Below are 288358 nucleotides of genomic sequence, written 5' to 3'. Positions count from 1 at the left end.
GAACATTCTAACTGCTTACAGAAAGGCAACACCGTTGGACAACTGAGCTACCACACAGCCTGTGTTGAATTTCACTTTCCTTAAAAATTATTTTTAAGTTCTTTCCAAACATTTACTGCTGGGGCAGAATGCAGATCAGGCTTATTTTCCACAGTAATACTGGTGGAATTCTCCTGAAATCCTATTTTGAGCATTAACTCCACAAAGAATTCAAGGCTACAGCTTCTTTATAGAGTTACAATAATTAAATATCTAAAGATTTTTCAAACCTTGCTTGGCAAAGTACAAGATAAATGCATGAAAGACAAACATGTGCCGATTGTGTTAAACACACATCAACGAGAATCCTGTTGTCACAAATTCAGACAAACACAAAGCTGTCCCTCCCATCCAGCCAATCAGCTTCTCCTTTCAGCACCTGGATGGAAAAGTTTGAGTTAAAAAGAGAAAAACACTCACCGAGGACTTCAAGACTGCCTCTCACTTTCAAATTCAAATCAATGTTTCAAAAGCTCCATCATCAAATGGTTTCCAACAAAGTGCTCATCGCTAAGGATCCGTAATGTTGCCGAAAAGTAAATGGGATTTGAAATTTGCAGACCCAAGCTTTCATGCTGTCATTATACCGTGAAGAAGGAGAAACTCTCTTTGCGTGATGGAATACTAAGTCTGCAGTAAAAGCATTTTTTTCAGATGACAGAACAAGTATGTTTGACTTTAAATCCGTTCTTATTATACAAGCAGGCAAGGTTTTCCACGCCAAATGGAAATGGTACAGTAATTACATGTTTTCTCTTGAGAATTGTCCATGTATCAAACAACCTCATTTGAATGAGGAATCCAAATCATGCAAGTGTAATTAAGCATTGTGTTGCCTCATGCATTATGTAGCATTTAGGAATCTACCTGATAAATAAATAGTGTGTAGGAGGATATGTGTGCCACACTGCAAACAATCCACCATGTAAAAGCTTGCTAATTTGCCTCCATATGAGGCATGGAGGAATCTCTCCCACCCGCTGTAAACTGAACCTTGACCTCCAGCTCAGGAGGAGTTTCAGAAACAAAACAAGGGACTTTTTGACAGCATCAGTCAGAGGGACAACTGCAGGTCAAAGGGGGGGGATGGAAGGACAAGGCTGTACCACGCATGGTCACGCTGAAGAGACCGTTCAGCTGTTCACCTTCATTCTAAGCCTAGGGAAAGTGACAGGACTCGTGCGTGCTGTGGCAACTTTTGTCGGAGAGGAAATAATGTAAATAAAACACACCTTCTTAAGATAGAGATAGAGACAGAGACATCCATTGAAATGAAGACAGCTAGAGGCATTGATAGAGACTAGAGAAATTGGTATCTTTCTTGTTGTCTCTATCTCTGGCTAACTCTATTGCTGTCTCTGTCTCTATTGTTGTCTCTAACTCTGGCTAACTCTGCTGTCTCTGTCTCTATTATTGTCTCTATCTCTAACTCTATTGGTGTCTCTATTTTTGTCAATCTCTATTGCTATCTCTGTCTCTATTGTTGTCTCTATCTCTATTGCTTTCTGTGTCTCTATTATTGTCTCTATCTCTGTCTCTATTGTTGTCTCTAACTCTGGGGCAGCAGTAGCTCAGGTGGTAGAGCGGGTTGCCTCATGATAGGAGGGTCATGGGCTCAATTCCAGCTCCCGCCAGGGGTATCCTGCTGTTGTGTCCTTGGGCAAGACACTTCACCCAACTTGCCTGTGTTAGTGGTGGTCAGAGGGGCTGACGGTGCCAAATGGCAGCCTCGTCTCTGTCAGACCTCCCCAGGGTGGCTGTGGCTACAAGTAGCTTACCATCACTAGCAGTGTGAATGTGAGAGTGTGTGAAAGCATCTATGGGGGGTCTTGAAAAGCGCTATATAAATTCAATGCATTATTATTATCTCCTTCTATCTCTGTTGCTGTCTGTGTCTCTATTATTGTCTCTATCTCTATCTCTTGTTGTCTCTATTTTTGTTTATCTCTATTACTGTCTCTGTCTCTATTATTGTCTCTATCTATCTCTATTGCTGTCTCTGTCTCTATTATTGTCTCTATCTATCTCTATTGCTGTCTCTGTCTCTATTATTTTCTCTATCTATCTCTATTGCTGTCTCTGTCTCTATTATTGTCTCTATCTGTCTCTATTATTGTCTCTATCTATCTCTATTGCTGTCTCTGTCTCTATTATTGTCTCTATCTAACTCTATTGCTGTCTCTGTCTCTATTGCTGTCTCTGTCCCTATTGTTGTCTCTAACTCTTTCTCTATTTCCATATCTGTATCTATTTATCTCCATTGTCATCTCTATGTACATCTATCTCTATGACTGTTTCTGTCTCTGTCTCACTATCTTAATCGGTCAGAGACAGAGACAGCGATAGAGACAGATAAAGATTGTGACAAAGTTATAGACAAGTGGAGAAAGAGACAGCAAAAGAGAAAAAGACAGCAATAGAAATAAATTTAGATAAAGACAACAATAGAGATAGATAGAGACAGAGACAGCAATAGATATAGACAGAAAAACAATAGATATATATGTAGATAGACACAGCATTAGAGATAGATAGATAGATAGATAGATAGATAGATAGATAGATAGATAGATAGATAGATAGATAGATAGATAGATAGATAGACAGACAGACAGACAGACAGACAGACAGACAGACAGACAGACAGACAGACAGACAGACAGACAGACAGACAGACAGACAGACAGACAGACAGACAGACAGACAGACAGACAGACAGACAGACAGATAGATAGATAGATAGATAGATAGATAGATAGATAGATAGATAGATAGATAGATAGATAGATAGATAGATAGAAACAGAGACACCAATAAGGATAGATGGAGACAGCATTAGAAATGGATGGATTTAGACAGAAAGAACACTAAAGATAGACATAGACAGCAATATAGATACATTTTCCCAGGTTTTCTGTTTTCTTACTTCTTTTACCATCAACACTGTCAGTCTTTCATCTATATCTACTATCTACTACAAGCACTGCTTCCACATCACATCCTGATTGGTCCCCCAACTTGTTTGTGTTTTCCACCACCCCATGTCTGTTCTCCCTTTACTAGCAGAGGAACAGATGGGGATAGACACAAGCGGTGGTGATGAGGGGGTGATGCTTGAGTTTAAACAGTCGAGGAGGTGATGGAGGATTACAAGTCAACCAAATGGAACATTTTTGGGGGGAATCTGGTCAGGAAGACAAAAGACAAAAGTATGCTCTAATAATTTTCCATAGTTGATCAAAAATCACATAAAACGTACAAAATTTAGAAAAGCATACACCCATGTATACAAGCAAAATGATCAGTAATTGCCACAGTCAATCCCATATCATATAGATATTGTAGACCTTCAAATAATTCTATTAGCGGTATTAAATGTCTTTATCTAATCTTTATTTTTACTCCATTAGAGTGGTGATACTCACGCCTGGTCCGAGAGAGAATATTTTAGATTTAACCCTTCTTCAACACACCTGATTTCAATCAGCAGGAGATTAACAGGCTTCTGAGGAGCTTGGTGAGCTGCTGCAGGTGATTCAACTACAAAAAGTGTGTTGGAGCAGAGAAACAAGGAAAACATGCTGGATACTGGCTCTCCAGAACCAGGAGTGAGTACTGGAGGATTCTGATGTTGCATCAACATTCATATCTTAAGCTCACACAAGGGGCCATCAGATTTCTACTGTTTTAAGGTGACATGGAAAACTAGAGTCAACTGCTTTTATACAGGAAGCGTAGTGAGTTTCAGAAGCAGTAATTCTGTTCATAACTGGTGTGAAATTTTATCAGATTTGTGAAAAAAAGGCTTTTGACTTAAGTGATGAGAGTTTTTTGGGGATAAAAAACTGAGCTTTATTAACACTCAGGCATCACTTTAATTTACTACCCTCTCAAGTCGTCAAGGATTAAAATGTCCTCAATAACACATGAAAGTTGAGAAGGAGATGTGTTTTCTAGGAAAGTATCTGATGAGTTACTGGGCAATTCTAACGAAACTGTCAGAACATCTTCAGTGAGTTTACATCTGAAACTGATGAAAGTTTAGAGTCAGGGTGGCCGCCACCACCAACTGAATGTAGAAAACAAAATAATTTGTGGGGTGTGTGTGTGTGTGTGTGTGTGTGTGTGTGTGTGTGTGTGTGTGTGTGTGTGTGTGTGTGTGTGTGTGTGTGTGTGTGTGTGTGTGTGTGTGTGTGCACGTTTGGTGAACCCTGTTGCCAAATCTGGACAAAACAGCGATAAATCCAACATTTCTCAAAATAACATAATTTCAGTTTGAAATGCTGGAATGAAAAAAATAGTTTTTAATCATTTCTGAAGCTGCACCAGCAGTTATAGTCAGATAGTTACATATCTCCTACTGATCATCCTTGAGCTTCAGCTCTGTCTGGAGTGCCTTCAGGAGTCATCCTGGGGGTCGCTCGCTGAACCCTGGTCGCTTGTTGACACAGACACACTGAACATGGTGAATATCTGCCTCACCAATGCCCCATATGTTCTCTCTGAGAGAAATCAGCTTTGAAACATCACGAACACGGTGACACCTCTCCATTCTCTGATGCATGATGAAATCCTGCTGCAACACAGTGTTTTCACTTTTGTTTTTTATGACCAAAAAGTGTGTTGTCAAGTCATTATCTTCCCCTGCTCCTCTCCCTCCTTCCTTCCTGTAGTTTGTATGTGTTTTTCTTAAACATACAGTCTCTTGTGCTCATGAAAGATGCATTTCCAGGCCCCCCACCTCCCCCCCACCCCAAACCCTAAACAGCAGGCCAGTTGTTTTGCAGCGCTGCAGCTGAAACCTATTTGAAAATAGACCTAGGAGTTTCTCTTCTCCAAACAGCTGCCATTATTCATGAATGTCAGCTCAGGAATGTTTTTCATACGTCAGCGTCAGAGAGATTATATTATGTTACAACCTCTGGCTGGTGTTGGTACCATTTTTTAAAAGTACCAAACAGTGCATCAGTAAAATAAATATTGCATGCTTCTCGCCTTGAAGGATGCGGTATGTATTCTAACCCATGCTCCGAGGAAGTGCAGCGTGTCAACCAGGAGAGAATTATGTCTGTGAAGGAGAAGCCCTCTCCTCCTTAACATTCACGCATAACATCTCGCTCGGAGCTGGCGTTTGGGCTTTGGTTCTCTTCCATGTAGGTCACACCTTATTATGGCAAATTTAAAAGTTGTTTCTTTTTTATTTTATTTATTTATTTAATTTTTTTTTTTGCAACGACTCCATGTTTAGAAAAGGGGGATAAAAAAAAGAGGTCTCCAGTGTGTGCTTCGGATTTAAACGACGCTTTTTCGCCTCCTTTCTGGAGTGTTTTGTTTGGTCTAAATGAGAATTTGAAGAAAGTGGAGCAGCTTGTGAAGGAGCAGTGAGAAATTGAGACTGACGTTGCCACCTCATCGCCCTGAAATTGCGTGGAGTAGTTGTGCCAGTCTCTTTGTTTGGAGATTAATGTTGCGTCAGTCACATTCTTTGTGAAAAGGGACACCAGCCAAACTGCATGGTGAAATCTAGCTACATCAAAAAACACCCATTCTGATGTGGAGGAAAAATGGGAAAGCGGTATTTGGAGGGAATCATAAATTTATCTGACATGCACGGGCTCCCGCTGTTATGAGGTATTGATATTCTGCCAGTCAGAGCTTGCCATTTGTGGCATCATCAGCTTCTGTGTTGCAACTTTGCATGTAGGTGGAACTTTACTGAGGGGTTTTGCAAGGAGTTGTACAAATTAGCAAAGCCCCTCTTTCTCTCTCTCTTTTCTGCAGGCTTTGCTCAGGGGCATGACACATTTCTGAGGGGCTTTGGATCCACTGGCCTGATAATTCCTTCAATTATTAAATGCTTGGCTGGCAGATGAAGTGAGTCCATGAATAAAGCAAATCTGTGTGAGCTGTGACAATACAAACACACAGTTAACACTCATTTCCTCAGCTAGGTCCTTGAAGATCCCATAAAACGAGCTGTAAGTGAGGGGTGGCCGGTGATAATAGAGGTTTCCGCAAGAACTACCTGTCCATTCAGGCTGAAACCAAAAAGATTTAGAAGGGGGCGGGTCAGAATCCAGAAGAAGTGAGCTTATCTTTGCTAGTCAGGTTAGCTCCATCTTCTGCATTAATCTTTATGAGAAGTTCTTGATCCTTGATGCTCTCCGGTAAAGAAACAAAGTGAATCAAACCAAAAGCAGCCCCAGACTGCTACGACAGAGGGACCAGGTGCATGTTTGTTTTCCCCCCTTCTCCATTTTTTTTCAACAGAGCACCTGCCTATAACCATCTGCACCTGCTGTCTGTAATAAGACAAGAGTGCAGCACTCTCAGCACTCCCTGTATGTACTGTGTGTGATAATGCCTCAGGGATACACGGAGCAAATGTATCTTTTGAATCTGGCATGGAGGAGAGGAGAAAAAAAGGCCTGACTCAACACGGACTATTTTTGTTGCCCCGACGTGAAGCTGGACAGAAATGCATGGTGAGATCTAACCAACAGTGACTGCTGGCAAAACTGTCGGACAGCTTCAGATAAGTGTTGCACATGAGGGAGCTCCGGCATTTTTTTTTTCATGTGTGTGATCCTGCAGCGCCTCGTTTTTGCATGATTTTAATCTCCTCAGCTACAGACTCATGATGAATTTGGTTCACAGGGAGGCCAAGGACAAGCCAAAGTCCACACCGTCCTCCTGAAAAAGAAGTGTTGCAACATATTATACTCATGCAAGCTTATTTTGTGGCCTCTGAAGATCTTCTAGAATAATTAGTTCAAAAGTGAAAGGCCTTGCATCTTTTTAAGAAAAGCCTCCCGCTGACCACCTTTCACGCTGAAGTGATTGATTATTGATTAGCTGGGATTTATTCCACAAGTTAATGAGTCACAGAAGTATGTCTAATGATCATTTCCAAAGAGATTCACTGAGATCCTTCTGGTGTTTGATGAGGTATTTTGCAGAAACACACACGGAAACAGGAACATCTATGTCAGCGCCTGCATCTCTCCTCCAGCGTGCAATAAAAATACACCAGTGTTCAAATCTTTTTTAAATCTTGAATTTAAAAGACAATTTTAAAATAAGTGAACATGGTTTTATTTTTATAGTGTTTCTGTGAGGGGTAAAACAAGCTGCACACCTGGAAAGGGTAAAGGCGTGTGAGCACTTGAGAGTCCATCCACCTCCGTCTGCTGCTGCTGCCTCTGCCAGCGTTGCCGCGCCAGACTCTGCTCATCCAGATAAACAAATACAAGACAAATTTCTCTTTGTCAAACCTGTGCGGACTGCTGCAGAATAATGAAGGCTGGTGCTGCCAGAGCTTGTAACCGGCCAGTAATGATCCTCTTGTCTGAGTGGACAATGAGGAAAGAATGAATTCATACAGTCTGATCCCTCTGCTGCTCTGTACATTCTGTCTTGGCGTTAATGCGCCCTTTGTGAGCACAGAAACCCAGTGTGCACAATTATCCTTGAATGTATTCAGATGTGAGTAGTAGCCCAGGGCATCATTCCTATCATTCTTTTGAGTTTTTTAATGACTGACACCGCCACCATTTGTTTTCTCGTGTTAAAAGAAGAACAGCAAACATTGTTGAGCTTACATTTCAGCGGAGTATGAATAAAATGCATGAGTGGCTTCGTAAAATCTGATGTTTTAGACTGCATTGGTTAAGACACCTGAACTCATTAAGAATTGTGTCTTTGCAAAAATTAAATGTAAAATCTCTGTTGTTCTCCTTGGACTCTACCTAATTATGCATGGAAGATTTCTGACGGCTGTGGGGGGAGGAGGCAGGAGAGAAAGAGGCCGGCTGACTGCCGGTGGACTTTGTGTGACATGACTGTGCTGCAGAAAGCAGCCAAAGGCTTTGATACCTGGCAGCTGGATCTCCCTGGTCGTGATTAAAATTGCTTTCAGAATTCCGAGCATCATTACAGCCGAGAAATTGTCCAGATCAGAAGGTTATGATGATAATGAGGTGTGGACGACAAGGTAAACTGCTGCAGCGAGACGTGGGATTCAAATGGGACGCATATACCTTATGGGAATGGAGAGGTGAACCATGTGTCGCTTACTGAAGGGTTCCTCCTTCCACAGTTTGCATCCATTTAAACACACATGATGAACACTTAGTCGGTGTGTATATTTCAGTTCAGTTTATTTATACAGCGCTGAATCACAACATTAGTCGTCAGGCACTTTACAAAGTAGACATTCTAACTGAACCAGTGAGTTCAGTTCAATATTCCAGTTAGTAAAAAGTTTCCTATGTAAGGAACCCAGCAGATTGCACCGAGTCACTGACTTGTTGTGTCAAAGACTTTACAGCAATCGTCATACTAAGCAAGCATGTGGCCACAGTGGAGAGGAAACTCCCTTTTAACAGGAAGATCAAAACAGTAATGGAATGTGGTGATCCCAGGGTGGTGTAAAAGTGCATGTGCCATGTTCGGTGCCCTGTGCCAGGTTGCTTATTGGCCGGGGATGCGTCGTGACATCTCGGACCACGTCGAGCGTTGCTTGGTTTGTTGTCAGTTTCAGCCGTCCAACCCTACGTGGCCTTGACACCCATCATCACCCATATTGGAGGGGAGCGAGCATGTCAACCACTTGTATTAAAAGTAAACACTTTTACAGTAAAACAATCCATCCGTTTAGCCATTTTCCACCATTTGCAAAGTTGTGGAGGTAACAATCTGAGATGGAAGCCCAGATATCCCTCTGCTTGGAAACACTCTCCAGCTTCCCTGGGAAATCCCAAGGTTTTCCTGTGTCAGAGAAGATGTAGCCACCCCAATACGTTCTGGGTCTACCCTGGGATCTTCTCCCAGTAGGGCGCCCCTGGAAAATCCCCCAGGAGAGACAACCAGAGGACATCCTGGTCAGAAGCCTGAACCACAAGTTGATGCAATGGCTCTACTCCAAGCTCCTCACTTAAAGGCTTGACCCAGCAACCAAAACTAAAGGATCAACCTCACACCTCAACTTCTTTTAACATTTATGAACCAAAATATAGCCCTCATTCCTGACAAATCCCCAGTCTGTTAGTTCATCTCTTACTCCATCCAACAATCACTCTCAAGACTTTAAAATACATTCAGCTTTCTCATTTTTTTATGATCAAGCTGAATTACCAACCTAACATGCTTGAAGGTTTTGAGTACCCCCCAAAAATGTCTTGTCTAAAAGTGGGGCCTGGCAGGAGACTCCACAAGTACTTCACCTGGAGGAAGGAGACCATGGCACCTTCCTTGACCACGTCGTTTTGGGGAGCTCATCTATGTGGTGGTCCAGCCTTAGTTTTGTTCTTGTGCTTTTTAAATCCATCTATATTTCTCTATTTGTTCTTCATGTGTTCTTATTTTAGTAGCTTCCCCTTTTAATTTGAAGTGAATTACTGTATTTTCAATTTGTTTTCTGGGCATTTGATTATTTATTACTCAGAACATTGGCATGTGGGATATATTTAGCGTCATTATCATAAGTTGTAACTAAGGTTTATATTAAAAAGCAGGAAAAAGAAGCACTTTTGGTTTAAAGAGGACACCTCTTTCCACTTTTTGTACATTTAACGGGGAACTAGGCAGTTTTGACTTGCTTTTTGCACCTCCTAGTGTTAACACCTCAACCTAACAGCTGAAATGTCTCCCCAACCTTCATTAGTGTCTACAAGAGTGGTTCATCACTAAATCAAACAAATCCGCTGTGTTCAGAATCTAAAACATGCAGTAAATGTGCTGGAAGCAGACTGCAGCACCAAGTATGTCTGCTCCATTTTTTCATAGTCCCAGCAGAGCGGCCCACCATTCTGAAGTTGCAAGTGCAATATTCTGGCCACAGGAGGCAACAGGGGCTGGGTGGCCTCTCATTAATCCTGTAAAGGGTCATTTTAGCACATACTGGTTCAGGAAAATTATTTAAAAATGTAAAAAAGTTGCAAAGTAGCCCTTTAAATTAGCAAAACTGGGCCACCATCATAGAGAAAATGTGCTTGTTTGTCATATTTCTAAACATTTTACTGGAATAGAAAACAGATGAATGGCTGATTTCTCTGTTATCATTTCCCTGATGTTGCTAGGGCCTTGCTTCCAGTGACGTGCATGTTTATGGTGCATTTTTGTTTCCTTTAAGCTTTTGTTGGAGTTTCCTGGATTTGTATTTATTTATTTATCTTTAGCTGCTTCGTGGGATTTGTCTTTGGCCTTTTGACAATTTCATGTCAGCTTAAGTTAATAAAGCTAGCTTGCATTTTCTGAAAACTGCCTCTAATCTCCGTGTTTTCCTCATGTTAGCTCGCTCTTTAGTTTTCCCTCCCTTGTGTGGCTTTGTCTTTGCCGTGTCGCCGGTCCGCCCCTGCAGGGAAGTCAAGCAGATGCGAGGACGGAGACATTCCTGGATCCTTATGCATCCATGTAACATGCGGTGCATCGCATCTGCTACAGAATTAGCATGTTGAGATTCCTTTCATAAGGAAAGACAAATCGAACTCTGAAACAAGACACCTGCCATCTGATCAGCAGCTGACCAGGCATGTTTCCTCATGCTCATGGACCAGAGTCTGCCCTTTTGCTGCTCCTTCTAATGACAGACACTCTGATTCAGTTTTTATGACCGAATCCTACTCCGGTAATGAAGTTGGGACTGTTATGTTTCTCTCATTACCTTTTCATTAAAGATGTGACTGGAAAATGGGATTGCCATGGCGACGGCTTCACAAAGTCTCCAAGCTAAATGTAGAGCTGCATTGTTTACTGTTTTGCCAAGACTGCCGTCTTCAATAGAAGTCAAAGACTTTTTTTCTTCCTCCTCTTCTGTTTCTTTTTCCCCCATGTCCTCCATCCTATTTTCTTTCATGGATCAAACAATGACCTGATGCAAAGAGAACATTCTTCAGTGGTCGTGTTTCTTACTGCTAAAAGGTTCCATTAGCTTCCTCGTTCCTCCAAAAATGATAAATGATGCCACTCGCTCGGAGTGAGGGGGGGAGGTGATTCACAGGCTCTAAGCAGTAATTTACACAGAAGGCATTTGGAGAAAATGGTATTGAGCCATTTTGTCTAAATGACAGTTGGGCTTAATATCTGCAGAAACAGCTGTCACAATTATTGAGTTTTACCTTGAAAACACAAGTACGTGTTTCAATGGTTTGCAATGAATTCACAGTAAAAAGTTTGACATTCCAGGCGTGACCCCCACCCCTACCCCAACACACACACACACACATATGCACACACACTCCTCCATCTATCTGACCCTTCTTAAAGACATGTTAGACTTCCTGTAAAACATTGGAGTTATCACGGCGTCCAGGAGCAAGGTAAATAACCCTTTTCCCTCATTTATCAGCTGCATTTTCCAAACCATTAGCCCTGTCACGCTTCCTGTACTTTCCATGTCGACGGGCTGGCTTTGCCCTCACTTCTGTGATTAGTTCAAGCAGGATGCTGCTCATCGATTTGCTCCACTGGGTGTTCGTTAACTCTCGGCAAGCTTTTAATTGCTTCTCCTGACTGTTAAAGAAGTGCACTGCTCTTACAGAACTCCTTTTTTCATAAAAAGAAAAGATAAAAAGGTCAGCTGAGATTATCCTGGAAAAGCTCTTGATTGAGGAGCAGGTTGGTGCCTTGCAAAATTTGTGGCAGAATCTGTTCTGCTTGTCGAGGCTTATTTGTTTCCCAGCGTTGCTTGTTTCTTAAAATTAGACCATCATGCTTCTGTGTGCAGTCTACTTAAGAGAAACATTGATGAATGAATGGAAATGTTTAATTTGTGTCCACGTGTGGCAGAAAAATATCAGGCCTTTTCTCATTGCTTTCAATTTATATTACTTATTAGATGTAAAAGGAATTTATTTTCTTTCTCTAAAAAGCTTTATTAGCATTTTATTAGAGACTCCTACATTTGCTAAATTCATCTTTTTCATTATACCTAATAACCTTTTCAGTCTGTCTCTGAAAAACATTAACTCATGTTTTTTGTGGAAACTAGGTGCTAAATAAGATCCTTTAGAGCAGGCATGTCCAAAATGTGGCCTGGGGGCCATTTTTGGCCCTCAGAGTGTGATGTTCTGTGTCCCCTTGGTCCCCAGCCCCCTCCTGTTCGTCCTCTGCGTTTCCCTCGTGTTTCCTCCAAGTCACTCCCGTGTAGTTCTTATTGGTTTGTATTAGAAGAAGAAGAAGAAGAAGAAGAAGAAAATATAATTACTATAGCGCCTCTCAAGATAAAAATCATGAGGCGCTTCACAAAAACAAAAACAAAAAATATAAAAAATTGTAAAAATATAAAAAAGGACTTAGAAAATGTTCAAAAATATATTTAAAATGAGCAAGAATAAGCAATTGCGATTTAAAAGAAAAAATGTTAAGAAAAAGAAAGAGTGAATAGGAAAGAGGGAAATCAGTGGATCCTGAGGAAGGTGGAATGGGTGGGGAGAGCAGAATAAAGAGAGAGTGGTGAAGAAGGTCATACAAAAGCCAGCTTGAACAAGTGAGTCTTCAGCTGCTTTTTGAAGGAGACCACTGAGTCCACTGATCTCAGGCTCAGGGGGAGAGAGTTCCAGAGTCTGGGGGCCACAGCAGCAAATAATCTGTCACCTTTGGTCTTTAGCCTGGTGCTGCACAACCAGTAGGCTTTGATCACTGGACCTCAGGGACCTGCTGGGGGTGTAGGGACTAAGAAGATCACCAATGTAAGATGGTGCTTGTCCATGTAAGGCCCTATAGTCCAGAACCAGGATCTTGAAATGAACCCTGAAGTTGACTGGCAGCCAGTGAAGCTGGAGGAGAAGCGGGGTGATGTGGGTGTGTTTGGAGGACTTGGTCAGAAGCCGAGCACAGGCATTCTGAACCACCTGTAGACGGTTCAGGGAGGTTCTGCTCAGACACGTGAAAAGAGAGTTACAGTAGTCTAAGCGTGAGGAGATGAAGGTGTGGAGAACTGTCTCAAGTTCAGAGCGAGACAGAATGGGACTCAGCTTAGCAATGTTCCTGAGATGGAAGAAGGAAGAGCGAACAAAAGAACTGACATGAGAATCCAGGGTGAGAGCAGGATCAAAGGTCACACCAAGATTCCTGACGGAAGGTTTGGTGTGGGAAGCAAGCTGACCAAGAGAGTCTCTGACTTTGGGAACCAGCTATTAGTCCTCCTCACCCCTCTAGTCATTAGTTGTTTATCTTTGTCCTTAGTCTTTAGGTTTAGTTATTTAGTGTTTTATAGGTTATGGTTTATCTTCCCCTCTGCTTAAGTTCTTTCCCCATTTAGTTTATTAAATGCACCTGTCTTCCCTCCAGACCTCACTCCTCACACCTGCCACCTGTTCCCCTGATTGCTCCCCCTCCGTGTTAAAAACCCTGTCTTGTCCCTCAGTGTTTGTTGGTCCATTGTTTTTGTCAACGCTGTTTTGTCCTTCCTCTTGAGACTCTCTAGTTTCTTGCTGCTGAGTGAGCTTTTGGTTTTGCTTATTCTGAGTTTTGGTTTCAGGTTAGAGTCCTGCGCCATTCCAGTTTTTTGAGTTGCATCCTAAATAAAAAAGATTTTATTTTTACCTCCTCTCCTGCTTCGAGTCATTCGGTGGTTCTGCATCTTGGGTCCAAACCTCCTGCTCCTCATCGTGACACAGAGAGATTTTGTGCTGTCCTCAAATGTGTCTGTGGAAGGATGGATGTGGATGAACACATAAAAACACTAGCTACGTTTACATGGGTGCAAGGAATTGGAATGAATGTCCTATCAAATCAAAAATTCTGTAAACGTTCAATCGGGATTATTCTGACCCGACACTGAAAGAGGTGGTTTTGTTCGATCATCATTCCAATTGACGTCCATGTACACACCCATTCGAATGCTCAGGACAAGTTGAAAACACGGCGGGAGGTAAAAAGAAGTGGTCCATAGTGGGAGAGAAAACATAACTCAACGGGCAAAGCTAGAGAATGAGAAAAATAAAATGTGAGGGAAATTGTTTACGATTATATTTCCGGGAATGACAACTCTGCGTATGCTCAGCCTATTTAATCTGAGTGAATGCTTGGTGTATGTAAACTCTTGGAATGATCGAATCATTCCACTTAGTGTTTTCAGATATTTTAGTTTTATTCAGCACAACTTTGGAATCTGTCCTGGTTAAGAGGATCTGCTGTCCTTAGAGCAGCTATGTGTTGCTAGCAGCTAGCAACAAACTAAAACAAGCACAAGAATCTTCACCCAAGGTTTGTTTTTCTTAAATGAAGATCATCATAAATATTTTATCACCATAGCTACAATATACAGAAACAGAAAAAATACTTAGTAATACACGCATTACACTTAGCAATTAGCCTCGCTTAGCATGTGTACGCTTACAGCTGCACTGGCAGCCAGTCAATATCAGGGTTTGTTTCAAGATCTCTTCTCAGTCCCTACACCTCCAGCAGGTCCCTGATGTCAATGATCATTTGCTGCTGTGGCCCCAGACTCTGGAACTCTTTCCTCCTGAACCTGAGATCAGTGGACTCAGTGGTCTCCTTTAAAAGCAGCTGAAAACTCACCTGTTCAAGCTGGTTTATGAGTGACCTTCATCACCACCCTCTCCTTATTCTGCTCTTTCTACCAACTCCGCCATTCCCGGGATCCACTAATTTTCCTCTTTCCTATTCATCTTCTCTCTCCCTTTCCTCACATTTTATGATCATAATTTTCTTTTTTTTTGTCATTTTAAACATTTTTTAATCAATTTTTTAAATCTTTTTAATAATTTAAATTTTTTGTTTTTGTGAAGCGCCTCGTGATTTTTATCTTGAGAGGCACTAAATAAAAGATCGTTTTCTTTCTTTTCTTTTTCACACTGCTAACATTTTATCAACTAAGTAACTTTAACCCACGCCCAAACGTTCCCTAAACAAATTGATACTTACCTAAGACAAATTTTCTCCAAGATACAAACATCGACAACAAAATCAGCATATTTATGATCTATTTATTCTCTTGTTTCTGCCTAAATGTAAGATGTAAACATTGGATAGTGATAGGTCTGAGGAGTGAGAACTCACTGTCACATTTCACACAGACAAATAACAAAGACTGTTTACAATGGTGATAGCTTACTTTGATCTGCGCTTAAAACCTACAACATCTTAACCTTTTATATCATTAATTCACTTGTAGTATTAATGAACGTATTAATCAAGCTTTTTCCCATCATGAACTTAATAATTATCTGTGGCCTAAAGGTGTCACAGAGCGTTAATAAGGATTTTCTCAGGGAGAATGTCATTCAGCTGCTGTTGGAGACATATCAAACATGACATTTGTTTTACTATTACCAACTTGAATCGAAGTAGTTGCAGTTTTGCGCGGATAATGTTTAAAGCTTAAGCATTCACGGTAGCAGATTTGTGATATTAGCAACCTAAATTATTACTATTATTTTTTTATTAGAAAGGACCACACATTGGTTTCGGTTCATATCGCTACTGGAAATTAAGAGTTAGACAATATCAGATACCGCTAAAAAAGTTAATATTGAGCATCCCTAAAAATAGTATTTTCTATTTGCATAAAGCTGTTAACAGAGCTTTTACTGATATTTCAGCATTTTAACCTATGCATATTAAGATTTAACTCATTCAAATTCTGCAGAGCCAATGTTTAAAAATACACAATCACATTTATGCATATCTCAAATCAGTGTGTTATCATTCTCATTCTTTTATTGCAAATGCTAAAAAAAAGCACTGCGCAATTGCTAACAATCCATTAAACGTATTCATCTCTGTCACAGTTTAACAGATATTCATCTGTACATCTGCATGAGAAACTATGTGTTAACACCAGACAGGAAATCAAATGGAGAAGTAGGCAGATGCACGGTCGTTTAGAGAATTGAGAAATATCACCCACAATTAAAGTCAATACATGTAGAAAATGACTTCATAACACATCTGACTTAAATGCTTTGTAATTCAGCCAGAGAACACAGCAGCAGGAGGAATCAGTGTGCACGGCTGAATTTAATTTAGCAAAGAATTATTACCACAAATGAGTCAATATTTACAGGAAACACCTCCATTTAAAATTACTTTAGGTTTAGTAGAAATATTGTCAGAAGAATTTGAAAATAACTCTGAGTATGATGAAGGCAGTCAAGCAAAACTTTCATACTCACACTGTAAATGCTTTTTGGTTTTCCTCTTCCTGTCGTGTGAAGGCTTTTTAAAGGTATTTCATTTGCATCCTAATGCCGTGCCATTTAATTTCATCTACAGCACAGATGCATGTGAGAAAGGTTCAACCCCAGGAAAGAGGAGGGAGGGGAAAATCATGAGTGCAGTGAATTTTTTTATGAGACACTTCATGAAAAAAAAACAAGAAACACAAGCACAAGCAACTGTATTATTAAAGAACACACATATAGGCATGAAATAAGTAATTGTGATGCAGTTAAAAGGTGATTTCACATACATTCATGGTTTGCTGATGCTGCTTCCTGCTTCATGAATTGTTTATCTGCTCTTCCCTTCATGTTTACAGGTTTATTTAGCAGTAATTTATAGACACAGTCAATACAGACAACACAAGAGCAAATACCTGCAAATGAGAGAAAATAACAAGAAGCAGAATGGGTTGGAGTACTGGACACCTCTTGAGGAGGGGGTCTCAAAGTAGGTTGCAGTGCTGGGGGTGAATGTGCTGAATAGCCTGAGGCAATGACAAAAAATATGGGGCACTCTTTTGCTTTCTCTGTTACACACACACACACACACACACACACACACACACACACACACACACACACACACACACACACACACACACACACACACACACACACACACACACACACACACGTTCGCACAAACATGCACACACTTTCTTCTTTTCCTATTCTTCGGTGCTCCGTTTTACTCTTCTCTCTCATTATCTCTTCAATTATCAAGTCAGGGGACCAACTTATTATTTTTCGAAGCTGATGTTCACTACGGTGTTCTTTTTAACGCAAGACAAGAAAAAACTGTTCACTTGGAAAGACTTTATTATCTAAATACTATTGGTTTACCGTGAGAATGATTATTTAAGGATTACCTTGTATAAAACAAAACATACATGAATGTTTTCCAATGTTATAACTAATTTGTTTAAAGACGCAACACTGTTAACTCTTAAAGAGTAAATTACTGGAGGATAATTCACCGTTTGATGTTGTGTTTTTAATTGTGGAAGTGTGCGTTTCACACGAGCCACGACCCACCACAGGGACTGTATCTGATTTCATTATTAGCCCTGGTTTGAGTGGCTAAGCCTTTAGATGCACCGTGAACACCTTTACCCTTGGGTAGCTCAAGTTAATTACTTCAGCTCTTAATGCCTGAAATATCACATATAAGTATGGAGTGTTATGAATTATGATGCTTGAATTATGTGCTCCTTACTTTAAAAATGAAAGTACCTAACCACATTAGAATTTTTAGGTTTTCTACGTCTGTTTGAAAAGTGTTTTAATGTGTTTACCACTCATTAAGAGTCAGATTACCCAAAGCAAAAAATGTAACTGTAATTCAACTGTTAAATATAATTTTAGTATTTTGAAGACTAACGAAAAAAGGCATGTTGAATACAGACAAGATCCAAAAGGAAGTTATTTAATGTTTAAATGTGTGGTTGACTGAAAAAAAAATTTTAAGATTATTTCTGATTATAATCAGTCACTCTGAGTTTTTCATGCAGGCTGAACATGAAAATAGTCTCCTACACCTACCTCCTGCATTAGCTTCTGATAGAAAATAGACGGTGAAACTCTAGGATTTGAAAAGCCTGACAGATCTACGTCACACTGTCACTAAACATTCATGGACTCGCCCATCTTGACTCAGGACAGGGAAGGTTGTTGTTGGTTTAGCATCAAGGAAACAGCTAGTTTAACCTAATTGAGCGCTTCTCTGCATTTCCTCTGGAAATCACTATTTTTCAGAAATGGATTTAATTAATTGGTCATTCAACGCGATTGATAAGATTTTTTCTACGATGAGAATGGAGGAGGGGGCTCGCGCTTGCCCTCACGGGACACACGCAGCGGGATATATGCTCGATTAATGGAAGAAGTGGAATGTCATCTGTCTCTCTCAGCTGTCTATTGAGGACGTTGAAGATGTGTGGATATTTGGCCTGATGATCACTGGATTTCTTCTGATTGGAGTGGGAGGATATCTGGTTTTCCGAAAAATTGGGATGACAGGAGCGATTGGAGGGTGACCCGCAACCATGGACGACACCGTCCGGGCGGAGACCTCACAGACTGGGACGTTACTCGAGGTGAATCGCAAGCTGGACAATGTCTTAGCTGCGTTACCGGTGTTAGTGCGCAAAATGGATGTCATCTCGGAGAGGGTCACCGGACGGTGTGGAGGTTTAATCACCGAATTGGCTTCACTGGAGGATTTGAATGATCAATACAGACTTTAAGGCAGAGAGGAAAATTATCTCTGCCTGACCCAAACAAAGTCCTGTTATCCAATCTGACGCCATAAGCAGCCTTGGAGTTGCGTGCAAAAACCCCCATTATGGAAGGAATGCAGACAAATGCTGTGAACCCCCCCCCCCCCCCCCCCCCCCCCCCCCCCCCCGCCGCCTTCAGATTGTGGTGGTCTCTGCATCGAGGTCATCAAGATGGAGGCACTCAATGTGCTCTGTGCTTTCCCATGACCTCCCACCCACCTGTGGATTCAGTTGGCCGAGCGCCACACAGGCTGCTCCCGCTGAGGAAACAAGGGTCCCAGCCCACCCCCCTACCTACCGGGTCTCATGTTGTGAACTTTGACGTTCGTGCTTATATGTAGAGGTGTTTTTTTTTTTTGCATAGTAGAGCTACACCCTGCCGGTGCAACTCTGTTAATGCCTTTTTCTCCCTCCCCAAACTCTCCTCATGTAATCCCCTCTTCATCTATTGAAATGAGCGCTGTTATGGCTGCTCTCGTGGTCTGCCTGTATCTGTCCTGTGTAACACGTTAAAGGACCAGGTGTCCTGACTGCAACTTCACAGACAGTGAACTATCAGAAGTGGTTTCGACTGTGGAGCCTGAGTGTGTGAATAAAACACAGGAACCCAAAATAGAGCTCAAAATATATATATTATGCATGGTATGAAAAATATATAGACAGATGTACAAAAACTATAACCACATACAACACAGACAATAAATTTTGGTGACATACAAAACAGCTTATTAAATCCCAAAAGGAGGTGGGATGAGGTTTAGTCCAGTATGAGTTCAACTTAGGTGCATGGGCCTGGGATAGGTCATGTGTTAACCATCTTTAGTCCAAAGGTTTGCAAATCCTACCGCAATACAGCGGTGGTCGGGTGGCTCGCCATCCCGCGCTGATCAGGGCTGATCACGGGGGGAAAAAAAACCTGACCTAAACAAGGTCAAAAACATAAATGATCATTCACAGAAGAAAATAAAACAGCGTTCTACTACTATGACAAAGAAATCAAATAATAGATTAAATAACAATTAAATAATTGATGCCATATGTTATACAACAATCAATGAACCAATAACCAAACAAATCATATCATCATCTCTTATAATGATTATCATTCAAAATACCATTACGAAATAACATCATCATGGGTCCCATCAAAGTACATCAGCAATAAAGCTAATAAGTTAATCAAACATATTCTTCTCACATAATCACAGGTGTTGCGCAACAAGTTCAGTTATCTAAACGGAGTTTAACTCAATGCAAAGGTCGCATCGGCCGTTTTGGCATTTAATCAGAAACGTAACCAAAACGGACCAAACTACCAAAACTACCAAAATCAAATCACTCGTTCAACTCTTGATACATCGATTTAACGTTCGGCCAAAGTGTAATAAACATAAACAACAAGGTTTGATGAATACAACTAGTAGGTTTAGTTACTGTTACTAGCCTAGCGTTAGCTTACCAGCATTCTGAATGTGCGACCGCGGCTCCGCACTTTCATTATTTATGACCAAACAAAACAAACAAAAAACTCACCGTTGAGTCGATTGTGAGGTGGTGTATAAATGAATGAATCGGCCGGGTTATTGCACGCTGTCAGCTAGTATGCCGTGTAAAATCTGTCAATATCTGACAAGTACGCCAACCACAGGGAAAACAGCAGCCAGGTAAACAGGGAAGAGGCAGCTGATTTACCCGGAACTTATACAGGGTTCATTCCCGCCACAATAAAAGGATTGGCGGAAATGGGGTCAGAAGTTCATGTTGTTACACTCTCCCCCCCTAATCCCATGGACGTCCTCGTACATGGACTAGGCTGGCAGCGAATGACCGGCTGGCTGAGGTGTGAAGGCACCGTCCCCGCGTCTTCATCGTCTTGAAGAGCGAAGGAGAAGACAGAACTTAACCCATGTAAAAGGGTCTGAACGCTCTTCAACAGAGGCTTACCAGGCTTTACGTACTGCAGCCGATCAGGAGGATTCCTGGCGCGGGTCGAGTGCCTCAAGGGTGGTTCCGCCTCAGGACTCAGAGAGTCTGACTTAGTTGGTGAGTCTTGTGACAAGTCAAGGCTGGATGCGTCTTGTGCAACCGGATCAGAAGATAGACATCTGTCGTCGTGAGAGGTGTCTGCAAGAGTAACTGGCGCAAAGCCAGCCCCCATAGTTTCATTTTCAATAACTCGTTCCTCTTCAACAGGTACAGGTAGAGGTCCCTCTGAGAGAATAGAGATCTCTTCCTCTGTAGCCAATGCTACAGGGACAGCCAATGCTACAGGGACATCCGTCTGGCTGGTAACTGGAAAAGGTGGCGGAGTATTGGATAAGTCAATGGTTGATGTGAAGGTGACAGGTTCAGCAGAGAAAGGAACAAGTAGGTATGAGATGAGTTCTTCCTCGTCAGGGTCATCATCAACAGCATGCACAGGAGACACAGGCAAGACAGGCATGTCTCTCTTCCGCTTATTAAGCATTTCCTTTTCAGAAGGAGAAGGTGGCAAATACCCACAGGGCAGTAGGAGATCTCGATGTAAAGTTCTCAGGGGCTTGTCTTGGCCTTCGGGTCGAACTGTATACACAGGAAGAGTGCCGGCTTTCTTCACTACAATGTACACAGATGACTCCCATTTGTCTGCAAGCTTGTGTTTGCCTCTTACCCGCACGTTCCTCACAAGAACTCTGTCTCCAACATTCAGCTGTGATGCAGTGACGTTTTTATCAAATCTGGTTTTATTCCGTTTCATCACCTTTTCTGAGTTTTCGATGGCCAGCTTGTAACTTTCTTCCAGGTGGGATTTTAGTTTTTCCACATATTGTGTGTGGGATGTTGCTCCTTCTCTGACAAGTGGTAGTCCAAAGGCTAAGTCCACCGGTAAGCGAGGTTGGCGGCCAAACATAAGCTCATACGGTGAGAAACCTGTAACGTGATTTTTGGTGCAATTGTAGGCATGCACCAGAGGTTTTACAAAATCTTTCCAATGAGATTTCTGTTTAGCTGTCAGCGTTCCTAGCATATCCAGTAATGTTCAGTTTAACCGTTCAACAGGATTGCTTCTTGGGTGGTATGGAGTAGTCCTTACTTTGTGGATCCCAGCCATCTCACAAAGCTCTCGGATGATTCTGGATTCAAAGTCAGGGCCTTGGTCACTGTGGAAACGTTCTGGGATACCATAATGCACAAAAAAGTTGTCCCATAAACATTTGGCAACAGTCCTGGCTTTCTGGTTTGATGTTGGCACAGCAACGGCATATTTCGTGAAATGGTCACTTATGACGAGTATGTCTTTGACACCACGATCTGGTTCCACTGAAAGAAAATCCATACACACCAGTTCCATGGGATGAGAGGTTTTGATATTTACCAGAGGTGCAGATCGTTCAGACGGAGATTTGCGCCTCACGCATCTTTCACAGTGTCTTATTTTACTGACCACATCACTAGTCATCTTAGGCCAATAAAACCGGGAACGGACCAAGTCCAGCGTTCTGTCAATTCCCTTGTGACCCATTTGATCATGAAGGTGGTGTAATACAACCGGTCGATATTCCTCAGGTAGCACTAGCTGGTATGTGGAGTCACTTCCCACTTGTCTCTTTCTGACGAGAAGGGTGTTATGGAGCTCCAGTTTATCTACTTCTCGCAGTAATAGAGGTAGATCAGGAAGTTCGTCCCTCAGCAATGGCGGTGGTGACTCTCCTCGCTCAACCTGAGCTATGACATGCCGAATGACAGGGTCAAGGCGTTGTTTGGCTGCAAGGTCAGCTGTTGAGAGTTGGGGAAGTACCATGGAGGCGAACTGGGTGTCATCCGTAAAACTGTCAGGCAGACTGTTGACATTGACAGACATGGATAACACCAGAGCAAGATCAGGATCAGTGCTTGAACTGTACACCAGGTGACGGTCACAAACTGCTTTGATGGTAGGCTGGTCAATAGAAACATGCTCTGGTTCATTTAGATGTTGCCATGCAAATCTCCAGATTCGCTCACGTTCTTTCTGTGACAGAGGATCATCAGACAGTTCACCATGAGGTCGGCGAGACAAACCATCAGCATCAGAGTTGTGCTTTCCTGCTCTGTAGATTAATTTGAAGGTGAAAGTGGACAAAGCTGAAAGCCATCTATAACCGGTATCATCAAGTTTTGCTGATGATAAGAGGTATGTTAATGGGTTGCTATCTGTCACCACAGTGAACTGAGCACCATAAAGATAGTCATGAAATTTTTCAGTCACCGCCCATTTCAAAGCAAGAAACTCCAATTTGTGGGCGGGATATTTTGACTCACTCCGGGAAAGACCTCTGCTGGCATATGCTACCACTCGGTTCTTCCCATCCTGCTCTTGATACAGCACCGCACCAAGACCTGTGGCACTGGCGTCAGTGTGGAGTGTATATGGTTTTCTGGGATCAGCAAATGCCAGAACTGGGGCGGAAGTAAGTTTGGCAATTATGGACTCAAAAGATTGTTGACACATCTGCGTCCACCGTCCTCCAAATGGCTCTTTGGGGTTGAGGTAATTCTCTGACTGTACAGTTCGTCTCAGTTTCCTCTGGGAAGGTGGATAGCCAGCAGTGAGATCATGCAACGGCTTGACAATTGCTGAATATCCCTGGACAAAACGTCTGTAGTACCCAGCAAAACCAAGGAACGATCTTAATTCCTTCAAGTTTTTCGGCACTGGCCAAGAAGTGAGTGTAGAAATCTTGTCAGGATCAGTCTCAACACCAGCCTGGGACACTACATGGCCCAGATATTTCACAGATGTCTGGAAGAACATGCATTTCTCAAGTGAAAGCTTCAAGCCAAAATCTTTGAGTCTGGTAAGAACTTTCATCAGACGAGTTTCATGTTCCTCAAGAGTTGGTGCAAAAACAATGAGATCGTCAATGAAAACCAGGACTTCTCTTAGATTTAATTCTCCCATGCATTTCTCCATCAGCCGTTGGAATGTGCTTGGTGCATTGGTGATCCCCTGTGGCATCCGATTAAACTCCCAGAATCCTAAAGGGCAGACAAAGGCAGTCTTTGCTTTATCTTTCTCCTCCATTTCAATTTGGTAGTATCCTGACTTGAGGTCTAGCACCGTGAACCACCTGGATCCTGCAAGTGCCGAGAAGGTGTCTTCCAGCTTGGGCAGAGCATAGGCATCTTTGATTGTTTGCAGATTGAGTTTGCGGTAATCAATACAAAGACGTACACTGCCATTCTTTTTTCGCGCAACCACAATTGGAGAGGCAAATGGAGAGTCTGATTCTCTGATAACTCCGGAATCGAAAAGTTCTTGCAGGTGCTTCCTTACAGCATCGAGATCTTGAGGGTGAATTGGTCGTGGTCTTTGCTTGAAAGGGGTTTGATCGGACAATTTGATTTGGTGTTTGACTTCGTCGGTCCTGCCGAAATCCAGATCATCTTTGGCAAATACTTCAGGAATACTGTTGAGCTTTTGAACAATGCGTTCTTTCCAGTCTGGGGGTACAGGGGAATCACCAAAGTTGTATTGTGGTTGAGATGGAGGTAACGACTCTGTGGACTGGTCTGAATAGTCGATGTGTTTCTCTTTGGGAATGACTTCCTGAAAGGTGCTGATTTCTGCAATGATGGCTCGAGCTGGAATGTGGATGTCATGGTTTGACTCATTGCTCACTACAACAGGCAGAGAGCATGGCCGAAGTTGAGGTAAGTCCACAAGGCAGGTTTTTACTAGAATACCACCAGGCAGAGAAGTGGAGGTGGGGTGTTCCAGAATAACTGCTTTGTCACCGTGGAATAGCCTTGTGACCAGGCATCCCGTAAGGACTGTGGTTTGCCCGGCAGTAATGGTATGTGGTTGGTCTAACTTCAAGATTACAGGAGCATACTGGTCATTTGACTTCTGGACATGGCGACAATGGAGGATTTTATAAACTGCAATGTAACCAGAACCAGTTGGCAGGAATGACTGGTCAGAGCGGGTATCACAATGTTTTCTGTAAGCAACATCCAGAGTGTTGGTACCAACAAGTATCGTTGGGTGTGATTGCTGGACGTCAGGCACGACAAGAGCAAGTGTATCAACAATAATGGATGAACCAAGAAAATCGGCTGGGAATGCCATGGTAATCTCGATATATCCCAGGTAAGGTACGGCTTGTCCATTAGCTCCTTCTACTTCCAACAAATCATTTAATGGTTTGATTGGATGGTCTGAAAGATAAGTATTATAGAAGGAATAAGGGATGGTAGTAACCTGAGACCCAGAATCAAGGAGGCAGTTGAAATGGTTGCCATTGATTTGAATGTGTCCTGTGCTTTTGGTCCCCACAAGCCCTTTTGGCAGCACTGAAAATGTGTTGTGGTTTCTGGGACTGTTAGTGCACGCAGCTCCTGTGTGTCCCATCACAGAAGCTCCTTCTAGTTTAAAGATGAAGTCGTTTTGGCATCCCATTCTTGCTGTTTTTTCCGTAATTGTTTCTTTTTCTGTTCAACAAGACTGGGGTTTGCTCTGTTGTTGCAGGTGGAAGAAATGTGGCCATCTTCTCCACAGTTAAAACAATACCATGGCTTGGGTTTGGTATTTGCCTGAGGTGACGAGTGACTGGGCTTGTTTTGTCGTGGCTTAAGCTTTGACTCTAATGAATTTTTTCGGGACAAAAGTTGGGACATTTGCTGTTGGAGGGTTTGGAGTTGTTTTTTCATTTCTTTTAGCTCTTCATTGGCTGTAGAGTGCCCACAAGAACAAGTGCTTTGGGATTGGATGTTGGCTTTTTGTTTTGATAGACCAATGTGTTTTCTCATAAGTGACTCCTTGGCAGTTTGTCTGTCTTCCTCTGTCCGTAACCACAGCAATAAGTCAGAGAAAGGTGGTGGGTTGTTCTTTTGCTGTTCTAATTGTAATTTGGTTAATATAGTGTTATCCCAACACCCACGACAAAACTGCTTTAGCAGATGTTTATCCATGTCAGCAGCTGCAAGTCCTCCTTGCTTTACAACAGTGCTGAGGGTTAGCTGCAGTCTTTGGAGATAAGCGGATGGTCGTTCACTTGGATTTTGAAGAATATTTAAGTATTGAGCATACAATTCCTCACCATCTTGAACTGTTCCAAAAGAAGAGTCAAGTACACTTAGTACGACGGAAGGCAATGTGTTGGAACTTAGGCCTTTAACCAAATCAGCAGCAGGTGACAACAGGCTCTCTATAATACGTCTGGTGACGTATAGAGCTGACAAACTGGGGTCGGCAATCAGTAGATCAATTTGGGAACGCCATGATTCAAAATCTGCTTCACTACATGGCTTAGGAACCCTTCCTGAAAAAGCACGGAGACGTAGTGAAGTTGTGGCACTTATGTCTTGGTTTCGGACCACATGCTCAACCACAACCCTTTGTATTTCCGGTGGGTTGAGACTATGGGCGGTGAGTGATACTCGTGGAGCTGGTCCAGTCTGGCTTTGCCGAGGTCGTGCCCCCTGCTGGTCAGCAGAAACCCGTCTGGCAGAAGGTGAAAACAATTTCTGCTGCTCCAGTTCCCTTTCTTCTTCTTCCTCTACTTCATTTTCCTCGTTTACTCCATCTTCCTCATCATATTCATGTTGACTTTTTCCATCATCATCTGCTCCTGCTTCATGCAAATGTTGTCCAATCTGCCTCATTACTGTCTTCAAGACATCTTCAAACCGGTGCCCACTGCGATCAGCAATATGCTTGAGCTCCTTGAGGTAGTTGGGAGGGGAACTGCTGCTGTCCTCTGTGGCGGCGTACTCACAGGCCAAAGCGGTGACGCAGAACACACGGTCGGCAACAGTTTTAGAACATGTAACGTGAGGAAATATGAGTTTTCTGTCACAATGGTGGTGTTGGACTCAGCTGGGTCATAGCTGGGTCGCTGAGAACTTTCACCCACAGATTAAGACCTGAACGCCAGCGAGTCTGGGAGGAAACCATAACATCTGCCACCTGCAGTCTACCAGAAGATGTGTTTACATGAGTTGTACCCAGACCAAGTCAAAACATAAAGTTTAAACTTCTTTTTCTTGATTTTAATGTTAAAATAACCATTATCATTTTGCTCATTATAAATGTGTTTAATCAAATGAATGACTAGTATGCTTTGGGGTAATTATAATGGATTAATGAATCCACACTTAAGTAGATAATGTTGAATGTGTGGTACTGACCTTCACACTCAAGCACACAAACATTCACACACACCCACACACATCTTGCCCACAGTAAACTCCAGACACATTTGATGACGCACATGTTTTGCTTTGAGAAGAGAAAGGTTTTTGGTAAGTTTTCAGTCTTTTGATTCAGTTCGTGTTGGACAACGGGAGAGAACAGACCTGAAAACCGAAAGGGGGGGCAGAGCCTGTTGGCTCGTTCTTCCCCCCTTTCACGCTGTTTCTGCCAAGCCAGGCAGAATAGCTGAATCGCGACTTCTAACGAAGACTCATTACCGAGTCTTTTGATTTCTGAGTGAATTAACTTAAGAAAGCGCATCGATAAAACGCTCTACCATCCACGTGTACCGAGGGCAACTCTGGACCGGTTCCGTTCGACGCCTACGTCTCCTGTCAGCCGCCGGTGTCATCTGGATGAACCACAACATCCTCCACGGCCCGGATCCGAAAGAGGGTCCACAAGAGTTCGGTGAGACAGAGCACGGTTTTAGCGTTTGATGCAGTTCTCTGATAAGACCTAAGTTTATCCAAACCATCACTTCACTCAGACACCTGTTTCTTCCTGAAGCAAAATCAGACTCACACACGCATTCATGTCACAACATTCTCAATCTTCATAAATTCAACAGAAGGTCTATTTGAGCAAGAACAGCATATAAACTGTTAAAAGATTGTCCCACAAAGTTGCCAATGTGATTGTTATTTCCTGTTTGTCAATTTTCAAAATCATTAGTTTAACTTGAAGAATTAAAACTTTTAATCCTTCAAACTTGTTTCCTCATTGAACTGAAACACAGACACTCAGATATTATCGGCAGTTTATGGATGAAAACAACCTTTGAGTCTTCTGAACAATATAAAATTTGGTTATTGATTTATTAAAATTAATATTCTGAATTAATACGTAGCATGGTTTCTCTTTCATAAAAGGAGCATAAATCCATAACGCTACAAACAGTAGGTGTATGGCAGTAACGGCTCTAAAGATGTAAACGCGGTGGTATCTACAAACTCAGCGATCAGGTTTTTAAAGAATGTACTCGTGGGATCATTTACGTAAAAATGACGGTTAAGATTACCATATGTACGTAAGTGGTCAAGAATTTCGTTATCAGCTTTTGTGTTGGACACACCGGTGATCATCACAGACTGTGATACATCTATGCCGGAAAGGGCCACTAAATCCATTTTTGAAAAAAACAAAGTAAATAACAACAGAAAAATTGTATGTATGACCACAAAATATTCACACGCAAAGGCTCCTGGCTGGCTCGCCACTTGTAACACGTTAAAGGACCAGGTGTCCTGACTGCAACTTCACAGACAGTGAACTATCAGAAGTAGTTTCGACTGTGGAGCCTGAGTGTGTGAATAAAACACAGGAACCCAAAATAGAGCTCAAAATATATATATTATGCATGGTATAAAAAATATATAGACAGATGTACAAAAACTATAACCACATACAACACAGACAATAAATTTTGGTGACATACAAAGCAGCTTATTAAATCCCAAAAGGAGGTGGGATGAGGTTTAGTCCAGTATGAGTTCAACTTAGGTGCATGGGCCTGGGATAGGTCATGTGTTAACCATCTTTAGTCCAAAGGTTTGCAAATCCTACCGCAATACAGCGGTAGTCGGGTGGCTCGCCATCCCGCGCTGATCAGGGCTGATCACGGGGGAAAAAAAAACCTGACCTAAACAAGGTCAAAAACATAAATGATCATTCACAGAAGAAAATAAAACAGTGTTCTACTACTATGACAAAGAAATCAAATAATAGATTAAATAACAATTAAATAATTGATGCCATATGTTATACAACAATCAATGAACCAATAACCAAACAAATCATATCATCATCTCTTATAATGATTATCATTCAAAATACCATTACGAAATAACATCATCATGGGTCCCATCAAAGTACATCAGCAATAAAGCTAATAAGTTAATCAAACATATTCTTCTCACATAATCACAGGTGTTGCGCAACAAGTTCAGTTATCTAAACGGAGTTTAACTCAATGCAAAGGTCGCATCGGCCGTTTTGGCATTTAATCAGAAACGTAACCAAAACGGACCAAACTACCAAAACTACCAAAATCAAATCACTCGTTCAACTCTTGATACATCGATTTAACGTTCGGCCAAAGTGTAATAAACATAAACAACAAGGTTTGATGAATACAACTAGTAGGTTTAGTTACTGTTACTAGCCTAGCGTTAGCTTACCAGCATTCTGAATGTGCGACCGCGGCTCCGCACTTTCATTATTTATGACCAAACAAAACAAACAAAAAACTCACCGTTGAGTCGATTGTGAGGTGGTGTATAAATGAATGAATCGGCCGGGTTATTGCACGCTGTCAGCTAGTATGCCGTGTAAAATCTGTCAATATCTGACAAGTACGCCAACCACAGGGAAAACAGCAGCCAGGTAAACAGGGAAGAGGCAGCTGATTTACCCGGAACTTATACAGGGTTCATTCCCGCCACAATAAAAGGATTGGCGGAAATGGGGTCAGAAGTTCATGTTGTTACACCTGTCTATATGTGTGTGTAATGTTGGTCAGGCTGTTCTGTGGAGTCAAGTTCCTATGCTCTGGTTCGCTGGAGCGCTGGCAATAAAATTCTCTCTGATTATCTTGTTAGCATTTGCAACTTCACCACACATCAGAACTCCTCCTGGCTTGGGCTTTTTGTGGAGACAAAACATAAATGCTGCAAGTCAGTGGTAGAGTTGCTTTACTGTTTTCCAATCCAGAGCGAGATGTCCAAATATCAATGAAAAAAACTCCAAAACCTGCTGTTTGAAGCTCAGCTTTGATGCGGGCTACTTTTAGGTCTGAAAAATGGTGCACTGGCATATTTTCCCCCCTAAGAACGACTTCCAAGGCATTCATTCCTACTAGGGACCACTGCAAATGTATTGATTAAACAAGTGTTCCACCCCTTTAACAATTTAGTTGGTTTTAAGTGACTTTTTGTGTGCATGTTTGTAGAGCCCTTGAGAAGACTCTGAAAAAATAAAAGCTTTAACATTCCTTGAAGGAATTCATTTCACCTATGACTTTCATGCCAGAGCTTCATAGTCAGCTTGATCAAATCTTGAAAACGGCACCAAGGGCGAGCTTACATGTAAGGTCTTATGCAATCTGTTGGTACTCAAAGTATGTGATGTGAATGGCTCTCAGTCACTAACACATGGAGTTGTAGCTCAGTATCTGCAAAATTGGAAGAGGTTTCCATCTTGATATAACAAGATGAAAAATGGTCCATGTGTTTGCACAAATAAATGCTGCTATCAAGCTGCAGTCACAGATAAAATGTTTTTGTTTAGAACTTAGATAATATTACAATTTCCTTTACATATTGTGATATGGTTTTGAAGCTCCATCTCCCTCATCCACACCTTCAACTTCTACCCCACATTCAAGGATTATTTTTGGAAATTCTCACTGAGGTTTGTCCAACAGCTGAAAGGACATTTACCAAACAAAGAGGGCTGATTTCTGCATCTAATTCCAAAAATTTTAATCCACATTTTCTTGAAAAAATAACAGTTATATGTTCCAAAATACACAAGTTTGCACCAGATTCCTCTCACATAAAGTGATTCAGTATCTTCCAGAATGAGTAGTTTCAGGTCTCTGTCACTTTTAGAAAACAAGCTGGAGATGGCCACGCCCACCCATCCCTACTTAGGATGCTATATGCTGAGAAACTCTGATATCTAGGAGGGGCTTAGAGTAGTGCTGCTGCTCCTCCAACAGCAGCACTTTCTTGTGCGTGAGACTTTGTTCTAGAGGCCGACCGATATGGGTTTTTTAAGGCCAATGACGATACTGATTCTTAAAGAATTTTGTTGTCGATGAGCGATGTTTAAAGCCGATTATTAAGGCTGATAGTTGTATGTGTTAGCAGAACATTGATTGTGAAAAACAACAGAACACTCACTGTGTGCTATATACTGTAAATTAAATAAGTTGAAAAAATCTGTAAATAATTATTGAACTTCAATTATAAAACAAGCTAAAAAAGTTTTTAAAAAGAGTGTGTTGGGGTCCTTCGGGTTTTTTCTTCAGTCTAATAGTGGTGGCAGTTGGCCACACAGGTGCCTGACTTTTTTTTCTTTCAATTGGCTTTTAAAAAAAATTTTGTTGGCCAATATAGAAAAAATTGAATAGATCGGCCGGCATCTACTTTGTTCAGCTTGTTATAGGCGCATTCTGTTTGTAGTGTTTATACAGGCAGTAGAGACCCACATGGCAGTACTAAAGGATTCAAAATATTTTGAAATGAAGGACTTTTTTATTTTATTTTTTAGACACCAGTTATTTGTCAAGATCAGATAATGCAAAAATAGTAGTTAATGGTTAGGTAATGAGTAAGTAATGATTCGTTCCTCCTCTGTTCCTCAGATAACTACTTGTTAGTCCTTGAATAAAATTAAGAAATACTGTAACGAAGCACAGTTTTGTGTCTCTTATTGCAAAGAGTTTAACGTGATCTTTTCCTAAATGTATTTAAAATGATAATACAGACCATTTGAATAGCTTTGTAATTTCAAGATCCGACGTTGAACTTCCAATGAGCATCAAGTTAACTTAAGCTTTTCTTAAGTTTCAGAGTTTTGTGTTGTTTAGATTTAAAATGGTACATGTGAGAATCTGATACTGGGCACCTCAGAAACGTGGCATCAACAGACCTGGAATTGTGTTGGGCTAGCTGAAGAAGCTCGATCCATCTGTGAATTCAGGTCCGACATTTACATTTAGATTCGTCAAGGGTTTCATGTACTGCTAGCAGTACAAATGAACACAGACACATTTGTTTTTGAGGACTGTTAACTGAAATGTGTCTGTACCCGCTGTTGCCCTGCAGCAAAAAGATCCTGGGTTCAAATCCCAATCTGGGGTCTTTCTGCATGGAGTTTGCATGTTCTCTCTGGGTTTTCTGGCCTCCTCCCACAAGCCAAAAACATGACTGTCAGGTTCATTGGTTTCTCAAAAAAATTGTCCGTGTGTTTGAGTGTGTGTGTGTGTGTGTGTGTGTGTGTGTGTGTGTGTGTGTGTGTGTGTGTGTGTGTGTGTGTGTGTGTGTGTGTGTGTGTGTGCGTGCGTGCGTGTGTGCTTGGTTTTCTTGTCCTGTGTGTCCCTGTGTTGCCCTGCAATGGACTGGCAACCTGTCCAGGGTGTACCCTGCCTGCTTGCCCAGAGTTTGCTGGAGATAGGCACCAGCCCCATGTGACCCTGCGTGGACAAGCGGGTTTCGACAATGGATGGGTGATGTCTCTACCCTTTAGTTAAGATAATCTGAAACAAAACCCTCAACTTCTCTGCTGGAGCTACTTTAAAACCACATAAAGACATGAAACACCCACGTTCACTATTGAGCAATATGGTTTGTGTGTAAAACATAGTCACCCTGTAAAACCCTCTGAATATCTCTGAATAATGATCACGACATGCATGTTACTTTGAAGTTTTTAGTTGTGTCGTTTGAAACCATCTTACTGTTAACTGCACTAAATTACAGTGTTCACCGATGTGCCGGGGTTGTGAGGTGGGCCTTTTTACAACGATTAGGTGTCTTAAGGGTGGTGGGTTTGTTACTACATGAGTGGGTTGGCAGTTAGGGGAATACTTCAGACAATGCTCCTCTTTATGAGCACTAACTGCACAGAGGCCCTCCCACACAGCCTTTGTTAAGCCTCTCTCTCTCTCTCTCTCTCTCTCTCTCTCTCTCTCTCTCTCTCTCTCTCTAGCTGGCACTTTAGCTGAGTCCCTCTGGATGCTCTCCACTGTGTTTTCTGGGTGAAATATAGGCACGCTTCTTAATACTGTAACATCCATATCCATTTCTTTCACATAGAAAGCACCACCACCCCTCTCTGTAAACTGCAGCCAATACAATTTAATCCCATTTGGTAGGCAACTTAAAAGTCATCCAATTTCACAGATTAGGAGTTGTGTTTTTTTGCTTGATGTTTATAGCTTTAATGTCTTTGCACTAGCATATAACTGGGCTCAGAACTAAAGAAAAAAAGACAAAAACTTGGTTTTCCAGATTTAGTTGTACTTTATTATGTATACATGTATTCAAAGGTTTGATTTGCCCATTTAATCAATACATTTGCAGAGGTCTGTAGTAGGAGTGAATGCCTTGTAAATCGTAATCTGAGGAGCAAAGGCCCTGGTCCTGGTGTACCATTTCCAGAAGCTCGAAGATTGCCACATCAGAGTTGAGCTTCAGACGGCCGGATGTGGAGACTTATTTCCTGATATTTGGACATCTCACCTCTGATTGGATAACAGTAACGGGACTCCACCACTGACTTGCAACATTGATGTGTTATCTCCACAAACAACACAAGCAGGGAGGAGCTTCTGCCATGTGGTGGAGTTGCTAATGCTAATGGTTAGCTTCTACTAGTCAAGAAGTTCTCTGTTGTTTCCTAGACACTAAAGCAACAACAGCCCTCCCTGTCATGAGTCAAGATGGGTGAGTCCATGAATGTTAAGTGACAGTGTGATGTAGATCTGTCAGGTTTTTTTAAGTCCTAGAATTTCACCGTGTATTTTCTATCAGAAGCTAATGCAAGAGATAGGTGTAGGAGACTATTTTCATGTTCAGCCTGCATGAAAAACTCAGAGTGACTGATTATAATCAGAAATAATCATTAGAAAATGGGTTTTCAGTCAATCAGATCTTTTTAAAAATCTAGTGTTTTTACCTTATCCCAAGTTCACTAGGGTAGGGATAGTCTTTTTTCCTCTAGTCTTTAATATTAAAGCTTAGGTTAAGTCTCTTTGAGTCAAAGTCTTTCTTTTTTTTCCAAGGGCAATCAAAGAACTTGACTAAATTGGTGGCAGGGGTGAGGAGTGAGCACCGCCTCACCCCTGCCACGTGGACCTCAAGGGATGAACCATCAATCCTGCTCAGTGGTTGACTTTCCTCTTGGGGTCACCCATAAAGACAGTGGGATGGTTCAAGCTGAGTGTCAAGCAGGGAGACATTGGGTCCACCTGTTAAAGTCTTTGGTATGACCCGACTGGGATTTGAACTCCAATCTCCCAGCCCCAGGGCAGACACTCACTAGGCCACTGAGAAGGTCATGTTCTTGTTTAGACTTATGAAACTACACATTCAAATGAAAACAATCATTCGACTGTCTGTCACGTGATGTTTATGTGCTTGTAAAAGTTTGCAAATAAAATGACCACAAATCACAAGTCGTATAAATGATGTCACAGCAGAATCTCTTCTCCCCAAGCATAGCTGCTACTGACCACATGGCTGAATTTCTAATGGTTTGAGGCTCCTTTTGTCGATTCAAAGCACACCAAACTCACAGCCATTTTTCTTCTTCTGTGCATCTGGTTTGATGACATCTACATGGCGAGACGAGATTTTGTAGTCGGTTATGTTTTTTCACACAAAACCTAAAGTACAGCAAATAAGAGCTTCCTCTGCATCAAAATGTGTTTTTAATATTCACAGACACAGACATTGTATGTCAAATCCCTGGCACATATCAAAAGAGATCAGAAAATAACTCATCGACCCATGCACTTCCATTCATTTTCCTTGGCAGTAGTGGACATATGGTGTGGAAGTAGATGAGCGTGGCTGAGGCCTAGTTCATGCTTCTGCATCAGCTCCACAAGGGAGAGGCGCACACGCATTGACAGAGGCTTCTCCGTCTACTGGGAAGTGTTGCAAAGCAATTTCCCGCCAGGACGACAGAGGGTGTAGCGCTGTCCTGTGGTATCTTGTCATGTATCCGGTCCAAGATAGAGCATGTACTATTGTGTTTCTATTGTGTTTTTTTTTGTATTTCAGAGACTTTTAAACAGGGACAAGTTTGTCCCTCATTCTCCTCCACCTCTTCATGCACTCGCCACCTCTAAACCTGCGTTTATATCAATTTCATCCACAAATACAACGCTTGAGTATCTTTTTAATCCTCCAGTCACAGCTGAATAAAATTTTTAGAGTTTTTCTGCGAGACATTCTTCAAACTGCTCCGTGTCTGTCACTAGATATCTTCGGCGCTCTTTACGTTTTTTGACGAAAGCGGCGTAATGACCAATCTCAAGCTTGCATTCTCTGTCTCGACGAATGTTTAGAAAAGTGGGCTCACCTTCGTCCATCCTTGACATTCTGCTGAACATCCCTCACAAGAACGGACAATGTTGTTGCGTGTCTCCATACAGACGCAGATGCAGAAGCATGAACTCGGCTTTAGACTCCTTAATGTCACCATAGCTGTTTTTACAGGACCATAACGTTTGCAAAACGGGATTTGCCGCGGCTCCCTGGGGAAGATTTAGGCATTTATAGTAGCAAAGCTGAAGCTAGAATAAACTGCCATCAGGCACCTCTCAACCCCCCCCCCCCCCCCCCCCACCACCACCACCACATATGACGTACAGGGCCGCGCATTCAGCGTCAGACGGAAGACATGTCAGACTGATGAAATTTCTTTTTCAGGACCTTTAGCTTTGATGTTACCTGCTTTTTGTCCCACTTGACACCCCGCTCTGCCAGTGTTTTCACCACTCTGTCGAACAGCCGGCTGTCTCTCACCGTCCCCGTAAAAAGGCGACTAATCTGTTTGTTCGTTCGCGTGACCAAAAGCTCCATGGTCTCCGCATCCGTCCAGTTTGCCATGTTGTAGGTGGTTGAAAGATACTAGTGAGAGGCCATGTTTGTCTGTGTTTATATCCCTTCCAGCCGGCGATCGGCGCGCAGTATACGTCACTAACGTGACCACCCTCTTTTGCGGGGGGGGGGGGGGGGGGGGTCAGGAGAGAGACAGTCAGGAGGGCAGGGGCAGATCGTGACACTTATAAAAGAGGCTCATGTTTGTTTTGTTTGTGCCTTACACATCCCGCTTTCTTTCCAGTCTGAGTTGTGTACTGTGCCCCCTAGCAGACTCCTCCAGTACTACATGCAGTGCAGCAGCAAGCATGTGAAAAAGACGCAGCCGGCTGTCTGTGTCAACGGGAGGTTAGAAAGCCAGTGTATTCCCAGCCTTAGAGTTTCTGTCACCAAAGACTTAACTGTGAGCATTTTTTGTTATTCACACAATATCTGTTGTACACAAAGACTTTTTAAACTGAAGCGGAAGCTTGAGAATTACACGACATTCATCAGCTACAAAAAACAATAAAATACTTCCTTTAATTGTATTTGTAAACACAACATTTGAAAAGAAAAAGGATAAAAATTAAGTTTTTGCGGAGTGAAAATCATTAACTCTTCCTCTGTTTTCCATCACACTATAACTGCACAAAAATCTCAACAGAAATAGTCATGTGATGTAAAGTATTTCATATTTGTACATCTGTAGAAGAAAATATACATCTTTCCCCCTCATTTCTCTAAAAACTTCTCATTCCTGCAGTCAAGTTAAAACACGCGTACAGCCTGATGCATCGGGCAGCTCAGTGAGTGTTTGCTCAGTGAGAAATGAAAAATGCAACCCTTCTTTAAAAACAAAAATGTGCAAAGTAGAAGAACGGGGGGAAATAAATAAATAAATAAAAAGTATGACTACTGGGATTTGTCTGTCTGTTGGAAACAAACACCGGTGGTTTTAATTTACTGACTGCATTAGGCGGCTCCTCTCCTACCAAGCGTGGTGTTGTCTCTATGACAGCAGGAAAAGTTATTAATGGTACAATAACAAGAGGCAAGCCTGGGCACATAATATTCTCTCCTTTCTCAGATTGTCTAATGACTTTCCCTGAAATGAAGGGCTGCCTGTTATTTCTCTGTGCAGTTTTTTAATGGAATGATAAGGATGGAGGTGGCTTAATTGACATTTCACATAAAAAAAACATAAAAAGAGGCTTTACAAACTGGGAAAACGTGCTTAAAGTAATGACATGTTTTAAAGGAAAGGGGAAAAAAATTACGCAAAAATGCATCCCTGCCAAAATGAAGATAAAACATTGAGTAGAAAATAAAAGCATAAATAATGCAGAAGCAACTTCAACATGCTTTTTAACATTTCCATCCTCTAATCTCTGAGCGTATTTATGAGCTACGAAGGATGCTGACCCTTTAGCTTCTTTTATTTGTTATGACGAATGGAGGATGTTAAAGGGTCGTGATTAAATTCAAACCGAAGGAGTTCGGCAGCAGATCCAGAAGATGACCTCCTGCCTGAGAAGTTGCTGTTGTTCATGCAGCATTTATAAAGGCCAGCCCTGCAGGTTATGCTTTTAATCACAATTACTGGCCGAGTCTGCTCGATGATTTATGTGTTTTACAAAGCGCTTGGGTGGTTGTTGGAGGGAAAAGGTCAAGCTACAGGGCAAATGAGTGAATGGTGGGATTATAACAGTCTACTAACCCATATTTCTGCTTCTTTTTATTTTTTCTTGCGGAAACAAATTTTCTTCCATATCAATTAAGAAACATCAAGCTTCAAAGTAATTCACGCTCCAGCTTTTTTGTCTAGCGTGGTTTTCATATTGATTCCATGCGCGAGCCTGCAGAGTTATCACAAAACAAATTGCACAGACTCGAGTTTGACAATCCCGTTATGAGGAGCGCTTCATTGATTTCTGGATGGTGGCTCTGTTTGGCTCCTTTACAGGGTGGTGGGTGGGGGTCTCAGCTTATTGTTACTGCCTTATTGCATTCTGTCTGTGGTTTACGAGAGAAGAAAGTTAGAGATTGTTGCTCACATGAGTGGAGCGTGTATGTTCTCCCTGTTGCCAGCTTTCTGCAGAATCGCATCGAGCTGCAACTTTTTCACAGGATACGGCGTGTCAGCAAAATGTGTCCTGCAGAGTCTTGACACTGCAGTGACAGCACAGCAATATTTCACCTCTTGTTTCAGAACAAATTACCAGCAGCATGACATCAGGAGACTTAACGTGCACCTCTACCACACACTGGCTTGATCTGCAGGTAGAGTCAGATTTGATGTCTTCACTTTTACATTACCATTGCGAAGTTGGACGATTTTTTTGATAATCAAACATAAAATAAATTAGCATGCCCCCTCTCCCCCAAGATCATCACGCCACCTCCACCATGCTTGTCTGATGGAATTATAGTGGGAATGCACATGTTTATCAATAAATCTGCAGTTGTCTCTAGTATAAAAGAAGGCCTTGTGAGTAGTTCTATGAGGAAAAAGAGGTCTGGCGCTCCTGTTTTTTTGGAAGTAAAAGTTAGCCAGAAGAGAGGGGTCAGAAAATGGAAGGATTTTTCTTACTCATTAATGTTCTGTCATTAATAGTCATGATATTCGAACAACTCTCATCTGATTGGCTAACAGCAAGGCAATTCTTCCACCGTTGCCGTTTCCTCCCTAATGTTGATGTTTTATCTCCATAAATAACATAAACTTGAACGAGTTCTGCTGTGTGGTGAAGTTGCTAATGCTAATGGTAAGCTTCTGCTAGCCAAGGAGTGCTTTGCTCTCTCCTGGATGCTAAACCAACAACAATCTTCCCCATCATGAGTCATGGGTGAGTCCATGAATGCTAATTTTCAGTGTGATGTAGATCTGAGTGGCTTTTTCTGATCCAATCGTTTCCTCTTCTGTTTTTTTATTTTCAGTGGCTAGTGCAGGAAATAGGAGCAGTAGACTACTTCTCATTCAGCCAGCATGTGAAACTCAACAAGTATCATGTTTCTGAACCTTCACTTTAAAGGTTATTCTTACTTTTTTATTTGTTGTTGTTTTTTATCTCACTATTGTTTGTTTCTTCCTTTCAAAATCTTGACTCACATTTTCTGAGTCTCCTTTGACCTATTTCAGTTTTTTAATTCTGTTGAGCACTGAAGTTGTGGCTTTTTAACGGTAATGCTGTCATAATGTCCAACTTCCTAAAGTCACCACTGCACTGTTTACCACCAGTTGAGGACCTGTGAGATGTCTACACACTCTGCTATTTCAGTTGTGCACCGAGGCCTCCCACTCCTTTTTCTGCCCTTGTCAGGGCCCGATTTTGCTACTCTGACAAGAATCGTTAGCAGCATGGTAACACAACATAAGTTTTAGTGCAATCACCCTCATTGAATTACCTTTTCTTTCTGAGCACAGTCTTAGACTGGCAGCTGTCAAAAAGATAATTGTTTCTGGCCGGTAATTGGTTGATCAGAAATGAATAAACTCAACAGTATTTAAAGAATAAGCAAGAATTCAGGCTGTAATTGAACATTTGCATGGTCTGTCGAAATACTCCTGGAGGCAGGGTGATATCTAATCAGATTACTTTGAAACTGACATCTAGAACGTCATAGGTCTGTCAAAATGTAATTCTTTCAATAAGTAAAGTTTGAAGAAAACAGTAATTTAGATTATTTTGAACTCTTATTCCTATGAATTTGTTATATCCCCTATCCAGTCCAACTTCATTTATATTTTTCTATTCAATTCAGTTTATTTCTATAGCGCCAATTCTCAGTAAAAGTCATCTCAAATGCACTTTACAAAGTAAACATTCAAATCAAGCCTACTAATTAAACAGCGCATTGCTTTCAGTTGATCATTTAAATTAGTTTACTATAAGGAAACCCAGCAGATAGCATCAAGTCACAGTTTTACATAAGAAAAGTAGAAAACTAACAAGTGATCCAAAACTGCAAGTGTATTCACATCTCAGTTTTTGCCCTCCTTTGTTATGCACGACTTATTGCTTGCCTGCTGTTGCATTACTTTATTGATTTAATTGTAAATTCACTTGTGAGCATGAGCCCAATGTAAATGTGACAGTGATCCCCATCAGTATTTTCTGTACAAACAAATGTTTATCACAAAGCCGTTATCGCCCTGATAGATCGGTGCAGCTCGGCTATGCCAGCCAACGCTGAAATTAAATCAAATAGCTGACTGAAGATGGAGTGGAGAGTCTAATACTGTGTAGCGCTGCATCCGTGAGGCCACCAGATGCAATTCACCTGCAAGGTTAAAAGTTTATCTGGAGCTCCGAGGCAAAGTACGGTTCTGGTTTACTTCTCAACATTTATCATTCTGGCACAGGAAACGGCCGCTGCTTCAGCAAAAAGTCCTCTGCCAATGTTGTTTCCCTTTCAAATGGTTTTTAAGGTGCTCTGTGACAAGGAGGGGTAAAAAGGCGTGTGAGGGAAAAAAGCCACATTTTGAGTGGGAGTGTTGTCATGCATCATACACCGGGAGAAGCAGGAGAACAAACAGGGCCAGATTCGTCAAACAGAGGGAGTTACACAGCAGGGAGGGGGAGCGTTAGGTGTTAATCAAGGTTTGAACAGCTAAACTAATAGCTCATGCTCACTCATTAAAGTAGTGGATGAATAACTGCAGTGAAAACATGGGCAAACCTTGTTTTTTTTCCTTACATTTAATGTCCAAGCATTCATTAAAACACAAGATTTTTTATTGCATATTTCAACCGTCTTAAATGTGCAGCCACTCTGACATGTTTGTTTTTAAATCCTGCAGACTTTGATGTGTCCGGAAACCTTGTCCAGTCTATTAGGACCCTTATACCAAAGCAGGGGATAAATTAACACAGAAGCTCATATCCAACTCATGTGTGTGTGTGTGTGTGTGTGTGTGTGTGTGTGTGTGTGTGTGTGTGTGTGTGTGTGTGTGTGTGTGTGTGTGTGTGTGTGTGTGTGTGTGCGTGCGTGCGTGCGTGCGTGCGTGTGTGTGTGTGTGTGTGTGTGTGTGTGTGTGTGTGTGTGTGTGTGCGTGTGTGTGTGTGTGTGTGTGCGTGTGTGTGTGTGTGTGTGTGTGTTTTGGAATATGTTGCAGCCCCTAATTGGATGAATAGATTTATTTTGTTTTTGGAACATTCACTTTGAGGCTTGTGTTTAATCTCCACAGGCCTCTCATCGTGCATCCCCACCCACTCACCAGATTGATTGTACCTCATAACAGACGATGGCATCATTGAATTTGAGCTGTTTCTTTTTTACTCCCCCTTCTTGAGCCAACAAAAACAGAGAATCATTTGCATGCAGGTGAAACGTTCAAATCGGAGCAAAGCAAAATGAATGAAAATGCAACTCAACATTTTCTTAATGCTTTGACCTAATTATGCACAGGTTTTTCTCCCCCTGCTTTGGTTTGTCAGATCAGTCCCAGAAATATTCCGGATTGGTTTTGATTAAAAAGTCTGTGCTGATTCATTGGTTCCCTTCAGTTTTGCTGACTTAAACTGAATTTACTGGAAGATTCAATATTTATTAAAAATCTGAAAGGGGATCCGCTGCTGGCAGAGGAAAGATTAAACTTTTTCTTTTTTTGATCTGCTGTTTTATGTTTATGTTTATGTATTTAGCAGACGCTTTTGTCCAAAGCGACTTACAAGTGATAATCGGCATGTTGCCCTTGAGGCTAACAACAACAAATTGACATCAGTCATGGACAGTAGGGAACAAGGAGTGGCAGTAGAGAGGGGGACGGGTGCAGGGAGGGTGCTAGTTTAGAAGATGCTCTCTGAAGAGCAGGGTCTTCAGGAGTTTCTTGAAAATTGAAAAGGAAGCCCCTGTTCTGGTAGTGCTTGGAAGGTCATTCCACATTTGTGGAATGATGCATGAGAAGAGTCTGGATTGTCCTGAGCGTGGTGTAGGCACTGCTAGCCGACGATCCTGTGATGACCGGAGCGGCCGGGCCGAGACGTAAGCCTTTGCACGAGGATTCAGGTAGATGCGAGCCGTACCATCTCGGACTTTGTATGCTAGTGTTAGCAATTTGAATTTGATGCGTGCGGCTAGCAGTAGCCAGTGGAGCTCAATGAACAGAGGGGTGACGTGTGCTCTTTTTGGCTGATTGAAGACCAGACGCACCGCTGCGTTCTAGACCATTTGAAGAGGTCTCACAGTACAGGCTGGAAGACCAGTTAGAAGGGCATTGCAGTGACCGAGGCGGGAGATGACAGTAGATTGCACCAGGAGCTGGGTGGCATGTTGTGTTAGGTATGGTCTAATCTTTCGTATGTTATACAGCGCAAAGCGGCATGAATGAGCAACAGAGGATCTGATAACAGAGGATCTTTAAAGGTCAGGTGTTCATCAATCACAACACTTAGATTTCGAACTGCCTTTGAAGGAGCCAGAGATAGGAAGACATTTTGGATAGAGATGTTGTGCTGTATGGATGGTTTTGCTGGGATGACAAGTAGTTCAGTTTTAGAGAGGTTGAGTTGGAGATGATGGGATTTCATCCATTTTGATATGTCAGAGAGACAGTTTGATATTCGTGCAGAGACAGTGTGGTCGTCCGGTGGAAAAGACAGATAGAGCTGGGTGTCGTCTGCATAGCAGTGGTAGGAGAAGCCATGGGATCGAATGATCTCACCTAGTGAGGTGTGTATATGGCAAAGAGAAGAGATCCTAGTACAGAGCCCTGGGCGACTCCTGTGGCAAGATGGTGCACGGTAGAGGATTGTCCAAGCCAAGATACACTGAATGATCGTCCTGTGAGGTACGATTCAAACCAGGCTTGTGCTTTCTCTGTGATGGCCATGCTAGAGAGTGTGGACAAAAGGAAGCCATGGTTGACAGTGTCAAATGCTGCCGATAAGTCGAACAGGATAAGCACTGAGGATTTGGCAGTTGCTCTAGCTTCTTTTAAGGATTCCGTCACTGCTAACAGAGCAGTTTCAGTGGAGTGGCCCTTTTTGAACCCAGATTGGTAAGGGTCAAGCAGACAGTTTTGTGAGAGGTTTTCTGTGATCTGCTTGAAAGCCACCCTTTCAATGATTTTGGACAGAAAAGGGAGGAGAGAGATAGGTCAGTAGTTCTCCACATGATTTGGAGGAAGAGATGGGTTTTTTTTAGCAGCGGTTTAACCTGAGCATGCTTGAGAGAGGTGGGAAATGTACCGGATGTGTGGCTGCTGCGTCTGAATGGGGTCAAGTGGGCATGTAGTAGGGCGGCTGTACATGCGAAGCTTGGTACTTAGTTCTCAGTGAGAGGGGAAAAAGAGGAAAATGAAGCAGTAGGGCTTGAGATGGTTGGGCTAGAAGGAGTTTGTGGTAGCGAATGTTCAGGAGTGGCCAGTTGAGTAAACTGTTTGCTTGTAGCTGCCACTTTGTCAGTGAAGAACGAGGCAAAGGTGTCATCTGATAGATTGTTGTTAGGAGGTGGAGATGGAGGGTTGAGCAGAGTTTTTAATGTCAAAAATAGTTTCTGAGAGTCAGTAGAGCTGAGAATTTTGTCAGTGTAGAAAGCTTTCTTTGCATCAGTGATGCTGGCAGAGAATGAGGACAGTAATTCATGAAATTTCAATTGATCATCAGGATCTTTTGTTTTGCGCCATTTCCGTTCCGCAGCTCTAAGATTGGTGCATAGAGACCGGAGGGTATCATTTAGCCAAGGGTGCGACTGAGAGGATCTAGCAGGTCTAGTGGCTAAAGGGCACAAGTTGTTAAGACAAGAGCAGTGTGGAGCAGAGTGGCTCGGTGGCATCATTCACTTCATAAGCAGAGAATGTGCTGGGAGATGGAAGAGTGGAGGCAACAAGAGAGGAGAAGTGGTTGGGTGCCAGATTGCGGAGGATGCAGCAGAATGAGACCATTGGGGAGGAAGCAGTGGACCTCCCTTGTAGAGTCGTGCTGAAATGGATGAAGTAATGATCGGAAAGATGCAGCGGTGTGACAGAGATTGTGTCTATGGCACTGTTTCTGGTGAAAATGAGGTCAAGTGCTTTTCCAGCTTTGTGAGTTGGGGGACTTTGAACTAGTTTTAGATCAAATGATGACATTACTGACAGGAAGCCTGATGAGCTGGGATTGTCCAGGTGAATATTCATGTCTCCAAGGACCATTGTGGGACAGTCGTGCTCAGGAATGGAGGTTAGCAGGGTGTCGAGTTCATCAAGAAAGTCTACGAGTTGACCTGGTTGGCGATATATGACAACCAAAAAGATTTTTTTTTGGTACAGTTACCTGGATGGCATGGTATTCAAAGGAGTTGTATTTAGTGATGTCAGCATTTTAGTGACTACTTCCTCTTTACGATGCACTTAAGGTTGAACATCTTTATTCTGACACATGCAATGGGAAGGTGATTGCATTTGTGTGGATGAAATGTGCTACAATAAAACAAATATTCATAATAGCGGAGGACTGATGATGAAAGAATAAAAGCCTTGAATTCCTTAAAGACCAAGTTCACTGAGAAACCTTTTTTTTAGTTAGTTTTTAAATTTGATTTGTCACTCTAAGTTTCACAAGCAAGCTAACTGTGAAATTAGTCTTCTACTCTTATTTCCTGCATTAGCTGCCAATAGAAAATAGCTGGAGAACTTTAGGATTTGAAAATCCTGACAGATCTACGTCACACATTTAACATTCATGGACTCACCCATCTTGGCCCATGACTAGGGAAGTTTGTTGTTGGCTTAAGCTTCTAGGAAACAGCAGAGAACGCCTTGTCTAATAGAAGCTAACCGTTAGCATTAGCAACTCCAATGCATGGCCGAACTCCTCCAGGGTTGTGTTTTTGTGGAGATAAAACATCAACGCTGTAGGGCAAACAGAGTCAGTGGTAGAATTGCGTTGCTGTTAGCCAATCAGAGGTGAGATGTCCAAACCATGAATACTAATGACCCTAAGATTCCAAATCCTACCGTTTTCTGCACCCCTCTCCTCCTTTTAACGTCTTCTCCCTGAAACAGGAGCGCCAGAGCTTTTTTTCACAAAGATCGACTCACAAGGCATCCATTTATACCCGAGACCACTGCAGCTGAATTGGGAAAAAAATAATAGAAATGCAAATTGCTTTAAAGAGCAAGTCAACCCCTACCAGAGTCTAACTCCACTCTCACTTCATGTCTGAAAAATGCAGCAAATGCTGTTGCCTGGCAGACCGAGAAGGCGGAGCTGCTAACAAATACACACACACACAGGCTCACGACAGCATTGTGACATCATAATCCACCAGTTTACATCATAGCATACTTCTTAGCCAATAGCGGTGGCAGATTTAAATTAAAATACAGTGCAGAGTTTTTACCTGACAACGGCACAACACTGCCAGTTTTAGGCAGAATATTTCAGTTTTAACTAAGATGCACCGAAGTGCCAAATCATTGACGACACGTGTCTGCAGCACGATTAGACACTCATTTATTTAGTGTATCAGCAAAAAAAAAGTTTATTTGGGGGTGACTTGCTCTTTAAGGTTTTCATGCCAGAGTTTTATGCCAAGATCATCTTATCTTAATAAATGATTTAGGTAAAGCCGGTTTGATTGATGGTAAAAAAAAAATAAAAAAACTGTGCATGATCTCTTGTAAAATCGTAAATAATTCAAAGTACGCGTCATGAAACAGTTCCTAACCTCCAGGAATTTAACTGATTTGTAGCCACAGGATTCGGGTTTCTTGGCTGTTGCGGCCATCTTGAAATGTTAATCAGTGATGTTACATTTACATCTGCATGGTGTGTGGGAGGAAAACAGTCATGCAAGTGTAACTCTCAGTTATGATTTGGGTCCACTGGACAATAAAGAGTGATGGACACCTGTTGCATGGAGTATAATCAGACTTGTTCATGTATGGAATTAAGTCTGGATTATATCTTTCATTATGTGTAATCAATTCTAGGCTCCCTAAGGTGTATCCATGTGTGTGTGTCCCTACAGCCTTGTCTCTTGTCACCCCTGAAGTTGTAAATTGCTAGTTGCCTTCACCGAGCTGTTTCGGTCTCACAGTTCTGTGGTAGCCTTTTTGACCTCCAGAGAAGTGGAGGAGGCAAGGAGGCTCATTCTGGAGAAAGTCCAGGTGCACCAGCTAATGGTTTATCCAAACAAGACATAGACTTTTAGAATCGATAAAATTTCTCCCCCTGACAAGCAAGAAGGAGGGGCAATGTTGGGTTAATGTCAACAGCATGCAGAGAAGAGGAAAGCCTGCAGAAGGTGCTGAGAAGAAGAAACAAGTGAATGGATGAAGACTGGGAGAAGAAAAGGTGACATCATGATATCCAAGATTTATGGTCTCTTCAGGGCCATTGGAGAAGTAACAAGAAGAAGATGAACACGTGACCAGGAAGTCTGAAGTCTGAAGCAGCAAACAAAGAAATGACTGTGAGGGAGGGGGGACAGAGTAAATAAAAAGGAGCTACTGGGTCTGAAGGAAAGGCCTTTGATGGTAAGAGTTTGTGAGGTAGAGAGATGGAAAGAAGGAAGCTTTTGCTTTGAGCTTTTTGTCTGTGATAATCTGACCTAGTGTCATTTTTGGAGAGCTTATTCAGCTCAACTTTGCTATAACGGTTTATTGGCAAAGAGTTGTTTCACTTTTTAACCCGCTTTGTCGGGGTTTCGTTTGGATTATTATTCTTTTTTCATCTGTGTGAAATAAAACCTAGTTCCTCGGATTCGTGGAACGAAAAAAGGATTTACGAGTGGGGTCTCCTCCTGTCGGTAACCGAGCAAAGGTGAGATGCTGGTTGTCAATTCCATCCCAAGGATTTATTGACATAAGTTGTTTCTTACATCCAAGGTAAAGTCAGTTGTCTCCTCAGCATAAAAGGAACAGGTGGCAAGGGTCTTAACCTGAAGTGTACATAAGCTTCATGCAGTGTGTTTACATGCAGCCGGTAACCCTTTTAAAACCCGAACATTCACAATAACCCAGTTCCACAGGTCCTTGTAAACACCGCCAAAAACCCGGATATGCTCATAACCGGGTTTTTTAAAACCCGGTTACTACACCTGGGGTAACCCTTTTCTAACCCGAATGTTTGGTCGTGTAAACGCATACCGGGATATCCCCATCAAAGCGTGTGTTCTGCGCATGCTCTGTTCGCAAGGAATCTTGGTCTTTTGAGTAGCGAGACATCTTGTATGCGCCAGAATACCGGAAGTAAACATCAAGTGGGGAGCAACATGGCGAGTCGCGGCACAGCACCACACTTTTGGAGTGACGGAGAAACTAAAGCACAAACAAACGCGGTCGCTATCTCTTCCGAACTGGGAAACATGTTGTTGTTTTCACGGATACCGGAACAAGAAGAACCGGAAATGACGCATATTGCGTCTGGACGTAGTCCATACATCTTGAAGCTACCCCAACATCCGCATTTAAATCGGGTTATGCAAGTTAGGGGTAACTCTTTCTATTTATGCTTGTAAACGGGTTATTCTGATCAACTCAGAAACCCGAATACCGACCTTAACCCGATCATATCCAGGATATTGGCTGCATGTAAACGTAGTCATGGACTGGGGGTGTGTGTAGGTGTGTTTGCGCCTCCTTTGTGTCTACTTAAAGACAAATTGGTCAGAATTAGAAGCCCTGGGTAATTTGGTGATTGCTAATCAACTCTCTACAAAGTAAGGGTGTTTGTTGGTATCTTCACTACACCGATTACAAGCCAAACCCTAACATCTAGAAGAGTGGAGCTAGCCTGGTAAATTGGCTTGTAACAACACCCCTGTTGTTGCTATAGTGACCGATGAAGTTGTCAAAGTCAGCTGTGTGAGTCGCTAAACAAGTGAAAGTCTTGGTCTCCTGTTACTTTGCTAATTTTGTTTACAAATACATGAACAGATAAAACACATTCCTCGTATTAAATAAGACACCTTGACTAAAGACTGATTCCATATTCTGTTAGTTTAAATGAGAAAAGTGAGAATGAAGAAATAAAACATTCCAATCACTGCCACCGCTCTGCTCCACTGTCTGCAGACATTAACACTGCCAAATGAGAATGACCTCATCACACGTTCAGTCAAATCATCATAAATGATGTGTCATTAACTCTGCCAGACAGCTTTATTTTTTGTCTTGGGCTGGTCTACATTTTTCTCTGTTTATGGATCTGCACCCCTGTTATCTGGGCCTACAGACTGTGGGGAGAGGAAGCAGAAAGATGGCTCTAAATCATTTTGTGCCACACCGCAGGCAAGGCTCTTTCCTCAGCTTGATACCTCCAGACCAGACTCTGAGTCTCAGCAGGGCGCTGCTTGCTTTTGCTCTTGGTCAGACCCAAAAAGAAGCCGAGGTTAGTGGAAGACCTGCTTCAGATCCTGTCAGCAAATCCCACAAACATCCACATTAAACTGCAAGGATGGCAGAATCAGTTAGTGTTACAGCTGAGTTCTGTTAAAGGAGCTGCATTTTATGTTGGGAATAAATAAACTATTTTATTTTGTTCTGTTCTTTATGGGTCAGCACCTGTAAATCTCTTTACCTAATTCATGCTCTTTGCTCAACTAGATTTTTGTTACATTTCTTGTTTTCTTTGTTACTAAAATTATCAAATGGTTACTTAACAAGATTAATCCATCGCCGTATTGGCTTACTTTTAGCACCCCCTAGTGTCCGTTTGTAGAACCAAAAGCAAAACAGATCTCCTCGCTGTGCGTTAGTCTTTTTAACACCTTCATCTAACAACTGAAATGTCCCCCCAGCCTTAAGTGTCTACAGGAGTGATTCATCACTGAATTAAACAAGTCAGCTGTGTTCATGATCTAAACATGCAGAAAACGTGCTGGATGCAGACTGCTTCGCCAGGTATGTCAGCTCTATTTTTTCAAGTCCCAACAGACCGGCCGCCAGTTGGAAATTGCAACAACATATTTTGGCCACAGGGAGATAAGGGCTGAGTGGTCTTTCATTAACTCTGTAATGGGTCATTTTAGCACATACTGGCTCAAGAAAATGATTTTAACATATGAAGAAGTTGCAAAGTATCCCCTTAAGATACTGAAAATAAACAAGAAAAATTATTAGACCAAGATCCAAACAATCTTTGATTTGAAATCAATAAATTTGCAAATTTTGGGTCCAGATATTTCAGACACGTAAACAGGAGAGTGTTATCACCACATGCGGTTCCCACTAGGAACATGGAGGAGGAGGAGGCGGAGGTGTGATGGTGTGATGTTGCTTTAATGTTGGTTTTATTGAAACCTCAAACAAAATCCCTACCATAGGTTTTTGCTGCAGCATATTTGCTCCTCTGATTTCCACAAGTGAGCACATCTGTGCATTTTTTAACAAGGCAATAACCCAGAAACTGACAGTTCATGGAACTGAACTGATGGTTCAGGATGAGACGAACTCTCTATCAACCAACCAATCTACCGACCAACCAGCCAACAAATATCTATCCAAGTTACTAACAACGCGATCATGAACAAGCTAACCCAATGACTAAACAATCAGTTAACCAAACAACCAAATAACCAAGCAGCCCACGAACACTAACTCATTCTCTAAACCCTTGATTTCTCACTAGGCTCATGGAGAGCTGGTATGTTTTCACCAGTTATTGGACAAGAGGTGAGAGACACCTTGGACAGGGTTCTCGCACGGAAACAGGGACAATTTAGGGTTACCAGTTAACCTGACAGTTATGTTTGTGGTCTGTGGGAGGACAGTGGAGTACTCAGAGAAAAGCCACACATGTATGGAGAGAGCATGCTAACTCCATGCAGAAAGACCACAGCCAGGATTGGAACCTGAGATTGTCTTGCTGCAAGGCAACAATTCTCACTGCACCACCATGCAGCCCAGCTAATAAACCATCCAACAAATACACATCATGACTGATTTTGTACTTGTGTATTCAAAAACTAATAAAAGCATGACACCACTGCTGTTAAATCAGGAGGTAAACAGAAAATCACGGCTGTTTGAATGTTTACTAACATGAATTTCTAGAATACAGAGCATTTATTTTTGAGAATATCACTACCAGACCTCATTTGTTTCATTTTGAGCTCATTTGTGTCCCTATGTTTTGACGTGTTGCTGTTTATAAGAAAAGCAGGAGAAATATCCCATTAACAGGCGCTCTCCTATCTCCTTACATAAATCCCAGACATGGCAATGAAACTGTTCTGACAAATAGGGAGATGGATGTAATAATACAAATGCAAAAACATTACAGACATCTATCTCTCTCCAGCCTCTTTATCACATAAAGGCAATTCAGCAAATGGAGCAACTTCTGAATAGACAATCAGGAATGGAACAAAAGTTATGATGAAAACGGGGAGAAAGCATCCATCTGAGAGAGAGCGCTCGTACATTAATAATCTCTTAATTGGATTGTTTCTACACTGAGGCAGCATCTGCTTATCTTATCAGTGTGAACCTAGTTGTTGATTCTTCGTTAGTGTTACAAAGTCATTGATTTATAATTACTGTGGTTACAATTAAATTTGTATTTCAGATGTAGTTGAACCAGAAAGAAAAACCATAGTGGGTCTTTGCCTGATGTGCTCAGTAGTATCTGAAACCAATAAAACATTTAAGCTGAAAGAACTCTTGAAATAAATCTGTTCATTCACTTAGCTCTTGAGGATTTGTTTTGTGTTGTTGTCCAAACTCTTGTCTCCTTTAGAACGTCTTTAGGACCATTCCATTCCCTCACATTGGAAATTCATACATTTGTGTGAAAAGAAAAATGGACAGACTTTAATAACTTTTATTTGAAACAAATCTGATGTTTACTGGAACGTTTAAATCCTACGTTTCTAAGAAAACTGTCAAACATTCTCAAGAAATTATCTCGCAGATTCACAAAGTTTTAAGTTGAAGGAACAACAACGCCCCCAGTGGCTGGCTGCAGTATGAATTAGGTCCAGCCCATCTCCGTGTAAACAAAGACCATATTATTTTCTACTAAAACATAAAACCAAACCTTAGATCACATATTCCATGTGATGACTTGTTGATTTATGTAGTCCTAGTTCATTTACAATCAGGTAACAGTCGTTTTGCAGCACAGCTAGCCACTGCATGAAATCAGGAAAACTTAATGTTACAATTACCGTTAGTCTTTGCTGAAAAAGTAGGGCAATCAGTTGTGAGATTGTTTATTCGTTTGTGCATGTGGCAGGTGTTTGGGCAGATAATTATTGACTAAAGTTTAGCTTCAGCACTGCTGCTGCTGAGGAGGGTGATGCAACACTGGTAATCAACTGCCATCATGATAAAAAAAAAATACCCCTGGCAGTGAGTGATGTGTTCCCTGTTTGGTGTGAGATGTCCCACTATGTGCCTACGTGTAGAGCCCAAGCCCTTTTATCATAGAAAAAAGGAACAATTTAGAAATAATGAAATAAAATAAAATAAAGAAGTAAAATATTTTTTTTACATCAGATCAATATATGACTCACGAAGCAACTTCACTGATTCTTGAAATAGTATGTGAAATCAGTGTCACCACAGGTCCTGTTGATTTGTCCTACAGCCCCACCCAACCTGGTAAAACGATCTTTTAAACAGTGTAATAATGGTGTAATAATAGTGTAATAACAGTGTAACACTTTTAAATACAGCACGTTCTACCTAAACCCCAACATTTACCAGCGCTTAGCTTTTATTGTAAGATTTGGAAAAACTTTTACTGTCTGTCATTGAACCAGTTGGAAACTTTCTTACAAATATTCCTCTTGCGTTAGTAGATAACCTGGATTATCTCTGTCTGGCTGTAACCAGACTAACGGCACTGAACTCTCCTCTCCAAATAATATGATTTATCACAGTTATTTAATCACAAAACAAGAAGGAAAGTTATTTCTCACATGGAGCCAGATTGTTTTAGATGGCATCCTCATTTTGGAAACTACAATTTGTATTTACTCAGGTTATCTTTGTCTGGTGTTGAATTTATTTTGTGATCTGAAACATTTAAAGAGCAAGTCCCCCCCCCCCCCCCCCCCCACCACCACCACCAAAGTCTTTCTCCACTCCCACTTCCTGTTTGAAACATACAACAAATTCTGTTGCCTGGCAGACCAAGAGGGCGGAGCCGCTAACAAGTACACACACAGGCTCACAACATTGTGATATCATAAGGTACCAGCTAACGTCATAATGTACCTCTCAGCCATTAAATTCAAATGCAATGCAGAATTTTTATCTGAAGACGGCACAACACTGACAGTTTTAGACAAAATATTTAAATTTTAATTAAAATGCACTAAAGTGCCAAAATATTGACTACACGTGTCTACAGCATGGTTAGACACTCATTTATTTAGTTTATCAGAAAAATAAGTTGATTTGGGGGTGACTTGCTCTTTAAGGAATAAAAAGAAAGAAAGAAAAACCAGAAACAAATCTGTAAAGATGTAAATCCATTTTCAGAGCCCCATATCTGCCTGGTACATTTATATTTTCCTATCAGTGACTATTTTTTCCTCCTGTGACTCAGTCTAAGAAGTGCCCAAGTCTAGTTATAAAATCCAGGAGATCGCAGGTGCAAAAGCAGCCATCTGGTGATAACAGAGATCAAATCTGTTAAAAAAAACTGCTAAATGTGCTTCATTTGAGCTGAGGTGCAAATGTACCCCTGCGACAGACAAATCCAGATATAAACAAAGCCCTCCGCTGAGATAAATTGCTGGATTTAACTAATCTGGGTTGCTTTTGATCCTGGAAATTATAATATCCCTCCTCAATATGCAGGTACACCTGAAGTAAATGCTGGGTATGAAGAAATCCTTGATGAAGTGATGAAGTGGGATGCTGATAGCACCAAAAATTGGCTGAAGTATGAGTCTCTCTGGTTTTCTGAAAGGTTAAAGATAGTGCGGTTCATTTTCAACTGATGAATTATCTGATTATTTGTCAAAGCAGGTATATTTTAGGGTAACTGTCTGAAAATGAAAGCTGGTAAGTGCTTGGTTTGTAAACAAGAAGAAGTGTGAATGTGATCACCAACCATTAGGAGGACCAACTTCGTTTCCAGCTGAGGGAGCAGATATAGAAGTTTCAGTACCAAACGTGGAGGATTAAATAACTAGCACACAAAGCGATATAAAGGGGACAGACACAATAACAAAAGGCCTGTTTGCCTATTCAGGGGTTTAGTCATGTATTAAAAAATCATATCGTCAAGCTTTCTGACAGATGCTAATGAAGTGATGTTTACATTTTTGATTCGCTGCCTAAACAATGATAAGATTGCTCTCAGAAAACAGCAAGCCCTGCTATCCAAACACATCCATTGAGTCTATCACCAGACATGACAGCTTTCTTCCCGTTTTCTAACAACAATAAGCGACTCATTTCCATATTAATGAGAGAAAAGAAAGGCAAGTGGATGAAGAGGAGTTGAGCAGGGGGAGAGAGAGGGTGATGTTGTGTCTTGTTGTCTCTGCACCTTCTGACAAAGTCTTCAAACATGTTGTTAATGACCAGCTTAAAAAAACAGAGACGAGCGTGTGGAGGATCATATCAGCATGTATCAAGCTGCGTATTGTTGCCTGCTTTGGGACTGCTCTAGCATAAATGTTTGGTATTGTTGCCACATGAGGCGGATGAATGCATGCAGTGGCACGTGTGCAGGTGGGCCAGCTCATCCATAAGCACCGCATTCACACGACGCTAAGCACCTTGAACCGACAGAGACAGCATCCTTCCACAGGAAGTGCTCTTCAACTCACCCCGACCTTGTAACTTGTTGCACACAAATAATGTTTTACAGATGCAGAAACTCTAAAAGTCATATTTTTACGCTGGTGTGTGGTGTGTTCAAATTGACGTTTTACCAAAGAACTGTAATAATAAACTGTTTTTAGAAGCTTTGCATGTTGTGTGTTTGAGACTTGTGAAATATTAATGGGTGTTCTTTGAGTATTGCTATGCACGCTGCTGCAGGCAGTAACTGTTACTCGTGTTAATAAAATACCCCTTTTTTTAAAGTTTACTCAGTATAAACAAGCTCAGATACATTGGTAACAATAAAGATAAAAGTAGAACCAAAATGATCTGGTTCAGAAGCATAAATAGCTGACCGCTGGGTTTTCTTTGGAAATATTCCTTTAGACATATTGACTTTATTTTGGAAACAGCATTTTAACATTCTTCTCACCGTGTTAACTTTTATTACAGCTGGTGTGTTTGTACTTTTGTCTTACCTTATTCTGTAAATATAATTTATACCTTTTTCAGGCGCTTCAACTTTATTTCTGACACTTCCTCCAAAGTCCTTTTTTCTGTGTAGTGACACTATACTGATGGAAATTAGACACGTTCAAGCAGGAATGTTTGATATTAGCATTCATACCAATATGTGATACACTAATAAAAACACATCCCACACACACACACACACACACACACACACCTTTCTGATTTTAAAGTCAATATCAGTGGACAATAATGGCAGGCTGATAATGTCGGACATCCTTTAGTTCAAGTTTGAAATCTTAATCTGACCAAAAGAAATAAACAACAACTTTTAACTTGCTCATGCAGACGTGTTTTAAAATTAATCCTTTTGTTGGCTAGTCCACATAAAACACAATGAGATGGCACATTTTAAATGTTCTGTAAGCCTTCGCTTTATGGGGTAGTTCAGGTCTCTTTAAGTGTGTTTCAGTGGAAAGTTGTGAGCAATAATGTCCGACCTTAACCCTAGTCCTGAACAACTCCAGTTTGGACAAAAAGAGTAAGCATTTATGAAATAAAGTGAGAAGAAATTGTCACTGCAGCCTAAGTCACTCCCATTTACTTCCGGTCCATAAGTCCCCAGAAGAATGAAAAAATTAATGCAAGTCAATGGGGCTAAAAATGCTTTTTCCTAATTCCGTGTCATGGGTTTCACAAATGATGTCCAAGAATTTTAAAGACACATTTTGATAACAAGAAAGCACTTATTTTCAAGCTGCGGAACGCTACTTTAGGTTTTGTGTGAAAATACATCCATGACTACAAATGTGCATCACCAAAGTGACGTCATCGAACCAGACACGGAGAAAAACAGAGGGAAGATGGCGGTAAGTTCAGCGAACTTCAAATCCTTCCTTCAGGAGGAAAGAACCACCATAAATCTGGCCTTGTGGTAAAAAGCAGCTTCTCTAGGGGAGAGGAGATTCTGTGGTGACGTCATATCTGCGACGTACTGTCGTCTGATTTGCAGTCATGCTAATTACGAACTTTTACAAGTTGATACATCTCAACGTATGTGACTGGCATGGTGAAAACACACATAATTTCTTTTCATTACAACTGAGGTACAACAAATGTAATCCAGGGCGTAAGGCAAAGCGGATTAGAAAATAGCTCTTTTAGCCCCGTTGACTTGCATTCATTCTTTTGTTCTTCCGTGGGCCCATGAGCCGACCGGACAGGGAGGAGACTTAGGCTCCTTATGTTTATTTTGTCTGTTTTTATTAACTGTAAAACACTTTAAAACCAGCTTGTGTGGGCCAGCTATGGCTCAGTGTAGAGTAGTTGCCTGCTAATCGCAAGGTTGCTGGTTTGATTCTGGATGCGGAGCCATGTGTCAAAAGTGTCCTTAGGCAAGACAGTGAACTCCGTGTAGCCCCGATCTGTGAATCAGGGGTGTCTGTGAGCGTGGATAGGCGAATGTGACTTTCAGTGCTCTGAGTGGTCAATAATAAAACAATGCAATGCGGCTATTTTAGCTTGTCTTATTTAATTTCTATTTCTCCAAAGTGAGGCTGTTCACAGACCTAACTAAAACTTTGCATTTCTGATCGGAACCACTACGTTATCGTCAGAACCAGGGCCTGTGCACTCAGACGATTAGACCCGGATGATGTGAAAAGTCGACACAGATCTTGAAAACATTAATTCTCCAAACTGAGCTGCAATTAAGACTCTTTAGCTGCTGACCCCCCCCCCCCCCCCCTTTTTTTCAGATGTACTCTAATGTTCATCTAATACTATTTATTTATTCACTTTGTTTCCTTTGCTTACTTTAGATAATCTCCACTTTCAGGGAACAGTTAAAAAAAAAACAGGCCCAAACTGCTTTGACTGAACAATAATAGCTAAACGTGTATTTTTTATGGGGTTTTTTTTTTTTTTTTGCTTAGATTTCACAAAACATTTTTGAAGCAATACTAAAATAAATCCAACAATGTAACTGAGCTTTAGTCTGGCTTGTTTTTGTGGATTTGAAGCCAAAAATGTGGATGGAATAAATAACGTCATAACATGCTATGAACTGATGAAACTTTTGATCTAACTCAGAAAATGTGCCGCAGTGTCAGTTTTACATGCTGAGCATTTATTAAAACACTTGACTCCCAAAGACATCTCCAATCTTCCAGTTCACAGTGCATGTCATTAAAGGCTGCTGAATTACAAACATCATTAGTAGAATTGATTCAGCTTCAGTCTGTTGTTTCGACATGGTGTCAGCCCCGTTTCACAAGTTCAAGCAGACTCATCAGGGCTCTGGGTTGTCTAACTGCTCCCTCACTCATTCTGCTCAGTGGAGGCCTGCCTCCTTGGTTCAAAGCACAAACAAACAAAAAACTGCATGAATTTGCTTCAGCCTGCAAGATGTTGAGCTTGGTCACAATCTGACCTCTAAGCTCAAATGTTTGTCGGTGCAGACAAACTTTTCCCCCTGAATTCACCTTATTTTATATTAAAACTTAAAGAATCATCGCTGTTCTAACTTAGCAAAGGGTTATGAAATAAAGCAGAAAGGAAACCAAAACTATAACCCAAAATTTGCAAAGAAAAAACTGGTTTATTTATTACATTCAGCACTCAGATGTCAATGCAAAATATTCTCACTGTGGAGTTACTGCTAATACTGGCCAGTTCACTAAACACTGTGGGGGTGTTGGGTCTTCAACAACTCATTGGATGATTGACAGATGTGTGTCTCCAGAGACCTGAGTGTGGGTCTGCTGTTTAGCTCTCCAAAGAGTCTTGCTGAGCTTTGCTGGAGAATTTGTGGGTATGGAGATCAGGGTCAAGGGTCAGACTGCGATGAACCAATCCGCCTTCTTCTAACAGGAAAATCCCCTCCAGTAGCCTTCACTGCTCCATCTCCTCTGAGATGTTTTCAGCTGATTTAATGTAAACCCCCCCCCCCCCCCCCCCCCCCACAGATGTGGTTTTGCATGCCTGTTGTTTAAATGCAGAGAAGCTTTGTGCTTTTCTCTGCTCATGTTTGGGTGGAAGTGAAGCAGGTGATGTGATAAAAGAATGCGGCAAAAACGATCAAAGAAGGCAATGGAGCATCTCTGCTGGCTTTGATTTAATTTGAGATTTTAAAAAAATCTAAATGCTGTATCCTCAGAGTGTTTATGAGCATCGGGGGTGGGAGAGACTGCAGCTTTTCTTTTACATAAATTACATTAGTGTGTTTGTATTTCATGTGGACTGATTTAAAGTCCATAAAGACACAATCTCATGTTTTTTGTTGACTTGGACAATTGCAGGTTTTTTTCTATTTTTCCTGCATAATTATCCATCGGAGCGGTTTTGCATTAAACACGTATTGCACTCCACTTGTAGCCAGTAATCAGACAAGATAGCAGAAACTATTTGATGGATGGATAAATATGGACGCTAAAGATGCAAAGAAGAATAAAGATGTGAAATATGGAAAAGGGAATATTTAGTACATGAAAGTGAAAACACCTTTCTGAGTGGCACTTCAAATAATCTGCTGCCATTTCCCTGACATCAGAGTGACCAGTTAGGGATCAGACATGGGACTAAAAGGAAATGGGAAAAAAATCTATTGTGGTTGCTTCTGCAGGCCCACTCTTCTAAATGTATTCCTTGAAAGCAAAACCCTGCGTGGATTAAGGCAATCTTGCAGCTCAGCGCTTGTTCTTTGTGCAACAAGTTCTAAAACAGGAGAATAAAGATCATATCATCCATGACCCCCATGCATCCACAAGGCACTCATGGCGGGTCTTGGTACTTGTCAAATCAGTCATGCACGATCACACTCGCACAATATGTACAGGCTACTCTTACAGTTGTGCTTGCAGAATAATAAACTACAAAACTGAAAGGAAATCCTCTAAATTGTGCTTTGAATGTTTTGTGTACCTAAAAAACGATTAAAATGTCATCATTTATGCCATCATCATGTTAAATAGACGAGTGCTTGCTAGTAGGGAACATTTCATTATCTGGACTGGTTGAGGTCACAGTCAGTTCACCCAGTTTTGGACCCCACACACATAATCTGATTGGCTCTCGACCCAGACCAGTTTGTAAACATCCAGAATCGTTCAAGCATGGCACAGAGGCAAAGCTGTCTCCATGAATAAACACTTCCCCCAAATAATTTAGAATCATTTAACATTCATTCTTAATAATTATGGAAAGGTTTTCTCTCTTTTTTCCCATGCCAGCTCAGATCTATTCATTATCACAGTTAGGAATGTTTCTATACAATGGGTTATCTTGCAGATTGTGCACCTAAATGCAGTCAGGACAAACTGTCTTCAAGTTTCAGTATGATTCAAAGATTTTTAAACTGTCCACGAATCAGATTTCTAACAGATTTAAAACCAAATCTTCATGAATGTTAACATATTTTGTTTGGAACGCCCATTGGAGTTCGGCAGATTCCATCATTTGAGGTTTTTAAATCTTGTTTAAAGGCACTTTTACGATGTGGCTTTTAGACAGTGACTCCTTTTAGTGTTTTATTGTGTTATTGTTTTAATGTGTTCTTAGTATTCCTCGTGTTTTATCTGCTTTTGATCGGTATTTTTATCGTCTGTTTTAGTTGCTTAGATTGGTTGTGTTTTGGTTTGGCCTGTGCAGCACTTTGTGCAGCTCCCATGCTGCGTTTTAAACGTGCTATATAAATAAACTATGGTATGGTAAATTAAATTAAAACTAATGCTTTTGTGAATATCAGGGTAGCCTCTCCTTATGTTTTAACAGGGCTTCTCAATAATTTAAAATATTAAAATCATGATTATTTTGGTCGGTATTAAAATAGTGGTTATGCAACACAGCTACTCACTGAGTTTGGGAACCGCAGAGTTCTGCAAACATAGATTTACATCAGCAGGTGACTCGATTACACAGTTTGAAAGTGATTAAAATTACTTTTGTCACGCTAGAATCAATAGAAACTATTTAGTATGAGAAATCAACCAGAGAAATACTTTTGTTACTGTTTTATTAGAACGTGATCTCCAGCTCTCACTGGAGCAGTTTGCAGCCGAGTGTGAACCAGCTGGGATGAGAATCAGTTGCTCTAAATCCAAGACCATGGTCTTGAGTCGGAAAAGGGTAGAATACCTTCTCCGGGTCAGGGATGAGGTCCTTCCTCAAGCGGAGGAGTTTAAGTATCTCGGGGTCTTGTTCATGAGTGAGGGAAAGATGGAGCGCAAGATCGATAGGTGGATTGGTGCTGCATCTGCAGTGATGCGGGCGTTGTACAGGTCTGTCGTGTTGAAGAGAGAGCTGAACTGGAAGGCGAAGCTCTTGATTTACTGGTTGATCTATGTTCCTACCCTCACCTATGTTTACGATGCTTTTGGGTAGTGACTGAAAGAATGACAGAGCAGCCGAAATGAGTTTTCTCTGCAGGGTGTCTGGGCTCTCCCTTAGAGATGGGGTGAGAAGCTCAGTCATCCGGGAGGGGCTTGGAGTAGACCCGCTGCTCCTCTACATCGAGAGTAGGGTTGTCACGGCAACCAGTGTAGCGGTAAACCCCGGTAAAAAAAGTTGACAATAATAATAACCGTCTTGTTTTAAAAAAAAAAACTATATTATCTCGGTGGGTTACCATGGCTGCGGTGTAGGCGCGGTGACCCTTACCAGCCACCGTATCATCTGCTGAAGTTGCCGGCGGCGCATGCACGCCTTGTTGTTTACAACCAAAACTTTCTTGAAGCTAAAGCTGAAATAATGGCCAAAGGAGGAGACGGCAGCGCTCAGGACATTTTTTTATCCCTCAAAGTAGACAAAGTGGGAAGTACGGGCATTTTTTGGATATTTGAAGAATGCCGAGGGACAGTTGATAGAAGACGGCTATCCTGTTTGCAGCATGTACGGAAAAAGTGTCTGTGAAAGGCAGCAACACTTCAAATCTCATGACACATCTGCGTGACCATCACCCACAACTCTACAGTCAACGCAAGGCAAGCTAATGTTAGCGTTTTAGCTAAAATACATGATCCGAGGATTTGGGTTGAGGGAGAATGAAACGAGTCGATAAATAAAGCAGCCGCAGCGCTGCTACCTGCATATAAACCGTGTCGCGGACACCGCCATGTTGAAATGACGCTATGCATCACGGGGCTCCCAGGGGCAGATAAGAGTTGGTCTCTCTCTGAGAATAATTATAAATTTATGACATTTTCCCACATCTGCAAAGCTCACTGGAAGGACACAAACCGAGGACAATATTTTCCTGATATAGGGTTTATTACTCAAGTAAGGGTAAAACAGTATCTGATTAGAAGGCTACTTGAGTACTGAGTATCATCTGATATAATATTTTTAAAATGATGACATCAAACAGACATAAAATAAGAAGTTATGGACAAATATTGTATTTTAAAGACTAAAGGGAAAAATGTAAACAAATAAACAACATAATTACAAAAGAACACATTTTAGGCAAAATTTTGACACAAACTGAGGACAATATTTCCTGACATACAGGGTTTATTTAATTGTGTGAAAATGTAGCACGTTTAAAAAAAATACTGTGATGATACCGAAAACCGTGGTAATTTTGGTCACAATAACCGTGAGGTTAAATTTTCACACCGTGACAACCCTAATCGAGAGAAGCCAGTTGATGTTGCTCAGGCGTCTGGTTAGGATGCCTCCTGGGCGCTTCCCTGGTGAGGTTTTCTGAGCATGTCAAGCTGGGAGAAGAACCCCCAGGGCACACTGGAGGTGACTATGTCTCTCGACTGGCCAGGAGAGCCTTAGGATTCCCCTGGAGGAGCTGGCTGAAGTTTCTGAGGAAAGGGAAGTCTGTACCTCTCTGCTTAGGCGGCTGCCTCTGCGACCCGACTCAGGAAAAGCGGATGATAATGGGTAGATGGATGGATGGTATGGAAAAGTTGTTTCATTAAAAGACTGAAAATTGATATCTATATTTTTCAATATTGATTTTCAATGCCAGTATTGGACGATATTAATGGCTGACCGATAACATCGGACATCCCTTGTGAGAACCACTTAGTGGTTCTTATTTTTCTACAACTAGACTGAAGGTCTGAGAAAATAAGACTTATTTTTAGAGTTTTCAAATATTAGACAAGCATCTTCTAAAAACAAGCTTCTTTTAAAACCTTTAAAACCTTTTTCAAAAACACATTATGTCCCAGTGGCCTTCGTTTTTCTTCTCCCATTTGTGTTTTTTAGTTTTTCTTCTTTACTTTTGTGGGGTGCTTTTATATCTTTTTTTTTTTTTTTTTACTCATTTAGATCTTGTTATTGTTCATTTCATTATTTCAAAGCATGTTGGTTTAACTTGTTTAAAGAATGCCTGACAAATAGATTGGACTTCAACTACTTTATTGATCAGCCCCATGAAAGCAACACGTTCAGACACAGCAGCAATAAAAGTAATGGAGAGCAGCTACAGGAGCCCTGATGTCCAGAGAGTCAGTGTGCATCAAAATGTACTTTTTCAAGAGCGTTGATGCTTGGAAAGAGAACTTAATAAAAAACATTGCTGCATGGTGCACTCACAAGGCCTTTGAAAGAGATAAGGTACTACAAAAAAAAAGCATGCTTTCAAAGTGGAATGTAAGACTTTTTATTTTACTTTTTCAACAGAAATTCTTTTACAGCTGATTATACAATTTTTAGATCATTTTGATGTAAGATTGAAATATAATTTTGATTGCTTACACAGTCGTATGTTTAGGACTGGTCTCGGAAAATAGATAAAAAGCAAGACTAATCCCAGCAAGTCATCAAACTACTGCTAGCACCTTATAAAGACTCAGATGGATGCTCTACCTGTTGTAATAGGGTCTATTTTACAATAGGAAGCGCACAGCGTGGAGTGATACATGAGTGTTCGGGTTGCCGGGCAACGGCTGTCGCTGTTGTATGTGTGTTACTGGCTGAATAAGTAAATGTTGAAAACTTCAACCAGAAGTGTCCTTATTTAAATACCAAATAGCACGTCATGGTGGCAGCGGTGAAGGACCTGTATAAGGAAGGAAAAAGAGAGAGGGAACTGCTCCTTATCGAACGTGAGTGGAAAACGCGTACTTCAGTTTTTCATCACCATGATGGAGCTGCGGGAGTGCTAATGGCAGCTAGATAACATGGCGAGGCAACTGCCCGTGATGAACTGATCCGACCCGGATCTGAGTGAGGCTATTTCACTATTTAAGTAGAAAATGTCATTGTACCTAGAAGATGAGGGCATGACTGACGAAGACAAGCAAGCACGGAAAACATGCCGGGGCATAGGCGATCAGGGGCTAAAGAGACTAAATGCTAGCGGGCTAACTGATGATGAAAAGAAGGTACCCGCCAATTTGTGGACGTTTTTTGAGGGACAACTAAAGCTGGACGTGAACTTCAGGATCCACAGACTTCACCTCATGCAATTCAGACAAATCAGATGAAAGTATTGATGATTTTGTAACAAGAGCAAGAATGCTTGCATTGAAGTGCCAGTTCACTGAACAAGAGCTGAGCGAACGCCTGATTGAGCTAATAATATCCAGCACACCACACGAAGCATTCAGAAATTTGCTATATGGGAAGCCCCAAAGTTGCTCTCTGGCCAAAATATTAACAAAGGGGAGGAGGCACGAAGCCCTGACAGCAGGAAATTTGCAATTACAACAACTTGGAGTGACAAAAAATGAAAAGGTTGATGCTATAACTAAAAAACAGGAACAGATATGCCAGAAATGTGGTAAAGAACACAAACCACGTCAATGTCCAGCATTCTATGATGAGTGTCGTCAGGGCTGTTGCTAGCTATTTTGGTGCTCTAAGCACAAAGGCTTCGTGGTAACCCCCTCCCCACCCCCCCCCACACACACACACACACACACACACATACAGAAAAAACAATACAATAACACAGTATGTGCGAGCGCTTCACCTTAAATTCTCTTGTATGCACAAACTGCTTACTATTTTCCACAAAGTAGGATTGATATTTAGTGTGTGTGTGTGTGTGTGTGGGGGGGGGGGGGGGGGGTCATTTTGCCTTGGCCCCCAAAATGTCTTGAAACGGCCCTGGGTGTGTGACTGAGTTTTGAAGGTGATCTGAATTGTATCAGATGTATAAATATTACATGTGTGTAACTTATTGTTTTATACAGGTAAAAACGTGTAGTGGAGATAAAACTACCTACATTTTACTTTTCAACACTTTGTTTTGTTTTCTTGTTTTTATTTAACTATTTTCCTGTCCTGTCTGTCTCTCATCTTCCTGCATCTCCTCTAAACTCTCCAGAAAACCTGTTGCCTGGATTCTTACTTTTTCACCTCATCAGTTACTTCTGAGCAGATCAAAGGGATCTCCTGACCGCAAAGCGGAGAGCGCGATTCGATGCTGCGTCAGTGAGGTGAAATCACAGCAGTGCAGGTGATGAGCTCCGCAGCAGAGCGCTTCCGGCACAAATAAGACAGAAAGTAGAGAACATGAGCGGACATGAATGATCGTGTGTTAATTTTGGTTGTGCCACTGAGAATGGACCGTGCGCTGGAAGCAGCTGCCTGGAGCGCTGCGCAACAACGCAGCTCTGTGTCGCTGTCTGTGCTCTCTGCTCCAAAGAGTCAATAAATGATGTCATATAGTTAGAAAACTTTTTTCCAGCTCCCCTGGATGTGTAGGATATACAGCTCCCCCATCCCTGCTCCTGGATGAAAAGCCGGACATTTTCATCAATACAAGAACCCTCAGTCCGGACGTCCCGGACAGAGAGTGAAAAGTGAACACGGTCCATCTCCTTTCCTTTTTGTATTGTTTTCTCTCTGTAAACATGCTGTTAACTTGCTTTGCACATCTTCTAATTGAAATCTGTCTTTATCATATATATATAATTTTTTTCATAAGCTTGCGTGCCCCTTCCCCGGCGTGGTGCCCTACGCGCTGTGCGTGGTGTGCGTGTGCGGAACGCCGGTGCTGAGTGTCGTGTGTCACGACGTGCCGGTGAGTTGAACGGAGGTGAGGATCCACACGCTGGGGAGGAATCAGGCAGGTAGACAAACTGGGTAATGTAAAAGGTTTTAATAACAAATGCACGCAGGACATGGGAACAATGAGCCAACAAGAGACACAGAATTGGAGGGGTTTAAATACAAGAGGGCTGGGAGCTTGGATGATTGGAAAACGAGAGGCAGGTGGGAGCAATTAACAGAGACACATGGCTGAACAGAATGGGGAGACAGGACAGGGTGTGACATCGTGTCTGTGGAATTAAAGGACACAAGGCAAAATGCTGCAGAAAAAACAAATACCAGCAGAAACACCATAGCCAGCACCAAGGGAGCACGGCTCAACCGCATAGAGGCAAATATAAAGAACAGCATCCGCACCAGCCACACAGAAACGACCACATCAAGGCAATGAACTCCAACTTTGACACTATATGCACAAGTGAACATGGAGAAGAGGAAATGTATCAAAAACAGTGTTACTCAGTTACGATTAGTGAAGTGTCTACACAGTGTTGAAACCAGAGGAGAAGACGAGGATGGGCTCTTGGGGGCCTGCGTCTGTGGCAGAGGAGGAGGCGCCGACGGGCTCTTGGGGGCCCGTGCCTGGTGAGGGCAGGACTGGCGGTGACCGGAGGCAGAGATGCCGGAGGAGACGTCCTTGACTTCTGGGCTGGAGGCGGCGGCAACAACCTCTAGACTGGAGGCGGCGGCGACGACCTCTGGACTGGAGGCGGCGGCGATGGCTTCTGGACTGGAGGCGACGGCCTCTGGACTGGAGGCGGTGGCGACGGCCTCTGGACTGGAGGTCGTGGCGACGGCCACTGGACTGGAGGCGGCGGCGTCGGCCACTGGACTGGAGACGGCGGCGTCGACCACTGGAATGGAGACTGGGGATGGCGTCGACCACTAGACTGGGGACGGCGTCGACCACTGCACTGGGGACGGCATCGACCACTGGACTGGAGGAGGAGACGTCGACCACTGGACTGGAGGGGAAGATGTCGACCACTGGACTGGAGGAGGAGATGTCGACCACTGGACTGGAGGGGAAGACGTTGACCACTGGACTGGAGGGGGAGACGTCGGCCTCTGGACTGGAGGGGGAGGCGTCGACCTCAGGACTGGAGGGGGTGGCGACCTCAGGACCAGGACTGGAGGGGGCGTCGACCTTGGGACTGGAGGGGGCGTCGAACTCGGGACTGGAAGGAGTGTCGACCTCTGGACTGGAAGGAGAGTCGACCTCTGGACTGGAAGGAGCGTCGACCTCTGGACTGAAGGAGCGTCGACCTCTGGACTGGAAGGAACGTCGACCTCTGGACTGGAAGGAGCGTCGACCTCTGGACGGGAAGGAGCATCCGACCTCTGGACGGGAAGGAGCGTCGACCTCTGGACGGGAAGGAGCGTCGACCTCTGAACGGGAAGGAGCGTCGACCTCTGTCTGGCGGTGACCGGAGGCAGAGACGCTGGAGGAGACGTCCTTGACTTCTGGTCCGGAGGCGCCGGCTTCTGGTCCGGAGGTGCCGGCTTCTGGACCGTCGACTTTTGGACCTGGACCGTCTACTTCTTGACTGGAACTGTCGACTTCTGGACCGGAACCTTTGACTTCTGGACCGGAGGCGTCGACTTCTGGAGTCGAGGCGGAGCCGCTGCAGGAGGGGCCGCCAACTTCTGGAGTGGAGGCGAAGCCGCTGCAGTCGGGACCGCTTCCTTGGCTGGTGCCGCCAGACTGGGCGCTGACCACTGGACAGGCTGGCCTGGGGGCGGAGCATCCTGGATCACCGCTGGAACTGGCGCTGACTGGACTGGTGGCGCGGGACCTGACGCTGACTGGACTGGTGGCGCAGGACCTGGCGCTGACTGGACTGGTGGCGTTGGACCTGGTGGAGCCGGTAACTGGAAAAGCAGGGAGGATAGATTGTCCAGCTGGAACTCCTGGAGACTGAGGATCTGACAGAGTCGGACCAGCTCAGCTCGGAGACCGGTGAGCTCTGTTGGATGGGCTGCGAGCTCGGTCCTTTGGCCTGGAGACGGGAGAACTGCTGACTGGACCAGTGGCGGGGCCGCTGGCTGGACAGAAACCTTCTCCTGGAGATACGGGGAGGATGGGGTGTCCAGCTGGAACTCCCGGAGGCTGACGTGCTGACGGATCCGGCCAAGCTCCGCCTGGAGACAGGCGAGCTCTGTCAGCTGGGCTGTAGGCGTGGTTCCTCCGCCTGCAGATGACAGAGGCGCTGATTGGACCGGAGACGGGACTGCTGGTCTGACTGGGGGCAGGTCCAAGCAGGCGCGCCGAGCCGGGTCAGCTGCGAGCTTGCGGCTCCGTCCTGGGACAAGGGGTGACGGTGGAGCCCGTCATCCTTCCCAACGCCATGGGCCAACTCCGGGGGAGCACACAGCCAGTCTGGTGCCCACATAGCAGGAGCGGTCCATCTGCGCCTCCCCTTCCAAGTCTCCATCCGGCTCTGGGAGGGTGGAGAGGATCACTGAGGCCCAGGCTCGGTGGCAGCATCCATGGCGAGGCGATGCCGGAGGAAGAGGAGCCGGCCGGTGGTCCGCGGCAAGAAACTGGAACAGGTCCTCCCAAGGGATAACCTCCCCGCTGGATCCTTCTGTGGGTTGGCACATTCTGTCACGACGTGCCGGTGAGTGGAACGGAGGTGAGGATCCACATGCTGGGGAGGAATCACGCAGGTAGACAAACTGGGTAACGTAAAAGGTTTTAATAACAAATGCACACAGGACATGGGAACAATGAGCCAACAAGAGACACAGAACTGGAGGGGTTTAAATACAAGAGGGCTGGGAGCTTGGGTGATTGGAAAACGAGAGGCAGGTGGGAGCATTTAACAGAGACACATGGCTGAACAGAATGGGGAGACAGGACAGGGTGTGACATCGTGTCTGTGGAATTAAAGGACACTAGGCAAAATGCTGCAGAAAAAACAAATACCAGTAGAAACACCATAGCCAGCACCAAGGGAGCACGGCTCAACTGCATAGAGGTAAACCGCCATCACCTGCAGAGCTACTCTTCAGAAGACGAATCACCACCTTGCTGAGAAGTCAATCTGAGCCTGGGAAGGAGGAACACAGGTTGCGACTGGAACAAAGATCCACAAACATGAAAGAACAGCATGACAAAACCAGCGGCAGGGAACTTCAACCACTCCATCCTGGACAACACGTGACTGTACTACACCCAGAAAGGAAAACATGGTACCCAGAGACCATTGTAAAGAAGTGTGGCGAGCCAAGGAGTTACATAGTACAAACTCCAAATGGAAATCAGGTCAGATGCTGCAGGAGGCATCTGCGGGAGCTGTTCAGACCACACTAAAGCCCTTTTCAGACAGACATTCTGGAACATTTGCGGACAATTCAATCCGGTTTTTAACCAGAACTGTGTTTTCAGACACACCACTTTTGTACCGGAACTTGTCCTTTCGGCTGCGTTCACACAGCAGGGAAAAGTTCCAGATGTCTGACGGCAGCGGGGGTGGGGGGGAATTGGACTTATGTTAAGGAGAAGAAGAAGAAGAAAATATCATTTCTATAGCGCCTCTCAAGATAAAAATTACGAGGCGCTTACGCATAATTCTGCGCACACGAAGACGCATAAGAGACCTGGATGATGAAGCTCAATGGTTAAAGGAATCACTGAAGCGGTGTGAAGCGCTCCGTCGCGCGTCTAGACGGTACCGTAGGAGGCGAGCTGCCGTGGTTCGCTGCATGCTACAGCAGCGGGCTATCTAGGTGCGCACAGCGTCCCCCGGTCCCCTCCTCCTCCCCCTCCCTCTTGTCCGGAACTTTACCTCACCAGTCTGAAGCAGCCACCCTGTCCGTAACAATTCCGGACCTGTTACTAGGGGCTTCGTCCGGATAAATTCCGGAGCACGTTATCCGGATGTTTGTATTCAGACAGAAAGGTCTTACGGACAGATTCCGGAACATTTCCGTTTTTCATGGCCTGTCTGAAGGGGGCTTAAGGGACTGACATGGAGATAAACACCACGGAGACCAACCCAGGGGAGCGACAGCATTTGACCGTATCAGTAAAAACACAAAACTGACCAAGTAAAATACACCATTCCCCAACTTGAAGAAGAAAAAAACCTTGAAGCAGACAAAAGTCTGTTACAAACACGCACCAGATGTGGCAGAGTCATAAGCAGACCAGCCCACTATAATGACTTTGTTTGAAATGCTCTAGCCAGCTAATCTTGTTCATCACTCGGAGATGTTTTCCAATCTCAGTTTCAGCAGATTGTATCTTATTTTTTACACTCTATTATACAGACAATTCAAGTAAAATGTGAAATGTGAATATATATTTCTTTGCTGACAGGGGGATGTTGTAATAGGGTCTATTTTACAATAGGAAGCGCGGAGTGATACATAAGGGTTCGGGTTGCCGGGCAACGGCTGTCGCTGTTGAATGTGTGTTGCTGGCTGAATAAGTAAACGTTGAAAACTTAAACCACACGTGTCCTCATTTAAATACCAAATAACACTTCACTACCTGCTGGACATTCCTACATGATGCACGTCCACCACTGCAGTTTAAAAGGTTAAAGCCACCCAAATACTTTGTGAGACTAATAAAAGTTTGACACTATGAAAACACTAGTAATACATATGGATGTGTACAGACAAAAATCTGGCTATATGATATCCACTGCCCAGCCCCCCAAAAATAGTTGCCACAAAAAAATAAATAAATAAAAGACGTCACACACTCTAATACTTTGTTAGACTGCCTTTAGCTTTGATTATGACACACATTCGCTGTGGCATGGTTTTGATAGGTTTCTGCAATGTCACAAGATTTATTTCCATCCATCCATCCATCCATTTTCTGAACCTGCTTGTCCATGTAGGGTCGCAGAGGGACTGGTGCCTATCTCCAGCGGTCAACAGGCAATCAGGTGGGGTACAGCCTGGGCAGAGTGCCAGTCCATCACAGCTATTTCCATTCAGTATTGCATTAATATGTCACCAAGATCTTGCATTGATGATGGTAGAGTCTGACCTCTGCACAAAGCCTTCTCCAGCACATCCCAAAGATTCTCAATGGGGTTAAGGTCTGGACTCTTTGGTGGACAATCCATGTGTGAAAATGATACCTCATGCTCTCTGAACCACTCTTTCACTGTCTGAGCCTGATGAATCCTGGTATTGTCATCTTGGAATATGCCCGTGCCATCAAGGAAGATGGAATAACCTGGTCATTCAGTATATTCAGGTAGTCAGCTGACCTCATTCTTAGAGCGCATCCTGTTGCTGAACCTAGACCTGACCAACTGCAGCAACCCCAGATCATAGCACTGCCCCCACATGTTTGTACAGTAGGCACTATGCATGATGGGTGCATCACTTAATCTGCCTCTCTTCTTACCCTGATGCACCATCACTCTGGAACAGGGTCCATCTGGACTCATCAGACCAGTCTTCAATAATGCATGGGACAGTTCTTCTTAACCCACTTTTATAATTTCTGCTATCTCCTTAGATGTTTTATCTGCTTGATGCATGCCAATGATCTGACCATTCTCAATGTATTCATACAATAGGAGGATTGTACCTATTTGCTTCGTTAAATCCAGGTGGCGGCTTTTTTGGCCAGGCAGAGTATTTCACAATTGTGCCACGATGCAGAGAAGCAGGGGCGGACCAGCCATCTATGAGGTCTGGAGAGTCCTAGGACGGCCAGTGCACCAATCGCCACTTTTTTTTTAGCTCCAAACATCTTTTGTTGTCTGTGACTTCAAATGGTGTTTTTCTCTTTGGGACTCTGGTAGTTTGTCCCAACGTTGGAGTGGTAGCAGCCGGCTGTTTCTCCTTCTCTGATATTATTGAGCAGAGAGCCTCTCACACCAGTGGTGTTCTGTTGCTAAATGTGAGTGCATTATGAATGGAGGACACAGGGAAGTGTGGCAGTTCAGTGAGACCAACATTGGGATGGTCCAATAGTAGCTTTTGGTCTGAACCATTTTATTGGTTGAGGTTATTGGACAAATACGAGAGAACCACTTTATTCGTCTGTTTTTGAAAAATATCTACATTTAAAGTTATACTATGTTAGAATGTTAAGAGGGACGGAAAAATAATTTCAGCAAATTTATTTTTGCAGATTTCCTATAACAGCTGCACAATACTTATAAAAATTTAATTTTTACTACTACTACTACTACTACTACTACTACTACTACTACTACTACTACTACTACTACTACTAATAATAATAATAATAATAATAATAATAATAATAATAGGGTTAAAAGTTTACTCATCTTTTTTTACACACAAGTGATGAAATGTTCCTTTATTATAATAAAAAGGGGGGGATACTTTTCTGTGGTTTGGTTGAAGCCAACTGAGAAGATATTTAATTTGAAAAACTCCAAAGAATAGAGACCACTCTTATTGACCTCGTCATGATGAACAGGAGGTGAGTGTGTTTTGTGATGTGAAGGAGGAGGAGGAGGAGGAGGGGGAGGTGGGGGAGGAAGGGGGGATTCTTCTTCGTCTTGGTTTATGTCATTGGCTTAAACGACCCAAGACCCCGCCTTGATAAAAAAGGAGAGTTAGACAGACTAGTGCCAGAGAGAGAGAGAGAGTGAGGAGGAAAAAATAAAGCGGTGGAACAGTTAACACGCCTCCTCGGCGTTTATGAAAAAAGGAGTCGGCTTTAACTCCTCTGTTATCTTCTCGTCTGTTGCTTGTAGAAAACAAGGAGAAGACGCCGCTCAGTCAGGCGGAGGATTAACAAGCTGGAATCAGAAAATACTCCAAGAATCTTCGCATGAAAACATTTGTCCTGGAACGGATGCTGCTACTGCAGTGTGCCTGAAAATAAAAAAAGAAAAAGAAACGCAACTCCTCAACTTCATTCATTCATCCATTCAGGTAAGAGCGCGAACGTTAGGAGCCGTGTTGTTTTTATTTAAACCCAGCTCCAGCTCTGACCATGTGTGTCCACCTTACTGCGCCACGAAGATGGGAAACGGACGGGTGGGTTGGACCATCCGAGTCCGAGACCTTGTTTTCGACCACGTATCGTTGGTCCAGTCAGATCTGGACTCGAACCGGACCGGACCTGTTTCTGCCTCCGGTTTTAGCGTCTTGTCTTTAGCCTTGTTTTTATTTAAGCTAGGCTACGTGACTGAGCTCACGAGACCCCGAACCGAGTGTCAGTTTAAAAGAAAATAGGAAGTGCATCATCAGCTGGGAGAGTTGCGCTCATAAATCCTCTCCTAGCTCCAAGTTGACTGAGATATTTTTGGTGTAAGGGTCGTCATGCTGTTCAATCTCGAACACGGCTCGCTCTTTACCTTTATTTTAGCAACACAATTCTCTCTGTGACCCTTTCTCCACGCATACCTGCTGTAACGCACATTTTTTCACCCCTTCATCCTTGCTGGAGCTTTGAGGAAAAGGGAAAGAAGAAGCTGCCACTCATCATCACAGGCAGGATCAGAGGCTGCATAAAACTTTTAGCATCTCAGGAGCCCACACAAGATTTAAAAGATCAAACACTTGCTTGTGATGCCCCGAGGAGGAGTCTCACCTGAAAGGGATTTACTGGGTTTACAGCGTGGAGCTGGAGGTGAGCAGTTGGCACACTTAAGAGCGAGGAGGGAGAGAAAGGGTGAAAGGCAGTGTGGTTAAACTGAAGCATCTGGAGAGGAGATCTCTGGGACACTTTGCTGCCTTTGGAGTTGGTGAAGAAAGAGCATGTGATGTTCCAGAGGAGGAAACGGTTCATGAATGAGCTGTGCTAATTGCCTTGTGTTAACTTGTTAATTACACACACTACTAAGTGCTCTTACATATTGTTGGACTAATTAAATCAACACTTCCTCTGAAAATGTGACATTTGTGATAAGATCTGAACAAGAATCCCTGATTTCTGCTCACCTGCTCACTACAGAAGGAATGACCTTGCTCAGTGCAGCTCTTTGTCTCTTTTGAGTATTAGATCAGGAAGAGCTGTGTGTGTGTGTGTGTGTGTGTGTGTGTGTGTGTGTGTGTGTGTGTGTGTGTGTGTGTGTGTGTGTGTGTGTGTGTGTGTGTGCGCGACTATAAGGCCACTACAGATGTGTGCAGCCTGGACATCTGCTCCTCTTTGAGCCATTGTGAGGGAAGCATTTAAGATGGTGGGCAGATCAGCTGCACAGAGATCCCTTGTCAGGATTTTAACAGCTCTGGTCACGAGGGGTCACAACACTGAGCTGTTTTCTGTCCCCTCACATGCCAGGTACCTCTGTAATTATATTTGCTCAACAGCAGATTCCTCCATTCTCATCCGATGGTCCATTTCTCATTGAGAACCACCAAAGTGGCAACATTTAAGGTTAAAGGCTTTCCCTTTTTTCCTTGCAAGTTGGTAATAAGTCGGTGTTATCATTCAGAAAGGGGGGTTGTCATATTTCCACTGAGGAAATTGGACGGACTCACCGGGTCGACCCTCGAGAAGCTCCTGCCCTCTGCCATCCTCTCCCGTGTTGCCGAGCAGCACCCCATCACTCCAGGCAATTGAACACCTCTGAGGGGACCTCTGTTAGCCCCGTGCAATATTTATTACCATCCATCATCTCCGAGACGCTGGCTCTGCGGGTGAATAACAGCGGCTGCTAAGTTCTGTGTTAAAAACTTCCCCTCACCAGCGACCATTAGAGGGGATTTATGAGAGCGGCTCCCAACTAGATGTGCTGTTGGAAGCGAGAAGGAGCATGTTTCAGAGTGGCTGCACACCCACTGGGCTGTGGGACTGCATTTGTCGTGGATAGGATTCTAACTGGTGCTCATTTGTTAAAAAGTTGCCCCTCTTGTCCTCATTTTCCTCCAGTAAATTCAGTGCTGAATTAAACCGAGACTCTCGTGTAATTGAACACTGCGTTGATTTTTGCAGCTTTTGGTGCTCTGATCACATCAATCTGATCATGTTGCCATGTGTCTATGACACATGCTTCCATATCACGCAGTTCAAGTCTGATATTTACAGAATTTTAAATGCAAGAGCTGAAGGAACTCGTTCACCGTCTTTCTTTTCTCTCATAGTAAGTCTTGTGCCAGAACAATGATCTAATATTCACTGTGGTCTTTAAAGACGATCATCTGATTTATGCACACAGGGCCGCTGAGCTGCTGAATCCTGCCCTCGTGTCCTTTTGTATGAGTTTTAGTTCATCGTGGATGTGCTCACAACTTCCTCCTGTCGCCTTCATCTCTTCAGGAGAGGAAGCAGTGTTGTTTTTCTTCATCTTTACTTAGTGAAATGAAAACAGCAATAGGGTGTAATGCAGGTGAAGCTCTGACTGAAGCTGAGTGCCTTCTTCTAGGACGGTTTTAATGTGTGGTCCTAATTGGTCTCTGAAGGCTAAGACTTCTCTCCTTTTGTGTCCTGCGTAAAAACTCTCTCTGTGTGATGCGATTGTGTTGAGCTGAGGAGCCCCGGAGCAGCGGTGTGCATTTGAAGTCTGCAGAACGTGCTCATTATCTCCAACTAAAGGCAAGATTGATTTAACTGAAAGCCGGAGCAGTTTCTGTTCTTTCTTTCTTTTTAAAGAAAGGGTAAAATAAAACCTGTAAACTGATCAGGACAGTGAGACTTACCACGATCAAAAGAGTACCGAGTATCTACTCTCTTTTCTGTGACTAAAGGTGCCATTACTCAAGACATGGTTGGTTTAATAACTCCTCCAACTGTAAGATATGTTGGAAATATGTCTCAGAGAAACAGTTCACATGCCATTCCCTTGTCTTTTATTTTTCTATTGTTCTCCTTTTGATCCATTCTGCATCTTCAATATTCATCAGGCTTGCATGAGAAGTAGGAGGGATTAGGAGCTCTCTTTGCTGTCGTCGCTGCTTACCCCACTGCTGCAGCAGTGCACGGAGGAGAATCAGATATTTAGATTTGCAGAACCCCTTGAAAAAGTGAGCCTTTGGAAATGCACTTTATACTATGGCCAGCCACTTTTATTTAAATAATGTTTTTTAAATTAATTTATTTCATTGGGGGGGGGGGGGGGGTCCTTTTGATTTGGCTTCAACCTGCGTGTTATGTTTGTTATTGATTTTTTTTTTCTCAGTTCATGCAGATGAAGTGATGCATCATGCCTAATGCCTACTTGTACATGCAAGCAGGGGCAGTGCTCTGATCTGGAGTTGCTGCAGTTGGTCAGGTCCAGGTTCAGCAACAGGATGTGCTCCAAGAATGAGGTCAGCTGACTGGTCAGAGCTTCTGCCTTTCAGAAAGGATTCTCTCTGTTATTGAACTAAATGCAAAAGCCTCTACTTCTACCTCTCACCCTCTGCACTGTCTGGTTGTAGTATAGTGGACATGTTTTAAAGTGGTACCATGTTGTCTCTACTACATGAAAGGTCATGTTGTATCTTAGTCCCTTATGGTCATGTCAGAGACAGTTGTTAAGGGACTACATTGTCAGGCAAAGCAATGGCACAGCAATTAGAGCTATTAATTCTTTTTTCTTACCACTTAATACACTTTAATTTAATGCATATTAATTGATGAGCTCCTGAATCTGCACTCGCATAATCCACCAAGGATTTCTCAAAGGCAAGCACAAAAGGCTTTTATTATCTTAAAGAGGAAGTGGTCTTTTGGGATGTAAAGTGCCCCCGCTCAATTGTGTATTACATTATGAGACGGACATAAGTGAAATGAAATTACAACATATCATCAGTGCAGTGAAGGATCCTATTGGGTAATTGCCTCAGCAGAGCCATTGTTGTAATGTCAGACTTGCTCTTTTGGATGTGACAGAGGGTCTTTTATGAAGTCCTCCTGCAGGGGAGCAAAAAGCTGTTTCAAGGTTAAACTGTGTGAAGGCCAAATGTTTGGGGAGGTCGGATTAATTTCATGTCCCATAATGTGATTTGCAAGATCTCCTCCTCTCCTGCCCTTGTGTTTTTGCTGTAGCCATCTCATGCATTTCTAAGTGTTTACAGGTCCACTAAATAGAATCATGGGTGAGGGTGTGTGCTTGCCAATTTGCCATCATTCCCTTATCATTGTCTCCTTACTGAATATAAATTCACCGATTATTCCTCAAGAATGGAGGAGGAAAAAAGAAAACCTTTTCTCATGCATGCACATATGCATTGCTTAAACAGTCGCATGCATAATCACATAAAACAGCACAGGATGAGCGGTGGTTCCAAGGAAATCACTGCGCATCATTAATTACAGGGCAGGCTATGAGGATGGGAGAAGAAGGACCACTGCAGTAACAGATGTCTCTCGCTTAGTTGGCCTATTCAACTCTATCACACAGCATCTGCAGCTTATCGCTGTGAATCTGAATCTCTAGCTAGCTAATGAAACTGGTTACCTCGTCTTGCTGGCTATTGCTTTGCAATACAGATGTGCTTATAGATATGCGTGCAGTTCATACAGCACTGGTATAGAGACATTTGTTCAAGCTCACAGTATGCATGCGGTACGAGGAAGTGATGAAATCAGTGATTAAAGTCGCTGCGAGTCGAGTGGGCGGGATGTAGGCTCCTTATGGGGGATGGCACCACTGGTTGTATTTGCATCCTTCCCTTTTAACAGCCCGTATTTGTTAGAATGCAGTTCGAGTCATAATTAATTGTTTTCTTTGCGACTAAAACGTGAAGCACGGACAGCAGTTTGTTGTAATTTACTTAGTTCAAAATTTGATTGTTTTTAGCTTTCCTGCTTCACTAAAGTATTGACTATGTCTGAGTTCATCAGAAGAGATACTAATGTTTATATATTTGAAATAGTTGTACATTATCACAATATGTGTATGCGCTTCCTGACAGCATTAGCAAAACAAACAGAAGCTGAAAGCCATTTACCAAACTCATTACGAGTGCTCCACAAAGTCTTTCGTGCAGTTGCACATTTAATATTTTTCAAGATTTCACCCAAATCACAAAATTCCATCAATTCTCAAAATGAGATGATGCAGCAGGAATGCCTGGCCTCTGTTCTGCTCTTGAACCTTATTCTGTCTGTAGAGCGCCGTTTCAGGAGAAGGTGGAACAATTTTAAGTGAGCGCCGCTCGTTTTGCTTCTGTCGGCGCTGCTATTTGTTCTTTGCCATGTTTGTCTCCCCGTGGAAAATAGGACTTGAATAAGTCATTATGGGCAAAGCCTGGTTCTGTGCAATAGTGAAATTTTGTGTTGTAAATAATTAATATCATTTAGACAAGCTATTGTCTTTGCTTTTAGGACTACTTCCTTATTCTATCTGTTCATGCTGTTTCCTCTTTCAGCTGTTAACCAGGCAGTGTATTACCAACACAAAGCATCTTTCAGAAAGCTGCACACTAGAAACTTCTTGAAGGACTGAACACAAATGGCGAACTGTTCAACATTTCCTTCTGTTATAATTGAATGAGACAAATATTGGCAGATAGGTGCTACCGTGGACCGTATAAATCAAATACGATAGATCCTTTTAGTGGTGGTAGAGCTGTCACGCAGCTAGAATCAGTCTTTTTGTCTTCTTTAAAGAACCTTTCGCGTGTTGAATCTAGACAAGTAAAAATGTCACAGAGAACTGATCTCTTATTCAGAAAGTTGATAAAAAATTAAGCAAACATTTGCTTGCTTGGAATAACTTCTGTACGAGGAATAAAGTAGCTTTTTAGTGTATCTCTCTTAGCATTTGTTACCTCTGGAAAGACACATATTAAATATTCCATCTCTGCCACAACAAAGAAGTCATTGAACACACAGTTCTGTGTATCGTGTTTGTAAATGGAACACTTTAAAAGGTATTTTAGAGTTTTAATTCAAGGTTGTTGTTTTTTTGTTCTTATTTTGATGTTTAACAGATAAAGAGCTGCATGTAAAGCTTAACCCTCTGGAGGTAGGCGTTGCAGATTTCCAACGTTAAAACCTACCTACCTGGTTACTCCACATACATATTTCATGATTATTTTTTAACTCTGAAGTGCCCCTGAAGGACTTAGTGTTCATCCTTTTATCTAAACTTATTTTGAGCCTTAGAGGGTTAAACCAAACAGACACACACTTCGACCCCTTCTAATCTGTGCAGCTGTGACATGCTAGTGGGGTATAGATCTTGTGTCCACTCTGATGGAGCTGCTGTGTAACAACGTGCTGTAACAAATACAGCACACATAAGCTCACTTACTGGCCTCTGTATTGTGCAACATGGGTTTGAGCTTTTTCTAGCCCTGGCTTTTAGATGTTATAACTTCACTGCAGCTGTGAAAACTTTCTAGATTGCTGCAGTCTTTTTTTTTTTTTTTTTTACTTTTCCAATGGTGTGAAAACACCCCATGTGGAGTCTTGGCATTTGAATCTCCTTCCAACTGGACCTAAACGTGTTTTTTCCTTCTTTATATACCCTATAGCAACACCAACGCAGCCCCGTGGTGCTGTTGTTGGCTTGAAGTGCAGTCAGTGAGAAAAAGGAAAAGACCGGGGTGCTCTGCAACATTTTATCTTTCTTTATTCTACAGGTTGCCATCTCCAACCATTCTCTACTTTGTTGACGGTGGTGTTGTTTACATACAGCGTCTAAACATTTGTACAACGTTGGGGAAAGTCATGCATGTCCAAAACTGTGCTAATGTCCCTCTGCGTGCCCCATAGAGGTGAGACAGATGGCACGCCTTGTTCCCAGTCTTGTAAATTGCCTGTGACAGGAGATGGCATGTGCATAGATGAACTAGGGCAATTTAGGCTTGACAGACAGTGGCAGAGTGTAGAAATTATACCGTAGGGCTGCTCAATTAATCGAATTTTAATCACGATTACGATCTGAGTTTTGAACGATTATAAAAAACAAAACAAGCCGATTATTTGCTCCTCCCGCTTGCGCTGCCCTGAGTTGCAAATGAAGCGCTCCTCCACAGTGTCGCCAACTTAGCGACTTTGATGCTATTTCTAGCAGCTTTTCAGACCCCCTTCTTGACTTTTTAATCCTAAAAGTACCTAGCGAACATCTCAGAAACATCTCTGGTAACCCTTAGCTACTTTCTGGATAACTGTCGTCGACGTTTCCTGCAGGTTAGCTAAACACTCCGCCTGTGCTCCTGACCGTTCTTCACAACTGGCTCCTTGTTGGATTAACCAGAGTGAGTGACACACACACCGCACCTGCGGACTCCTGAGCAGCTAAAAACAGCTAAATGTGCGCGTGCAGCGTGCTAAACACACGTGCAGCTTGCCCTGATTGCTGAGACCGGGTTGGGGGGTGGGGGTGCAGCTGTGGTTGGGACAATTATTACATTAACCGATGGACTTGTAAATAAATACTTTATAAATAAGGTAGAAATAAGTTCCTCATGCTGATAACTAATAACTAATCTCTCTGAGGACACAGTGCTAGTGCACGCTCCTACAGCACCTTGACACAACTAAATAAATGTTATGCAACATTTTGTGAACATCAATTTATTTGCATTTATTTGTAAATGCCACTGTATAATTCTTGCTGTCAGTATTTGCAAGATATTGGTATTTGGGTCTGTACTGGTTAAACTTAAATGAGTTAAACCAAGGTCTATAGCCCTTGGGTCATAGACTATGAGCTATAAGTATATTAGTCTTTTTATACTGGGAATCAGGAGTTATTTTAGTGATCATCTTGTTTCTTATTTTTGTCCTGATTGTGCCCTGAGCAATTTTATGACTGAATAAAAACAAATAAAATCAACATAAATTGAAAAATTGTCCTAAATAATCGTGATCTCAATTTCAGTCACCATAATCGTGATTATTATTTTTGCCATAATCGAGCAGCCCTAGTATACCGTATCAAAATTTAGTATTGTGATTCATGTGAAGAACTTACAGCTTCTTTCCGGAGTATTTCTCTTGTCCGAGGGCACCATCTAGTGGCTGACAAGCATATCACGCAAAAACTGTTGCTCTGTTCGTTTAAGATGACGATGTCACATAGCGAGGGTGGGGGGCCGTTGATGTTGTCCTGCGGGATGGTGTGGGTGGGGGGGTGTGGGGTCTGAGTTTTGAGTATCCGGATGTTCCCTGGAGGTGGGTTCACTGGGGGTGTCTGGGACTGGGGGGCCGTTGCCCCCCTCTGGAGGTGCTTGGGTTGCCTCGGGGGTTGGACTGCTGGCGGTTGTGAGTGGGGCCCCTTGGGGATCTTGGCGGCGGCCATGGGTCACTGCCTGGCGGCTGCAATGCCCCTGGGCGGGTCTGGGTGGGGGCCTGGGGGCTCGGGGTTTGGGGGTGGCCGGCCCCGTGTGGGGATCTGGGCGGGGCCTTGGGGGTCGGGTCCTGACATGTATGCTGCCGGGAAGAAGGCAGGGACACCCAGCAGTGCCTGGCTCGGGTTCGGGGGCCTCAGGTAGACCTTGGCTCCTCTGCCGTTCCATCACAAGTGAGGGGGAGGTCCAGGAGGGGGAGGACCCAACCTTACCTTGATGTCCCATGTCTTATATATTCTGGAAGTTGTGCAAATGCAGGGGTGGGCATAGATATTCTGCTGGGGTGGGGCTGGGTTGGTGCCCTCGGACTCCGTGAGGCTCTGTAATGCTGCTGCTTTGGGCCCTGGCAGGATGGGCTGGGGTCTCCATGCCCTGGGTGGCAGTTTGACAACAGAGGTGCCTATTGGGGCCAGTAGGGGAGCTGGCTCCCTGGAGGGCTAAGCCCAACCAGCCATTCCTCCCCATCCCCGCATATTTCCTTCCTCCTGCTCCCTCACATCATCACACAAACATACACATAGGACCTTGGGGGGTAGGCAAGTCAGGGAGTGCGGGTATGGACCCCATTTCCGCATTCCTGTGGAAACCTGCCCCCCAATTTTATTTGCACCTTAAACACTTCCACTGACGACATTCCACACAAACACACACTTAGGGCCTTGGGAGTGAGCACATTCAACAGCATTTGGCAGGGGGATATTTCAGCCTCCTCCCGAGTGCCGGTGCCCACTTCCAATTTTAAACCGCACTTAGACACTGATGGCTGAGGGTGTAAGTGGGGTGGTGCAGTGGCATCAGCTGGCATATGCTGGATGATGCCCGCACTGCCCACTCACCACAGCCATGGAATACACCTCATGATCACACAACACTATATTGGAGCAGGCGGAGGGAGACTAGGGGTCTTAGCCACCTCTGTTGTTGCTAGGCTTCCTGGGGCTGGAGGCTAGGAGGGAGATCTGGCCGTCTGGTTGGGGTCTGGGGTGGTGGGTTGCTGTGCTCAGCGTTGGGCGGGTGAGCCTGCTCATCAGCACCCCAGCAGAAAGGGTCAAACTCTGGTTACCGGTGATGGTTGTACCCAATGTGCAGCAGTACCGGGACCAGAGTGAATAGGGTGTGTATGGGGAGCATGAGTGGGTGTCCGGCGTGCATTTTTGTAAGTCTTGGGTTGTATGTGCATGTGTGAGAATGAGGGAGGGAGCGTGTGACTGTGTTTGTGTATGACTGTATATGTCAGGTGGGGCCTTTGGGTCCTCCCCTCTCCTGGAACTTCTCTTGATGATATAGATCTCTGTCCCCCCTCCCCCTGCCACACCTGGTGTGGGGGCTTGTGCCTTGGTCTGCCTGAGTGTTCGTGGCAACCGGGTCTGGGGGTTTAAGATTTTGGCATCTGCCTGTTAGATCCCGGTGGCTGCCTGGTGGGGTCTGGGTCCCTGGGATCTGCTGGGTCCCCGGCGGGGGTGGTCGCCCCTGGGTCCCGGGTTGCTGGGTCCCGGGCTCGGCCGGCTAGGGGGTGGGAGGCTGCGGGCGGGTCTGTAGGCTTGCCGCTGATATCTCCAGGGACTCTGCTGGCTGCTGGTTGTAGCCCCCCGGGGCGATCCTCTGTGCCTCTCGAGGGGGGCGGGGGCCTTCCTGGTTGCAGTCTCCTTGGGGTTCCTGCGTTCTGGGGCAGCGCCTGGATCTCTGGGACTTGGAGCTCCCCCCGTCTCCTGCGCATCTTTGGGGGGCGGATCTGTGGTCCCTCACACTCTCTGTTGGGCGCTCCTATAGAAAAACCTTAAATAAACAAGCGCGTGTACACACAGGTGCTCACATGGTGCTCTCAAAAGTATGGGCTTGGGCATGTTAAACACAGGTCTTAAGACTATGGTGGGCACTTAATGCGTTGTGATTTATTATCGTGATTCTTCAAGTTAAGCAATATTGATTATATATATATATATATTTTTTCTTTTCATCAAGTTGACGCAGTGATAGGTAGATCTTGTTGTATTGTTGTTGTGTCCCTTTTTTTTGTGTCCCTTTGTTTTTTTTTGTCTTTTTTTCTGCAGGTCTAGAAGCAGACTCTTGTTCATTTTTGTTTATTTTTGTGGACCCCCCCCCCCCTCTCTCTCTCCCCACCTTTTCTTTTCCTTTCTCTTTCACCTCTGTCTCCGTGTCTGGTCGGAATTACAAAGCATTCAACAACAATAACAATAAAGTTTTAAGTATCAGGCGTGACATTAAAAGCAAACGCTTTGATGCTCCACCTGAGAATAAATCTGTAAGGCTTGTCACCAGCATTCAGACATCAATTCTGCTTGCTTCACAGCCAGACAGGACACGTAAAAAAAAAAAAAAAATGGCGACGTCACGTTTCTGTTTATAAAAGCGCTTCTGTAGCCGACAAACAGCTAAAACACGTTGTTCTACGAGTATTATTCTCATGTCATGTTGTGTTCTCATATATTTATATTTTAGAGACTTACTTTTCTGTGAAAAGTTCATCAACTCTGCATCAACCGAGGTATTCCTTAAATTTGAAGCAAGTAAACGCTAGTCTTAACGCTATTGGTTAGTTCTGGTTGGCGCTCAGTTTCCTATTGCACGGAGCTCTGCGGGGAAGAGGGCGTGCTTAGCAAAAAAAAGAAAAGATGTATCACAGTACATGATGAGACAATTGCTTTTATGGATTTCTGGAAAATCATACATCATTTCTGAAAGAGGAAAACTCCGGAAAGCAGCTTTAATAATGGTTAGGAGTATTCTTAAAGTTTTACAAAAATGTGTTGAAAGTGTACAGAAATTACTCTAGAGACTTAAATGAATGCAAACCAAAAAAAGCATGCAGCATTTGTGGATTTGCCAACAATCTTAAATGTACTTATTATTAATATTATTAGTTGTAGTAGTAGTGGTGATAGTATTCATCATTTGACTCAGACAAATAATTAATCCTTGGCTGGAAAACCTTAACAAGGAGTTTCTGTATGAAACACACACACACACATACACACACCACCACCACGTGAGTGTTTCAGCATCTGCTTTGCTTTTAGTGAACTTTGGTTTGACATCAATATTTGTGTTCTGGTAACGTTTGATTTACAAATTAAGCACTGCCCAATGGCCATTCGTTGGTAAGGTCTTACTCAAACCCAAATATACTGCTTGCTTGCAATGATCTAGGTATGTACTGCCCCCTATCGGAAGGGAAAAAACACGCACGGGGGGGGGGGGGGGGGATGATTTTTACATGACAAAATAACATGAGATGATCAGTAAACAGTGTAAGGTAACCTGTATGCTCCACAGAAACACAACTCAGCTGAAAAATGTTGGTGTTGTCGGACAATTTGCTCAGTTTTATGGCTTTTTGTCTGACCCTGACCCAGGAAATGACTGCCATGTTGAATTACAAATGCCGGCGCTCCAGCATGACTTTGCCGGAGACACGGCAATCTCACTAACTCATTGATTGTAAACAGTAACTACTCCCCAGCCGTCTGACAACGAAATGTGTTTCAATGTATTCTTCCTTCCAACATGACTGAGACATTAGACTGTTTTGTTATTATTTCCCTGTGGAATTCTTACATATTACTCCTTTAAAGTTCGCTGACTTTGGATTAGTTGTGATGTAGCAAACAGTTGAGCTGTCAGACCAGTGTTTTCCACATCTCACTGTTTTTGTTTTCTCTTGCCGTAAAAGAGGGACTATCTTTAAAAATGCTTTTACTGAACATTTTTATTTAAAATCTCAAATGTGGTCACGTTTTGCTTTCAAACCCCCCCACCCCCACCCCACCCCACACACACACACACACTCTCTCCTCCATCTGGGATGGTACCTCTGTTGGACATTCAAATGCTTACGATGGCACCTAAAGAGCACCGTCACCAAATACGGTTTTAATGGTGTATTAATTTTAAAGCTATTACTTGGCATTGGAAATTTCATCATGGTAACCATTAAAACCAGTAACCGTTTCATCTGTAGTGAACTCAGCTGCCAGAACCCTCATCAATGGGGTGCTTATCATCAAAACCACACTTTTATTTTTTTCTGCTTTGCATTCATTACGGTGTAATGTGAATTCAGGGAAAAGTTGTTGCACACTGTGGCCTTACTCCACCCCCAATCCAGGTTTTGGCCCCTTTATAACAAAGGCCATCAGATTCTTACATGAGATCATCCATCACAATGTTAAAGAAGGTGACCCGCAGTTGTTTTCTATAATTCACTCGTTAATCACAGCCACAGCATTGTGTCGAACACTTTCACTTTTTCCCCCCTTTAACAACTCTCTGGGCAGAGTCCATTACAGAGTAAACAGACAGTGAAACACTGAAGAAACGGAACAAAGCTGCTCAACGTCGAACACCCAGAGGTGAGATCAAATGGCAGGCTCGTTGATGAAGAGCTATGTTTATGGCAGACACTCTATTAAGAGGAAGTTCTTCCCTGCTGGCTCATAATGAACATCTACCTCATGGAATGGCTGTGCTCAGCCTTTTTCCTCTTGTGCTGAATTACAGGTCATTTTCATCAAAATGTGCCCTAATTGCACTTAGCGCTGAGATATGGGGGAAGGGCCACTGATGAAGAGAATTAGTTTTAGGCTGATTTGGCAAGGTGACTATCTTACGGCAACATTAGGTGTGTTGATCTGAATAAATCGTGGCCATTATTTCCCTCTTTGCATGTTACTGAAAGCCAGTTTTGTCCTTGGCGGATTATATTTCTGGCCTGAACTCTTCTTTTCTCTGTGTACATGGTAACGCCTCCTCCAGATGTCCCCCACTGCAGGAGGCTGAGAGGCACATGCAAGAAGCTTACTGCTAACCATACACACACACACACACACATACACTCTCAGATCACCTCTGGGGGTGGTCACCTCAGCTGACCTGTTACAAAACATGGCTGTATAGGCTGCAGCGCAAATGTGAGTTGTTTGTGTCGACAAGAGAGTTAAATATTGCTGACAAAAAGGGCAGTGTGTGTGTGTGTGTGTGTGTGTGTGTGTGTGTGTGTGTGTAGGGGAAACATCTCAGAAAGGAAAGTGTTTTCGTAAATCACAGACAGTGTACCATCTGCACACGGCAGGGTGCATGAGCGACACTGGACAACTGCTGTGAGGAACTATTGCATTGTTATTAAATGGCTGTTGCCTCACTGGCAGCTATATTAAAGCCTCAGATCTTGTGCCTGATGCAAGGCAACGAAGAGGAAAAATGTAAGAGGTGGAGAAAAAAAATTCCTAACCAATCTGGCCTTCTGGGATGACACAAGATTAGGCGATGGCAGAAAAACTTCTTAAATCTATCTCTATGACTTCACTGCAAAAGGACAGCTCTTTTGTTCCTTCACATCCACAATCAAGATGTTCTTCATCCCTCATATCTGCAGAAGGTCTTTATTTTACATATGCAATTAAATGTATCTCTATGTTCATGGCTGAGAAGTCTGAATGTACTCTGGCTGTGGCAGTGTGTTGACTTATTGATGCCATGTGCCCTTTGTTGATACTGAACTCGAAGCAGGCAGGTCATGAATCCCACAGAGGAGTAAAAGTTGATTAGCTACTTCTGCTTTCCCTCATCTCATTCCCTCACACTTGGGGAAGTAAAATGTCTCATGAGATTGTGCTCACTACTAACACGTTCTTGTTAAGTTTTATTTTGCCAGAGGTCATTAAATTATGTGGATATTGTATGCATATTTGCAGACCTATGTCAAGGTTGCTGTGTAACCTCGGCTCATTGTTTAAGGGAAAATATGCATTGCCTGTTTATTATTTTTTTGTTTAAATTTAGTCCTTACCATCATTGCTCAACATATTGTTTCTGTAAAAAATTCTAGTCTTCCAATAATACTCATCCTTGCTCTGAAAAAGCTAAAATGATGAAAATATTTGCCATTTCTGATGATCTTTAGTAGACAGTTATTTCAAGGCAAAGCTTGCGAAGAGAATTTAAAATCATATGAAAATAATCATCCTTTTCTGTTTTCATGAGTAATGACATTTTAAATGTAAAAGTGTGGGGCACTCGTTTAATCAATACATTTGGAGTGTCTCTTAAGCAGGATTTCTGCTTCTCCGTCTGCGTCAGTGCGGAGCCACGCAACGCCATTATCCGTCCTTGCGTAGGGCATGCAAGTACGTACGGAGTCGAGCCCATTTTTTTAAACATCCGTTGAACGAGACGGATTACGCAAGCTTGTGATTGGTCAGGATGCCGCTGTTGTTTACAGCGCCGCCAGTGCAAAGAGAGCCGAGTTTAACTAGCGGCAGACACGGAGAAGCTTGAAGAATACCTCGCGAAAAAACTCTAAAAATATGAACGTTTAATTCTCCCGTGACTGGAGTGAAAAGATGCGCAGCAAGCGTTTTATTTGTGGACACTATCTTGGACCGATACATGACAGGATACCACAGAACAGCGCTACGCCCTCTGTGGTCCTGCCGGGCAATTGCTTTGCAACACTCTCCAGGAGACAGAGAAGTAAAAGAGCAAAACGCTTCCGTCAATCCGTGCGTGTCTGTCCCTTACGGAGCTGATGGAGAAGCATAAACCAGGCTTAAGCCTTGTGAGCTAGACCAAATTCTTGCCTTGCAAAGTTTGGTCTAGGAATGCTCCACTGGAATCTCCGCAGCCCTTAGCAGCATTCCCGCTGGCAGTCACAGCTCTCTATAGGGGTTTCAAACTGATAGAGCACTGTGATTGGTCCACAATGGTGCCATATCACAGCTGAGCTTCAGACGTCAGGTTTTGAGTCTTATTTTTTATAGTTGGACACATTGCCTCAGACTGGATAACAGCAATTCAACTCTACCACTGACTTTATCTCCACAAATAATACAAGCCTGGAGGAGTTCTGCTGTGTGGTGGAGCTGCTAATGCTAACAGTTAGCTTTTACTAGTCGAGACGTTCCTGGATGCTAAACCAGCCTTTCCCATCGTGAGCCAAGATGGGTGAGTCTATAAATGTTTTGTGAGTCCAATTTTCTATCAGAAGCTAATGCAGGAGATAGGTGTTGGAGGCTATTTTCATATTTAGCCTGCATGAAAAACTCACAGTCCAATTATAATCAGAAATAATATTTAAACGATGGGTTTTCATTGTCCTACACCTTTAAAGGAAGTGCATTGCCAAATGCAAACTGTTGTACTTCAGTAAAAAGAGGCATTCTTGTATTACATATTATATATTTCATTTCCATATGTCCTAAATCAGTGCTTCCCAAATGTGGTGGTGGCGTCCCACTATTGTTCAAAAAACACAAAGTTTTGAGATCATCACCAAACATCACATAAAACATAAATCATTTTGAAAAGAGATTATTTATACTGTAATTTAACATCACTAGCCATAAATATACATGAAAAGCGTAATACGAGTTGAATCTATTGAATAAAACATCTTTGCTTTTGTATTTTTGAGTCGGAAACGACTGGTTGCACTAATTGATTTGATTGAGTGAACTAGAAACCCAAATAGGTCAACCAAAGATCAATTGGATCATTTCTAAAATTATTATTACTATCATTTCCTTATGTCTCAGACAAGCACCCATCAGTCCGTAGGTTTTCAGTGGACCAGCTGCCGACTCATCCATTAGGAAATGTGACAAAACAAAGCACTAAACTGAAAACTCTAATAGCAGAATTGTCAAAAAGTTTTATAAACTGTGAAAACTGACATCAGTGCCATTTTAATTTTAATCTGTGTGTCCATCTAATGAAAATAAAACAAGCATCTATTATGTTCACATACGGCCAGTTAACACTGTCCTTCAAACCTGTGGATTTGTTGTTTAATGTGACACAAAATCATTTAAGAAAAACACTTTTTTCACGTGGACCAGGTCTTATTTTACCAGTTACTGAAGTTGTTGCTTGAATCGACGTTTCTGTCTCTCATGGTGAGAGCACTGGAGTGCTTTTGTTTTCTCTAAGATAGATTTTTGGAACAGAATCTCCAAAGAACTATTCCACATGCTGTTGCCAAATAGATCTGTGGTGGCAGAACTGGTCTGGTATGTTCAGGGAGTATCTGACTGAGGAGATAAGTAGCAACTACAACTTACATGACTAAAGCTCAGGATTTACCAAACACTAATGATGCTGCAGAAACATGAGCCTAACTGCATGCGGGGTGTTTACTTGTTAAAGTCGAGTCTAGTCGGTGTCAGACCAGTCGTTTGGAAAGTCCTCCCTCTTCTCCAGCTTCTCTACATGGATTCAGTCTGTGAATGCCCATAAATATGTATGTGAACCCCTGACAAAGTTTCCAAGGGCCTGATTTTTAGAGTTCGTCAGTCAGCTTGACGAAACCTGACATTTTGAAAGGTCCATGAGGGGGATTTGTTTGTGACAGCTTCAAATTACAGTGCCGCAGAGTGATGGGGCAAAAAGAACAGCTGAGGTGGAGGTAAAAAAATGTCTCCTGCTTATTTAAATGTCACTTCATCGAGGTGAACGTGTAAGCTCTGTGTTTTCTCTCTTTATTTTCCCAACCATTACAAGGGCATGTTTCACAATGGAAAAACACTGCTTGCCATATTTTTTTCTGCCTCTCTCCATCTTTCTGTTTGGCTCAGGCTGTGAAATTGGCAGAGGACTTTAAAGCCTTGTGTAGCTTTTGCCAGCATCTTGACAGTAACCACAAATCATTTAGATGTTTGTTCTTTGTTGGTATTGACTGAGGGAACATTAACTTGGGTCCTATTTGGATTTGAGGCTTATTCTGGACAACTAGATGTATATACAGGAGTATTAAGGACAGAATAATCTTCAGGTTCTCTCTAACAGCAAGAAGGAGCAAGGGAAAGAAAGAAAGGCTGTAAGTACAATCTGGGGGAGGAAGCAGTCAGGGAAAATAACTGATAGGTGTGCTGCAGTTTCTGTCTGTCCAAAGTGATTTCTCTATGCAACAGGAGTTTTTTAATTCTATTTCAATGAAACACTTTTATTCCCTTCAGTACTGAGTGCTCCTGTATATGCATAGGGGCTGACCACAAGATGACCAAAACACCATCCCTCACTGACGAATGTCAAACGTCAATCAAACTAAAGAACGTAAATGGAGCTTTTAGAATGGTACAACAAACCAGGTCCTCCGAACGCTTCCCCTTCACAAATAACTGATGTCAGGGTTGGATTTGGGACTCACAAATCAAACTGCTGCTGGAATCAGACAACAAGAACCTTGGTGTTTGCATTTCTTAATCGTTTTCAGACAATACTTTATTTAGACTTATTTATTTTTGTAACTGGATTATTCACTGCAGAGGCACAAGCGGCAAACCCCAGTAAGTTATGTGACTTCAGTGATGCTCGAGTTGGTTATCTGCTTTCCTGAAAGCCACTTGCCCTTTTTCCTACTTTTTCATTTTGCCTTCTTGCCTTGACACGATTTATTGAAGAGCTGTCTGTGAGTGTGCCTCAAGAACAACTGAACACTACATGTTTCCAAGCTGTTTCCAAACCTCTAAAAGTCATCCCAGTGCAAAATAAAGACTTTTAAATCCTGCTAATGCAAACAGAGCATCTGTTTTAATACAGGCATTGCCCGTAATTAAACAAATGCATACGAAATAGTGCTGGGCTTGCTGTCTTGATTAATGGAGCAATTATATAATCCATTACACAGAATTATGAATGTGCTAATGATGAACTCACGTTGGGGTAATGATTCCTGGAGTTTGCTTGTGTAAAATATAAAAAGGAGAGCAGTGAGGACTGTCAGTGTTTGCAGATGTTCGTCTAATCACTAGGAGGTAGGGCTAAAGAGGAACATCGTGCACGACTTCCTGCTGAGAGTGGCAGCTCCATCATCTCGGGTCATTGCTTCGTGTTGTAAAAAGAAGCTTCCCACTGTTTCTAATAAGACTTAGTGTCGTCAATTTGAGTCTCCAGCTATGATTTACTTAATTTGGTACAAATTTAAATGAGTGTTTTATATCATTTCTGATGGCGACAATAATTACCCAATTCAGAAGTCAATACGGCAGCCTCAAGGATGACGGTGCAGGAGTTGGTTTTCATGTCTCCACTTCTGCTGAGCAATAACATATTGATGAATTATTTGTCAGTTTGGTTCGATGCTCTTGATGCAGCAGATGTTTTAAACAAGCTCATATGAACAGAGGGCATTTGTCAAAACAAGTTTAAAGCACAGCTAACACCTATATCAGCAGTACTCAATAGGTGGGCCCCCCTCTTTGTGTTGTGGCTCCCCAAACCCTGGGTACGCACACACACACACACACACACACACACACACACACACACACACACACACACACACACACACACACACACACACACACACACACACACACACACACCCAACGGCCAACCGGGAGGGGTAGTAACAGCAGTGGTGTTAAATTATGTGCAGTTATATTGAAGGCTGGTGTATCACTACCGGACTTCGCACTTCCAGGTCGTTTTGCTGAGCGGCCCTCGGACCATTACATTTGAGTAACCCTGACCTATATCAACTTTTCTTTTGCTAATAACCTGTATGGACGAGTGTTTAATAGTGCAGTATAGTCAGGCAGTTTAGTGCAACTTACTTAAAATGTAATATTTCATCCCAAGACCATAATTATATCGCCATCTTCAGGTTAAAACTCTGTTAATTTAGAATCAGCCACAGCTGACGGCTATAGAGGTGCAGGGTGACGTATGTATCGTACCTAGGGCTGGGCGATATGGCAAAAATAGAATATCACGATTTTTCCAATATTTTATCACGATTTCGATTTTATCACAATTTTTTATCCATGAATAGCATAACTTCAATTGCGTATTAAAGAAGAGAAACATTGAATAAATAAACATTTATTCATATTAGGAATAATCAACACAGCGCTAACACACTTATATTTTAAACTCACACCAGAGATGATAAAAGCCCTGAGAGAAACAATTACAAAAATCAGTTTTTCTCGTTTTTCAAGTAACTTAACATAAATTAAAATTGTAAACATATTTAAAGTGCAAACATGTCAATTGCAAACGTATTGTGCAAACATTAACTTGCTCAAAATACTATGTAGCTCCCAGTTGCTCATGTAGTGGATAGTTAAGCTCAAATACGGCTCTGACGTGCGGCTGGACCAGAGATTGCTTGTGGTAGCAAAAAACTGCGCATTCTGAATATTTTCTGCAACAAGTCTCTAAATAAAGTAAAATTTTCCAGTGCAGATTGGAGACAACCCATAGAAGCACTGATTTAATCTCATTTCAGAGAAAAATAGAACAGGTTAGATGCACCTAATAAATAAAATTATAACAAACTCAGGAATCTTTCTTTGCTTCACTGTTCTGGTGCTGAAAATATCACTAATGCGGATCAAAGGAGATCCACAGTTGAATTATTTGGAGATTTATTATTTGGAAACTACATTTACTGCAGCTGGCAGAGGCAGAGATTGTTTATATTGATACACGGAGTTTACAGAATCATTTTAAATGTTAATAGGGGAAGACTGCAGGAGGGAGCGGTAAAATACAGGGGGTCCCAGGAAAAGCAAGAAACTACGAGTCTGATGAAACCCGCTGGTTTTCCATCAGGCAGTCACGGGGCAGCTCCATCGACCCAGTGACCGACCGACACCGGCTCGGCAGAGGGTGAACGAGCCGAGGCGACGTCGTGCTCTGCTTAAGAAGCGGTGTTATTTTCCTGCTTCAGAAGAAGCGTCCAACGTGTTTTTACGCTTTCTCCGAGACATGTCACGTCACTAAATAGTTAGCGCCGCGTAGGGCTGTCGCGGTTGAGGAATTCCCCCTGCGGTGATTCAGGGTGGCTTAATATTGCGGTGTGCGATATTATTGCAGCACTTTTTTATTGCAGTACTATCTAAACATAATGTTTACACATTTAAAAATGGTTAAAAATTGCCGTGCCTTCTTTAATAACACTTTACTGAATGCAGATCAAAGGGCAGTAACAACGCAGATCGCAGTAACGCTTGTTTCTCCGACAGTCGGAGTCCGACTGAACTTAAAAACAACAAAATTCAGGAGAAGGTTAAACTTTTAAATGCAAATTTGGCTGCAGCATCTAACAAATAAGAAACAAGTCCCCATTTTGTTTAGTTGTTTAAAATCAAGCATAAACAATTACATGTACCGGGAGCGCGCGCGCGCGCCGGGGGGCGGGCGCACTATCATTTCACTTTCACACACACGAATGACGGTGATTTATAGCTCGGTCACGTCCTTGTTACCCACAAGGAAAACCAGCATGTTAACTACGGTTTGAGAGAGGATCTGAGAGGGGTGGCAACATTTGCAGCAACACTGAAAACCCTCTCGGATGGTGCGCTCGTTGCACTAACGCACACGTACCTGCGTGCGACTCTGGCGAGCAAAGGGAATCTCTCCTGGTTGTTGTTCCACCGTGTCACGGGGGTTTTCTTTAGGGTGGATGCATTCCTCCTGCAGGTAGCGAGTGAGCTCCAGCTCGGCTCAAACTCTCTTCGGGACGGCTGCAGAAGCAGTGCTTGTCCGGGACTTCAGCAGGTCTCCGAGCATTTATTTATTTATTTTTGCCGCTGGTGGCAGCTCCGTCTCGGCCAAGGACTCTGGCTGCGCAGCAGCTGACGTACTGAAAACCAAAGTGCTCCCACAGGAGCGAAGTAACGTTTCGTTTTGATACCAGTGCAGCCATCCTTCTCAACCTGCATCATTGAGTTGAACCAAGTTCAGTAATCGCGGTGGCGCATGATGCAGCGCGGTGGGCTTCTTCATATCGCGATATTTCATTTTTGCGGTTACCGCGAAGGAAACCCTGCGTTCCTCTTCAGAACGAAAACCTCGTTGTCGCTCAGCCGCGGCGAAGCCATGTTTGTTCACACACAAGTGAAAACAAGCGGGGCACTAATATATAACTATGACTCACTCTGATTGGTTAAGGGTCAAACAAAGGCGTGTCATTCGCCTGGGGTAAGTTCCCTTTTCATTCAGAGGCAGAAATTCAACAGCAGAGCTGTGAATCGTGATAAAACGGTCTCTCAAAAATGACAGACCGTCAGATGTGTAGATCGTAAAACGGTCTAAAATCGTCATATCGCCCAGCCCTAATCATACCACATGGCTGCACTGCACTGGACTCCAGCGGGCTCGGCTACTCGCCTACCGATATGAAACGCTAATGCTCAGAGCCACTCGTCTCCAAAAAAGTTCCCCCTCCTTTCTTTCTTCCAGTGATCGCAGTGGACAGGAAATCCTCCAGCCTGCTGCAGATTATGTGTTTGCTCTTCTCCTGAGCAGCATTTCTGTTGTGTGTGCGTGCTTGTGTGCATGCGCACATGCTTTTCTGACTGAGAAACTTCAAGAGCGCACGAGGTGGGAGGGTGCTGTCAATCACTGCCTCAGTGCTGCTCTCTCGGTCCACTAGGCAACGCCTCCTTTAGGTGCATTTTTCTAAGAGGAAGTGTGGAAGAATTAAGTCTCCACCCATGGTATGACTCAGCCTTTAAATCAAAAGTCATACATACTTAGGTAAATGTTATGGAAAGATCACAATTGATGTTTCATCAACTGAAAGTGTTACACACTCCATATCTGAACAAGGAACTGGTTGGTGTTTCTCAATTTCAGCAACAGCTTTTCTTCTTCTCCCTCAGCCAACTTCTTCTCCAACCTCATATTTCTTCATGTAGTTTAACAAGATTTGGCAAACCAACCAGCTTTCATGGTACTGCACATCAGTGTTTATTTAGAAAAGATATTTTTATTTAGTTTTGTGCTTTTGACTAAAATTCTTTTCTATTTTAGTCTCAATTTAGTCGTTCAATTTGTTTCATTTTAGTCGTATTTTAGTCGACTAAAATATGTGTTTTTCTACTGATGCAATAATTTTCAACTTGTGTAAAGAGAATGTTAACTACACCTACTTTAAACCGTAACGAAATATGAAAAAAATCATATTTCACACTTAGAATCAATAAAACTCCATGATGATTATTGTTTTAATAAAAATATTTAATGGAAAATACCGAAATGCTCATGATCAGTTTGAAAGTGTGTCTTTCATTATTAATAGAGTAAACAAATCCGTAAAATGTGCAGTAATATTTGTAAACATGACAGGAAATGAAATCATACCATCAAAACATTCGGACAGTTTACTTGTTTAATCTGGTGAATGGTTGTTTTCTACCACAGTTTAGAAACAAGCATCGCTCTAAACAAAGTGGGAAGTATTTCATTTATATCTGTGCTGAAAATGTCAAAACACCTCTTCTTTGAAGGCTTTAAGGCAACACTGAAGGTCTGGAATACTTGGAGGTGGTTGTTAAAATGCTCACAGGTGTGATTTATTTTGTGTAGACTGAGATGGATTCCCGCTCCTCAGATCAACTAAAGCTCGGCGTGCATTAGGGTTATCTGTAATGATTATAGCATAAATCTACATTATTCTCATGTGAACATCCCAAGAATAGAACATTGTTTTGGTGCATAAATACGTTTTATGTAAAGCATGCTGTTTTATGGCCTAAAAACAAAAACACCTAGTCATTTCTATTCTTTCCACTACCTAATGTTCATTGTGTAACACATTAACAATTCTTCAGCTTTTTGCTGTGATTTTGTGTCTGTTTTTCATGTGTTCTGGACATTTTAAACTTGGATGATTGTTTGTTGAAAGCTGTGGTTCATTTGTAGTCTGCTATGTGAGAAATTATATTTTCTTACAGTGAGTAAACAACAACGCATATCTGATTATATCCATATAAAACTTTCTTCCTCCTCTTAGAAGAAACTTGGTTTTGCCAGTTTGCACTTTCTCAAGTTAACAACATCTGAGAAACGTGTACTGTGTGTTATCTGGTGTATGGAAAATCTCTTAAAGTCTTGTGAATCTATTCAGTCTGCACATTTTATGGGAAAACTATTTCTAAGTGAAAATATCTTGTTAAGTTTTTCATAAAGCAATAAAAGTTGGAAAACCGTAACTCCTCTGCAGGAGCACCGTTCATTTCCTTGGTAAAACATGCTTAGAGAGATGCTTCATAAAAGTTTTTATGATGGGTTTTATTAGTTTAATGTTGTTTTGTTGGCTGTCCTGTTGGTGGTTTTGTTGTTGTCTTTGTTTCTGAAGCTCATTGTCTGGCAGGCTGGTAGTTTTGCTGCACTGAAATTAACTAAAGTAAAATATATATTTAATAGGAACAAGATTAGGCGTGTGTTTAAAGAGGTATTAAATTATACAGTTTTTCTGCTCTTTTTTTCATCAACAGTGTCATAAAAACACACATCTCTCTTGCCAAGCAGAGGGAAATATGGAGGTGATCCTCCTAACTGTATGATTGAAATTCTTCACTTAGACTACTTTATTTGAGACTACATTATTATGGCGTACTATTATTTATGGTTCAAGCATCAAAACCATTATCTAAACAAATACTGGATGGTTTTTTTTAATATAGCATTGAGTGTGACATCCTAAATTACTACATTGATAACTCTGAATCTAAATTAAAATGTCAAACCTTCAACTGTCTGCATCTAATTCCTAAAAATGTAACTTTTCCCATCAGCTTTTATGCATCACAGCTCACGCCACCTTTTAGCTGCAATGGCAAATCTGCAAAACAAGTTAGCTTAAAAAATGTTTTCATGCCTCTTAACAATGTTTTAACATAGTGTAGCTATGAATAAATTGTGGACATGAAAAAAAAGAACAAAAAATAATAAAGTGGTTCTCTCGCATTTGTCTTATACCAAACCATTTCCGCACTTCCCTGGGTTCTCAGTTCATTATGCATCACATTTTTAACAACAGAACACCACTGGTTTGAGAGGTTCTCTGCTCAGTATTATCAGAGAAGGAGAAACAGTTGGCTGCTACCACTTAAAGTTTAGGACAAACTACCAGAATCCCAAAAAGAAAAACACCATTTAAAGTCAAGGACAACAAAAGATGTTTGGACCTAGAAAATGGCGACTGGTGTTTAGTGCTCTCTTGTTTACTATGGCAATGCACGTTCCGCTATCATTTGGACGTGACCTTGAGATGAAAGCAGAAAGAAGTGAGAGTTCCATGCTTTAAAGCTAGCTTGTTCCCTTTCAGTCGATTCACTCGGTACAACTAAGGTACTATGAGACATCACGCCCTCGTGCGGCCTGGCTGAAGACGCATTTAATCACGCCTGTAAGGCAAATGAAAGTGATGCAGTGTGGAGGCCCTACCCTCCACTTATAAGCGACCGTGTCACAGTCATTCCTCCTTCCGCTATTCACCTTGCTGAGTACACATCTGACAACTAGCTGCGCAATTGAAAGATAACTTAACTGCTCGCTGACTGGACTCTACTGCCTTCTGGCTAGCATTTCCGCCCACCGAGCGCTATCTTTTTTGGCTTTTCAGCTTCCCATCTTTCGCTCCGCTGTGTGTCTCACAAAGAGCACCTTGTTGGACGTCGCTTCACGGAAAGCCGCTTCGCGTCCCTGTCCTCAGGACTATGGATTCTCTCCATGAGAAGAACCTACACAAAGCGCGCCCGGTTTGTCTGGGAATTCTCCACGCCAGGAAACCGCTTGTGGACCTGGAGGCATGCGAGTTCTGTTGCCAACTCTGCTGTCCCACGCTCGAACGGCGTGTGAAGCTCCTACAACGTCTCCTGGGAGACGCTGCAGTTTTGCAGCAGGACCCCATGCTTTCCCGTTCGGCCCCGGCTTCGCCCGGCTCTGACGTGGACAGATTAGTGATTGATGTCCCCGCTATTAGCTGGGCAGATCAGATGGAGATGTCGGACAATTTAACCGAACAGACCTAGAGGCTTCTCAGTTTCTTCCTCTGGCAGAGGATGAAGGAGACATTTTGGACATTTGCCCCGACGGTCACGACTTTCTCGAGGACGAGGATGTCCTCTCAGCGGTGGAGTGTTCAGCTCCAGCTGCTACTTAAGCCTCTGCGCTGCGAGATGACACTTCTTTTCTCCCGCTCTGCCGGTGCGCAGCGGGGAGGCTATAGGTGGACTGGCCTTCTCCTCCACCTGCACAAAAGGGGTCCCACTTTTCTGGATTTTACCTCCCCTTGGAACCAGCGGAGGTAAAGAACTTACTGCCATTGTACCCGGATTTTGTGGCTGAACTCATGACATCCAGGGCCAAGCCGCTATTCACCCGCACCATGGTCCTAGGTTACGGACAGGTTGTGGACCTCGACGGCACTGAAATGGTGTGATTGGTTAACCTCCCTCCAATGGAGCTCTCTCTCGCGGCTTACCTGGCTCTGACCTGTAATAACGGAGTTAGTGGCCAAACTAATCTACCCTCCAAGCCATGCCGCTTCCCAGCTGCACAACTGGAGAAGATTTACCACGCGCAGGCTTCCACTGCCCGCGTCCTCAGCTCTTCCACCATGCTCCAGACCTACCAAGCACGTTGCCTGGCCGACCTTGGAGCAAGGGTCCCACCCAACAGCCCACTGACCCCCCTCATCAATGAGATACGGGTCACGTCGGACTACATCCTGCGAGCTGCCCAAGGCGTCACCCTGCTGTTGATAAGAGGTATGGCCTCAACTGTAGTGGCTCAGAGACACTTGTGGCTGACCCTTTCTAATGTCCCCGACAGGGACAGGGCTAACTACCTGGATGAGCCTGTTTCACCCAGTGGCCTGTTTGGACAGTCCCTCGACGCTATTCAGACAAAGTTCGATGTCCAGCTGAAACAGACTGAAGTGCTACGCTCCATCATCCCCAGGCGGGAAGGGTGGCGCACGGCACTTGGGTCTGGGTCTGACAGGAAGAACCTGACCTCTCCTCCTCCATCTCAGAGGACAGCCTCTCCAGCGGCAGCGAAGGGCTCGGTCCCAGCTCGGACCCCATCTTTCCCTCCACGCCACTCCGCCTGGAGTAAAGGCCCTCCTTGGAACTCACAGAAATGCTCTGTGAGCCGCAAGAAGACACCTAAGTCGTCCTGATCCGGGGACTGACCTTGTTCGGGTTTTGGACCCTGTTTGGCTACAAAACCCCAGTTTTATGTGGTTGAAACGGACCGGTTCAGCTACGGTTCAACCCCACAGTCCAAAGAGACTTTGTTTACTGCCCCCAGGGGGCGAGAGTTGTACTGTTTACAAAAACATGCATAAAAATATAATAAAGACTGCTGTTTGCACTCGACAATGTGTGGATGCAATGTGTCTCTACAATGCTTCTCAAATTGGCCCCATAAAGCTGCGGCAACCCGCTCTGCTTGTGATCGACAGCTCAATTTTCACATCAAATCCTGTCTGCAATTTACCTCTGTGGAAGCGGGAAAAGCTGTGTTCCTTCTCTGCTGGAGAACAGCAGCTTTCCTCTGGTGGCAGACATGATGTACAGAAAGCCTCCCGTTCCGCTGGAGGGCAGAAGCTCCCCCACCAGGGTGCTGAGCAATTGCCTCGCAGCAAAACTTAACCTCTGGCGAGCATGCGCAGTGGCCCCTGGGTTGAGCGCACGGTTGCCATGGATTACCGACTGCAGTTCCTGGTCAAACCCCCCTTATTTACCTCTTGTGCAGACATGTGTAAATACCGATGCTGCAGTCATGTTACGGGAGGAAATTCAGACTCTACTGTTGAAAGGAGCTATTCGAGCGGTCCCAGTCGAGGACACAAACAAAGGTTGGTACAGCCGCTACTTTGTTGTCCCGAAAAAGGGAGGCGGACTTCGTGGATCTGCGTGTGTTAAACAAGTATCTGAGCATGTACGGTTTCATAATGCTAACACTCAAACAGCTACTGGATACAGTCAGTCCCGGAGATTGGTTTACTACGATCGATCTCACAGATGCTTATTCTCATGTGGGAATCCATCCCGATCACAGGTGGTTCCTGCGCTTTGCTTTCAAAGGGAAGGCCTACGATTACACAGTTCTGCCTTTTGGGTTAGGTCTAGCACCCCGCACCTTTTCGAAATGTATGGAAGCCGCACTAAACCCCCTCAGGGAGGAGGGCATCCGCATCCTCGCTTACCTAGACGACTGGGCTCTAGTAGCGAGTTCCTGAACACAGGCAGAAGCTCACACTGCACGGGCACTTTCCCACGTTCAAGCCCTGGGGTTTTCCGTGAACTACAGAAAGAGTTCTCTTGTTCCGAGTCAGAGTTTCCCCTTCCTCGAGCTGGAAATTTGCTCTTGGTCAAGAAGAGTGCGTCTCCCGGACCAGCGAATAGCTGCGCTAAGCAGTTGCTTGGCGCGTTTTCAGTTGGGAGCCAGACTGACACTCCGCACAGCTCTACAGCTGCTGGGGATGGGGAGCCGGGCAAATACGACCTTTGGCACAGAAAACCCATACTTCCTCACGTTACAGTGGTGACCACAGATGCTTCCCTCAGGGGCTGGGGGCTCTGTGTGGGGGTTTAGCGGTGAGGGGGGTATGGTCCTCGACCCAGTCAAGGTTCTGTATCAACTTTCTGGAACTGTTAACCATGTGTCTGGCCCTGAAACACTTCAGTCGTCACCTGAGAGGACATCACGTGCTAGTGCGCACAGACAACTTAACTGTGGTGTCATATGTAAAAAGACAGGGAGGAACATGCTCTCTTCCTCTACTGAATCTGACCCGCACATTGCTGCACTGGTGCAATCTGAATCTCCTGTCTATCAGAGTAGCTTATGACCCCGGGTACCTCAACCATGGGGCAGACTTGCTCTCCAGGGGCGGACCTCTGTCAAAGGAATGGAGGCTCCACCCCAAGGTGGTGTCCTAGATCTGGCTGAGGTTCGGCAGGGCAGTAGTGGATCTGTTTGCGTCAAGCGCAAACACACACTGTCCCCTGTTATTTTCCCTGATGGATCAGACTGCTCAAATGGGATCAGATGCTCTGACTTACCCTTGGCCAAACGTTCTCCTCTACGCTTTTCTGCCGGTGGGACTGATTCCAGCAGTACTGGAGAGATCTTAGGTGTGTTCTTACTGTGTCGTGGTTCTAATTCCATGCTTTCGTTCTTTTTTAAACACAGAAACAGTTTTGTTTACCTGTTTTGTCGCTACAGTTTCGCCGACGGCTGCTGGCTTCTTCAGGCTGACGCTGATGGTGGCGCGTCACTTCCTTCTCCGGGAGTACTGGAGAGAGTGCGCAGGTTGAGCAGGTCTCTGATTTTGGTGGCTCCTCAGTGGCCCACAAAGTCTTGGTACCTGGAGATCATCAGTCTGATGATAGCCCCTCATGGAAGCTCCCCTTCAGACAGGACCTTCTGTCACAGACACAAGGGGAAGTGCTGCACCCTCGCCCACATCTGTGGAAGCTGCAGGCCTGCCTCCTGAAAGGTCCGTCCTGTTAGCTAAAGGTCTTCCCCCGGCTGTGGTGAATACTATTCAGAGCTTAAGAGCCACTCGATTGGTATGAAGCTTCTATCTTAAGCCGGGCGTACACTGTGCGACTTTTTCACTCGCAGCGTTCAGCTTCAGCTCAAACTGTACGACTTCCTCGCAGAGCAGATCTCACGAGTCGTGTGCTCACACTGTACGACCCAGTTCTCGCATGCGACCTGACTGCTCACACTGTACGTCTGGTAGCAACACGTCGGCCCTAAAAATGTGCTAAAAATAGCAGTTTTTACTCAACACGTCAGACTTTTTTGTCTTGCCTGTTGTCCTTCGGGAGTGCTGCAGGAGGACACACAGGGATTTATGGGGGTTGGATGAGGAAAACGAAATAAAGAAAGTGAATCTGTGTTTTGTGATCAGTTTAATTTGACATGAACACGACAAACACGCTTTCTTGACAATCATTGTGAGTAAAAAAAAACGTGTAGAAACAAAAACGAACAGCGTGTGTTATTAGGGAAATAGCGAGCGACCGGCCGGCGTTGATGCAGGATTGCGCGCGCATGCGCCGTGAGCGGTTCTGATACTTTTTGGATCGTAGCTGCTCGCAGCGCCGCTTCAACAGTGCGATACCCTCACGAGGGACGAGCGAAATATTAAACACACCAGAAGTCCCTGTGACCTCACGACTGCTGATCGGCGGCTGGTCACGTGGTGTTAATCGCCTCTCGTAACCCCCTGTACACTACACGACCGCTCGGCGCAAAACTCGCCCCGATGTCGTGGCTTCTCGCACGACTGGAAAATCGGCTCAAAAAAGTGAAAAAGTCGCACAGTGTACGCCCGGCTTTATAAGACAGCTCTGCTCTTACCCCATGTATTGGCTAAAAGGGTGGGAAACCTTCATGCTCTTTCAGTTCGCCCTTCCTATCTGAAATTTTCATCAGATGGAGCTAGGGTCACTCTGCATCCGAATGCTGCATATTTGCCTAAGGTCATCTCGTTCAACTACGTTTCCATGACCATAGAGCTTTTGGGCTTCAATAGTCCTCCTTTTGCCTCTGAGGAGCAGAGGAGACTGCATTGTCTTTGCCCGGTTCGTGCTCTGCAGGCTTATATAGATCGCCCTCGGAGTATCAGAATAACAGACCAACTGTTTGTGTGTTTTGCCAAACCCTCCATGGATAAAGCTTTGTCAAAGCAAAGACTTTCTCATTGGATTGTGTAGGCCATTTCCCTGTGTTACAGCGTCACTGGCTCCCAGCTGCCTCTAGGGGTCAGGGCACACTCTACTAGAGGTGTGTTGCTTCTTGGGCGCTGTTTAAAGGTGTTTCACAAGCTGGCCTACACCCCACACCTTTGTGAGGTTTTACCGCTTGGGTGTTTTGGCACCTTCAGTGGCCCCTGCGGTTCTCTCTGCTGGATCTGACTTGTCATCTTTGGTTGCAATCTCAGGCCAGGTTTGATAGCTGCTCATGGGGTGTTACGATAAGTCCCATAGTACCTTTGTTGTACCGAGTGAATCGACTGAAAGGGAACGTTAGGTTATGCATATAGCCACTGTTCTCCGAAAGAGAGGAGCGAGGTACAACGTAGGGCTGCCCCATTTCACAGCCCAGCTCGGTGAAGAGCGGCTATCGAACTGAGGAATGACAGTGACGCAGTTGCTTATAAGTGGAGGGTGGGGCTTCCACACAGTGTCACTTTCATTTACCTTACAGGCGTGATTAAATGTGTCTTCAGCCAGGCCACACGAGGGCGTGATGTCCCATATCGTTGTACCTCGTTCCTCTCCTTCAGGGAACAGTGGTTATATGCATAACCTAACGTTTTGTAGGTTTGCCATTGCAGCTTTAGTATAGAGGAAACTCTGGCCAGTTCACCTCGCCCAGCTGAGACAGTCCCCAGCAGGCTCCGTGTTTATCAGTATGGTTAAAGAGGAAGTTAATGGTTTAACAGAAGTTCAAAAGTGACCAGAGATGGCAAATTAACTACTTGTCTCTGAAGGAAAAGCAGTTCTGCATCTCTTATCTAGCAGTGTATTTTGTAACAAAGACCTTTAAAAGATTTAAGTTAGCTTCAGTGCAAAAGGGATTTAAAGTGAACATTTTGTCTATGTTGTTGCTGTTGTCACCTTTATGTAATTGGTTTAAATGCAATTTTCTGAGATCATGGTCGTGTCTGGTGAGAGTCAAAGACAATCCATCCATCCGTTATCTAAGCTGCTTTATCCTTGAGCTGGTGTCTTATCTCCAGCAGTCATCGTACAAGAGGCAGGGGACACCCTGGACAGGTCTCCAGTCTATCACAAGGACACAGAGACAAACAACCAGTCCTACACTCTGTAGCGTAGATAATCTACATACTAGAATTTAACGCTGTTGCTATTCAGCTCTGTTAAATCCTGAAAAAAAAAATCAAACAATTTGGCTTACGAAGCTTATGTTATATATAAATTATCCACGGATAATTATATAATCGATATAAGTTCATACACCAACTAGCTTGGTCTATATTTAATCCAAAGATTAATATTTAATTTAAGAGATTTAAATTAATAGCAAAAGTTCATTTATTAAATCAGAAGATTTAAAGAAATCTTTGCTCGTTCAATAACCAAATATACACCACTCTGTGTTTCATTTCAAGGAAGAGTCAGGTTTAAAAAGTTAAAAATTTATTACTAACAATTTAAAGATGACAATTTAAGAGACCATTTATAAACGACAATTTATAACAGCTTTTATATTAAAACTTGGTATTAAAGCAACCTGTGTCTGAATGAAAGCTAAAATGAAATGTGTGTGTTTGGATGCGTGGATGGAAACTCAGAAGGTTCCTATCAGAGAGAGAAACACATTCTGGGTGAAACAGTTTGTTTTGCAGCTAACTAAGTTATTTCTTAAAGAGAACATACGGACGCAATCTGTGTTCTACCTCACTGATCAGACGACCCTCTGTGTGGATCTGGAGGTCAAGGGAGGATGTTGTCAGCCTCTGGGTACTCGGTCCGGTAGGGAAGACCCGAGTGGTACCGACTCTCTGGTCCAAGAGTTGCCGCTGGCACACAGGTGTTTAGTTTGTGTCTTAACTCTGAAGGAGTTTGCGTCAGCTGGTTGCAGGTGGCGTTTTTTGGAGCAATTCTATCGGCGTGACAGAACAGCTTAGAAGAAGAAGAAGAAGAAGAAAATACCATTTCTATAGCGCTTTTCAAGATAAAAATCACGAGGCGCTTCACAAAAACAAAAAAAAGTTAAAATATAAAAAAGCATTTAGAAAATGTTTAAAAATATATTTAAAATGAGCAAAAATAGGCAATTGGGATTTAAAAGAAAAAATGTTAAGAAAGAGAGTGAATAGGAAAGGGGGAGATCAGTGGATCCTGAGGAAGGTGGAATAGGTGGGGAGAGCAGAATAAAGAGAGAGGGGTTGAAGAAGGTCATACAAAAGCCAGCTTGAACAAGTGAGTCTTTAGCTGCTTTTTAAAGGAGACCACTGAGTCCACTGATCTCAGGCTCAGGGGGAGAGAGTTACAGAGTCTGGGGGCCACAGCAGCAAATGATCTGTCACCTTTGGTCTTTAACCTGGTGCTGCACAACCAGTAGGCTTTGATCACTGGACCTCAGGAACCTGCTGGGGGTGTAGGGACTAAGAAGATCACCAATGTAAGATGGTGCTTGTCCATGTAAGGCATTATAGAGCAGAACCAGGATCTTGAAATGAACCCTGAAGTTGACTGGCAGCCAGTGAAGCTGGAGGAGAAGCGGGGTGATGTGGGTGTGTTTGGAGGACTTGGTCAGAAGCCGAGCACAGGCATTCTGAACCACCTGTAGACGGTTCAGGGAGGTTCTGCTCAGACACGTGAAAAGAGAGTTACAGTAGTCTAAGCGTGAGGAGATGAAGGTGTGGATAACTGTCTCAAGTTCAGACCGAGACGGAATGGGACTCAGCTTAGCAATGTTCCTGAGATGGAAGAAGGAAGAGCGAACAAGAGAACTGACATGAGAATCCAGGGTGAGAGCTGGGTCAAAGGTCACGCCAAGATTCCTGACAGAAGGTTTGGTGTGGGAAGCAAGCTGACCAAGAGAGTCTCTGCCTTTGTGGAGGCTTTGGGCGGCTGACCCTATCCTCTGGGACTCTCGTGCCACGGAGGGATGTTTGTTGGTTCAGAACTGTCAGCTTGAACTGAGGATTTTGGTTTTATTAAACCTCAGGACACGCCCTCTCAGAGATAGAAAGCTTTGGTTATGGAGCAAAGGCATGCGAGGTGCAGTTGCCTTTACCCTGATGTCTGTCCCTTGCACGGTGTGTATAAGTGTACATGACCTCAAGGTTACTGATCAAACATGACTGATTATTATAAATAATTATTATTATTAACCAAATAATAATAAATAATTTAAGTAATTAAATACATTTATAATGAACCATGATGATTATTTATGATGATTAATTATGAACCTTGTAATAAACAGTGAAAAGAGTTTTATTAAAAATGATTTTTTAAAATCTTGGAGTGTCCTTCATCTTGGGATGGAACAGCAGACAGATAAAAGGCAGTCAGATTAAAGATGGTTTAGCAGACTTTATGTCTCCTGTAACAGATAATCTGTAGGTAGAAGTTCAGCCAGGACAGCGTGACCCAGCTGGGGAAGTCTGACATTTGGGTCACAAATGAGGCCATTCATGTCGCTACAACTCACTAACACCTAGGGCCAATTTAGAGTCTCCATTCAACCTGGTGGGCTGCATGGTGGTGCAGTTGTTAGCACTGTTGCCTCGCAGCACAAAGGTTGCAGGTTTGAAACTCGGCTGCAGCCTTTCTGCGTGGAGTTGCGTGTTCTCCCCATGCATGCGTGGGTTTCCTCCGGGTACTCCGGTTTCCCCCACAGATCACAACATGCCCTATAGGTTATAAATTGTAAGTCGCTTTGGATAAAAGCCATCTGCCGAATAAATAAACATCAACATAAACCTAACAGTCATGTTTTAAATCTGTGCGAGGAAGGAAGAAAACCTACACATTCAATACATGACGACTCTGCACAAAAAGCCACAGCTGGGATTCAAACATGCAACCTTCTAGATGCAAGTCGACAGTGCAACCAACTGCAGCCCAGTAACAGACAGGTGGACGTTGTACTTATTACATTTGTATGTGAAGCAGTGTAGCAGGTTTAAGAGCAAAGCAAGAGCAAGTAGCAAAGACATGCAAACATTTCTTTTTGACATCACAACTTGTAGTAAATAGCCATTTACCGTTTAGTAACATAAAGTGAGGTGTGATGAAACTTGGAGTTTACAGTGCTGAAATCAGAGATGTTATAATTTTTGCTGCGGATGTGTGTGACAATGAAGACCTGAGCTCTGGGCCGTAAGACTTTAGTTACAGACATCGCAGTGGAGAGTCCAGTCTTTTAAACCAGACTGATTCGGTTTAACAAGAGAAAGATTGAGACCCTATTTTAAAAAATCCTGTTGTTGAGTTAACATTGAAAAGGTTTTTTTTTTCTAGATGCAATAAATGCTTTAATGTCCCAAATCTAAACCTAAAAGAGTTTTTCTCCTTCAGTGAAACTACTGCAGTGTCTGAAACTTCTTTTTTTTAATAATTGTGTTAACTTCTTTAGATAACGTGCATCTACAGACTAGTGATTCCTAAAACTGTAGTATTCCTAAAACAAAAAAATAAATAATGAAGTTTTAAATATCATACTTAGAGTTGGGCCTTTCAGACAGACGAGAGGTGCAGCTGAAATATGCAGACAGAAAATAATGAGGATTTATTTTTTTTAATCATTGAAGCATTAAAGCCAATTTTCAAGAGTGTCAAAATTAAACTAATAAACCTGCAAATGAGCAAATTAGAAGCTCTTGAACACTGAAGGTTGTAGATGATTAGTCAAAGTACTAAAATTTATGATCATTTGGGAAATGTTGGCTTTTTCCTGTCATCTAATTAAACATTAGTTTTTGTCTTATCTGTTTCTCTATACTTTAACATTGTTATGAAACATGCTTTATGTTAATCTGTTAATTAGGGAAAAGTCAAATTGCTGCCATTCAGTTAGGCTTGTAAAACAAATGAAAGGCTTTTTAAAAATAATTTTTGGGGGGGCTAAGGACACAGAACTATTTCAGCCTCACAGTCCAGCTCCTCTCATCCCACTGAAATGAAGTCGCCTCCTTTTTTGCTGAGTCAGCAAGATGTTTGAGCCATATTTTTCACAACATCAGCAGCAGCTCTGAAGGACCCAAGAGGACTCTGTCTGTGTGTGTGCACGTGTTTGTGTGCGTGTGTGCGTGCGTGCACATGTGTGACAGTAAAACAGAAAGTGAGAGACTGCACAGCTTGTCTCCAGTCAGTCATGGCTGTATGCATGTGTGTCATCTCCTGAGTGCAACACCAGCTTGGCCCACTTCTGCCTGACCGACTAGACTCCACGGCTCATCTAGGCTGCTCCCTCTTGTCTCTTTTGCTTAATTTGCTCTCCCCTTGCTTCTTGCCCTCGACTCCATGTGTGGGGTCTTGTCCTCGCATCTGTGTGAGATGGTGAGAACAGAACAGCTCAAGCCCATGAAAATGGAGAATGTCCCAGGTGAATCAGATAGAGGGTCACAGCCGGCACCTCTGCTGAATCAGCTGAGACCACCCAGCATGGATTCACACAGATAGAGTTCCACACCAGTGCATGCACCCATACACATTTAGGTCAGGCAGTGAAAGGGAAGAAAGGAGAGTCTTTTACCCACATTATGACAGTTCTGTTTTCACAGACTGCAGGGGCCCTGAGACCTGAGGCTTGCAGCACAGTCTCTGCACTAATCTGCAGCCAGACACACTTATCGATGAGGCATTAAGATGAGAAGATGGTAGAAAACTAGAGCTGAAACAACTAATCGATTTAATCGATTATAATCGATTATTAAAATAGTTAACAACTTTTTTAGTCATCGATTAGTTGTTTAATAATCATATTTTACCGCATAAAGTCTATTTTTACCACAATCTGACATCGGTTACAAGCTGTTAAATTTGCCGCTAGTGTGTGGCAGTAATGAGCTACTGATCTACCAGTGGAGCCGTAGAAGAAGAAATGAGCCAATGAGTGCCCTCGGTTTTCATGACGTATCACGTTACTGACGCTCATCTTGCTGTGAGAGATGGTGGAACAAGAGGAAATACGGAAGAAAAATAGAAGCGACAAAACTGAATAGAAACCCCGGACAAAAACCTCACGAGTATGGGAGCACTTCACTCTAGATGCCTTGTAAAGACGGGTGACCTGCAAAATATACAAAAACCATCTAGCATGGCACGGAAGCACGACGTCCCTAAGTGAACATTTGAGACGAAAACGTGGGGGCTGATGCAGCAGAGGAAGAGCACCGCGGTCAAGTGAGCCGTCATTTGGAAGAGCCAGCCCGGTAAGTAACAGAAAATAAACAAGCTGGACTTAGTGTTTTAGCTGAGTTTGTTATAGTGAATGTTAAACGTGTTTTTATGCCGCGTCAGTCTACGGTGTTCTACTTCTGATTGACTAGATGCAATCGTGAATCTCCTCCGTGTTGTGAACCATGCACTTGCCAAATTCAGCACGTCTGTTTATAAGAATGTTCTCGTTAAGAGAAAAACGGCACAAACCCATAACTATGTTCCTCATTCAAAAAAGGACAACTCCGCGGAGAAAAATATACAGACGAGCTGTGTCCAGGTGAATATAACGCTGCATAGTTGTACGCTTTCAATTTTTAAATACAGGAGAAATTCAGAAAAAGTCATTTTTTTACTATTAAAAGGCTGTTTTACTATCTAACGCTGTAAAACGCCTCACAACACATTTTTATCATGTTTCTTAAACAGTATTACACAAAATAAACATTTTTCACATTTCTCTAGCTAATTTAAACACTCCCGACTCAAAGTAAAAACCTCATGAGCTTCTTACTCAGAGCTTTTTAATAGTAAAAAAAAAATTAGACTTTTCTGAATATCTCCTGTTGCGGGCTATTTTGTAGAACGTAACCCTCAAAATAAATGATCACTGTATATTGTTAATTAATTCAAATAATATATTGATTTAGTGTTGTAGTGTGTGTGCTGCTTTATTTTATATGTGTACTTATTTCAGTCTATTTGTGTTTCTTATGCAGAAAAAAACAAGCAACGATGGACAACTACATGGGGAACAAGACACTCACCCCCCAGCAATTCATACCACTTACAAACTATTCTAAACATGCTGGTAAAAGACATGAGGCCACTATCCACGGTGGAAGGAGCAGGCTTCCAGCTAATGCTAAAAATTTATTCTGGACTGATATTTTGCACTGTTTAGCTCATTTTATACTACTGACTGTGTTCATGTGCAATAAAATAGATTGCAGTCAACTGCACAATTCTCTTTTTTTTTTTTCTTAACTGAAATGCATCCATCACTTGTATAGGTTAAATAGCTCAACAATAACAAACCGATTAATCGATTAATCGAAAAAATAATCGACAGATTAATCGATTATGAAAATAATCGTTAGTTGCAGCCCTATAGAAAACCTTTGTTTCTGTTTTTTCTTGTTATTTTGAACCTTTCAACAAGTGAAATTCAGACTATCACTAAACATCTGTTAGATTTCAGGTTCACAGATCAGATAATAACTAAACGTAAACAAGAAGTAGACTTACCTACTCCACTTGATTTGCTTTCATAGGCTGAAATTTCTTCATAATTTTATGCTTCTGTAACAAAATGATTTTTCATCCTTCTACAATATGTTTCCAAGTAAAAGTTCTGAAAAATTCAGTCTTACATTATGCTAGGTACCTTCCTGAGAAGGCTATGTTGTGATAAATGATTTTATCTTACAGGTCGAATGAGCTAACTGCTTGTGTGAGTGTAATCAATCCTGAAATAGGGATGTGTTAAATCCATCCATTCATTATTTTAACTACTTCATCCTCATGGTGAGCTGGTGTTTTATCTCCAGCAGTCGCCGGGTAAGAGGCAGGGGACACCCTGGACAGGTCTCCAGTCCATCACATAGACAAATAACAAGTCAGACACTCACAACTCGAGACCACTTAGAGTCTCCAATCATCTTGATGTGCACGTTTTGATCTGTGGGAGTTAGCTGAAGAACCTGGAGAAAACCTGCACATGAATGAGGAGAACATGCTAGCTCCACACGGAGACAATTACTTGGTTTTTAAAAATAGCTATTTTTACCTTTTTTTTTGCAGCTGTTTCGACTATCACTGTAGTCTTTCTCAGAGCTTTGCCGCTGTTGGTGGCATCACTTCCAACCCAATTTAATACAGTCGAAACATCAGCAAAAACAAGGTATGAATAACTCTTTCTGTGTTAAATAAATGAACCAAGTAATGCAGTTGGATAAAACGCACAGAATGAACGTACAAAATATGTTTAAACAGAAAGGCAATACTTGCGGCATTCAAACCAACAACCTTCTTGTTGCTAGGCAACAGTGCTACAGACTAGGGCTGCACAATATTGGGAAAATTTGCAATGTGCAATTACAGTGATTCATATTGCATAGGATTTGTGTTTTGTAGCAGTGGCGCTGGAATTACAGTGGCTGAGCCTATATTGGGATGACGCTGGGTCTAAAATACATGGAGCAGGCACATTTACTGATTTGTAACAAACGGTTGCAAAACTTTCACCATTCATAAACATTGTTTTACACATTTACCTTTTCACTCGTTGCCATGAAAGGGAGTCTGATGTGCTTGTTATTTTGCTGGCGGTTGAATGTCCAAAAATTGCACTCCCAAGGATTTTTTACCCTAATGGCCATCCGTTGGTAAGGTCTTACTCAAACACAAAAATACTGCTTGTTTGCAATGATTTAAGTATGTACTTCCCCGTATTGCCAGGGAAATTAAACAACTCCATGATGTATACATGGGATATTGCAGTAAACAGACATACTAGTTTATATTAACCTCTTTTGATCAACACAGAAAAACAGCCAGATCCTCCTAACATGCATCTAGTCCAAATATGTGGTGGGCAAGCTATTTCAGTAAATCTCCGACTGAATCAAAACGTCAGGCAAAAGGGTGACAATTTAAAAGACTCAGATCTCTGTGAAAATCGCTTTATTTATTTATTTATATTACATTTGTTGCACATTATTGCTTTGTGCCTTGCAGTCCTAAAAATGCTAGAGATGTAAAACCAGTGGTAAACGTATGTAAATTGTTTCTTAGCTTCCACTTTGGTAATGTCACGGTTACTGAAATGACAACCCAGCAGGGTGCATGTTCATCACAGGGAGGTGGTGGTGGAGTGTTGATGTTGATTGAAAACATTTGTGAGTCCTCTGTTGTTTTCAGAGATAAAAATAAAGCTGCTATTAAGAAAAACTGGGAAACAAAACTTCACTAAAGTCTAATTGTTGGTTTTTAAACTTTGACAGAAATGTTTGTCCTCAGCTGAGCCAAATATTAGCTTTTGTTCCTCCATGTTTGCTGTTTTTACCATTTATTGTTGTATTATAGAGAATGTTTTTTTTCCTGCTTCGTTTTATGTAAGAGGTAACTCCTGTTACTCATGTTTTTGTGATCTGTGCTCTTAATCTCCCACTTGTGGCATAAAATTGATCTTGCACACAACACTATGATGACCTTCGTGCTGACTTCTGTGGAAAGCAAATCATTTCTCAAAATGTCAGACCACTCTTCCAATGCAAAAGTGGACATTTCGGCTCTTGCGAAGTTTGAATTCTGCAAACAGACATGATAAAATTATGATAAACATGTTTACTCTCTGCCATTTGATGTTCTAGTCAAATATCTGTTTCGGAGATAAATTTAATGACTGGTTTTGGCATCAGCAAGCAGCTCACACATCACTGGGCGACTGTAGGAGACGGTGTCACAATGATGGAGATGGACACATCATCATCAACATCCTTCATGTGTGAGGGTGTGTATATGCTTCGTCGTCTTCCTTCTCCACTCCTGCATTTGAAAGTGGTCGCTCCAGGCTGTAGAGGGTTCATTATGCCTTTATTTGCCTCAGGCCTCAGTCCATTTGCTGGGCAGGGAGTGTGACAGAGCCCTTTCACAGGGTCATCCTTGTCTGCAGAAGGTCGGTCAACCAAGAGGTGTGTGCGTTTGTCTAAAAAGGCAAATCCACAGTGTGCTCACTCCTCACTTCAGTGATGCATTTGACTTTAAACTGGATTCGTTGCAGGATGTATTGTAATCCCACCATGTATATGATTTGCTTGGCTCTTTGTCAGTGTTCAGATCAAATAGATTAATTTAGTGTTTGCTTTGCTCCAAAGCAATGAAAGAAGCGAGTATTCCTTGTAAGTATAACTCGACAAACAACTTAAATCATGTCTAATGAGCTATCTGTCAGTCAGTTTGATACACTCCCGGTCTTAACTGGATGGTGTTCAGGCACTCCTTCGTATCTCAGTGCAGGAGTTAATCCAACAGAAGCGAGTGTGTAGTCGAACCATATTCCCCAGGCATTTCCCACTCATCCATCGCCTGAAGTAGACGGCCAGCTTATTTTCTCTGCATATTAAAAATTGCCTGAAGAGGTGGCAGGCGGGGCCTCAGGAGGATGCAGACAGCGAAGGCAAAAGATGGGTGGAAAGACTGAGACTGGAGGGGAGATCAGGGGTGGAGTTTTCTCTCCATTTTTTCTCTCCAAATATATGATTAATTTAATACATCCTTCATTCGAGTCCAGTTTGAAAAGACAGATTGGCTTTGATCTCTGGGGCTCTTTGAAAAGATCTGTGGTGTGAGACAGAAGGATGTGAGATGGGGACAGGAAACACCTCGTCTGTCTGCCTGTAAAGGAAAGACGTCCCAGATAAAAACGAGGACACAGCCTCAGAGGTGTGAGGATGAATTTTGCGTAAAGCTTTTAGAAGCTAATGGGCCTTCATTGTAGTTGTGTGGCACCGGCGATGTAAAGTGAGCTGATTGATGGCCTTGCAGTGGAAATGCCGTAGGATAGATTAGCCTCCCCATATCTCCAGAGATCAATGGGGCAGCAGATGTTTTACCCCACTTAAAGCAAATTGGGCTTCGTTTTCTCACTGCAGGTGGGCAGAGTACCACTGGATTTAAAGCCCCATAGCTAACTGGTTCTGCTTTCTTCATGGCCCCTGTAAATGCTGAACTTTTAACCCTCTTTGCAAATGAGTTGTCTTTACTCTTATGTCTTTGCCAGGCTACGTGTTGCAGTTTCAGCAAACAATTTGATGTTTTTATTTATTGTTTTATGTTTAAAAAAACACTGAAGCCTGGCCTGAGCCATGATTTTTGGAATGCACCAAGGTGGCACGGGGGGTTGAAGGCAACCTGCAGCTGTTACACCACTGTCTTGTCAAGATAAGACCTGTAATAGTCAGTTTATGTAAGGGTACAATGATTTTAACAGCTCATTGGTGTGATGTAGTGATTACAAACGGTGTGTGCAACCAGCAGGATGCGGGATTTAGAATGTGTTAGCAACACATTTAATGTGTAGAGCTCCACATTGATGCTTCTTAGTAACACTACACAATCTTTGATTCAGTGATGATGGCTTCATCTATGAATCTTCGTCTTCTGTCTTAGCTACCTCCTCACCACAACAGACCTTTTTATCAACCGCCTGATCCACATGTCCATTTCCAATTCCAGATCCATCCCTCACTTGTGAACAAAACCACTGGAGACTGAAACTCTTCCAGTTGAGGTAGAACCTTCTCACCTGACCCAGTTAGTGATCCCTCATTTTCAGGCAGAGAACCTGAAAAGGGTGGTGTTATAACATTTTTAATTTCTGTAGTTTAATGCACCATTTTGCCTTTTTAATCTTTTTTTTTTCTATCAGAAACACATTGTTCAAATGATGAAATTAGTCCAATGCTGATCAGTTCGAATGAAACCTTCAAAAGGGCATTAGAATTTTTTTATTAACATGTCAGTAAATCTGCATAATAGGAGACAAAATGTGAAATTGTTGCAGCATCTGATTGAAATGCTATAGTGGTATCTTAAGAGAGCTGTAAAAAATGAGTGTCCTTAAATCTCAATGAAGTGAAGCATTGTTGTAAAGAAGAGTAAACTACCTTTGTTTACAATAGTGTGGGAGACTGATTGTGTCATTTGAAGGATCAAATCAAATCAAAGCTTTATTTATAAAGCGCCTTCCGCGACCCTGTCGGGAAGCCCAAGGCGCTGAACACGGTACATGAGGAAAACAGGTAAAAACATTAAAGTAGAAATAAACAAATGGGTAAAACAAAAGATAAAGAGACCAATGAAAGCAGGGAATTAAAATCAACATAAATGAACGCCTATTTCAAACACATTCAGGGAATGCCAAGCGGAAGAGGTGTGTTTTTAGGCGACTCTTAAAGCCTGGCAGAGATGGGGATAGCCTGACTGAGGGTGGCTACTGGTTCCAGAGTGACGGGGCTAGGACTGAGAAAGGCCCGGTCCCCACGAGTACGACACCTAGAACGAGGGACAGCGAGCAGGCCTTGGTCAGAGGAGTGCAGAGCGTGTGATGGGGAATGTCTGTTCAGGAGCGTGGCCAGATAGGGGGGAGCACTACCCTGGAGGAAATTGTAAACAAAGACGAGGAGTTTAAAGTGTTAATGATAACAAACCCGGAAGCCAGTGCAGGGAGGCCAGAACCGGACTGATGTGGTCCCGTTTCCTGGTCCCAGTCAGGAACCTGGCTACGCTGTTTTGCACAACCTGTAGGCGGTGCAGTAATGATTGACCCAGTCTGGCATATAAAGAGTTGCAGTAACCAAGCCTAGAAATTACAAAAGTATGGAGTACCCGCTCCAGGTGGGCTGTCAACAGCATAGGCTTGATTTTTGCAAAGCGTCCTAGATGAAAGAAACTGGACCGGATCACAGAGTTGATGTGAGCAACAAATTTAAGTCCAGCATCAATTTTCATCCCCAAACTGGTGACAACTGGTTTTGAGTAGGGAGGAAAAAGGGCCAAGATCAACATAACGACTAGAGCTGAAACAACTAATCGATTTAATCGATTATAATCGATTATTAAAATAGTTAACAACTTTTTTAGTCATCGATTAGTTGTTTAATAATCATATTTTACCGCATAAAGTCTATTTTTTACCACAATCTGACATCGGTTACAATCTGTTAAATTTGCCGCCAGTGGGTGGCAGTACTGAGCCACTGATCTACCAGTGGAGCCGTAGAAGAAGAAATGAGCCAATAAGTGCCCTCGGTTTTCATGACGTATCACGTTACTGACGCTCATCTTGCTGTGAGAGATGGCGGATCAAGAAGAAATACGGAAGAAAAATAGAAGCGACAAAACAAGAGAAACCCTGGACAAAAACCTCACGAGTACTGGAGCATTTCACTCTAGATGCTTTTAAAAGACGGGTGACCTGCAAAATATGCAAAAACCATGGCACGACGGAAGCACGACGTCCCTAAGTGAACATTTGAGACGAAAACGTGGGAGCTGATGCAGCAGAGGAAAGTCCGGTGAATCCGGTAAGTAACAGAAAATAAACAAGCTAACACAGATCAAATTTGGGAGCTGAGTTCGTTATAGTGAATGTTAAACAGGTTTTTTTGCCGCGTCAGTCTACGGCGTTCTACTTCTGATTGACTAGATGCAATCGTGAATCTCCTCCGTGTTGTGTATCATGCGCTTGCCAAATTTAGCACGTCTGTTTATAAGAATGTTCTCGTTAAGAGAAAAACGGCACAAACCCATGCTCCTCATTCAAAAAAGGACAACTCAGCGGAGAAAAATATACAGACGAGCTGTGTCCAGGTGAATATAACGTGGCATAGTTGTACACTTTCAATTTTTAAATACAGGAGAAATTCAGAAAGTCCTTTTTTTTACTATTAAAAGGCTGTTTTACTGTCTAACGCTGTAAAACGCCTCACAACGCATTTTTATCAAAATAAATGATCACTGTATATTGTTAATTAATTCAAATAATGTAATATTGATTAAGTGTTGTAGTGTGTGTGCTGCTTTATTTTATATGTGTACTTATTTCAGTCTATTTGTGTTTCTTATGCAGAAAAAAATGAGCAACGATGGACAACTACATGGGGAACAAGACACTCACCCCCCAGCAATGCATACCACTTACAAACTTTATTCTAGATTCTGCATTATTTTTTATGGAATTTGCCTCTTATATTTTGATGCCAAAAAATTATTCTGGACTGATATTTTGCACTGTTTAGCTCATTTTACACCGCTGACTGTGTTCATGTGCAATAAAATAGATTGCAGTCAACTGCACAATTCTCTTATGTTTTTCTTTTTCTTAACTGAAATGTATTCATCACTTGTATAGGTTAAATAGCTAAACAATAACAAACCGATTAATCGAAAAAATAATGGACAGATTAATCGATTATGAAAATAATCGTTAGTTGCAGCCCTAATAACGACCCACAGCCCTGCTGTTGGGGTGAATAACAATGAGCTCTGTCTTTCCCTCATTCAGATGCAGATAGTTGACTATTAGCCAAGACTTCACCTCGTTTGAGCCTGGTTTATGCTTCTCCGTCAGCTCCACAAGGGACAGACACGCACGGATTGACGGAAGCGTTTTGCTTTCATACTTCTCCGTCTCCTGCACTCTTAACCCGAATTAGTTGACTTTACTCGCAAATTGCAAGGAAACCCGTTGCCTTATACCACTTTAGTTTTTACACATGCTGAAACTAAATATTTTTAGTTTAACTAACATGGAATGTTAAGTTTTTACACAAGCTGAAACTAAATATTTTTAGTTTAATTAACATAGAAGGTTAAGTTTTTACACAAGCTGAAACTAAATATTTTTAGTTTAATTAACATAGAATGTTAATTTTTTACACAAGCTGAAACTAAATATTTTTAGTTTAATTAACATAGAATGTTAAGTTTTTACACAAGCTGAAACTAAATAGGTTTAGTTTAACTAACATAGAAGATTAATTTTTATACAAGCTGAAATTTTACTTTTAGCTGTATAAATATAACCTGAATTTTTATATTTTTTGTGTAGTCAAAATTATTAAATAACAAGCTATTGTTATTGGTACTTACTAAAAATTACAATTATTGTATTTTCCTCTAACAAAATAATTTTTATGAATTATAAAAAACATTTTTACAATGAAATTGGATAGGAAAAGAAACAAAATCTTCAAATGCTCGAAGCATTTTATTTTTAAGAAAAAGCCACAACAAAGCCAATGTCAATTTTAGCCTAAAATTCAGTGAACAGCAACACATTCAACCTAAAATGTAACAGTCTGTCTTATTTTAGCTTATATTTTGGTGAACAGCAATACATCCAAACTTAAATAATCCTGAAAAAGGCCATAACTAATTTAAACAGTTATGAGTGTGGTAGTGTGTTGTGTGGTTGTTGAGTGTGTGTGAGGTTGTTGGTGCCTGTGTTTTCTGTGCTGCTTGTGTGTGTGTGTGGGGTGGGGGGGTTGAATGTAACAACCAACAAAAAACAGTATTCCCAAAAAAACCTCATTTCAAATGTATAATTACAAACAGGATCTGCATCATCTGCCTACATTAAGGGAGGTCAACAGACAAACTAACAAATACTTTCTTATTAGAACAATATCCATCTCCATCTACAAAGACTTATGATGTAACAACTTAAACAATATCTTTCTTTCAGCTCCAACTCTTCAATTTTTACTTTCACGTTACATGCTTTTACTTACTTCTAAAGCATCTGTGTGTGTGTGTGTGTGTGTGTGTGTGTGTGTGTGTAGAAGTTTATGTCTAGTGTTTTTTGTTTGTAGGTGTTGTATGGGACTGTTCTGACTGGGTGCTGAATGTGTCTGTTTCTGCGTTTTGTGCCTTTTTGTTAGGCTGTTTTACAGAACCAAAAACATGAAAAAAAAGCTTGTCACAGTAGAGAGATGACATCACTTTACATTGTAAGCAGATTTTTCAAAGACTGAATCTTTGGCTTTAGGTCAGTGTGGCCTAAAGAGAGCACAATCTGTTGGATGAACAGAAAGGTCAGCTTCATGCTTTTAGGATAGTTAAGATGGAGTGCATACGTGAGTCCAAACAGAATGCACATTGCTTTAGGCAGATCTTGGATGTTTTCCATCACGACTTCTCCCTCAATGATAATTTTCAACAAGGTTGGACTTGGATGCTGGGCAGATGTGAGCACAGCCTCTTCACGCTCAGTGAGAAGAATCCCGATGTCAAGGTCACGGAAAAAATCTGCATCTGATTCCTTGTAAAACAAAAGTACATAATCATTAGAATATTCATTACAAAAATAAACTTCAATCAGTATACCACAAGAGTGTCATTGTAAAATGTAGAAGGAAAGAGTGGAATAGAGGCTCCGGGAAGACTTGCAAGTGCTATAAAACAATCTTCATAAGTAGATTGACAGGGTTATTGAAACAAAAAACAAACAACCAAACAGAGTTTAAATATGCAGCATCCTATAGGAAGGAATGTCGATTCACCAAACAAAATGTAGGGCTGGTACCTTCATTTTAATTGGGTAAAAAGCAATTTGAACTGGATCAGTATAAGTGCCCCTGGAGATGCCAAGAAGAATATTTAAGGGAATAAAAACCTGGAAATACACACAGTATTTATATAAAATAAAAAGAATCAACACAAAAAAAGATAAAAAGTAAAAAACCTGAAAATAAAATAGCAAACAGGATGCAAAGATAATAAACAGTACATCTAGGGATAAAAGGAAGTAATAAAAAACGACTGAATGGGAAAAGAACCAGATCAGGGAAACGAGAATGGATAGAAAAAACTTTATTCTAGAAGACTCCAAGTGAATGCAGATAAAAAAAAAAAATTAAAATGCAAAATTTATTTTAAAAAATCTGAAAAATCATTTCTAATTTTAACAAAACGGAATAATTTAGTCATTTTTAAAATTAGAAATTATTTTTCAGACTTGATCCAGTTTTAATTCCATTCTAATTGTGTTAATTTGTTCCTTTTATACTTAGACATACTTTCTTTGCATTCCTTTTGATATTTTATTTTTCACATTTTTTTTCTTTTGTTCTTTGTTATCTACATTCTTAAATGTTTTTCCACAATATATTTTGTGCAGTTCCAGGTCAGTTTTTGTTTACAATAACCTCAAAGTGTTTTATTTACTGCAGACGTCTATTCCAATCAACTCTTGACCTTCTCTGTGCACCCAGCATGTGGGTGAAGCTGTGCCAGGAGACGTTTGGCTAAAAGAACGCAAGAGCGTACTTACAAAGCCTGCTTTGAAGAAGGCAGAAGGATTGTTGTCCCCCAGGATGATTGGAAGCCCTTTGAGCACCTGTGTCCAGATTGCAGTTGGGTCAGCAGTCTTTTGGAAATGAAACAATGACAAATTAGAAGACTAAAATAAATCAAAACAACTTATCAGTAAGAAAGCTATTGATCAAAAATAAACGGAATTACACAAACTATAAGCTGGGACTATGATGCCTGTAAAACCTGTAAAGAACAATACTAATCACATAATTTGAATGAACTTACATTGGTCTGTTGTGAAATCTGTGTCAACATCTGTCCAACATTCCCTCTCTTGGAACGAAATAACTCAAGGAAACGAGGACTGTGCCGATCGATGTTCTCATAGAATTCCTGCTTGAGGTTCTTGCCCGTAATCCTGATGAACTCCATGAACACCTGAAAAATACAGAGAAAAAAAATGCACTTAAGAAAACCAACCTGAACAAGACAAGCCATCAGCAAAGTAGAGCTGGAGAAACACCCATGAATTTCATTTTTAAGGAATTTGATGTTTTGATGTTGAATGTGTAGCACTGTTTGCATCTTTAAAAAAAGAGCAGCAAGATTGTGCTCCAGCTGTTTTATTAATCATGAAGATCTTCATTGGTAGAATCCTCATTGTCTTCCGATTCAGAGGTGTCATTGGGAGGCTCGTGATTTTCTTGTGCCATTTCATTAGTTACAGCAACAATTTCTGGCCTGAACATCCTCCAGTTGAGTGTTCTGTGCTCTTTACTTCTGTGTGCATTAAATGTAGAATACACACTGGTATGAAAGTTACAGCCATTAAATGGACACTGGACTATGTGATTTACCTTCAGATGTGTGCTGCGCAGGTGAGTGTGGAAGACTGCTTCTGTGCAGGGTGCAGAAAAGTCACATGACTGACACTGAAAGGTTACTTGTGGCTGTGTACCATGGGTTTTTTGGTGGATCTTTGCTAAGTGAACCTTGAGTGCATTCATGGAGTTGAATGTGCACACACATTCTTGATGTACACAGGGAAATGGGGCTGTTCTTCCATAGTTTCCGTGTTTTAACCGGTAATGTTTTAAAAGGTAACCCCTTTTCTCACACATAAACTCACAATACTTACACTGCCACAGCATCTTCACAACACAAGGATCTGTAAAACATAAAACAACAAAAACTGTCAGACCAAAATAATGTTGCTGTACCAAACAAAAAATTAATAGAACCAAAATATGTGTTACCATAAAACTGGCACGTTAATAGGTAAGAGAGAGTGGGGGGAACGAGAACAGAGTTCCTACAGGTTAGTTAAAGTCTTTTTAAGAAGTTTGATGTTAAAAATGAAAGGTGGCAGTAAATGTAAAAGTTGATGACAAGCCGAGCAGAGTTGTGAAAAATGAAAGAACACTTCAGAAGGCCTCAAGAAAGTTTGTCTAACAATGTTACGTTGTTTTTTAACATTACATTTTTTTATGTTAATCGTTTCTCTAAAACATTGTGTTTCGAGTTTCTGACCTGGATAGTCATAGTGTTCTAAATCGTTGATACAGCAAATATAAATTGATGTTATATCAAAGTAATTGTGGTTGACAAATTAAACATTTAGGGAAAAATTGAATAGAAATAAATTACAGAACAAATTTTACAACACATCAAAATTCAATACTTTTGAAAGTTTCTTTAATGACTTATGTCTAAATGTATAAACTCAATGCTTTTAATGCATTTTTAAGAACATGCAGGAGTCCTGAAAAGTGCGTTATTACTTATCCATGCTAAAAGACCCCCACAGCGCGAAAGATTAACATGGCAGAAGCAAAAATGGTTGCTGTGGTTCTGTTTGCTGTTAAACGGCTTCACCAGCAATTCTTATTTTGCGACGACTTCACAGCCGTTTCAGTATATCAGAAGCAGAACTCTTATTTGATATTTAATGGAAGTCAGCTACTTTTCCCCTGAATTAAAACCAACTGGTATGAGCAAATCTCCCTACCTACATCTTTACCAGGTCATTTTCAAAAGCTGCTGAGTTCATATCTGCATTCACTGATTCGGATGGCTCCTGACATGGCCCCGAAAACACCCTGCCCTGCTCGGTCAGACGCAATGGAAACACGCGACTATGGAGGAGACGTTCCCCGGTCAACTTACCCTGAATTGCTGATGTGGAACCCCGCCTCTGATGGAGAGCTTGAGTGGTGTGCAGCTCGCTGCGTCGATGACACAAACACCTCCACAGCGGAGGCGTCAGGCTGCTAAACTCTTCTCCCCCCGACAGCAGTTGAACTTAAACCTGCTACACACGAAGAGCAGTCTGTTAGCTAACCGCCATGCAGGCCGTTTGTTTAGCAGAAAGCCATGCGCCAAATGTTCCGAGTTTTCCGCTTCACGAGGTGGTGAATTTCAAACCGGTTTGACATTTTTCGACTCATGAGGCAGAAAACTTACCGAATAACCCGATTTTCCTCTGACTAAATCTAACTATTATTCTGCTGACAATAATAGATGGACTCTAGCTGGCAACAAGTAGCCTACAGACATACATCAAGTTTAAACCGAATAGTAACATGTGACAGCGTAAAAAAACACACCTCCAAGCTTTTTAGTGTTGCATGTTCCCATAAAGATATTTATACTACTTATTTTACATACTAACCGTTCAAGGGGTTCGGTGCTGCTGAGAAAATGTCGACAGTCTGCTTTCTTCCCTCCCGCCGAGTTTGCGTTGGATCCGTTGCAGAGAGAGGCCTTGTGGGGCACCCGCCGCCCAGTGAGGTTTTGAATTAGGCCCCTCCCCTTTGTTATAAAACTAAACGCACCAAGTTATCTCTACTAAACCGTATTAGTGGCCCTTACCATTTCAGCTAAAAAGCACAATCAGCTAAAATTGTTTAGTAATCATAGCAGGTTTTTACAAAACATAACAGTATAAGTAATGATCACTCAGAAGTTTAACTAGAAACAAAATCTGGGTTAACAGTGTGGAGAGTGTTGCAAAGCAATTCCCAGGCAGGACAACAGAGGGTGTAGCGCTGTTCTGTGGTATCCTGTCATGTATCAGTCCAAGATAGTGTGTTTATATTGTGTTTTTTGTGTATATAAGAGACTTTTAACACGGACATATTTGTCTCTCATTCTCCCACCGCTTCATGCGCTCCCCACCTCTAAACCCACGCTTCCTGTCATTTACGTCCACAAATAAAACGCTTGCTGCGCATCTTTTCACTCCTCCAGTCACAGGAGAATTAAACGTTCATATTTTTAGAGTTTTTTCGCGAGGTATTCTTCAAGCTTCTTCGTGTCTGCCGCTAGTTATCCTCAGCTCTCTTTGCAATGGCGGCGCTGTAAACAACAGCAGCGTCCTGACCAATCACAAGCTTGCGTAATCCGTCTCGTTCGACGGATGTTTAAAAAAGTGGGCTCGACTCTGTACGTACTTGCGTGCCTGCCGGAGCCCTATGCAAGGACGGATAATGGCGTTGCGTGTCTCTGCACTGACGCAGACGGAGAAGCATAAATCAGGCTTTAGACAGGACACAAAGGACTGGATAGAGAGACCTTTCTCCTGACACAATGGAGGGTAAATCTGGCAATCGTCGGCATAGAGATGGAACGCTAGGCCATGTTTACGAAAGATTGACCCCAGAGGAAGCAAATAAATGGCAAACAAAAGAGGACCAAGGATCAATCCCTGCGGGACCCCCCAGTGGAGCCCCTCCCAAGAAGAAAAAAACATCACCTAGTTTAACACAGAATGTCCTGTTGTGGAGATATGATCTAAACCAATCCAGAACAGACCCTTTGATCCCAACCCATCATTCCAAGCGATCAAGCAGAATCACGTGGTCAACCGTGTCAAAAGCTGCCATCAGATCTAAGAACAGAAGCACCACAGATGTACCCTGATCTAGTGATAGATAGATATCATTTAAGACCCTCAGTAGAGCCAACTCTGTGCTATGGCCAGACCTGAACTCTGATTGGAAAACCTCAAACAGATCAGAGTCAGCTAAATGTGAGACCAGCTGCTGATAAATTACCTTCTCAAGCAGTTTCGATGTAAAAGGCAGGGTAGACAGGCCTGTAATTTTCAATCACAGATACATCAGCACTAGGTTTCTTCAGGGTCAACCGAACAACTGCTGCTTTCAAAGCAACTGGGACCACACCTGTGCTGAGGCTCCCATTGATAATCTGACCATGTGATGGGCCAAGACACGGATGTAAAGGATGATTACCTTCGCCATTAAACCTGGGTCTTTTCAGGACTGTTTTTTTCTGTACAGACTTCTTGGATCACAGCAGAATTAAAGCTGCAATAGAAAATCTACAAAACAAACTAGCTTTTAAACGCAAACATGGTCATGGAACACTTACCCCACTCGTCAACTATCCTCCCTGGGCAACATTCACTGGAACAGAAAACCTTATGGTGCAAAACACCAGTCACCGTTTTCTACGTTCAAACATCTTTTGTTGTCCCTGACTTTAAATGGTGTTTTTCTTTTTGGGACTCTGGTAGTTTGTCCTAAAGTTGAAGTGGTAGCAGCCTTCTGTTTCTTCTTCTCTGATATTATTGAGTGAAGAACCTCACACACCAGCAGTGTTTTGTTGCTAAATACACAAGTGTGTAATGAGTGGAGAACCGAGGTGAATGCAGAAGTGCTGTGGTTCGGTGAGATATACATCTGGATGGTCCAGTTGTTGGGTTCGGCCTAAGTCGTGTTATTGGATGAGGTTTTAAAGGGCTCCTTCACTGGTGTTCACTGGTGTTGTTCCCGAACGTTTATCAATGAACGTTTCAGAGTGGTATATGCATGTCAACTTACTTACGTTTAGGAAATTTCGACAGTCAGTGACTGAGACATTGTTTGAATTAACTTTTGCTAAATCTTTTGCCAAATTGCCATGGTTAAATTGCACGACGTACCTTGTGCAGCAGTCTTAGATGCAATACAGATTTTAGCATATGTGGCTAACCACCGAAACGGCTCGGCGAGTCCATCCGCTGGTTCTGGACAGTCAAAACAATGAAAAGAAGCAACTTATATAGCAAACCAATTTTAGTAAAAAATAAAAACATTAGGTTTGTTCAATGTATTCGTTTTATATATAAGAAAAACTCAGTTCAATTTGATTGTTAGAAATGTTTTAGATGTATTACACCACTATAGTTATGTTTTCCACATTGTTGTAAATAACTTGCCTTTCAGTGCATTTAATTTAAAAGGTTCTTTAATGCTTTAAATAAGATTAGGTAATTTTAAATAAAACAGAAGCTTGGCTTACATTACATTTTTACACATTTTCTGAGATTAAAAAACACATTGAGATGCTGCAGCTGCACCTGTGGAAAATGCAACAGGATGCCCTTAGAGTATGAAAATGTCTGCTGCAGGGAAATTCCACAGGTAATCACTATTAAAATTTGTTTTAGCTGATGGATTTGTTTGAAAGGTTTACATTCAAATCTAATTTCTCAGGTTGTTAGAAGACTGGAAGACACCAGCAAACCAGTTTCCTGCATGACCCTTCACCCAGGATTAGAACCAGTTTGCCTTAACATCTACTAGCTTCAAAATGCACTCAGTGTATATCGAGCAGATTTTGGAGCACTGCGAATAAGAGGATATGAAAGGTAACACAGTGTTTACAATAGGAAACTAAAAAAGTATTCACAACATGAGCAACACGTTACAATATTGTTTAATGTGAATAAAAGAAAATATCACTTTAAATTATAAAAGGAAATATAGAAATTCTTACACAAAAAACGAGAAAAGTAAATTTAAAGCAACATTTTCCAATAACAAATCAAACTTTCAATGTCTTTTTTTTTCAAGGCGATGCAGATATCTGGCGTACAGATCTTTTGTGAGTTGGCGCTGGGGTTTTTTGGGAGAAAAGTTAAGAGTGGTAATTCCTTCTTGTGTTGTCCTGCGAATTCGTCGTGAATTTCCTGAGAGAGATGGTCAGTATGTGGGGTTCAAGGCTGCACTTGTGTGAAGCGTGACTTATGGACAGCTACGGCTTCTGTCAAGGATGGATGGAGGAAATCTGCTGATAGGTTATCTGGAATGGGGATCAGTTCCATCTCCTCCAAGTAAGGCTGCGGGTTCGGCACAACGTCATCGAAGACTTGAGCGATGAGGTTGTAAACGTAGCCTGTAAAAAGAAATAGTTGTGTAACTTGTATGTACAAAGTTGTTTCAAACTTTAAAATAAGGCAATAAACTTTTTGACAAACTTACACTGTGTCGGTTGTGACTTGATAGGCTTTACAGTGTGATCCCCATTATTAGCCTTTGGATAATGCAGACTGTATCTGAGTTTGCCTGAGGCAGTTTTAGCCTGTGTGCGACCAGCATTTTCATTGATGTGCATAGCAGCCAGATATAATCTGTAAATGAAACATATGATGTGATGGCACTCATAGAAGTTGTTATCACACACAGGAAAAATAATTTCCTAATCAAAATATTACAACGCCTTGGTGCACTACTAAATATGTGAACGGTGGAGAAAAAACAACCTGTCCTTTGACAAATATGATTAGATGAAAAAAGATTATGATTAGAAAAAAATAGATAAAGATTGCTCTATAATTTAAAGTAGAAAACTACCTTCTTTTTAGAGAATGCAAAAGCAGTAACTTTTACAAGTTATTATACAAACATTGCCTGCTCTTTCAGTCATTGTTGAAAGAACATGTTAAACAGTAAAGAGAATTTTTTCCAAACTTTGCTGTAAAAAAAGTTAAACAAATTTACCAAAATACTGAGATAAAGCCAAATTACCCAATGACTCCAAAATCCTCGCATTACCAAAAGATGGCGCTGTGTATTGACAGCCCCAAATTATCGGGACTAATAAAAGGTCAGGGTCAAATAATATAGTTATTACATTTGTGGTACAGAAAATGAAATAATAATTTTATTAAATGTCTAATACAAATGTTATGTTTCATTGTAATAAAAAAAAGATATTGCGAAGTACTCCAGTGACTACATCATGTTATTTTACTTCGAAAATAAAAACAAAACAAATATTTAGGCCATTGTCTTTAGCCATAGTAAGTATATATAAGCTAAGTTTGTGTGCACCAAGAACGGAATCCCAAATAAAAAATTGGCAACCAATGTTTTGAAAATAAAAAAAAGAATAAATATTAGTAGAGTCATTACTTCTAATAAAAAACATATTGTCATTAAGCATACTTGCAAAGCATTCCAAGGAAAGGGAAGACGACATTTTTGGGTGTGAAGCGAAGAACAACACTGTGGAATGCCTCTAGTGTCGATGTCTGGTACTGGGAGCTCAGCTTTTCAATATCTCTGAGAACCCTCTTGTTGGTCAAAGTCTTCTCCATTTTGAAGAGTGCTTTAGAGCCTAAACACCAGGAACACAAAATCAACACCACTGCTAATTATTATTACATGACATAGTTTTATTTAGACTATAACCTGCTTGAAACTACTTCTTCCTATCGCTGCTTCTGTGGATGGAATGCTTGCATTGTGGGAATAGAGGATTGCCATGAACATGGCTGTCTTGAATGTGGTTCACCAGGGATGTCCACTTTGCAGCTTTTTCTGGACCTGAGGCTGATGATGTAGCACACCAGTACATGTGGTTGGTGATTCCACGCTGCCACTTCCTCACCAACTCACAGTCCTTCTCCTTGGACACTTTTGCCACCTTCTTGGAAATGCCTAAGGGATATATATCAATTTCATGAAGTGTTAGGATTGTTATTTGACGTATGTTGATCTGCACATTTCCATACTGACTCGTCACCATGACATCTATGTGTTAATGCACTTTTTATTGTGTTGAAGAAATCTTTGATGACACTAACCTTTTTCAAAATGCCACACATCGTAGTAGTGCATCACATTTTGATCACGGAGAAACTTCTGAATTTGAGGGTGACGGCCAGTCACAATATAATCAACTTCCACACCCTTGTTCTCCAGAAGCTTCAGGCCTCGAATGAGTCTCTCATTCTCCATCGTATTGCTACTACCAACCTCATTACTCCGTATTGATAAAAAGCAATGAGCAAGTTAGTACTTTGCTGTTATAAAGTTGACTGCAGTCACATGATTCCAGGAATCATGGTATATAAACTGTAAATGTACACTAAATGTAAATGAGACAGTTACAAGTTATTTTATTGTAATTTGAGTTTACTTTTTAATACTATGTCTTGTGTCATTACTCCAAATGGCCTAAAAACCTATGCAACTAAGAAGCATCTGAAGACTCGCAATGCATGCATATATCAACCTAGTCACCTGTACAAGTTGAGGGTCAATGATGTTGTTGTTTTCCAGGTTCATCAAACTAAGTCCCATATTTTGCAGAGTGCCCTTGAAATAAAGGCAATGTTATTTACAACAACTTTCAGAGATTTTTTTCCCTTAAGATTAAGAACACAATCACCTGGTGAATCAGCTCGCATGTCCCCTCCAAGCTTGTCTTTTTTTCTCTAAGGTATTGGTATTGGTTCCATTTGTGGATATCTGCTGGTTGTTGATAGGTTCTTGTATGTTTTCAGAAACATGAGTAGCTGATGTTCTTTAATTTCATTGCATCACAAAGCTGTCGGTAAAAAAAGAATTATAAAAACACACAATAAGACCTTGACCTTGTAAGACCTTCAAAAAATCCGTCACCTTTATGTTGGATCAAAAAGGTGTGGGTCATAACAGTCATTAATTTGTCCATAAAGAAATATTAGAAAAAGCAATCCATCCATGAAATACTGAGAAAATAAATTGATAATATAACACTGAAACTTCACATCCTTTTAACTTGTTTGTTATCACTACAAGACACCTCTCGAGGCCTGGAGTTGCCTACCCCTGATCTAGATGTAGTAGCATTTAGCTGATGTTAGCTAACACAGTAGCACAGAAAAATTGGGACCTAAACTTCTTTTGGACTTACTGCCTGCTGCTGCCTGGAGCTGGAGTTCGGCCTCTGTGAAGGGACAGATCCTGGTTTCAAGGACAGCCTCGATGCAAACACAGAAGTATAAGCTCCATAGTTACTGAAGTCACTGTGGGTAAAGTGATTCGAACAAACAAATACTTGAGAGCTACTTTGCGTGGGTGTAACACCATAAATAAACTCCAACCATTTCTTCTTTAGATCTTCATTCTAAGGTAAAGAATGCAGCGACGGTTTTTGCTCTCCACAAACAACACAGTACCACGAACGTGATGGCATGTTGGATACAGAAGCCGAGGCACGCTCTCTTCTCGGCCCCCCTCCTTCACGTGTGCGGTAGCCAGCAGAGGGGGAAGCAGTGGAACGTTTTTCTCAAACCTATCAAATACAACTCTGAATTCAACTGACCGCTGGGGCAGGTCAGGGGGGCAGGATATCAGCTTCATAAACAGATATCATGACTAACTCAGAGGGAAGAGCAATATTGCACAAAGAGCGAATAAAAAAGGGTTTTTCAGTGAAGGAGCCCTTTAAAAAGATATTCGAGAACCGCTTACATATATATTTTTTTAATTTCCACAATGCATTTATAGCTGTGTTATGTTAGAAGAACGTCATTAAGAGACATGAAAAAAAATTAAGGTTAGCTTGCTTTGCAGATTTGCTATTGTAGGTTTAAAAAGCCCTTAGGTCAGGTTTCGCAGTCGTCTCAGTTTTAGTAAGAAATAAAGAAAAACAATCTTTTCTATAGCGCCTCAAGATAAAATCACGAGGCGCATCACATAAACAAAAAGATTTAAATATATATAATATTTCAAAAAATTGTTAAAATAATGTTTAAAATCAGAAAAAAATTGTGATTTAAACAAATAATGTAAGGAAAGGGAGAGAGAAAATTTATATTTTAGTACCATTTTCAAATTTTGCTCAGCAATTTTCATAAGCCAGAACTGAATTAGTCTGTTCATATCTGAAGAATTTGACCTGACAATTATTAACTTCTGCAGACAATAAGTTTCTGATAATTAGAGATAAACATAGGTTTCAGATTTTCATTCACCTAATTGTAGCTGTGCAGTGGAACTCGCAGCCTGGGCAACACAGTGTTAAACAGAATAACCACATTGCTTAAACAAGTATTGACTTTTATTACCTCATCCAGAAATATTTATTATTCAACCAGCGCAGTTTTTCACCAAAACCCTTCTGCCTTGCATCAGTGACACTGTCTGTCCTTGTTGTTTTCAACAGCCAGGAAACTTGGGTATTTCACCAAAGTCACCTGATACTTTTTAATTTTTGCAGCCTGACAGCTTTTATCTTAGTCTGTTCCTTAGCACCTCTGTTCCCACGAGGCCATTGGATCTCTGTTTTCATTAAAATTGTTTGGAGAGTCTTTCAGCTTTGGTGCCTCATAAAACAAACTGCTATGATGGAAAGAACAAAACCACACAACCCATCGCTGCTTGTCTATTTTATTAGTACATGCATGCAGAGACTGACACAAATGCACAACAAAATGCTGTTTGTTGAGGTTTTAATGAGTCCCAGTAGCAGTGTGGTTCCCCCCCACCCTCCTAATTTGACATGCTTCAATTGGGCTGGGTCCCTCGCTCTCCACAGGCCCAAAGTCCTCCACACAGAGGACAAATGAATCTTCTCAGTGTACACAAAGGACAAACAAAGCAAGCAGGAAACACTCATTACATTTGAGCCTGTAATTGCCCTGAACATGTCAGTCACCATCCTACTTGAATCCTCTTTTCATATGAACTAGAGTTAATATTCACCCATATTGGCCTAGGACTGCCGTGTTATTAAAGTCGTGTCTTGGTTTATGTTTACAAGTCTCCTTTCATTTTGCTCAAATAGTAGTTGGAACATGCGCCGCTGAGCTTTCAACGCAGGAAGGTGACACGAGGAACAATTGAGTCGGGCCCCGCTGGTCTCCAAGGGCTCTCCATGCTGAGGTTTAGGAGTAATTGAATCGGGGCTTTTGCTGCACACAGAAGACGGTGTGAGCAAATTGTCTCGGATAGTTTATAGGGTAATAAACTCCCTCCACACCAACACCTGCCAGCTGCGCTTAGCTTTGACCAAAACAGTCTATTTAATACGCCCTGCTGTGCACCTGCAGCCCACCCATAACTGTTAGCTTTCAGCTCTATCACACTAATCAAAGCTGCCAGTATCTTCGTTGGCCGGCTGGATGCTCCTGAAAGTTATGATTGGGGTAATTAAAACCTTGACGCAATTAGCCCTGCATGGTTGACCTTGTTTGCAGGTTAGGATGCTGTGTCCTAGGCCGAAATGCAATTACAGCCATTTTCTCTTATCTGATCTCCTTGTTTGCTTACCTCAGCCAACATGAAGCACTCCCTCACATTGGGTGATTTTCCTGGTCTTTCTTTTCTTAACTGGATCTCGCATTTTTATCAAAACTGTTTCTTCATCTGTTATCAGGAACAGCAGAATGGTTGAAATGTGGCCGGGCAAATGCATAATGCTTTCCAAGAACTGTATTTAATATAAAAGGTTGGTGATAATGTTGTTGCCTCTCTTTTTGTTCATTTCTCTGTAGCATTGGGAACATAAATATTGTTAGTAAAACTCACAAAGGAATCATAGAAAATATATTTACAATTGGTGTTGGTGTCAAATCAGTTCAAGATGGCTCCCACAGATAATCAACATCGGCAAACGCAAAAATCTTTTGAATCCAAACAATTTTATAGATATCGAGTGAGTATCGGAGAGTAATCCCCACCACCATATTCTGAGTTCTACACACAATGCATCGTCATTGTTCAAAATGTTGGTGTTATGTTTGGAGCCAGCTGCTAAAAGGCAAGAGAGGGGTGATGGTGTTTTTGCCTGTGCCAGTGTGTGTACTTGTTTATTTGTCTGCAGTTTTAGAGAAACCAATGAACCATTGGGTGAAACGTTCATGGACGAATCATTAAAGTGCCTGTAGCAAGTCCACAAAACAAGCTATGTTTTAAATTCAAATGCGATCACGGAACACTCACCCTTCCCCTTGCAGGGTTTCCCCCAGAAAATGAGTTAAGCCTGATGGATTCGGCCGTCATGGGGGCGGGGGTTTCGCACGCTCCGTCCCGCAGCGCTCCTCCGTGAGAGTGGGGGTGTTGCACATGTTCCGCTGCTGTTTCTCACCAGTATCAGCTGATGGAGGGCTCTAGTTTTGTTGCGCCATTTGTGTCAGCAGACACAGTAGGGTCGGGGAGGGGCATGATGCTTAGCCTGGGGGGTTACGCACGTTCCTCCACAATCGTCTGAGGATAAATTCTACCTGTGCGTACCCAGGTGCTCGTGTCCGTTCTCAGTCATTTACATACAGAAATGCCCTCAATTAACCCTTGGTCATGGCACGTCCTCAGCACGTGAGCGGATTCCCTGTTTTTTTCCCGGAAAAATGAGAAAAACTTTATTGACTGGGAGATCGAGACACTGGCTGCCAAAGCGCAAAATAACCAAACAAGTTGCAGAGGTTATAAACACGGTCGGGACAGAGGAGAGGTTACCGTTAGAAATAAATAAAAGAATGAATCTTATCATTCGTGGAGTAACCGGTTGTGAAGGAGTTGTTCTGTTTGGATTTAGTTTTATTTGGAAATGTTGTCTAGAGGGCAGCCTCTTCTGAGCTGTCAATCAGTTTGGTTACCTTGGCAACGGGGTGTGTATGATCGGGGAGCGGAGGAGGTTCTGGGGGGTTCTTGTGGTTGAAATAAAATATGAACTGGTATCAGATTTGTGACTCTTGCCTGTTGCATTACAATGGGTCCCCAATCACAGCATAGCAGAAGGCTTTCCTTTGAGATCAGTGCTTCTTGGAGGATGCGTTCCCTCCAGAGAGCATGCTCTGTTAAATCCTCCAATAACACAGATTAGCCATGACATGTCAGATTACCATCGGCCACGTGTCTTTTGTTGGTTTTAGCACCAGTTGTGCAACAAAGCAGTTTTTTCCACCGACATAATAATTTCATGAGTAAAATCATTTGTGGATGAGAAACGTGTGGACGACTGAGACCTTCAGTACTGCGGTTCACCCGTTCTACCACTAGATGCTGTTTCTACGCATGGTCAGAGCTGTTCTATTACTTAGGAACATTTTCACACACAAGTACAAATTGGTAAATACCACACAATGCATAAAAACATTCCTACGCACAAAATACGCACAGATCTGTTTGTAAGTAGGGTTGATAAATGAGGGCCCATGTTTGAACTGGTCTATATGTAGCCTGCATTTGTGAAAATAAATATGAACATAGTATTAGTTTTTTCAGAGCTAATTCTTTCTCTGACAAAACTGAGCCTTTAAAACGTGATCACTGGCCAATCACGAATCTTACCACAACTTTTCAATGCCTGCTTTCTGCGTTATTAAAGAAATTAACGGGAGTCAGCCAATTTTTGGAGCTGCAATCTCATTAGATTTACAAGGAAGGGATGAAGCGCAACCAAAAAAAAATTCATTGGAAGCATGTGATAGTTAGGACAGGAGCCTGGGCAAGGGCAGAATAAATCAGAGGTCTGTTTGACAGCTTTATAGCGCTGTGGAGGGAGAAGTGGTTGACTTTAATGAGTGGAGATAGAAATGTTGAGTTACTTTTATTTTTTTCCTCTTCCACCCCCACCCCCTCTTTCCTCATCAGCTTAGACACACAGCCGCCAGCCCCACCCCTGAACCACATTGCATAGCAGATACATAGAGTTAATTTGCCCCGTTCTGTGCAATAATTCATGCATTCAGTGTCTTGCAGACACAGCACGGGGTGGAATTGTTAATTTTCTGCGCTGAGATTGCAGCCTCGCCCCCTCCGAATGCTTATGGCTGTAGATCTGGCTGTCACCTACCTCTCCTAACCAGTGCCAAATCTAAACCCATTATTTCACCTTACCATTAAGCTGGACTCTCATCTCCTGACCCTGGACCCTGCAGTCACATCTTGCCCTCACCCCATCCCCAAGTTCACAAAGGTCATCCCCACCAGGGGTCAGCCTCCCTCCTTCCTCTTTCTCCCCCCTGCTTTTATAATTGAGAGGAAAAATCCTGGCAAGAAATCAAACAGTGTGAAGTGGCTTTTGCTGAGTGGTGGGGCCCCGCTCTCCGGGCTCTTGTTTAATCTGGGGAGATCTGTGTGTGTGGCGAGTGTGTGCTGATATTGTTGCGTGCTTATGAGAGCAGATGGACAGGGCCACACCTTGACCTCAGAGGAGAACATTTACACCAAAGTGACTGAAATGCATAGCTTTAATAAAAAAAAGGTATTTACATTGGAGTTTGTATTTAATTACTGAATTATTTCAACCCTTAAATTTGTCGGACTCAAGATTGCAGTGTGTCAAAATATGTTTGAGCTGGTGGATCTATTTGGTGTGTTAGTTTTAGACAATTGAGACAATGAGCATGGACTTACCAACCATCTTGATTCATTAGAACAAATGTAAGAAGCTGGCTGTGGCAACAGTTGTTTGGCTCTGAAATTCAGTCATCTGCAGTTTAAAACACAGCCCAAGCAGAAACGTCTAATTAACCTCAATCTGGAACAAAAAAATACCGTCTTTACATGTTTGTAACTTAACTATTCGGAGACATGGCAACACTTTGGAAGCTCTGCTTTATGTCCAGCAGGTTTGAGCCATGCCAGTTTTAGGCTCCTGCTCTGTTTCACAAGCCTTGGCTCAGACCACCAAGCCAAAGATAAACAGAAAAAGCATTTTCCCTCAGGCTTCTAGTGTAACATAGTATAAAGTTGAAGCCGTCACCTCAACTCTTACATGGAAACTTTCAGGCAGGAGTTAGCGGGTAGCAAAAAAAAAAAAAAAAAAAGAATGGGAAAAAACTACTTCAGTGCGGTCTAGAGGAGTTGCAGAACACGTTTTTTTTTCATGTATTTTATTTCAGTTGGCGGGCTAGAGGTGGGGTTAACTTTTGTTTTAGCTGTGCGAGGAGAAAAAAAAGGAGGTCACATTTGTTGGCAGTGCTGCAGGAGTGCACTGATAGGGAGTGAGAGGGCTTTGTGTCAGGAGACATTTTGTGGCAGGCAGGGGAGAAACATAGCGCAGCGACAAGGGCTTTTCTCATCTTTAAAAGGCGTGACGACCCCCCGTGACCCAGCGAGTTGAAATGGAGGCCACCGCAAATTTTTGTTCCTAATTGAGAAGCTAAAAATCTCTGAGAGCAGCTGTTTTGTTGTTAGAGATGAGACAAACAAATGACAGGGAAAAAACTGAGTTGTTTTATCAGATTTGTCTGAATTTGTGAGCGCAACGATGGTATCATGAGTGACAATTGCTGCTTCTCAGGCAGCACAGCTGACCTAAACCCTCAGGCAGTCAGTGGGTCTATACAATCCCACGATTCATCCTTTTTCATGGCATTTCCTCCCCCTTGTGTAGGGTTACGTACTGTTGGGCCCAGATCTCAATGAGCTCTTATACGCATCCTTTTATGTTATCACTGACTTGATGGTTTTAAATAGCCTATCTAATTAACCTCCGATGTTATACAACACACTGTAGTAGTTCTAAATGAAGCTTATAACATTAGGATGATGATGTGCATGAGGCGCTAGCGTCTTTGTTTTGGTTATTGATTAAATGAAACATGGAAGGGATGGAAGGACAAATATTCTGAAGTTTCTTTTTCTGGGCTTTAAAAAATAGAAATAGTGAAATTACTAGTTTCATCACTCCTTTTCTCTTCACTTTGTTGGATTTTCAGCTTCTCAAATGGGACAATTTATTTAGCCTCTGTTAACCAGTGTGTGTGTGTGTAGCCATTTTTACAAGAGACACCGTGCCGGCAAATCAGCGTAATATGACCACAACACTGTGCCTTATGAACGCACCATACCGGCATGGTGATGCACGAATTTTGCGGCATTCGTTCCACCTTGCTTTGCTGTAATAACATGGTAGTTGTCTGTCTAATAAGTGGCGATTACGCCTTGGCGCAACAGAGGAAGGTGTCATGATAACGTGGGGAGTTACTGCCAAGCTCTAGTCAGCAACTATATTGAAAATGAAAGTAAACACGGGCTCTTTGAACAAAATCAGCTGAGACGGCAAACTGGAGCGATGCAGCTCTCCATGAGCTTCTCTTTATTGGAGCTGGAGGTCAGATCACCAGAGACTGCATGGGGACTGGGGGGGACAGACACCTTTGGGAGTGACTTGTTAAAAAAACGTAACAATTGCGGCTTCAAACGTAATAAAAAGCAAGTTATGTTCAAGTTAAGAAATCTGCGGCAGCGCAGGGACCGCCCCCATACCCCCTTTTTGCCGCAGTTGGGTAATCTATTATAACAAGGGTTGCGCCACACTACCGCCACGGTCTGACCACTTATAAACGACCTAAGGCTCACTGATGCCGCTACGGCATTGCGGAAAATTGCCGGCATTGTTTTGTGTGTGTGTGTGTGTGTGTGTGTGTGTGAGAAAACTGCCGGCTTTTGTGCAAACACGATTAATGAGTTTCAAACTATTGTATAAAAGTAGTCAGTATAACTTGTGGAAAAAATGTTTTTGTACTTTCTTTCTGACTGTTGTCTTGACACAGAGGAATTTTATTGCTGTGCACAATGATTGTATGCTCATTAGCTGCTGTAATATGTTCAGCATTTTCTCCTGATTAGAAGAGATCAGAATCAGATGAGGTTTCTCCACATGACTGAAATTTGTGATGCATGATTGTGTAAAAATCTGCTTGCAAATTTAAGGCATAACTTTTTATGAACACCAAACAAAAAAGACATCTACTGATTTAGGTCAAAAATGTTGCCATTGAAGGACTATCAAGAGATTTTCTATTCTATTCTATTCTATTCTATTCTATTCTATTCTATTCTATTCTACAGCATTATGTGACAAACTTGTCTATTTGCACAGTTTGACTTCATTAGCATAAATATGTTAGTCTAGAAAAACTGTAGCAAAATGGCATGCATTTGTGATAGTGCCTTTTAGGGTTCTTTAAGCCCCAAGGCACTTCACAACACAATCACTCAGTCACCCCTTCGCACACAGACACATTCACAAGATGGTGATGATGAGCTACAATGTAGCCACAGATTCCCTGGGGTGCACTGAAGTGAAGTGAGGCTACCGTACACAGGCACCACTGGTCCCTCCGACCGCCACCAACAGGCAAGGAGGGTCTTGCCCAAAAGACACAACAACTGCGACAGACTGAGTGGGGCATGATATGGCAAACATCCAGTTACGAGACGTGCACAGCCTAATCACGTTCCATTGTAACCCCAGCAGTTCTACCATTAATTCTGCTAAGTTTAGGTCTGGCCAATCACAGCTGTCTATGTTTGTAGAGAGACGTTGGGCAGGCTTAGCACCATTACAACAGAGCTGCAGTAAAACTACAAAGATGGTGGTGGCTTAGGAACTGTGTTTGTTTGAAACAGCTTTAGCATCACCGTTGGATGATTTAGACTATAAGGCTTCTTTGGGACATGAGCTGGTGTAGGTACTTCTTCGATGGTGTATGTTGGACTGCCTCATTGACTGATTTCTGTCACCATGAAGTCGTCCCGTAGTTTGCTGCTCTGATTGGTCCAGTTGCATGCTGGGAGTTTGAAAGACAACTTTTGATTCTGCCATATGACTGAGCTCTGTTTGTGGGGTAGCCAGGCTATATACTGAATGTGAGTTCCTTAGTGTTTTGTAATAGCAGCGTTACAAATGTTCTATAACAAACAAAATTATTTTTTAAGTCTGATGCTGGTGTCATTAATTAGCTTCTCTCTGAATCTGAGAGAAAAGACCACAGCAGAGAGATCGTATTTGTTTCAGAACATTGGCTCTGCAGCTGAATGTTTGATGACCGCCAACAACATTTACTGCAGCTTAAAATAAAAATAGCTCTGTCGAGATGTTAAATACGTATGACCAGCTTTCCCTCACAGAGTTGTGCTCCATCTTTGGGAAGATGGGATGCTTCACACTCTAATCAATTCAGTTAGGGCAGCATTATCGGGGGGGATGCCACCGGAGCTGCAGCGTACAATAACTCAATGCGGGCATTTGAGAAGAGTGTGAGTTTGATCCTGCGCCAGGGTGATGAATAGCTGTTTTTACTCTTTTGTTGCCTATCAGCACTTTTATTCCGCAGTTAATCCACCAAGCCATGCGTGCCTCCCCTGCTGTAATTTTTCACCTTGCAGTGCAAGATTGTGTGTGTGTGTGTGTGTGTGTGTGTGTTTACACATCTTGCAGTTGATTGTTGAGCTCCTGCTATCTGCCCCTTCCTGCTGGCATTGGAGCCAGATTTAGAGCTTGTGTGTGTGTGTGTGTGTGTGTGTGTGTGTGTGTGTGTGTGTGTGTGTGTGTGTGTGTGTGTGTGTGTGTGTGTGTGTGTGTGCGTGCGTGCATTGATAGAATTGACATCCTGTGAAAAGTTAGTGAGGAGTGGGAGCCATATATAACGTATCAGCAGGCCCTGGTGAGGGGAAGGCTTGTTATTGTGGTGTGTCAGGTGTTAAAAGGATTGTCATGTTGTTGCAGACAATGCAGCTTAGCCTCTTGATTTACTACACCAGAGGAGGTGAGGGTCTCCTCTCACCCTGCCACCAGCTCAAAGCTGTTCAAGTCGCAGTTCAAAAGTAAATGTTGTTCTTTTTAGTCATGTTTTCATTACTAGAATACCTAAATATTTTTATTTATTTTATATTTTAAAATCTTAACATTATTACATTTTCAAATTATCAGCAAGTTGCATTCTTATAAAAGTTTAAACACCGTGGTAATACATGCAAAAGGTTATTTATTTTTTATTTTTTTCCATTTGTGTGAGTGATTTGGTTAATTAAAACGTGGGCTGCTTGGCGTATTGGTTAATTAAAAACAAAGCAATTGCTCATCATATTCCAGAAAAAATGGAAGTAAACTATGGATTATTAAAGGAAAAGATAATAAAGCTGACCAAGCAATTCACCTACCACCAGGTTTCCTTTATAACACCAGTCGGTAGATTAAACAGGCCATCCCGCTCACTCCCTTTATCACACATATAAAAGCTCATCCCAGTTTACAAAATGTGCAGATGAAGTGGTTTGAGTCTATTTGATTAGATTTCAAAGGTGATTCAACAGTGCTTAACGTTGTAATGCATTCATGGATGTATCCCTTTGATGTCAGGCTAAATTAGAGTTCCAATCAAGACTTTTTTAGATTGATCACCCTGGGTTCACTGAGTACAAAGCACCACTTGATCTCTTGATTTTATATGTATAGGTGTTAGTAGCACGTGGCTAATTAGCATATCAGTACAGACGAGCACTGCAAAAGGGCTTTCCAAGCAAACAGAGTTACAGTTATTGGTCATAGTTAGTATAAATGGCTATTTTTGATTATTAAAAATAGTTAATAACAAACATTGTTAAAAAAAACGACTTTTAGTGACAAAAATCCAAAATTCCAAAAATATAACTTTAGAAATAAAACCCAACGGCATAGATACAACCAGTAGCAATAAAACAATTAAAATAGAACACAATGGTTGGTGAGCCACTTTTCTAAACCTGCAATAGTTGTGGTCATGAGTCTCAGTGATTTTTATCCTTCAAGTCAAAAGCTGAATTGTTAGGGAACCACTGATGTCTTCTGTGTAATCTTAAATCATAAAATAGACAATTGGAATCTAAATGTCTTCAGACAGCAACATCTCAGTGAATCAATCACATTTGATCACATTCTTAATATCTAAACGTTTTGTGATCATCCAAAGGATTTATCTGGTGTTTCACTGAATAGGTTAAACTTCATCCTCCATTCGCTCTGTCGAGGTTGAGCTCTAAGCTTTGACATCCCCTCTTTAACTTCTCTTGACTCCAGGTCTTTTTCTTGGCTTTAAATTAGCTTTCAAAAGGTCAACCGACTACTTTTGTTTGTAGCCAACTCTGCAGTGGACACTGCCACTTATAGCTCAGCAGATGTCAGAAAATGCAAGAACTACAGTAATAGCAGACATTTAGTTGCAGGGAAATTTGCAGTTTGTCTACTTTTCTAAACCGAAAAATGGACCACCACAATTACTTTGATAATCAGCATGTCACCAATGTTTTTGATGATTAGTCGATTAATCAAATTATATGTAAATTGTAGCTTATTGCATAAACAGGCAGCTGCTTTTGTACAACTAGTCAGGATGTTTGCTTGCTGATGTTTATGTTTATGTTTATCTATTTAGCAGACGCTTTTGTCCAAAGCAACTAACAAGTGATAATCGGCATGTTGCCCATGAGGCTAACAACAACAATAACAACAACAACTTGACATCAATCATGGAGAGGAGGGAACAAGGAGTGGACAGTAGAGAGGGGGGACGGGTGCGGAGAGGGTGCTAGTTAAGAAGATGCTCTCTGAAGAGCAGGGTCTTCAGGAGTTTCTTGAAAATTGAAAAGGAAGCCTCTGTTCTGGTAGTGCTTGGTAGATCATTCCACATTTGTGGAACGATGCATGAGAAGAGTCTGGATTGTCCTGAGCCTGGTGTAGGCACTGCTATCCAACGATCCTGTGATGACCGGAGCAGCCGGGCCGAGACGTAAGCCTTTGCAAGAGGATTCAGATAGATGGGAGCAGTACCATCTTGGACTTTGTATGCTAGTGTTAGCAATTTGAATTTGATGCGTGCTGCTAGCGGTAGCCAGTGGAGCTCAATTAACAGAGGAGTGACGTGTGCTCTTTTAGGTTGATTGAAGACCAGATGCGCCACTGCGTTCTAGACCATTTGAAGAGGTCTCATAGTACAGGCTGGAAGACCAGTTAGAAGGGCATTGTAGTAATCGAGGCGGGAGATGATAGTAGATTGCACCAGGAGCTGGGTGGCATGTTGTGTTAGGTACGGTCTGATCTTTCGTATGTTATAAAGCGCAAAGCGGCATGAATGAGCAACAGAGGCAACATGATCTTTAAAGGTCAGGTGTTCATCAATCACAACACCCAGATTTTGAACTGCCTTTGAAGGAGCCAGAGATAGGAAGACATTTTGGATAGAGATGTTGTGCTGTATGGATGGTTTTGCTGGGATTACAAGTAGTTCAGTTTTAGAGAAGTTGAGTTGGAGATGGTTGGATTTCATCCATTTTGATATGTCAGAGAGACAGTTTGATATTCGTGCAGAGACAGTGTGGTCATCCGGTGGAAATGACAGACAGTGCTGGGTGTCGTCTGCATAGCAGTGGTAGGAGAAGCCATGTGATCGAATGATCTCACCCAGTGAGGTGGTGTATATGGCAAAGAGAAGAGATCCTAGTACAGAACCCTCTGGGACTCCTGTGGCAAGATGGTGCATGGTAGACGATTGTCCAAGCCAAGATACACTGAATGATCGTCCTGTGAGGTACGATTCAAACCAGGCGTGTGCTTTCTCTGTGATGCCCATGCTAGAGAGTGTGAACAAAAGGAAGCCATGGTTGACGGTGTCAAATGCAGCCGATAAGTCGAGCAGTATAAGTGCTGAGGATTTGGCAGTCGCTCTAGCTTCTTTTAAGGATTCCGTCACTGCTAACAGAGCAGTTTCAGTGGAGTGGCCCTTTTTGAACCCAGATTGGTAAGGGTCAAGCAGACAGTTTTGTGAGAGGTTTTCTGTGATCTGCTTGAAAGCCACCCTTTCAATGAATTTGGACAGAAAAGGGAGGAGAGAGATAGGTCAGTAGTTCTCCACATGATTTGGAGGAAGAGATGTTTTTTTTAGCAGCAGTTTAACCTGAGCATGCTTGAGAGAGGTGGGAAATGTACCGGATGTCAGTGAAGCGTTGATCGCATGTGTGACTGCTGCGGCTACTGTAGGAGCAATAGCTTGGAGCAGCTTAGTCGGAATGGGGTCAAGTGGGCATGTAGTAGGGCGGCTGCACGTGAGAAGCTTGGACTCACAGTTCTCAGTGAGAGGGAAAAAAGAGGAAAATGAAGCAGTAGGGCTTGAGATGGTTGGGCTAGAAGGAATTTATGGTAGCGAATGTTCAGGAGTGGCCAGGTGAGTTAACTGTTTGCTTGTAGCTGCCACTTTGTCAGTGAAGAATGAGGCAAAGGTGTCAGCTGATTAGGGCTGCAACTAACGATTATTTTCATAATCGATTAATCTGTCGATTATTTTTTCGATTAATCGATTAATCGGTTTGTTATTGTTTAGCTATTTAACCTATACAAGTGATGAATACATTTCAGTTAAGAAAAAGAAAAAACATAAGAGAATTGTGCAGTTGACTGCAATCTATTTTATTGCACATGACCACAGTCAGCAGTGTAAAATGAGCTAAACAGTGCAAAATATCAGTCCAGAATAATTTTTTGGCATCAAAATATAAGAGGTAAATTCCATAACAAATAATGTAGAATCTGGAATAGAGTTTGTAAGTGGTATGCATTGCTGGGGGTGAGTGTCTTGTTCCCCATGTAGTTGTCCATCGTTGCTTGTTTTTTTCTGCATAAGAAACACAAATAAACTGAATTAAGTACACATATAAAATAAAGCAGCACACACACTACAACACTAAATTAATATTACATTATTTGAATTAATTAACAATATACAGTGATCATTTATTTTGACAAAAATGTGTTGTGAGGCGTTTTACAGCGTTAGATAGTAAAACAGCCTTTTAATAGTTAAAAAAAGGACTTTCTGAATTTCTCCTGTATTTAAAAATTGAAAGCGTACAACTATGCCGCGTTATATTCACCTGGACACAGCTCGTCTGTATATTTTTCTCCGCGGAGTTGTCCTTTTTTGAATGAGGAACACAGTTATGGGTTTGTGCCGTTTTTCTCTTAACGAGAACATTCTTATAAACAGACGTGCTAAATTTGGCAAGCGCATGATTCACAACACGGAGGAGATTCACGATTGCATCTAGTCAATCAGAAGTAGAACACCGTAAACTGACGCGGCAAAAAAAAAACATGTTTAACATCCACTATAACGAACTCAGCTAACACTAAGTCCCAAATGTGATCTGCGTTAGCTTGTTTATTTTCTGTTACTTACCGGACATTGCTCTGCTGCATCAGCCCCCACGTTTTCGTCTCAAATGTTCACTTAGGGACGTCGTGCTTCCGTCGTGCCATGGTTTTTGCATATTTTGTAGGTCACCGGTCTTTTCAAGGCATCTAGTGAAGTGCTCCCATACTCGTGAGGTTTTTGTCCGGGGTTTCTCTTGTTTTGTCGCTTCTATTTTTCTTCCGTATTTGTTGTTGATCCGCCATCTCTCACAGCAAGATGCGCGTCAGTAACGTGATACGTCATGAAAACCGAGGGCACTTATTGGCTAATTTCTTCTTCTACGGCCCCACTGGTAGATCAGTGGCTCATTACTGCCACACACTGGCGGCAAATTTAACAGATTGTAACCGATGTCAGATTGTGGTAAAAAATAGACTTTATGCGGTAAAATATGATTATTAAACAACTAATCGATGACTAAAAAAGTTGTTAACTATTTTAATAATCGATTATAATCGATTAAATCGATTAGTTGTTTCAGCTCTACAGCTGATAGATTGTTGGTAGGAGGTGGAGATGGAGGGTTGAGCAGAGTTTTGAATGTTGAAAATAGTTTCTGAGAGTCAGTAGAGCTGAAAATTTTGTCAGTGTAGAAAGCTTTCTTTGCATCATTGATGCTGGCAGAGAATGAGGACAGTAATTCATGAAATTTCAATTGATCACCAGCATCTTTTGTTTTGCGCCATTTCCGTTCCGCAGCTCTAAGATTGGTGCGTAGAGACCGGAGGGTATCATTTAGCCAAGGGTGCGACTGAGAGGATCTAGCAGGTCTAGTGGCTAAAGGGCACAAGTTGTTAAGACAAGAGCAGTGTGGAGCAGAGTGACAGTGGCATCATTCACTTCATAAGCAGAGAATGGGCTGGGAGATGGAAGAGTGGAGGTAACAAGAAAGGAGAAGTGGTTCAGTGGCAGATTGCTGAGGTTGCAGCGGAATGAGACCATTGGGGAGGAAGCAGTGAACCTCCCTTGTAGAGTCATGCTGAAATGGATGAAGTAATGATCGGAAAGATGCAGCGATGTGACAGAGATTGTGTCTATGGCACAGTTTCTGGTGCAAAAGAGGTCAAGTGCTTTTCCAGCTTTGTGGATTGGAGGACTTTGTACTAGTTTTAGATCAAATGATGACATTACTGACCGGAAGCCTGATGAGCTGGCATTGTCCAGGTGAATATTCATGTCTCCAAGGACCATTGTGGGACAGTCGTGCTCAGGAATGGTGGAAGCAGGTTGTCGAGTTCATCAAGAAAGTCTCCGCGTTGACCTGGTTGGCGATATATGACAACCAAAAAAGAATTTTTTCGGTACAGTTACCTGGATGGCATGGTATTCAAAGGAGTTGTATTTAGTGATGGGTAGCAACTGACTGTGTATCCATTTGTTGGAAATTAACATGCCCGTTCCACCACCTCGGCCAGATGCACGAGAAGTGTGTGAGAAAGTGTGGTTAATTGAGAGAGCAGATGGGGTAGCATTGTCACATGGTTTGATCCAGGTCTCAGTGAGAGCCAGTGCATCAAGTGACAGGTGGTTTGCATACGTGGTAATGAAGTTTGCTTTGTTTACAGCTGATTGCCAGTTCCACAGTCCCATAGACAGGTGAGTGTCTTCAGGGGGAGTTGGTTTTAGCGAGCGGAGGTTTTGAAGGTTGCGAAAGCAGTTTGCTGTGTGTGACCTTCCTCTGAAGCCAGTGATCACAGGTAGGGTTGTCACGGTATGAAAATTTAACCTCACGGTTATTGTGACCAAAATTATCACGGTTTTCGGTATTATCGCGGTATTTTTTAAACGGTGTTGCATATGTTCAGAAAGCATTGATAGTCCTGTTCTACACAAACTGAAATAGTTCTGAAAAGGTTTAACAATGTTTATTAAACCTAAAATAACACAAAGCCTTAGCAAAAGTGCAACTTTTCACAAGTAAAGAACAAATAGCTTATTTTTCTGGAACATGTTGCAGTAGTCAGTGCAGGTTTAAATTATACAAATTCAAATATTCGAAACATAAACAATATGTAAACAAATCAAATAAACACCACTTGTTTTCTCATATACTTGTTTTCTTCATTATCAAAATGAAAATCTAAAACTCCAGTCCACACTTGACTTGAGCACTGTACAAGTCAACCTTAAAAAATATGTATTTAAAATAAACAGCCACTTTAAACAAATTACTAAAATAACTACTACACTATGTAATCAAATCCAAATGTTCAAGTATAAATGGCATTGAATAAGTAAACAAATCAATGACAAGGAACTAATTGTATATTTCTCTTCATCATCAACAAATAAGATGCTTCATCCAGCTACAGGGTGTCCGTGACACGGTTTAAATGCTGGCAGAGGACGCTGCGGCTGCAGTATATAGTGACTCGTTGCATTCTCCCTCAACCAAAAGTCCTCACATCATGCATTTAAGCTAAAATGCTAATGTTAACTTACCTTGCACTGGCTGTAGAGACGTGGGTGATGGTCACGCAGATGTGCCATGAGATTCGAAGTGTTGCTGCCTTCTGCAGACACTTGTTTCCTGCACGTTCTGCAAACGGGATAGCAGTCGTCTATTAACTGTCCCTCAGCATTTTTCAGAAATCCAAACTATGCCCATACTTCCGATTTAGTCTTCTTTGACGGCTGATGGATGTCCTGGGCGCTGCCTTCTCCTCCTTCGGCCGTTATTTCAGCTTCAAAGTTTTGGTGCCGTTGCAAACTAAAAAGTGCGTTTGCGCGCCGCGGGAACTTCAGCTGAAGCGACGGTGGCTGGTAAGGGTCATCGCGCCGAAACCGCGGCCACGGTAAACCCACCGAGATAATATAGTTTTTTAAAAACTGGACGGTTATTTTTATTGTCAACTTTTTTACCGGGGTTTACCGCTATACCGGTTACCGTGACAACCCTAATCACAGGTATATATATATATATATATATATATATATATATATATGTATGTATGTATGTATATATATATATATATATGTATGTATATACATATATATATGTATATATATATATATATATATATGTATATATATGTATGTATATATGTATATATATATATATATGTATATATGTATATATATATGTATATATATGTATATATGTATATATATGTATATATGTATATATATGTGTATATGTATATATATATATATATATATATATATATATATATATATATATATATATATATATATATATGTGTGTGTGTGTGTGTGTGTGTGTGTGTGTGTGTGCATGTTGTTGGCCTGGTAGTAGGGCTGAGTGATAAATCTAAAATTTATCGTTATCAAAATTTCTGACTTCTTTTTCCCATGTCAATAAATTTGATAGTAAAAAAAAAATGAAAATGTGTGTAGGATGGCAATGTTCATGTCCCTATAAGAAGCTGTACCACCTTGAGTCACGTAAAAATGTGACTCAATGTAATACATGTGACAGCCCCATCTAGTTGACAACTTGTGTTTCTGCGCATATCTGTAGTTATCATCCATTTATCGTTATTAAGGTGAAATCCTCAGTATATCGTGATATTGATTTTAGGCCATATCGCCCAGCCCTACTTGTTAGCAAATTCATCCATCAAAGAGGAACTTTTTTTTAGCCATTGTTGTGCAACATTATAAACTTAAAGGGATATTCCACCCCTCAGGGATGTTTTGTCAATTTCCATATTCCCCAAAGTTAGATAATTGAGATAAAAGCATTTTGTAACCAGTGCAGTAAGAAGTAACATGAATGATTTCCAGGAGCTGATTTAGCCATGGGACTACATTACGACAAAGCACCGCTGTAACCCGCCGCTGCATGGCGCATGTATATAACACAGTAGTTGAAAAAGGCAGCAGCAACTGATAAATGGCAGTCCCATCCATATTTTGTGAAGAACCAAAATGAAGTGCGTCATTACTATCTGTAAGTGGTCTTTTATTTAATCTAATTTGTTGAGTGTTGCTGGGCTATTATAAATTACTATAAACATGAAGTGTGGCTAATGCGTGTGTTTGTCTACGGAAGCCGGACGCTTTTTCGACAGCTGTGTTGTATCCATGTGCCATACGGTGGCCTACAGTGGTCCTTTGCCATAATGAAGTCCCAAGTCTAAATCGGCATGATTATTGAGGAAGTATTATTATTGAGTCATTTTAATCCCTTTTGCACACAAAATGCTAGTTCCTGCTATTCAATTCTATTGTTTATGCAAAGCGAAAGCAGACAGACTGCTGCCAGAACAGAATAATTACTGTGCTGGGTACAAAATGCTTTTTTCTCACTTATCTTACTCTGGGGAATGCGGAAATAGAGAAAGTTTCATTTAGGGGTGTAATATCCTTTAAGGCTGATTTATACTTCTCCATCAGCCTGAGTGTGAAGATGTTTTCCCTTCATATTTCTCCGTCACCTGGGGCATGTTGCAAAGTAATTCCCCGCCAGGACAGCAGAGGACATAGCTCTTTTAAGGGGTATCTTGTCACCATTATAATCATTATTTAGTTCACAATGGTATATTTACTAGGGATGTGTATTGGAGAAATTCTGGCGATATGATACATATCACTATACAGGGGAGACGATACAATATATCACAATATATTGTGATACATTCAGTCAGACGATATTAGCAATTTCATAGACTGATTTTATTGTAGGAATATTCCATAAACAGTCCAAACTGATACGTAACATGTTTAACACGAGGTATCTGAACCATAATAGAGGGATTTACATTTCAGTGGTGGAAGCAAAACCCATTGCACACTGCTGCCAACTAGCGGTCGGCGTTTGAATTTCACCAAAAGAAAAGAAATTACACATGTTTGCATGTAAATTCTTCCAAAAATTAGATACATGGTTTTGAATATCGATATAATATTGCTGGAAAAAATATCACAATATATTGCCATATCGATATTTTCTTACATCCCTAGTATTTACTATTTTCTTCATGTTGTGTTTATGTATTTCAGAGAATTTTAAACTTGGACAATTTGTCCCACTGTCTCCTCCAGCTCTTAATGCAGTCACCACCTCTAAACCCTGTGTTTCTTGTCATTTCTGTTCATAAATAAAATGCTTGCTGCTTATCTTTGAACTCCTCCAGTCACGAGTGAATAAACGTTTATAGTTTTAGACTTTTTCCACCAGGAGTTCTTCAATCTGCTCCATTTGCTCCTAGATATCTTCGACTAATGTTTTTGAAGGGGCAACGGTATGGGCAATGGTAGGTGCTGTTCTCAAAGTCAAAGGAAGACAGCGGACCAGTCACAGGCTTGCAGTCTCTGTTACATTTGACTGATAGATAAAAAGTTGGGCATATCTCCGTCAGCCTCTGCGAGCCTGTTGGAGAACTCTTGCACTGCTACATAATGGCATTATGTGTCGCTGCACCCACGCAGATGGCGAAGTATAAATCACACTTTAAACATTAGTGTTTGTGACGTTACAGCAAACACTTGACGTGTTCTAGGAGTAATGAAATCATCATCAGTACTGTTAAGGTTACAACTATCAAAACAAGTTGCTCGCTGTTGATGATAAGTCATCTTACAGGATCGACTCCCTCAACATGTTTGCTTTTGAGAGGCTCGTGTATTACAATTGTTGTCGACAATTTAGGTTATCGACATAATCATGACTAATCCCCAGTCTTGGCGTCATTGAAGATCTCAAGAGTGTTTAAATAAGAGAAGTGCAGTATGACGGGATCTACTGCAACAGGCTGCCACAAGCATAGTGCTGATAGCTATAAAGATAAATTGTTTCTTCAAGATGCATGGCTTCCATTATTTGCCCCACTAACAACATGTTTACATGGCTGCATTGGATCCTTTGCAGTAGACAGGTAACAAATCTATAGGGTGAACAGATGGTTAATGAGGCGTAAGTGGAATGACCTGATGTGCTGCATAGCTTTATGAACCAACTGTACCTCCACACCTCTTTCTGCTCCTCCTGCCTTTTCAGTCCAGCTCTGATTAGGGACTTGGGGGTCCTTGTGGCAATATTTTATTACAAGCCTGAGCACTTTGAAGGCCTCCTCAGCATCACACTTGCCACATGTCTTCTTGCTGTTGGGGCTAGCTGTCCTCCAGAGAGCTGTTCTACATACGGCGGACAAGGAGTACAGCTTTGTGCAAAAGCCTGCTGAGACCCTACACCATTTATCTCTCAGCTGCAAGGTTGGGGCAGTACTAATTGACTGAGCTGTGTGTGGCTATGTGTGTGCACAAATGTGTATGTTTCAGTGCTGGTCTCCTGAAGGATGGCACATTAGTCAGTCTGAGTTTGGTAGGCTGTGGTAAAGAGAGGGACGGAGGGAGGCCAAGCTAGTGCTGTGAGCCCATCAGAGGGGGCTTGGATGAAAAGCTGTCCTGTAAAGTCAGTGACAGGCTCAATCTGTGCAAAATACAGCCAGGAAAACCGTTCTGGAAGCAGACATGCCACACAGCTGATGCTGCTTTAATGGGAATTTAGGCCCAGTTTTCACTTGAAGAGATATTTTGCTAAACTTTCACCCACAAGTTGGGGTGCAACAGATCGTCATTGATCTGTGATCTGCACAGATCTCTCTCTGCAGTGGCGCATGGTCCACGACTTGGTCACATGAAGGGCCAAGGCACCACCTGTTCAATCCTGCGTGTTTCGCACCAATCGATGACAACTCAAACGCTGCAGTTGCGATGTGTTGAAGTTTTAGCTATCTCCCTACCGGGCCAAACTGTAAAAAGAGATATAACAGTTAGGAGGACCGGGCCTTCAGATCTCCCGGTCAATTTCCCCCTCGCTGCATTTACCCTGAGGTTCCAGTAAACACACCTATTTCAGCTACCTCATACGTAACCATTAGCAAGCACTAAACACCACAACAACTGAAGTTGATATATTTTTTTTCAACATCTTTGACATGAGTATTTGTGACTAGTAACAATGTTTGTGGTTACAATTATCATTTAAACTTGTGTTTACTAATAAAATGGTGTTTGGTGACAGAACTACTCTACAGCTACAGGAAGCGTCCCAGATGCCTGGAGACAGCTCAAAACAAACTAGTCCTGAATTAAAACAGCGATCGTAATAAAACAGCATTACTAAAAGGAGAAAAACTTTACTTTGAAAATCCGTATGAATGAATTATTTTTATTAAGCAACGAGCAAGTAGCCACATGAGGGTGGATTTCTGCTCTTTGTGGCTGTGTTGTTTTGGTGATTTTAGGTGTTTTGGCCAAAAACTGAAAATGCACTTTTGGGCCATTTTCAGCCGAAACATTTTAATGGCCGAATTTTCAGTGCATCCCTAAAGCATGTAGTAAATGAAAACCACAGTACATTATATGGGGAGGCCAAAAGCAGCAATGTTACAATAAGTACTTGTTTTATTGATCAGTGTGTTCGCCAGTTAAAATCTGCAGGTCTGTTTGAAAACCAAAACAATTTCTCCTCCTGCTGGGCTGTTACTGATCTTATCCTGTTCTCTTATGTCAACAGGTAACTCATAATTATTTCTGTTAGAATTGATTGCCAGAACTCTGAAAAATAAGTCAGACTGAAATTATCCTCAAGTGGTCCTGGCTGTGTGAATCCACATCGTGTGTGCGTTTCAGCGTGATGTTCCTCTCACCACTCCATTCTGGACTTCATCAACACGTTGTTTGACTTGGCCTCGTCCCAATGTAAGCCTGAGTACAGCATGGAGTTGGCCGTCTCACTGTCCGCCGGGAGACAGCTGAGTGATGTGTGATTCTGTAGTCTGTGCGCGTTGGTGGGCACATTCTGCCGTAAAAGAGGGGTTGTGGGAGCGCCTCTTTCTCCTCGGACCCAGAAGCTGTGAATCACAACGGCTTTTTCTGGAAGAGACCCAGAAGGGAGGCAGAATCGGGCGACTTGAGCAGGCTATCTTAGCCTGGCCTCCAGCTGACACCAAGCTGGTGATGAGAGCTTTTCACCCTCACAAAGCAAGACACGCCCTCCTCTGCTCAGCAGGTTGGCGGGCTGTGGGTGTTATTCCTTTATTTGGACGCATTTCCAGCTTTAACCTTTGGCTGCTTCTCATTCTGATAACCTCGCCCTGTTGAACTTGTAGGAACAACAGCTTATTGATTGAATTTAAATAACACAAGGCGGGTTAGCTAACACCTAGCGATGCTTGTAGACGAAGTCTGCGGGTTGAAAGCATTTACGTTTAGTGTGCTATAAATAATTGTGTGGAATTGTCACCTGCCTACGCTGGCACTGATCATGTTTGGTTCAAGAAAATCACAGTCTCCTCTACCCGAGGTGCTGACGACGAAAGCTGATATTAATAATATAGCCCAGTTGTTGCTGCGGGGTGTCCACACCTTCCTGTTTTCTCTCTCTCTCTCTGTGTGTTTTGGCCCAGCACTGACAGATTTACCTCTGGAGGAACTCCAGCTTCTGAAACGGAAAAATGGCCTCCATTGTTCTAATTGGGCTCCAGTGAAAAGAAAACACTTTTTTTTCCCTAAAACAGAAAACAAGTTGATAATAATGGTTTGCAATATGAGTATTATAAACAGTGCTGTCACTGAGACGTGTGTTTATTATTTCTAAAGGAAACAGAGGATGGAGATGTTTTTCCTCTGTGGGTGAAAGTGTTAAGCCTCCAGTAAAAAGTTCAGCTTCCTTTGAGGAGGCTCTCATGTCGGAGTCTCTGAAGAGTTGCACAGAGTTCCGGCGTTTGACAGGAATCGGCGGTAAGAGGGATGGAGATTGCTCCGCGTACCCCTGCTTCACACTGTCAGATAACGTTAACAGTGGTCTCTTCACACAGTTTCCCCATCCAGCTCCAGAGGGAAATTAAGTCATGAAACGGACTCTTTGAGCAGATGTTTATTTTTTGAACCTGCATCAAGACGTTATATCTAAATTTACATTGTCTATAGCATCAGGTGGGAGAGGAAGTAAGATATGTGTGTACTCTAGAGGGCCTCATTGTATTTGACAGCTCATTTAGAGATTTGGTCCAAAGCTTCTATTGTGGCGATATTTTTTGGCAGCTCAACTACTTTCGCTTTATTTTAAAGCTTTCTGCCGATTCACTTCTACCTCTGACTGCCTGTGAGTTTTTTTAAGGATAAATCAAGACACAGTTTCTCGAAAAAGATTTACTCGCCATCTATTCATTTCTCGATATTTTCCATGATGATTGATATAGAAACGTGTAGTTTCAGGGTTTTTGCCCCTCGAGGTTGGATTGACTGTAAAAGATGTTTGTACAGTCGGAGGATTTGTAGTAGCGTAATAAAATTGAAGAACGTCCATGCAAACAGTTTTCCGTCTAATCCTAAATCACTTTAATCTTTGAAGATTTGCAGAGCGAGTCAAACGGTGGTGTTTAGTTAAAGAGACCGCAGCAGCTGTTGGAGATTTTTCATCATAATTACTAAACAAATATTGAAATGAACTTAATGAGAGTGTGCTCTGAGTACATATGTGCTGCAGTCACCAGCCGTGTTTAACGGTGCAGACGTTTAGGAGAAATAAAGGAACAAAATTCCTGCTTCCATGCATGAGCATCCATTAAAAAGGCTTATAAATCTTTGGATTATCTTCTTATTTTTTGTATTGGATTAATTTTTTATCTCTCCAGTCAAACATCGTATTTACTGTCTTATTTATTAGGCAACAAGCCCTTTTCTACACACATTTACTTGCTTTGCACCTTTTGCTCTTTCTTCTAACTTGAAGGCTTGCTAATCAAGGCTAAACAAGTTTTGATTCAGGTGCTTATGTTGCTCATATTCTGACATCTTATTGATTCATTATTTTAAAGATTTTTGGTTTTTTTGCCCTGATGATGAGAAGACCTCCACATGCCAAATGCAGCCAAGTTTTCCTGGATTTATCCAGATGTTTTGTTGATAGAATTCCCAATAACCATAACACCGCAGTATTCACGAAATGAACCGACGAGTGGAAATCTGTAGCTGTTAGATGTTGAAATGTCAGACACAACCCTGTGAAGACTCAGAACAAGGGGTGTCCCTTTCAGCTGCCAGCTTGGGGGCTTCACCAGCAACTCTTCCCATCTTTAGAAAGCCAAGTCCTGCTGGAGCAGACCCCAAGGCTTAGTGTCAGCAGATTAATTATGGATTTACCTAATTAGTTCACAAACTATTCTGTGTTTGAGGGGGAAATGATTATTCCCTCGAATGATGTCTTTTCTCAGTCCTTGCCCGGCTGAACGTCGCACGTCTCTAGGTGTGTGTGTGTGTGTGTGTGTGTGTGTGTGTGTGTGTGTGTGTGTGTGTGTGTGTGTGTGTGTGTGTGTGTGTGTGTGTGTGTGTGTGTGTGTGTGTGTGTGTGTGTGTGTGTGTGTGTGTGTGTGTGTGTGTGTGAAGTGACACACAGCGGGCAGGTAGCATGACCTTTTAAATTATTCAATCACCCAAACCAAACGTCAGTGGCACTCTGAGAGTCCGGCCTCCACTTTGGCTTTTTAGCACCTGTCCAAGCACATTTCTGTTTGTTGTAAAGTAAAGAAAATGGATTCTCTGTTATGTTTTAAGGCTGTTTTCTAGTCACACATGAAAGTGTTCTCTGAAATCAAAGGTTCATCCTATTTAGAACCCCAACATCTACATCACCTTGTCCTAGTGTGTGTCAGCTAAATTAGGATTTATTTGCTAATAAATTAAGGTTGTGCAGGGATGTTGCTGAAATACAAAATAATCACATCTTTTATTAATAGATAATGTTTCAGTTGGTGTTTTTTATTTATTTAAGTATTATTATTATTAGTAGTAGTAGTAGTAATGTTGTCGTTGTTGTTGTGAGGATATGTCTTCTAGAGCTGGGACGTAATTTTGGGGGGGGACGTGTGGGACATGTCCCCCCCACTTTTTCAAAAGGCAGTTTTGGTCCCCTGCACTTTTTTCCGTCCAAAAACAATGTTACGCTCCATTAAAAGGGTTTGGTTGAGCACTAGGACCGAAACGGAAACCGGTTTACTATTAGACCCGCCCAAAAGCTAATCTATTGGCTCTGCTGATACTTGCTAACGTATTATTGGCTGTTGCTGCTGTCACTCAAGTTGTAAACAGTCAGAACGTGCTCACGTTGTTTTGCTAGTTTGGAGCCGCTAGGGAACACCGGTACTGAGTCACATCGTCAACTAGACGCTGTGTAATATCAGAGCTCAGCTCAGCTTCCATTACATAACATTTGAATAAGTGTTCATTTGTGAGTCTTTGGTAGTTAGGCACAGCCAGGAGGCAGCATGTCAAGAAAACGAAAAGTGGATATAAGAGACTCCTTTCAAAGTCAAAACGTAAGTTGGAACATGTGACACCCCTGCATTAAGCTCAGACTCACCTCCTCCTTCACAAACATACTCAAAACTAACTTTTACAAACTCATCTCCTCCACATAACTGACTCCTCAGACACAATTTATTCGTATTATTATAATTATTGTTTTATTATTATTACTATTATCATCATAATTATTATTACTAGTAGTAGTAGTAGTAGAAGTGTAACTTCAAAACTTTTATCATTTAACTTTATTGTAAACTTATCTATTGCAATGTATATTTTCACATTAAAAAGCTCTGAAAAATGAACAGTATCATCATCGTCAACAGATTTTTTAAGCTTAATGTCAAAGATGTACACTTTTCATTAGATTTATCTTATTTTTTCCATTTATTTTTTGTGTGTTGAAATGCAACAACTGTTTAAACACTTTTAAGGGAAAAAACATATTTAATATGTTTTTATACACTCAAATGCTAGGGTGATGATCATGTGCAAAACATTAGTTCAGCATGTCCTCTAACACAGCAAATGAACAAACGGCCAGATCTCAGGAGGGACCGTTTATGTATAAATAATTTTTATACTTTTGACTAGGCCTGGGAAAGTAACAAATTTTGCTGGACGATATTTTGTCCAACAAATTGTTGATGATAAACGATATCATTGTCAACATTATCTAGACCAAAATAACCACTAATATAATGTTAATATATCATAATAATGCAAGTACACCCTTTAAAATGCAACAAATAAACCTTCATTTAACATTGAAATGTCCAGAACCAGAACTTCTAAATGAATAAAAATAACAAACAAAAATTAAATAAAAAAGGAATCTCACTCCCTGTTAGAAAATGTTGCACCAAAAACAATAAAAAAAAGAGCCAAAACAATAAATACAATAGCCTGTCCATTGTCAACAGCCCAAACTGCACTTCAATAATGATAATAAATAAAAATAATAATAGAGTTGTACATTTTTTAACTTTGACATATATATATATATATATATATATATATATATATATATATATAGAGAGAGAGAGAGAGAGAGAGAGAGAGAGAGAGGATGGAAAAATTATTGAGATGGGCACATGACGTGTCAAGGGGTCTTTACATAACACCCCCCACCCCAAATCCGCACAAGCCTGCTGTGTCCCCCCCACTTCTGAAATCAAAATTTCGTCCCTGTTCTAGAGAACAACAATATTATGAAGCAACTAAAATTTACTTTATTGTTTGAGACCTGAATTGAAAGTCCATCCATCTATTCATCAGTCTGTCTTTCTGTCCATTCGTCTGTCCATCCATTAGTTAATTTCATCCATCCATCCATCCATCCAACCAACCAATTAATTATAAGTAATTATAATTAATTAATTACAATTAATTAATTATAATTTATTATTGGGTCACAGGGACAGGACACACACTTTCACAGACACATGGCATTCTGTCTCAATCTGTCCCCCTGCTGATATTCTGCATTCCGTATTCTGCGCTTCAGGCTGTGTGTGTGTGCGCGTGTGTGAGTTTACGCGCATGTGTGTGAGTGTGCATGCATGTGTGTGCGTGTGGGTGGTCTTGTTCTGTGTGAAAAGGAAGCAATACAAGTGATAATGCTGCAGGATTTCATAATTTTATCCTTCTCAGCAGCAGTACTGCAGGTGCTCTCCATGTAAGCCAGGTCCTTAGTCAACTTAAAGTTGCGCACATTTTTCCGCTAAGTTTTCTTTCATAAATCCCAAAGGTTGCGTGGAAAGTTGCTTACGCAGTTTTCCGACCCCATTTTGTGCATAAGCAAGCTTGATAAATGAGGCCCCTGGAAGTCATCTTGTGTGTGACTTCCTCTTGTCAAAAGTCACTCTATAGTAGAGAAGGAAGCTCCCTTCTCACATTAGGTGGTAGGGTTCATGTTACTAGCAGATCCCATTTAGACAATCGGACAAACACACTTACACGGTAATTCCCAATGACTATAGGGCGGTGTTCATCTCTACACTATAAAAACATCTCAGGATCTGCAATAAAAACTGTGAAAGATCCTTATAAATATGAATATGTTGTACTTCAATTTAAATGAAAAGAAATTATGTGTTTCGACTATGTCTGTCATGTAATTTGAGATTCATTAGCTTGTAAAAATTAAAAAGATCACAAATCAGGCATTGCATATATGATGTCACAGGAGCTCTTCTCCCCAGCGTAGCTGCAACTTACCACATGACCAGATTTATAGTGGTTTTGGCCACGTTTATTGCTGCTTCTGCCATCCTGGAGGAAGGATTGGAAGCTCGCTAAACTAATTTTCTCTTCTTTGTTTCTGGTTTGATGACGTCAGTTTGGTGAGACAAATATTTGGACAGCAGTAGCTCAGGAGGTAGAGCGGGTTGTCCAGTAATCGGAAGGTTGCAGGTTCAATCCCGGCTCTGACCAGAGAATGCTGCTGTTGTGTCCTTGGGCAAGACACTCAACCCGTGGTCGTCAGTGGGACCGGTGGCTCCAGTGTTCAGCAGGCCTTGCCTCTGTCATAGCTCATCATCACCAATCAATCAATCAATCAATCAATGCTTTATTTATAAAGCGCCTTCCGCAACCCTGTCAGGAAGCCCAAGGCGCTGAACATGGTACAGAAAGTTAAATATAGTGAATAAATCAGAAAATAAAATCAATTCAAAATTCAGATTACAAATTACAAAAAAAGGTGAAACATTCTAGTACAGGATAAATGTGTAAAACAAGGGATAGAGAGAACCATTGAAAACTATGAAATAAAATCAGCATAAAAGAGGGCCAAATTCAAACATGTTCAGGGAACGCCAAGCGGAGGAGGTGGGTTTTTAGGCGACTCTTGAAGACTGGCAGAGATGGGGACAGCCAGCATGTGAATGTGTGTGTGAATGGGTGAGTGACTGATTGTGAAGCGCCTTGGGGGGGGGGGTTGTAGAACCCTAAGAAGGCGCTCCACCAAAACAGGCCATTTGTAGTTCTATACGTCTATTCATACAAAGCTTTTATGATCTCATAGACTCCCAGACATTTATGGGCCATTCCCATCTGTACCGGGTCGGCCCGGGCCGGGTAGCGTAGGTTGTTTACATATCTGGGTGGCCTGGTATTTTTACGGGCCAACCAAGGCTCATTCTCAGCTCTCTTCGCGAGGGGGTCTGCTTCAGGCCGACCAGGGCCAACACACCCACTGCTGACAGCAAATTCACACCTTCCATTAGAGCAAGCCTCTGATTGGTGGGTAGAATCAGCCCACATGGGCATAAGACAAGGATGTGTGGAATCAACTGGGCCAGGCTGGGGCCGACTGGGGCTACCCGGCCCGGGCCGACCCGGTACAGATGGGAATGGCCCATTAGTTGGGGACCTATGGTCTGAAAGTAGATGGGTGTGACTTGGGCTCCCTATTGGAGGTTCAGAATATATATTTTTGAGGTTATTCATCCAAAATCATACAAGTATATTCTGTAAGGAAGGAAAATGGTGATGGTTTGCAGAATTGAGCTTTCTGTGTGTATTTTGGGTGTCACCGGATGCTCTTATTTTGACACACTGCAGCATTGTGGTGTGCATTCAGTTGATGGGGGAAAATAATGCAGTGTGCTTCCTAACTCAATAAGTATGTGTGTTCACATAATATATAAATCTGTATTTATTATTGACCAAAGATTCCCTTTTATGACATTTTTCTAGAATCAAACAGCCCTAGCAGACATTTTTTAAGACTATACTTTTCATACCTTCCACAGTTGTCCCATATGGGCTGGAGTGTCCTGATAATGTCAGATTTCACCCAGACCAGCTTCAAGTTCCAGACTTGACAGGCCAATTCTGGCAAATTACTCTGAAGACTGAAAGCACAGTCACCTCTAATCCGAACCTGCATGACAGCAGAAGAAACTGCTGTTCTTCTCTTCTGTTTTCGTTCTAAATTCTTACATAATATCAATAAAGTCCTCAATGAACTATTTTGTGTTAATCCTTTTTTTTTGTGAGAGAAGAAAAAGACAGTTTGTGATTATCACTTTTTTTCTACAAGCGCCTCAGGCTCTGGTCTTGGACAAGCAAAATGTGGAATGTGAGCGAGAATATTTAATCCGAGCTGCGTTCATGTGGTTTTATTTTAATTCACTCCGGAAACTGATCCTTGCTTTTCATGTATGCTCTGTGGATAAATGCATTCCCCTCTGTTTTATCAACAAAGATGCCCTTGTTCAAATAATTGCCTGCAAATCTGACAGCAATTCTGAATTAAAGCTTTATTAGGTACTACATTTCCAAACAACTAAAAGTTTCATTTTATGGGCATTTTCTCTTTCCACCCTTTGAGTATTAAATGTTGTGAACTCGTGAAAGTCCACTGAGTAGAAGTAGGAGTGTAATTATCTGACTCTTTTAATGTATAGAAAGTGTGATTATGTGCTTTCTTTTTCAGTAGATTTTAAGTACCCTCTATCGGCCTGACAGTGCCATTACACGTCTTCCTCTGCACAGCTTCATCCTGTCAAATAATAAATCTGACAAGTCCTACCAACCTTTTCCACATTTCCTTAGATCAGCTCTTGTCGTATTAATGCCTAGGATCGTGTTCGAAGGGCTTTTGATGGATTTTCTGAATGAAGATGCTTCAGATGTCGTTCCAAACAATAAAGAAAATGATGAGTCAGATGAAACCTCAGATGGGTTTGTCAGAGGAGAACACCCGTCAAACACAGAGAAAAGTGGAGCTTTTAGAGCGCAGAAGTTTTGTCACTGTTTAGAGCAAATGGAGCACTTTGTCACCAGCAGTGTCAGTGTGTGTGTGTGTGTGATTTAGTGATTTCCTGTATATCTGTTGCCAGGAGCTCTTTGTGAAACAAGAAACAGAGTGACTTTGTTGTTAAGGACCCTAAAATGACTTCCAAGTTAGAGGATTTTTTTGTGCCTTAACAAAGATAACGTCTGCTTTTACGACGTGTGTGTTTAACCGCGTCCCTTTGTGCTTGTAGGTGTATGCGCCGAGGCGGTATGCCCCGGGGAACAGTGCTGACAGTGCACTAGGAGTCTGAACCTTGTCAGTGTTTGTGGTTGAGGAGGAGAGGATCCCTGCCGTGTTGTGCCGAGCAGTGCCATCCCGCGCCGTGCTGTGCCGTGTTTGACGCCATGTCTCTGACTGATAAACATAAAGTGAAGAGGCAGCGACTGGACCGGATCTGTGAAGGTAAAGTTTCATCTCTCACTTTCCTGTTCTGTTTTTTTTTCTGCATTTTTCTAAAAAAAAAAAAAAAAAAAAGTACAAGCAGGTTTGTTGTCCTGATTTTTATTTCATGGAAATGTATACGTGATCTGGGTGTGATTGATTTTTGGTGTTTGCCTCTCTAGTGGAACAAATCAAGTGTTTTCACCTCTGGTATCATTGAGATTGTTATCAATAGAAGTTTTGCTTAAAAAAATGTATATATATTTACAGTGTGTGTGTGTGTGTGTGTGTGTGTGTGTATACATATATATATATATGTGTGTGTGTGTGTGTGTGTGTGTGTGTGTGTGTGTGTATATACACTGTATATGTATATATGAGTATATTTACATCAGTGTAAGTATGGGTGTAGTATGGGTGAGTCTAATTTCCTACGTGGAAAAGATGTTAGTCTGTTTGAGAAGGGTCAGATCATTGGCATGCATCAATCAGAGGAAACATCTAAGGAGATTGTAGAAATGACAAACTGAGTTAAGAACCGTCCAACACGTTATCAAAAACTGGTCTGATGAGTCCAGATGGGCCCTGTTCCAGAGTGATGGTGCATCAGGGTAAGAAGAGAGGCAGATGAAGTGATGCACCCATCATGCCTAGTGCCTACTGTACAAGCATGTGGGGGCAGTGCTATGATCTGGGGTTGCTGCGCTTGGTCAGGTCTAGGTTCAGCAACAGGATGTTCTCCAAGAATGAGGTCAGCTGACTACCTGAATATTCTGAATGACCAGGTTATTTCATCTTCCCTGATGGCACGAGCATATTTCAAGGTGACAATACCAGGATTCATCAGGCTCATATAGTGAAAGAGTGGTTCAGGGAGCATGAGGCATCATTTTCACACATGGATTGTCCACCAAAGAGTCCAGACCTTAACCCCTTTGAGAATCTTTGGGATGTGCTGGAGAAAGCTTTGTGCAGCAGTCAGACTCCACCATCATCAATGCAAGATCTTGGTGAAACATTAATGCAACACTGGATGGAGATAAATCTGGTGGCTTTTGAGAAGCTTATCAAAACAAAGCCACAGCGAATGTGTGTCGCAATGAAAGCCAAAGGTGGTCCAACCAAATATTAGTATAGTAATATTTGTATAAAATATGGTTGTGTGTGCGTGTGTGTGTGTGTGTGTGTGTGCGTGTGTGTTTATATATATATATATATATATATATATATATATATATATATATATATATATATATATATAAAGTTCATTGGTCAGGTCAAGTCTAGACAGAACTGGATGTTTTTTGACTGAGCTGAGCTGGGATTCAAAGTTTATCTAGTGTTTCAGAAGTAAAGTCAGAGCTCTCTGCATCATTGTTAGTCTTTGGAAGTTATCACAAATTTAATTTCTAACTAGAGATTATTTTAAGCAGCTTTTGATGACTTCATCCTTGCTATCTCAATTTGTTTCACTACAGGAGTAAACTTTACTGGTATTTAATTGGATCCACTCTATCTTCTCCTTATGTTCCCTGTGCTGCTGCGTGCAACACACTTGTTACGCTCCCATTGCTGTGGTGAAATCTGCACCTTTACGTTCTTAAATGAAATGTGTGCTGAAGATGCAGAAATGATGGGATTAACAGGAGTTTGGCTGCACAGTGGAATAATGAATCAACACTCCACAGTCTTCCTGAAAGTTTCTTTTCTCAGTTGTATTACAAACTGAGCTCTTAGCTAACTTCAAACAAAAACAGCTTTTGTAAAGCCTCTCGTGCTAATTGAACATCAGTGTATTTTATTTTCCGGGTGGTTGACAGGCTGTCTGCCTCTGGTTGTTAAAAGAGTAAAGTCTGAGTATTTTTAACTGGCCTTTCTTTATGATTACTAAGTTAATCATAAGCCTGTCTGCTTATAATGTACTTTTCTTTATTTCTGCAAAAGAAGTTTTAATCATCTTCTATTTGTTGACCCTGTTTTAGACTCTCACATCCCCAAAACTGCTCATCAAAGCTCTTAATAGCACACCTATTAGTGATTCTTGTTTATTGACCACAGTGATTTCCTCCTGGCACACAGCCCATGTCAGATGCTGCAGCAACCAGGGTATGAATGAGTATCTGTGCAGGAAGAGGTCATTTAGTGGATGTAAAGGATACCAGATCTGTCAGAGCTGTGGCTTGTTTGCTTAGGAGCATCTCTTGTGTGTTTTGGAGGAGAATCAGAATTGAGGTTAGATTTCTGTTGGTATTGAATGGCTGCTCCCCTGTTGTGCCTATCAAGAGGCAAATAGCATTTTGCTCATGAACTGCAACAATTATTAGACTTTAGGTTGTGGATTAGAGAGCAGCGGGGCTGTGCTTAGGGTCTAAACGTGGACTAGGAGCCCCCTGCTGTGAACATTGTTACAGCGTCAGCCATGACAGCAGGAGTCTTTGCATCGTTGTGTGGGTGGGAAAAAAGTATTTAAAGTCGTGTAAATGTACATTTTGAAACCCACTCTTTTGCCTCTGCCTGTCATGTGTTTGTGTGCCAGTCTGACGGTGTCCTGAGGTAAAATCATCTCCACTCTGCGGTCTGGGTCCCCAAGAGGCTTGTTAAGCTGCTGGGCCCTCTTGGAGCCAGTGCAGGGAGAGGTAGACACGACCGCAGTGCTGGAAAACGATGCTAGACACTCCATTACCCCCACTGCCAGCATATTTGTTTTGCTACATGATGTGAGCACCTCAGCATTGTGCGATGGGAGTGAAGGGCATATGCCGCACTTCCTCAACAGGCTCATAAATCATCTCAAGAGATGGTGTCCATCTCCTTCTGATTCCTCCTTGAAACATTTTTGAAAATGCATTAGACTAAAGCCTGTCTATATGTAAATTGTGCACAAATACTTTATATTTTGTTTCTAAGAAGCCAGAATTCTCTAAAATATTAAGGCAGTCTTGATCTATACCCTTTCAGGTTTTCTAAAGGTTTCAGCTTTTGGCTGCTGTTTTCACTTCAGAGATTGCTGTCTAAAGGGTTGGTAGAACTGGGACTGCTCTGGCTCTGTAGCTCCCAAAGAAATCTGTTTTTAATCCTATTTTTGTCACACACAAAAAAGATTTTCCTCCACAGATAATAGTTTTTTTCTGCTTGTAATTTTCACAGAAAACTTATTTTTAGATCAAGATATAGTTGAAAAAATCAAACAGAAAAATAGGAATTTGTGTGGAAAAAAAGATAGATGAGTTCCGTAGGGCTACCCAGTCCAGACATTTAAAAGCTGAATATGGTTTAATGGACTAAAATCTTTGCCAAATTCTTTTGTATTCAGCAAAAACTCAAAATGTACTCTAAATGTACCTGTCTAATTCAAGAAATATTGTGGCACATGCTTGCTTTTTTTAAATAGTTTAACACCATCGTGAGCTGCTGGCATTAAGTTTAGGAGAGAAAATATAGGATATTCATTTATTTAGGAATCCATTAAACCAACCAATGTCTTTCAGACTGTCTGGTTTTGCATTAGATTCTCCTGTTATGGAAAATTAAATCTATGATATCCCATTTATCCCAACAACCATTAAATCAGGTGTGTTGGGGCAGGGAAACAACTAAAACATGCAGAATAGTGGCCCTTATGACCAGGATTGGACACTACTGCTTTAAATGATGATTTAAGAGCTTTTAAAAGGGTTCATGTCTAATTTATCTGGGTCTGACATTGAAAATGTAGAGGTGCTAAAGCTAAATGTGACACATAAAAGCCATTGAGAATGATCATTTTGACAGCTGATTAGTTAATTTTTCCTTCATGGTAGCTTTGTCTTTAGAGCTGTTCAGTGAGACTGTTGCTTACGTTACTGGGACTACTCCGATTCCTGTCACTAAAGATTACAGTAAAACAACAAGGGAATTGATTGTATCATCACCACAATATGTTAAGTTGATGTCTGAACAATGTAGAGCTCTGTTTTCTTAAACATTATCAGAATCATTGAAGAGTAATTTATCAACGTCTGTTGTTTTTATTCCACATATTTAAAGGGACTTTACGGAGTTTTGAATTTTTATGCTCGCGATTGCCCCCTCAGGCCAAAAGCGTAACAACAGCTTCAATAGTAGGCTCGTGCACGAGGCGCGCATGCTGTACGTGCACACTCCTTACGAAAATAACAGCTGAGACAGTCCCGTGTGTGTGTGTGTGTGTGTGTGTGTGTGTGTGTGTGTGTGTGTGTGTGTGTGTGTGTGTGTGTGTGTGTGTGTGGCCAGAAGGACAGAGGACAGGAGAACGTGCAGCTAATTAATTAAATAATTAGGTTCTGTACCTTTCTCTTCAGCACACAAAGGTTTATGATGGGTCAATCCTCCTGCATGCTCAGATCATTCCCTTCCCCTGCTTGAAAAATTGTTCCAAAATGAAAGTTGAGCCCAGATCTTTTTTTATCTGTGAATTCAATGCCGTTCGGCGAGTCTCAAATAAAAATTTGGGCATCTTACTGTAAAAAAATATACCATTAATGTAAAACATAAACTCTAAATAAACTATGTTCACATCCAGAATCGAGCCCGGGTCTTCTGCACAAGAGTCCGACGTCTTACTAGGTGAGCTAAAGTGCCAGTGGCATCTTTTGTATCTGTAACATTTATATCCTTGATGACAGCTGAAACAACGTTCAAAGAACGGTTCAGAGCGAAAATGGCTATTTTGTTACTAATTTGCAGGAAATATCTAGAAGAAAGCAGCTAAGGGTCCTCAGAAATGTAGCTAGGTTCATCACTAGGCTTTAGGAACAGCGACAAAGTTGCTGTGTTGGCACTACCTCACTCTCTGCTGCTAAAGCTACTGATAGCAAATGCTATGGGCTATGTCTGAGCGTGAACAAAGCAGCCTGCTCGACCCGAGAAGCTCTCTGTTTCTGTGATTTTACAGAAAAACAGGCAATCACAGTGAAAATGCCAGGGCTCATTCTACAGGACCAGGGCATTGCAGGAGAATGTATGAAGAAGAAATTTATTATTTCTATACATGTTTTGACTGTCAAACTTCCATAATGCCCCTTTAACATTTTATAATGATGTTGACTGTGTGTGTGTGTGTGTGTGTGTGTGTGTGTGTGTGTGTGTGTGTGTGTGTGTGTGTCCAACACTAAACATAAATTCATAGAAATGCAATATCTTAACACTATCTATGAATTAAATTTTCTGTAATGTTTATCGGTGTATGATTGAGCAGAGCTGCTAAAAAGTGTGTGTGTCCACTTAGGGACATTCATCAGAAACTGAGGTGTTGATAAAGCAGTTCCTGTTTTATTTGAAGTGTTACAGCTGACTGACTGTGATACAGCTGACTGTCTGGTGAGAAAATAAAAATTCAGTAAAACAACAGATAGAAGAAACTTCTGCTTTGTGATCATCAGCATCTTCATCAATGATTTGTATGGCTCAGTTATGATATAAAACAACAGTTTACCACCACCCTTTTGCAGCAGCCATGTAATACGGGGTAAATTAAAGACCAAGTTCCCTTTTTTCTTCAATGCATTTGCAGTGGTCTCTAGTATGAACGAGTGCCTTGTGAGTTGACCTCTGTAGGAAAAAAAAGCTCTGGCGCTTTTGTTTCAGGAAGTAGAAGTGAGCCAGAGGAGAGATTAGCAGCAGGTGGCAGGATTTTGGAGTCTTACTAGTTATTATTTCCTGTTATTCGGACATCTCGCCATTCATTGGCTAACAGCAATGCCAATCTACCACTGACTCTGCTTTGCAACAATCAGTGCGGTTACATGCGAACTGACCAACATCTAAATCGGTCCAAATCGATCTTATGTTAATAATCTGGCAGTTTCAATGCTAGTTTACATGTGCAAACTGACCTCTCAAATAAAGTTTGTTTCACTCCGGTTAAGTAGGTGGTGACATGCGCCCTTTCATGTCAGCATTCTTCTGGTTAGCTTAAAGCAACAAAAATCAGTGTTTCCCCTAGAAAATGTTCCAGCCGTGCCTTAACCAGTTCAGTTCGACTAACCCATTTATACGTAGATGCAGTCATTTTCCTACCACATTATCTGAGTGCTTCAGCTCGATTAGAACCAGTTCACTTTCAGCTAGACCAACGCGTTTACATGCATTTAAAATAACCAACACAAGTCTTTTTAGAATAGTACTTTGGTTTTCTGATGCACATGTAAACGCACTGATTGTGGAGCTGCTAATGCTAATAGTTAGCTCCTACTAGCCAGACGTTATCAGCTGTTTTTTGGACACTAAACCAACAGCAGCCTTCCCAATAGCGAGCCAAGATGGATGAGTCCGTGAATGCTAATTTGACAATGTGACATAGGTCTGTCGGTCTTTTCTTAATACAAACGTTTCCCCTTTTATTTTTTATCAGAAGCTAATACAGGAGATAGGTGTAGGAGACTATTTTAATGTTTAGCCTGCATGTAAACTTTGAGTAACCAGACATATTCCATAACCACACTTTCTCCCACACTTCTCGTGCATCTGGCCGAGGTAGTGGAACGGGCCTGTTAATTTCCAACAAATGGATATACAGTCAGTTGCTACCCATCACTAATTACAACTCCTTTGAATACCATGCCATCCAGGTAACTGTACCAAAAAAATTCTTTTTGGTTGTGATATATCGCCAACCAGGTCAACTCGGAGACTTTCTTGATGAACTCGACACCCAGCTCTCCTCCATTCCTGAGCAGGACTGTCCCACAATGGTCCTTGGAGACATGAATATTCACCTGAACAATCCTAGCTCATCAGGCTTCCTGTCAGTAATGTCATCATTTGATCTAAAACTAGTACAAAGTCCTCCAACTCGCAAAGCTGGAAAAGCACTTGACCTCGTTTTCACCAGAAACTGTGCCATAGACACAATCTCTGTCACATTGCTGCATCTTTCCGATCATTACTTCATCCATTTCAGCACGACTCTACAAGGGAGGTTCACTGCTTCCTCCCCAATGGTCTCATTCCGCCGCAACCTCCGCAATCTGCCACCCCACCACTTCTCCTCTCTTGTTGCCTCCACTCTTCCATCTCCCAGCACATTCTCTGCTTATGAAGTGAATGATGCCACCGAGTCACTCTGCTCCACACTGCTCTTGTCTTAACAACTTGTGCCCTTTAGCCACTAGACCTGCTAGATCCTCTCAGTCGCACCCTTGGCTAAATGATACCCTCCGGTCTCTATGCACCAATCTTAGAGCTGCGGAACGGAAATGGCGCAAAACAAAAGATCCTGGTGATCAATTGAAATTTCATGAATTGCTGTCCTCATACTCTGCCAGCATCACTGATGCAAAGAAAGCTTTCTACACTGACAAAATGTTCAGCTCTACTGACTCTCAGAAACTATTTTCAACATTAAAAACTCTGCTCAACCCTCCGTCTCCACCTCCTACCAACAATCTTATCAGCTGACAAAGTGGCTGCTATAAGCAAACAGTTTACTCAACTGGCCACTCCTGAACATTCGCTACCACAAACTCCTTCTAGCCCAACCATCTCAAGCCCTACTGCTTCATTTTCCTCTTTTTCCCCTCTCACTGAGAACTATGTGTCCAAGCTTCTCACGTACAGCCGCCCTACTACATGCCCACTCCACCCCATTACAACTAAGCTGCTCCAAGCCATTTCTCCTACAGTAGCTGCAGCAGTCACACATGGCGATCAATACTTCACTGACATCCGGTACATTTCCCACCTCTCTCAAGCATGCTCAGGTTAAACTGCTGCTAAAAAAACATCTTTTCCTCCAAATCATGTGGAGAACTACCGACCTATCTCTCTCCTCCCTTTTCTGTCCAAAATCATTGAAAGGGTGGCTTTCAAGCAGATCACAGAATACCTCTCACAAAACTGTCTTCTTGACCCTTACCAATCTGGGTTCAAAAAGGGCCACTCCACTGAAACTGCTCTGGTAGCAGTGACAGAATCCTTAAAAGAAGCTAGAGCGACTGCCAAATCCTCAGCGCGTATCCTGCTCAGCTTATCGGCTGCATTTGACACTGTCAACCATGGCTTCCTTTTGTTCACACTCTCTAGCTTGGGCATCACAGAGAAAGCACACGCCTGGTTTGAATCATACCTCACAGGACGATCATTCAGTGTATCTTGACTTGGACAATCCTCTACAGTGCACCATCTTGCCACAGGAGTCCCCCAGGGCTCTGTACTAGGATCTCTTCTCTCTGGGTGAGATCATTTGATCACATGGCTTCATGCAGACGACACCCAGCTCTGTCTGTCATTTCCACCGGACGACCACACTGTCTCTGCATGAATATCAAACTGTCTCTCTGACATATCAAAATGGATGAAATCCCACCATCTCGAACTCAACCTCTCCAAAACTGAACTACTCGTCATTCCAGCAAAACCATCCATACAGCACAATATCTCAATCCAAAATGATTTCCTATCTCTGGCTCCTTCAAAGGCAGTCCGAAATCTGGGTGTTGTGATTGATGAACACCTGACCTTTCCAGATCAAGTTTCCTCTGTTGCTCGTTCATGCCGCTTTGCGCTGTATAACATACGAAAGATCAGACCATACCTAACACAACATGCCACCCAGCTCCTGGTGCAATCTACTTTCATCTCCCGCCTCGATTACTGCAATGCCCTTCTAACTGGTCTTCCAGCCTGTACTGTGAGACCTCTTCAAATGGTCCAGAACGCAGTGGCGCGTTTGATCAGCCAAAAAGAGCACACGTCACCCCGCTGTTCATTTAGATCCACTGGCTACCGCTAGCTGCACGCATCAAATTCAAATTGCTAACACTAGCCTACAAAGTCTGAGATGGTACGGCTCCCATCTACCTGAATCCTCTTGCAAAGGCTTACTTTTCGGCCTGGCCGCTCCGGTCATCACAGGATTGTCGGCTTGCAGTGCCTACACCATGCTCAGGACAATCCAGACTCTTCTCATCCATCGTTCCTCAAATGTGGAATGACCTACCAAGCACTACAAGAACAGGGGCTTCCTTTTCGACTTTCACGAAACTCCTGAAGACCCTGCTCTTCAGAGAGCATCTTCTAAACAGGCACCCTTCCTGGACCCGTCCCCCTCTCTATTGTCCACTCCTTGTTCCCTCCTCTCCATGATTCATCATGCTGCCTCACTGCCACCTCTGACTGATTGGAAATTGGTTGTTGTTGTTATTGTTTTTGTTAGCCTCAAGGGCAACATGCCGATTATCACTTGTACGTCGCTTTGGACAAAAGCGTCTGCTAAATACATAAACATAAACATATTCCAAAATTTGCAAATAAAAAATGGTTTCTCAGTGAACTTGCTTTTTAAAGTTCATTCATCCAAAGTTCATTCATAAAAAAACTTTTTTCTTTTAAATTTTTTCCTTTTCCTTTGTCTTAAAAGAAATATCTATGTGGGGTCAGTGAGTGAATGGATGAATTGGTTATTGTTTACTTAGCAAACAACAGTGGAATATTTTAGATTCATGGATTTAAAGCTGGGCTGCACAGTGGCACAGTGGTTAGAGCTGTTGCCTTGCACCGAGACGGTCCTGGGTTCGCTTCCCAGCCTGGGATCTTTCTGCATGGAGTTTGCATGTTCTCCTTGTGCGAGTGGGTTCTCTCCGGGTATTCCGTCCTCCCACAATCCAAAAACATGACAGTTAGGTTAATTGGTCTCTTAACTGTCCTTAGGTGTGAGTGTGTGTGTGTGTACATTATTGTTTGTCCTGTGTGTCTCTGTGTTGCCCTGCGATGGTCTGGCTCTCTGTCCAAGGTGTACCCCACCTGATTGTCCATTGACCGCTGGAGATAGGTACCAGCACCCCCCCCCCCCCCCCCCCCCCGCGCGATGGATGGATTTAAAGCTTCTTTCCAGAGTATTTCTCTTATCTGATGGCACCATCTAGCGGCTGACAAGCATTTCACAGAAACTCTGTTGCTTTGTTTAAGATCGTAACTTCACGTTTCTGTTTATAAATGTTCTTCTGTAGCCGACAAACAGAGCTAAAATAATTTGTTTTACAAGTATTATTCTCATGTCATGTTGCGTTCTCATATATTTATATTTTAGAGACTTACTTGTCCGTGAAAAGTTCATCAACTCTGCATCAGCAGAGGTATTCCTCAAATTTGAAGCAGGTAAGCAGTAGTCTAACGCTATTGGTTAGTTCTGGTCGGCGCACAGTTTCCTATTGCATGGAGCTCTGCGGGGCAGGGGGCGTGTTTAGCAAAAAAATAAATAAATAAAGGACATATTGCTCACATTATATCACAGTACATGATGATATTATCGCTTTTACAGATTTCTGATCAATCGTACATCATTTCTGAAAGGGGAAAACTCCAGAAAGTTGCTTTAAAGGTTGATTTTAAGCTCCTTAATAAATCATTGAATGTTCTGTAGAACAGAATAATTTGTTAGCTGTATGTTTGTTTAACTCGTTCTACAGACAGTTTTAAAAAAGGACCAAAGACATTTATTTTTATTAAAGCTTTTAATTCTTCATAACTTTTTTTAAGCGCTTTGAGAATTTAAAATGTAAAGCGCAGTACAAATGAAATGCATTATTGTTATTATTATTATTTTCAAAGTTTTTATTAATCTGCCACATAAATTAAAACTTTTTTAAATAAACAATAGACTCAAATCGTGGAATTCTTGAAAATAGGTAAATCCACTAAGTTCAAGTAGGGGAAAAAATTACGATTTGAAAAAAATAATGAAACCGAATTCTTTGTGGCCCTGGTAAATAAAAGCATAGCATGTCAACCAGTAGTAGATTTAATGATTTAAAATAAACAACCAGTAGTTTACTTAAATGATTCAATTAGCGGTTGATAATGACACATCACTGCATGATTTACTGTGCATAATTTTGTCAAACAACACAACAAGATTATTTCGTGATAAAACGGCGTCCACGGTGGGTTTATGGACTAATCATCTTGCCCTGAAAGGCAGCTAGAAAAGCTTTTGTATCTCACAGCGCAGGTGTTTGCTTTAATAGGGGGAATCTTTCTTGATTAGAGTGGCAGTTTGAGTCCAGCTGCAGAGTTTGTATGTGTCACACACCTGAGACAGTTAGTCATTCCTGAGGGAATGACAGTTTGTTTACCCACATAGAGAAAACGTAGCAGGTGTTGTTGCTATGCAGGTGCAAGGAAATGTTGCCAGTCCCAGGAGGATTATCAGGGTTTCTCCATTGATTACTCACAATGTGTCAATGTTCAGATTTTTTAAATACATATTTGTAGAGAAACAGTCACACTTATGGGTTCATTTCCTTAAAAATCTGAGTGAAGGTAGTTTATGTAAACACAGACTGAATTGTCCTTTCCTGCATATAAACAGAAGCTGTCCAGATGGCTGTCATATATCAGTGAATCAGTTCTATAGTCACCATTGTGAGAGCGTTTAAAAAAAAAAGAAACAGCAGGTGATTTGTTCAGGAGCCAGTGTCCAGGCAGAGTCATCCCGCTGATTGCATGTAGCAGCGCGATAAGGCTGCCATGGCGATGGTCTCAGAGTATATGGGAGAAACAAATACAGCAAGTTAAAATCCTCACTGGGTCATTCTGGCTCCTGTCGGCGGTAACTCATCTTAATCCAGGTTCACACTTCAACCAGGCTCACAGTTGGCAAACACACACAGACCACATGAAGCCATGATTCTTTGCTGTTTCCTTTTAAGTCGTTATCTTTTTTTTCTTTCAAGTGGAAAATCTGGAATGTTCCCTTTCAAAAACCGTCTGCTGAGACAACGGTCTGTTCGCACTGTCCAACAGAGCCATCTCCTCTGTCAATTTTTTTACTGACAATAAAACGCTCGTCATGCGAGGTGATTTGCAACTCCGCGCGAGGTGAAGATTGCATTTATTTAAATGATGCCACTGGCCAAATTGTTTGTTGTGGCGGTTTAATATTGGCTTTTGTGGCAGCAGGATCTCAAATGAACTATCTCAGAAAGCCCAGTGGCTAGATGACAAGGCTGATTAAGCCATTAAAGGCCTTTATATGTATTTAGCATAATCTGACCTGTCTGCGAATAAGGATGCAGGAAGCTAGCATCAGAAGATGCTAGTTAGCTCAATCAAAGCAGCTGCTGGGAAGCATCAGCTTTAATTCAGCTTTATGAGGAAAAGCTATCCGTCTCTCCCTCTCTCTCGGGGGGAAGAGATTCATTTCTGTTGTCTGAAGTGATGAGGAGGGATCTGCCACGGCCCGTGTTCCTCTCAGCCTCAGGTCCTTTCATGTTCCCTTCTTAATTTGAGCTGAACCAATGTTTATCATCCAGCAACGACCAGGCTGAGCTGTTGGGAGGTTGGACAGCTCTGGTCTCAATCAGATTTTTCAGCTAATATTATTGTTTTGCTTGTAGACCGAAACATTCTCTTCCCTGTGGGTTAGATTAGAGCTGCTCTAATCTAGTCACATAATGTTTTATTCAACATCTGGATTCCCTCTTGCTGTGCAACATGATGGCACTTTATGCTGGTATAATTAGGAGTATAATATATCCATATCAGCAGTTGAACAAGTTGTTCGGGAGACCATTGTTCTATCTGATGCTGAATAGTCTAATCAGCGTCGGCCTTAATACTGATCATCTTGAATCAGGGCAACGTTCTGCTGGAAAAATTTCTCTTGTCCTCGAAGAAGATGGTATTCAACAGTTTATAACAATCCCAGCGACCCCCTTAGTTTTTTTATTTACTCTACGTGGACTGATAATTTGACTTTCTGAAACACAGTAACATATTTTCCACAACCGCAAGATGTGTCTTCAGGATGCTTGTTGAAGGAATGAGACGTTGCTTGCATCATTTGGGGTTAAATAACTTCCTGCCAACTGAAACATTATAATCACTAAAAAATGTTTTCCAGTAAGGGCCCCTTAAGCCGTTCAGACAGCCATACCAGGATACCCACAAGTGGTGGTGGTTGGACTGATGTTAGCTTGCTGAGAAACATTAACTCTCTTCCTAACCCATGGAAGTCCATGTCTTGGTCAGCGAATCAGTTGCCAGAAGACTGTCTCGATTTAAACCCTTGGATTAGTTGGCATTTTTGAAAGATTTGTTTGAAAACAAGTTCTCAAATTCAAAATGAGTATTTTAACCCTTTATCCTGTGCACATACAGTACATTACTAAGCCTGCCCTCTCTTTCTGTTCTGGCCCTATGCTGTTTGTTTGCTACTTGATTGGCGATCTTTTAACAGACATTTGATAACTTTCCTACATCGTACTTGTCCAATTTGTTGCAACTACAACAGGCTTTAATAAATAAGAGTTTTAGTACTCATCACTCATCGACGACCATGGCAGAGAAGTTAAGAGCTCGCCCTTTAACAGGAGGCTTAAAGGTTTGAGCCTCATCCATTGCAGTTGTTGTGTGATTGCCTGCTGGTGGTCGTTGAATGGACCTGTGGCGCCATAGGGCAGCTCTGGCTAAATGTAGCTTATCACAAACAGTGTGTGAATGTGGGGGTGGATGACTGTGTTCCTTGGGGGGTTGGAGAACCCTAGAAGGCAGTAAATCAAATACAGGCCATGTACCGTTCATTTGAACAAAGAATTGTCAGAAAGGTCCTGTTTCATGTGCTTGTTAGAAAAATATCTAATCAACCACTAAATTCCGAGAAAGTAATCTGCACACATCTAACCAGATTCAAGATGGTCAACATAACTAATCATAGCAATCTTTGCCAACACTCATGAAATGTCTCTAACTGTAATATTTACTGATATTAAGCCAGGATTTGGTGTAGCAGTGGCTAGCAGTCATTTAAAACATGGAGAACTTCATTTCTCAAAAAAATAAATTTGTTTAATATTCTGGCCTAAATTTTGGCAGGAAATAAGCACTTCTTCAAGGAATGCAGGACTTTTCAAGTTCAACTTTACTCATATTTTTATAACATTTGCAGTGGTCTCTAGTATGAATTAGTGCCTTGTAAGTTTTTCTCTGGGGAAAAAACTCTGGTCTGCCTGGTTAAGGACATAGGAGTCAGCTGGAGGAGAGGGTAGCGGAACACAGCAGGATTTGGAGTCTTAGTTCCTGATATTTGGATATTTCCCCTCTGATTGGATAACATCAATGTGACTCTACCACTGACTCTGTTTGCTCCTGAAGGACTTCTGTCATGTGGTGGAGTTGCTAATGCTAACGGTTAGCTTCTACTAGTTGATACTTTCTCCACTGTTTCCTTGAAACAACAGCCTTCCCGACGTGAGTCAAGATGGGCAAGTCCATGAATTCAGATGATTGATTTCCTTTTTATTTAAAAGGAACATTGCTGTCCAACATAATGCAAGATGCAGCTGATGCAGCGCGTTCAGAGTTTATAGCTGGTACTAATTTACAACTCCTGTCCCTGGTTGGGTTTTTTCACACATTACTATAAGACAATAAGATACACAATACAGAAAATACAGTATGACATAGATCTTTAAGGCTTCTAAAATCCTAGTGTTTTGTCATCTATTTTCTATCAGAAACTAATGCAGGAGATAGGTGTAGGAGACTATTTTCATGTTCAGCCTGCATGAAACATTCAGAGTGACTGATTATTTTCTGAAATAATAAAAAAGTTTTTTCAGTGAAGTTGACCTTTTAATCTAATTTGTAGATTTTTTTAAATCAGAAAACCCTAAATATGGGTTAATTTTTTTCATAGCTGCTTAGCATAAAAGAACATTAAACACTGGTGGTTGACTGGTCCAGTGTCTGCAGGTGGGTAAAATGCCCCTGTTGTGTAATCCAAAGTGCCGAAGGACTAGCTGACCTTTTTATAAACCATTAACGCCACAGGAAATGTTCATAAATGTCACAGAAGTTTTTTCAGAGTTGAGCATGTGCAACGATTACCCCTCACAGTACACAGGCTCATAACCACCGTTTAGCTGATTGTAGCTGCAGCTTAACCAAATTCATGTATTTTTCCATTATTAGTGTGGAAGCAAATTACATTTCTATCTCTCTCTGTCATCTCGTTCACTCCTTTCCTCCCTCTTCTCTCACTCAGCTGCACACTCCTCATCCCTCCAAAAAGCAAGCGGGCTGTCGCCTCTCCCTTCTGTCTGCCCCATCTGTGATGCAGTATGGGCCGCTGGCTTGATAATGATCGGTGGGCAGAGCGCGGGGCTGCACACGAGGCAAAGATGGGCCGCTAAAATGGAAGGCTAAAACTCTGCTCGCCGAGCCTGTGAGGGGGTCTCGCCCTGTAGCGGCGCGCCCGTTCCCCTCAACGCTCCTCCCAGTCATGCAAAAGTGCAGCATGTAATGTAACGGCAGAGAGGCGGGCGGTAAAGAAGCGGGGGTGGGGGTGGGGGGGGGGGGGGGGTCTTGATAACACAGCAGATGCACATAAACCCTCTGAAGGCCATCGAACCAGATTTGGTACCATGTGTTTTTCTCTTCTCCCTCCGCTTGTGTTATAGCTCAGAGAGGCTCAGAGGCTTGTTAAAACTTTAATACACTGTACAACTGCAGTAATTGAGTCGAATGTTCAACTTCTTGTGGTCACGGCTTTAATTTATGAAGTTCCCATGAAAATTTAATGGATCAGCAGTTGTAGGGTTGCTGCTATCTAAATCATCCTGTATCTATCTAAGGCTGCACGGCCTGCCAAGTCCCGCCGTTAGCATCCTGTGCCCCAGAAAGATGGCCAGATTGCTCTGAAGTGATGACTGTTTCTGGACATCCGTTCAGCACGTTGTACCTAAAAGACTTGACACAGAGCTACTCGGCTGTTTGTGATCAAAAGCGCCAAGTGTTGACATTTAATATCCACAGCGTAATTTTGGATTTTCGTTCTATTACATTGTTCATTCCAGCAAATTCAGAAATCTGCGATGCTTGATGAGGGTTGAATAGCACGCTCACTTAATTGTGGAGCAGCCCCGAGGCTTGTCAGAGAATGTACATGAGATGAATTTGGAACCCGGCTCTTCTTGCTTATAAAATGTGGGAAACGCAGTAATTTGCTTGATGAGAGTTGTGATACACCGTGTTCCTTTTGCTCAGTTTTACCAACACTAGCCGAACTGTGCTGGAGATGTTTATTATTGCTATTAATATTTTGTCAGGAAGCGAGAAACAGAGTGACACGCAGCCCTGGAAGAAGCTTATTAAAAAGGTATTGTTTACAGTCACCGCGGAGAGATGCAACACTGATTAATGGTGTGTTTTACTGTTGACAAAAAGCACCGCGAGAGACTTGAATAACACTGAAAAATCACTGCACGGAAACAGTCAGGTACCTAATGAAAGGAAGCATTCGTCATCTGGGCACCCTTCTATGTTGTACACGGCTGAAAGGAAAATGATGGATGTTTGATCCACCTCATGCTTTCCAATTCTGATGTTTCTTTAATTAAAAACTGTTTCCTATCATTATTGCATCATGAAGCTTGGAGATAAAAATGATCTGTTTCTAGCGTTGCTCTCAGCAACTCAACAGACATCTTAAATAAAGACTAGTAGTCTTATGACAGAGCAGAATGGTAATAAATTTAGTCCATCTCAGTCACCCTGTCTCAGCATCTTACAGCGTTGGATTCGTGTGTGACTGTAGGCTCGCTGCAGAGAAAGGTTTGAGAAGAGAGGCAGGCACAGAGCCATCTGGTCGAGGTTCAGTCACATCCTCTTCCTCTTTCCCCGTCTTATCTGTGTTTGTCATAGAGGTGAAGGCAGAACCGGCAGCCTCTTTACTCATCACACATTTATAAGAGCTCCCTCTTTCTCCCGCTGAAACTGTCCCCATAACTCCTGTTGCAGGAAGTAAACTCTGACTGTCATCTCTTGACAAGTCAGATAAGACCCTTGTTTCCACATCTGTTGCACAGTATGTTGCAGGAAATTTTATGCTCTGTAGGTGGGAAACTCGCCCAAGTCTGCAAAATATAAATATAATTTCAACTTGAAAGCAAAACATTTAGGAGAAAACATTCAGTGTGAAGTTTTCTTATGGAAATTTGGCATTTTTAGGTTTGTGACAAAGCAAGAACATGTGGCAAAAATGATTGCAATTTTTAAGAGCTGTGCAATATTTCAATTTTGGCTGCAAAATATCATGCCCTCTCAAATGCTAAAGTCACACATGTCTTGTGGTATTTTAAAAGGTCAGCATGAGTAAAGATGACAGAACAAGGTCAGAAAAGTTGGACTCCCGTCAACAAAAATGTCTCCCATTATGTTTTTATTACAGCCCCACGTGCTCGGTGCTGCAGCATCCACCGACATCCTTCCATGTGACTCTGACGTCTACGAGTGTTCTGAAAAAGAGATGCAACAACACAATCAGCTGGTGATCAGATATCTGATTTTCTTTTCCCCCAAACTGTGAACACATCATTTTCTAAACAATCTGACATTTTTCCGGTTCTGTGAACTCACAGCCACTGAGCACTAACTCACAATATCAGTTATAGATCTTTCATGTGAAGGTTTTTACTTAACTTTTGTCAAGTGCATCAAAGGTTAGCTGGATTCTATTTAATACAGCCGAGGGAGATCAGCTATCTGGTTACAGGAGAGAGCTGTACAAAAATGAGAAATTGGTCTCAGCCCTCAAAATCAAAATTGATCCAATTGGTTGTGAAAGTAGAGAATTTTTCTGTTTCCTTTGTAGGACCTTCTATTCCAGTACATTGAGCAGAACTGTGGCAGGATCATTTCTCAGTTGTGACAAAAGTTAAACCCTGAAGAACTTAGCTGGCTACGTGAAGGTCCCCAAATAAGTTACTGAGCAACTATCAAGACAAGCTTCAATACTTGTACCTTGTGTCATTATTTACACGCCACCTCGATGTAGGGCTGCTTGATTCGTAGAATTTTAATCTCAACTAAGATCTGGGTCATAAATACAAAATGAGAAGATTATTTGCTCCCCCCTCGCGCTGCTCTGAGTTGCAAATCGAGCGCACCTCTCACACAATGTTGCTAACTTAGGAACTTTTTCGCTATTATTTTGTACATTTGTACAAAATCCATAACTTTGTTCTTTTTTTTACACAGCTTAGTAAAAAATAGTTTTTTACCTTATATGTTTCAGCTAACGATTCTAGCCATAATCAGAGTTTGCCGGTGTTGGTGGCGTCACTTCCATTTATCAGCGGTCAGCAGAGAACAACAAAAGTACAAAGATGGATCAGAAGCAATAGAAATAAGGAGACGTGGACAGAAAACCATGAACAGAGACTATGGAGTATTCACATTGGATCATGCATGGGGCAGTGTCATCAGCAAGGAGGACGTGGGCAGTAGAGGGCAACATCGTCCTCTGCTGCCTGCGGCTAAACGGAAGTGACGCCACGGACACTGGTGCACTCTGATAATGGCTAGGTCATTAGCTGAAACTTTTCAGACCCCCTTCTTGACTTTTTTTTATCCTAAAAGTACCCTAGAGAACAGCCTAGGGACATTTCTGGTAACCCTTAACTTCTTTCTCGCTCATAAAACCAGCTGTTTTACAAGCAAAATAAATTCAAGATTCAGCAAACCATATCTGAAATGGATATTCATTTTGCCAGGGTTGCCGACTCTCAAACAATGAACGTGAGCCATGCATTTGATTGTCTTAATGCGCTCACACCACACTTCCAATTTCTCAGGTTGGTAAATAACAATAGTTCATCTATCTGAGCCACACATTGCTTCATGTTGCTGTACACACTCCCCTATAGCACCGCTGGGCAGGACTAAATAATAATTTTGCAGCAGGTTGTGGAATTCACTGCACAGATGTTTATTTCTTTATATTTATTTTTATATTACAAATGTTTGCACTGTATAGTAAGTTTTTTTAATTTTATCAACAGTAATTAAAGATCGTGTTAAATAATCCAGATCCCAAGTTCAGTTAAATGAATCATGATTATCATTTTTGCCATAATTCAGCAGCCTGACCTTGGTGGTTGGAGTGTTTTGGTTGGGATTTGCATTCACGTGTGAATGGGATTGGTTTATTTGTAAACTGTTAAAATACCTCACAGGAGCTCTAAAAGTCAGACTGTCTTTACTATGGTCGTTAAGGATTTGCAACTCACAGGAATAAAGTGAAAGAAATCAAACAGGGACACGTTGGGGACATGGTTGCATGGTTCCTAACATACATTTTATATATGAATGTTTGTAAATTTAAAGCTGCCCAGTAGAGGAGGCTGTAAAGTTTTCATCATCCATGGATCATGCTTCGTTTTTCTTGTAGTAGTCATCAGATTAAATATAAACCTTAGAAGTTCACATGGGATTGGAGTTTGTTGTCTCCCCTGATCTCTCTGGGGACATGCAGCATGTTAACCTCTGTCCTGCTCTGTCTCTTGAGCAAGATCAATTCATACCCAGAGGAATGTAAGCTTCAGGGCAGCGGAAAGGTGAGCAGTAAGCACCATAAACACTTCTGCTCTATAAACACACCCTGGGGCCTCAGCAGTGTGATAGCTATGTACACTATCTAGTCCAAGTGATGTCACAAGGGGTAGTGGATTTAGCAGGTTTAGTTTGACGCTAATCCCCTCGTGGCAGTGGACGAGAGGACAGTCCCTGCCAATGGCGTTACATCAACCCCCATTGGATTAGTGCATCTCGTCCCCTCCTCCAGGCAGTTGCATTGTCCAGCATGTGTTTTTACCCAATTTCTTATCTTCAGTCTTGGTGTGGAATGTGACCGTGATGCCAAGCACAAGCATGATCCCTGCAGCGTGGAGTAGAGCCTCGCTCTAAAGGTGTGTTTCTTTTCTGTCTACACCTGTGTGTGTGGTTTTTCTTTGTCTTTATCATGTCGTAAGCCTCTCCTCATGGATTTCTAATGTTTCCAGGGGTGAATTATTTAGATAGGCTGCCAGCAGGGAGCTACATGATAGCACAGACTTAAGAGTGAAGAGAAGGGATGGTGTACTGCAGATCAGGTAAAAGGGTACCTCATGGTTCACCTGTCCTTCTCTCTTCTCCTTTCCTCCCTTTTGATTGGAGGTGAGTGTAATTGGAGAGTTGAAATGCAATACTCAGCTCTATTTTCTGCTTTTGTAGCCACCCTCTTTGTTGTTTTTACTGATGCCTGACTCAAGTGAGCAGTCGCATTTCTGCGGGTCGGTGGGCCAGAGTGTTCCTGTGTGGGGAGAGGGACAGAACGACAGGTTGGCAAGTCGCTGTCACTACTGCGGTACCTTCACAGGGCGTAGGAGTTCATTACCACTTGGTGAAAGAGACAGTAAACTAGGGTTTTACCATAATCTGGATCCTAGTGAGGAGAAGAATCAGCTCTTTCAGTCTTCTTTTTATAGACAGGACCGGCATGGACACAAGCTGTTGAGGAAAAACTCCGTCCCTGATCTTGGCTCGAACTTCTACATCAGGCAAGCGATGGCAGGTAGAGCCTCCGTGCCACCTCAGGATTACTACCTGGCTGATGCGACCTTATCTGGTCAGACACTTGAAGATTCTGGGTATTATAGGGATAACCAGCACTTGCTCAACAGATCAGCTTCACATTATGTGCCCATCCCTGGGGGAGTGAGGCCTACATGGGATCAAGGACTAGCAAGGGCCACACCTTCCGTACTGGCCTCTGCCTCGACCACTACAGGCGTGCCTCCTCCCCCTCTGCCTCCACCTCCTCCCCCTCCTCTCCATGAGCTGAGCCGTTTGTACAGGGAAACTCTGGGATCTAAGATGATCCCAGACATCCATCGTGTTGGTGGCAGCGCTTCTACTCCCGCCGTCTACGGAGTTCAGCAGGCTCAGCCTATTTACGCTGCCGAGCCATCATCTCTCTCTGCTCGTGAACTTTTTAATAGCATCAACGGTCTGTCCCTGGAACCGCGCCAGCAAGCTGCCACCATTTCAGTGGTGGATCCAGCATCTCAGGGAATGGACGGAGCTCTGCCGCGGGCATATGGAGCTGTAGCCTCCCAGAGGCTGCCTTATGATCCAAACTATGATCCCACCGCTGCCATGGTGGCTGCCACGGCTGGAATGCCACCTGGCCTTCCTTCTATCCATCCGAGTGCGGCAGACCCCAAGAAGATGGTTGACCCTACTTTTCTAGCTTACTTGCGAGCTGAAGGTCTAGCTGAAAGCACTATTACTCTCCTGCTACAACATGGCTTTGATTCCCCTGGCACACTGGTGATGATGGAGGACCACGATATCCGATCTGTGGCCCCAAACTTGGCTCAGGCCCGTGTTCTGTCCCGTGTGGTGCTTGGATGCAAGACTGGTGGACCACCTGCTCGTACCAGATCTAACAGCTTTAGTCATCGCAACGACCTCTACATGCAACCGCAAGGTTTGACCATGGACCCCAGCCTAATGCAGCAACCTCCAACCAACATGCAGACCATGTCCCCAAGGATGGGAGAGTTTCTTGGCAGAAGACCAAGTAGTGCACCTTCCCAACATCTCCTGGAAACAACCACCTATCCAGGAACAAGGCCCCTCACAACTGGAGGTTTTCCAGTCAGTCCTGGAGCCTATAACAGCATCACGACTCAAGGAAGGCCCCTGGCCATGTACAACCCACACACTGGTCTCGCCATGTCTGCTCTTGGTCAGCAGCCTCCACCAGCTCCAGGTACCCCTGGAGCTGCACCCAAAACGTTTTCTGGCTCCTATTCCCCTATGGAGCTGATGAAGAGAGCCCCGAATCTTCCCCCAGCATCACCTATAGCAGCAGCAAGCCCCCTCCACAGTCCTCAACTTCTCCGTAAAGGGATGAATGCCGCTCCTGAGAGCACCATTGTTCCCGTCTCTTCTTCCACCTCTCTCCAAGGGCAAAACCCTCCCAATAACAAGATGGTGGGACGCCGCACTGGCCCACCCGTTATAGTCTCAACCATGATCTCCGCACCTGACACAAGTAATGTCGAACCTTCTCATTAATTCCTTCTCATTTTTATCTGATCTTTGTGTTTATTGATGTGTTTTTCCTCCTCTGATTTGGTTGATCAGATTCATGGTAAAATTTAGCTCTAAATATTTAACAGTTTCGGTATCCCAAATCAAAACTGCACTCAACATTGTTTTTGAAAGCAAGAGAAGCATGTAAGATGAGTCTGACAAGTTAAGCAGCTTTTCTCTGAGAGGTTTCTTTTTCTTAAATTATGCAACTATTCATACACATATTGCAACAGAGTTGTGTCATTTGCCAGAGGGGATCCTGTCTCATCACCAAGTCGAAACATTTCATACAAGCAGCTCTCGCGCTATTGAGGTCAACAGTTTTTGATTGTTTGCTTTTAATTAAGCTGTTGGTTCAATTTATTTTTGCACACTGTGCTTTTAGCGTTGTTTTGTTGAGCTGTGTGGCTTCTTATTTTAAGGTTGAAATGTTTTTGCATTTGGTGTGTTCAAGAGGTTACAGCGATACTTTGGACAAGGACACAAAGTGCTCCCTTAAGTACAGGAAAGTGTTTATCAGCGGCCCCTCAAACTGAGTTAGGAGCTGAAAATATAGCATAGAACTTGTTTTTATGTAAAAGAGTTCACTGTCATTCTATTCTACACTGTACTCTCTCCTAATCTGGAGCTTAACTGCCACAAATCCAATTACACTAATTGGATGTATGTTTGTGTAGACTATTATAGGTAACTGTTTTTTATGGCTTTAAATTCGTGTAGCTGTGCAGTATAACTGAAGAATGTTTATTTAATGGTTTCTTTGTCACACTGGTGAATAAATTCAAACATGCGTTTAAAGAAAGATCTTTGAAATGAGCAGCAGTTGCAAATGTTTTCTATTTTTTTACGGTTTTGAAGCCATGAAGGAAACTACTTGAATACTCATATTTCATGTTTTAAGGCCACAAAAGTGTGTTTTCTAAAAACACCCATCTTCTCCAGTCATGTTCTTTTCCCCATTTAATCTAAAAGCTGTTGCCTCAGAGAATAATGAATTACATGGAACTCGAGCAGTAATTTTATTTCCAGTAAACTGAGACAAAAACATCATCTTGGCTTATTTTTATATTTAAATGCTTTGATTTGTACTTGTAACAAAATGATCCATTTCCCCGCTGTTGAGAGCTGATTAGCTTAGTGAAGAATAAAATCTTTTAACCTTGTTTTTAGTTATGCAACCCCCGTGTCTTGGCTCCCTCTCTAATGGGCCTGTGGGCTGCTGCACTTGTTATAGAATAATGACTTTTATGAGGACGTCTCCCTTCACGTGTTGTCAAGGAAATGAGAGGCAGAGTGAGATCCAGAAGGAATTGTGGGGGTGGCAGGTCCATTTTCCCCAATATTCATGTCAATATTTTCTTCTTTTCGAGGTCACTGAAGCATCCCCCCCCCCCCCCACCCCCACCCACACACACACACACCACCACCACCACCAAAATACCATTATCACAACAATGTCGTTTGCATGTAGCTGACATTTGCTATTTCATCTGATAACGGGCCGCCTTTTCTGCAGATCGGAAGGCATGTTTCTTAATTGTCTGTTGCTAAGCAACTTAGATTTCAGTGTTAATCAGAGATGGGTAATCTGCACATTTAAAAAATGAGGAAATGTGGAAGGTTGCGTGTAGTGTTGTGCATTTTATTGTTGTTGTTACCCTTTCTCTGCAGTTCAGAAATGAGGAAAATTGAGTGAAGATAATGAGATGTTGCAGGGCACTTCAGGAAAGCATTTTGTTTGCCCATTTTTCCCTTCACCACTAGCGTACATCTTAAAATTGCCTCTCACTTTCGCGCATCTGTGAAGAGCTGCTTTTATTGCAGAGGATGGTTTGTGTTCAATCAAGCACATTGGTGAAAAGTTTTTTTCCCTTTTGCCTCCAAGAAATAAAATCATACTTCTTTTTACCATCTTACATTGAAGAACACATAAATTACAGCAATTTTCTTTATGATTGGAGATTTTTGGTTCATTAGAATTTTTTTTTCTCAAAGCTCAGATTTTAGTACAAACGAAATAACGGATGTGAAAGGTTTGGTGGGAGGGCCTACGTCTGTGTTCTGTTCTCCACTGGACACTGCATTGGTTGGCTAAAGCCGTAAGTAGTTTTAATAATGGCTTTAAACGGTTGAGACAAGCTTAGTTGCAACAGTTCCTTTCCATCTAAAGTAGGGAAGGCACCTTGAAGGGCTTGGATTGGCCATGGAGGTTTCTGTCAGTGGCATCCCTCAGAGCAGCTCAGGTGGGTAAACCTAAAGCTTCAAAGACACCTGACAGCTGTCACTTCCCCACTTGGCTAGAAGCGTGATTGGCTTGTAGCATTTGTTGTGTGTGCTCGTTAAGTAAAAGTTGACACTTGCACGTGGTTTCCTCGTGAGGATAATCCGCAGGATGTCTTCGCTGGGCTTTTCTCCGCTTTAGAATTAAGCAGTCTTGGTGATCATGTGTTTGTAGGCGGAGCTTAACCAAGCATAGAGGTCTTTTTTTGGCCATTTTACCTGCAACTCACTGACACTGCTGTTTCTGAGAAACCCTGCTTTCTGAGAAGTTAGATCAAATATAGCAGATCATGCCAGTTCTCTCAGGATTTTGTTGGGCCTGATGACTTTTAGGAAGATACATATCTAGAGTGATTTAATTTGTCCTTGAACAAACTGCTCTGTTTGGTGTGATTTTATTGTGTGAGTGAGTAGGGTTGGGCATCAATCATCGATGGGGCTAATTTTCAATTTGTCCAAAAGTCGTTGAATTTTTCAAATTTCTATTCCTACTTTCAATACCCAGTCTGTCCATCGGAAAGAGAAGCCACTAAATACCAACGAAGAAGAATCCAGTAGAGGCGTTTACATAATCGTAATCATGGAAAACGTGTTGAAGCATTCTAAAGTATGACATCACACTTCCATATTATTTTGTAATATTAGAAATCATGGAGAAGTTCAGGGTTAGGGTTTTTTCTTTCTCTTGAAAGAATCAGAATCGAAAATCATTAGGAACTGAAATCCAAACAAGGAAATTCAATCAGAAACTGAATATTTAAAATTCAAACAATGTAAAATCCTATGTGGTTTTGGTCAGCCCATTTTAGAGTGTTTGGTCCTGTAAGGAAAACGTGATTGGATTGATACTCAACGCTGCCACATACAAGTACTTCCACTGCCTTGTAAAGAGCAGAGGGAGGAGAAAAGCCTTAAGTTCTATTTTAGGAAATGTCTTAAACACAGCAAAATGTCAGAGTAAAACAATCAAATGGAAACATCTCCATACATGTGTAAAATCAGGGACACGTGTAAGTATCAACAGCAGGAAGTGTTGATTTTCATCTTTGGATGGCTGCATGTGAGGGAGCCGACAGCAGGGCATGACGACGAGTCCTTATGTGTCTTCTAGAGGTTTCTTCTGCAGATTAGAATTATTTACTATATATATATATATATATATATATATTTGGCAAAAAGCTAAAAAGTCAATGCAGTGTGAATTTATTTCATACAGATGCGCCAGTTTTTTTTTATTTACAAGGAAACATGATGTTCTCATGCCTGCCAATCCAAGGAAAATGGTTCTGTTGTATTTAAAGTGACAGTGTGTATTTTTACCATTTAGTATCTCTGGAAATATCCATCAAAACATTGTTGAAAATGAACAAAATCATGTCCAGTTGTTGAAAAATATTGGCGGATTCGTACCATATAACCATAAAAAAGGTCTAAAATACATAGGGCGTTTTACAGGGATGCCATGTTTCATTCTGGCTGGCTCAGGGTCCTGTGACTGTCGATGACATCACACTAGATGATTGGCTGGATGTACGACTGACTTTACCATGTTTGAAAATAATGTAGTAGTAACAAACAAGAGTTTTATAACAAAACTGCTAAATTCTTTCCAAAACATATGTGAAAGAACAGAACTGAAAAAGATTTATATTTTGACAGAGCAGTATTGCCGTAGTGTGATGGTGTCATCAGCAGGCACAGGACCCCGAGCGAATAAGGAAACAGATGGAATTAACTGAAGAAACATCAAACTCATGCTGAGGTTGCATGCTTTCTGCTCCAGGGGTAACAACATTTACCGTAATGTTTTTTAAACTAGCAACAGTCAAAGTGATATGGTGTAAAACTACCCTGAAATGTATATACTGCCCCCTAGCGCTAGGAAACTACACACTAGCACTTTAAAGAAAACATGCATGGAATAAGAAAAAGATGAACATAAATGTTTACGGTTTTATTATTTTCTGTATTCTGTTAAAGACCACGGAAAAATCAAGACTGCACTGTTAATAAAGGTCAATCTGGTCATGTTTAGTAGCTGTTTAAACACTCAAATCCAAACATTTAAAGAAAACTGTAATAAAACAAAATGGTTGGTGTGGCAGCAAAATGTAAACATAACAAAAATAGCATTTGGTTCAGTTAAAAGATGGGAGGATAAAATAGGAATGGACCTCAAGAAAGTTCTGCGAAAAGAGTTGAATCTGGTGAATGGGTGGTGAAACTAAGGACTATTTACATAAGGAGGGTTGGTTATTGGATGAGAAAAAAACAGGTAATCAGGAAGAGGAGCAAAGAAACAGAGAGGTAAACAAAGTCAATCAAAAACATAAAATTATGAAGAAAGGAGGACCGTACACATGTTGATACAAACGTAAATCAAGTTCATCGTTTTTAGAAGTCAATTGCTTAAGGTACCAGAAAAGGACTATGAACAGAATTGGAGTGGGGTGAATCCACTCTCCAGACGTGTGTTGGTATTAGCGCTAGCATACAAATCCACAATTGTGTTTGTGTGTCAGTGGGGCTATGTGTCATCGTGGCTAATCCTGCAAGCACGAATGAAGACCGAAAAGGTGTCATCAGTCAGATTTTAGCATATCAGTGCTCTTTGTTTTTATTCGTACTCTGATGCTTGAACTGGTTAAACAACTGAACAAATTGAATAAAGTAATTAAATCAGCGATTAGTGGAGATCAGACGTTTCTGTTGCATTATCTGCTCTGCAAACGTCATGCTGCCAAACAGTCGCTGTTAACATTTAGGATCTTTATGTGCATCCTGTGTTTCATGTGTCTTCAGTTTCCTGAAAACCTGCTAAATGTTACATGAACTTTTGCTATCTGCTGCCCCATCTCTCCACTCAACTCCCTGTGTTGTATGTGTGTCCTGGGGGAAATATAACTAGAAAAAATCCATTTTTTCTCTACAGCAATTCCTCTCCTCCCGACACTCAGAAACAAAACAAGTTAAACACAAGTGTTGTCGAGCCCTGTTCAATCCCACCACCACTCCTCACTCCTTCATCGCTGTTTTCTCATGGTTGACATTTCCAAACCGTCGTTTCATGGGGGGATTAATGGTTTCTGTAAAGCCGGCCAACCCCATGAAGGGAATGGAGCCTTCTAGTGAATGAGGAACAGCTGGTCTTCCCATGCTTGTGACAACTAAAGTGTCTGAGTGTGGATTTGTGCGCGATAGTAACATCTGACCTCAGTGTGGGGCCAGAATTGCTATTTCTGGCTTTAAAGTTGCCCATAATGTTTGGATTTTCCCTTTGTTGCATTTCAGCAACTGCTTTATTCTTTTGATGGAGCTTTAAAAGTATCACAAGTGAGCTGCAAGAATTTTTCTTGTTCCATTTGCATAGCACCAAATCACAGATGGTGTCTGATAGCACTCAGAAGTAGCAGTTTAATCACTTCAGGGCTTGAAACCAGTGGTTCTTCTGGTTTTGAATAGAGATGGACTGAGAAGGTTTGATGGAAGTGTTGATTGGGAGGTCTTAAGCAGTCTGAGTGGGATTGGGTCTGTAAGATGTGTTGATAGTTTATATGAAATAGTTGTTGGAGTGATCTATAGACATCTAAAGGAGTGTTGCGAGTACAAATCAGATCTAAAAATGTTTCCAATCCTGCTGCACATTTAAAGGGGCATATTATGGTAAATTAAATGTTTGCGGGTCTCTACTGTCTCTATGAACACTCCCAGTGTGAAATTAAACCTGTCCATCAGTGTTTCTGTTGGTGCCGTTTCACAAAATCTCTGCTTGTGATGTCACAAACGGGAAAAGTAAAATAGAACCATCTTCCATGTGCAAGAGAGAGCTGCTGCTGGACGAGCACAGAGCTGTAGAAAGAGAGAGTTGCAACACCAATAGACTTCTATGGAAAGAATGGAATGCGGAAGTCACGTGGTTCATGTGACTTCCAATAGTTTCAAACAGCCCCCGCTGCTGTATTGACCGCAGTTCATTTTCAGTGTTTCGGAAGGATTTTCTCCGGTAAGTTGATGAAATGTCATCATTTTTTTGCATTGTGAAGCGTTAGCTAACCGCTTCGTACCAAAATAAGCCAACAATGATATTTTATGCTGCCAGTTTTAGCTAGATAACCTTTAATGAGCTAATTGTGTGCAGCTTGTTGATTGTGAGCAGGAGGGTTTAGACAAGCTTGACGAGCTGCAGGCCGGTTTATTTCAGTTTGTTTGATTCTAAGTTTTAAAAACATTCCCCACAGTTTTAAATAGGTTATAAACTATGGAGAGACCAATAATAAAGAAAAATGTGATTGTGAAGACAAGTAATTATTTAATAGTTTTCAGTTAATAACACTGACTGCAACAAACTGCTGAAGCATGAGACAAACAAGATTACGAACGTAAGAAGATATGTTGTTCTATTTTGTGGACTCAAGTAATAAGAATAGAATTAAGATAATTCAAGAACATTAGTCAAACACAGTAACTTTTAAAAATTAGACATGTTCCATAAAACTGCTCATTTCCACTTACTTTATAATATTAGCATTTGCAATTTTGTTATTAAGGAATGACAAGAAATAAGAATTAACAAAAACATAACTATCAATAAATAAATGTCAAAGAGTAACTAAAACAAAAATCTTATTTAACCATTAAAGGTTAAACTGTGTTGTGTGTCCATCTTCATGTTTTCAATGTGGCTGAGTGGAGAGCTGACCAGAAACAACGGTGGTGGCAAATCCCAGTTGGGTCTGTGATGAAGTGATGCACGCCTGGAGTGATTGCCATCTCATCCACAGTAAGCACACACACTCTTTCCATCTATGTCAGATTTTTAACGTTCAAACTGAGCATATCAAAAACCTCTCCTAACACACCTGGTTCCAGTTTAATGGGCTGCATTTGTCTGTGCAGGGTTCTAACATCAAGCAGAGGGATTCTCATGTCCTGAAGAAACCTGCAGCCTTTTGAACCCACTGAAAAACTGAGTTGTACGGCCTTTTTGATTGTCTGTTTACTCCATTTAATGCCTCTTGAGTTTTTCATGCCTTTTGACTTTCTGTTTCCTCCCTTAGGTTTTCCAGCTGGGTTCCCTGGTTGCATCGCCTGTTCCTTTCCCCTCCTGGCCCTGACGCCGGCTCCTCGTGGCTTCCTGGGATGTCCATCTCTCCTCATCTCATTTTCCTCACTGCTGCTGCTGCTTTCCTCATTCTCTGAAATTATAATGACACTGTTAGAACAAAGACAAGATTTTAATAAAATAAATACAAATGTCTAATATTTCAAAAGATTCATACCACAGTTTACTTGAGTACAGTATGTGTGGTCACTGGTCAGTGGATCAACATGCAGTGGTTCTGCTGTACTTCTCGCTGCAGGATCCTTCCTCCTCCTTGGTTCAGGGCAATGAACAAACAGGGTTGGAACAGCATCAGCCCTGAGTCTCACCTTGCCTTGCCTAGGCTTAGTAAACTGTCCCTCCTCAAAATGTGCCTGTAGAGTGTTGTATTAGTTTATTTCCTGCCACATTTAACAGTTTTATTGCAGCCTTGTGCAGTTGAGAGTAAAACATGTAGAGCCTTGATAGAAAATGTTTGAGAGTGCACATTAAAGTCACTGCACACAGCTTTTTGTTATTGTGATCTCTGGTCATGGTGAGGTTGCTCCTGCTGACTTGAGCCAACCATTTTCCTCTTCTCTCTGCGTCTTTGGGGAAGCCGTAATTCTGATTCCTCCCTCAGAACGATTGCTATATGCAGCGCTGCCAACCATGTAAGATAATCAACCTATAATGGTATTATTAAAATACAGTTTATGTACATATAGAAATATTGAACTAGAGATGTAAAATTACATTTTAAAATTTTATCCAACCTTAAAATTTGTAATTTCAAATTTTAGCCCTCTGACAAATTTTATTTTAATAATAATCAAAATAAAGTTATTCAAAAGAGTGGAGCCAGGCCCGGGGGTTGGGGCCCGTGAGCGAGCGCCTGGTGGCCGGGCTTTCGCCCATGGGGCCCGGCCGGGCCCAGCCCGAACTGGATACATGGGCTCATCCAACTGTGGACCCACCACCGGCAGGAGGAACATGAAGGGTCCGGTGTAATGTGGATCGGGTGGCAGACCAAGGCGGGAGCCTTGGCGGTCAGATCCCCGAACAAGAAAACTGTTTTTTGGGACATGGAACGTCACCTCGCTGGCGGGGAAGGAGCAGGAGCTTGTGGCACAGGTTGAGCGGTACCGGCTAGATATAGTCGGACTCACCTCGACACATACCATTGGCTCTGGAACCCAAGTCCTTGAGAGGGGTTGGACACTCTCCTTTGCTGGAGTTGCTCCGGGTGAGAGGCGGAGGGCTGGGGTTGGCTTTTTGTTAGCCCCAAGACTCTTTGCCTGTGTGTTGGGGTTTACCCCGGGGGACGAGAGGGTAGCTTCCCTGCGCCTTCGGGTCGGGGAACGGGTCCTGACTGTTGTTTGTGCTTATGGACCAAATATCAGTTCAGAGTACCCACCCTTTTTTGAGTCCCTGGGAAGAGTGCTAGATAGTGCTCCATCAGGGGACTCCATTGTCCTGCTGGGGGACTTCAATGCTCACATGGGCAATGACAGCTTGACCTGGAGGGGTGTGATTGGGAGGAACGGCCCGCCTGATCTGAACTCAAGTGGTGTTTCGTTATTGGACTTCTGTGCAAGCCGCAGTTTGGCCATAACGAACACCATGTTCGAACATAAGGATGCCCATCGGTACACTTGGTACCAGGGCAGCCTAGGTCGCAGGTCGATGATAGACTTTGTAGTCGTATCATCTGACCTGCGGCCGTATGTTTTGGACACCCGAGTGAAGAGAGGAGCGGAGCTGTCAGCTGATCACCACCTGGTGGTGAGTTCGATCAGATGGCAGGGGAAGATGCCGCGTAGACCTGGCAGACCCAAACACATAGTGAGGGTCTGCTGGGAACGCCTGGCAGAAGAACCTGTTAAGACGGTCTTCAACTCCCACCTCCGGCAGAGCTTTGACCACGTCCCGAAAGCAGTGGGGGACATTGACTCCGAGTGGGCCTTGTTCCACTCTGCGATTGTTGAGGCGGCTGTTGCTAGCTGTGGTCACAAGGTGGCCGTTGCCAGTTGTGGTGGCAACCCCCATACCCGCTGGTGGAGACCAGAGGTTCGGGGAGCTGTCAGGCTGAAGAAGGAGGCCTACAGGGCGTGGCTGGTCTGTGGGTCTCCGGAGGCAGCAGACAGGTACCGGATAGCCAAGCGGGGTGCAGCAGTGGCAGTTGCTGAGGCAAAATCTCGGGCGTGGGAGGAGTTTGGTGAGGCCATGGAGAAAGACTATCGATCTGCTCCAAAGAGGTTCTGGCAAACTGTCCGGCGCCTCAGGAGAGGAAGGAAGCAACTCGCTCACACTGTTTACAGTGGGGATGGGGAGCTACTGACGTCAACTGGGGCTATAGTTGGACGGTGGAAGGAATACTTTGAGGAGCTCCTCAATCCCACCTATGCGCATTCCGAGGAGGAACCAGAGCCAGGAGACCTGGGGATGGACTGTCCAATCTCTGGGGCAGAAGTTGCTGAGGTAGTCAAACAACTACACAGAGGCGGAGCCCCGGGGGCAAATGAGGTTCGTCCTGGGTATCTCAAGGCTATGGATTTTGTAGGGCTGTCATGGTTGACACGTCTCTGCAACATTGCATGGTCATCGGGGGCATTTCCTGTGGAGTGGCAGACGGGGGTGGTGATCCCCATCTTTAAGAAGGGTGACCTGAGGGTGTGTTCCAACTATGGGGGATCACACTCCTCAGCCTCCCTGGAAAGGTCTACTCCAAGGTACTGGAGAGGAGGGTCCGATCAATAGTTGAATCTCAGATTGAGGAGGAGCAATGTGGTTTTCGTCCTGGCCGTGGAACTGTGGATCAGCTCTATATACCCTTGCAAGGGTGATGGAGGGGGCATGGGAGTTTGCCCAACCAATCCACATGTGTTTTGTGGATTTGGAGAAGGCTTATGACCGTGTCCCCAGGGGCACCCTGTGAGGGATGCTTCAGGAGTATGGGGTGGGTGGCTTTCTGTTAAGGGCCATTCAGTCCCTTTACCAGAGGAGCGTGAGTTTGGTCCGCATAGCCGGTAGTAAGTCGGACCTGTTCCCAGTGAGGATTGGACTCCGCCAGGTCTGCCCTTTGTCACCGGTTCTGTTCATTACCTTTATGGACAGAATTTCTAGGCGTAGCCGTGGTGTGGAGTGTGTCGAGTTTGATGGCAGGATAATCCCGTCTCAGCTTTTTGCGGATGATGTGGTCCTCCTAGCTTCATCCAGCTCTGACCTTCAGCTCTTGCTGGGTAGGTTCGAAGCTGAGTGTGAAGCGGCTGGGATGAGGATCAGCACGTCCAAATCTGAGACCATGGTTCTCCACCGGAAAAGGGTGGCTTGCCAACTCCGGGTCAGGGGAGAAGTCCTACCTCAAGTGGAGGAGTTTAAGTATCTCGGGGTCTTGTTCACCACTGAGGGTAGGAGGGATCGCGAGATCGACAGGCGGATTGGTTCAGCATCTGCAGTGATGCGGACGCTGAGTCGATCTGTCGTGGTGAAGAGGGAGCTGAGCCAGAAAGCCAGGCTCTCGATTTACCGGTCGATCTACGTCCCAATCCTCTACGTCCCAATCCTCACCTATGGTCATGAGCTTTGGGTAATGACCGAAAGAACAAGATTGCGGATACAAGTGGCCGAAATTAGTTTCCTCCGTAGGGTGGCCGGGCTCAGCCTTAGAGATAGGGTGAGGAGCTTGGACATTCGGGAGGGACTCGGAGTAGAACCGCTGCTCCTCCAGATCGAATGGAGCCAGTTGAGGTGGTTTGGGCATCTGGTCAGGATGCCTCCTGGACGCCTCCCCGGGGAGGTGTTTCTGGCATGTCCTGCCGGCAGGAGGCCCCCGGGTCGACCCAGGACACGTTGGAGAGGTTACATCTCCAATCTGGTCCGGGAAGGCCTTGGGGTCCTGCCGGAGGAGCTGGTGGAGAAGGCCGGGGAGAGGACGGTCTGGGGCTCCCTAGTTGGGATGCTGCCCCCGCGACCCGGACCTGGATAAGCGGAGGAAGACGACGACGACGAAAAGAGTTTCATTAGGTCTTGAGCACATTGCTCATAATTAATGATCAGCTTATTTGCGCATATGTAATGACTAAACATAATGTTGGTAAGATGCTTTATTGAGGGTTTGCTCCTCTGCGTTTTTCTTTGTTGTCCTTGAAAAAAGCAGAGGAGCAAACCCTCAAGTCAGCCATCTCAGATCATTGCAAACGAAATAACCACATCATGGACTGGGATCAAGGAAAAATCATCAACATGGAGAACAACCGGTTCAAACGTTGGGTCAGGGTGGCAATAGAAATAAGGGAACGGGAACATTGGAACATGAACAGAGATGAGGGGGCCTATCAGCTGTCTCGCACCTGGGATTCCCTTCTCCAAAGACCGGCCAACGGAGGTGGGTGTGGCCGACCCGGTGGATCTGACAGATCCGGTTGGTCGCGCCCACCAGAAGCACAGCTGATAAAGATGCGTCACGCAAACATCTGTGACATTTCTGAGGAACACTGCAGACGACGGTCGAAACATGTCAAAGTAACTCGAAACACCTTCATGTCTGAAACGAAAAAACCTCGTTTAATATTGAAAAAAGAGGACATAATGAACATTGTAAAGGATTCAGACATTTTAAGACCTTTTAGAAACTCGTATGTGAATGTGTATCTGATTAAAGTCTGATGAGATACTGGATTCAGACTTTTCATCACAAGAGTGGAACAGCGTGAGCTACTGTAGGTGATGCATTTTAGCTGATAAGTCATTTTTCAATTGTTTTTTGGGTCAGAGACAAATTTATGCCGTTTTAAAGAGATGAACTGATTATACTTGTTTGTGCTGAGCTTTTGTTCATCATTGATGTTGAGTCGTTATAAATGTTGGGATTAATCATTTAGTTGTTAACGGGGACGGTATTGTTCTTGTTTGTTGTACTTGTTGCCTCCATTGCAGCAGTTTTGTTTACATCTGACATTTCTTCACATCCTGTCAAAGTGCTTTGCCTTGATATAATCCTCTCAATAATGCCGTATATCACCCCTCTCTGGAAGGAGATCGGTTCTGTGCTAGCTGAACAGCAACAGCTGCATCCACTTAAACAGACAACTACCTCTGCACACCTCCCCACTTCTCCTCCTCCTCCTTCTTTTTTGTGACCCCCCCCCCCCCCCCCCATCTCCCTCGCTCAGTGGTGGGCAGGTCACCCTGAATTATTCATCAGTGTGAAATGAAAAAGCTCATGGATATTGAATATCCCTTCTGAAGTAGTGGCCAACATTGTGTTTTTTTCTTCTTTGTCTTTCTTCCCTTTTCTTTTTTTCTCCCCTCCATCTGAATCGAGTAAAGAGCAGCAGATTTCATTGCCAGGGTATTTCAAAGGTTAACCAATTGCTTTACCTTGCACACATATTTACTTTTTTCATGGTCTGTGGCCAGCGAGGTGGGGGCGGAGAGTCACTGGGGAACGGGAGAGGATGAAGAGTAATACTGAGGAAGACAAAAGATGAATAGAAAAGGAATGAAAGTGGAGCAGTAATCTCCATTTTTGTGGGTATTTTTCTCCTTTAGGAACATTTCTCCTGCTGCAGCTTTCTGTTTCCTGTTTGGTTGTTCTCATCAACTAGTTTGTCGTTGGTTTCCCTTGAGGCCCACTCTGTTTCTCCATCGCTTTTTTAAAATTTATTTATTATTATTTTTTGCCTTGTGGTTTGATCTGTGGCTCGTGCTGCAAATCAATGCTACCGGTTGCCATTCATTCAGCTCACTCGCCAACAAACAGCACATCTCCCATGTGAGATTGTTTTAGAATAGGCAGCAGAGATTATGAAGGAGAAAAAAGTCCTCAAGCGTCATTTTTTTCTTACATCTTGGAGACGTTGTAGTCGCACACTAATCTTTCTTTGTCCGCCGTTTGTTGGCGTTGTTACGTTTCTAACGAGCAAATCCGAACACCGATTCCCTGAAGGGCAAAGAGTTGAAAGAGCCTCCCTTATCCCAGAGAGCAGATGCTAAGATAGTAAATATTAGATAAATAAAAACCACTCAAGGTGCCAGCCCCTCCCTCCATCCCTGTTGTTTTATTTTTAATGCATGTGGCACAGTGTTTTATTTGTTTAATCATACCTGAGAGACCGTGCGGAGCTGACCCTGCGTGGCTCTCATTGGCCATAATGTTACTGCCATGTTTCCCCTCAGTCATTACAGTCCATTTTCTTCTAATACCAGTTTCTACCTCAGCACAGACAATTACCCAGGAATCCTTTTAAGAGTATTCCCAAGCTGTACAAAGACCAAACGTTGGTGCAGGAAGCAGCCAGCGCTTTAAGCGGCTAACCTTTTCCAAACAATTTTCAGTCTTGTGAGAAGCATTTTTGAGGACAGCAGTTAGTCATTTCTTTAAGCTCATCGTGTTTCATGTGGATTATTGATGTCATACATGCCCAAACGTGTCAGGTGATAGGTGTTCATGCATGCTATTGTGTTCCTCAAATGCAAACTTCAGTTACTGACGGTTTCTGAGAATCGGAGGTTCTGGGGAAAGGAGACTGTGCTGCAGAAGGAAGTGTGAAATATCATCTGCCATGGTAGAAGGAGGTGGATGAGCAGGTGGGTGGGAGTTTATTTCCAGAGGGTGGGTGGGTGGGATGGATATGATGATGAAAATGGCTGTAACTCTTCAGCAAAGTGAGCTTTAAAAGGCTGTAAGTGGACACTGTGTAGAGTCTGAGGGCTGACTCCTGGCTGACAGGACCCCACGACCTCGGAGTTTTTATCATAATGGAGCACAGCTGGGCTGCAGCTCGGATGGGTTAATAGCCATGTGACGGCTTTTTAGTGTCGGGGGGGCATAGTGAGGAGGGTGGGACTTTGTGCTCCTATCTCTCTCTCTCTCTCTCTCTCTCTCTGTCTCTCTCTTTCTCTCTCTCTCTCTCTCTCTCTCTCTCTCTCTCTCTCTCTCTCTCTCTCTCTCTCTCTCTCTCTCTCTCTCTGCCAGGCCAGATGGCTCCTGTCACTGACAGAAAAGGAGGAGCGATGGAAGGAAAAAGGCTGAAGGAGGGAGCTCCAAGTCGGCCCTAACAGTGCTTGAGTGGCGTGTCCCCAGAGCCACCACATCTGGAGACCACCTGCAGCTGGCTCGCCCTGCTTCCTCCATCTCATTCCCTTTTGCTCACTTTCTCTTTCCCACATTGGAGAGGCGGTGGCAGGGCTGTGTTTAGCCAGGCTGCGTGCCCATATTCCTGTAACTTTAGTGTAACATGCTATGGGAGGAGGAGTAGGAGGCTGCAGCAGCGGCAGCTGTATGAAAGCGTAGCAAAATATCATTTTATTTTATGACTGCAGCAGCCTCTGAGAGCTGTGGGGTTTTGTATTTGTTATGTTTCTTGTTTTATTCCTCTCAGAGTAAAAAGGCGGTGAGAACGCTCACTTTTCTTCCCTTTTGCTCTTGCTACCACTGATCCAGAGGCCACAGGGGGGCTGTTCCTGCCTGGGAGATAAAGCCTGCCTGCCCTCCTTGGCTACCCCCAAATAAAATACGTTCATTTGCATTTCCGTGCTGTAATTTATCCCTCCTCTCTTTTACTCTTTCTTTTCCATTTCACTGTCTCTATCCTTCATCCCTACAACCTTTCAGGCCCAGTCACTGTAGTTCTACAGGGACTGAGGCGTGAGAGGGGAGGAACGAAGGGAAAAACAAGACCTAAGAGGCTGTGTTGACTTAGGTTTGTCTTCTGGACAGCTGTGTGTATGTGTGTGTGTGTGTGTGTGTGTGTGGGGGGGGGGGGGTTGTTTTATGGCTGAGGGGTGGTATTTACTACCAAGGCAGGTGCTTCTCAGTGGATAAACCTGAGCGCTTCGTAGTTAAAAATTTACTGAGAGAAAATCACCAGAAACTGTACCACTGCTCTGTTTCCCCTAAAATGATCTGCTTAGCCAAGGATTACCTTATCACTTAATCTCCTCCTTCAGAGACTCCAGCTCCAACTTAAGTTGCTGAGCGCGTGGTCTTTAGCTAAGATGGTTTTACAAAATTCAGTCTTTGTACATGAAGTGTGAAATGAACTGAGAAGCTCAGAAGGACAAAGCAGAGCGGAAGCCACTAATGGCTTTTGTATAATTTATTTTCCTTTAGCAGAAAACAAACCTGTGTTCTGGTCAGACCAAAGGATTTCAAATCCTGCAAAACGTCATATATCCTGCTCTAAATTCAACCCCCCCCCCCCCCCCCCCCGAATTCAAGCTCGTAGATCAATTTTTTAAATAATTAGGCTAAATTTTATGAAATCTCTTATTTGTATTTGTGGTGATCACCTCTCCTATCAAAGCTGCCTCCTCAGATGAAATAAAATCCTGTTCAGTGAGTTTTAGGAACACTTGTGGTAGAGTTTATTAACACTACAGCAAAAAATCAGTCTTTGGATGTTTAGATCCCAGTAAGAGTAGCTGAGAAACTGATTTTACTGGCTTGGATGTTCACTCAGAAATCTTACACACACTTTTAATTCCCTCATGGCTCCCTTCTGCCTACAAGTCCAGATTGATTTCTCGACATATGCAGATTAGGTCCATATCAAAACATGTCTAACAATCTCCAGCTCCCAGTCCCATAGATATTAGGCTTCAGAGGTGTGTGCTTTTGTCCAGTTGAGACAAAAGCAATCACTTTAAGGTCCAAATGGATCAAAGCCGTGAAAACATCGGCTTCAAAATAAAAGTCTGTTGCTAAAATGGTCTTTTGTGATGGACTTGTGAAAGTGCCATCCTGATAAAATTTAAAACACATTTGGAGATTCTTTGGAAAGCTATGATTACTTCAGCAGTACTTCAGCCTGTGTCTTCTGGCTGCCTTTGAGTTTTACTTCAGCGTCTTTTGCAACAGCAGCATTCAAAAAGACCAAAGGAAGAACCAAAAATGAAACAATAGATTGCTTTCAGATGCTAAAATTAAGTGTTTGCTGTCAGTCCAGAGGAATGTTACTGTGCAAAAGCTGCATCTCTTATGTGGTTGCATCATTGCTGAAGCTACTCTGTAAGGAGCTTTTTTCATCTAGAGTTCTGATATCTCAGACTGACTGTCTTAAATTGAAGGCTTACCTTTACAGACATAACAGGATGCATTTTAGAATCAGGTGGGGGAAAAATGAAGCTGTCATATTTTTCTTAAAGCAGGCTACAAGGTATATTTCATGAAGCTGCTTCTAATCTGAACCCCTCTTGACCGAAGTTCTGCCTCAGAAATGATCCTCGGATCAAAAGCGATGAGCTCCGGCCAGTTCACCTAGCAGCAGGTTGGCTCTTTTGACCACTTGTTTTTTTTTTTTAACTCCTTAAAGTGCTTTAGGGGAATTTAACAGGCCTCTGCATCCAGCTTCCTCTCTCAGCAGCACTTACAGGAAAAAGAGCACATGCAGTATAATTAGGTTGGTTAAAGAAGAGGACTTCCTCTCAGAGTTAAACCCATGAAGACTGTAAAGAGGCTCCAATCATTTGTTGGGTTTTCCAGAGCGTGACTGCTGCTCTTGTTTCACCCTGCTAACAGTCGGGGCTTTAAACAGACCTACAGCTGCAGGAAATGCTGGATATGAAGGTCTACATTCTAATTTTGGTGTTGAAAAAGAGGCGGGTCGCCCGGTAAATGGACTCTAAGCTGACAATGGTTGAGTAATGTTGTCTACAGAGTGTAGAGTTGTTTCTGTAGCATTACTCATTGGTTCAAAGGTGTGTGCATGTGTGTGTGCATGATGGCACCAACCAGATGTGGCATCTGGCCGCCCATCATCTGGAAATCAGTTGTTTGTTTGCGGAGAGGCTTCCTGCTGTGCCAATCTGTTCTTGTTAGCGTTCAGTCCCCGTCGCACGTGACATGTTCATCTGCCGTCGGCTTCAGGAACATATAGCTGCTCGTTTACACCAGGTCAACCACTGCTCACGGTTGCTATGCACGTTTTAAGGATCGTTGGAAAGTAAAGTTGAAAATAAATACTCTGACTTACTGCCTGCTATTGACAATTAGTTCAACCTGTTTGTCAAATGTTTCTCCAATTTTCATTGAGACCCATGCAAGATTTAAATGTTTGGTGTAAGTTTTAGAATCAAATAAAATCTAAGGCTACACAAGAACAGTTTGAAACAAATAAATAAATAACATTTGCACAACTGTCTCATGACTGTTGCAGTTTATTTGCAATTATCTCACATGACCCAGTTAAAATATGAGACGCTAAACTAGACAGTGTATTCTATACAGCAACAACATGATCATTTATTCAGATATATTAGAATCCCAGTCCATAATTTATTCAAACTCTTAAAACATTTTTATGACCTGTGGCTGGTTTTAAATGCTGAACTTGCTGACAAGTAACCTGGACTCATTTGTCCAAAACCTCTAAAGTGACGTGAAAGGCTGCAGAAACACATCCTTTGCAACAAGCATTAGTTTTAATAATGCATTCTGCTGATCTGTTCATATTTCATAGTATTATAATATAATTTTGACCTCATGTTTTAACAAACCAAAGCAGCAAATAAAACAATATTAAATAATAGGACTCAAATAATCCTTATAGACAGAGCAGCGGAGATGTAAGCTGAGTTACAGACGAGATCAGTACTGCTCAGTCTGATGAGTCGAAATTCTAAGTCCCCCACCTCTGCTCGGTATCCTAAGAATATTCCCAACCTCTCGGGAAGACTCCATGTCTTTTTAGGATGTGATCCGTCTACTGTGTTCCATATTAATACAAAGCTGTCAGTCATCTCCCCCGCTACCCTCTGCTGCTCCTGTTCTAATGTTATTGAAGATGGAGAGATCAGAGGGGCAGCCGTATCCCTACACCCCATCAAGTGTGTGTGTGTGTGCGTGTGTGTGTGCGTGTGAGAGATGTCGGCTGGCAGGAAGTTGCAGCCTTTGATGGTCACACTCCTCAGATGTGTCATTTCTGCAGACGGTGGCTCAGATGACATGCCGTGTCACTGCTTGTTGGGTTCCTGATGCAGAGAAAAAACAGCCTCAAAAGTCAAACACACACACACACACACACACACACACACACACACACACACACACACACACACACACACACACACACACACACACACACACACACACACACACACACACACACACACACCACACACACACACACACACACACACACACACACCACACACACACACACACACACACACACACACACACACACACACACACACACACACACACACACACACAGAATTAAAAACAAACATGAAGTGAAAGCACATCATTACACCAGGATGGACTTTTCCACCAATCCTGTGAGCAAATACTGATCAAGTGGTTCCACCTTTCCTCTTTACTGTCACTGATAATCGCTTCTGGCGCCCAGCTCTTTGTGTATTGGTCACGCTTGTCATGCAGCCGATGAGGTGTGTATCCGTGTGTGCGTGTGATATTGTGCCCCACACTTGCTGCAGAGTGGCAGAGGAGGCTTCCTTTTGTTATTCTAAACTGACGCTTGTCCTCGCGGCCATTCAGCAGAGCGATCTGTCACCAGGCTCCCCTCCATCATCGTCCCTCCTGAGACTAAACTGTGAAGTTAACAACCTCGCTTCTGATGACTTCCTTTATGGTCCAAAAAACGCCAACGACTTTACAGCTGTACTGCAGGCTAACTGTTTATTTTTGTAGTTTCCCTGCATTTCAAGCGTGTGTGCTGCTATTTGCAGGACGGTACAGGTATATTTGTCTGTCATATTCCTTCTCCCATCATTGCAATGAGTTTGCATGCAAGATTCTATTTGAGGACAAAAAAAGGGGGCAGTTAAGATCTTCATGGATGTGAGAAGCCAAATAATTAGGAGTGAAAGTGGGTGAAGCTGGGAGCTAACGGATGCAAGGGTGTGTGCGCTGCTGAGAGTGGCGGAAAAAGGGGCAGGCGCTCTCAAAACGCTGAGGAGTCCAGATCAGAAATAAAACAGGAAAAAAAGGGGAGCAGAAGCAGGGGAGGAGGGACACGGGGAGGGAGGGATTGTGCTTGAGCATGTTATGTGTGTGGATCCTATGAAGTGATCGCAGCCTGGGAGTAAATTGCGCGAGCCCAGAGAGCGCGGCTCCGCATGTTCAAGCTGGCACTTTTGATTCAACACAGATATTTTTCTCTCTCTCTCTCTCTCTCTCTCTCTCTCTCTCTCTCTCTCTCTCTCTCTCTCTCTCTCTCTCTCTCTCTCTCTCTCTCTGGCAAGATATTTTCTCTGCTGCCTTTGGTTTTGTTAGCAGCTGAGAAAAGAGGCAAAGAGAAAAGAAGATGCACAGTGAATATATGTCGTGCAGCTGACTGCAGAGGAATCAGGACAGACTTTCCAGCCATCGCCTTCCTCCACCGCAGCAGTTTCTCCTTAGGAGGTTTTTTTTAAAAGGACAAAGATTCTCCTCCTCCTTCTTCATCCCAACACCATCCGATCAGGAGCACCATCTTCCTCCTGGTGTGTGTGTGTGTGTGTTCACATAAGGACCCGCAGGGCTTATGCTGCTTTTCCCCTATCCCTGAAAGGCACGGACTCGGAGATGATGCAGCCGGGGGGCTTAGTGTGAACTCACAGCGCAAAAGCTCCTCCGCCAGCAAGGCCGGACCGAGAGGAGTGACTCTGGGGGAGGGGGGAGGGGGGGTTAAAGCTGCGCAGGAGGAAGGAATACCCTACTTGGATTTTTGCAGAGGGTCTTCCTCCTACTTTGTTCTTCATTTTTCTTTCTTTTCTTTTTTTTTGCATCTGTCATCTCCTGTTTTTGCAACGATGCATAGCCTTTAAGCCTTTCAGAATGTGGAGGCAACATTTTCCAGGCAAGCAGCATGTTTCCTGTTTTTTTCTGGATGTCTAATAAAGTCTGGCATGTGAAGAGGTGGGAGGGAACTGGGAGGATGTGTATGTATGCGGTGTGGTCAGGCGTCGTGTTGAGATCAGCTACCTGTGCTTGCCTTGTGTTTCAGAGGTCACAGCAGGAAAACGTAGACGGAGAACAGGAAGTCCAGTTTCATTGTGCCACGGAAGCTGTTGTCCTAGGAGAGCACAGCGTTGAAAAGGTTCTGGTTTCCCTGGCAGGGGACAGACTGGTGTGGCGGGCTGCAGGCTGTTGACAGGGGTGGAGCACTGGCAGCAACAGGACAAGTGGCTTTTGTGCTCTACTTTTTTTTGGGGGGGGGGGGGGGGGGGGTGAGAAGGAAGGGAAGGGCAAAGAGAAGCCTGCCAACAAAGGGTGCTTATACCCACCCTCCTCACTCGCTTCGCCCCCTTCTTTTCTGCCACTTCTGTACGACTCACACGGGGTTTGTGTGCGTGTAGGAATCAGAGAAGTGATAAGCAAGTATTTCAGCCCCGGTATGCTAGATGTAGACGGCACTGCACGCTCTGGCAGAGTGCCATTTGAACTGGAAGGGAACTCCATCGAGGAAAGCAAAGTGTTGTTTGACTTAATGGCACATCTGTGCTGTAGCCCACAGTGGGGCTGCAGGCACCATGCCAGTGTTGTGTTGGTTCCTATCCATTAGTTCCCACAGCCATACAAGTGTGTTCCTGCTGAACGCGTGTTCCGAACGCAGCTCGCTCCTCTTTTAGAACACTTATGCATCTTGGATAATTTGCAGCTGATTTGTATACCTCTGATATAGTTTTTGCAAATCCTTTGAATATGCTAATGGGTAGCTCTCCTAGCTAGCCTTGGTATTGTTTGCGTGAAAATGGAGACTTATGTTAGTCAATCAAAATCACAACTTACAAGGGCAGCATCAGAGTGTTTTTCCTCACATTGGTAGGAGTTGATTTGCAGTAAATGCAGCAATTAAAAGACTAAGTTACTGTTTGTCCCTTGGACAAGTTACTGGGTTATTGTTACTTTATTAGCAGGCAGCACCATGTATGTCTTTCCTCTGCAAAAAGAACAACAACAACGTTTTATTTTAGTCTGTAGCTGAATCAAAGTGGTTTTTAAGGTTTTTTTCCAGTATTTTTGTGAATGTTGCTTAATTTTAAATGGTTTATCCATGTTTCCTGCTAGGCTGCTACAAGTCCATCCAAACGTGGACACCCCATAAATACAGCCTGTTTGTGTGAACTGGAGAGCCCATGTGGGTTATGCTTCAGAGCGGGGCAGTGCACTAAATGGCTGTAACTGTTGGCGGTCAGCAGCGGCAGACTTTGTTGTCAAGACGGAGCCGCTGTCATGTCACAGCTTGGGGGTTGCTAGGTAACCATTAGCAGCAGACGATAATAGCCTGTTGGAGTGGCCTTTCTGGTCCCCGTGCTTCCATATTGCTGTTGTTCTCTGATGTCTTGTATTTTCTCTTTACCTCCTTTTTGTCTCCGTTCTGGTTCCTGTTCCCCTCTTTGGAGGCAACTTTACACCAGCAGCAGAGGCCAGTGGTAGGAAGGGACTCCCAGCTCCTTCCACCACATAATGGAAACTCTGGCCTCATCTCCCAGTGCTTCTCAGCTCTTTCCCAGTGCCAGGCAATGACTAAGTGTTGCTGGCTGAGGAACCACATTCTGAGTTGAGTTCGGCTTCCACATCTAGTGGAATGATTCAAAACACTCAGCTGTCATCAGAGCCTTCTAGTAATTGATTATGGGAAACAAATTAACAATGTTTCTGTTGTTATTCATATGTTACTGTTATTATTGCTTAATAATGCGTTGTATGGCTCAGATCTCACGATAGTGATTTATCAAAACATCTATACATAACACAACACCTATTTTGTTTTTAAGTTAGGCTACTGATTAATAATGTGGAAGATTTGTTGTTGGTGGTATTAGAGATAACAACGATGCGCTCACAAAATTATGTTTGTTTGTTTTTATTTTGCTGCTTGACGATGGTGCATCCATGAACTAAATCAGGTTTTAGAGTTTCAGATCAGTTTTCCTGATCATGCTGAACATTCTTGGATCATCTTCCTATTTTTTGTGCATCGCTAAAATAAACATGGCATTATTTTTGGTCAATATTGAGATCACAATTATTTAACAGGATTATTCGTTGGGTTCTTGTATTTGTATTTTTTATTTTATGCAGTCATCAAAGTAATTTGTGTATACAGAAACATCTTATCAAACATATAGATACATATAGGAGCTCTGAAACAGCACCACAGTTCACATATTAGTGAGGCTCCTGGCATCTATTCACTAGGTTGCATCAGCTGAGCTGTTTAGTGGCAAGTAAAACTTATGATGATTGAAACTATGAGAACAGAATTACTACTATTACTCATAAAAACAAAATAGATTTCACAACAAAAGCCTAATGGCAGGCCTATTTTGGATGAAAGTAGAAGAAATAAATGTTGTTATACTCAGACATTTGTTTAAAATATGTATTGATCCTAATCTTCAACCTGATCAATCAGTCACAAGAACTAAACATGAGCCTCAGTGTCCAATCAGGAAGTCGATGCATGCTAGTGAATGATATCGGTGGACACTATGCCATGGGGTCATACTTTATCAACAAAGGTGGTAAATCTTTTGAAGTGTGTCCTAGACCACCAGTGTGTTTTGCCTTCAGTCTGCTTGCACTAACTAAGCCCTGGTGCACGAGGAGTTAGCCTGCAGCGGTGGGGTGGAGGGGGGTGTCATTCAGAAAGCATGGCAGAATATGAACACGCTGGAAACAATATTTAGCTGATCACATGCTATTGTGACTTTTTATTTTTTTTAGCTGAAACTGAAATTAAAAACAGATCAGTTGCTTCGTTCTACAATCTTCTTTCATTAAAGAGCAAGTCACCCCCCACCAGAGTCCTACTCTACTCCCACTTCCTGTTTGAAAAGGGCAACAAATGCTGTTGCCTGGCAGACCAAGAGGACAGAGCAGCTAACAAATGCACACACACACACACAGGCCATTCTGTAAAGCAGTTCTGCGTCGTAATGTCTGTTGTAAAGTACTCCACAACATCGTAAACAGACGCGGCGCCACCTATCTTCAACGCCTAGGCGCGGCGCTCCCCGTGTGCCCACTCTCATTAACTATAATGGCTTCTATTTAAAATGACCCAGGCTTTAGCCAATAGCGGTGGCAGATTTAAATTCAAATACAGTGCAGAGTTTTTACCTGAAGACGGCACAACACTGCCAGTTTTAGGCAAAATATTTAAATTTTAAGTAAGATGCACTAAAGTGCCATATTATGGACTACATGTGTCTACAGCACAGTTAGACACTCATTTATATAGTTGATTTGAATACATTAAAAAAATAGTTGATTTGGGGGTGACTTGCTCTTTTAAAGCTGTTATAGTGAATCTGCAAACATCTTCCCTGGTTCCCAGGAAACTCACATTGCCAGAGGAAATGAGAGAGTGTGAAACACCAGTCACTGTTTCTAGATCCAAACATCTTTTGTTGTCTGTGACTTCAAATGGTGTTTTTCTTTTTGGGACTCTGAAGTGGAAGAAGCCGGCTGTTTCTCCTTCTCTGATGTTATTGAGCGGAGAACCTCTCACACCAGCGGTGTTCTGTTGCTAAATAAGTGTGTTATGAATGGAGGACCCAGGGCGGTGCGGCAGTTCTTTCGGTTTGAGCTGCGTTATTGGCGGAGGTTTTTAGACAAATCTATGTTATTATCATTTTTTATGGAGTTTTTTTTATGTCCACAATCTATTTGCAGCTATACTACGTTAGAATGTTAAGAAGCGTGAAAAAGTGTTTTAAAGGGACTGTGTAGTTTTTACCATTAATCTCCAAAAATATCCATCTAAATGTTGAAAATGAATGAAGTGATGCCCAGTTCATCACTGGCTGCTTTGTAACATATAGCCATGAAAATCAGGTCTGAAATACATGGGAGTTGGTCTAAGTCTCTGGACGCCATATTAGGTGCCATGTTTCCTTCTACGGGAGCCCGTGAGGACAAAATGCATTTACTGATTTGTAACAAGGGGTTACAAAACTTTCACCATTCATGAACACATTTACCAGTTCACTCATTGCCATTGATGAAAGGGAGTCTAATGTGCTTGTCTTTGTCCTTGAGATTGTGCTGCCAGGGATTTTTGACCCTAATGGCCATCCGTTGGTGAGGGTTTAACTCGAAAACAAAAATGCCCTGCCCCCTGTCGCCAGGGAAAATACACATTGTCACTTTAAGCTAATTTGCTTTCCAAATTTGCTATAACAGCTTGAAGTGGTGAAAAATATTATCGTGAAACTGTAGAGCCAGTGTCATCTTTGGTGAGTTTTGGTCATTCTCACTGAGACAAAGGTTCTGTTTTCTTACCTCTGAAACTGAGGTCAACAGATTTAACTACAATGATTTATAAATAACTTGGCATCATGTTATGCTGCAGCAGCAGATCTCCTAAAATGACCGTTTTAGAAAATAATTCCAAGGCCCATTTTTTCCTATCTTAATGATAAATGTTTTTGAGCTGCTTTTATTCCATTGCAAAAGCATTATTGTACTAAATTTAAAATTAAAATGAGTCTTATCGTATTGCTCTGTGCCCAAAGAGTCTGAGGCATTTGTCCTAGAAGATAAATAGTGAGTTGCAAAAAAAAAGCTGGAAGATTACTGGGATGAGGCTGGTTTTGACAAATTTCAAACCACCAATTCTTCCGTTAATAACAATAATGTTTCTCTCCTATCATTATCAGTCAAATTAAATAAGCCAACGTCACTTCAAGCTCTGGTTATTAAGCTGGAGTGTTGATGTGTCTTTATTTTTTACTTGTCTTGTAGTTAATTAATTTTTGGTGGGAAAATAATGCGAAGACTAATCACCAGTGAGGAAAATCATTAGCTGCAGCTCCAGATCTGACAGAGAATATCATTACACAGACCCAGCAGGGGTTGTGTGTACGTGTGAATGTGTGTTACGCTTTCTTTTTTGGCAGGTAAACCCACAACAGCATCTGCCTCCCTTAGTGAAAATTAACTTGCACACATTCAACACACACATGAGCATTAGCAGCCTGGCAACAGTTTAGCAACAAGCAGAGGAAGCGAGAAGACAGAGGGATGAGAGGAAACGAGGGGGATTAATTAAGGAAGGAGGGAAATTAAGAGCACTATCCCACCCGCGGTTCTGACACGATTCCTAACTCCACAAGCTCCTGCCCTCAGCGAGCACATTAGCTGACAATTGATGCACCGTGTCTGAGTCATCTCGTCTCTGAACCATTCAGAGCTCAGTTTATTTGTTGAGGTGGCAAACCGTTCTCAGGTTCCTGGATGCTGCTGTGACAAAATGTCACAGCGCTCCCTAAAACCAAATCGTCTGACTGGAGATGTGACCATGTTTCTGTGTCTATGTGTAGCGTACAGGAAATGTTTCAGCGAAGGGTTAATTGTTGCCAGACTGACTGCTGTTTTAAGTCAGTGTTAGAAAAGAGAACATCGGTTTTATTCGGCATGATGGATCCGCAGTTTGCTCTGTGCCATTAGATGGATAAATTATTGATGTTAACAATCACTGAAAAGAACTGATATGACCCACATCTTACCAACATATATCCTTTTTTAATTTTCAGACACCAAACATATAGATTCATTGGTAGAAAACACATTGTAATCGAATATTTAAATGGTTTAACACTGAAAGACAGTTTTACAAAGTACATAAAAAGATGATGTGAGAAAGCTGAACCCAAAAGCTGATGCTTCAGAGCATTTGAGTGTTACGGACAATCATGAAACAATCATGAATCTTTTGGAATCAAAGTGAAGTCTATTAACAATAAGTTCTTCTAACTGCCTCAGTTAGTTCTGCTCAAGAAAACTAGTCAAAATAGAGCCAGTTATCTAAAAAAAAACTTCACTGCAAATACTATTTTACCAGCTTTTAATTGACATAGATTTTGCATTTCATGGTTCCAACTAAAGTACCTGTTAGCCACGGAGCTAGCTACAATAGCTAGCTCCGTAGCTAATTTCCACTGCAAATAACCGTTAAGTTCTGTTAACTAATTAATAATGTGGTGGTGTCAAGGTTTATGAGATAGCAAACGCATGAACTTAAATTTGACCTTTGATCTTCGTCTCCCCTCCCCCCTGTCACACCTGGTGTGGGTGTGATGCCTTGGTCTGCCTGAGTGTTCGTGGCTCCCGGGTCAGGGAGTTTAAGATTTTTGGCATCTGCCTGATCAATCCCGGTGGCGGCCTGGGGGGGTCTGGGTCCCTGGGCTCTGCTGGGTCCCCGGCGGGGGTGGTCGCCCCTGGGTCCCGGGTCGCTGGGTCCCGGACTCGGCCGGCTAGGGGGTGGGAGGCTGCGGGCAGGCCTGAGGACTTGCCGCTGATATCTCCAGGGGCTCTGCCGGCTGCTGGTTGTGGCCCCCCGGGGCGATCCTCTGTGCCTCTCGAGGGGGGCGGGGGCCTTTCTGGTTGCGGGCTCCTTGGGGTTCCTGTGTTCTGGGGCAGCGCCTGGATCTCTGGGACTTGGAGCTCCCCCCCGTCTCCTACGCGTCTTTGGGGGGCAGATCTGTGGTCCCTCACACTCTCTATTGGACGCTCCTATAGATAAACCTTACATAAACAAGCGCGTGTACACACACAGGTGCTCACATGGTGCTCTCATAAGTATGGGCTTGGGCACGTTCAACACATGTCTTAAGACTATGGTGGGCACTCAATGCACTGTGGTATATTATCGTGTGACTGTTTAGTTAAACAATGATTGATTATATATTTCTTCATCAAGTTGACGCAGTGATAGCTTGATTTTGTTATATTGGTGTTGTGTCCCATTTTTTGTTATGTTTTGCTTTTTTCTCGTCTCATTTTGCAGGTCTAGAAGCAGACTCTTGTTCATTATTGTTTATTTTTGTTGAATCCCCCCCCCACCTAACCCCCTCTCTCCCCACCTTTTCTCTTTTCCTTTCTCTTTCACCTCTGTCTCCGTGTCTGGTCGAAATTACAAAGCATTCAAAAACAATAACAATAAAGTTTTAAATATCAGGTGCGACATTAAAAGCAGACTCTTTGATGCTCCACCTGAGACATTAAAAGCAGATGCTCTGATGCTCCACCTGAGAGTAAAACTGTAAGGCTTGTTACCAGCATTCAGACATCAATTCTGCTTGCTTCACAGCCAGACAGGACACGTTAAAAAAAAAAAAAAAAAAAAAAAAAAAAATTTGACCTTTGATTTCCCCAGCCACTTGGGCCAGCTCCTCCGGGGGAATCCCAAGGCGTTCCCTGGCCAGGTGAGAGACATAGTCCCTCCACCGTGCCCTGGGTCTATCTTTAGGTCTCCTCCCGGTTGGACGTGCCCGGAAAACCTCACCAGGGAGGTGTCCAGGAGGCATCCTGACCAGATGCCCGAGCCACCTCAACTGGCTCCTCTCGATGTGGAGGAGCAGCGGGCCTACTCCGAGCCCCTCCCAAATGACCGAGCTTCTCACCCTATCTCTAAGGGAGAGCCCAGCCACTCTTCGGAGAAAACTCATTTCGGCTGCTTGTATCCGCAATCTCATTCTTTCGGTCACTACCCAAAGCTCATGACCATAGGTGAGGGTAGGAACGTAGATCGACCGGTAAATCGAGAGCTTCGCCTTCTGACTCAGCTCTCTCTTCACCACAACAGACCGGTACAACACCCGCAAATGCAGCACCAATCTGCCTATCGATCTCACGCTCCAGTTTTCCCTCACTCGTGAACAAGACCCCAAGATTCTTAAACTCCTCCGCTTGGGGCAGGACCTCATCCCTGACCCGGAGAAGGCATTCTACCCTTTTCCGAATCAAGACCATGGTCTCAGATTTAGAGAAGCTGATTCGCTGTTCCTCCCAACCACACCTATGAATGAAATATATTTATTTCATTTTGTTAGTTTATCTGTGTGTCAGTAAGTTATAAAATAGCATCTAAGTTGTAACTACCCCACATCTATTTGTCTGGATACACAAAACAACGTGTGATTAAAAACGTTAGAAATAGCTGCAACTCAGAGTCTTTAAATCTGAATTTCTTGACCTTTTTTTTTTTTTTTTGTAAAATTAAAAGAGAAAAAGCACATTTTAATCTTTCTTTGCATTGGCCGCTTATGTGCACCATCTGCTGGTCTGTATTGTAAACAGCTGTAAATAAAAGTAGCTTACACTAGTAGTCAATACATGTACTCACTTTATTCATCAATGCAGGAGTATTTATTTCACACTGAAAGAATATTTCAAACATTTTAAAATGCATTCCTGTACAAAAGTTTTGAAATAGTTGCGTTACCCTGAATGGTCTCTGTTTAGAGAAATATTGTTTAAAGTGTAAAGCAAACTTGTTAAGTTTTATAACGTAATGTTTGTATGATCTAAACTGAAATTTAGGAGATTGCAGCTCTTTTAGGATGGCTTAGATGCACTACAACTAGCTGTTAGCTCATCAATCCCAAAGAAAGTTATCCGTTTCCAAAATTCATCCATTCAGAAGTCTATTTTTAAGTAGGACAGCAGATATTTACAGCTTCCACAAGTTTTGTGGTCTAATGTGTGCTTTTTCATCACTTTCCCAAAACACAATAATTTACTGGATTGAACTTATATTTAGTTCCTGTAGAGCACCTTGCCGCCTACTTAGAACTTGTGGATATTTTTGACCTGCACATAATCACCTGCACAGCCATCACTCCAAAGCTATTTTTCCACTTTAATAAGACGGTGCTTTAAATTCCTGCATGTAACACATCTAAACGCATGAAATTCTAGTCTACATAATTACAGACTATTTCCGATGCACAAACCACAGGCGCATGTCAAGTAGCAGCGCGGGGAGGGAAAGGTGCTGATAAGGGTGTCATGAATGCATCACTGATCAGACACGCATGTGGTGGTATTGTGCAGCTGACAGATCCAGTGATTCTGGTTGAGACTGGTTTGATATACATGCTGTCAGTTTACCACGATGGGAGTGTTGTCTGTCACCTCCCTGCTTCCTCTGCCTGAATCCATCATCTTCTCTCCATCAAAATCAGCCGAGTGAAAATCAGTCTGTCACAAAAGAGGATACACACACACGCACACAATTGAGATTGTGGAAAGACAAAGTGGCAGTGAAGGAGTGAAAATGATAGGAAAGGGGGAGAAAGAGTGACAGCTGAGGTGAAGGAATGACAGAGAGAGGAAGGGCGGAGATCGCGGAGAGACGGCTGAGGAATGATAGCCAAGGTCGGGAGGAAATGTATGTGAGGAGAGAGATAAAGGGCTCAGATACACAGTGAGCAAACAAATAGACGGAGAGTAGACATCGGCAGAAGAGTGGAGCTGTCAGAAGTATTATCACCAGAACCCCTTCCTTTCACCACATCACCCCGGTTCTCCAGCAGCTTCACTGGCTCCCAGTTAAATTCAGGTCCATCTTCAAAATTCTTCTCCATACCTTCAAAGCCATCCATAACCTCTCTCCTCCATATATCTCACACCTTATAAGTGTTAACACCCCCTCCCGTTCTCTCAGATCTTCTTCCTCCCTCTATCTTGCTGTTCCTTCTGCCCGTCTCACTACCATGGGGAGCAGAGCTTTCAGCCGCTCTGCTCCCCGTCTCTGGAACTCACTCCCCCCAGACATCAGGAACATCGACAGTTTCACCCTTTTCAAAACCAGACTCAAAACACATATGTTTAAATCTGCCTATGACCTCTGATTTTGTTTCTCTATTTGTTGTTTCTTCTTTGCGTTTTATTGCTGTTTTAATGTATTTTCTGTCAAGTGACTTTGGGTGTTCTGAAAGGCGCTTTTAAATAAAATGTATTATTATTATCATTATTATTATGAGAAGATGCTATCGCACGAGGAGCGATCCAGGGAAATACAGCAAGGTAGACGATGCTGTGAGATGTAAGAGAGGAAGAGTCTGCAGCGGGGAGATTTAAAGAGACTGAAAGGTCAAAGAGACCAGAGAAACCCAGTGGATGATTCACGGAGTTCAGCCAATCTAACTTGTGCCTGAGGGTTTGATGCAGCCTGCCAACAGCTTTTCTCCCCTACTGCTTCCCTCACCTACACACCCACTCCTGTCTATAAGCGTTAGACACACGTTTGCACCGCTGTGATTGCAGCACTTGTGGCTTCACTCTGTGAGTCCAACTCAGCAGACATTTCTGCAGGAATCCTTGGGTTGTGACTGGGGTTGCTGGAAGCTGCTCTCGCCCCCTCTGATTAGTTATTTGTTTGGATTCATCTCACATGTGCGGTCAGCAAAGTGGTATCATCATCTACGAGTATAGTCTCTTCATCGAATACAATACAAATAAATATCTTTTATTGAATTGAATACTTTTATTTGAATTTTATGATAAATAGAACACTAACCTCCACAACTAATCACTGAACCTTGTCTGGATGTATGTTTGATGAAAGACTGTGTATGTATGTGTGTGCATTTTATATATAATGAGAATAAACTAAAAAAAATAATTTAAATTTTAATATAAAATTGTTTCAGCTCTACAAAATAAATATCTTTTAAGTATTTATAGTTTTCACATAGCTGTTTTCTACAAAACATTCTTCATACTTTTCATTAACATGTTGCACGTTTGCTCCTTTTATTTACATTTGTGCTGAAAGCCACGTCCCTGTGGCGGTTCTTTGTAAAAGAACCTCATGATCGCCAGGCTTTACCTGTCTCCGCTAACGTCAGAGGGGGTGCTGCTTGTAGCTGGAGCAGGTGTTTGAACCGACCATGAGGACGACCTGGAGCATTTGAGGAAAATCCGTCTTCCTTGTCCTCTGCACAGTAAATGTATCCAGGCGCTTGCTCCTCTGACCTCCACTCATGCAAGTGGAGCCAAAAATAAAAGTGCACTAAAACGGGCGGCAAAAGCCTGTTAAGTGATCACCATGACAACAGACCGGCACCGAGAGGCCATACCTCCACCGTGATATCCACTTGGAGGCTGTACCGCCGGACTGCTCGCTTTCTGTCCGCTGCATCTTTTGTGTCCTCAACATCTCCTTTCATCTTCTCCTTAATGCGTCTCCTGGGAGCTTTTTAGGCTAACAGGCAGTCTGTTTTTAAAGCATGTCTACGTTCTCTCTTCCCCATCTGACATATTACTTGTTTATTTTTGCCACACACAACTCTTTTAATCTTAAACCTCCTAATCTCACTGTTATCTATCCTAATCAGCCTTCTCTGATGTAATCCCACTGAGCAGTGACCTAATGAGTCCTCCTCCACCTCCCCTCTCGTGTACCTTTCTCCATCCTGCTCCTTATCAGAGTCTGACGTCATTGTAATCTTATTATAACTTTTAAAAGTGTACAGAAACGCGTGTAGGCTTGCACATGCCAAGATGGTCACATTCAGGTACAGATCCTGGGAACAAGCAGAAAAACCAGAGATAAGGTGGAGATTTTGTTTATCAGAACTGGACTGTAGCTTGTTCTGACAGCTGGCATTAGATCCATAGCTGCTGGCTGAGTAATTATCATGATCTGTGTGATCAGTGTCTTCCCCTCATCGGTCCAACAGCACATGGCCCTTCCTCTCAGCAGCAGCATGAATATTTATCCTCCCCACTTGTTAACATTGTATGAAGCAGGGCCTTAATTGTCTGTCTTCTCGGTGCGACACGCCGTCTTCTGTGGGATGTGTGAGAAGGTCGAGCCACCGGGGAGCTCGGGTCCTCGCGGCTCTCTTCACTCCAAGTGAGAAAAGTAGTGAGAGGAAATGGGAACAAGGCGAGCGGCGGTATAACCAAAAATACTTTGTCAAGCGCGCCGTGGTGCAGATGTGAATTGGCTGTGGGTTTGTTTCAGGCTTGTAGCGTTTTCTCTAACACGCTCCATTTCAATGATGCATTGCTCTTTTGAGGCAGGGCAGGAATGAAACTCTTTTTCTGAAGATTGCAGAGTTTTCTTTTATTTATTCTGCTCTACGACTGCTGGTTCCAGCTCCTTCTTTTTCTAACTGAGAAATGCTCGTCGTTGTCAGCATATTGACACAGAAAGGAGGCAGTGGTGTAGATTCAAGATGCAGGAGTGTTCCTGTAAATCTAATCCAGTCGTGAGTAGGCGCATTGATTTATTGAACAAGCTTTGTTAGTTTGGAGAAGCCTCGTTTCCCGCTACATTCTAATAAGCTGTGTGCACGTGCGCCTACATGCACTGGGTAATTGTTATCTGAGTCATTGTTTTTCAGGATAAATGTAAGTGATCTGGAGCAAGTTCTACTCTTCCTGAAGTTTAATTTTCTTCTTGCAGCTTCATTTTGTGTACATTCTTTTTGCAGTAGTTGCAATCTATTTTATTATTTCTTTTTGGTTTTTCTAACTTTTAAATATATGAAGAATGAAGTGGGCAAAGCATCTGTTTAACAGGTCTGGCAATAAGTACACATTTTGTGCAACCAATTATCTCCTCTGAATTGTATAAAATCAAAACATTTGAAGCTATTTATTCTCCATGTAAAGATTTAAATGGGTGTGTCATCAGACAGTGACTGTTGGTGAGGAGATGGAGACACAAAATTGCAGTAAAATTTGTAAATCTCCCTAGTCATACGTATAGGACATTAGTGACTTGTTTTTTATATGGTCAGGTCATATGGGGCACATTAAGTAATAGGGATGTAAGAAAATGTCGATACAGCAATATATCGTGATATTTTTCCTGCGATATTATATCAATATTCAAAAGCCCTGTATCAAATTTTGAGAAGAATTTACTTGCTGATGATACTCTTATTTTATTTGTCTTGATACCTGGTAATCTACACTCACTGGCCACTTTACTGGGTATGCCTTGCTAGTACTGGGTTGGACATCCTTTTGCCTTCAGAACTGCCTTAATCCTTCGTGGTGTAGATTCAACAAGGTACTGGAAACATTCAGTTGCAGCGATGATCAGTTGTTACAAGGCAGGATGTATCCATGCTTTCATGTTGTTGATGCCAAATTCTGACCCAACCATCCTAATGTTGCAGCAATAGTCAAGACTCATCAGACCAGGCAATATATTTCCAATATTCTATTGTCCAATTTTGGTGAGCCTGTTCAAATTGTAGCCTCAGTTTCAGGTTCTTAGCAGACAGGAGTGGCACCTGTTGTGGTCTTTTGCTGCTGTATCTGCCTCAAGTTTCAACGTGTTGTATGTTCAGAGATGCTCTTCTGCATACTTTGGTTTAACGAGTGGTTATTTGAGTAACTGTTGCCTTTCTATCAGCTCAAACCAGTATGACCATTCTCCTCTGACCTCCACAAGGCCTTTTCACCCACAGAACTGCCACTCACTGGATGTTTTCCCTTTTTCGGACCATTCTCTGTAAACCCTAGAGATGGTTGTGCATGTCAGTCCCAGAAGATCAGCAGTTTCTTAAATACTCAGATCAGCCCATCTGGTACCAACAACCATGCCACGTTCAAAGGCACTTAAATCACCTTCCCCCTTTCTGAAGCTCGGTTTGAAATGCAGTGGATGATCTTGACCATGTTAACATGCCTAAATGCATTGAGTTGCCACCATGTGATTGGCTGATTAGTAATTTGTGTTAACAAACAATTGGACAGGTGTACCCAATAAAGTGGCCAATAAGTGTATACATTTTACTCGTCCTACATATCCACATGGCTAGAAATTAGCTTCTTTGGTGTCAAATTTTCTTGGGTTTTAGTAAAAAAAGAAGTTCTGAAAATCTTCTTGTCTTATGGTTCTTTTGGTGAAAGCACAAAACTGTCTGGTGCTTGAATTGGTGAACTTTTAATGCTTTAAATTTTTGTTCTATTCAGATCAACGATTTCTTGTTTTTATCCAAATCAGTCTGTAATGATGTATTCAAAAAGTGCAACATGAGTAAAACAACTCTATCTGCTTTTTTGTTTGCTTCTCCAGGTATTCGACCCCAAATCATGAACGGGCCAATGCACCCGCGTCCATTGGTGGCACTGCTGGACGGTCGCGACTGCACTGTGGAGATGCCCATCCTGAAAGACTTGGCGACTGTCGCCTTCTGCGACGCTCAGTCAACACAGGAGATCCACGAGAAGGTAGGACGCTCTTACACTTGCAGCTGAAACAAACTACATGACTCGTGTTGTTTGCCTCTGTGAGGCGCGCTGGCCTCATGCACATTCGGCAGTTAAAATATAGTGGCTTTGTTATGATTTAATGTCACTTTGTGGTAGAGAGTACGATGCCTGTTTCAGAGCCATTGTTCTAATAGAGTCTTGCATGCCATGGATGCTGTGTAATTACATCGGCGTGTAGAGGTTCTTTATTGCTTTTTGTACAGCACTTCGGCTGCAAAACAATATATATCTACAGAGATGTGTATCACCCAAGTGCTATCTCTTCCTCCGAAGATAGAGCACTGCTGCATCTTTCCCTTTGCTGTCTTTATGAAAATGGGACACATTAAAAAAAGAACCATTTGCATAAAGATCAATTCAATCAAAGACCTTGGGCATGAGAGAGAAGAGGGGGAGTGTGTGGCTTTTTGTTTGTTTTAACGCTACCTTATCAGGAAAAACATGATTGTAATGTTCACCTCACCAGCATATTCAGCAGTTCGCTGTAATAACCTGCAGTCTGGATACCCAGAGGGGTGTTATAGATTGAAAATGCCCAATCTCCATTTTGTGCAGCATGTATGCAGAGATGTAGTGTCGCTAAGTGTGGGATTTTATCATAATGGAGTCAAGGCCGACATCAGCTGCCACACACATCTGCAAGCAATGTAGAAAGTTTTGAAAGAGACTGGTCACGGGGTGGAATGTGGAATTGGCCTTAGGTGATTGCAGGTCTACTGTCAGATATTCATCTGGTGAGGGAGAAATGATGAGATGAAGACAACTACTGAGGAAGAAGACAACGTTCCAGTACAGACCCAGCATGCAGAACCTGTACTCATCATTGATCGCTTTTCCTTAAAATTTTATGGTGTTGGCCCTTTAGAAACATTCTATTGCCACAGCTTCTGTGGTTGGATTTTAAAGAAATTTAATTTTGCACATCAAACTTGTAAAGTTTGAAGGTAAACTCACTTTATATCATTTAAAGGTGTGGTTGACTGAAACCCCCTTTTTTATGATTATTTCTGAAAATAGTCTCCTACTCCTTCCTCCTGCATTAGCTTCTGATAGAAAAACGCTGGAAAATGCTCAGATTTGACAATCCTCACAGGTCTACGTCACACTGTCACTTAACATTATTGGACTCACCCATCTTGAGTCAAAGAGAAGGCTGTTGTTGGTTTAGCTTCCAGCATCCAACAGACTACTAGTAAAAGCTAACCCTTCACATTAGCAACTCCACCAAACGGCAGAAGCTCCTCCAGGCTTGTGTTATTTGTGGAGAGGGGTTAGGGATAGGATAAACATCCATGTTGCAAATCAGTGGTAGAGTCATGTTGTTGTTATCCAATCAGAGGTGAGATGTCCAAATATCAGGAAATTCAGGTCCTTCTGAAAAAATAGCATATTGTGATAAAGTTAATTATTTTCCGTAATGTACTGATAAACATTAGACTTTCATATGTATTAGATTCATTACACACAACTGAAGTAGTTCAAGCCTTTTATTGTTTCTAATATTGATGATTGTGACATACAGCTCATGAAAACCCAAAATTCCTATCTCAGAAAATTATCACATCATGAAATGGTTCTCTAAACGAGCTGTTAATCTAATTATCTGAATCAACTAATTAACTCTAAACACCTGCAAAAGATTCCTGAGGCTTTTAAAAAGTCCCAGCCTGGTTCATTACTCAAAACCGCAATCATGGGTAAGACTGCCGACCTGACTGTTGTCACTGTCAGCTTGCATGTGAGGTGGACAGCGAGCTGAAGATTTGGAGAGTTTAATTCAGATAATCGGTTGTGTTTGCCATCATTGACACCCTCAAGCAAGAAGGAAAGACATTTCTGAACGAATAGGCTGTTCCCAGAGTGCTGTATCAAGGCACCTCAGTGGGAAGGAAAAAGTGTGGCAGAAAACACTGCACAAGAGGAGGTGACCGGTCCCTGAGGAAGATTGTAGAGAAGGACTGATTCCAGACCTTGGGGGACCTGCGGAAGCAGTGGACTGAGTCTGGAGTAGAAACATCCAGAGCCACCGTGTACAGGCATGTGCAGGAAATGGGCAACAAGTGCCGCATTCCCCAGGTCAAGCCACTGTTGAACCAGAAACAGCGGCAGAAGCGCCTAACCTGGGCTACAGAGAAGCAGCACTGGACTGTTGCTCAGTGGTCCAATGTACTTTTTTCGGACGAAAGCAAATTTTGCATGTCATTCGGAAATCAAGGTGCCAGGGTCTGGAGGAAGACTGGGCAGAGGGAAATGCCAAAATGCCTGAAGTCCAGTGTCAAGTACCCACAGTCAGTGATGGTCTGGGGTGCCATGTCAGCTGCTGGTGTTGGTCCACTGTGTTTTATCAAGGGCAAGGTCAATGCAGCTAGCTATCAGGAGATTTTGGAGTACTTCATGCTTCCATCTGCTGAAAAGCTTTATGGAGATGAAGATTTCATTTTTCAGCACAACCTGGCACCTGCTCACAGTGCCAAAACCAGTGGTAAATGGTTTACTGACCATGGTATTACTGTGCTCAATTGGCCTGCCAACTCTCCTGACCTGAACCCCATAGAGAATCTGTGGGATATTGTGAAGAGAAAGTTGAGAGACACAAGACCCAACACTCTGGATGAGCTTAAGGCCGCTATCGAAGCATCCTGGGCGCCCATAATACCTCAGCAGTGCCACAGGCTGATTGCCTCCATGCCACGCCACATTGAAGCAGTCATTTCTACAGACGGATTCCTGACCAAGTATTGAGTGCATAACTGAACATAATTATTTGAAGGTTGACTTTTTTGTATTAAAAACACTTTTCTGTTATTGGTTGGATGACATACGCTAATTTTTTGAGATAGGAATTTTGGGTTTTCATGAGCTGTATCATGATTAGAAACAATAAAAGGCTTGATCTACTTCAGTTGTGTGTAATGAATCTAATATGAAAGTCTAATGTTTATGAGTACATTACAGACAATAATGAACTTCATCACAATATGCAAATTTTTTGAGATGGACCTGTAATGGTACTTACACATTATGGTCAGTACGGTCAGGGGAGGAAAGCATCAGTTCGGTCTCGAACGGGCTGTGTAGTGTTCACATGTAATTCCGAATGACTTCTCAGGAATGCAGAATTTCCCAAGCCCTTAGGCGGCATTTAAGACACGCAGGAAAGTCTGTGGTGTCCTCCATAAGATTAAACAAAGGCAGGCATGAGCTGTGTTGCTTTTGGAGGCTCTGAACCACTTTATCTTATTAATTTGCTGCGTGTGTCCCCATTAAACTCTGTCCTCTGCTGCTGCAAGCCACACACACACACACACAAAAACTGCTTTCTCCTCCCACTGAGCTGCTGTCCGCCGGCTCGCTGAGGTGAGAGCTCAGTGCAGTTCGGTGCTAACACGCTATGTGTAAGCACCATAAGACTCCAAATTCTGCCATCAGAACCTCAGCTGTGATGTGTGTCACGGCTAGTTACTGGAAATGGTGCACCAGTTATTTTTTCCTCCTGGTGCCTGAACCAGATTTCCAAATGTCACAGTTTGTTCATGCCGTCCACCATTAAATTAAAAACAAGAAGAAGTAGTAGATCGTGTTTGATATCGCTGTTTGATGTCACATACGAATGATGTTGTTCCTGTCCACATCCATGAAAAACACACTGCTGCACTTCTGGAAAGATGCTGGGAGTAAATAAATTGTTAGGTCACATGAATTGACGTAATCTACGTAGATATGAAATTGCATTGCTGCAATTGACTTTTATTTTGAAAATTACTGGACATTTTACACTGACACCACGTGTGATTTCCCGTCTAGCTCTATGTTAACCGAGGAAATTGACGTGTCCCAGAAGCAGCTAACGACAGAAATTCAACTTGATCCAATCTTCAGTGGTGGGGAACATTTTAGGTGCGTCCTAGAGGCGTTGCACAGCGCCCCAAAACATATGGATGGGTTCTATTTTTGTTGCGGCCAGTTTGGATCAACCCTAGACCAGTGGTACTCAAAAGGCGGCCCCCCTCTTTGTGCCCCTCGGACCTCTAAAGACGGACTGTTGGAGACTCACTTACTCTAACAGCCCTCCCTTTTTCCCGGACCGGCCCTCATCAACACTGGATTTTTTTGATGCCCCTCAGCCGCTTACATTTGAGTCCCCCTGCTGGATTCTATTTGAAGCAGTGACATTCTGCTGCCGTTCCGTGCCACTGATGCCACCAGCGTGGGTTTGGGGTTATGACAAAGCTCCTCACCTCCTGTCCTGGGCCTGGGCATCCAACTGAGGAAGCCCATTTAACCGGTTTGTAACCTGGATTTTGTTCTATTCGTCTACATTAGGTGAGGCTTTGACCATAGGTTAACTAGGAAATCATGAGCTTTGTCTTTCAGCTTGGTTCCTTCTTCACCTCAGATAACCAGAGCAGTGCCCTCATCCCTGATGCATGATCTAGACAACAAGACTCTTGAACTCTTCTGCTTCGGGCATACACTCTCAGTCCAGATAGATTTGATCATTTTCCTCAGATTTGATGTTGCTGACTTTCAGCTAGCCAAATAAATGCAAATAGGCATGGGTTAGCCAGTGGAATTCTAAAAATGTATTGATAAGATCAAGAAAATAAGGCAACAAAAAAAAAAGCTTTTATCATTCTTTTTGTGAGTCTAGCATAAAATCCTGTATGTTAACTTGGTACTCAAGGAAGCACCAATGGTTAAAAGGCCAGACTTTTACTAACTAGCTCTTAGCATTAGCTTCATATTTTTCTGTGTGAGGTTTCTCCACAAAACAAAGGAGTGAACTGAAGAGTGCCGATGCTTTCATGTCATTAACACAAGAATATTTCCTCTTAAGCTGTCTGTGTCTCTGCTTCAGCGCTGAAGTGGGTTTTAAAAGGTGCAATCAAAAAGGAGGTCATTGTTAACTTTTCTAAACACGCCAAGCACTATTGTGTGAGGTTACTTTGTGTGTTTTGTTTTCATGCTTTTGTCGTGAATAAATGTTCAGAAGTTTCAGGCAGCAAGAATCTGAACAGAACTGTTTCCATTCTGGGCAGAGGAAGAGCGTCAACCAGCCCTCAACCAGACTGTCAGAAGCATTCAGGCTTTGTAGGAAATGATGCACGCTAATGGGGAGAACATGATATAGGTTTTGGTCAAAGTTTCCATTAAAACAATCTCCAAAAAGATCTAATTGAGCCCAAAAGTAAGACTAGACCTTCAGCGCAGGGGGGAAAGTTCTGTGTGTGTGTGTGTGTGTGTGTGTGTGTGTGTGTGTGTGTGTGTGTGTGTGTGTGTGTGTGTGTGTGTGTGTGTGTGTGTGTGTGTGTGTGCGCGCCTGCTTGCATGCTTAAGGAGCGCTTTAACCTTGAACTAGTATCTGGAAGGCCTGTCCAGGACACAGCGCTAATAAAAGCAATATGGAAATTCTGAGCTAATCAACTAATCACAGGAAAGCTAATTCAGCTTGCTGGAGGTGAACGTGTGGCTGTTATTTAGGTGCTGACAGGGGCCCCGGCTGATACCGGGGGTTGTCGGGGGTTTCAGACACAGTGAATCACACAACGAGTCACCTTGAGGAACCACCGGCATCTCACAGCAACAGATCCCTGCTGCAGTACGGCTGTGTTTAACTCTTACATGGTCATCAGCATGATTTTATTTTATTGTTTATTATAGTTATAAACAACAAGGAATGGGTCAATAATCCTGGAAGCAGAGCTGAGTGAGATTCAACAGCGCCACCGTGTGGGTGTTTTAGCACAGGACTCCTGACTGCATTTATTTGGATCACCTGTTTGAATTTGCTGTCAGTTTTTGAAGCAGATCTATGCTTTGAGAAACATCGGTGTTCTCTAAATCTGTCCAGTCGGTGTCAGATTGTTCAGCTCGTGTTCTTCTGCTGTTGTAAACAGTCCAAAAGCTCTACAACCCAGTAGACCTTTAACTCACTATAAGAAGGTTTAGTCTGTGATCAGAGGCGGCCTTGACCTCCACATACAGCAGCTTGAACAGATGCTTTTGTACATAAACACCGTTGGGGTCTGAGGGCAGTTGTGATGCTCGAGCTCAGATCCTGGCTGACTAGACTGTCTTTCTTCTTCTGCAGCATGTTTTACAGCTGTTTGTGTGTCACTCCCCTTTTTTTCCTGAGCTAACAGATGCTCTCCTCTCACAAGCGTTGTAAACTTCCTTCTTATCTCTTGGTCCACATACACCTCAAGCCCACCCACGCGCATTAATACAGCAAATCGGTTCTTTGTATCGCTGAGAAAACACACATTCAGTGTGGCGACAGTTTGATCCTCTTCAGAAAAGGGTTTTTGCCTAATTCCGCCTTCTCCATTAACACTTGTGTCGTTTTTACACAGTTGCAATATTCTAAAAATATATAATAATTATTATTATTATATTGTTGTTGTTATTAAAGCTTTTAATTAATGAATATGTGAAATCAGATTTATTTAACTTGGCCAGGTGTTAAGCTGAGAAACATTACATCTCCATCTCCTCTTCATTCAACACTCCATGAACCCTGTGGTGCAGCTTTTCAAAATAAGAGCGGAGCTTTACCAAGGATTACCATTATTAGAGTCTATTGTTACTTTGAATGATTCATTTCTGAAAATATAACATTTTTACCTCTAATCACCTTTGTTTTTGAAGCACACATTTTTACAGCACAAGCTTTCAGATCAAACTCAAATTCACACTGAGCCAAAATGAAAAACTGCTATGAAGTTGCGGGCCAATGTAACTCAGTATTTTTTGAAAAAGTGACGGCTAATTAGCACATTTTCCTTTATCTACAGATAAGTACTGCTGTTGAACCTTTTCACTTGGAAACAAACTTATTTTTGCAGTAACACTGAATGTGGATAACCAAATTACACACGAGCAAATCGAGCTCACATCAGTGGTATTCGTTACTTAATTATGTCTCAATGTTTTTATTCTTTTTATTGTTTAAATTGTGTATATATACAGCATTTTTTTAGTTTTAATATTTTGAATCTATGTTTTCTTGCTGTTTACTCTTTATTCATATTTTTTACGCCCTTTCATTGCTCCTGTATTGAATTTTATCACTGCTGTGACACCAAGCTTTCCCCAGTGAGGGACAATAAAGGCATTTTCTGCTCTATTTCTATTCTATTCATCTATCTGTAGTCTTTCTTTGCAGTTCCTGTTTTAAAGTGGGTTAAATCTTTTTTCACAGGCCAACAACAAAATTAACAAAATAGTAATTTTCTTAACCCTTTGATGCATGAATTATGAAATCTTCAACCATGATTTTTTAAAAAAAACTTTTCATTCGTCTTTAGGTGTGAATGAAACAAATTTCAACAAATATTCTTTGTAAAATTTTATAATTTACAAATAATTTATTACATGTCCACCTCAGTGGACAGTGTGTATTCTGAGCATGAAATATGTTGGCTTGGCTTACTGAAGTCCAAACGGAGGGGCTCAAATGCAATAAAGTCTTCAACAGCTGTGCTTAATAGCCAAAACAAATAAATAACTACTTTGAGTACCTGTCCACTGTAGTGACCATTATGCATCAAAGGGTTAAATGAAAATGCAATACCTCACCTATTAACTTTCATGCTTTGGAGCAGAAAAGGTGCGTAAAACCACGATAATTCAAGCTCAGTCTGCTCTACTCTGATTTACTGTGATGCTCCCCTGTTCCAGCCAGACACCTGCATCTCTGGGGTTTGGCTCCGAGCTGAGCAAGGAGTTCATCAGTGAGTCTTCTGTATTGTTCTGTTCATCTTCATCATAGACAACAGTTGCTCACATAGGTTTGTGCTACTGAAGAGCAGCAGTGCCGCTTGGCCACGCTGTCGGGTCAGTGTGTTGGGGAGGAAAGATAAAAGCTGCAGCACCCAGAGTCACATTGACTTGAGCGTGTCACTAAACTGGAGTTAACTCATCTCGGTCTGGAAGTTGGTTGGTGCACTTTCCATGTCGGCCGAGAACAGACTACTGAGTGGTAAAAATGGTGTGGTATGGTAAAAATCCATTTCTGGGCTTCAGAATTGGCAAATTGCTGAGTAAACTCAGCTCTGAGTAAGAGGTAATGCTGCAGATGCCGAGTAGTAGCCTAGATGCTAATGAATGTAAACAGAAAGGAGGGGCGCTGCAAGAGACACGCTAACGCCGCAAAGCACTATGGGATTTGTAGTCTTTGCTGCAAAATTGCCGGCGGGCCTGTTTGATACTTGATATAGCAGGCCAAATTTGGTCTGAGAGCCTGAGTTTAACACCTGTGATGTAAAGCATCAAATTTCCAGAGTTCACATTTTAAGGATACCACTGATGCCAATTTACACCAACAGGTGGCAGAGTTGGACTGTTTAGTTGTAAATAAAACTTATAAAGGTTATATTATGAGATCACACCAGAATAATAAACTATAATTAAACTGTCTAAGGTCAGGGCACCCAGATGTCCAAACAGAAACTTGTTGCTTTTTATTTATTATTATGTGAAAGTAAAATTGTGTGTGTGTGTGTGTGTGTGTGTGTGTGTGTGTGTGTGTGCGCGCGCACGTGCGTGCGCGTGCTTCATACACTGCCAGTGTGTCTTGCCCTCCTTCTGCCATCTTGTCAGAAGGGGTGGAAGCTTAGAAGACCTGACAAAATGAGAGCATGCTTGCAAACAAAAATTAACATAACACTTTTTGTTTGTTTGGGTCTTTTTTTTTTTGTCAATAACATTGTTTCAAGATGATTTGGGGCCAAACTGTATGAAATTTTGAAAACCAAGAATCTTTATAAAGCAGATATTTATGTTTGTGTGCCTGCAGGTTCTAAATGAGGCAGTGGGAGCTATGATGTACCACACCATCACCCTGACCAGAGAAGACCTGGAGAAGTTCAAAGCGCTGCGCATCATCATCCGCATCGGCAGTGGCTACGACAACATCGACATCAAGGCTGCTGGAGAGCTGGGTATGAACCCTCAGAGCGTCCACCTCAGTACAATACAGTCGAGAGAGTTTAAATCTCTGTTTTTAGTAATAGCGCTCCTTACTTTAGATAAACCATAATGTTCGACTAGGAGCTGTTTCAGCAGATGTTTACCTGTTGCTTTCTTCTTCCGCCCTTTATTTATTGATGACATCACCAACTTCAGGCACCAGCGATCAGATTTATCCAGATCCTTTAGGAATGATTCATAAAGTAGCATTACGGATTTTGGAAAGTTGCACTGACTAAACTGAGAGGATAGTTTTTCATAATGGGGGTTGGCCGCAAGCAGCTTGTTTACAGTTTCTTTTAGAGGACGAATGTAATAGTCATAAGAATCGTGGAGCCAGAATGTTCAAAGAGACAGAGGGAAGGATGAGCAGGAGACGACGAGGAAGAGTTAGATTTTCTGTCTGAACCACCACCCGGGCTCAGCTGGCTGGTGGCTCGAACGGCTCTTACAGCTGACAAAGCTGCCATTTCCCTGCCAATAAGAGATACTGTGTCTAACTGCCACCCACTCATCGAGAGCACTCTGCCTGTGCAACGCAGGAGTCAAAAAGCTATCATGCCTCGAGAAGGAGACGCAGATATGACGGCTGTTCTCAGAGAGAAGAAAAGGGGCCATTGATTGAGCGAGCTCAGGCCTTTTTATTTACTGTCCAGAGTCAGCGGTGCTGTTAACGTGAGATACAGAGTGGGATGAGGACATTAGTGGGGAGTGAGGGCGGGCAGAAGAGCTTAGAAAATGTTAGATTGAAGAAAAGGAGACGTAATACCACAAGGTCAGGCGTTCAGGTTGTTTAAAAGAAGCTGAAACTCATGTCTGCATGTTGACTGAGTGGAATATTACTGTTACTACTACAGAGAGTGGTTCACACTGTAGTTTATATACTAAAGTTTGGGTTTATGTGCACCTTAAATATGTTATAAATACTAACATTAGCATCTACTGCTGACCTGAACTCATCTGTTATTTGATTCATGTAATCAGAAAAAAGTATTTAAAGACAGATATTCAAGTATCGACACCATTAAGGCAAAACCAGTCAGTAAAAGCAGAACGTTAAGCCTCTAATTCATATTTTCTTATCTTTAGATTTTATTTTCTAGAACCGCTCAGGTATTAGACAGCTTTTTAAAACTAAACCCTGGATCTAAAGTGGTTAAGCGCGCACCGGATGAACACTTGATGAGGATTACATTATTGATTATACCATTAGGCAGATTCATTTTGAGTTCTTTCTGTGGCCTCAGTGTGTGTGTGTGTGTGTGTGTGTGTGTGTGTGTGTGTGTGTGTGTGTGTGTGTGTGTGTGTGTGTGTGTGTGTGTGTGTGTGTCTGTTCAGGCATCGCTGTGTGCAACATTCCCTCTGCAGCAGTGGAGGAGACGGCAGACTCCACCCTGTGCCACATCCTCAACCTTTACCGACGAAACACCTGGCTCTACCAGGCTCTCCGGGAGGGCACGCGGGTCCAGAGTGTGGAGCAGATTCGAGAGGTGGCCTCCGGAGCCGCCCGCATCCGTGGTGAAACCCTCGGACTCATCGGTTTTGGTGAATATTCAGTTTTACAGCATCAGGAATACAGTTTTATGTCCTGTTCTGTTTACCTTTCAGTTCTTATGCCCCCGCCCCTCAATGTGTTCTGTTCTCCGGCTTCGATGGGGTTGTTTTTCCTCACCCTGCCACAGATTACCTCAAGGCTGTCAGTTTGGACTCCCTCTCAGTTCACACAAACACACATACACACTCTCTCTCTCTCTCTCTCTCTAATGCTCACTATTATATCTCTGTTATTTTCTTTTCGTCTGCTCCACCATAATCGGGCCTCATAGTGGACTTGATGCTGCCTCTGTCTGCATGTGTGTGTGTGCGTGCGTGTGCGCGCGCGCGCGCGCGTGTGTGTGTGTGTGTGTGTGTGTACCTGCACCTGTTTCACTGCTGATTGTGTGTGCTGGTGCTCAGTTCAGTCTCAGCATCTCTGGCCAGTCAGATCCCTGGTCTTCTCACAAGCTTTTCCAGAGTACCACCTTATCTCTGTGTCCACATTTGCTCCACAAACACCCAACCTGCCCCACCACAGGCCCCTGACAGCCGCTTAGACTCACTGTGGCTGAGCAGCAGGTCCTGGCAATGAAACCGTCTCTTCATTCACTCCCGTTGTCATCCAATCCTCCCACCTCCAGCCTCCTCTGTGTACAAACAATGTCCATTGTCAGTGGGAAGTTAGGGTCAGGGAAGGATTCCTGATGTTCCCATGTAGGGGAAAAAACGTTAGGATAGACCACTGACTGAACAAATAATAGATGAGCCCTCTGCCCTGTCATCTGTAGGTTTCTGAAGAGCTGAATTGAAACCCAATAGGCAGTTCCCACCTCCGCCATCTTGGCTCTGTCACGTGTCTCGTCACTCCCGGAAAATACAAAAATGGAGCTGAGAGCAGGGCCATGAGGATTGGGGCAGATAATTAACACTCATTAAACTCTTAGCTGATGTAGCTATGAGCTAATTGGGCTAACTGAAGCAAACAGGTGCAAGAAAACCGCAGTTGAGCAACTCTGCTATCCTCTGTCTTCTAGGCTGTAGCATGAGGCTGAGGCCTTCTCTGGAGCAAGCAGGGAGGGGGGCAGCTGCTAACGCTTACAGCTCATCTGCTACCTGTCAGTCCAGTGGTGGTGCCAGGGGGCGCTAGGGGGCGCTATAGCTACACCTGGATTAGTCATTGCACCCCCATAGCACCCCCAAGTAAATATTAGATTTTTTTTTTACAATTTAATTTTAATTTAACGTGTGGATGTGATAATATTTAACATACAAAACAAAAATAATCAGTAAATTATATAGATAGTAAAAACTTAAACCAAAACAGGAATTTGATGTTAACCTTTGACCTCATTTTCCACCTGCGAACCAGTGAAAGGTAGAGCTAGTGGTAAAATGGATCGGTTTTTGTTGCCCAAATTTCCACGGGTTCAGTCAGAAACGAATGAATGTTTGGAAGTGATCTCAGACCCACAAAAACCTACGGATCTGGATGAAGAGAGTCAACCCTCAAACGCCGCAGCAGTCGAGGGTTTTGCTGCTGGAAATGCTAACACTAATGTTAGCTAACCTTGCAACACTATAGATGGTTTTCTGTGTGGCTGTATGCGTTTATGATTTCATGGAAAAGTCAGCGATTGTTCATATGTTATATATAAATGATTGTTTCAGGTGTTGTTGAGGTTTTGTGCACGCATGTGTATCTGCTAGTGTTGAAGGTGTTTTAGAGAACAATAGCTACGCATGACCACTTCCTTCATAGCACCCTCAATTAAAAGACTAGCTCCTTCATAGCACCTGCAGAAAAACATTTCTGGACCCGCCACTGTGTCAGTCAAAAGGACACACTCATAATATTCACAATTTGAAGTTGTCATGATGGTAAACGTGGCCTATTAATGTAAAATGATTTTTGATGTTCTGTGGATAAATGAGAAACTGAGCAAAAATCAGCTGGAGAAAGACGAGAGTGAAGTGGCAGATACAGAGGTGTCCCAGTAGGGGGCAGAACCTCAGGTTTTCTTCAGTAGTGGTATTGATCAGTAAAGGAAGGAAGGGTGAAGGAAGGGTTCTTAGCGATTTTATGCAAACAAATACTTATCCTGCTATTTTAAATTCAAAAAGTATTTACCAGAAACAAAGCTGATTATTATTCTGCATTTTATTTTCAAAACAGAGCCTACACCACGCTCAGGACAATCCAGACTCTTCTCATGCATCGTTCCACAAATGTGGAATGACCTTCCAAGCACTACCAGAAGCCCACTACCAGGGGCTTCCTTTTCAATTTTCAAGAAACTCCTGAAGACCCTGCTCTTCAGAGAGCATCTTCTAAACTAGCACCCTCCCTGCACCCGTCCCCCTCTCTACTGTCCACTCCTTGTTCCCTCCTCTCCATGACTGATGTCAAGTTGTTGTTGTTATTGTTGTTGTTAGCCTCAAGGGCAACATGCCGATTATCACTTGTAAGTCGCTTTGGACAAAAGCGTCTGCTAAATACATAAACATAAAACAAGTTTTACCCTTTCTAAGTTAATCTCCAGGCAGAAGCCTCAGTACATGTCTGAGCTGCAGCTGCAAGGCGGCTTGTTGTGTTTTAAACTGTCGGGCAACCCCACGCCTTCCTGAACTCTGTGCTATTAAATTGTGCTTAAAGAAATGAAAATCCAGAGAAAATCACATAAAATTTGTGAAAAAGTATTGGAAAAGGCTTGACTTTAATCAGTGCAAGGCAGATATTTTTTGCATTCATCACCAAAATGGAAAGTGGAATCAAGACCCTTATTGATCTTTTTTCAGTGCTTTGTGTCTTTGATGCAGCTGCAGAGCAGAACGGTTCCTCCAGCCAACAAACTCACATCCTACTTAACAAATGCTGTGAGAGACAGAGGGACAGGCTCATTGTGAACTTCAGACTGTTTCTGAGTCATTGTCTGTCACCTCACACTCCTCCCCCTCTGTCAAATGATTTCTCTGTCATGACTTCTTCATGTGGGGGGTCTGATTACTTAAAAACAGCATAAATGGCTGATTAAAGTGGGGCAGATTGTTACAGGGTGGCATAAACGGAGCAATCTATCAGCTGAACACAACGTAACTGGAATATAAATATATTTATGGATCTTTTATAGCATATTTCCATCGCTGCATCTGGTACGGTCGGGTCTGGATAAGTTTGGACCGGTGTGTTCCGGTGTGGGTCTGCAGTTTTCATGCAAGCATTTTGATCGCAGTTTGGGCCTTCGTGTCGGCAGTTTGGGCCATCAGGACGGCAGGCGGGGTTAAACAATCCGTCAAGCACAATTTTATGAGTTGTGCAACTATTCAGTATTTTTGTGCTGCAGTAAATGGTCTACAGAGCTAAAAACAAAAGCAAATGCTTACCCACAGGCTCCACATGTGACTCCAGAGTGCAGGCGCTAAGTCCAGAAGCCTGCCTTTGGTGAGCAGCTCTGACAAGTATAAGGGGGCTAGACCATTCAGGGCTTTGTAGGCGAAAGTTAGAACTTTGTATTGTATTCAAAAGTGCACAGGAATCCAGTGTAGATCAGCCAGAATAGGAGTGATGTGACAGCTTCTATTTGTATTGGAAAGAAATCTTGCTGCGGCATTCTGGACTTTCTGCAGACGATTTAGGACAGATACATTTGCGCCGATAAGAACTGAGTTGGAAAAGTCGAGTCTGGAAGTGATAAATGCATGAACAACAGATTCTAAGTGCAGCCTCTTAAGAATGAGCTTTAGTCGGGTAAGGCGACGAGGCTGGAAGAAGCAGGATCGAACAGTGGCATTAATATGTGCACTCATTGACAAATCAGCATCCAGTTTAACCCCAAGGCTGGTCACACAGGAATTAAGGTTGAGGGGGGAGAGATCAAAGGCAGCTGAAGTGTGCAAATTATGTTTTGGTTTGAAAAGAATGGCCTTGGCCTTATTTTCATTGAACTTCAGGAAATTGGAAGCTAGCCAGGTTTTAATTTCTGAGGGACATTCTGAGAGCTGAGTAATGGAACTTGACCGATTTAAAGCCACATAAATAGGGCTGCAACAAACGATTATTTGGATAATCGATTAATCGGATGGGGTCTCGACACGATTAATCGGATTACATGGGGAAATTTTTAAAAACTGCTAGGGAAATGTTATTTCTCTCCTTCCTTCACTTTATTTAACACAACATTATTAGAAAACAGTTCAATAGCAGAAAAACAACATGCCATCACCTAAATTGTCTTATAAGGTGTATAGACAGAGACCCTAAGCTACATCTATCTGTGACCTAAAATGCTTGGTCCAAGTTAAACAGCTTAAGGGCAATTCTCATCTGTTTTGTTTGATCTCATCTGTTGACATTTATTTTAAATGTAATTAAACATAGGCTGTGAATTAATCAAAATTGATCACTATTTCCAAAAATGACTGAAAAAATACCAAATAAAACAAAAGTAAATGAATGCCATCCTCCTTGCGATGATGCCCTGGGCAACTGCCATAAAGTCACATCAAGAAATGCTGCTGATCATTCCAATGATCCCAAATAGACTCACATTAGGCCACATGAAAGCAACTGAACCCAAAAATATATTAATCAGTATATAACTGCACTCTCACACAACACGCCTGCAGCAACAGTTAGGACTCCTCCCTCCCTTTTAAAAGCGTTTTTGCTTCTGAGGACATTGTGGTTGTAAAACCACATGCTAGTAGTCTGGCCCCGGTGTGATCAACCAGTTTCTGCGGGAATGTGACGGCGGAACCAGGGCCAGATTAACACTTTGTTGTACCCTGGGCAACAATATTCAAGGGCTCCATCATCACGACCCAAGGATCACCATAACGTGGTCACATACAGAATATTTTACTGTAATATGCAGTAAATATACTCAATACTTGAATGCCTGACAACACGTAACCCGCCCAGAGTAACCTTTGACCCACCTCGTGTGGACTGACCAATGAGGAGAGGGTCTTAACTTGAGGCCCTCTCTTCATTGGTCAGTCTGCATGAGACTGACTCTCAACTGACGTTCAAAGTCATAGGCAGCGAAGCGTCTCTGTGCAGCGCAAAAGCCCGGGTGGACAGTTTGTGTAATGTAGGGTGACCATATTTCCATTTCCAAACAAGAGGACAGGGGATCTGTGCCTATGACGTCACACTATGGCAACGCCACACAAACAATGTTGGGACCCATTTTTTGTAAGAACTAAATTAATATCAGATTCTGCCAATTAAAGGGCTCTAAAACTATTCATATGTAAATATTTTGCATATTTAATGCAAAATCTAATTTTTCTGCTTTAGTGCTGCAACAAGGTTTTATTAATAATAAATTATTATACCTTTTGTTTTACTACAGCATCGGTAAGCTTCCTGTGCACAGATTATTAAGGATGCTTGTTTCAGCTGTGAGATTAGACGATAGGATCAATGAAAAAATAAGTTGTCACACACTCCATGGAAACTTTCAGAGAATCCACAAATAGTGGCTTTCAAATGGTTTTGTTACTTTTTGCAAGTTTATAAAAGAAGCAGATGAGACAGCATGTCTGATAATTTAGTTTTTCATCTGATAATATTAGAACATGTCAGTAATGTCTGAGGGGCTTTTATAAACACCATATAACTAACACTCCTGGAGAGGGTATGAATTACACAGAGGCTTCTGGGGAGCCCAGTTATTGGGGGGGGGGGGGGTCGCATTTTGCCTTGGCCCCCAAAATGTCTTGAAACCCTGGGTGTGTGACTGAGTTTTGAAGGTGATCTGAATTGTATCAGATGTATAAATATGACATGTGTATAACTTATTGTTTTTTACTGGTAAAAACGTGTAGTGGAGATAAATCTACCTACATTTTACTTTTCAACACTTTGTTTTGTTTTCTTGTTTTTATTGAACTATTTTCCTGTCCTGTCTGTCTCTCATCTTCCTGCATCTCCTCTTAATTCTCCAGAAAATCTGTTGCCTGGATTCTTACCTTTTCACCTCATCAGTTACTTTTGAGCAGATCAAAGGGATCTCCTGACCGAAAAGCTCAGAGCGCGTTTTCGATGCTGCGTGAGGTGACATCACCACAGCACAGGTGATGAGCTCCGCAGTAGCGCGCTTCAGGCACAAATAAGACAGAAAATAGAGAACAAGTGCGGACATGAACGATCGTGTGCTAATTATAGTTTTTTGGTTGCGCCACTTTGAGAATGGACCGTGCGCTGGAAGCAGCTGCCTGGATCACTGTGCAACAATGCGGAACCGGTTCGCAGCAGCTCAAGTCTGCCGGCTCTCCCTCACGCTGATCTGCGGCTCTCCCTCGCGCTGATCTGACTTGCTCTGGTCTGCGCGCAACGGCGGGCGGGAAGGGGGGGCGCTTTTGGAAGAGTTGTGCGACACAACGAATCGATGACGCAATTCGTTGCCAACGCTTTTAGTAATCGATTTTCATCGAATTTATCGATTCGTTGTTGCAGCCCTACACATAAATTTGACAGTCATCAGCGTAAATGTGATAATGTAAGCCCCGTTTAGCAATGATGTTTCCCAGTGGAAGAATATATATAGAAAAGAGGAGTGGACCTAGAATAGAGCCCTGGGGAACTCCCCAGGGGAGCGGAACAAAAGGAGAAGAGCAATCGCATATGTGAATGCTGAAACTTCTATCAGACAGATAAGAGTGAAACCTGTTTAGTGCGGTCCCTGTGACTCCCAACAAAAGATTCCAGCCTGGTTAGCAGATTGTTATAGTCAACTGTATCGAATGCCGCTGATAGGTCTAGCAGTAGTAACAGAACAAAGGAACCAGCATCAGTTTCTGTCATTTAACACACGAATATGTGCAGACTCAGTGCTATGATTTGGCCTAAAAGCAGACTGAAAATGGTGAAGTAGTGAATGTTCCAGTAAATGATGTGAGAGTTGAGCATGCACCACTTTTTCAATAACCTTAGATAAAAAAAAAGGAAGTTTGGAGATTGGACGGAAACTTGCATAATCATTTAGATCCAGGCCAGGTTTTTTCAATAGCGGTTGGACGACCGTCTTCTTAAAGGATTCTGGAAACTCTCCAGATGACAAACTGTAATTTAAAATATTAAGAATAAAAGGACCCACTACTGGTAGAACCCCAAGTAGCAACATTGGGGGGAGAACATCCAGTGGGGAACTTGAGGGTTTCATAGACCTGATTAGTTTATCAAGATCTTGAAGGGAGGCATGATCAAAATCAGAGAACGGAGTGACTCTTTCTGGGTAACAGGTCCCAACAGATCATGTCTAATTGTACAGATTTTTTCCAGGAAAAATTTCTGAAAATCAGTGCATAGTGCTATAGTTGGTGTGGAGGGGGCAGTGGATTCCTTTAGTGAAAGAACAGAGTTAATGGTACTGAAAAGCTTACGTTGATCACCACAATGTCTCTCAAAGATGTTGGCAAAATAATTATTTTTAGTTGATCTGACAGTTTTTTGGTAAGCTGCCAGGGAGTCTTTCAGCATTTGGAGGGAAATTTGTAGCTTGTCCTTTTTCCATCTACGTTCAAGTGTCCTACACTGGCGTCTGAGGGCACGACTGTTGTCGTTTAACCAGGGATCAGAGATGGTCGTTTTTTGCCTGAGTTTAAGCGGTGCAACAGTGTCTAGGGCAACAGAACAAGCCATATTGAAGGAGTCCACCAAACCATCTACTCCCACAGACGTAGATGGGGAGAAAGATGTTAATAGGCCAGTCTCCAGGCTAGATGACAGCATAACAGAGGACGAGGGAGCAATATACCGAGCGTAACGTTTAGCCTGATGCCTTGTAGGGAGAGATACTGTACTGTCAACCAATCAGTTGACCGTGTTGTTTCTCCGCCGTAACCATATCACTCCAGAAAGGAGGCCAAAAACATCCCGTGACTGGTGCGGTCTGGGTAGGTTGTCTGGACTGGTTTTACAATCAGAACAGAAAAATTAGCGACCCGATCCTTCCCATTCCATGCCAAAACGGTTGATGGAAATGAGCTATTAGAGGTATTATGAAATGAAAATGTGCTGTATCTGATTCTACTTTTTTTTTTGTAATTTTTTCAACATTTGCTCAACATTCATGACAAATTAGTGTGAAATATAGCAATTACTGCCATTGCATCTTTTAATATAGTTTATTCTCTTACTCTAGTTTTTTTTCACTTAAATGTTTATCAGAAATAATTTGATATGTTAAGGGGATCACGGACAAGCCCCCAATTTGTTCTGACCTGTTTCAAAGATAACAAAAAAGGGGATATACATTTATATATATATATATATATATATATATATATATATATATATATATATACAGTACATATATATTATATATACAGTACATATATATTATATATATATACAGTACCTATACATATATATATATATATATATATATATATATATATATATATATATATATATATATATATATATATATACAGTACATGGATATACATTTCTTAAACATTACTACCTGAGTCACTTTATGCTTATTTTTAAACATGAATAATTTAAACTACGTAAACCATTCCAGACAAGACCCCAGTCTCTTATGTCCTGGTTCTAAGACCATAACAAAATATAAAAGACGCACAGAGACAATACTCAAATAACAACATACCTAAACAAAGAGCTGAATGGTGGTCCAGTTGGTAGTACTGTTTCTTCACAGCAATAAGGTTGCAGATTCAAAACCTAGCTGCAGCCTTTCTACGTGAAGTTAGATATTGATACCGATATACGTATTGTCCATCCCTACTGGAAAGAGCTGTTATAGAAAATGAATTATGTATGTGATAGGGTTGTCACGGTATGAAAATTTAACCTCACGGTTATTGTGACCAAAATTATCACGGTTTTCGGTATTATCGCGGTATTTTTTAAATGGTGTTGCATATGTTCAGAAAGCATTGATAGTCCTGTTCTACACAAACTGAAATAGTTCTGAAAAGGTTTAACAGTGTTTATTAAACCTAAAATAACACAAAGCCTTAGCAAAAGTGCAACTTTTCACAAGTAAAGGAACAAATAGCTTATTTTTCTGGAACATGTTACAGTAGTCAGTGCAGGTTTAAATTATACAAATCCAAACATTCAAAACATAAACAATATGTAAACAAATCAAAGAAACACCACTTGTTTTCTCATATACTTGTTTTCTTCATTATCAAAATGAAAATCTAAAACTCCAGTCCACACTTGACTTGAGCACTGTACAAGTCAACCTTAAAAAAAATATATGTATTTAAAATAAATAGCCACTTTAAACAAATTACTAAAATAACTACTACACTATGTAATCAAATCCAAATGTTCAAGTATAAATGGCATTGAATAAGTAAACAAATCAATGACAAGGAACTAATTGTATATTTCTCTTCATCATCAACAAATAAGATGCTTCATCCAGCAACAGGGTGTCCGTGACACGGTTTAAATGCTGGCAGAGGACGCTGCGGCTGCAGTATATAGTGACTCGTTGCATTCTCCCTCAGCCAAAAGTCCTCACGTCATGCATTTAAGCTAAAATGCTAATGTTAACTTACCTTGCACTGGCTGTAGAGACGTGGGTGATCGTCACGCAGATGTGCCATGAGATTCGAAGTGTTGCTGCCTTTTGCAGACACTTGTTTCCTGCACGTTCTGCAAACGGGATAGCAGTCTTCTATTAACTGTCCCTCAGCGTTTTTCAGAAATCCAAAATATGCCCATACTTCCGATTTAGTCTTCTTTGAGGGCTGATGGATGTCCTGGGCGCTGCCGTCTCCTCCTTCGGCCATTATTTCAGCTTCAAAGTTTTGGTGCCGTTGCAAACTAAACAGTGCGTGTGCGCGCCGCGGGAACTTCAGCTGAAGCGACGGTGGCTGGTAAGGGTCACCGCGCTGAAACCGCGGCCACGGTAAACCCACCGAGATAATTTAGTTTTTTTAAAACTGGACGGTTATTTTTATTGTCAACTTTTTTACCGGGTTTTACCGCTATACCGGTTACCGTGACAACCCTAGTATGTGAATATGTAAATATACATATATGTGTGTGTGTGTGTGTGTGTGTGTGTGTGTGTGTGTGTGTGTGTGTGTGTGTGTGTGTGTGTGTGTGTGTGTGTGTGTAAAAAAAATAAATAAATAAAAATAGCTAAAAATAAATCAAGAGGATCCACTATTTTCCAGGTACACCCTGCCTATTCAACACAAACTGGATAATTAGATACCAGTATACACAAACACACACACATTCACAAACAACAAAAGCCTGACCCCATAACAAATTTCTGCTGCTGTGTGTCCTCGTAGGTCGATCGGGCCAGGCAGTTGCAGTGCGGGCCAAGGTCTTTGGTTTCAACGTCATTTTCTACGACCCGTACCTTCAGGATGGACTGGAGCGCTCACTGGGCGTCCAGCGCGTCTACACCCTGCAGGACCTGCTCTACCAGAGCGACTGCGTTTCTCTGCACTGCAACTTGAACGAGCACAACCACCACCTCATCAATGACTTCACCATCAAACAGGTGAAGCAGACGGGGCTAGTGCTGCACTGTTCCAGTGTGACTGAGCCTATCATAGTGGCTAGAAAGCAGGGGATGTGGGAATGGGAAGAACGGCAGCATTCCTGCCTGCACATCCCCAGCTCTTTATCTTAAGCTCCTCTAAAGCTGGACACAAATTCATTCCTTTGCTCTGTCAAATGCAATTAGCGCCAGCCCACAGCTACAGCAAATATATCGACTAGGCTGCACAGCAGGGGATCTGCAAGCTCTGCACTCATACTCTCTGCCTGCGGTGACACCTGCAGGGCAACCGGGGAACTGCACATGCTGGAGAGCTTCTTTCTGGTGCTCTTTTTGAGGGTTTCTGAGTCACAGAATGTGCAACAGATAAAGAGAAGTGGGAGTAGCAGCCTAACCTAGTTAACTGTGTTCTGAAGCTTAGGATTCAAGTGCTGCAGTGAAAGAGCGCTTTTCTCCTTTCACTGCTGATGTTTTGGCAAAGGTTAGCGTGTAAAGTGGAAACGTGAGTATTTATGTATTTTTTTGTGCATCAAAACCATCAAGGCCTAATAAAAGACTGCCTGCCAGCGCAGAGCCTTTTCATGCCCCTGGATTTCAGCTTTTTGTCAAGATTAAGGGATTACTTTCTTCAGAGCATAATCACTTGATTTTTTTTTCACCCCGTCCTCCTTCATAGACTTTTTATTGTGTGCTCTTTTTGGGTACCACAAGCAGCAAAGGTTGGTGGCACTGCCTCGTCTTTTATCGCTTCCTTCATTTTAAAACTGCTCTTTATTTACATCAGACGATTTCCCTCCCAGGTGTTTACCGCCTCCTACACCTTTCAGGTGTTGGGATGCGACAGAGATGCTACAGTTTACGTTTAAAGCCCCTCAAACGTATTGATCTCCTGCTGCAGATCAGTCGAATAATCTGTGTTTCTGTGTGGAAGATGCGTCAAGGTGCGTTCCTGGTCAACACCGCGCGAGGGGGCCTGGTGGATGAGAAGGCTCTGGCCCAGGCGCTGAAGGAGGGAAGGATACGTGGAGCTGCCTTGGACGTCCACGAGGCTGAGCCCTTCAGGTGAGTGCACACCTACAGGAGAAGGATCAGGGTGAAGGGCTGTTTAAAGTCTTGATCTTTGATTTATTTCTCACTCTATAATTAGCATTTTCTCTCTTTTACCTGATTAACTGAATGTTATTTTTATTTATTTTTTTTTAGCAAACCAGACATTTAAAGTTGCTGTTTGAGGCTCATCAAAGTTTTTTCCACCATGTTTCTTTTTAGAATCGACAGACAAAATAACAATGATAAAATAAACTGATTCTGGGTGTAATGGATCTCGTTGTATGATGTAAATGAAGCTGAAGGTGAATTATTCAGGATTTGAACAAGTCATAACGTCTCTCCTCTACGACATGGGTCTGATTAGTTGCTGAGGCGTTCCACCTGCAGAGCCAGGAGAAAAGAGTGTGGAATAAAGACTTTTCGAGCTGCCGGAAGATGACACATCTGAAGATGTTGAGAGCTTTAGGTTTAGATTTAAAATGTATTAATGATACCAGTAGATGATGCACGTGAAAATTAGATTTATGTATCATTATTTTGAAGCCAAAACCCTCCTTCTTCGTTATTGTTTCTGGCTCTTATGTGTGTTTTCTATCTGTGTGTTGAAGTTTTGCTCAGGGCCCGCTGAAAGATGCTCCGAACCTGATCTGCACACCGCACACAGCCTGGTACAGCGAGCAGGCCTCTCTGGAGATGAGGGAGGCGGCCGCCACGGAGATCCGAAGAGCCATCACCGGTACTCCGTCCCCCTCACACATCACACCGCCTCACCGGCCTCTCACTAAACATCCCAGCTGTTGAACGATCTCAGCGATCTGCTGGTGTTAACACATTTTTCAGCGTGTGTGATTGATGCCCAGGCCTGTTTATAACTTTATTTGTGTGACGCGACAGGACGAATCCCCGACAGCCTACGGAACTGCGTCAATAAGGAGTTCTTTGTCACCACGGCACCATGGGGGGTCATGGACCAGCCAGGAGTTCATCCTGAGCTCAACGGTGCCGCCTACAGGTAGGACATGATCATAAAGATTTCTTCACATCATCATAGAACAGATTTGTGCTGTTTTTGCTGGATGTCACATTAAATCAGAGCAGCAAACTAGAGTCTGCATCAGTAAATTATAATCTGGGTAAATAAAAAAGACAAAATGCAATTTGTTTCATTTATTAAGAGAACAAAGGTTTTCCAAACCAGCCTGGATTTATGTGTAAATGTCACTAAACCCTCAGATTAATAACTAGTAGCAGCACCCTTGGTGGTTACAGCCGTAGGTGTACCGAGTCTGTCACGTCACTGTAGAGACTCTTCTTCACAATGTTGTTTCAATTCATCATCAATGGAGGGTTTTCCAGCATGAGTAACTTGTTTAAGGTCAAAGGTCAGACATTCTCCTTCAGTTCCAGCAGGTGCTCCAGACCATCACACCACCACCACCGTGTCTGACTCTTTTGGTGATTTAGATGCGGAGTTAGTTTTAATGAAGGTGTGCCCTCGTCTGCTCGGCTTTCCAAATACGATGAATCAGTTAGTTCATGACTTTAGGTGGTCCAGGTTGGTTTGGATAGCTGTTTGTCTTAAAGGAAATCATTTGAAACTAGTTTGTATTACTTATGTTAGCATTAGTTTAATCTGAAACATTTAAATGACAAAAAGCAAAATGAGAAGAAAGCTAAGGGGGAAAATGCTGTTTATCAGTTCTGTATGGGTGTACCCTCATAAACACACACACACACACACAACCTGTCCTCTTTAGAGAGATACTTTGTCCAAAATGTCCAATTCAGAGGCTCTCTTGATCTCAGCATGTCTTTCCTTCACACAGCCAAGTGAACCAAACTCTTGCAGCCGTAACGACCGGCGTCCCCCAAGACAAAATTAATGCCTAGATCAGGAGCAGGTAAATACGACGGCCTGGCCCAGACCCTCTCACCTGATGTGTGTCCCCCTTGTAGCCTCACCCTCCTCCCAACACTCACCTGAACTCAGCCTAGCGCTGGAGGCTGGTGAATGTTGGTCTAGATAGAGATGCTTTCTCCTTGCAGGCTTTGGGGAAACTCCTCTCAGGCTGAACTGCCTTGTTGGTCTTTTTTCTCCTCTTTCTGGTTTCTGGGTGTCTCTTCAAAACCAGTAAAACCTTCATCATTATCAGGAACAAGAAGTCTGCCCTCTAACGATGCAAATCCAACAAATTATTAAGTTATTGAATTAACCAGACTAAAAACAAGCTGCAGATCAGACGCTCCTACAGGGATGGTTCATATGTTTTACATCCTAAAACGTTTGATGGTTTTTAGTTTGTGGTTATTTAATCCTAAGGAACAGATTATTTTGTTTTTTGTGGAAAATTTCCATTAAATAGATTTTTTTTCTCTTGCAGCCAAACTTCAGAATGTTTTATTATTATTATTATTATTTTTAAATGTGAAAGCCATAAATCTAATTAATGAAAAGAGTTAAACTCTAAACGAGTTCCTGAGGTGAAGTTCCTGACTTTTAGTGGCGTGCGTGTGTGCGTGCGTGCGTGCGTGTGTGTGTGTGTGTGTGTACTGCAGTAACCTCTGACCCTGATCGCCCACAGATACCCACCGGGTGTGGTAGGAGTGGCTCCAGGCGGCCTCCCGGGGGCATTAGAGGGCATGGTGCCCGGTGGGGTCCCCATTGCCCACACCCTGCCCTCTGGTACACACCCCTCCCAGGCCCCGTCGCCCAACCAGCCCTCCAAACACGGCGAGACCAGAGAACACCTTACCGAGCAATAGCAGCAGAAAGGGACAGCGCAACACCTCCATCCGACCCGATGACGCTCAGAACCGACCGATCACAAAGCAACTGACCAACTGGGACCAAGAGACAGTGAAACGACACAAGGCGGCTGTTCGATCAGCCCGACGCGGGATCAGAAGTGTTCCAGGGGAATTTATACTTTTCAGTTTTTACTATCGTCTCTTTGGGTTCTGTACCGACTCTACTCTTTGATGATGTTTTTGTTTTGGTTTTCCTCCTTCGGGACCTGCCTATGATTGTGGACACAGAGTCCAGTTTTTAGTGCTCCGGGATCCCCATTGAGGCTGCTCTCCTCCTTGTACACTCATGGGAACCGTAGGCCCACTTCTCACACCACCACGGGAAGAACAAACACGGGAGGAAAGGCATTGCGTGCTACTGGACCTTATGACCTCCCCTCCCTGATGTCCCTCCACCTTTCCGCCCCACCTATGTAATGTGTGTTGTTTAGACCCCACAGTTATGCCTCACATCATTTTCTTTATGTTAGTCTGAATGATTATAAACGATCATTTTAAATACATTTGTCAGATAAAAAGGTCAAGATTTTGTAGGGTTTAACCCCTCAAAGACGCAGTAACAGACAGTCACCACTAGAGGTCACTCTTACACTGTGCTGACCATCTTCAGTTGTCTGAAGCCACTTGTAGTTGAACACTAAAATCTACTTTGTACATTTGACTGCAGATGATGTTTTAAGTTATTTTAAATGTTCTTTTCGTTTTAGCTTAGCTTTTAGGAAAAGTCCACCATCATCAAATGAGGCAGCAGAAATGACACTTCCTCCTAATTATGAGCACATGACAAACCAGAGGCAGGAAAGGGTTAATGCGAACTTCAGTTAATAACTCAGGAAAACATGTTTTTGCAGATTTTTTTTCTTCCCATCAAGATTTCGTCTTTAAAGGAGAAAACAGACTAATCAGGTTAGTCTGACAGATTTCTCCACCATTGTGGTATTTTTCTAAAACAAGGTGCATCACCACTTTTTTAACTTAGAGTTTTGAGGAGTCCTGTTAGATTTGTATTGCCTAGTTAAATGTTCCTATAACCATAGTCCTATGTGATCCAGCCCTCTCCTTCCTCTTTTTGTTCTATTAAAGGCCAGTTTTTTTGTTTCGGCGTGGACGGGGGGGCATCCTGTACTCCGTAAGAGCAATAGCTGAAACTCTGTAGTGTCCCAACAATAGCAGAAGAGGCAGCCAGCAGTATGTTTTGTTTTTAGTGTGAGTATTTGTATTTGTTTCTTGTACAAGGTGAACATTTAGCATTCAGTGCAGTTCAAATAAAGAGAAGATTCTGAGAAGCAGGCGTCCGATCTGATTCATTTGGAGAAGAGAAGCCAGTTCATTTCTAGGATAGACCGATGAATCCTAAAATATACTTCTACTTCATCATTGCAGTATTTTGGGATGGCCTTAGCAACTCTGTTTTTCCTGCATGGAGTTGGCATGTTCTCCACATGCAGGCATGCATTTTCTCTGGATGCTCTGGCTTCCTCCTACAGACCAGGGTTTCCGCCTGCTGGAGTTTCGACTTCAGACTTCCCTCAATATCAGATTTCCTTTTTTTAAACATTTAAATGAATTATTTTATCGGCAGATTTTATAATGAATTATATTCTAGAAATTAGATGTGTGGCTGTTATTAAAAGCCTGAAGGTTGAAACACTGAAGCCCGTTTCACACAGAGTGCTGAATGTCTCTGAACATCTGCTCCCACAACACCACCAAATGATTAGAATATATAAAAGAACTATACTGAACAGATATCCCTGCCATTAAAGGGAGACTAGGCAGTTATGGCTTGCTTATAGCACCCCCTGGTGTCTGTTTAGTAGAACCGAAAGCGAAACTTGTATCCTCGCTGTGCGTTTGTCTTTTTAAACACCTTAATCTAACAGCTGAAACACCTCCCCAGCCATCATTGGTGTCTACAGGAGTAATTAATCGTGATCTAAATCATGCAGGGAACGTGCTGGAAGCAGACTGCAGCGCCAGGTATGTCAGCTCAATTCCTACAGACCAGACCTATGAAGTTGCAAGTGTGGTATTCTGGCCACAGTCGGAGTAACATTTCATTAACCCTGTAGGGTTATTTTAGCACATACTGACTTCCTTTAATATTAAAACAGAAGTTGGCTACAGAATATGCAATAAAGGTTTTATGAAATAAACAAGCTGCACCTTGATTCTCACTTCCTGTCTGGCTCAAGTACTTTCTTTCACTTAATCCAGTCACAGCATACAGAAATAGACCCCATGTAGAAAATTCCCTGAGCTCCACATCCGTGCTCTGATTGGCCTTAACAACTTTTGATCCATGCAGAAGTTGTACAGAAACCAGACCGCATCGGTTCAGCTTTCAGTGTGAACGGGGCTCGAGACTGCACATACGTAGCTGGGTACAAGTGCAACCTTTCTTTACAAGCACCATTAATGCTCTGTGCAGGACCACAGGTGATATGGGACCACAACCTTCTGTTTCAAATGAATGTTTTTCAGCAAAGACACTGAAGACTTGGGAACTAGTGCCACCTGCAGGCCTTGCATGGCTCTGAATGTGTTTGATATTGTGCTGCATTTATTCTCTGAAAATGAGGTGGTGTGGACCTGAAATGGGTGGCAGGTTGGTTTAACAAAAACTTGGCTTACGGTGCCTGAGCCAATAACGTTAAAAAACCCACCAAACTGGATTTAAACAAAACACCTTCAGACTGGAGCTTCCAGACTGATTCATTTCTGCTGAGAAACCCATGAATTAGTTTTTAAATGGTTTGAATGGACTCTTCCATGTGGTAATCCACCTCCGAGGAATCCTTCCTGTGAACATTACCAGCTGTGTCCCCATCCAAATCCAAAACAAGTGCCTGGAAATGAAAAACAAACAGCGACTGGGTCGATGCAAGTGAGTTCATTTTAATATCAATGCTCTACCTAGAGGAGGCCGAGTATTTGGTCCCCTCCCCCCCACCCACACACACACACACACACGCATCCTCACACCACTCAATCCAACACCAACAGGAGCTACGAAGCCACACAAACAAATGTCAGTAAACTTGAATGTCCAGAACAGAATGTAGGATTTTATCTGTGCAAAATAAAATACTTCAAGACTAAGTGAGTCAAAACAGATTAAAACAAAACAAAGGGTCAGAACCGAGAACAGGGCCTTCATCTGCTCCTGAAGGAAGAAATAAATAAATCCAGCATCAAATAGGGTTCACAGAGAGGATAACACTCAGGGATCCGGGTGGCATTTCACCCCCCCCCCCCCCCCCCACACACACACACACACACACACACACACAGACAGAATTAGCATTTCTGTTTCTTAGCAAAGGCAAATCTGTAAATGAAATTCCTCATATACTGCAGCTTAGGGAATCCTTAAATCCAGTATATCCTTATATAATCTAGCTTTTTTCTCAAGTTATAATAAGTATTTGATGAAAACGTGGAGAAACCCGAGTACAGCATGGTACACTAGCAGGACGTGGTGTGCTTTCATGGGAGAAGTCGTCAGGATTGTTTAATAGTACTGCTGGTTTCTTCTCTACCAGAGTTCACAGGTCACATGCATTGTTACAAGTCAAGGATTTATGTCATGGGGGGAAATGTAGATGGCAGAGCCTAGGGTGTCCATGTTTAAAGTCTCGAATGGCCCTCACTCACTCGTCTTCGTCCTCCTCCTCCCCATCGGACAGAGAGGCACAGGGGCGGATCTGGCGGTACCTGTCCAGCCACTTCTCCACCATCTGGGTAACCAGAGGGTGGTTACGGCGGCGGGAGCTCTTCTGCATGGCCACCAGGGCGCCTCCTTCTGTCACGCAGCAGTCCAGCCACTCCCGCAGCAGCTTCTCCTGCTGCTCCTCGTTCCCCATCTGCACACAGACAGGACCAGGTGCTCAAGTCAGGTAGACACGCAGCTGGAGACAAATAGGTGTGTTCATTATTTTAGTAAATCTGTATTAAGTTGTCTTTTATGACGACTAAAGCGATGAGTGCGTTGAAAATGCATGTAAGGCAGGTTTCTGCCACATGGGGGCGGTCTAAAACATTTAAAGTTGTGTTCTTTTTTTGTTGAGGCTTTGGTGAATAAGTCATTAACAACACCCTCTACACACACACACACACACACACACACACACACACATGAATCGTATTAGTATTAGAGCTGACCTCCTGAGCAGACAGGAAGTGGATGTGAAGCAGCTTCCTCTCACTGTCCACCAGGGGTAAGAAAGTGACCGTGACATCATCATCTGTGTTGAGGTTGGCTCCTGCACCACGATTGTCATATCCATCATTCTCCATAGCAACCAGGGCAGAGAAGTGTCCTCGCGTGTAGCCCAGGGCAATGGGGCTCTTCCAGCAGAAACTCTGCTCCCACAACAGAGGCAGGTACACACCTGAACACACACACACACACACACACACACGACCTGAAGAACCAACACTAAACACACCTGTGAAGGATAGCCTGTCCTTCTGTAAACTCGGGTTTAAATGTGTGTTTGAAACTCAGCTGGAGGCAAAAGCTCTCGGATCAGACCTCAGCAGCCGACTGGAAACAGACTTCTGAGATCAGCTCTGAGATAACGCAACGCTCCAACATCAAACCGAGACATTTCCATACACATTCTAGCAAATCGAAGCTTCACCTTGAAAACGTGTGTATCCCAACGTTTCCCCACGGAAACTTTTGTAGTACTTCACTCCGTAGACTATGATCGGTCTTCGGAGGATATGTGCAAGAACAAAAATGTGGGTCTGCTCCAGGCTGGCCCCCGGCTGCAGGGAGAAGGGGGAGAGTTAGGTTTCACATTACATCACATTTACACTATTAACATTCACAGGTGTCAAATACATTCAGAGTAGGGAACCCAGCAGGCACAAACGACACAAGTTCAGCTGAATATTTTACATGTAATAGCTTTTGACCCAACACACACACACTCTATTGTGCAAATGTTTACAATCCCACCATATTCTACTGATATTACTTTAGCTCCTATGAGCCAGACTGGGAGGTAAACTTTTAAAAGTGGCCTTGATGAAAACATCTCTGGGTTTTCTAAAGGTTTTTTAGCATTTTCATTTGGATTTTGACAACTGTTTCACTCACTTCCAGAGAAGTGTTTGTATCTGACCAGTGTGTGTTTTGAAAAATAAGAAAAGTGGACGAGCATGGGACAAGAGACAATTTTCAGACGTTAGAAAAGAACATCCACAGTGAATGGGCGGTTTTTAAAAGTCTAACATATAACACAAATCCAGCAAATATCTGAGATCCATCATACTCCAAAATGGTCAAAACTGAGCTTCAAACAGAGAAAAGTTGCCCAAAGTTGAAACTAAATCCTTTGACAGACGGAAGAACTATTGTTCGAGACCCTTTTGAGTCCAATCTGGCTCTTTGGAAACATTAAGTTGTGTTATCGTCTCACACATTCGGCGTGTTGGACGTCCTGTCCATACCACCATGGAACCCATGTTCTAAAACCCTGAGATGGAAGCCACGAACACACACAGCTGTGCTTTTGTCATGCTCTGCTGATTCACACATCACTAAATAACTAATATTGTGTTTTCCACTCTACAACAGAAGGGAATGAGCTATAATAACACAGAGCTGTAGAGTCTGATCCTGTATGTGACCTCATATTTGACCTCATGTCAACATCTTACTGCAATCAGGTCAAAAGTGGGCATTATTCATCAATACAAGTAAAAATAGTACCAACGCTGCAGCTCTGGGTTTACATCCATCTCTCTCTCTCTCCGTTTCATCTTGTATTTGTACCACCGAAATAGCAGACAGCAGATTACACAACTAGTAATGAATAAACTGTTATCTCCATCAGGTCTGTTCAAAGGCATCCTTGCTCACTGATGTACAAAAAGTGACTTTTCGTTTCATCCGATGTTCTCCAGCGTCACCATTAAAGCCTCAGAGGGGGTTATGGGGTGTTGGGTTTTGCTGCGTGCGTTTAAGTCACCACTGGAGCGACTCTTAGCTAAACGTTTGTAATCCCAGCATCACGTGGTGGGATGGAGCGCTGCCCCAACAGGTGTGCCAGAGACCTGGATCAGCTGTCTGTAAACTCACAACTGGCCCTTATCGGATCGTCAATGAGCTTCTGAGCTTCGCGTCACTCATAGAGTCAACTACAGCGCTGGCGTTTCAGTGCTTTAATGAAGCTCCCTCATGTTTAAATCATAACTGATTAAAACTTTCATCCAGCTCAGTTTTAGAGCACAATCTAAACCACGGACACTTGTAGGTCCGTGTAACCGACGCCACCCCAAGGTCTTTACAAGCATGTCTTCATGCAAGAGTTCTGCAACAGCAGCTGCTGCGTACCCTTCAGAGCTGACGACATTCATGCAAAACCATGCGGAGTGTACGCTCAGCCATGTTGAAGCTCTAAACTGTTGCGCTCCTTGAAGATTTCATCAGCAAGTGCAACTAGTTAGCCAGTAGTGAACTATTCTCAATCGCAGGCCAAAATCAAACCAGTTATTATTATCCTGCAATTGTTCTAACTTTCAGATGTTGCTGATAGAGGTTTATTAGGTTATGGCACCAGTTGTGCATCGGATTCCTATCAAATGCATGCTCATTTGCTTTACACAACTACACACCACCTGGAGGTCACCACATCTTTCATTTTAGATAGATGGAAGAAAGTGAATAAACATGAGACAGCCTCATAATTACCTGGCTAGCCAAAGACAGGATGAACGCCCAGTCTTCCTGCCACTGCTCCTCCTGGAGGGAGAAATGTAAGCCAAAGCTCTGGGAGTACCAAGATTCCCAATCCTTCCAGCGTGTGTAAAACCTACAAACACACACACACACAGCTCAAAAACTGGACTTACCTAGCTGCAGACCCACGGTGTTGCAGGTCTGACTGGTTTCAAATCAAAAAGGGGTATAGTATTTCAGTAAGTTTGAAAATGCAACATACTGTATTTGGTTGTGTGAACGTGTGTGTGTGTGTGTGTGTGTGTGTGAACGTGTATGCGTGTGTGTGTGTGTGTGTGTGTGTGTGTGTGTGTAAAACCATCCCAGACAAAGCAGCAATCACTAGACTTGAATTAAAATACAAATTTCATCTAAAGGGCTTTTCAAAAGATCTGCAGCAGACAGAAGAACTACTGACAAAAGTACTGCTGAGAAAAGTAAAATAAAAATCACAAGAGAACAATGATGCAATAACTTTGGTACGTTCTTTCTGTGTTTGGCTTCTAATTCCATTTTTGGTTCTTTTTTAAATCGCAGGAAAGGTTTCTCTTTACCTTGCTGACAGTTTCGTTTGCGTCTGCAAACATCCTCAGAGCTGACGCTGATGGTGGCGCTGATGGGGTTTACACATTGGATCGCGCATGGGACTGCATCATCAGCGAGGAGAGAGCGGGCAGCAGAGGGCGACAGCTCTGAGGATGTTTGCAGACGCAAACTAAACTGTGAGCAAATGATAAATGACACGCACTTGTATAGCGCCTCTCAGTGCAAGGACTCCAAAGCGCTTTACACTACAGTGTATCATTCATCCATTCACACACACATTCACACACTGGTGGGGATGAGCTACGATGTAGCCACAGTTGCCGAGGGCGCACTGACAGAGGCGAGGCTGCCGAGCACAGGCGCCACCGGTCACCAGCAGCAGGCAAGGTGGGTTAAGTGTCTTGCCCAAGGACACAACAACAGAATTCTCTGTCTGGAGCCGGGATTGAACCTGCAACCTTCCAATTACTGGACAACCCGCTCAACCTGTTGAGGTACTGCTGCCCCATAGCAAGAGAAACATTTCCTGTGTTTTAAAAAGGAACAAAAAAATGGAATGATGCAATAAAATGAAGATTAAAGGAATTAAGTCAAGAAAACTGGGTAAAAAAAAAAAAGAGGTGGCAGCTAAAAAAAAAAAGGACTAAAAAAGGTGCATGCAGTAATAATATGACACCCTGTGGTCACTTGGGTACTGCAGTCCATCTATCAACACAAACAAGACCACTCTGAGCAGTAGCGAGCTACAGAGCTGCATCAGAACATTCTAGATGACGAGTGAAGACGAGTCACACAGTAAGTAGATAAATAAATGTTACTTTAATATTGAGTTGTTGGCTGTTGAAAAAGTAACTTGAGATTTTTTAGAGTCGACTATTTACCATTAGCATTGCTAGCACAATGTTAGCCTCTAGGCTGTTTCACGCGATTTTAGAGTAAAACAACAAGATGCCGTGACTTCTTAGGGGTACAAGAAATAACTTCCGGGTCTCTCCCTTTTACTGGTTAAAATGATTTCCACGGTGCTGCTACTCTTTGCTGGCATTGAATTACGAATGCCAGCACAGAGTTGGTAACCCTTCGGGACATATTGTAAACAGAAACTATATCCCTCTTTGTCCTTTTCTAAAGGAGAAAAGGTGATAACCCCCCCCCCCCCAGCCGACTGAGAAGTACATTTGTAATAATGTAATGTAGACCGTTTTATGATTATCTAACTGTGAATCATTTCTTCATGTAACTTTAAATACGTCCCAAAAAAAAAAAAGATGAGAGTCTTGCTTCTGTTCATCTTAAACGGGCCCATTAAATCGGGTCTAGCGTGAGTCAGAGTCAAAATGGAGGTCTCACCAGTGGGAGCAGTCATGAAGGCTGTCACGTAGGGTTTTGCGGAGGACTGAGTCCTTGTCGTAGATTCCCCAGGTGGCCTGCAGAACCGAGTCCAGCAGACAGTCTCCAGCTGTGCGGTTCCACAAGGCGTACAGACGACTGTCCAGGCGGGTGCCCAGCTCCAGAGACCAGTTTATAACCGGAGATTCCTCCTCTAACTCTGGAGGTGGGAAGGACAAGATGCAGGAGAGCAAAAATAAACAAGAAGAATGCATGTAGCTAACTGAAAGTGTTTCTTCTGCTCGGAAACAAAGTTCTAATAAATCCAATCGTTTCTTCCTGACGACCTGGTTTCATAGTTTAATCAGGTCATATGGCTTTTCACAATTCCACTGTAGCGCCCAAACCGAGACATGATGCTGTGGTGTTTGGTTAAACGTGTGGAAGCTCAATTAGCCCAATTAGAGGAACAACTAAAGATGAAGCAGGCTGGGGGGATGAGGACAGAGGAAATGTTAAGTACCTTTCTGCACATCTCGATCCAGCACATCATCAAAAAGCTTCTCCTGGACAGCAGGTGGCAAGTCCTCGATATCTGCAGAGTCACACGGGAAAGATCACTTTTACGGCCTTTTTTCTGTAACTGAGCACTCCACTCCACATTAATGACCCCACAGAGAGGGAGTGCTTTTGCCGTCCCATTCACTTTGTGACATTTAGTCAATGACACCCTGTAAACACAAGCTCTCTGCACAGGGGGTTGTGTTTCTGTGCGTATTGAACTGGACACACGTAAAGCCAGAAGGCCGGTGGCTGGTCTCTGGTTCAGCGGTGAATGGCATCGGTTTCTCAGAGCAACAGAGACCAAAGCCTGCAGCTGGCCTCGGGCCAGACTCTGTCTGCAGCACGACCGTCATCTCAGCAGCCCTGAATCAGAATACGGGTGGCTCCTCAAAGCAGAGAGCAAGTCACCAGGGTGATGACATCACCCCGGGACAAGGCGCGCCAAGCAGCTCTCTACAGGCACCGGCTTTGTTTTTGCTTCTAGAAATATGTAATGTCAGCAAATTGGTTTTGAGGAGGTCATGTTGCCTTCTGCTACCTAGAACCAGAAAAATATGCTAGCATAGTCAGAATTACAGCGTGGGTGGTGTGATCATCAGAATTGGAGGAATACCTGCAGGCAGAGTGAAGGTGACCAAATCTGTGAGGAAGTAGCAAGCGAAGTCTCCTTTGCGCTGATGTAGCGAAGCTGCGATCTCCCTGCGGATCTGCTCCGTCAGCTCGGGGCAGACCATGGAAGGGATGCACTTGGCTGCCTGCTGGTTCACCTTCAAGATGAAGCGCACACTGATCAGCTTAAGCCTTAAAGACTAAACACTGTCTTAGCTGGTTGGTCTATGGGTCTTCAGGGTTTCTGCTCTTCTGCACTGCCATCAGAATGAAACCACATCAGCTCTGTAATAGTTGTCCATTAGAAACAGCAACTGGAGCAGGGCTAATCCTCCAAGCTCCCTTTTATTGGATATAATTAAAGGCTATTGCTGTACACGATGCATTGTGGTAAAACACACGTGTTACATGGTTGTGAAACATTAAAAAAAGTAAAAAACTAAATAACACCAACCAGCATAAAAATTACAAAAACAATTGGGAGTTAATCCTGTGGAGCACGACTGATCTGCAGAAGGCTCTGGGACAAGTAGGGCTGGGCGCTGACGCAGCCACGAGGTACAACAGCATATCCAAAAATAGCGATGGTGTTGCTTAGGACATTGTTCTTAAAAACTGCTGAGAAGGTTACCACATAAACCGTAGGTCACATCAAAACGGCACAGACAAGCCTGTTGGTGAAACACCAGTGATCAACACTGTGAGTAAGCAAAGCTTCTCCAGGACGACGTGAGATTGTACAGCCGCAACGGTAATAACCATGACACTTCGTTGGCCTTGGTTTGTAAAAATTTAAACTTAGCCCAGAAAAATATATATATGGCCGCATGGTTTCAGGGGAGACTATGTCATTAGTCAACGTTGAGCTGGCGGCTGTGACGAACCCAAAATCGTTTCCTACTTCTGTTACCTTGACAGACTCGAAGCCCATTTCTGGGCTCAGAAAAGAGAAAAGAGCTTCAATTCTGTTTGAGTAGTAAAACCAGGCCAGAGTCTGCTCACCTCCGTCAGCAAGATAGCGAGCATGTCTTGCCTTTGAAAGCGGATAGCTAAATGGACCAGGGTGAAGCCCACGTCAAATGCTGAGGAACGACTGAGGAGCTGCACCTCGTCAGCGGTGAGCTGTCGGGCGATGTCTCCACCAGAGGACTTGTAGGCTTCTACAGCAGCCAGGTCTCCTTCCACCACACCTGGAGGAGCGGGGGGACAACACTTCATTGTACTGCTATGGTTAAAGACAACATACTAAACTAACGATAGCATGACAGACAAAACAAGACTGCCCTGATTTGGCTCATGGGTTAAAAATAAAGATGAATGTTTGGTGAGAGAAGTACATCAATGTCTTCTCAGTCATATCCAATAAAACTTTTGAAAGGTTTAAAATGTATTTTATTAATGGTCAAAGTATGTATAAGGTAGTACACGAAAGGCAGCTCACAGACCATCACAGCATCAGATAACCAATTCTACCCGAGTTTAATCATCATGAGGTGTTTCCACTACCAGAACTTCAGGGTAACTTCCCGACATGCGCATGTCTCCACTCGACCAGGCCGGCCAAATGGTCAATAGTCAACGAACGCCACATTTTACATCACACAACTACTTTCATCATCTGAATGGATTAAACTACGATATACTTCAACAGATTAAAACATTTAATGTTATTGTGGACATTTTTTGGCACTCATCAGTGGATCACTCACTGCCAAATCAGTCGCGATATGCTGCCGTCTAGGGCTGCAACAAACGATTATTTGGATAATCGATTAATCGGATGGGGTCTCGACACGATTAATCGATTAATCGGATTACATGGGGAAATTTTTAAAAACTGCTAGGGAAACGTTATTTCTCTCCTTCCTTCACTTTATTTAACACAACATTATTAGAAAACAGTTCAATAGCAGAAAAACAACATGCCATCACCTAAATTGTCTTATAAGGTGTATAGACAGAGACCCTAAGCTACATCTATCTGTGACCTAAAATGCTTGGTCCAAGTTAAACAGCTTAAGGGCAATTCTCATCTGTTTTGTTTGATCTCATCTGTTGACATTTATTTTAAATGTAATTAAACATAGGCTGTGAATTAATCAAAATTGATCACTATTTCCAAAAATGACTGAAAAAATACCAAATAAAACAAAAGTAAATGAATGCCATCCTCCTTGCGATGATGCCCTGGGCAACTGCCATAAAGTCACATCAAGAAATGCTGCTGATCATTCCAATGATCCCAAATAGACTCACATTAGGCCACATGAAAGCAACTGAACCCAAAAATATATTAACCAGTATATAACTGCACTCTCACACAACACGCCTGCAGCAACAGTTAGGACTCCTCCCTCCCTTTTAAAAGCGTTTTTGCTTCTGAGGACATTGTGGTTGTAAAACCACGTGCTAGTAGTCTGGCCCCGGTGTGATCAGCCAGTTTCTGCGGGAATGTGATGGCGGAACCAGGGCCAGATTAACACTTTGTTGTACCCTGGGCAACAATATTCAAGGGCTCCATCATCACGACCCAAGGATCACCATAATGTGGTCACATACAGAATATTTTACTGTAATATGCAGTAAATATACTCAATACTTGAATGCCTGACAACACATAACCCGCCCAGAGTAACCTTTGACCCACCTCGTGTGGACTGACCAATGAGGAGAGGGTCTTAACTTGAGGCCCTCTTATCATTGGTCATTCTGCATGAGACTGACTCTCAACTGACGTTCAGTCGTAGGCAGCGAAGCGTCTCTGTGCAGTGCAAAAGCCCGGGTGGACAGTTTGTTTAATGTAGGGTGACCATATTTCCATTTCCAAACAAGAGGACAGGGGATCTGTGCCTATGACGTCACACTATGGCAACGCCACACAAACCATGTTGGGACCCATTTTTTGTAAGAACTAAATTAATATCAGATTCTGCCAATAAAAGGGCTCTAAAACAATTCATATGTAAATATTTTGCATATTTAATGCAAAATCTAATTTTTCTGCTTTAGTGCTGCAACAAGGTTTTATTAATAATAAATTGTTATACCTTTTGTTTTACTACAGCATCGGTAAGCTTCCTGTGCACAGATTATTAAGGATGCTTGTTTCAGCTGTGAGATTAGATGATAGGATCAATGAAAAAATAAGTTGTCACACACTCCATGGAAACTTTCAGAGAATCCACAAATAGTGGCTTTCAAATGGTTTTGTTACTTTTTGCAAGTTTATAAAAGAAGCAGATGAGACAGCATGTCTGATAATTTAGTTTTTCATCTGATAATATTAGAACATGTCAGTAATGTCTGAGGGGCTTTTATAAACACCATATAACTAACACTACTGGAGAGGGCATGAATTACACAGAGGCTTCTGGGGAGCCCAGTTATTGGGGGGGGGGGGGGGGGGGGCATTTTGCCTTGGCCCCCAAAATGTCTTGAAACGGCCCTGGGTGTGACTGAGTTTTGAAGGTGATCTGAATTGTATCAGATGTATAAATATAACATGTGTATAACTTATTGTTTTTTACTGGTAAAAACGTGTAGTGGAGATAAATCTACGTACATTTGACTTTTCAACACTTTGTTTTGTTTTCTTGTTTTTATTTAACTATTTTCCTGTCCTGTCTGTCTCTCATCTTCCTGCATCTCCTCTTAATTCTCCAGAAAATCTGTTGCCTGGATTCTTACCTTTTCACCTCATCAGTTACTTTTGAGCAGATCAAAGGGATCTCCTGACCGAAAAGCGCAGAGCGCGTTTTCGATGCTGCGTGAGGTGACATCACCACAGCACAGGTGATGAGCTCCGCAGTAGCGAGCTTCAGGCACAAATAAGACAGAAAATAGAGAACATGTGCGGACATGAACGATCGTGTGCTAATTATAGTTTTTTGGTTGCGCCACTTTGAGAAAGGACCGTGCGCTGGAAGCAGCTGCCTGGATCACTGTGCAACAATGCGGAACCGGTTCGCAGCAGCGCAAGTCTGCCGGCTCTCCCTCGCACTGATCTGCCGCTACCGGCTCTCTCTCACGCTGATCTGCGGCTCTCCCTCGCGCTGATCTGCCGGCTCTCCCTTGCGCTGATCTGCCGGCTCTCCCTCGCGCTGATCTGCGGCTCTCCCTCGCGCTGATCTGCGGCTCTCCCTCGCGCTGATCTGACTTGCTCTGGTCTGCGCGCAACGGCGGGCGGGAAGGGGGGGGGGGGGGGCGCTTTTGGAAGAGTTGTGCGACACAACGAATCGATGACGCAATTCGTTGCCAACGCTTTTAGTAATCGATTTTCATCGAATTTATCGATTCGTTGTTGCAGCCCTACTGCCGTCTGTAAAAGTCCTGAAAGGGCTGAATTCAACTGGAGATGGAACAGCTGAGAGGACTGGGACATCACATCTCCTGGTCATTTTCCCCCTCCCAAATTTACCCTGAAGTTCTAACAAAGGAAACACAGCTATTGAGTCATAAATGACGTAATGGTGCAACAGGTAATGAACCAGCGAGACCGGTGTTGTGTCACACAGGGATAGTCAGAAGCAAGAGTCTTTCACTTAGTCCAATACAGCATTTTGCCCTTTGAGAGTTAGTCTGACGTGTTTGTCAGTTATTTAAGCCCTCTATGGGATGATAAACACCTAAAGGAAGCTCTGTCTGCAGTTGATTCATGTTTGGTACCCAACTGTATCTTACCTGGACTGTGATATGAAAGTATCACGATAAATGTTTATTAAAATCAAAAGTAGTGATTAAGTGGAAACCAAAAATTAATGTGTGCCTTTAAATGACTTCACTTTATTCTGACGAAGAACTTCACATTTATTTATTTATAGTTAATGTATGCCTCTGCTATGTTTATACTGACTACTGTGGAAGCAACAGGTCTTAGACGTTTCATTCCTAAATAACTGTTTACAAAAATAACATGTCAACAAGCATTTGGGCATAAAAGCAGTCATTTCACAAGAGAAGCCGTTTTACTTTTTGTTTTTAATTGAAATACTTTATTTGTTTTTATGTGAAGTGCCTCGTGATGTTTTATCTTGAGGGGGGCTATATAAAAGACCGTTTGGTTGTTCAAACCAGAGCAGGTAGGAAGGAAGATTAATGGAGATTCATCAATAATCGTTTTACGTTCGCACTGCGACCCTCTGAACTTTGACTAAATCAAATTATGCCAGGCCTGAAGACCCCCCACCCCTACAGAGGTGGCAAACAACGCAACACCAATAAAAAGCTGAAGCACATAAAAAACAGATCTGTAGGTCCTGACATCCATCAACAGCCCCGTTGACCTCTAGACGTAGCCACGAGCTAACCAGGGCGAGAACAGCTGTCATGCTGAGGCTACGGCTAAGCTGGAACAGGCAGAGCAGTGTAGCTTCAACATGCTGACCAGCTATCAGATAGCTACATCAGACAGAGGACAGGCTGTCCCCTCCCTCTGGACTTCACATCTGTTAGAAGTGAACAGCGGAGCAGCTAGGTGGCACAGAGAGGGCCGAGGCTCTGGCAAATTTAAACAGACTTCCTTTTGTGAGGATGTTCTTTCTGAGGGGGGTTGTTACCTCGAGTGGTGCTGGCCCGAGTGCCTCGCAGCTCGTTTTACACGTGCTGCTGGGGGACATTTTGCATGCACAGATCCATAAATAGATGAATGATTTTGTCAGGATGTTCCATCACTCCAGCAAAGCTAAAACAAATCCTGGTGAAGTCAGAATTAAGATGACATGCTCGACAAAAACAATTCTGCTCGTCAGAAGACGGGCACTAACAATGTTCACGGACGGTATCTTTACTTCATCAGATACCACTCATCCACCGGAGACAGTTACAGGCCTGACACTTGTACTGCTGTCCCCTTTCTTTCCTTTTTAAGCTAACACTGAACAGGACGTCGTCACAATCGAACAGACAACGAGCAAAATAGCTAAAGAAAACAATAAAAGTCCCAAAAACTAAAGATGAGGCATAAATCCTGGAGAATTATTAATAAGAGCCACAGCAGCACTGTGCTGCAGGTCACACTCCCACTCAGCACGGACCATCAACTGCATGCTCCCTTCAATAATGTCACTGGAAAAACTCATTAGCATGGCGGTAGTCACAGAGACGGTGAACAGTCATGAACCCAGAAGCATGCGACAGTCCAGGGTGATTATGGATTAAATTTAATTACAGAATAACCTGATATAATCTGAACACACAGAAAAAGCTGTGTTCAATCAATCCTCTAGATTACCCCCATCTACTAAAAATGTCCTCTCTGGAGGATTCTAGTGTTTTTATAAACCATCCACCAATATCGGCATTATGACTTAACGTCAGAAAATATCAGTATCGGTTTTCAGTCTTAGTGACAACATTTACACATCACACAAATCAAACTCTTCAGCTACTTCTCCTTTCTCTCAGAATGTTGAAATATAACTGATCTGAGGTCAAGTTTTTAAGGTATTTTAGTTTGTTTGGCACAACTTATGAAGTAGAAATTTGACCTGTGTAGTGAACTTATGCTGTCCACACAGCACATAGCGAGGTGTAGCTAACAGCTAACAAACAACTAAAACAAAAGAATCTCCACCCATAATCGGTAGAAAAACCAATCAAACATCCCTACTTACAACGGCACATCCAAAGCAAACCTGGAAGTACAGATTCTTGGTCTAAATAGTCTAAGCTGTGATCAAAATTCACTGAAACGTTGTCTCAGCTGTCATCAGGAATATAAATATTGCAGATACAAAAGACATCACTGGTGCCTTAGCTCACCCAGTAAGATGGCGGACTCCAGTGTGGAAGACCTGGGTTCGATTCTGGATGTGAACATAATTTATTTAGAGTTTCTTTTTTACATCAATGGTATATTTTTTTACAGTAAGATGCCCAAATTTTTATTTGAGACTCGCTGAACGGCATTGAATTCACAGATAAAACAGATGTGGGCTCAACTTTCATTTTGGAACAAATTTTCAAGCAAGGGAAGGGAATGATCTGAGCATGCAGGAGGACTGACCCATCATAAACCTTTGTCGGCTGTGCTGAAGAGAAAGGTACAGAACCAAATTATTTAATTAATTAGCTGCACGTTCTCCTGTCCTCTGTCCTCTACCCGCCCAGCCCCCCCCCCACCCACACACACACACACACACATACGGGACTGTCTCAGCTGTTATTTTCGTTAAGGAGTGTGAACGTACAGCATGCACGCCTCGTGCACGAGCCTACAATTGAAGCTGCCGTTATGCTTTTGGCCTGAGGGGGCAATCGCGAGCATAAAAATTCAAAACTCCGTAAAGTCCCTTTAAACCAAAACAGGTCAAAAACATTTTAAGTTGCATTCTTTTTAAAAGGGAATTAAATGTTATCCTTAACACCAGTAACAACATAACATTCCTGACCTCATGCAAGTTCCCAACGTCTGCAGGCCTCTGGTGTTCAGGGCCAAAAACCAACAAGAACTCAAAAACCAACTCTACGCAACACGACAAACTTCTGTTTTATCGTTTAAATGAAACAAAGAAACCTAGTTAACATCTGTATCCACAGATTGTGAAAATAAATTCACCCGTTATCTAGCCGAACTTGTAGGAAGATCAGGTAAAAGTAACGTTATTCTTAAGGCTCGAACCCTGATGGAACATGCTCTCAGAACTATTAACTTTTCATAAACACTAAAACAGTACCGAGTTAAGCCACATTTGTGAGGAAATAAATGATAGGAGCTGCCATTGGTGACATCTGTGTAACAAAAGAACAATACCACAAAAACAGTCTGCTTTCCTTTGAGGGAAGCTTGAATCAAAGAGATTCTGTACTTCTGGGTCAAGAACAGAGCTCTAAAACGACAGAAACACGGGGGAACAACAGAGCAGAGTGAGACGCAGCTCTGAGATCGAAGGAAGTGCTTGGCGTCGGTCAAACTGCTCTGCTCTGCTCAGGCACTTCCTCCGCTAACAAACACTGAGGGGAACAAGCGACAATAACGAACAAGTCAGCTGACCTGGTATGAATGAAAAAGGCACATGATGATTAGAAACCAACACTGCAGGCGGGGAAAAGGCTCCTGGTAAAGTTCAAACAAAGGATTTTGTTTCAAACGATGGCATGAGGTTAGCGTTTTCTACTCAGCAACAGCAGACTTGGAAGTGCAATCAGTGCAAAGGTCAGGAGTGTAAAGCTGATCACGTGCTGCCTTCATGGTTTTTCTGTTGACAAGTTTTTCAAAATTTGTCAGGGTTATTTTTGTCTCCCAGAGGCCCCTCTGCTCGGAACATAAGCACCAGTGTTTACAGGCTGACAGGCAGCCAGCCAGGAGAGACTCTGGTCCACAGGCTCAACCCTCACTGGTCTATTCATTCACACCAGCTGGAAAGCACCTGCGCCCACTCAGGGCATCAAAGATGCTCTCGGGTGCTCATCAACACTGGAGCAGGATTAGATTTGTGTTAAATGCTCATATTCAGTTGAGATTTCAAACAATTTACACTTTGCTGGCAAGAATCATCTCATTAAAGTACTTACTTGTTTTTACCAGAGTGATGTTTGAAAGAGAAGTTAGAGCAGGAGAAGGAAAACTCACCAGCACAGGCACTGAGAAACAGCCAGTCCATTTTCCTCATTCGGTTTCTAATCTGCTTCAGCTTCTTGAAATCCACTTCGTGCTCCTCTTTACTCATGGCTCCAGCTGCAAGCTCGATCCTTTGGAAGTCCATTTTGACATGGTCCTCCCTTGTAGCCATTGGAGGGGATCTCCTTTGGCCCTTGCTTCCACTGCCACTGCCCCTCAATCGAGACATATCCTTATCAATGATCAGGGGAGAAGACTCAGCAGACTCTGGCAGCTCTATCGCTTCCTGGTTGTTAGGTTTGGGGAGGTCACAGACCACACACTTAGTAGTTCTGGGCAAGTTTTGGTAAGTGCATGTTGAACAGGTCCAGTGCTGCTGGTGAGTGTTGAGTCTGTTTCTGTCATTATATTCCTCACATGTGTCCACAGGAGAGTGGACAGTGGGACGGCAGCCTGACGTCTGGGGAGATTCTGTTGGGCTGCTGGTTCTGGGGCGCTGACACAGACACTGTGTGCAACGAATGGCACGCGGCCAGTTGAGATAAGTACACATCTGACAGGACCACTTGTTGGCTATCTCAGCCATACTGGAGGACTTAACTCTGGGTCTGGCACTCGAGTCGGGACAGATGAGGGGACTGCTTCCACTCTCAGTTCTTGGGGGATCCCATTCCAGACTGGGATCCAGATCATGGCTGTTTTTATAAGGCTCCTCCGTGATGATGGGACCCCTCAACCTTGGAGCACGACACATGGTACATTTGACTGCAGATGGCCAGTTCTCATAGGTGCAGTAGTCACAGGCCCACTTCACCCTCTGTTCTGTCATTGTGGGTCACTTTATCTAGTAGAATTAAAAATATAGCACAAAGCTTTATTTACTGTATTTACTCGATTTTCAGTTTGGTTACTAGTGTTTAGTAACAATGATCAACTGAAATTTGATTTAATGTTTGTAATGCTTGTTTACCATACCATACCATACCATTTTATTTATAAAGCGCATTCAACATGGCATTACAACCAGACAAGGCGCTGTACATTAAAAGATTACAGTTAATTAACACGTTCAGAATGACATTTAAAGCATAGTTTATAAGAAAAAATGAAAACAAGAAAATACTAGAACTAACAGTCGTAAAACACTAAAAACACAAAGGAATGTGAAACAACAGATAAAAAAAAAAAAAACATATGAAAGAACCACAGTAATACCGATGTTAATTATAGTGCATTCTATTGTAGAAAGAATGCAGATGTCGAAAGTGGTCCATGATTATGTATTATATGCAAGGTTGAAGTAGTGAGTTTAGGTCCAGTGAAACTGATTTGACCCCTAATCTGAAATAATTTGCTGCTTTGGTCAGAAGAAAATTAATCTGTAAAGAAACATGAAGGTCCTTCATTAGTTGGTAACGGGAAATATGTCTCAAATACTTTAGAAAAAAACAACTTACATGAAGGACAAATCTGTTGTGTTTCAGGTAAGGATTAAATCATCTGAGCTCGTGCACCAATAGTTTGCGACAATTACGCTTTTAAAAGACAAAAATAGCACCTTGGGAGTTTCATTTATGTAAAATTAAGCACTAACTGTATATAAACCACATAAACTTGAGACGGTATTGGTTTATAACAGGGATGTTCTATCCTAAGCTTGTTTGCTAGCTAGCAAACTAGCCTAGCTAGCATTAAACTCTCAGCGGGACCTCTTTCAGAAAAAAACAGACACAATTTCTACAATAATGTTTAATACTTGTAGAATATCGTCTAAAATCTTACCGCTTAGTGGCCGTGTTTGAGTATCAAGTGCTGCCGTAAAGCACAACAAACCCTTTTGGTTGTCCAGAGCCCCCCTCTCTCTGCCCACCTCCTCCTCCGGCTCAAGCAAACCTTTCCCAATCCGAATCGTTTGAACTCCTTTCGTTGGTCACATGTTTACCTTCACAGACACGATAACCTCTTCCTGAATAATGCTCATATTTACAAGTCCTCTAAAGTCTTCAAATCATGGTATAAATCCACAGCTCTCCATGGTTTCCACTGCCACCGTCTAGTTTAATGGCGACGACAGCAACACAAACGAGAAGCAGTGCCAAAATAAACGCTGGCCACCTTTCGTCACCAATCATCTGGGTGAGCGCGTAATCTGATTGGTTAGAAACTGTTCCGTGGTGCCTTTAGAGACCACCGGAATATTCTAAACCATTTTATTTAGGCAACATTCTGTTTTTCTTTAGTTATCCACGTCCCCATCCCCTTTTCTGTTTTTTTTTTCTGGAAGTACATTACCCTTTATGTCCAGTTTGTATTATGTAGAAAAAGTGTTAACATTCATGTGATTTGAAAGAATATTTTTGAACCCTGACATATCCGAGAATGATTGACTTGAACAACGACGAAACCCCACATATAAAGTTCTTACCTACATCACTGGTCACTATTTGTTTGAACGTCACATTTACTTTGCACCCAGAGCTGTATGGCAAAACATTTTAATATTTAGTAATAGGACAGGTATTTCAGATATCTGTTATTGTGAATCAGAAAAATAATTTTAGTTATTCAAAATCAGAAATTAACGTGGGAATCTGTTTTGTCGTGAGAATGAGTCCCAACGTGTAAAAATGCCATTATGAATAATGTTACAAGAACTTTATCTTGCACTAGTAGTTAGAATAAGGACAAGCAACACCACACAACCAGATATCTACAAGGATTTATTAGTATTTTAAGAATTTAACAGACTGCTATTTTAATATAAAGTAGGTGAAATAAAAAGGATGACAGTAGTCATACGACAGGGTATTAGGGTCAGTGAAAAAAGAGCAAATTAAGGGTGAAAGTGTCAAAATTAAATGTCGAAAAGTCAAGAAAAACATTTTAAATGTTATTTTTGTTAAACAGGTGTAACTAAGTTTCAAGGAAAAACTCATAAGTGGTAAATTAACTTATTTCTAGATTTGAGTTTAAAAAAGGAGACAGCAGTATGTATTGAATCTTAATAGAAAATACATTTTTATCCCCATTTTAGTTCTTTGAACTAATTTCCATATAAAGTCTGATTTCACAACCAGTCTTAAAAAAAGTGAACTCCACTTTTCTCAAGAAGCATTTATTGTAACCAAATGTTTACTGAGTAAACGATTAGAAAAAACAAGGAATTTTATTGAATTTGAGGCATTTTATCTAATAGATAATTCTGCAGCAGCATCCTCAAGTCCTTCAAAATAGAAATCTCAAATACACACTTTGACCCCGTTTCCAATTATCTCTTATGATCGCTTATTCTCCTTATCTCCTGTTGCAATGACCTTTTGTGGCTTCCCCTCCTAGGGTAAGTCTACCCCACGTCTTTTTGGGAACTGCATTTATTTCAATGCCAGCCAGCTTGGCTGTGTGGTCATTAAAATTCATTCATTCATTCATTCATTCATTCATTCATTCATTCATAGTGAACAACGTCCATGACCGTCTTATGGACATGTGTCTTTTCCGCAGTCTTTACCATAATTGTATCGTTTTGACCCAGACTGAGACCATTTCGAGGCTCAGGAATCCTTTGCAGGTGTTTATAGTTAATTACCTGATTAGGGTCTGACAGCATGAATAGAATAGAATAGAATTTATTAATCCCACAAAGGGGAAATTTGCTCATTAGCATATACACTTAGAGAAAAGGAAGAAGAAAAATTAATAAAAGTACAGATAAATACGCATAGATAGTAAGCTATTAACCTTCCAACCAATAAAAACAACAAAATTGGGTTACCAAATATACAGCATAAGGGACACAGACTGACATACTGATGAACATCTGGTATTGCACAAGTATTGAACACGTACTGAATATTGCATTGAGGTTAGCGTGTAGAAGGATAATGTTGTTAATATTTATACTGTGGAGATGTTTTTTTCATCTCTTTTTTATTTTCATTTATTGACATTAAAATAAAAATACAGAACTAAATTGCAACAAGCCAAAATGAAAAAGGGGACAGAAAGAAGAAAAACTTATGTTATCTGCCCCATGGATGTATACTCTTACTGCAGTGGAAAGTTTTAAGTATTCAAGGTTTTCCATGATATTTAATTTTCTGACACTAAATTTATGTGTTTGATGATCTATGGCTACAATCATAAAAGTTACAATTAATAGAAGTGTGAAACATGTAACTTTATTATTTGTGATTAACATCTGATAACAAGGTTTTATGGGGTTCCCTTTGGAAAGTCAAAGGATTAAAATTTAACAGCAGTATTTTGGGTTATTTAGGCTATCATAAGAGTAAAAAATGGAAGGTCCATTATTCAAAGTCATATTTTCACCATGTTATTCATACATTTATAATTGTATTATTTCCCAACTAAATATTTAGTTAGCACGCTAAATATTTCATTCTGAGTTACACATTGACTTTACAAACCAAATATTTAGGTCTGGCCAAAATATTTAGTTTTTTTTTTTTGTTTACATATAAATAAATTACTAACTAAACATTTAATATGGAGCTGAACATTTAGTTATTTAAAGTTTGTAAAATAAATATGTTATGACTGTTTGGTTTAGAAATGGCACCCCATAGAGCTTTACTTTCCGAAATGAGGAACAGAATATATAACTTTTCTTATTATTTCTGAGCTTGTTGCTTGTTGCAGCGTCTTCTGCCGTGACGTCACACGTAAAACATGGCAGTTCCCTTGCACCGGTTACACCACGTTTCTCTCCACGTTTCCAATGGGCAGAAACTAGCGTTGGACCTCGTCTCCAAGTTTGGGTTTAACGTGTTTGCCAGCACGCTGACCGGTGAGTCCAGACAGGTGGCTTTCAGGAAGGGAGCGGTGGTTTTCGTGGTGAATGAAGGACCCCCCCTGGGCACGGTGGGGCTGAATGAAGGGCAACATGTCATCCACAGACACGCTACTGCCTCACACCGAGTGGACATAAACAAGGAGCGTAAGTCCACTTCGTGTCTTTACGACGTGCGGCCGCATCACCCGGTGGACTCTGTCGCTAACGTGTGCTTCGAGGTGGAGGATGTGGAGAGGTCGTTCAAGGTGCTCCGCCATCTGGGCTGCGACTTCCTGGTTCCTCCCACCTCGGTGGAGGACCAGAACGGGCTAGTCACCTACTCGGTGGTCAAATCCATTGTGGGAAACGTGTGCCACACTCTTATCGACAAGTCTAAATATGGAGGGGTGTTTCTGCCCGGGTTCAAAGTCGCTGAAAAGCACTGGGATTTGGAAAAGGAGGACCCGACTTGTCCGGTCACACATCTTGACCACATCACCTACGCCTGCCCCAGGAAGTCCACCCAGCAGGTCATGCAGTGGTACGAGAAGCTCTTTGGTTTACAGCGGTTCTTCATTGACAGGTAAGACACTGTTAATTTAAATCAATGGTGTCCACTCATTGATTTAACCCTTGGTTGGTGTTTATAGAAATGAAGATGTGGATGAAGGTTTTGTAGTGAACCAGGAGGGCGTTGGATTACGACTAACCGCCATGCAGTATAGGAAATGCAGCAAAGCGGGCATCACTCTACCGTTTGCAGACAAGACGGAGCCTGACTGCAAGTTTGTCATTGCAGAGTCACTACCTCACCAGGGTAACCTCTACATACTTCACATAACAAACTGTTCTAAGCTGTTTTTACTAGTTATAATCAGGTGAATGTTTTCTGATTTTAGGTCGCAACCAGGTCGACACCTTCTTGGAGCAGCATGGATCCGCAGGGATTCAACACATCGGCCTGTACACTAAAAACATAGTCTCTACTGCTAATGCTCTGGCAGAAGCTGGTGTCCAGTTTTTCTCCCCTCCTCCTGCTTACTACACAGAGGTTGGAGCCGAATTACCATTAAACAGTTTAAAATCCAATAAGTGTAGTTCAGCAGGGGCAAGGATGTATGTGATCATATGAAATGGGACCAGAGCTAGTATGATCTCTTGTCTTTTCAAGGTTATGACACCACCAGTCGCAACAAAGACAGACCTTCATGCACCAGCCTTAAGTCTAACAAACCTTTGATTCGAAAACACAGCAGTTTACAATAGTTTTAATCTTTTTTCAGTTTGAGTATGACGTTAACCAGAACTTATTGCCTCCTGAAAGTCTTTCTCCTGGGAGTTTTTGCCACTTTTCCATCACTTCCTGTGTTTAACATGAGGCTTTCTGGTTTCTCAAAGGAATCGGATCAGAATTCTTCATTGTTCAGTTTAAAACGGTCCACGTTTTCCTCAGATGTGCTTTTGTTTTTGGTGGCAAATGCAACAGTTTCACCACATGCTGTTTTCTAGAACAGGGTAAACCGTTTAACAGTGAAAAGCCATATCTGGGCATTTTTCATACATAATTTAAACTCATTTCATTTCATGCCATTTTCAGCCCCACAGCATTAAAAACACTGTTTCTGTTTCTTCATGCTTCTTATTTAATCACACCCAAACAGCTCCACTTTGTTGATGGTACACTTAACAGTTTAAACAATAAAGTTTTGTGACATGTTCTTTAACATCATAATGGCAATGGAGCCTCGTGCTGTTTGGTGAACCAAGAGCACCCTTCAGTTTCCTTCAGGACACTCACTTTGTGTTTTCCACTGTCATATCTTCAAACAGGAAAGAATCAGAACACAGTTTTGGGCATAAAAATACTTTATTTGTAAGGTTTAGCACAAAATGTCAGCGAATTGGACCATTCTCTGAAAACCACTATGGTTTACAGCTGATTTACTCTCACTATGCATTGTGGCAGGTGGGGAAGCAGCAGGAAATAGAAGAAGCGGGACATGACCCCCAGGTGTTGTCGCAGCATGGCATTCTTCTGGATACAGACCTGCATCAGGACCACTCATCGCTGAGAGAACGCAACAAAAACAAAAGGTGAGGTGATCAGAAGTTGGAGTCTCTCTCTTTTCTTTATGAAGTAGTTCAGAACGTTTGGAGGGTATTTCCATGGAAACGTTGTTAACAACTCATATATTACCTGTCAATAACTCTTTGAAAAGCCTGAGTTTAGAGGAACAGAGATTAAACTGATGGCTACAGCTAGTCTGAGTGGGGCAAATGTAAAAGTGTACTGCTGTTTAATTATTTATGTATCTTATGCACAAATGTATATACTTTTCTGACATCCAGGACAGACTACAAAGTAAGAATTTCATTGTGCAGGGACATCTACATTTATACTGTGCATATGGCAATAAAGCTTTGATTTGATTTGCTAAAACAACCTGGGATTGTAAAATAATATAGTAAGTCATGCTAATTCTGTCTAGTGTATCTTTTCACTGCTTTTATGTGAGCTGTTTTGGCCATTTTGTGAACAGAAATGTTTAAGAATGACAGAAATGGAGGTCTGGAGGTTTTTTCCTGTTAAAGGGGAGTTTTCCTCTCCATTGTCACTACATACTTGCTTAAAGTCACTGACGCCACAAGTCAGTGACTCAATAAAATCTGCTGGGTTTCCTTAAATAGGAAACTTTTACCTGCATAATAACTGAACTCAATTGGAATGTTTTACTTTGTGAAGTGCCCTGAGATGACTCTTGTTGTGATTTGGTGTTTTGTAAATGAACTAAATTGAGATGCTTTGTGTAACTGGTTCCAATGAAATTAGTTGTCAATTCAGCTAGAGCTCATCTCTGTTTCTCCAAACCGAGGCTGTTCAAAGAACTACAGTATAAACAGTTTTAAGATGTAAATTGTTCATTACAGCTCCACAGAAACCCATTTTAAAGAGCAAGTCACCCCCTACCAGATTTTTACTCCACTCCAATTTCCTGATTAAAAAAATGCACCACAAGAAGGAGAAGAAGGAGGAAAGATCTTTTCTATAGCGCCTCTCAAGATTAAAATCACGAGGCGCTTCACAAAAACAAAAAATTTAAAATATAAAACAGAATTTAGAAAATGATTAAAAAATATATTTAAAATGAGCAAAAAATAGACAATTGTGATTAAAAATGTAAAGAAAGAGAGAGAGTGAAAAGGAAAGAGGGAAATCAGTGGATCCTGAGGAAGGTGGAATAGGTAGGGAGAGCAGAACAAGGAGAGAGTAATGAAGGTCACACCAAACCAGCCTGAACAGGTGAGTTTTCAGCTGCTTTTTAAAGGAGTTCACGGAGTCCACTGATCTCAGGCTCAGGGGGAGAGAGTTCCAGAGTCTGGGGGCCACAGCAGCAAATAATATGTCACCTTTGGTCTTTAGCCTGGTGCTGCACAACCAGTAGGCTTTGATCACTGGACCTTGGGGATCTGCTGGGGGTGTAGGGACTAAGAAGATCACCAATTTAAGATGGTGCTTGTCCATGTAAGGCCCTATAGACCAGAACCAGGATCTTGAAATGAACCCTGAAGTTGACTGGCAGCCAGTAAAGCTGGAGGAGAGCGGGGTGATGTGGGTGTGTTTGGAGGACTTGGTCAGAAGCCGAGCACAGGCATTCTGAACCACCTGTAGACGGTTCAGGGAGGTTCTGCTCAGACACGTGAAAAGAGAGTTACAGTAGTCTAAGCGTGAGGAGATGAAGGTGTGGAGAACTGTCTCAAGTTCAGAGCGAGACAGAATGGGACTCAGCTTAGCAATGTTCCTGAGATGGAAGAAGGAAGAGCAAACAAGAGAACTGACATGAGAATCCAGGGTGAGAGCTGGGTCAAAGTTCACACCAAGATTCCTGACGGAGGGTTTGGTGTGAGAAGCAAGCTGACCAAGAGAGTCTCTGACTTTGGGAACCATCTTGTCTGGGTCACAGATGAGGATCTCAGTCTTATCTTCATTCAGCTGTAGAAAGCTCCCAGCCATCCAGGTTTTAATAGAGTCTAAGCAGGTGTGGAACAGCTGCAGCTTAGGCATTTCATGGGGCTTAAAGGAGATGTACAGCAGGATGTCATCTGCATAAAGATGGTAGGAGATTCCTTTGAAGGAGCTCAGGATGTGCTGAAGAGGAAGCAGATAGAGGAGGAAGAGCAGAGGTCCCAGCACCGAACCTTGTGGGACACCATGGGTAAGGGAGGTGGTGGAGTACCTAAACTTGGAGACGGCCACAGAAAAGGAGCACTCAGAGAGATAAGAGGAGAACCACTCCAGAGCAGATCCTGATAGACCTACCCAGTCTCTCAGCCTCTCCAGTAGCAGGTGATGGTCAACAGTGTCAAAGGCTGCAAAGAGGTGTTGCCTGGTAGACTGAGAGGGCGGAGCTGCTAACAAATACACACACAGGCTTACAATGATGTGACATCATATGGTAGCAGCTAACATTATAGTGTACCTCTTAGCCAATAGCAATGGCAGATTTAAATTCAAATCCAGTGCAGTTTTACCTGAAGAGGGTGCAACACTGAAAGATTTAGGCAGAATATTTAAATTTTAACGAAGATGCACTAAAGTGCCAAATTATTGACTACATGTGTCTTCAGCACGAGTAGACACTCATGTATAGTTTATTAGCAAGAAAAGTTGATTTGGGGGTGACTTGCTCTTAAAATATACTAACTATCCCTTTAAGCATAATTGCCATTCAGAGTTCATTTTTTTCTCACTTCATTTTTCCTGTTTGTCTTTTTATTTTTATCTTTTTTTAAGAAAAAAAATTCAGCCTATCAATACGAATGTTTAACCTCATTTCTTTGTTGAATCAACAGACAGGTCACATTTCAAAATAAATGCTTTGGCAAACAGACGTTAGAGGCTGGAGTGTTCTGTTGTGTTCACAGGTATCTACTCCAGGTGTTTACCAAGCCCATATTTGCTGAGGACACCTTCTTCCTGGAGCTGATAGAGCGAAGAGGAGCGGCAGGTTTTGGAGAGGGGAACATCCGGGCGCTGTGGAGGTCTGTGCAGGCGTACATGGAGAACGAAAGGAGGGATTCCCACACAGACGGATCTGACAAATCTGTGCAGTCTGCTCAATAACAGCCACTCCAAACTATTACTTTGGTTTAATTTATTGCAGATATGTGTACATAACTGTTATTGCAAACTATAAGTTAATGTAAAAATAAACACAGATTTACTTGTTGCACTATTCTTAATGTAAAATTGGCTGTAGACTGATTTAAAAGGTGCTACGCAACAGATGTTTAAGACAATCTTGGAAAATGTTACAATAAAAACTGACTGGTGCTGTTAAAAGTGAAGCAAATGACTTGAAAACAACTGCTACCCAGTAAATCTGCTTTACACGCTCTGTGTGAGTCAAACATTTATAGAAAAACGTCTGAAATTGTTTTACTTTTTTACATAAACTAACTCTGAGCTCATTTGTTTAACTGCGTGCAAACAAAGCTTATCCACACCTGATTCTGTCATTTCTTTGTTACAATTTGAACAAAAACTTGTCAGAAAAAGCTAACCACTCATGCATTTACTGGGATAATGAACTGGTAACTAGTAGACAGGTCTATAATAATAGCTGATAATTTCCTGTTTCAAGTGATTTTAAAACACTTGCACTGATCTAAGATGCTCACTGTTTCCTGATCGCTCCTCCAGACGCTCTCAGATGAGCCGTTACCAGACAAACAGCTGCTCTTCTTTCAAGGAGTTTTTTTTTAAATCTGCACAGTTAGGCAGTGACTTGGCTTTACAGCCCACAGATATGAGCCAAATCAATTAAGTCAGCTTTAAACATTATGGGCGAGGATTAGCTGGCTAGATGAAAAGTAATGAAACTTTGACAGGAGCTCCATAAAAGCCATATGTTCGTGTTTTATGTGCTGATCGTAAGTTACAGTACCCCACTGAGCAACAGGGCTATTTCAGGGACAAACATTGAATCGACTGTCTTAAACTCGTGTACATCTACACATTTTTAATGCACTGAATGTTTCTTTTTCCTCAGATTATTTCAACTTATTTGTGCTCAAATTTGAGGAAAATGAAAATTATTTTCTTTTAAAACTGCATCAAAACTAGGTTTTACATGTGATTTAAGAAACATTAGTAACAGAGGGGATAAACAGTTCATTAAAGTTCAGTGGGGATGGCTTTTGTAACAGGAGTATTTCAGCCATCTGTCTCCAACTGCAGATGGTCCTCGGCATCTTGCACGAGGCCTCTGCAAGATGACTTGCTAGTTTACTGTCAACCATGTGCAAGCTGCAGATGAAACATCACTAAACTAAATAAGCGTGGTTATTCTTTACATTTACAATCTACTCTTGAAACAAGTCTGGTGGATACTGCCCCCTATGGTTTTTAGAATGACTACACACTGTGCAACATGAGCAGACACTGCAGTGATGCCTCCTGAAGAGTCATCTGTGACTTTTAAGAATGCAAAACACAAAATATAAAGCCTCCTGTATCGTGCATTCTGCACAATTTTACTATAAAAAGTCCATCCTATTCCACTACCTATAGGGATTTTAGTGGAAACAACTAGTTACCCTGTGAAGCTGTGTCTAAGCAGTATTGACAAACCCTGGATTCCCCTAAACACACACACACACAACACAGAATAAAACCGAGCATAATCTGAGAAAGATTAGAAGAACACAACAGATGTTACTCCTTGATTAACAATATAGTGTCTGCCAGGGGTGAGTCTAGAGCGTCCCGCCCTAATGAGGCCCACTGTGGTTACTTCTATCTCCCAAAAATGCAAATTTACCGTAAAAGACGTGCAACAATTTGATTTCACTTGGCCTTCACTTAAAAACCAGAACATGGTCATTATCATTCTTGCAATCAAGAACACCATAAGATATAGAGAGTAAAGGAAGCTAGGTGCACGTGAGTTGCATTCAAGGGGATTTAGTTTCTTAGTGTGTGATATTTATAAAGTTAGACTATCTTTGCTTAATGAAAGTTGCAGTTGCCTTCGTAAATAGCGTAACACTATTTCTGCTTGTATAAGTAAATAACTAAACCCGTATGGTTAAATGGTGGAATATTTATGCTGGTGTAACATTTAATCAAGAGTTGAGTTCATGGAAGCACATTTGTTCCTAATGAATTAATTATTTAACATAAAATAAAAAATATAATCAGAACTATAGTTGCGATTATTTTAATAACAGATTTACTCACTGGACATGTAAGTCACATACATTTAGTTTCCTAAATACACTCCTGTGCATAGTGGAAGTGTTTAGTGTTTATGCACAAGTCCTAAACTGATTACTTTTCATTCCCTCGGGCTGGGCTGAACCACTTGTTAAACACGCGGGGGTGGTTTATTTAAAACACGTACTGAAGACAGAAATATCCTCTTTTTTATTTTAAAACTTAATTATCTCAATGTAAAACTTTCAAAACATTAAGTTAATGCAGCTGTTGTTAAATAAGATATTAGATCATGTAAATAAAACTCACTAGAACACCCCCTTCCCTGTTCAAGTGGTACGGTCCGTGTAAGTTGTCACGGGCTCATTAGCGTGTAGTTCTGTCGAACACTGGAGTACTGGGGCAATGTTGTAGTTTGTAGGAGGGCTGAAAGTGAGCTGCACGCTTTGCTCCCGTCCCTGTTGTGTTTTATGCTAAAACAAACCAGATCATGATCCACAGAGGCTAACCAGCCGCTCTGAAAGCCCTGGGAAACCCGAGGAGCTCACCGGAATGTTTGTAAGTAGTTGTTTTTGGTCCAATAACCAGATTCTTGTATTGAAAAGTTAATGTAGCATCAATAAACACCTCACAAATAATTATGTCTGCTGCTTCCTTGGGTTTTAAACCTGTTTTTAACGCACAAAGAGGCATGTTAATGACGTTAAATCTAAATAAGAGTGGTATTAAAATAGAGGTCCCCGAGGAGTCATAACACAACTCCAGTGGGGCAGCTTAGCAACTTTTCCTCATGTGAACAAATGCTGCCTCTTTTGTTTGTAACAACTCTCGCACGAATGACTCTAGATTTATATATAACATCCCTGTATAATTCACAGTTTAACCATCTTTGTAAATGGCTAATGTCTCACGTGCTTTAAGATAGCCAGATGAGCTGAACAACCTCCGTTTAGAGAAACAGAGATTGACGTGGCAGCGGTTTATGCTAACAGTATTTCATAAACTTTTATAGTCCCATACTTATTTTCACTTTATTCTCTAGTTATTTATGTCAGAAATGAATGAAAGGTGTGTAACACAACCAATCTGCGTTACTTATTTCTGCTACAACTATCATACAATGTGGAATCTAAAGCAGTTCCTAGGTTTAAAATGGTGTAACATTTTCTTTTTTTTTTTTTTTTTTTTTTGATTATGGGTGTTTTAAACTGATAGACAAACACCAGTGGAATCTGCTCAGAACTAAACTTTCTTTCTTCAAACCGAAGTCATTCCGAGAGCTATCTATAACTGGAAAGATGTTGATTTTACTATAACTTTAACAGGGACACATGCTTCAAATGATCTGAAATGTCAATTTAAAACACATTAAGTGCCCAGAAATTGCATCACATTCACTATAGTCAACTGTTTTATTTTGAAGGGCCAGCTTTTATCTTGGAAAGTTTGTTAAAATGTTTGATGGCACATATATGAGTTTAACAGCCCCTGAATGCTGACACTACATAATTTATTAGGCCTGCCATTGCTGTCTCAGTGGAACAACGACTGTTCATCTCTATCAACCTTCCTGTCAGGTGTGAATTCAGGGCAGGCTGACACACAGAGACGTGCTTACAGAGGCCATAAATAAAAACATCCATAAAGCTGAATTCCTCTGTGACTTTTGGCTGTGGTTAAAGGTTCATATCTGTCTTGAAGAGTCATGCAGCCAAATTAGGAAAGATTTTATTAAATGGCAGACATGTCATTTAAATTATTTGAAGTTGATCCCCTTCAGTCAAGTTCAGAACTCTCTCTGGGTGTTTAACATAACGTGTGTTCTGGACACACCGGTTCCTTTGCCAAACTCATTTCCCTTTCATGAGGGATTTTAGAAAATGGGTTTAAGGGACTGTTTGTGCTGATCTCTAGGACAAGCTCAGTTTTCAGGGCCTTTTTCTTTGTGAAACTGAGAGCCATCCACCTGGAGGGCTGGCGGCTTGCATTTAAAACCATTTCAGCCCAAGTACAGGAGAGGCTGCCTATCGGGGCATGCAGACGATTCCTCTTCCATTTTCCTCTCCATAAACCGAACATGTTAGGAGGTTTTGCGTTGTATTACCACTGTTACATGGAAAAACATCACTGTTTTCTTTGTATTCTGAGGTAAAGCTCTAAGCACATTTGTATAACCAAGGAGTGTTCTCGCCTCCATTCTGAAATGTCTTCTAGATCTGACCTATTGTTCTTTTGGTCCATCAGCATGCTAGGTTACTACTCTGTGGCTGTTGTGTCTTCAGCCTTGTGTAATTAAGGGTCTTTGCTAGATTTAGTATTCAAGTGGACAGCATTTCTGTCCAACTTGGACAGGATTGCTGAAAGCCTTGATTACCAAGCTCAACAAAGCTCTTGTTCTGGACAAATGTATACAGTGCAAGTGATTATGTATGAGATAATTAAGCAGCAGGCCTGCTTTAACGCTAGGCCTCCCTGGCTTCCATACATCGCCATGCTGAGCCTTTGTGTTTATGGTAAGTGGGCAGCTGCATGCCTGTGAGACCTTGGCTGTACCCCAGGCCCTCAAACTGAGCCTGATAACGACTATTGAAGCCTCCCAGCCATGCTCATTTCTGACTATTCACTCACTGCTTTAAACGTGGAGCGAGCCTCCCGTCTGACTTGGTTTAATTTCTGTGAACATGCGGACAGCTGTGGGCTTGCCAGCTCCCTTCAATGAGTTTCATAAAATTCTTTTCAGTCGCTCAGCCTCAACAGTACTTGGTACCACCTGCTGCCTGTGGGTCCCACATAATGGCACCAACAAAGAAAGTTTCTAAAACTTGGTGTTTTTACTATGAAGTACAGTGCTGTAGAAAAAAGAAGCACTTGTTGGAGACGGTCCTCCATTAATGGGTAGACCTTCCTGATTGCAAAAAATATATATCGGCACAGGGATTTAAGCTTTTTAGGAGTCTTTCTTCAACGCCTTCACCCAGCATTCCTTATGTGAAAGATGTGGTAATGAAGAACAACACAAACCCCTCGGTTTGTTTTCAAGTCTCAGGTGCAGAGCAGATGCTTCTATTATGGAGACAGAGGGACGCAATCCTGGGAGTGTTAAGATCAGGACACGAGGCCGGCTGCCCTCCTTTCTAGAATTTTAAACGAGGACATCTGAAAATTCATGGCAGAACTTTTTTCTGTGAAGTTTTAGTTCATGCAGACGACATGTTGTAGCACAATTAACACTCGTGTTTATTGTAAAACTAAATGTCAAAGTAGGCTATACAAGGTAAAGCAATCATATGAAACTTGTTTCCACCAGCTGTCCCTAAGTGCTATAAAACAGATTAGTATTAGCTTTAATTGTCAGTCAGACACAAAGCTGCCAAATCCTTACGTAATGGTGGCCTAACCCACAGGATTACAGTCTGAGCAATGTATGGAAAAGCTGCTGAAATTAGAAGACCGTTTTGAGCATCAATCGTGGTTCTGTTACCTTTTTGGGATGTCTGCACTCTTTCATCACTTGAGTACAGAACTAAATGACTCTCAAAGGGGCACAGCTGTGTCACGTATATAAAACGGCTCATTAGGGTCTGTGTATGTTAGCTGAGTTAGTGACAGAGCAGACCCGTACCCTGACTTGACCAAACAGACGCCACGGTTTCCTCCTCGCATTCTATCTTCGTTGTGCAGCCTGATCTTTTGATGTTTCTGGCAAACCAAAACGACGACGAGTGCAAAGTGTTCAGTGACCACAAAGGAAGCTCATCAGCTCATCCAGGGCTGCACCATCACCATCGTCTAAGACGGATGCCAGCGTGCACTTTGCTGTTTACATGTGATGTGAAGCCACGTCTGAGTGAAATGTTCTTCTGAGAGATTAGAGGTCTCGGTTGTCATGGCGGCTGCTGCCTCAGCTCAGATAAAGGCCTATCGGCCTCCAGAAGCAAAGACTCCCCACGATTCCTGATAATAGCAGCATGGTTTTGGAGCTGATCTGGGTTTGGACCTCAGAGGAGGAGTGGTACCCTTCAGCCAGAAATTCTAGACGCCTAATTTGGCAGATTTTTGCTGGTTTTGCTCGACACAGCTGTGCATGCGGTTCAAGGTAAGTTGTTTGGGTGTAGCCGTTGAACTCTGCCAATCCAGCTACGGCATGCTTCCTTCCTTTGCTTTCCAGTTCTATCCATCCAAGAAAAAGCAGACTTCCCCTTTCCAGGAGTCTTAATCTTGTTTTTATTCAAAAACTGACACATTTGAGACGTTTTCCAAAGCTGCAGGGCTAGGCTAGGCATCTAAAACTGCTCAGCTTGTGTCATGGTGCCGAGGAATGTTTATAATTATGTTATAAACCTCTCCCATTTAAAGGACTGGGTTTATATTTATGGAATGAAAAGCCAGAGCATGAGAAATTAAAATGTTGCAGTTTCCTCCAACACAATACAACGTTGTTTACGAGAGATGTTTTACTGTTTCCAGAGGGAAGAGAAGCTGATGTTTGTTTTGTTTGAGTAAACTTCAGGTTTCTTCTTCTATAAGCTGACTGAATGATAAACAAACAACTACTTCCTCTAGCCAGCATATCCAACGTTATCTCAGATCTGTGTGGCTGGTGTTCATGCACATTATGATCCGTCCTGACGTCGTCCGGCCTCCAGCTCTGTTGTTTTCCTACTCAAGACCTTCATGAGTGGTGTTACTTTTGAAGGAAAGTTGTTTTATTGTGTGATGTGTGTTAAAGAAAATCATACGCTGAATTCATACACCACCTCCGGCTTGCCCGCTCCTGCACACAACACCCACAGCTTCTGATATGTCCTCTTTTATTTCCCACGATGTCTCGTCTGCTGCACAAACTGCTCTTTTGTTTCAAGCTCACCCTCTTTCTTCTGCCCGCAGTTGTTGCCACTTAAACGCTCCCACCTCCTGACCTTGAGGGCATCATACGACCATCTCGTGTCCACTTTGTTTGGTTCCTCCACCTGACGCGACCTTAAGCGTAAACAATCCCGTGACAGCAAGATTGTATAGATTTACATCTGAGGCGGGCAGACGGGCGGTTTTACTGTAATCATGGTGCAGCATTAATGTGAAGAGTGTTGTTTTGATAACCGCAAGGTCAGCTATTCTCAGCCAGCCCCTGAGGAGTCAATTACACAACTTTGACTTTGCTCCACCACTCTGTGTGACCCAGAGAGGAACACTTTTAAGAAGACGAACTCTGTCTTTTCACAGGCAAGAATTAAACAAAGTGTCGAGTTCCACTTTTGGATGTGAGAAGTGTCATTTTAGAGTAGAGGCCAAAATAAGTAATGCAATGTGAGTGCTGTTTCTTCACTGTTGAATTAGTAGAAAAAGAGATGATCTGCCTCTTATCTCCTTTAAATATTCATTAGTTTTAACATTTGAACGGGATAAATACGAAGATGCTACAGGAACAGAATCTGTGTGTGAGACAGAGATTAGGTATTTGAGTATTAATTATTCATCTGTATGCATGAAAGGCACATCTGAAAGGTTAGAAGTGTCTTTGTGAAGGAAGGCGGAGGTCGTTAATATGGATTCACAGCAGCTGCAGTCAGCTTTAATGGCAATTCCAAGTTGTATCAAGAACAGTTTATGCCTGAAATGTGCTTCTGTTCTGTTCTGATGAATTTGATCATTTTCTTCTTTCTTTCTTGTTTTATATTTACATGTGAACCAGTTCTGGTGTTGTGGGCTGATACTGAGCTCTGACCTGATTGGCAAAGAATATTTTTTTATTGAATTTGTGATTTAAAAAAAATGTATGTCCTGTTGCTAGAGAGAATTGGTGTTTTGTTACCAGGAAAATATGCCAGAATGAAAAAAAAGTTTCAGATTGACTCGGCTGAATTTTTGTGGTGCATGTTTATTGATCATTTAGGTACAATTGCATAATCGGTAGATAATGGTCCTCAAAAGGCTTTTGCTGATGGGCATTTGTAATAAGAGGGTGTTCTGGCAGGAATCTGGCGCTATGATATATATCACAATATATACCATATAATATATTTCGATTAAGAGTTAGATATTGGTTTTTCTATTACTGATACCGATGTGTAGAGATCACGGTCAGCCGATCGCCGTTATGTGCTGCTGATATTTGGGTCGATTTTCATTGCTGATATCTAAACGTTTTCCACCTTATTTTAATGCTAAAATGTCACTAATAACATCATTGGTGCACAAAATTTCAGAAGCTGAATCAGTTTTTGAACACTGAATTGAACTAACTGTTTAATCATAATTTTGTGCACTACTCAGTGTTGAAGTCAGACACCCTTACAAAGTTAATCAATTAACTGACCAAGTATTAAATATTTAAAACGGGTTAATTAAAATTAATTTTAGTTGAAAATGTATTTTAGAGTGCTTTTTACACAGATGTTACAGGCTCAACACATGGGAGGCGACATCGCCTCTCCATTCATTTTCAATGAGACGTATGTGACAAAGCGATAATCACGGGTCTCCCTCCTGCTGAGCAACACGCGAAAAACGTCCATGTGAAATTATGCGCTCATGCATGTGTCGTGCACATGCAAGCCAGCGAATTTCAACTTTTTGTCGCTGTCGCTCAGACAAGCACTAATCAGCGGTGGTTTATTGACTGACCAATGAGAGTACAGGATGCCTCGGTACATCTCCAGACAAACACAAAGGAAATGATAATACTTGCCATGTCAGATTTCCCAGAGCTTTACATTTCTACAAAAGAATATAGAGATCTTCACAAAAAGGCATCAGCATGGGAGGTTGTCAGTGAGCTGGTTGTTGTTGTGGTCTCATATTCACCATTTCTTTTTCTGTTTGTAATATGGGATGAACTCATTCACATATTTTTCTTTTTATATAGTCAATTCGGAAGTACAACTTCACTTAACTCTAGCATAACCTTGAGACTTCATATCTACCACATTTTCAGCTCTGAACTGCTTTAATTACCCAAAATATCCTCCAATCTGACGGCCAGTCAAACAACGGAAGACTTGCCCTGGAACGGAGTGCGTCGCTGGCTTTTATCGCTGCCACATGTGGCCTCCCTGTGTCAGGTTATCAAAGTGACAGTGAAAAGTTTAGTTGATCGCAGTCATTTGTTGCCTTCCGCGTGTCGAGCCCATTATTCATGAACGTAAATATACGTTTTTATTAAATTCTGCAGCAGCGCCGGGTTGCCCGGGGATGTAAATTATCTTTACTAAAGAGGTATATAACTTGATGCCTATATATAAAAAATTGAAAATATTGTCCTGATATATCGGCTGACCGATACATTGGCCTGTCTATAATTTTGATACTAGTAAGAGCCAGACAATTACAATTTTTTACACTGTGTTAAACTGAAAAACTCAGGTCAGACGCCTCCAAGGCACATCCAGTGTTATCAGGAAATCTTGTTCTTCCATCAGAACAAAGGCAGTATAAACTGCTGTCACCTAGCAGTTGGGAGTCTAAATTGCACCACACAAAATAAATCCTGTAAATGTCTGCCTGTAGATTCGCAATTAAAAGCCGATACGCTGCTTTTAAATATCGATTCGGTATGATAACGCAAAATATTGCAATATTTCAGTATCTATATCTTCTACTTTACTTACATTTCAAGGAAACGTAGAAAATGATCATTTAATTGACTAAATAAGTATAGGAGCATTAGAAAATCAGCTGGTGATTAGAGTTTATGTTTATTTTTATTAATTTGGCAGATGCTTTTATCCAAAGCGACTTACAATTTATAACCTATAGGGCATGTTGTGATCTGTGGGGGAAACCGGAGTACCCGGAGGAAACCCACGCATGCATGGGGAGAACACGCAACTCCACGCAGAAAGGCAGCAGCCAAGCCCAGTGTCGAACCCTGAAACCTTCGTGCTGCGAGGCAACAGTGCTAACCACTGCGCCACCATGCAGCACCATGCAGAATTTGCCAATGTGTTTATGTTTATTTATTTAGGAGACACTTTTATCCAAAGCAACTTCTAGTTGTGGATATAGCAATGCAGTTGTTTCACCTAACATTTATGTTTTTGGTCTCCCACGGCGTAGAGCAGCAGTAGCAGGGTGTGAACTTGAACCTTCTTGCTCCAAGGCAACAGAGCAACCCACTGTGCTAACTGCGTAAATGGCTGAGTAGGTTATTAGCTAATCTGGAATTCAAAAATCAGATTTTTTTTTTGTCCTTGAGCATCGTTAGGTAGCTAAAAAAATAATCTGATATTTCAAAGTTCGTCAAGAATTGAAAAAAATTGCAATCAGTTATTTATATTTCTTTAAAACAATCCGTATCGGCTCTCATAAACAGAACCAGTGCTTCAGTGATGGAGAGCTCACATCACTCCTATTCTAATGTCTCTGCACTGGTTACCCGTTAACTTTGGAGTTCATTTTAGAATCCTGATTATAACTTTCAATGCTCTACATGGTCAAGCTCCTCCCTATATTACTGAACTGTTAAGCCTTATGGTTCAACCCAGGCCCACACACCAGAACCTTCTAGAAGTTCCAAAGACCAGATATAAACGTCGAGGTGATCGCTCCTTCCAGACTTTTGCACCCCGACTCTGGAACCATCTTCCTTTATCCTTACGCAGCACTGACAGTCTGGACACTTTTAAAAAACAGTTAAAGACCCCTTTATTTAAAGCTGCTTTTACATAAATATTTTATTTTCTAATTTTTACTCAGATTTGTAATCATCTTTCATCTGTTTATGAAATTTTATATTTTTATGACTTTATTTTTTCTATTGTTAATCTAGATAATTATGATTTTATGACTATTTTAATTTGTTTTGATCTATGTGAAGCACTTTGTGATTCTATGTCTGTGATAAATGCTATATAAATACAATTTACTTACTTCTCTACAAACAATGCAACAAACTAGAACTTTTGTGAGTTTCTAAGGATCAAGTGAAAGATGACTTTTGATTTAGAGTTATTTATTTTTTCAGCTGGCGATATTGGTCAGTTTCGATTAAAATGGTCTTTTAAATGGAACAGAATCAAAAGAAAGTCTTGAGTTACAACACAAGCAAAGATAACACGCCACACATTCACAGAAGTTAACAGATCTGAGACTGAAAGTGAAAATTGACTTTGAACACAGAACCAGTCCTTGAGCTTGTTGTATTTCTCTGCTTGGTGTAGAATGACCAAACTAAGACAATAAACCTGGGAGGTAAATGTTTGTGTCTGTTATTGTGAGCGTTGAAGCGGTCTAACATTAGACTGACACAAATGGTGTGCCGCCCTGCTGTAAACTGTGAATTCAGCTGCTTTTCTCATTGAAGGACTGACACAATGACTCGGAGTCATCAGACGGTCTGAGTTGCAAACTCTTAACAGTTCTCAGATTTTCCTAGGGCACCTTCCTGTTTGCCTCTTATTTGATGCCAGGTTTCAGAGCCTCCTTCCAAGAAGTCTTTTCTCTTGTCATCTGTTTATAAGATCGACAGAATGTAAGAAATGTGCTGAATCCTAATCCCCATCTCCGTATGTCCTCTCAGGATCGGCCCAGAGACTGCAGCACATTCCTGGAGAGGCTGAGAGCTGCTGTCTGAAGTTGATGAGAAACCAGCCTTGCTCACGCCACACCCGTCAAGATGGCCTTCAGTTCAAGTTACTGGAATAACCTGGGACAAGGATGTGTGTTGCTATGGTGATCATTTACAAGAAAACACTGGAAAAAAAGGGCGGTGATGATGTAAGATCCACTCGTACGGACCTGGGCACGGTGAGCAGTTATCTGCTAATTCAGTCATTCAGAACGTTAGTTTCCAACGTGCAGCTTCATACAGACTGAAAGGTGAAGACATGAAAGGCAGTAATCAGTTCATACAGTTTTTTGTTTCGTTTTATGTTTCTGTTGCTCTGGGAGACTCCAGTTGCTTCTCTGAAGTTGCTAACTTACGTCTGTACTCAAATATTTGAATGAACCGAGAAAGCCCCGAATAAAAGGTCGTGACTCACGTGGAGATTTGTGTAGCTGTTACAAATAATTGCATCATAAAAGGTGGAATTTTAATCTAACTTAGAAAGCCATAGAAGCAGTCTTCCATGTTTGCTCTGTTTTTGCAAAAGTGAAATGGCTCAGAGAGAAAATTCCCCCGCTGACGTGGACCGAGTCTGACCTTTCAGTCTCAGGACATCATCACACTCATTTACAACTCTATTGAAAAGTAGTACTTTAGTAGTACTATAATACACACACAGCAAAGATGTTCTTTATCCAGTTTTTATTGTATATTGTTTTATTGACGCTGAACCTCTCTTGTACCGTTGCAGTTCAAGGCACAGACCATGAGCCAGGGAGCAGCACTATTCTCTTGTGGACTCATGGGTAAGACACAATCAATACACACACTCCAAAATCAATATGCGTATGGATCAAACCCACTGTCCTAATGTGATTATTTCCAATCACACACTGGTCACGGCTTGTAAATGCGGACTCTCTGAAGCCTGTAGAGGGCTGGACGTGTCGGATGCAGATGTTGGTCTGAAGGCGCTCGTGTTCCGAGTAATATTGGAGGAATTATTGCATACCAAGAGTGGGTGAAGAGCTCCAAGCAGTCTCTGCATTCGTTTGAAAGCATGGACTCGTGTGAAGCATGTCTGGCAGGTGGCTCTGCCTACGTAGGAGAATTCGTGTGACTACATGTTAGTATCATTACCAGGAATCTAAGTCCTGAAGGCTGTGAACCTGCTCTTTCAATCGGGTTTTAATTACCAATGTTTATATGTTAATAATCTTTAATCTTACTCCCTCACAGCAACTTTGTTGATCAGACAGAGTCCTGGCTTACAAACACTTCCAGCAGGATTTGTTTGTTTCCCACCGTCACAGACGTAAATCGGCCTCTTGGTTACTAAGAGTTGGGCCAGTGGTTCAGACTCTTAGCTGCTGACTCCGAGTCGACCAGCCAGTTCAGTTGGCTCGCTCATCAGAATGACAGGGACTTTTCACGCGTGGCATCTGCAGCGGCGTAGCAGACGAGGCGAGCGCAAGAAAACGGGATCGGCTTCAGTCAGATCTAAATAAAGTCAGCTGGACATCGGCCTCTTTCCTTTTCCAGTCAGCTGCGCAAACAGACGGTGACACCAAAGCTCCACCTGAGGGACTGGAGGTATTTTTAGTACCAATAACACAAAGCGGGGAGTAGTGGCAATACAGAAACAGATCCTCGGACCGGGCCGGACTGGAACCGTGTTGTGGAAATCGTTCATGACGCAGCCCAATTCTCCCGGCTAAAAACGTATTCTTTCCGTTTTGGAAGATTGTTTTATAAATGAGTTGACTTTGCAGATGATCCATGACAACATCACTCCTGATCATTTTATCAGCCAAACCAGTTCTGAAGTGGCAGTGACTTTGTAAATCTCCTTATTGCTGCCTACAGAATGTCCCACACGTAAGATCCAGACACAGAACATGATGTTGTACAGAATTCCCCTGACATGGATGTGATGTGTTTGTTACAGGGACAAGCCGGTGGCGTGAGGTGGGGAACAGCTGTGGCTTACAGCTGCAGCCAGTCAGAACTAGCCTGGAGAGCCTGTGGGACGTCCTGCCTGAAGTGCACAGGAGTTCTGCCCACTGGGACGTGGGCTCCACTTCCAGCACCATCACCAGCTTGTTGCAGGACCTCAACCTGACTGAGGCGTCCTCCCACTCCACTGCGCCCCCCAGCAAACGGCAGTGCCGGTCTCTGTCTTGCTCGGATGAGCTTGGCAGTTGCCGCTCCACCTGGCGCCCACAGGGCTCCCGCGTGTGGACAGCCGTGGAGAAGAGGCGGTGCCACAGCGGAGGCAGCGTCCAGCACAGCACTCTAGGAAACGCTCAGCTCGGTTTTCCAGTGATGCAGCGCAGCTCTAGCTTCAGCCTGCCTGCTCGCTCCAACACCTTGGAGCCACCGGGCTTCACCCAGCACTTGCATCGCCCGTCTGCCTTCACTGGCCTCACACCCTCCTCCCCAGTGCGCCTCTCATCTGAGCCTTCGGCCCAGTCCCTCTACCTCTCTCATGAACAAATTAGCCTCTCTGAGGTTCCAGGAGGACCTTCCCCACCCAGCTCTCTCAACTCCACTCCAGAGCTCAAGCGGCGTGGTGGACAGGGTGGCCTCGCCCGTAGTCGCTCACAGCCATGCGTCCTCAACGACAAGAAGATTGGCGTGAAGCGCAGGAGACCAGCTGACTCGCACAAACAGAGGCCTTCACTGGATCTGGCAAAGATGACCCAGGTTGGTTTCTAAGGCTAATATTACGAGGTACAACCTTTAGCATGGGTAATTGTAACATTGCATCTTAGTTATTTGTCAGATTCTGATTCCAGACACAAAAGATCATAATGTATTGGTTGATCCCAACCTTTTGTGCTCTAAGTAACCACTGTCCTGGAAATGGCCTTACCAAGGTCCACCAGGCTCTGTGACAACTAGTTACACTCTGCTGTTTGGGTCATTCAGCTTTTCATGTTGGGGAAACCAATGCTGTGTGGGAAAGGGCATGCCGTTCTCCCTCTGTACACCTCCTAATGTTTCTGACGGCGTTACCGTTAAAAGCAAACGTTCACTCCTGCAGGCCTGTTCAGGGTTGCATTCCAGTAGGAGGGTGTGTAGTGCAGGGAGCGTTATGTAAATGCGTTGCTGAGGAAAAATGGTTTGATCAAAGCTGAGCTTCACATTGTGGTTCGTGCATCAGATGAGAGCGTAAACACGAGGTAAATTACCGTGTGAAACGTTTGGCTCGGGTCTGAAGTCGATCAGGTTTAACCGACAATTACAGGGACACGCGTGGTGAAGTTTCACACACAACACCGGCCCGACCATAAACACAGAGCTGGACTTGGCCCTTCTGAGAAAGTCACTCAGAGTTCAGCAGTGTCTTTAACAACTGTGCTGTTGTGATACGACAAGCAGACACCAAGCCAGCTTACAACAGAGACCAGGTCAGAGTGGAGAGAGCCGCCAGCCGGACGGAGCAATGTCAGGGTTAGGGTTAGGGTGCACGCCTCGCTAGCAGTTGGGTTTTCCTGCTGGTCAGGTATTGTTGCATGGTTCTTTTACTGTCCGGGGGAATAAAAAGTCATCTAGACTACAGATACTGACAAATCCAGTTACTTTAATTAGAAACATTAATGTTTATTAGAAACGTGTAGGTGTCTTAATTAGGACAATCTCGGGCTCAAAGGTGTTGAGTTTTGATGTTGGGAAAAGATTACTCACCACTTATCTGTGGGACTTTATTTTGTTTAGTGTTGCACCTTATCAGGACTCAGTCACCTGACTGTTCAGAGTACCCACAGTGCTGAGTGTGTCTGTAAAGTGTGCTGTCATCCTCCATAGAATCATTCTGATGCCTGTATTTATTTATATAGGCATCAATCACTTTAGTCTTAATGTTTAATTTTACCTCAAAATAACCCATAAGATCCTAATCAATAAAGGTATGCCATCTAAGGAGCGTTGGGAGTTTGGGAGTGATGGAAAAACAGACATTCATCTAAACTTTGTGTTGAAACAAAATTACAGCTCAGACCTATGACCTATGGCTCGAATTTCCCTCTGGGATTAATAAAGTATTATTGAATTGATTGAATTGAATTTAAATAGCTGTAAGCATGTGTAAGCATGCAACAGTCTGCACAGGTTGGAGAGGGATTTACCCATAATGCATCTAGTCTTAATGAGTTGAACCCAAAACAATCCCGTGGGTTAAAGGTTTTTCTTTTTGCATTTATAAAAATCCCACCTATCGCCTACCCACGCCTCAGACAAATGCTATTCTGTGCCTCATGGCAGATTTGTGCAGCTTTAAGTAAACATAAAATTTCTCAGACAAAATAATAAATGTGGATAAACAAAACTCTGCACCTCAACAGCAGATGAAGCACTTTTTCACTCCCCCAACATATTTGTTAACACCAATCCCACTTTAGTCTATCGATAACTTGGAGCTGAACTCCTTAAACGTGGCTGTGAGCAGCATCTTTGACTGTCTCATGCCTTTCAAGTATTACATAAGCACACCAACAGGAGGTTTTCACAGAGGACCCATTCTCTTGGGTCCCTCAGGCCCAACGCCGGTGAGGCATGAGGCAGCTGTCCTGCCTTCTTCACATTAGCCGTACAGATTGGATAAGCCTCTGTCATAAAGCTTCTCATTCCAACACGCACAGCTGTCACAGGACCTGCCTGCAGCAGTGCTGGCACATGTGTATTTGCCTAAAGAAGTCACTGGGTTCCCCAGATGTATGTGAGCATTGTGCAGGGCCAGAGAAAGGCTAGGCGAGTCAAAAGGCCAACATGAGTGATGTGTGCCCTCTTGGTATCTGGCCACTTGCTGCGTGGGTCCTCCCTGGAACTCGGATTACTGCCTACTGCACGAAATGCAGCCTACGTTTTTAATCTGATGTTTCTTAATTATAGTTGCTGCAGTGTTCAGCTCAGCGCTTACTCATGCACATGCTGTTGCATGAGCACAGTGGAGGGATTGTTTTATACAATGGCTGTATGAGTTTAGGGTTTGACTCAAGTCACAGCAATGATATCTGTCCATGTCTTCTTGATGTGACTGATTATTTAAGTGGAAAATTATGATTAATTAGTTGTGTGAACATTGTTTGGTTTTTAGATACGTTTATGGTAGTCTAGATAACCATTTTTAAAGCGAGAATTGCTCACCTGCAGACCCATGTTGACCATGATTTCTTTTAGTCTTTAATCAGAATTCCTCTGTTAGGAAAAATGTTTGCTTTTAAAGCTGTTTTACCAAATCGATTTAACAAGCTGGCTTTTAAACACAAACATGGTAGGAGAACTCCCTTCCCTCCCCTCGGTATCTGTCATCCCTAGGCCACGCCCCCTGATCTCTGAACCCGCATTGCCAGCATAAATGAGAGCGCTAAACACCAGTCACCGTTTTCTACATCTTTTATTGTCCGTGACTTCAAATGTTGTTCTTCTTTTTGGGACCCTGGTAGTTTGTGGTAACAGCCGGCTGTTTCTCCTTCTCTGATATTTTTGAGCGGAGAACCTCTCACACCAGCAGTGTTTTGTTGCTAAATACGCGAGTGTGTAATGAGTGGAGGACCCAGGTAAAATAAGGATTTCAGTTGTCATCAAAAGTAACCACTGTTATGATTTTCCTTATGAAATTGTGTCTGTCTCCACAGAAACTTCGGAATTTCCACAGCCTTAGTTGCCCTGGAATCACAGGCAACAACCTCAACGAGTCTGGCCAGGCGGCGCCCACTCTCAGGTGCACCACGCAGTGCAACAGCGACGACTTGTCTGAAAACGAAGACAGCTTGGAGGACACTTGGTCTTGGTCCAAAGAAGGTGACTTCACCAGGAACAAGTTTTCAGACGCCACGACGGAAGAGGTGGACTGGAACCCCACGGATCGCAGCGACGGAACAACCGGAACGACCAACGGGAAGGACGGTGAGCCTCTGTGGGCGGGGCTGTGTAGCATGAGGAGGGACGCGCATCAGCTGGGAGGCGAGCTCGACATCGAGCAAATTGAGAGGAACTGAGCCGCTTTCCTCCCAGGAGAAGCTAAATTAGGGGAGTGGAAGTTTATCGCCAGGTGGTACAATAAACAGTGCTGATAGTCTTAAGGACAAAGCAAGTGAGGAGCTCAGGCACAGAGCATTCCAAGTCTAAGGATAGACGGAATCGGAGCTTTGTGCTTTAAATGTCTGTTTGGAGACTTTTTAGAAGAAACTCCCTCAATGGACAGATTCTCAGCTGTGTCTCAGGAGAAAACGGAAGTCAGGGAAGACGGATATGAGTGGAAATACAACTGATCAGTTGAAAAATCTTATAAAGTCACTCTTTAACCCTGATTAGCCTACTTGTGCTTTGTTGGAAGAGAATTCACAGCAGGCTTGTATAAATTCTCTACACTTGAAAGTGTCTTTTCCTCTGACGTTCTTCACAAGCGCATAGGTACATGATGGAGAGGAGTAGACACCACTTAAAGAGCTACACACACACACGCACGCACGCACGCACACTCACACACACACACACACACACACACACACACACACACACACACACACACACACACACACACACACACACACACACACACACACACAAAACACCAATAAAAATACTGAAGAGCTTAACATTTTACATTTCAGGCTATGCAGTAAGATCTACTCTCCTGAATGTCTGGAAGATACTTTGAGATGCTAACAGCGTTAATATTCATTCTTTTTACAATTTGTAACTATGACGCTATGTAAAAACATGATTTCTATAAAGAATAAATGCAGGTTTAAAAGTGTCATTTGTGATCACGTTATTTGTCATCTACTTGTGAAATCTGGGTTACAGGCTCTGCTTTCTGACAAATCAACGCAAATGTGAAAATGTTGCTCAGAAAGTCAAATAAGAGATGTGAGTGGGTGTGGATAAATTATCAAGCTAGCCTGAATTCTTGTAAATGGCAAAGTGTGACATCCTGTCTGTTAGAACATGTGAATGAGTAAATGATTTTGGTGCAAAATTAGATTTTTGGTGTTGAAGTGTTTGTCTTCTTACCAAACTTTACATCATGCAGTAATCTAAAGCGAGCTTAAATATACGACTCTGCGTAGCTACGTTTAAAATTTGCACATTTCATTGCAGGACTTTTGTCTTGTTGGGGTATTTAGCTAGAATGAAGCTTTTTATGACTGAATAGAGCACATGTATTAACAGCAAGGTCATTGTTGGCAACGTCTCTATTGCAACAATACACACTGACCCAGTTAAGTTGCAAGAAAACAATTGCAGCAGCAAGAGTGGTGCGACTGATGGGTCTGTGTTTGTGTGCTGAAGCGGGGACGGAGTGAGGAGAGGACGCCGTGCAGGGGAGGAAAGCACGGTCTCTTTTTCTTCTTTTTTCATTTTGGTGGCGGGTTGAGTGGTGAAGCTGAGCGACAGTTCACCCCAAAGACCTTGCGCCCTCCCCGCTTTGGGAAACAAAAGGGGCCTTTTCTCTAAGGAGCACAGTGACGTGGGAGGCGGCGGTGAATGTGGGCCATGTGTCAGGGCTGTTGCTGCTCCGTTTGTCTGCTTCCCCCTCCCCTCAGCTCTGGTGGCTGTGCAAACCTCAAGAGTTTATATTGTTGTCAACTTTCTGATTCACTACTCTGTTGTGATTGCGCACCCCTTTCAGCACGACTGCGTGCACAAATGACGCTTGGCATTCTTTGAAAGCGTAAGGTACCACGGGGAAGAACAAAGTCACGTCATTAAAGTAATTTAAAGATTGCTTGACATGCTATTCTCTGGGCTCAGATTCCACACAAAGCCTATCTGTGGGGACTTAAGTGGCCTGCAAGGCCGCTGCATACTCTCGTAATGGATTATTATGTTGTCCTACAAGAATCTTTATGCTTGCACAGTGCGGTCACATTCTCTCTGTCAGCCGCCTGTGGTATGTGCAGGCCACTTACTGGTCCTCTTCATATTCTGTTATGAAGGAAATGGGTAAACACGGGCCTTGTTAAATGTGCTGAGCGGCAGACTGACACACCGAGGGCCCCTGGCCTTTAATCAGTGCCGTGACAGAAGAGAAAGGAGGCTGTGTTCTGGCAGCAGATAGGCATATAACATGGGGGGTGGGCCATGCCAGGGTTCTGCACCGCACTCACAGCCTCCACCGGCAATGACTCCAGCAGTTCTGGTTACTTACAAACTGCCATGGGAGGTGCTGGATGGCCCTTTCTCCTTTAATAATGATTTATAGTATACATATTTAAGGTTTTCCTCAGTTGTGTCACAGGTGTAAAAAAAAAAGTGTGACCGTTAAACTTAAAACCTGGTCGTAACACCCTTGTTGGCAACAACTATGACCAAGTGTAATTGTGGTCTGCTTGTCTTTGCAGGGTTGTTTTAAAGGCCGGGTTCACAGAGAAACCTTTTTTTACTTGTTAATCTGAACTATAATCAGTAATTTAGAGTTTAACATGCAGGCTGAACATGAAAATAGTCCTCTAGTCCTATTTCCTGCATTAGCCGACAGAAAATAGAAGGGGAAACACTCAAAGTAGAAAAGCCAGTTAATTCTACATCACATTGTTAAATTAGCATTTAGATAGTAGAAGCTAACCGCATTAGCAACTCCACTACGCAGCAGATCTCCAGGTTTGTGTTATTTGCGGAAACAAAACATCCACATTGCAGAGCAAACAGAGTCACTGGTAGAGTCACGCTGCTGCTAGCCAATCAGAGGTGTGTTCTGCTCCACTCTCCTCTGGCTAACTCCTAGCTCCTGAAACAGGAGTGCCAGAGTTTTTTCCCCACAAGAGATAGACTTATAAAGGACTCATTTATACTAGAGACCACTGCAAATGTGTTAGACAAAACAAGTGAACTTGATCTTAAATGTAACCACGTTTGAGGCATTTCAGGCGGCTTTGCTCATTGCATTTCAGGATTTTCCAGTAGAGCAGAAATCATAGTTCCATCTGTTAACGAAAATGTTCCAGGTCCTGAAGCATAAAAAATGCTTCAAACCATCACACTGCCACCACCATGTTTCTCCACAGAACTCCTCCGTTGTGCTACTTTGCATTCATGTTGATTCCTCAGTCTCATGAGTGTGGTGGTAAAAAGGCCTGAGGTGTGGCTGGTGAAACTGAATTCAGCTTTCCATATAATGTAATTAATCACATTTCATTCATATAACAAGGGAGGAAAACACTTTTCACATAGGGCCAGTGAAATACCTGAAAATTGCATTTGCTGCTCTAGACTTCTGCCTGAAATAGAAATTTGTTTGCTTGTCTGAAGCATTTAAGGGGGAAAAAATCTGTATGGGGTCAATATTTTTTCACTGCACTGTAGGATTAAACTACTGATGGTATTTCCTCTTAATGTGCACAAACAAACTTAAGTTGGAAAAAATAACGTGCATACAACAAGAATTGGAAATTGGCAGGAGTTTTTAAGGTTCCTCACTCAGCAGCTTAAACGTGGTCGGAGTGAAGGACAATTCTGCAGAACCACCAAGCCACTAAACATTTCCAGTTGGTCAAGTGACGCTTGATTTCTTCACATAAAAATTAGAGCTATAATATTCGAAAGGCAAACTCAGCTGTGAAGAACAAACTCCAAACCACACACTTCTATTTTACTCATTCAGTGAAGAACCCAAGTTCAGCAGCTAAACTGGAGACAAAGACACATTGAGGCTGTAAGAGCTGCCTTTTAACCTTGAAGTAACCCTTCCCCAGGATGACCGTAGGCTGTAAGGTGTGAGAAGTAACCGGGCGTACTCTTACTTTAACAAAACGTGGCAGAGAAAGGAGAGATAGTGGTAAAAACATCCAGCGGCAGTTCTGTGGGAGAAAATGCCTTGTTGTTGCCAGAGGTCAGAGGAGAATGGCCAGACTGGTTTGAGCTGATAGAAAGGCAACAGGAACTCAACCTCTCGTTACAACCAAGGTATGCAGAAGAGCATCTCTGAATGCACAACAAGTCGACCCTTGAGGCAGATGTGCTACAGCAACAGAAGACCACACCGGGCGCCACTCCTGTCAGCTAAAAACAGGAAACTGAGGCTACAATTCACACAGGTTCACCAAAATTGGACAATAGAATATTGTAGACATTTGATTTGATTTCTGCTGCAACATTAGGATGTTATGGTCAGAATTTGGCGTCAACAACATGAAAGCATGGATCCATCCTGCCTCGTATCAATGGTTAAGGCTGGTGGTGGTGTAATGGTGTGGGGAACATTTTCTTGGCACACTTTTGGCCCCTCAGAACTAATTGATCATTGTTGCAATGCCACAGCCTACCTGAGTATTGTTGCTGACCATGTCCATCCCTTCATGTCCACACTACCCATCTTCCAGCAGGATAATACACCACAACGCTGGAATCATCTCAGACTGGTTTCTTGAACATGACAATGAGTTCATCGTAATCAACCCAATAAAGTGGCCAGTGAGTGTACATTCAGCCTTTTGGCTGAATTATGTGTTCGTATGCAGTCAGTTATGGTATCACGGGGACATGTTCTGTGTCTGTGGTGGAGGGTCACATCTCCAACTGGGTTAGTGATGACTGCAGCTACTTTAGCGGAGTACAGACTACTCTGTGTTTGAGCTGGGACACTTCTCAGATTGCTGTTGGGGGTGTATGTCCCTGGAGTGAGATTGAAGGCAAGCAAGGAAAGGAAGGAAATCTCAGTCTTTAGCTCAGACTTTACAACTTCTAG

General features: G+C 42.4%; 4 protein-coding genes and 1 long non-coding RNA gene across 11 annotated transcripts; 3 read left to right on the top strand and 2 right to left on the bottom strand.

The window, feature by feature from the left end:
- Window positions 1-8963: 8963 nt before the first annotated feature.
- Window positions 8964-16368, bottom strand: LOC129166572 (uncharacterized). The gene is made up of 3 exons (XR_011516856.1): window positions 16182-16368; window positions 13585-13686; window positions 8964-10909 (listed from the first exon to the last, which is right to left on the bottom strand). It is a non-coding gene; the product is annotated as an uncharacterized lncRNA (long non-coding RNA).
- A 53703-nt stretch (window positions 16369-70071) lies between these two features.
- LOC107387783 (C-terminal-binding protein 2) lies at window positions 70072-239061 on the top strand. Of its 7 annotated transcripts, none has more exons than XM_054749263.2 (10): window positions 70072-70403; window positions 156500-156711; window positions 212710-212864; window positions 221704-221848; window positions 223215-223421; window positions 233703-233917; window positions 234849-234979; window positions 235576-235703; window positions 235862-235979; window positions 237550-239061. In XM_054749263.2, the coding sequence occupies exons 2-10, from the start codon at window positions 156654-156656 to the stop codon at window positions 237728-237730; spliced, it is 1338 nt and encodes a 445-aa protein (XP_054605238.1). In that variant the 5' UTR covers window positions 70072-70403; window positions 156500-156653; the 3' UTR covers window positions 237731-239061. The 7 variants fall into 7 exon arrangements, with proteins under 7 accessions (XP_054605238.1, XP_054605239.1, XP_054605237.2 ...); XM_054749264.2 differs by lacking the exon at window positions 70072-70403 and adding an exon at window positions 70449-71103; XM_054749262.2 differs by lacking the exons at window positions 70072-70403; window positions 156500-156711 and adding exons at window positions 176403-178525; window positions 236794-236868 and having other exon boundaries at window positions 237550-237697.
- Window positions 239062-240816: 1755 nt separating this feature from the next.
- On the bottom strand, window positions 240817-258243 carry zranb1a (zinc finger, RAN-binding domain containing 1a). Its single transcript, XM_015962967.3, has 10 exons — window positions 257896-258243; window positions 256126-256957; window positions 248559-248746; window positions 247561-247714; window positions 246907-246978; window positions 246405-246603; window positions 244482-244602; window positions 242422-242551; window positions 241940-242169; window positions 240817-241641 (listed from the first exon to the last, which is right to left on the bottom strand). The coding sequence occupies exons 2-10, from the start codon at window positions 256940-256942 to the stop codon at window positions 241429-241431; spliced, it is 2124 nt and encodes a 707-aa protein (XP_015818453.3). The 5' UTR covers window positions 256943-256957; window positions 257896-258243; the 3' UTR covers window positions 240817-241428.
- A 2520-nt stretch (window positions 258244-260763) lies between these two features.
- hpdl (4-hydroxyphenylpyruvate dioxygenase-like) lies at window positions 260764-266246 on the top strand. The gene is made up of 5 exons (XM_015962968.3): window positions 260764-261488; window positions 261556-261722; window positions 261805-261956; window positions 262872-262999; window positions 265829-266246. Exons 1-5 carry the CDS (start codon window positions 260803-260805, stop codon window positions 266025-266027), a joined length of 1332 nt encoding a protein of 443 aa, XP_015818454.3. The 5' UTR covers window positions 260764-260802; the 3' UTR covers window positions 266028-266246.
- A 2284-nt stretch (window positions 266247-268530) lies between these two features.
- Window positions 268531-283899, top strand: fam53b (family with sequence similarity 53 member B). The gene is made up of 5 exons (XM_015962970.3): window positions 268531-268679; window positions 277639-277865; window positions 278417-278471; window positions 279614-280371; window positions 283305-283899. Exons 2-5 carry the CDS (start codon window positions 277776-277778, stop codon window positions 283665-283667), a joined length of 1266 nt encoding a protein of 421 aa, XP_015818456.3. The 5' UTR covers window positions 268531-268679; window positions 277639-277775; the 3' UTR covers window positions 283668-283899.
- Window positions 283900-288358: the final 4459 nt, after the last annotated feature.

This window comes from Nothobranchius furzeri, chromosome 16, assembly GCF_043380555.1.
Source record: "Nothobranchius furzeri strain GRZ-AD chromosome 16, NfurGRZ-RIMD1, whole genome shotgun sequence".
Lineage (NCBI taxonomy): Eukaryota > Metazoa > Chordata > Actinopteri > Cyprinodontiformes > Nothobranchiidae > Nothobranchius > Nothobranchius furzeri.
Note: the sequence above shows the minus strand (reverse complement) of the source record. Positions and strands in the feature narration are given on the sequence as shown.

What these genes read in the sequence shown, in the direction of transcription:
- LOC107387783 (XM_054749261.2), top strand. Translation starts at nt 176,722, where the DNA reads ATGCCTGACTCAAGTGAGCAGTCGCATTTCTGCGGGTCGGTGGGCCAG. An exon ending in CAAGGCTGCTGGAGAGCTGG is followed by an intron (nt 221,849 to 223,214) that starts GTATGAACCCTC and finishes GTGTCTGTTCAG; the next exon opens with GCATCGCTGTGTGCAACATT. An exon ending in GATCCGAAGAGCCATCACCG is followed by an intron (nt 235,704 to 235,861) that starts GTACTCCGTCCC and finishes GTGACGCGACAG; the next exon opens with GACGAATCCCCGACAGCCTA.
- zranb1a (XM_015962967.3), bottom strand. Translation starts at nt 256,942, where the DNA reads ATGACAGAACAGAGGGTGAAGTGGGCCTGTGACTACTGCACCTATGAG. An exon ending in GTTTCTCAGTGCCTGTGCTG is followed by an intron (nt 248,747 to 256,125) that starts GTGAGTTTTCCT and finishes CCGCTCCTCCAG; the next exon opens with GTGTGGTGGAAGGAGACCTG. An exon ending in ACTTCCTGTCTGCTCAGGAG is followed by an intron (nt 241,642 to 241,939) that starts GTCAGCTCTAAT and finishes GTCTGTGTGCAG; the next exon opens with ATGGGGAACGAGGAGCAGCA.
- hpdl (XM_015962968.3), top strand. Translation starts at nt 260,803, where the DNA reads ATGGCAGTTCCCTTGCACCGGTTACACCACGTTTCTCTCCACGTTTCC. An exon ending in CAGCGGTTCTTCATTGACAG is followed by an intron (nt 261,489 to 261,555) that starts GTAAGACACTGT and finishes TGGTGTTTATAG; the next exon opens with AAATGAAGATGTGGATGAAG. An exon ending in CTCCTGCTTACTACACAGAG is followed by an intron (nt 261,957 to 262,871) that starts GTTGGAGCCGAA and finishes GCATTGTGGCAG; the next exon opens with GTGGGGAAGCAGCAGGAAAT.
- fam53b (XM_015962970.3), top strand. Translation starts at nt 277,776, where the DNA reads ATGTGTGTTGCTATGGTGATCATTTACAAGAAAACACTGGAAAAAAAG. An exon ending in ATTCTCTTGTGGACTCATGG is followed by an intron (nt 278,472 to 279,613) that starts GTAAGACACAAT and finishes TGTTTGTTACAG; the next exon opens with GGACAAGCCGGTGGCGTGAG. An exon ending in ATCTGGCAAAGATGACCCAG is followed by an intron (nt 280,372 to 283,304) that starts GTTGGTTTCTAA and finishes CTGTCTCCACAG; the next exon opens with AAACTTCGGAATTTCCACAG.